General features: G+C 38.1%; 9 protein-coding genes and 1 long non-coding RNA gene across 23 annotated transcripts; 5 read left to right on the top strand and 5 right to left on the bottom strand.

The window, feature by feature from the left end:
* Positions 1-50,973: 50,973 nt before the first annotated feature.
* gro (groucho) lies at positions 50,974-90,668 on the bottom strand. 8 transcript variants are annotated; one of them, XM_067088652.1, is made up of 14 exons: positions 90,272-90,439; positions 85,462-85,503; positions 77,739-77,842; positions 74,351-74,414; positions 73,198-73,242; positions 72,847-72,909; positions 72,336-72,410; positions 70,941-71,222; positions 60,778-60,915; positions 58,220-58,348; positions 54,541-54,816; positions 53,241-53,326; positions 51,976-52,849; positions 50,974-51,738 (listed from the first exon to the last, which is right to left on the bottom strand). In XM_067088652.1, the coding sequence occupies exons 1-14, from the start codon at positions 90,299-90,301 to the stop codon at positions 51,631-51,633; spliced, it is 2,316 nt and encodes a 771-aa protein (XP_066944753.1). In that variant the 5' UTR covers positions 90,302-90,439; the 3' UTR covers positions 50,974-51,630. The 8 variants fall into 8 exon arrangements, with proteins under 8 accessions (XP_066944753.1, XP_066944745.1, XP_066944747.1 ...); XM_067088644.1 differs by lacking the exon at positions 54,541-54,816 and having other exon boundaries at positions 51,976-52,871; positions 60,778-60,923; positions 70,947-71,222; positions 90,272-90,658; XM_067088646.1 differs by lacking the exon at positions 54,541-54,816 and having other exon boundaries at positions 51,976-52,871; positions 60,778-60,923; positions 70,947-71,216; positions 90,272-90,658.
* A 4,107-nt stretch (positions 90,669-94,775) lies between these two features.
* Positions 94,776-95,998, top strand: LOC136829682 (uncharacterized). Its single transcript, XR_010850444.1, has 3 exons — positions 94,776-94,901; positions 95,165-95,291; positions 95,836-95,998. It is a non-coding gene; the product is annotated as an uncharacterized lncRNA (long non-coding RNA).
* A 4,486-nt stretch (positions 95,999-100,484) lies between these two features.
* LOC136829960 (uncharacterized) lies at positions 100,485-106,163 on the top strand. The gene is made up of 5 exons (XM_067089136.1): positions 100,485-100,592; positions 102,672-102,739; positions 103,712-103,798; positions 104,113-104,352; positions 105,732-106,163. Exons 1-5 carry the CDS (start codon positions 100,485-100,487, stop codon positions 105,949-105,951), a joined length of 723 nt encoding a protein of 240 aa, XP_066945237.1. The 3' UTR covers positions 105,952-106,163.
* A 3,098-nt stretch (positions 106,164-109,261) lies between these two features.
* On the bottom strand, positions 109,262-127,879 carry LOC136829959 (uncharacterized). The gene is made up of 20 exons (XM_067089135.1): positions 126,683-127,879; positions 126,171-126,319; positions 125,460-125,628; positions 124,740-124,920; positions 124,472-124,538; positions 124,111-124,327; positions 123,669-123,851; positions 122,689-122,807; positions 121,309-121,507; positions 120,059-120,193; positions 118,942-119,053; positions 117,582-117,804; positions 116,515-116,676; positions 116,295-116,398; positions 115,255-115,466; positions 114,359-114,596; positions 112,216-112,378; positions 110,901-110,978; positions 110,189-110,347; positions 109,262-109,975 (listed from the first exon to the last, which is right to left on the bottom strand). Exons 2-20 carry the CDS (start codon positions 126,285-126,287, stop codon positions 109,961-109,963), a joined length of 2,853 nt encoding a protein of 950 aa, XP_066945236.1. The 5' UTR covers positions 126,288-126,319; positions 126,683-127,879; the 3' UTR covers positions 109,262-109,960.
* Positions 127,880-129,790: 1,911 nt separating this feature from the next.
* LOC136829769 (adhesion G-protein coupled receptor D1-like) lies at positions 129,791-152,743 on the bottom strand. The gene is made up of 22 exons (XM_067088643.1): positions 152,381-152,743; positions 147,834-147,932; positions 146,758-147,591; positions 145,433-145,581; positions 143,819-143,990; positions 142,679-142,863; positions 141,648-141,861; positions 141,250-141,474; positions 140,403-140,539; positions 138,796-138,988; positions 138,397-138,522; positions 137,592-137,700; positions 136,880-137,102; positions 135,942-136,103; positions 135,198-135,301; positions 134,542-134,753; positions 133,872-134,106; positions 133,532-133,694; positions 133,192-133,269; positions 132,727-132,855; positions 131,482-131,538; positions 129,791-131,252 (listed from the first exon to the last, which is right to left on the bottom strand). The coding sequence occupies exons 4-22, from the start codon at positions 145,526-145,528 to the stop codon at positions 131,211-131,213; spliced, it is 2,862 nt and encodes a 953-aa protein (XP_066944744.1). The 5' UTR covers positions 145,529-145,581; positions 146,758-147,591; positions 147,834-147,932; positions 152,381-152,743; the 3' UTR covers positions 129,791-131,210.
* A 5,975-nt stretch (positions 152,744-158,718) lies between these two features.
* Positions 158,719-178,173, top strand: IntS11 (integrator complex subunit 11). The gene is made up of 14 exons (XM_067088642.1): positions 158,719-158,879; positions 161,498-161,582; positions 162,586-162,781; positions 163,446-163,562; positions 164,806-164,904; positions 165,631-165,752; positions 165,996-166,167; positions 166,338-166,556; positions 169,117-169,230; positions 169,405-169,536; positions 170,842-171,063; positions 171,741-171,883; positions 173,325-173,448; positions 176,645-178,173. The coding sequence occupies exons 1-14, from the start codon at positions 158,852-158,854 to the stop codon at positions 176,702-176,704; spliced, it is 1,833 nt and encodes a 610-aa protein (XP_066944743.1). The 5' UTR covers positions 158,719-158,851; the 3' UTR covers positions 176,705-178,173.
* An 879-nt stretch (positions 178,174-179,052) lies between these two features.
* On the bottom strand, positions 179,053-196,893 carry Pcif1 (Phosphorylated CTD-interacting factor 1). Of its 2 annotated transcripts, none has more exons than XM_067088640.1 (15): positions 196,754-196,893; positions 192,463-192,741; positions 191,860-192,099; positions 191,089-191,171; positions 190,674-190,823; positions 190,361-190,515; positions 189,205-189,436; positions 187,653-187,776; positions 187,386-187,527; positions 186,508-186,680; positions 185,969-186,082; positions 185,334-185,491; positions 184,029-184,223; positions 183,282-183,356; positions 179,053-180,852 (listed from the first exon to the last, which is right to left on the bottom strand). In XM_067088640.1, the coding sequence occupies exons 2-15, from the start codon at positions 192,724-192,726 to the stop codon at positions 180,384-180,386; spliced, it is 2,574 nt and encodes an 857-aa protein (XP_066944741.1). In that variant the 5' UTR covers positions 192,727-192,741; positions 196,754-196,893; the 3' UTR covers positions 179,053-180,383. The 2 variants fall into 2 exon arrangements, with proteins under 2 accessions (XP_066944741.1, XP_066944742.1); XM_067088641.1 differs by lacking the exon at positions 196,754-196,893 and adding an exon at positions 195,892-196,462.
* Positions 196,894-206,450: 9,557 nt separating this feature from the next.
* LOC136829765 (RUN domain-containing protein 1-like) lies at positions 206,451-227,190 on the top strand. Of its 5 annotated transcripts, none has more exons than XM_067088634.1 (14): positions 206,451-206,694; positions 211,507-212,134; positions 214,529-214,637; positions 215,363-215,506; positions 216,994-217,147; positions 217,458-217,552; positions 218,815-218,905; positions 220,153-220,319; positions 220,631-220,764; positions 223,689-223,884; positions 224,964-225,122; positions 226,109-226,254; positions 226,437-226,531; positions 226,752-227,190. In XM_067088634.1, the coding sequence occupies exons 2-14, from the start codon at positions 211,509-211,511 to the stop codon at positions 226,856-226,858; spliced, it is 2,223 nt and encodes a 740-aa protein (XP_066944735.1). In that variant the 5' UTR covers positions 206,451-206,694; positions 211,507-211,508; the 3' UTR covers positions 226,859-227,190. The 5 variants fall into 5 exon arrangements, with proteins under 5 accessions (XP_066944735.1, XP_066944737.1, XP_066944736.1 ...); XM_067088636.1 differs by having other exon boundaries at positions 206,689-206,755; XM_067088635.1 differs by lacking the exon at positions 206,451-206,694 and adding an exon at positions 209,661-209,884.
* A 1,233-nt stretch (positions 227,191-228,423) lies between these two features.
* LOC136829766 (uncharacterized) lies at positions 228,424-238,450 on the bottom strand. The gene is made up of 6 exons (XM_067088639.1): positions 238,102-238,450; positions 233,981-234,204; positions 233,354-233,550; positions 231,428-231,582; positions 230,822-230,981; positions 228,424-229,287 (listed from the first exon to the last, which is right to left on the bottom strand). Exons 1-6 carry the CDS (start codon positions 238,109-238,111, stop codon positions 229,206-229,208), a joined length of 828 nt encoding a protein of 275 aa, XP_066944740.1. The 5' UTR covers positions 238,112-238,450; the 3' UTR covers positions 228,424-229,205.
* Positions 238,451-248,087: 9,637 nt separating this feature from the next.
* On the top strand, positions 248,088-288,075 carry LOC136829764 (transcription initiation factor TFIID subunit 4-like). 2 transcript variants are annotated; one of them, XM_067088632.1, is made up of 14 exons: positions 248,095-248,907; positions 260,499-260,699; positions 269,631-269,717; positions 276,733-276,930; positions 279,139-279,354; positions 279,810-279,929; positions 280,114-280,245; positions 280,913-281,127; positions 281,777-281,967; positions 282,172-282,302; positions 282,737-282,919; positions 283,053-283,166; positions 285,311-285,346; positions 285,474-287,736. In XM_067088632.1, the coding sequence occupies exons 1-14, from the start codon at positions 248,110-248,112 to the stop codon at positions 285,585-285,587; spliced, it is 2,736 nt and encodes a 911-aa protein (XP_066944733.1). In that variant the 5' UTR covers positions 248,095-248,109; the 3' UTR covers positions 285,588-287,736. The 2 variants fall into 2 exon arrangements, with proteins under 2 accessions (XP_066944732.1, XP_066944733.1); XM_067088631.1 differs by lacking the exon at positions 269,631-269,717 and having other exon boundaries at positions 248,088-248,907; positions 285,474-288,075.
* Positions 288,076-288,358: the final 283 nt, after the last annotated feature.

The following is a 288,358-nucleotide window of genomic DNA, read 5'->3' as shown; positions in this document are numbered from 1 at the left end:
ATATAGAGAGAGAGAGAGAGAGAGAGAGAGAGAGAGAGAGAGAGAGAGAGAGAGCTTTAGGCTTTTATATATATATATATATATATATATATATATATATATATATATACATACATATATATATCCACCCATTACTCATATTTGATTCTCTCTCTCTCTCTCTCTCTCTCTCTCTCTCTCTCTCTCTCTCTCTCTCTCCACTTCTTTCATCATCATCATCATCATCGGGTTCTCTTTGTCCTTCTCTCCCTGCCTTAATCATTATCATTCACCCTTGTTCTTCTGTTCTCCGTTCCCCTTTGTGCGTTATCCACCCCTCTCCTTAGCTATTGTTTTTCTCTTGTACTTTTTTTTATTTTTATCATTCCTTTTTTTTTATCGGATCCCTCCTCCTCCTCCTTCTCCTCCTCTTCCTCTTCCTTCCATCGCCTGTGTTTGTATCTTCGTCTTTTTTTTTTATTAGCGTTGTTTTTCCCTGTTCCCCCTTCGCATTTTCATCTTATTCCATATTCGCTGTTTTATTTTAGATGTTTGTATCTCTTCCTTTGTGCGTCTTTTATCTTGTTTTCAACTTTTTTGTTTTTTTTTTTATTTCTCATTTTTTGTTTCTTGTTCGTTATTTTTTATCAGTTCTTCGTGATGCAGGTAAGTCAGTGGCTCTCTCTCTCTCTCTCTCTCTCTCTCTCTCTCTCTCTCTCTCTCTCTGTTGCTTTATATGTCTATTTTCTTTTTTACAAAGTTTATCATTTCAGTAAGTTGCGGTTAACTCAGTGGACCTCTCTCTCTCTCTCTCTCTCTCTCTCTCTCTCTCTCTCTCTCTCTCTCTCTCTCTCTCTCTTGCTTTTTTCATTTATTTTTTGAGCAGTAATTTTATCATTTCATTAAGTTGCAGGTGTAACTCAGTGGCCTCTCTCTCTCTCTCTCTCTCTCTCTCTCTCTCTCTCTCTCTCTCTCTCTCTCTCTCTCTCTCTCTCTCTTCTCCTTCCCCTTGTCTCTCCCTAACCAACCATTTTATTTTTTTTCCATCGTGTCTCTCTTATCCATTTATCCATTTCCTTTCCCACATCCATTCATTGTAATTTCATTATCATCATCATCATCATCATCAAAATCATCATCTCCTTTATTCATATTCTGGTCCATCATCCTTTCATTCTCTTCCAATCTTATTTATTACTATTTTTTTTTTTTGTTCTTTCCTTTCCTTCCCACCTTTACCTCCTCCTCCTCCTCCTCCTCCTCCTCCTCCTCCTCCTCCTCTTCCTCCTCCTCCTCCTCCTCCTCCTCGCTCTCGACCTCTTGCCATCCACCGTTTATTCCTTTCTCTTCAGTTCCCCCTTCTCGGATTTTTGTAGGGGTCAACGAGGACCTGGAGATTGTCTGGACTCCTTCTTGTCCTCCTCCTCCTCCTTCTCTTCCTACTTCTTGTCATTCTAGTCGTCGTCGTCGTCGTCCTCCTCCTCCTCCTCCTCCTCCTCCTCCTCCTCCTCCTCCTCCTCCTCCTTTACCTCTTCCCCCTCCTGTTTTTCCTCCTCCTCTTCTTTTTCTTTCTCCTCCTTACTTTCCTCATCTTTCTCTTCTTCCTCCTCCTCTTCCTCCTCTTCGTCTTCCTCTTCCTCTTCCTCTTCCTCCTCCTCCGCCTCGCCATCCTCCTCCCTTCCCGTCCCCTCTTCGTCCTTCTCCTCCTCCTCCTCCTCCTCCTCCTCCTCCTCCTCCTCCTCCTCCTCCTCCTCCTACCACCACTATTCTTCCTCCTCCTCCTCCTCCTCCTCCTACCACCACTATTCTTCCTCCTCTTTCGCCTCCTCCTCCTCCTCCTCCTCCTCCTCCCACCGTCTCTCCCTCTTAGAAGCACTCCTCCCATATGGTGGTGCCATCTGGTCCTCCTAAATATTAAGGGGAAACTAAGGGGGGAGGGGGATCTAAGGGAAATATTCACTCAATGCAGGGAAAGGGGAGGGGAGTGGGGGGAAGTGTCAGAAACTCCCTTTCCCCCTTGGAAACGCTTTTAGGGTGCGGGCTGATAATTCCATTTTCGGTTTCTTCTTCTCTGGGAAACAGGGTGAGAGAAAGTCTTCTGGAATCCAGGGGAACCTCTGGACTCCAGGGGAACTTCTGGAATACACAGGGAAACTTCAGGACCCCAGGGAACCTCTGGACTCCAGGGGAACTTCTGGACTCCAGGGGAACCTCTGGACTCCAGGGGAACTTCTGGACCCCAGGGGAACCTCTGGACTCCAGGGGACCTCTGGACTTCAGGGGAACCTCTGGAATGCACAGGGGAACTTTAGGACTCCAGGGGAACCTCTTGACTCCAGGGGAACTTCTGGACTCCAAGGGAACCTCTGGACTCCAGGGAAACTTCTGGACTCCAGGGGAACCTCTGGACTCCAGGGGAACTTCTGGACTCCAGGGAACCTCTTGACTCCAGGGGATCTTCTGGACTCCAGGGGAACCTCTGGACTCCAGGAGAACTTCTGGAGTACAGGGGAACTTCTGGACTCCATGGGAACCTCTGGAACAAGGGGAACTTCTGTGTATATCATCTAGAACATGGGTCTTGCTTATTCTTGTGGGGGTGGGGGTTAATTCCCCCACCGCCTGGGGTTCTTAGGTAGTTTTCTAAGTTGTGCTTAAATAGCAACGATGCATTTGAATGTGCTACGAGAGAGAGAGAGAGAGAGAGAGAGAGAGAGAGAGAGAGAGAGAGAGAGAGATTTTTCTTGTGAAAATGAAGATATACTGTATACTTTTTGAAGGATTAATGATCACTTATTATTATTATTATTATTATTATTATTATTATTATTATTATTATTATTATTATTATTATTATTATTATTAATGCACATAACAATTATGAGCGGAAATAATTCATATAATTATTATTATTAATATTGTAGCTGCTACTTCTAATGCACGTGACGGTCAAGCGTTTCAATAAATCATCAACTAATATTATTTATTATTATTAATTTATATATATTCTTTCCGTATTTTCCATCACCTTCTATTACCTCTTTCTAATGAACACCATAATATTCTTTGGAAGCTTAAAGAATTTCAAGTCAGTGGACACTGCGGACTTGCCCCATATAAATAGGGGTTTATCTTCCTAATAATAATAATAATAATAATAATAATAATAATAATAATAATGTCTTTTTTTGTGTTTGCAGTCTTTTAACGTCATCATTCGTAAAAGATATTTCTGTGGTTATACTTTCTCATCTTTTTTGTTTTATTTTACTGTTTTTCCTTATTCTTCTTCTTCTTCTTCTTCTTCTTCTTCTTCTTTTCTTCTTCTTCTTCTTCTTCTTCTTCTTCCACAGACACTCGAAAAAGGGAGAAAGGAATGCAGAAGAAAAATATAATTTGTATTTTGCAAAAAAAAAATCTAAGTGAAAAAAAAAAGAAGAGGTCTCAGTAACAAAAAACAAAAAGAAGACATCTCAGTAAAAAAACAAAAAGAAGAAATCTCACAAAAAAAGGAGAGATCTCAGTAAAAAAAAAAAAAAAAGAGATCTCAGTAAAAAAACAAAAAGCAGAGATCCCGAAAAGGGAGAGATCTCAGTGAAAAAAAAAAAAAGAAATCTCAGTGAAAAAAACAAAACAAAAAGAAGAGATCTCAGTAAAAAAAAAGAAGAGATCTCAGAAAAAAAAAGAGATCTCAGTGTAAAAAAAAAAAAAAGAAGAGATCTCAGTGAAAACAGGTAATATAATCATTCTCTCCCTCCCCTGTCAGTTTCAATTTACAGGCTTCGGAATACAGTCGTATTTGTCAGCCACTTTTGGTATTACTTATTATTATTATTATTATTATTATTATTATTATTATTATTATTATTATTATTATTATTATTATTATTATTATTAAGCACTTTTTGCGTTAACCTTTTTTAGGGGATTATTATTATTATTATTATTATTATTATTATTATTATTATTATTATTATTATTATTATTATTAAGCACTTTTTATTTTAACTTTTTATTTTAACTTTTTGGGGATAATTATTATTATTATTATTATTATTATTATTATTATTATTATTATTATTATTATTATTATTATTACAGAAAACTCCAAGAGAAAATAAAACCACTTGGAATAAACAGGAGCCATTTTTACAAAAAAATGAAAAATAAACAAAAACAAAAAATAAATGAAAAATTAAAAATACATCAACGCCATTTACGACAGACCCATTTGTTTACGTAACGCTTACAGGATGGGCTTAGGGGAGTAATAAAAGAGAGAGAGAGAGAGAGAGAGAGAGAGAGAGAGAAGAGAAGGTCTGTTCTGGGTGTTAAAAGAGGCGGGTTTGTGGCCCTGGCGAGGTATCCATTAACACCAAGTGTCTTCTACAGTTCTATAATTATGACCAAACATTCTCTCTCTCTCTCTCTCTCTCTCTCCCCGCCCTCTTTTCGTCACCCTTCCCAAGGGCTTGTGTTTCATACCACACGTGATTCTCTCTCTCTCTCTCTCTCTCTCTCTCTCTCTCTCTCTCTCTCTCTCTCTCTCTCTCTCTCTCTCTCTCTCTATATGTATATATATATATATATATATATATATATATATATATATATATATATATATATATATATATATATATATATAGAGAGAGAGAGAGAGAGAGAGAGAGAGAGAGAGAGAGAGAAAGAGAAAAACACTGACCTAATCAGAGGTACTTGTACTCAGTTGTTAGTCGACTGCTGTAGGCCGAAGCTGTCAGTGCTCAAGTAAAACCATTCATAAGATCTTCATAAGTAACTGTATAAAACCCTGATGGCTGAATTGCTTTAGATATTTGTTCTCTCTCTCTCTCTCTCTCTCTCTCTCTCTCTCTCTCTCTCTCTCTCTCTCTCTCTCCATTCCCCCAGGGGCATTTCAAGTCGATCCGAGAGGCCTTCCCCCTTGCCCCCCACCCCCTTTCCCTAACGACCCGAAGAAAGGTTGCCTAATTAGGTACCCGGGGGAAAGCGCCGGTCGCCCAGAGAATATTTTGGGGCCTCGTTCGGTCCAACATGGATTTTGGGGAAATTGGTTCTCTTGTTGAGTTGAGGGGCTCTTGTTAATGTTATTGTTGTTGTTTTTTTATATTGTCGTTCGGTTGTGATGTATTAGTTTTGTACATTAATGTTGGTATATTGTGGGTTGTAATTATTATTATTATTATTATTATTATTATTATTATTATTATTATTATTATTATTATTATTTGTGGTTATAAATAACCGTGCGTCTGGCAACGATATAGGCCAGGCCACCACCGGGCCGTGGTTAAAGTTTCATGAGCCACGGCTCATACAGCATTATACCGAGACCACCGAAAGAGAGATCTGTTTTCGGTGGCCTTGATTATACGCTGTAGCGGCTGTACGGAAAACTCGACTGCGCCGAAGAAACTTTGGCGCAATTTTTATTATTATTATTATTATTATTATTATTATTATTATTATGTACACAATCATCTGCAACAACAGCAACAGGAACTGTGGAGGGGGCGAATTGTGGGGCGGGGGTGTTATATATATACTAATAAAGTAAGACATTATATATGAGGAATTTTTATATGTAAAAGCACACATCCATTTAAGTGAGAGTCATGTAGAGTACATATACCGGATTTAAAATGAGAGAGAGAGAGAGAGAAATTTTATTCTTTTAAGAAATGTAATCGTATTTTATTTCGATATTAATTATCTCTTTTAAGCACCGAGCACGTCTGGGGGGTGGGGGGTAGGATGATATTACGATAAGGAGGTTAAATGTGATGGGCAATTGGGTGATGTTAATGTAGGGCTTGACGAGATTCGCTTATCAACATATTTGAAGTGGCGACATTAATACCCTTATTGACAACAGTTAATATCAATTATTCCAATTCGCCATGAAGACGTAGATATGTATCATTATAGCATTACTTATATCATCGTTTCCGTTCTGAATAGTTTTGAGGGAAAGTCGGGGGACCTGGTTTTCCGACGAGGGAGTTTGCGACGCAGCCATGGACGATGCGTATCCCAAAAGCCAGGAGCTGAGTAGTTTTGACGGATGGGGATTTGAAGCCTCTTTAACTTTATTAGAAGGTAAACACGATCATCTATATTACGGCAATCTGCACCAAATTGTCTTCTTTAGTCTATATAATATATACTGATATATGGCATTTTTTTTGTAGAGATGGCGGGGGCAAAGACAACTCTGTTGAGCATATAACTCAAAGAGGTGGGATCATTGGTGAGTGGGAGCGTGGTGTTCCAACGCGAGATATTGCTGCCGCGAGCGTTTGGAGCGTCAATCGCACAGTCCAAAGGTGGACATCAAGACGGCGGGGAGAGGGAACATTGGCAGATAGACCTATAGGAGAGGACGCCCACGCATAACAACACGACAACAAGACGGACAAATCGTTGCAGCATCCGTAGACGACCCCCTGTAAACATCAGTAACTATCACGCAAGAATTGCATCTCCCGTGCACTCCACAGACAAGCAGACAGCGACTGAGGGAGCATGGGATCAGGACGTCTTCGAGGACGAGCTCGAGGACGGCTCCGAGGACGACTTCGAGGTCGACTTCAAGGACGACGTCGAGGACGACCTTAAGGTGATTTCGAGGACGAGCTCGAGGTCGACTTCGAAGACGACCTCGAGGCCGCCGTCGTCGTCGTTTTCGTCGTCGACCTCGTCGATCTCGTCGTCGTCGTTTTCGTCGTCGACCTCGTCGATCTCGTCGTCGTCGTTTTCGTCGTCGACCTCGTCGATCTCGTCGTCGTCGTCGACCTCGTCGTCGACGTATTATTATTATAATTATTATCATTTTATATAATAATTATTATTATTATTATTATTATTATTATTATTATTATTATTTTCTGTTGTCTCTACTTTTTATACATAACGATTTGGCTTCTGTCCCTCGTCTGTTATTTTTCAGTCCTTTCCATTTGCGATGGCGAATTCTCTCTCTCTCTCTCTCTCTCTCTCTCTCGAGCAGCTTCATTCCATAATCAGGGATCTCTCTTAATCTCCCAATTATCTCAGAGTATCTTTATTCTCCATGTGATATTTTCTCCCAGGTCGTAACCGTGAAGGGACCCTCGACCGCAGATGAGGTTGAGAGAGAGAGAGAGAGAGAGAGAGAGAGAGGGAGAGAGAGAGAGAGAGAGAGAGAATGTCTGACAAATGAAGTAGGAAAATAAGAACATGAAAAGGGTGATAAGTACATCAAGAACCAAAAGTATGTGACACTCAAGTTGAGGACAAGATTAGTCAAGTGAGAGAAACAATTCGGGTCTCAATTCATTCCTCACGTAGATGACAAAGAATACCACATGGTTATTCTCTCTCTCTCTCTCTCTCTCTCTCTCTCTCTCTCTCTCTCTCTGTTTTACATCTGGCTGAATATTCTTTTAACGCAGAGACTAATGAATAATAATAATATCCTTAATCATAAACGAACTGGTGTAATAATAATAATAATAATAATAACAATAATAATAATAATAATAAATAAAAATAATTCGCTCTCAACGAAAATCACGGATTGGCCCACTACCGTCTGCTATCATAGCGCCCCATCAGAAACCACTCTCAGCTATTTGAGGGGGTTTTGAGGCCAACAACGAGACACTTTGTAGCAAATTCAAACTGTAGTGGATCCACGCCTTTAGGAACACCGAACTTTTGTTGTGACAAAGCAGTTATTCCAATCACCATCATCACGTACAAGGGTCTCATGTTTTGCTAATTGCGTTTCACCTCGCGGAGTTGATGATCGACTGCTGTTCTCTCTCTCTCTCTCTCTCTCTCTCTCTCTCTCTCTCTCTCTCTCTCTCTCTCTCTCTCTCTCAAACAACCATCATTGTCGGAGTTATCGCACCTGTAATTGTGGAAATCTCTGGTTCCTATCATTGGTACTTGACGCCAATTCGCTTGATTAATTCGGACAAAGGGGCTCTCACGGCGCCTCGTAAATATCTCCATTAGAGAGAGAGAGAGAGAGAGAGAGAGAGAGAGAGAGAGAGAGCTCAAAAATCACCTTGAATGTGGCGTGTCTCAAAAAAGTCATTAGTAAATTTTTTTGATTAGACGAACAGGTCCTAAATTTTAGTGAGAGAGAGAGAGAGAGAGACCTACCTCTCTCTCTCTCTCTCTCTCTCTCTCTCTCTCTGTAGGGCTCCAATTACCATTTTATTTTAAAAAAAAATTTTTCAAAGTTACGTATTTCAGCTGGGATGCGGATGGGAAATCTCTCTCTCTCTCTCTCTCTCTCTCTCTCTCTCTCTCTCTCTCTCTCTCTCTCTCTCTCTCTCTGCGAGAACTTGTGGTTACGCGCAGTGATGATGATCGATACGAAGCCGATGGTAAACACAATCATAGTAATCTGATGTTATTATTGCGGTTTGAAGCCTATTTTACCTACGGTCTCTCTCGACCCGGCCACTCTTTCGGGAACCTCCTGCTTAAGTTCCCAGTGGAATTACTTTTCTTTCTCACGGCATTCTTTTTTTTTTTTTTTTTTGTATTCTTTTCTGTAACACAAGCTGTGATGATGGTTGTTCGACTAATGGCAGTTCGCTACTTAGAGTAAGGAGAATTTTTATTTTTTCATATTTTTTTCTTGGAATTTTTCATTTTATATTTTATATTTTTTCTGTCACAATATTTATTTTAAATTTTTTGTTTTTTTCTGTAACACAAGCTGTGATGATAGTTGTTCAACTAATAGCAGCTCGCTACTTAGAGTAAGGAAGGAGAATTTTTACTTTTTATTTTTTTTTATTTTTTATTTTCAGATTTTTTCTGTAACAATTTTTATTTTATATTTTTTCTCGTAACAATTTTTATTTTATATTTTTTTCCTGTAACACAAGCTGTTACGATGGTTGTTCGACTAATGGCAGTTAGCTACTTAGAGTAACAGGAAAAACTGCTTCCATTATTTTTTTAATCTTTATTTTATTCTAATTTTCATATTTTTTTCCATACATATTTATTATATATTTTCTTATTTTTTCTTTAACAAGCTGTAACCATAGTTGTTCGACTAAAAGCAATTCGCTACTTAAAGTAACAGAGGAAAATTGTTACTTTTATTTATTTTATCCAATTTTTTTTTTATAGGAATACCCCCGCACCATTCCTTTCCTCGCCTAACTTGGGACTCGAACTCAGGTTACTCGGCTTGTAAGCAGAGGGGTTCCTTGGGAAACGAGGAGAGAGAGAGAGAGAGAGAGAGAGAGAGAGAGCGGAGGTCATGCCTTCCACGTCAAGCAGTGGACTCCTCTTAAAAAGACGGAAGTTAGACGAACATTATGTGATTTGGGAAATACAGAGGAAAGAAGAGAATCCTACGATATTATTATTATTATTATTATTATTATTATTATTATTATTATTATTATTATTATTATTATTATGTAAGTATCTTTAAATTTCTTCTCAGCAATAAAATGACGTCTGTACTCTCTATGCATGCAAGGTGTTACGTAACCATTCAAATAAATTATATTGTTACCAGGTAGCGTTTCGCGTTTAGGCTACTTGTTACAAAAAAAAACACTCACAAAAAAAACTGCTATTAATCACCAATTCGCCCCAGGCCACGTTCGTGCATTCGTGTACTAATCTCAGTCCTCCAAGGCTTCGTGTCTGCATTCTTCATTCTGACCAGCCCCTGATTTCCCAGCAGAGAGAGAGAGAGAGAGAGAGCTTCTTCTTCTTTTCAGCTTCCGTCGTTACTCGACCAGCCACCGTTCATCATCGTTTACCGGGTTATCGCAAGATTAATGATACTGCGCATGTCTGCAATTTACTCGTAAAACGAACAGAGAAACAACTTCCGTGCTTTAGCCAGCCTTGGGTTGTTTTCCCCACACTCTCTCTCTCTCTCTCTCTCTCTCTCTCTGAAGAAGAAGAAGAAGAAGCGTTAGAGAAGTTCCTTGATTTCTATGTCAACAGCGCTCAAGGTATAATAGAGGTCTTCTTTGGGACACATCTTCAAAAGTGGTTTAGTTGGTGTAAAGGAGACAGTGTGGTATGGTCGGTATTGTAGGATTTTGTGGGATGCAGGGGAGGGTGGGGATGTTGGGAATGGAGGAGGAGGAGGGGTGGACCAGTATGAGAGGGGTTGGAAGTGGAAGACTCAGGAGAGAGAGAGAGAGGAGAGAAGTATCCTCACTGAAGTGAGGGGTCTCTGCTATCATGGTTAGTGGTTTTCGGTGGGGTGGCAGACAAGTGGTTTTAGGTCTGGCCGCTGCGGTCGACCGACGGGGAGGGGAGGGGGAGGGGGCCTTCAGGGAGATGGGGGAGAGGGGTAGGGGAAGGGGCAGTGGGGAGGGGTGGCGGGAGGTTGATTTTTCCCGCTCGAAAACTGTGTCCCGCGTAAGCCCGCCAAAAATGTTTCCCGCACTAACCGCAAAATCCTTCCTCCTCCTCCTCCTCTCCTCCTCCTCCTCCATGCGGTGGTGGAGGTGGTTCCCTTGCGGTTGAAGGAGGAGGAACAGCCAGCTCCTTCGTTTCTATCGGAGTCATCCCCGTAGGAGCAAATCCTACTACAACTCGGGCATTATTATTATAGTCCTTCCTCCTTCGTAGGTGGCTCGATTTCTGACGTTTGTCTCCAGATGATCTTTTGACTTTCAGGGAAATGTACCTTTGGCGGTTTGTATTTTATTTAATGGATGGGATATTTCTCTTTAATAAGATCTATTTGCATTAAGGTTGTTGTGTAGTGTATATATATATATATATATATATATATATATATATATATATATATTACAAGCCAAGTTTCAACCCCAATTTGGAAACCAGGACGCTACAAGTCAAAGTTCCCCAACTGGGGAAACAGCCCAGTACAAAAAAAATAAATAAATAAATAAATCACAAACTATGAAATAGAAATGACAAATAGAAAGACAAACAAGACGAATCGAAACAAAAAATATAATTTAAAAGATAAAATAGATAATATAGATAAGAAATATAAAACTATGAAGTGAGACTGACGTTCGCCTACCCAGCAACAACAAAAAGTAAAAAAATATTTTTTTGGCACAAAGTTTGAACTTCTGAAGTTCCAGCGAGTCAACCACACGATTAGGAAGTTCTTGCGGCAACTTCGTCACAACTGGGAAGAAGTATCTGGGAAACCGTGTGATGCTGAACAACTTCAAAAAAAAAAATTAAAATAAAAAGAAGCATCAGTTTTAATTCGCCGCGGTGTAAGGTATTCTCTAAGTGCACTGAATTAGGTGTTAAATGATATTTGTGGCTTATATGTATGCATATGTATATATGTGTGTGTATAACTGAATCACGAAAATATGGAACGTGATGAATGTATAAATAAAGACAAAATCCACTTTCCTCCGTGGATCTTGTCTTGATTTAAGACTGCTAAGTAAAGGACGACAGTCGAAAGGCCTTGCAGTACTCCATTGTTTCTCTTTCCCTTGTGGATTTTGTCTTTATATATATATATATATATATATATATATATATATATATATATATATATATATATATATATATATATATATATATATATATATATATATGAGTTCACTATACTTTGGAAATAACTTACACTGAAGGGAATTTTATATACATATATGTATATATTATAGATACAGTATATAAAGTGTGTGTATGTATGTACGTATATATGTAAGTGTTTATATATTATTAACGAAATACCAAGGCTCTGTAAACACCTCTACACTCAAACATTCTCATTTAACAAGCCCCAGCTTTGTCCCCCGAGGCAAAACCAATCCTAAAATCAAACCTTCCAGATTACTCGGCCGTTTGTGGAGAGAATCGTTAGTTCAGCTATTCCTCCCCAGGTGTCATCAGTGTCGTTGTTAACAATATTGCCTTTTGGTATACAGGGATCTTGATTGATTGTAAACCTTAGCTGTCTTTTGTTCCCGGTGCATATTGGTCTTATTATACCTAATTTTGCGTGGAGGAAAGGAAAGGTTGTATATGCAAATGTACATACGGTATATATTTGTAATTGTAATCTGTAATTCTTCACGCTTTTCGGATGCGCTTGTCACTGCGAGGCCTTAGATCCAAATGCAAGAATATGAAGTAATTCTGATGTCCGGTAGCGGGATTCGAGCCTGTATCTGGTTATGAATTATCAGTAGATGCTATATATATATATATATATATATATATATATATATATATATATATATAGAGAGAGAGAGAGAGAGAGAGAGAGAGAGAGAGAGAGAGAGAGAGAGAGAATTACATGTATACATATATATACACATAATCGAGATACAATGTAGACAAAGGTATTGTGGCTAGATAATAATAATAATAATAATAATAATAATAATAATAATCATAATAATAATAATAATAATACTTGCCTGCAGCTAAGTAAATAACTTGTAGACCCGACAGTACACTGCAAGAAAAACACTTGTAGGAAAAGCCTGTTCTTCGGGGAATAAACAAACTCCGCTGAGAACTGGCACAAGAAATCTGTGCCCTCTGGGCAGGAGTCAAAGGGGTCACCCATTCTTTCACAACTGTGACCTCAAACACCCAAACCGCAACACATAGAGGTTAACCAGGGTTGCGGGTCTCAGGTCACTCGAATTTTTTTTTTTTTTTCTGATGCGTGTTCAGTTTCGAGGTAATAGAGTTTTTGTTTTTTTTTTAGATATTCTTGACGTCATTATTAACGATATATATATATTTTTTTATTGTTATGGGAATGTAGATTAGCTTCAGATTTTTGCCATAAATTTATTTTTTCGTTATTTATTTGGTTTTGAAAATGTGGATCATTGATATTCAGTTTTTCCTTCTTAATTTAACCATAATTTTCAATTCCTTACTCTTGTTTTTCCATTATATAGACCTCTCTCTCTCTCTCTCTCTCTCTCTCTCTCTCTCTCTCTCTCTCTCTCTCTCTCTCTCTCTGCACATGCTTTATTTCCTTTTCTTTTTACAAGCCAAAGATACTACATCAAAACACTTTCTTTTTCTGTACTCTCTCTCTCTCTCTCTCTCTCTCTCTCTCTCTCTCTCTCTCTCTCTCTCTCTCTCTCTCTCTCTTCATATTTATATCGTTTCTGGATGCACGCTGAACAAAAGAAGAGCAATTTTTTCTTGTTAAATAATAATAATAATAATAATAATAATAATAATAATAATAATAATAATAATAATAATAATAAACTCATGGAACAAATAACAGAATTTGCATCATAAAACTTGACATAAATAATACACAACAATACATAACAATACCCAACAGCTTATTGTCCGAATGGAAACAAAGAATAATAAGGAAACGCCAAAACAGGAAGAGAGTTCCAAAGCACTGCAGTAGAGGAAAAGAAGCTGTGGCTGAATTATTCTTATCATCGAGATCCCGTCTCACGGGCATCCTTGACTGGAAAGGTCAAGTGGTGCCCCTTTTTTGGGGCATATTTTATACCCAAACCGTCGGAAGGTCATTGTTTTACATAAGGACCTTGGTTTTACAGCCATTAGGCCAGGGGTGCTTGTTGGGGGGGGGGACCTCCTCCCGATTCTTGGTGTGGGTATCCCCCAAGGAGGGTATCCCCGAAGAAGAGTATCCCCAAGAAGGGTATCTCACGGATGGTATCCCAAGGAGGGTATCCCCCAAAAAGGGTATCTCTCAAGGAGGGTACCCCGCAAGAAGGGTATCGCCCAAAGAGAGTATCCCCAAGGAGGGTATCCCTCAAGAAGGGTATCCCGCAAGAAGGGTATTCCCTATGGAGAGTATCCCAAGGAAGTTATCACTCATGGATGGTATCCCCAAGGAGGGTATCCTCCAATGAGGGTATCCCTTAGGAGGGTATCCCACAAGGAATGTATCCCCCAAGGAGGGTATCCCTCAAGAAGGATATCCCCCCAAGTAGAGGGTATCCCCCAAAAAGGGTATATCTCAAGAAGGGTTCCCCCAAGGAGAGTATCCCACAAGGAGGGTATCCTCCAAGGAGGATATCCCCAAGGAGGGGGTATCCCCCAAGGAGGGTATCCCCCAAGAAGGGCATCCCCAATCCCCTTCCCCGTAGGAGGATGCGAGGAGTCCTTTGTGCTCCTTAGAAGCTATATATATATCGGGTGTTGTACAGGAGGCCTTTCGGTTATGCCCATAAAGGCAGAAGGACCTTTTTGGGAGTTTAAAAATACGTGGGAGAATGTTACGTGATATTGAACATCCACGGGAGAATCGTCCTTCCTTTTAAAGGGCTGGTCTAATGCTTCCTTTTGGAGGGTATGACCCAATCTCTCTCTCTCTCTCTCTCTCTCTCTCCTTTTTGGGGTTTTGTCTGTATAAGGTAAATTGCCTGGTCGTTGCGTTGTCTGTTGCATGAAGGAATATAAATTCTTGCATGGACACCTTAAAATATTCTTTGGAAGCTTGAATTTCAAGTCAGTGGCCCCTGCATGGTGGGCTTGTTCCATATGAACAGGATTCATCTCCGAATAATAATAATAATATGTGTCCTTCTTCATGACAGACTGTACAAGATTTTACTTATAGCCACTCCTATCTGTTTGTTAAGCCATTTAGAAGATTAGGATCTAGGCTTGTAGTGACAAGAATTCCCAAAGTGCGAAGAAATCGAGAAGTTAAAAGGGCATTGTGGTTATTAAAAAAAATTACATACGCATCTGATAGAATGTGAAGTACATTCTCAATATATATTGCAGAAAGTAACTCATTGATTGGTCTGTTTGCTCAGCTGTCGAGAAGATGATCCAAAATATAATTCACGTATTTAAATACAAAATTTCGTTAAGGGATAAGTTGTTGGCCAACGAGAACTTAATTGAATTTCGAGATGGATCCTGATATGGGGCTAGGGTTGTTTTTATTTTTTTCCTCAGTCGTTGCTGCTAGACTAAGTTGGCCTCCTGCCATCATGAGTTTTTGTCCTGAGAAACCATTATATTTTTCAAATGAATGCTTTGTAAATGCAGCGAGAAATTTGTTCACAAAATGTCAAGAAAGTGAATTATTCTCGCACTCACTTATGTAGATAACAGACCACTGCTGTAACTCCTATCTTAACAAACAGGACAGGTTAGACTGTTAATATCTGGTCCTCACGAGTTCCTTGTTCTTCTGACCAACCAGTTGTAGAGTTTTCAAATGAATGCTGTATAAATACATCCAGAAATTTATTCACAAAATGTCAAGAGAATGAATTACTCTTGCACTCAAATTCATGTCAATTACAAAAAGGGTCTGTTAGACTGGTATTATCTGGTTTTTTAGTTTTCTGTAAAAGAAAACTATTGTGACGGCTTTGTCTGTCCGTCCGCACTTTTTCTGTCCGCCCTCAGATCTTAAAAACTACTGAGGCTAGAGGGCTGCAAATTGGTATGTTGATCTTCCATCCTCCAATCATCAAATATACCAAATTGCAGCCCTCTAGCCTCAGTAGTTTTTATTTTATTTGAAGTTAAAGGTAGCCATAACCGTCTATAGGTGCCAACAACTCAGGCCACCACCAGATCGTGGCTGAGTTTCATTGGCCTAGTCTAAGACTTTCATGGGCCGTGGCTGAAAGTTTCATACAGTATCAAACTTGAAATTCCTGGTTGCTTATGAGTCATGACGGTGTTCTCCCCTGTACAGAATTATGATTATGTGACTCTGACTTGTAAATAAATCCATTACGTCTTTCACAATAGTGAATTAAGTTGTGCCTTGCCTATAACTGTAGAATTATGATTTGTCTGTAACTGGAAAATTCTGCTTCTGCTTTGCTTATAACTATAAAATTCTGCTTTGCCTAAACTATCAAATTCTGCCCTGCCTAAAACTATAAAATTCTGCTTTGCCTATAACTATAAAATTCTGCTTTGCCTATAGCTATAAAATTCTGCTTTGCCTATAACTATCAAATTCTGCCCTGCCTATAACTATAAAATTCTGCTTTGCATATAACTATAAAATTCTGCTCTGCTTCTAACTATAAATGTAAGCTCTAGGACTCATCGTCTCTTATTGTTATTAATAGAAGTAATGCATAGCAGTGGCCTATAAATCATTAATCCAAGGGGCTAGGGAGATACACCCCCTTCCCAGAAGGCGGGGGCGGCTATTACCCCTCCCCTCTAACAAAATCTTCATTTCCTCCCAATTCTCGTCTTACTCTTCCTCTGTCTTCGCTCCCCTCCTCTTCTCCTCCTCCTCCTCCTCCTCCTCCTCCTCCTCCTCCTCCTCCTCCTCCCCCCTCCCCTCTCTCTCTCTCTTCCCCTCATTTAGTGGGAAACAAAGTAACCTTTTTTGTGACCTCTTCCACTCTTCCCCTCTGTAATATAGCCCTTATCACTTTTACCCCTTCTCCAGTTACCGGAATCTCTCTCTCTCTCTCTCTCTCTCTCTTCCCCCTCGGTCGCTAATTATACGTTTCTCTCGCCCGGTATCTCTTTTCCTTCGTTCTCTCGTTGCATTATCCTGTGGTTTCGTAGTTCATTTGTTCTTTGTGTGTCCTCCCCCTCTTCCGCTGTTCGTCCCGTTTCTTTTTTTTTTTGTTTTGTTTTTCACCGTCGTCATCGTCCCTTTCCTCTGTTCCCGTTCTTCGCTTTGTGTTGTCTCTCGCTTGATTTGTTATGATTATTTCTTGTTTTTTTTTTCTTTATTCCCCCCTTATGCTCATTCATCATTCACGTTTTTCTTTTTGGTATGTTTGTGTTGTCTCCCCCTTTTTTTTTTATTAATCGTTGTTTATTCTTCTTCTTCTTCTTTCTCTCTTTGTTTTGTTATTATCTTTCAGGTGTTGGGTTATTAGACAGATATCTATTTATAGATAGATAGATAAGTGTAAAATTAGTTACTGTAAATAATAGTACTGTCAGTGATGTTGACAATAAAGACTCGACTAATCCTTCCCTCTCTCTCTCTCTCTCTCTCTCTCTCTCTCTCTCTCTCTCTCTCTCTCTCTCTCTCTCTCTCTCTCTCTCTCTCAAACTGTACTCACAGGACCGTCGTTTTTCCATCCCTTTTTTTTTCAAGTTTTACTATTTATTTGTAAAAGGTCCGCAACCATCTGGGGATTGTTTAGATTCCTTTACCTCTGCCCTTCGCACCATGGGAACCAATTTTGGGCCCTTAGTCTCTCTCTCTCTCTCTCTCTCTCTCTCTCTCTCTCTCTCTCTCTGTATATGTATATATATATATACATGTTTTTTTCTTATTCATTCTTTCTTTATTTACTTATTTACTTATTTTTCATACACATTTTTTTTCCTTTAGAAGAAGTTGTGCTAGAAGGATACTGCCTTATGCCAGCAAGTCTTATTTTGGTGGTGAGGTCGCTAGCCCCACGCCCTTTATCTTGACCCCATCAGAGCCTGCTGCTATCACCGAATAGATTATTTGGCTTCATAAAAACAGAATTCTGTCAAGAAACAGGACTCTGGCTCGATAGTTGAGCCATTTTCAGTTTGACATTGCACAAACAAAAGTTACCCTTCCGTATTCGGATTCGCTTCAAAATCCAACCAGAACTTCCCCGACCCTTGGCCCACCCCTCCCCAAAACTTCCGCGAAATCCATCCGCAACTTGACGAGATATCTCGCGGACGAACCAAAGAGACACGGATGAACGCTTAGCCTCCGTAGAAGAACTCACCACCACAAGGAACCAAGCGAAGACGGTTATAGTTTCGAGGTGTACCCTTACAAGGAGGCGGTGTACTGTAACAAGAGTTGGGTGTACGGGAGTCAAGGGCCTGTGTACATCAGCGTGGTGTACAATAACAAGCAATTGGGAACTGGTCCCCCAGAGGAGGTCAGCTGTCAAGTGTTGGCTTAGAGAGTGTCTTGTTCAAGATTCGTCTTCAAAATTTTTCTAGGAAGAGGTGGCAAAATGGTTGGTTCTATGGTGCAATTATTATTATTATTATTATTGTTATTATTATTATTATTATTATTATTATTATTATTATTATTATTATTATTATTATTATTTATAAAGTCTCATATTCACAGGAGTCACTGAATGGTAAATAAATCCACAATGACGTCAATGTATATATATATATATATATATATATATATATATATATATATATATATATATATATATATATATATATATATATATATATATAATATATATATATATATATATATATATATATATATATATATATATATATATATATATATATATATATATATATATAAACAAGAGCTTTTGAGAACCTGCTTGACTATTATTATTATTATTATTATTATTATTATTATTATTATTATTATTATTATTATTATTATTATTATTATTATTATTACGTTAGCCTAAGAGAACAAAACTCCTTGAGCATCAAAGCCCGTGTCTGCAGATTTTTATCTCAAACGAATGCTAACACAATGCGAGATAAAGCTTCTCCCTTACAATGTTCAACGCTCGCTTCCCTGACCCCTGACCTGACCCGTTTGACCTGATAATCTCCGCAGAGGAGGGGGGATGGCAGGGACTTCCCCCTTCGAAAGCCACTTCGAGTGGTTGATCATGTTTTAAGGATATTTCGAGGCCTTGGTTTTGGAGGGGAGGGGATGGTTAGGTATGGGTGGACTGGGGGGTCGGGGTCGGAGGAGGGAGGGGTTGGAGGTACGGGGGAGGTAGTCAGCGTTGACATGACCCAAGTTTTGGTTTTTTTTTAGGTCATTTTGTCATGTCAGTTTGGGCCTTATCAAACTTGAGCCAAATCATTAATTATCTACTAGTGTATTTGTTTCTGCTATTATTATTATTATTATTATTATTATTATTATTATTATTATTATTATTATTATTATTATTATTATTGATGTTGTTTTGGTTGATGCTATTATGATCCAGTCATTGTGACTTTGGAAAGAGTACAAGTTTAAGTTTATTATTATTATTATTATTATTATTATTATTATTATTATTATTATTATTATTATTATTATCTTCTCGCATCACTGTGTGTGATATTCTGGACAAGATCATTACTACTATTTATTATTAGGGTGATCACACTGGACAAAGTTCGCCTGACAGTGATTTCTAAAACCATCCGGGCGGTTTCCTATAAACATCTGCATAAGCAGAATGATTAGCGAGATGTCGTTATGAATAAAAGTAACTCATCCATAAATAATAATAATGGTCTCTCGGGTACATATCGTCCAAAGGGAGCTATATGATACGGTACAGTAACAAAACCAGATTTCCTTTCAATAACTTTGCCATTTCTATATAGCTTGTGCCGTCTGTGTTCTGTGTCAAACGAATCTTTTAGGTCGTCTGCGCTGATGATGCCCCTGATCAGGAATTCGGGAACAAATTCCAGACGGTGATTCCTAGGGAATGTTTTGTGATTTTTAGTTTTCTGCAAAAGAATATTTGTCTGTCCGTCCGCACTTTTTCTGTCAGCCCTCATATCTTAAAGACTACTGAGGCTAGAGGGCTGCAAATTGTTATGTTGATCATCCATCCTCCTATCATCAAACATACCAAATTGAAGCCCTCTAGCCTCAGTAGTTTTTATTTTATTTAAGGTTGAAGTTAGCCATAATCGTGCGTCTGGCATCGCTATAGGTGCCAATAACACAGAACACCACCGAGGCGTGGCTAAAAGTTTCATGGGCTGCGGATGAGAGTTTCATGGGCCGTGGCTGAGAGTTTCATACAGCATTATATGCTGTACAGAAAGCTATGATTCGGCGGGTTTTTTGCTTGTATTATGTTTCGGTTATCTAGGTAGCATCGATATACACTGGGTCTTGGTTTCGTATTTTATGTCAAAATCACCTGTATATCCACAGCTTGTATCGATTAGTTGCTTGGACCTTGCAGTGATAGAAAGATAAGAACAGTATCAGTGGCGTAACAGAGGTTGTTTATTGTCATTCTGTTGATAGTGCATCAGATTGGGAACGAGTTCACGTAACGTTCAGGACATCTATAAGAATTAAACAGTTGCGGTGAGAGAATACCACCTTGACGAACTCCGTTTGAGAAGCCGAAGTTGTACGACATATCCTACACCCTCTGCGGTACAATTACTACCTTGAAAACCAGAAATTAAACACACTAATTAAATACGAGAACGACGTACCTCTTTATCTTCATGAAGCTTCCATAAAGCATAAAGAAAGGAGACAATAAAGATAAGTAATAGTTCAACAATTCTCCCAGGATATAGATGCAAGTGTCTGTCGAATGACAGGCTTCAATTCCGAACTGGTTGTTTGAAGTGTGTAGAAAGGAGATAATCTTCACTTACAGAGCAGACACGGATATCTCTGATGTAATTGTGGTGATTGCAATCGGATAATAGCTACGTGGGTCAAGCTACGTCGTTTAGCTTGTTTTTGATTAATGGTATTAAGCGTACTAAGAGCTGGGAGGGGGACTTGTGCTCTCGCCGAATAATTCAGCAATCAAAATGGAAATTACTGGTGGGTAGAACTTGAAGGCTTCTGCAAGAAGACCGTCGCTGACGGGTGATTTATTGTCGGGTGAATTCCGGATGGCATAGCTGATGTTGCTTGGTTGTAGTGCGATCGCCGAAATGAAAGTGAATATTGTCAGTATTGTCAGAAATAAGCTTATGTAAGGGTACTCCCCTCCAGGGAGCCTAGATCTTTTATGCAGTTCAGAGCAGAACTGACAATGGTCGCCCCATATTCGGTATTAACCCGGTATGTATAACCACCTCGCGTCGCCTTCTACTCCGGTGCTAGTACTAAACATAGCAGAAGCTCCTTGGGACGCCGTGCTTAGTACTAGCCCCTCAGTGGTCAAAGTATTATATATACACCCATTTCTACATTGTTTGGTCGACAAATTATATTAATTAATAATAGAAATGGGTGTATATAATACTTTGATCCCCAAGGGGCTAGTACTAAAAATGGCGGAAGCTCCTTGGGACGCCGTGCTTAGTACTAGCCCTTCTGGAATCAAAGTATTATATATACACCCATTTCTATATTATGTGCTCGACAAATTATATTGTTAAACGATATCGTCATGCAGCCGTCTACTTTAGCAAGCATGAGTTTACCCTGGACTTTGACAAAGGTGAACACATAACAAGTCAATGCCCCCATATCCTTGCAACATCCTCGTCTCCAGATACTTCTAATCGCCAGAATCTAATTCCCTAGACAACACATCTACTCTTAGTTTTTGCCCGTCTCATTTCTCATTACCATTGCAAAGCGTCCTTCCCTGGGATGCGCCGTTCTGCCTCCGCATCAAAAAACATTTCTCGAGAATGTGGATGTTTAGGTCTATGTATAGCCAGCCATCCCATCTTGGTGTTTCGCGAGAGTTGCATCAATTGACGTAGTCTTGACTGCGTTATTATATTCTGTTATTATACTCGAATAAAAATCTATTAGATCTCTCCCATGATGATAATTTCTACAATTGGCATTGTAGCGAAGTATAGCATATGTAGGTTGAGCTATGGACCGCAGTTTATCGCCCCGTAGGTGGGTAGTGCTCTCATCACGTGGTACACTGTAAGCTTCGATTAAGATTCTTTGCAGTGGCGTCCCTTCGGCCCCTAGCTACAACCCCTATCATTCCTTTTAATGTATCTCCATTCATATTCACTTCCATCTTACTTCCCACCTTCTCCTAACAATTGATTCATAGTGCAGCTGCTTTGAGGTTTTCCTCCTGTTACACCTTTCAGACCTTTTGACTCTCAATTTCCGTTTCAGCGCTGAATGACCGCATAGATCCCAGCACTTGGCCTTTGTCCTAAGTTGTATAGTCCATTCCATCATATATTAATATATGATGGGGCCATTGACTTGAAATTCAAGCTTCCAATTATGGTGTTCATTCGAAAGGAGTAACGAAAAGTAGGCCTATTGGGAGATACAGAAAGAAGAGAACACTTGTTAAAAATAAAAAAATAAACTAATTAATAAATGAATATAAAAAAATGTATATATATGATTTTTTCTCGATTCAGTATTTAAAGGAGTAACTATTTGCACTTTAAAAAGCGATTTTAAAGATGAATATTTTCAATAACTGATGCTGACCATTCCTGCGCTGTTCGACGAAGCCATATTCAATAATAATAATAATAATAATAATAATATATTATCATAATAATAATAATATACGTTATTACAGTTACAGCCATACACAAATATAATATACACATGCAATAGACGATTAAAATACTAATGGATAAAAAAGGAATATTTAAGTACCTACACCAATAACATGACTGATAATAACTATATTAAAGTGGTAATACTACCACTAAAATAATATTGATGATGATAATGATACAAATGATATACTTGTGTACATATATATATATATATATATATATATATATATATATATATATATATATATATATATATATATATATATATATATATATATATACTTACATATATTTATATATGAAATGTAACCGATCGCATTAACTTAATTTTACTGAATATCATTTAACAGCAGAACATAAAATTAAAAAAAAATCTATACCATCACTTCACATTAAAATTAATATCTTAAAGAGCTCCAAACATTTGACAAATAAAAAAAAATTCATATTTGTCAGCAAACGACAAAAATACAAATTGCTGTTATTTGCTTGTTTGCTTGTTTGCAAGCGTAATAATAATCTGCATTTCCTGCACACACTGCGTTGACCTAAATCTCTCTCTCTCTCTCTCTCTCTCTCTCTCTCTCTCTCTCTCTCTCTCTCTCTCTCTCTCTCTCTGCGTCCTGGTTTATACTGTTTTGTCGGCAAATATAATTTGCTCTGCTGTTAAAAGTTATTCCGGGGTATTTCTATTTGTTTCTATTATGTTTTAATCGTTTTGCTGTTAACTTTTTTTTTATCGTACGGTGCTTTACCCCTCATTCTCTCTCTCTCTCTCTCTCTCTCTCTCTCTCTCTCTCTCTCTCTCTCTCTCTCTCTCTCTCTCTATTTTATATATATATATATATATATATATATATATATATATATATATATATATATATATATAATACACACAACGCCAAGCGGCTAATTTCTATTGTACAGAAGGCTCATCAGTAGCATGTCAAACCCCTTGCACACACACTGCACCACTCACCTGTCATACACACACACACACACACACGCACACACACTTTCCGGTGATAAAGGCCCCTTCCTTTCCAATACCACTTTCAAACCATTTATCCCTCCTACCACTTCCGTAATATACAATCTTTCCATCAGCATATTATCTCCCGTTCTCTTCACAAGACCAGGCCACCTCAGAGCACTCTGATACATCCTTTCACTTATGCTAACCTTTTTATCAATTTTACCTCTAGTCCTCTGTGTGACTCACATTATACTCAAGCAGTTCATCCCAACAGCTTCTAACATTCTTCTTTTACCCTGATCCAGCTTCCACACTTCACTTCCATAATGGAGAGTGAGTCCAACAAGTCCCTTCTTTAATTCCAGATCGCCGTATCTCCCAAACTCAATGAAATTTAGTGAGCTTTTAGTAAAAGAAAACGCAAACACATAAATCTTTGCGTAATTTTGCTTACAAACAGGAGAACAAGCAAATAGATAAATAAACAAACCACTGTTCAGTGGTTTGCTAAATTGATTAGCCACCACACCTTACCAGTTAAACTGCGTTGTTACTGATAAATAGTAGGTTAACTTTATTTATATTTAGACGTTGTGTCTACTCGTAAATTCCTTGTAATATTTGGGCTATGTTGTGAAGGCATTAACATTGAGAACAGAACGCGAATAATAATAATAATAATAATAATAATAATAATAATAATAATAATAATAATAATAAAACCTTAGTTAACAACAGAAATATCTTATCATACCACATGAAAAATATTTATTGACAAAATGCCGTGGGAGAATAATAATAATGACCTTTTCGCATGTCAATTTCCAACCTCGGGGAAAAAAAAAATCAACGGAACCAGCAGGTGAATTATTTTTTCATTATGTGCAGTCTTCATAAATCTCCGATATTTACCGGTTTTTTTTTTCACTATTTTCTTGTCCAGGAGTTTATGATCCTCTCCATTTCTTGGAAATTTGTGACCGCGGGTTGATTTAGGGAAGGAACTATTGAGATATTTTGCTGTTGGTGTCATTTTGTTGTGAATTTGAAAGGTTGTTTTGATTTAGAGCCTGCGTGATGTTTCAAATAGTGTACACTATCTTTGTGTATTATCAGTACACACACAGTGCTATGTATACAGAAAATTATATTCTGTAGTATATACATATGTATGAATGTATGTAAACAATATCATGGAAGTCGAGTTCAGTATGACAGAAGTAGGTGGAGTCTCTACCGGGTGAATTAATGGAGTACTGCAGGGAAATATTTTGTCACCCTTGCTGTTTGCCCTACCCTAGGTTTTGTTATAAAATTATGGTTTGAAATGGAAGAAGAAGTTTATTTTGGAGTGACAATAGAGAGTTGACAGACTTAGAATATGCAGATGATGCTGTATTGATATATATATATATATATATATATATATATATATATATATATATATATATATATATATATATATATATAGTTATGTCTGTTGTTGGTCGTTTTGGAACCAAACCCCAGTTCCTTTTTCAAGTGACATAAAGATAGATGCCCTGACAACCCTAAGGGCCAAAAGAGATCAGGTTTACCAACAGATGGACCCTTTAAAACCTGAGTGAGTGCTCTCTCTCTCTCTCTCTCTCTCTCTCTCTCTCTCTCTCTCTCTCTCTCTCTCTCTCTCTCTCCAATATAAGATATAAGCTATGGATATGCTTTACTCTCTCTCTACGATATAAGATATAAGTTATGGATATATTTTACTCTCTCTCTCTCTCTCTCTCTCTCTCTCTCTCTCTCTCTCTCTCTCTCCAATATACCCTCCTCAGAGTTTCCTCTATGTACCCTAACGCTTGTAAAAGAGAGAGAGAGAGAGAGAGAGAGAGAGAGAGAAAATAAAACATATCCATACCTTATATCATATTGGAGAGAGACAGAGAGAGACAGAAAAATAATGAACATCCATCCACCTACCCCGTCAGAGAGAGAGAGAGAGAGAGAGAGAGAGAGAGAGAGAGAGTAGCCTTCGTAGATACTGATCCCCCACTTGATACACACCCGATGGTTGACACAGTGGTTAACTTGACATAAGGGGGTTTTATTTGGTAAAGGAGAAGGGGCGGGGGTGGGTTGGGGGAGGAGGGAGAGAGAGAGAGAAGTTTACTCAAGACTCTGGAGGTTGACAAAGGGCGGACAGCTTCCAAGACAGGCCTCTCTCTCTCTCTCTCTCTCTCTCTCTCTCTCTCTCTCTCTCTCTCTCTATACCTTCTTCTTCTTATTATTATTATTATTATTATTATTATTATTATTATTATTATTATTATTATTATTATTCAGAAGATGAACCCTACTCATATGGAAGTGTCAGATTTTCTCTCTCTCTCTCTCTCTCTCTCTCTCTCTCTCTCTCTCTCCCTTCTTCTTCTTCTTCTTCTTCTTCTTCTTCTTATTATTATTATTATTATTATTATTATTATTATTATTATTATTCAGAAGGTGAACCCTATTCATATGGAAGTGTCAGATTCTCTCTCTCTCTCTCTCTCTCTCTCTCTCTCTCTCTCTACCTTCTTCTTCTTCTTCTTCTTCTTATTATTATTATTATTATTATTATTATTATTATTATTATTATTATTATTATTCAGAAGGTGAACCCTATTCATATGGAAGTGTCAGATTCTCTCTCTCTCTCTCTCTCTCTCTCTCTCTCTCTCTCTCTCTCTCTCTCTCTCTCTCTCTCTCCTTCTTCTTCTTCTTATTATTATTATTATTATTATTATTATTATTATTATTATTATTATTATTCAGAAGGTGAACCCTGTACATATGGAAGTGTCAGTTTCTCTCTCTCTCTCTCTCTCTCTCTCTCTCTCTCTCTCTCTCTCTCTCTCTCTCTGTCTTAATCCCAAAAGGGGAATAGTAATATATAAAACAGAGAGAGAGAGAGAGAGAGAGAGAGAGAGAGAGAGAGAATCTGGCACTATAACAAATTACAAACGAATCTACAAACTTATAAAAAGGGTAAGAAGAAAAAAATAAAGTAAAGAAGAGAGAGAGAGAGAGAGAGAGAGAGAGAGAGAGAGAGAGAGAGAGAGAACCTCACAACACAATAAACGACAAACTCATACACGTCAACGAACAACAGGGAGAAAGAGCAAGAAGAAAAGAGCGAGAGAAAATAAAGAGAAAAGAGAAAATAAAGAAAGGGCGACAAGCGAAACACGATGTTTGTTGTGGCCTGTATCGTGGACTCGCCTCAGTATCCATGACACGGCGTGTAATACGAGCCTTCTGCAGACTCACTTCCTCACACACACACTTACACATGCACTTACACGCTTACACACTTACATACACGCACGTACATACGCACAGGCGAGGTCCAGTACGAGTGGAAGGAGGTGGATCATGACACCACCAAGCATAAATGCTTCTTAATGAATCTCCTTTTCTCTTTAGTTTATTTGAGAGAGAGAGAGGGGGATACCTGTAATATTTGTTTATGAGAGAGAGAGAGAGAGTTACTTGTATAAATGGGTTTAATGAATCTCCTTTTCTCTTAAGTTTATTTGAGAGAGATAGAGAGAGAGAGAGTGTGTTACCTGTATAAATGCTTCTTAATGAACCTCCTTTTCTCTTTAGTTATTTGAGAGAGAGAGAGAGAGAGAGAGAGAGAGAGAGAGAGAGAGAGAGAGGATACCTGTAATATCTGTGTATGTGAGAGAGAGAGAGAGAGAGAGAGAGAGAGAGAGAGAGAGAGAGAGAGAGAATGTGTGTGTGTTACCTGTATAAATGCTTCTTAATGAACCGCCTTTTCTCTTTTTTTATTTGAGAGAGAGAGAGAGAGAGAGAGAGAGAGACCTGTAGATATTTGTGAGAAGAGAGGATACCTGTAATATTTGTGTAAGTGAGAGAGAGAGAGAGAGAGAGAGAGAGAGAGAGAGAGAGAGAGAGGATGCCTGTAATATTTATGTATGTGAGAGAGAGAGAGTGTGTGTGTTACCTGTATAAATGCTTCTTAATGAACCTCCTTTTCTCTTTAGTTTATTTGAGAGAGAGAGAGAGAGAGAGAGGATACCTGTAATATTTGTGTGTGTGTGTGTGTGTGTGAGAGAGAGAGAGAGAGAGAGAGAGAGAGAGAGAGAGAGAGAGAAAGTTACCTGTATAAATACTTCTTAATGAACCTTCTTTTCTCTTATGTTATTTGAGAAAGAGAGAGAGAGAGTACTGTAATATTTCTGGGTGAGAGAGAGACAGTCAAAAATACAGTTACCTGTTTAAATGGTTCCACCTTGTCCAGGTGAAATGGAGAACTATAATAATAATAATAATAATAATAATAATAATAATAATAATAATAATAATAATAATAATAATAATAAATTATTTCAGCTCATGGACATACACAGAGATAAGGAAATGTAGAAACAACACAATACAATTAATTACACGAGATAAAAAGTTATATTAATGAAAGAGTACACCCAAAGAGTTGTTGACATATAATAGTAATAATAGTAATCATAATAGTAGTAATGACATGACACCAGGTACATAAATTCACATATTAGGTTCTCTCTCTCTCTCTCTCTCTCTCTCTCTCTCTCTCTCTCTCTCTCTCTCTCTCTCTCTCTCTCCATCCTAGCTGCAACCCACAACAGTCCATACACTGTAGGTTACGGGAGAGAGAGAGAGTGTGTGTTGAAAAAGAGAAATGTGTATTCACATATTTATTTTTAGTGTCTGTTACACGGACAGAAATTATCATAAAATCGCAAGCCAAAAGTGGCGTTGGAACATAATATACGTCATGTAATATAAACATAAATAAGAAAATGCACGGGCTCATAATATACTTCATATACACTTCAAATATTCCTTTAATATTCCCGTCATTTTCGACTGGGCAAGTATATTAGGACAAAGTAATTTGTCCAGTTCTGCCAACAGGAAAACTCTTACAACTCTTCCGCACTTAAGAAAAATTTGACAAGAATAATAAGCGTGCAAGAAAGATTGTTGGATTACAATGGACGTAATTTATCACAGGAAATTTATGTAATTTTCCTGGGAAAACTACCTAGTAATTGTTTGAAACTACAAAATGAATAAAAAATATAAAAATGCAGAATTCGCCATTCCAGGCTACGCCTAACTCTTTTCGTTTTCGCTTTGTTTTAAAAGCGTGCTTGCATATTCTAACTGTTTCGTCTGAGAGCCAAAAAAAAGAGAGAGAGAGAGAGAGAGAGAGAAATGAAAAATTGAATACAAACGAAGAAAAACTGTTGGAAGTTTTCAAAGCCGGGACGTGAGGGCTGCAACATGAGTTATTTGAAAAATATGGAAATTCCTTTTTTTTTTTTTTTTTGAGGAGAGGAAAGCAATGCTTGCTTGCATGTTTGCATGTTTGCTTGCCACACACTTGATATATATATATATACATATATACCAGTTTACATTCCTACCTCACAATTTCACGCTGAATTATGCTGGTATTAAATCAGGGCTTGCTTATGAGATGTCATGTAATCTCGCAAGGACTTAATGCAAGTTTTTTTTTTTTCATATTAAGCGAATTTTCAAGTCAGTAATTTTAAACCTGATACAACACATCCGTCACCACTTGTCACAAGTGTTGGACCCTTGTAAGTTTAATAATAAAGATTGTTTGTCTTGCGAAATTAGATTTTAACTTGTGTATACATGTCTTGTGAAATTAGATTTTAACTTGTGTATACATTTTACTTTTTTTACGCCTTCAATTCCTTGTATATAGCAAGCATGTACAGATATATATATATATATATATATATATATATATATATATATATATATATATATATATATATATACATTTTATATATATATATGACCTTATCCCCAGTAACATGAATTAATTCATCAATAAGTTAAAATCATCAACCTTGCATTTTGCGTTTTAAAATTGCTTGCCCCATAAATCCCAGTGCTTTTGGAATTTTACCCGTGCATTCACCAAAGTAAGTTTATTTCTTTATATGCGTCTGTCAGAGAGAGAGAGAAAGAGAGAATTTTTTTTAGTGGTTTGGGTACGCAATCCTCGATCATTTTTTTTATTTTTCCTGTCCGTTCGCTCGTGATATATTATTTCCTGGGTATCATCGCTGCATCCAAATGAACAGAATGAAATATATCTTTTTGGGGGGAATTTGGAAAAGCAAAAAATAAAAATTCTATTGTGTCGTTGCTCATAACATAAGAGATCTGTGACGCGTAACATCTCTGTCTATATATATATATATATATATAATATATATATATATATATATATATATATATATATATATATATAGAGAGAGAGAGAGAGAGAGAGAGAGAGAGAGAGAGAGAGAGAGAAAATAATTAAAATAATTTGAAACCATATCTCTTTGATACCAGAAAAATCGCCGGTCCAGTTACCACAATATTTTCCAGTCGTTGATATAACACCAATCTCATATTGCATAAAAAAAAACTCTTTCGTAACTTTTATATATATTCTATATTAATTGCTCAAGTGGCTGTGAAATACCAAACTATTCATTAACGACCGTCAGTGAGAAGACGTAGTTTGTGTTTTTGTGTCAGGGATAAACAGACTTCTTCTGTTCAGTCGGAGGTGAGACTTGGTTTGGTAGGTACGTCTCTAGAGAATATCACCTGTGTACCAGTAGGATGCGTCTAGCCGGAATTATTAATAAGAATTATCTGTAATTGCGAGTTGATTTCGAGTGCATGCCGATTATCGTTAAGGATTGTATTAATTCTGTGCGTTTTTGGTCGCAAATCAACAGTCTCCTGGTGTGGAAGTACAAGACAAACGACTGAGTCTACATTTAAATAGGCTACGATCTTCCAGATTTTCGATGAACAGTTTCCAAGGCAGGACTTCCGTCTCTCCTACGCCGATCGAGTAGAGCTCCTCCTTCGCCATGTCCTACGCAGGAGATCAGGCCAGTGTGTTCGTTTGTTCCACCTTAGGAAGGGTCAGGATCCCTGCAGTATGATGTGATGTGGCTTTCGTTATGCACCCAGGGGCTTTATTTCCTCCATAACCTCCCCTGGGTGCTGTGGCCTCTTTAATGGCGCCCTTGGCGTGCCGTGCCCTTGGGTTCTGTTCTTTATCCGTACTATAACCTCTCCTCGGGTTCCGTGGCCTTGGGGTCCTGTGCCCTTCGTAACCTGTCCTTGAGTGCCGTGCCCCTCCTCCACCTGGGTATTTGTGCCCTTGCAAATCCCCCTCCCCCTCATTACGCTCTTTCCACTTCCCATTAGCCCCTCGGGTGCCTAGCCCCCGCTAAACCATCCCTGGGTTCTATGTCTTCGACTTGTCATTGGGTGCCGTGACCTTGGGTACTGAGCCCTTCCTATCCTGGCCTTGGGTACCGTAAGCATGCTCTTAACCCGCCCCTGGGTTTCGTGCCCTTGGCCCCACACCCATTCCTCCCCAAAGGTGACCTTCGTTCGCAAACAACCACTTCCAGTGGTCGCCGGCATTGAATCGTGAAATGGTGGTGTCTGATATTCTCTAGACCTAGACATTGCCATCAAGTAATGGAGATTGTTGTATTTGAATCTTGTGTAGAGAAATCTTTTGAATAGCCTTGTTGTAATCTGTATTGGTTATTTTATTGATGAATCACTGATGAATATTCCTTTTAATTGCAGGGGGTGTAGCCTCTGAAATTTCTGGATGCTATTGGACCAAGGCATAATCATCAACATCTTATATGACAGGGATCAACTCCAAACGCCATCACAGGCCCCCAATAAGTTGTCATCGCTCTTGCAAGGTTGGTTTCACTTAGTCATTCACTTTAAGAGTGTACATTTAATAATCCTGTTTCGTTAAACGTCTGGAATTTAGTGCGGTTTCATTTTTACAGTGACAGGGTGATATTCATTTTGATTCTGGCATCCCTACATGGTAAGGGCCCTAGTCTTTTAGGCCGCAAGTCATTTAAGCCTTAGTCATTTAAGCCTTTAGCATGTTTCCAAAACTCCCCAAAGGACTGGTACTAAACAGCCTTTAATGGTTTATTTACATCGTTATGTTTATTGTATTTGCATTCAAGGAAAAAATGTTTTAATGATTGACAGTTTCGATTTTTTCATTATTAGTTTTGTCTGGTTTACTTATAATTTTGTGTGATTATCCTGACCTAATAGTTTTAGTTGCATATAGTGACCTATTTTTAATGTCTGGTTTACTTATCCTGACCTAGTTTTAGTCGAGTATGTGGTAATTTTAACCAGTTAGCTAATTTTCCCTTCAGCTAATTATTAGTGCTTTCAGTACATGGCCCCATTGTACTTCATATCTGATGACCTTGCGTGCCATTCTATTGTCTAAAAGGCTCCAATGTGCTGATGTGTCCTTTACTCAGAGACTACAATAGTCCTAGCTAGTTAAAATTGGCCTATCGAGCGCTTGATGTGGCGTGTTTAGGCTAACAAATTATTCAAGTGGTTCCGCTCAGGACCGCTGAATATTACTTTCACGGCAGTTTATCATTGGACAGGCACGTATGCCCGTGTCATAAAACGATTTCTGGAAGGGATATACATATTTGTTGAAGAGTGTCACATGCCAGGGCCTTTTGATTCAAAGTTTTATGACCTTAATCTTAGGAGGTTTAGTCAGTTGCAAGGTCTGAGTGCTACTTAGTCTGGGATAGTTTAGTCAGTTGTAAGGCCTGAGTGCTACTTAATCTAAAGAAGTTTAGTCAGTTATTATAAGGGCTAAACTCATGAATACAATTATGGCGTTCGGTACTAATGGATTAGATTATTCTGATGTTTAGTAACATGAATGACGATTATACTTATTAAATAGGGACTATTATACAGATTAATTAGATTGGGTAGCGAACAAAGTACTTTCATAGGTAAGTATAGAGACTCGCCTTGATATAATGGTGGTGAGAGTTCAGATACGTTCTTGCTTTGAATTTTCCTTCAATCAAAAAGCAGATTAGTTACCCTCGACCTAATTTGAAGTCAGTATGCCTTGCAGAATAAAGTCAAGTAATTTTACGGTTTTTCAAAGATAAGAGCTTTTAATTACTTGCGTTTGTTGATAGACTTACCTGGATTTCAGAGATAAATGTTGCTCTGTGGATAGTACATTTTATTTATAGCAATTCAGGGACAAAGTGCTGGATATTATATATGCAGCAGGTGGTTTTATTTCAAGTTTGTTTACAGAATATAAAATGCATTATTTTTTCAGTTACCGCCATAATGCACTTTGCACAACATTCCTATAAAAAACTTGCACATATTCCTGAACTCTCATTTTCCAAATACGATTTGGTAAAATGTCTCCCCCTCGTGAATAAGCAACGAGTATTTATCCAGTATTCATGCTGAGGTATTCAGACCCTTTCTAGCGTGTTGTAAAATACCCAGTAAAGGAGAAACAAAACATTGATAAAAGGAGTAACCAGCTACCTTACGAGAGGGAGAAAACGATTCACTCGAAGGAACAAAAGTTTTTGATCTCACGGAGGTGAGTTCGCAGCGTTTCGTAACGATCGTAAGAGGCTGGGAACTATAGAACCGCAACTCGAGGCAAGGTTAACGAACCCTGCGATTACTTGGGTGTAAGGATTCATTGATTATGCCCCGTTTAACTCTCTCTCTCTCTCTCTCTCTCTCTCTCTCTCTCTCTCTCTCTCTCTCTCTCTCTCAGGTGGGTTTATTCATCTGCAATGTGAGTGTCTCTTTTATTTACCTAGTATGTGTGAGGTTATTCTCATCTCTCTCTCTCTCTCTCTCTCTCTCTCTCTTTACTCAATATGGGTGAGGTTATTTCGCTCTCTCTCTCTCTCTCTCTCTCTCTCTCTCTCTCTCTCTCTCTCTCTCTCTCTCTCTCTCTGGTGGTTTCTCTTTACTCTAGCGTGTGTGAGGTTATTTCTCTCTCTCTCTCTCTCTCTCTCTCTCTCTCTCTCTCTCTCTCTCTCTCTCTGGTGGTTTTATTTACCTAGTGTATATGTGAGGTATTCTCTCTCTCTCTCTCTGCCCAGTTGATGTGAATCGAGCACGGTACTTTTGAGTACTGTGTACGAGGGCCGTTTTCCAGGTATCAGCGTCGTCGATCTCGATAGCAGCTTTCGGTATCTCCCACCCGATGATCTTATATATATCATTTAGGCAACAGAACGCCCTTATATCTAATCTCCTCCCGAGCTACAAATTGCGCGAAATAATTGCCGCGTAGTGGTTCGGCATAACAGATCTAGTTAAGATATGTAAATAGAGGTATGCCATTCCGAATGTGATAAGGTTTTTGACGATTACGCTCTCGGCCCGGATAAGCCGTTGGGGCTTTGCGCCTCCGCCTCCGCTTCCGCCATAAAGTGCAGCTTTTGAGCTCTCGTGCGTTGCTGGGTATTGGTTGGGGCAGGTGGTTTTGTTTTAACCTCTCTCTCTCTCTTATCGTCTTTCTCTCTCTTTCATATCGTCTTTCTCTCTCTCTCCTTTCGTCTTTCTCTCTCTCTCATTTCGTTTTCTCTCTCTCTCATATCTCTCTCTCTCTTTCATATCTCTTTCTCTCTCTCTCATATCGTCTTTCTCTCTTTTTCTCATTTCTCTCTCTCTCTCTTTCTTTTTCTCATTTCTCTCTCTCTCTCTCTCTCTCTCTCTCTCTCTCTCTCTCTCTCTCTCTCTCTCTCTCTCAAATATTTATTGTGAACACTATCAGGATTTGACAACATACGAAATATGTGGGCCAAACTTATTTGCATTATAATTATTATACACACATTGCCTCAAAAATTTTTTTTTATAAAATTTTTGAAAAAATTATTCGCTTAAGTTGATCTTAAAAAAATTATTCGCTTAAGTTGATCTTAATCCAAGGTAAATTAGAGATTGTTCAACTTAAGTCCAAATTTGAATAATTTTGTTTAAATTTTGGGATCATGTCAAGATTAGCGAACCCACTCACATCAGGGTTCGCCATTATTTACAAGGAGATTATTGGGTTCGTTATTCTTTACTAGCCCTCATGTGGAATTGGAAATCGGACCGGAAAGGGTTGGCCATTTCTACATGGGGATCATTGGGTTCGCCGTTCTTTATAAGATGATGATGGGTTCGCTAATCTTGACATGGTCCAAATTTTATGTTTATATACTTTTTATTTGTCGAAACGGTAAGGATACATAGCCTAGCACAGTCAGTCTGTCGAGGCGTATGTTTACTCAAAGTGGACTGGTTGTTTTCAGTTTAGTGCAATCTGCACAGCATACATTACAGCAGACAAACAGCTCAATAAGTGACAAACTGGTTATTTGCATTTGTTTGCATACATTTGTCTCGGGTAGCTAGCTGATGGGTGCAAAGTAGAGTTGTGTTAATCACCTGTAGGAACCAGTGGAAAGATGCAGATGTGTTAGAGGATTTTATCGGCCAGGCTTTGACAGGTGTGAAAGCTGATAGCAAGTTACATATGGCCTAGATGCAGATAAGTGAGTGAGCGGCAGTGTTTCGGGTTGTTTGGAGTACCAGAGTTAATTGGTTGTGGCAGGTAATTTAAATTGAAAGAGAGTGTGTGAATGAGGGGACGAGACGCAGCTGGTAAGTACAAGGTCATTCCAATAGTATATTTGAAGGACCTTGGGTACGTAATATAAAATTCTTGGTCGAGAACAGTGCGTTCTTAAGGGAACTGATGTTTGGAAGTTGAAAATGATTAAGAAAAGTTTTCAGGTTGTATTAGAACAAAGTGACGGATGTGATTCGAAATATAAAGATGACGGTTATATCAGAATTAAAATTGGATTTTTTTTAGTTGTAGAACAAAGGTTGTTAATGTGGTTGTAAATGTAATAGAGAGAAAAGGCGACTTGGATCATTTAAGAATAGCATATTATACAGTTAAATAAGGGATCACAAGCTTAAGTGAGGATTATGGGTAGCTGTAAGACAATTAAGACAATAAGACATAGCACAAGATATAGGCTCTAGGTTAAAGCGATTTGGTGGCCAGCAATGCTTGGGCATGTTATATGATTTTAGGTGGCCAGTGGGAGCACATAACTGATTGATAGGAAAGGGAAGCATGTGTTAGATTGTGCAGAGGAATCACAAAATTTATGGAACCAGTTTTTAACCTATATCACAAGGCCATCTCCCATTAAAAGGGGTGGATTGAGAGTTTTTCTTCAGTATCCAAACTGACAATTCTCTGCAGGTATCAGCCACTCCTCCCCTCCCCCTTTCAACCTCCAATCACGGACCCCCTCCTTGCTTTCACCCTAAATCAGTGACTGTTTTGTCTTCATCAAACACAGCAGGTTCGTCGCAAGGAGGAGAAAATGAAGAACAAAGTACCGAGCACTTTTTCCAGGTACACAAAGTATGAGAATTATATTACTTCATATAGCGTACCTTGAAAATGGGTAACAATTCCACGAAAGTACTCGGTACTCCAGTTTTTCATTAACTCACCCGGTTTGACGAACCTGCGAGTGTTAGATGGTGAAGACAGAAGATCGATTTCACAAGGCACCGCCCCTTCTGTCAGGGGGTTTCCAGTAAATCCATTATATAATGAAATCATCATTTATCCTGCCGCCAGTGTATAGTAAACATTTCAATTTCTATTTCAACAACGGTCGGGAAAGCAGTATCAGTTTCCATCACTGGGTGGAATGACAAAGGGGTGTTTTGGGTGGAATGAAGCTGAAAGGGCAGGGGAAAGGTTCATGATTGGAGGTTGAAAGGGAGGCGGAAGGGCGGGGGAGGGACGAATGGCTGATACTTAAAAATAATTGTCAGTTTGGATACTGAAGAAAAACTCTCAATCCACCCCTTTTAATGGGAGATGGCCTTATGATAAATAGGTGTAAAACTGGTTCTGTAAATTGTCTTTTAGTATTTATTGAACAGGTGTATCCTCATTGTACAAATATATTACTGGTTATTTGGTTGGTAGTGACAAATCTCTGCTCAAGCTTGCGGAGGTCATAGAATTGTGGTTTGAAATTGGTGTTCATTTAATGTTAAAAGTGGTTATTTCAAGGCGCGCACGTGCCAGCCAGTGTTATTAATGCCTTGTCTACACGCAACTACGCTGTGTATCTTGCATTTTTAACATTTTTTTGAGGGGTTGGGACTACTTAGCAGAAGCCTTCGATCTCTCTCTTCCCCTACAACCTAGCTGTGATTCACAATACTTAAGCGAATACAATGTCAACCTTTGCACTGTTAAGATCAGTTGTGCCACTAACACCATGTCGGTTTTGTGTGGAAGTAAAGCATTGTAGATGTCAGAATGACTTCGTAGACTACATCACAAGGGCGTGTCACTGCTAGACTTTGAAGTGCGAGTGGAGCATCTACCCAAGCCAGTCGAAATTATGTCTGGTGTCCCGCAAGGTGATGTTCTCGGTCTTGTTTTCTTTATAGTACAATAATCGGCGTTAGTGATAACTACCGCCAAACCTCTCTCTCTCTCTCTCTCTCTCTCTCTCTCTCTCTCTCTCTCTCTCTCTCTCTCTCTCTTCCGATGACTCCCGTGTCTGGGCCTTATCAGATTCGCGTGAAAACTGTGATCAGTTGCAAAATAGAATATAGTCTAGTTAAGCAGTGTTTGGGCAAAGACGGCCCAGCAACCTTCAACTTGGATAAATTTAAGCGAAACTTTTACTACCTTGACTCAGATGGAAATGTCATAAGTTAAAATACAATGTCAAAGATCATGACAAACTATCGCACTGTCATTATGGATACTCAAGAACTTTTCATAGAGATAACACCGTGCGCAAGATATTGGTGACTTTTAATAGACCAATGATAAAGACGCTAGAATCACTGTAATGTCCTCACACCAATTAAGGCCAAATATATAGGCTGGAGGTCGTACTGCGCGATTTCGCTCATTAGTTATATCCTTCCGTGCAGGACCGAAGACATTGTAACTAAACAGAATCCTGCTTAGGTACGAACGCAGCGTTTCTATACATTTGCGAATCAGAAATCGTGGTTCTAAGTCTACAGGCTCAGGCCAGAGTGCTGACTTTCTATAACATCTTCAAATCGGAGATGATGGTTTATAAGTCGACCACACCACCTGAAAACCGGAATCCTTGGCTCTCCACCACCACCACAGCTCTAGGGCTAGCGGCAGATGAACTCACAGTACATTTTTAAGCATAACTAGGTATCCTAGTGGGTGGACCAATATGCCACTATACCACAGGCCATTTCAGCGACTCTCAACAAGGGTTAGTTCTATTTGGCAACTTGTATTCAGTTAGTAATTAAGATCCAACACCATTGCTTTCAGTAAAAGCAGTGAGTGGTAACATCATTGCTTTCAGTAAAAGCGGTGAGTGGTATCTCACTTCAACACAGGAGAAGGACCTCGATGAGGTAACCACTGAATATGGAACAGATAATAAGGTGGTCTATCTGCTAGCTCTTATTTCTCCAACTTGTTGTTTAACCTTTTTCTCTTCAATATTTTGCCTCGCTGTGAAAGCTAGATAATTTCTGATACTGATAATTTGTGGCTGAATTGGAAGAACATGAGAAATTATTAATGGATCTTATTATCGTAACGTGGATGTGGTGTTGGTGTCTTCTCACACAATATTTCGCGTTTTCTCAGTGTCTTAATTTACGCGAGGCAAAAAAAAGTGATAAACTACGTATTTGTACAGAAAACATCAACTCACCCAACAGTATTACACTGTATCTTGATTGTATTTTTACTGTAGCATTCCTCATGTAGTCTGGTACACAAGAGTGCAGCGCGATCCCTTAAAAATTGTACACAGTCAACAAAGATTAAAGATAGCAAAGCATTCTGAGCAGAAAATCCTTGATGTTGGTGTAAATATGTCTCGTGTTATCTTGGCTTCCATAAGTCTGAGTTCATCTCCAACTCCATAAACACGTAATCTCTCCCGAATAAACACTTGCCTTTCTGATGAGGCAAACAGACTACAAATGAGGCGAGTTGCAGTGTTGTAGCTAGAGCTATACTCCTCTCTCTCTCTCTCTCTCTCTCTCTCTCTCTCTCTCTCTCTCTCTCTCTCTTACTTACATGTTTTATTCTCTCTCCTACCTACCTGTTTTATTCTCTCTCTCTCTCTCTCTCTCTCTCTCTCTCTCTCTCTCTCTCTTACTTACATGTTTATTCTCTCTCCCTACCTACCTGTTTTATTCTCTCTCTCTCTCTCTCTCTCTCTCTCTCTCTCTCTCTCCTACCTACCTACCTACCTACCTACCTACCTGTTTTATTCTCTCTCTCTCTCTCTCTCTCTCTCTCTCTCTCTCTCTCTCTCTCTCTCTCTCTCTCTCTCTCTCGCTTCACGGCACGCAAGCCTTCCTGCAAAGCGCGGAGAAGAAATTCATTAAAACTGCTCCCAGTCGTTGTTGCAGCGCGAGCGTCCTCATTGTGATGTATTTATGTTGCGACGACTTGCTTGTTGATTTGCGACTGTTGCATGATGTTTTTGTTGCCGATGTTGATGTTGACTTGCTGCTGCTGCTGTAGGAGGAGGAGGGGGTGGTGGTAGAGAGAGAGAGAGAGAGATGGGGGTGATGAGGGAGAAAGGCACGTCGTATCAATTAAAGATATTACTGTGCTTGTCGTAAGCGTCGTAGCTTTGTTGTTGCTCTTTTTGTGATTGGGTATCTCTGGACTGCAACAACACTATGGGGGCAAGAAAAGAAGACGACCAACTTCGTTGACAAGGACAGCTGGCCTTTTCACTTTCATCTCTTTAATGTGTTCTCTTTGATTACTAGAATGTTTGATCGTGGAGAGAGAGAGAGAGAGTGGATCTTGGCTTGTGTTAATCTTAATTTGTATAAGGTTCGTTTAACCTCGCGTGGTTTATAGATGGGGGAGGGACTATTTCTCTTTCCCTTTGTGTAAATCTTGTCATTTTTCTCTCTTCCATTTTTTAAAGTTCCGTTTTTTTAACCCCATTTTTTTTTTTACTTTTTAACTTGTAATTTTTTTTCATTTTCCTTTGTTAAAATTTGTCATTTTCCCCGTTTCTTTTTTTTTTAGATCTTGCCATTTTTTCCTTTCCCGTTTTTTTAAAACTTGCCATTTTTCCATTTTTCCTTTTGTCAAATTTTTGACGTTTTCCCTTTCCGTTTTTAAAATATTATTTTTCCTCTCATTTTTAAAAATCTTTACTTTTTAAACTTTTCCCCTTTTTAAAATCTTGCCATTTTCACTTTTTTTTTAAACCTTTCCATTTTCACTTGTTTTTAAAATCTTGCTAGTTTTCCCCATTCCTTTTTTAAAGTTTTCCTCATTCCTTTTTTAATCTTGCCAGTTTTCCCCGTTCCTTTTTTAATTTTAATCATTCCTTTTTTTTAATCTTGCCAGTTTTCCCCATTCCTTTTTTTAATCTTGCCAGTTTTCCCCATTCCTTTTTTTAATCTTGCCAGTGTTTCCCATTCCTTTTTTTAACTTGCCAGTTTTTTCCCCCTTTTTTAATCTTGCCAGTTTTTCCCCAGTTTTTACATTCCTTTTTATCTTGCCAGTTTTTCCCCATTCCTTTTTTAATCTTGCCAGTTTTCCCCATTCCTTTTTAATTTAGTTTTCCCATTCCTTTTTTTTTTTTCCCAGTTTTCCCCATTCCTTTTTTAATCTTGCCAGTTTTCCCCATTCCATTTTTTTTAATCTTGCCAGTTTTCCCCATTCATTTTCCCCATTCCTTTTAATCATTTCCCCAGTTTTCCCCATTCCTTTTTTTAACTTGCCAGTTTTCCCCATTACTTTTTTTTATCTTGCCAGTTTTCCCCATTCCTTTTTTTAACTTGCCAGTTTTCCCCATTCCTTTTTTTAACTTGCCAGTTTTTCCCGTTCCTTTTTTTAATCTTGCCAGTTTTCCCCATTCCTTTTTTTAATCTTGCCAGTTTTCCCCATTCCTTTTTTTAATCTTGCCATTTTCCCCATTCCTTTTTTTAATCTTGCCATTTTCCCCATTCCTTTTTTTAATCTTGCCATTTTCCCAATTCCTTTTTTTAATCTTGCCAGTTTTCCCCATTCCTTTTTTTAATCTTGCCATTTTCCCCATTCCTTTTTTTCCCCATTTTCCTTTTTAACTTGCCAGTTTTCCCCATTCCTTTTTTAAACATTCCTTTTTAATCTTGCCATTTTCCCATTCTTTTTTTAATCTTGCCATTTTCCCCATTCCTTTTAATCTTGCCATTTTTTTTTTTAATCTTGCCATTTTCCCCATTCCTTTTTAATCTTGCCATTTTCCCCCTTTTTAACTTGCCATTTTCCCCATTCCAGTTTTCCCCATTCCTTTTTTAATCTTGCCATTTTTTCCCCATTCCTTTTTTTTATCTTGCCAGTTTTCCCCATTACTTTTTTTAATCTTGCCATTTTCCCAATTCCTTTTTTTTATTCTTGCCAGTTTTCCCCATTCCTTTTTTAATCTTGCCAGTTTTCCCCATTCCTTTTTTTAATCTTGCCAATTCCTTTTTTTTTCCTTTTTCATTCTTTTTAATCCCAGTTTTCCATTTCCCCACTTTTTTTTTTAATTCCTTTTTTAATCTTGCCAATTTTCCCATTCCTTTTTTTAATCTTGCCAGTTTTCCCCATTCCTTTTTTAATCCCCAGTTCTTTCTTCTTAAAATACTTGCCAGTTTTCCCTTTTTCTGTTGTAAAATCTTGCATTTTTTTCTTTCCGTTTTCACTGTTTTTAAAAAAATTTTTTAAAAATTTTCCCCTTCTTTCCTTTTTTTTTAAAACTCTTGCCATCTTTTCATTTTTTTAAACTTTGCCATTTATTCCTTTAACTTTTTAAAGTCCTGTTATTCATTCCTTTTCCTATTTTGAAACAGCCATTTTTCACAAACATTTGTTTTAGTCTTGTCATGTTTTCCTTTTTCAAAAATTGCCATTTTTCCCCATTCCTTTGTTTTAATCTTGCCATTTTCCTTTTTCTCTTTTCAAATCTTTCTACACTCCTATTTAATGTTTTAAATCTTGCCAATTTCCTTTTTTTTTTTAAATCTTGTCAATTACACATTTTTAAAGCCCAATAAAATGGCTGGAAACAGTAGGAGAGAAAATGTATATAAGATTGCTTTAGTCTTGTAACTTTTACAACTTGTTGATAACCCAGATCATCCCCGTAGGGGGTTAGTGCCGTCAGTGCACCTCATGCGGTGCACTGTAGGCATTACTGAGGTTCTTTGCAGCGTCCCTTCGGCCCCTAGCTATCTTCAACCCTCTCCTAACAACTGATTCATAGTGCAACTGCTTGTTTTCCTCCCGTTACACCTTTCAGACCTATCTACTCTCAATTTCCTTTCAAGCGCTGAATGACCTTATAGGTCCCAGCGCTCGGCCTTTGGCCTAAACTCTATATTTTCAAGTCAGTTCAATAACCCAGATCAATTCTTATTCGAACTTTTATATTTAAGTTCTTCCCTGATCCGTCACTACCAGTTTAAAAAGATTATCGGTAACCTATAGCTCTTCTGTCCATCCTAGCTAATCGCCTGGCGAAGCTAATGCAAATTAAACTGTAGTAGCTACTTTTCGGTTTTTTAAAACGACAGTATAATCCTCTCTCTACAATTCTTAATCTCGCCCTTGTCGGGTAATCCGAGAGTAATCTCATTATCCGTTGGTTAATCTCATGATTGTCTGTCCTGACAATTGGCGTTTTGCTTCTATCCTTCTCTTTCCAATCTTTTTTTTTTTTTTGTCAGATTGTCGTAAGCGTTCATTTAAAGTTCACATCACTGCGCGGGCACATGGGCACCTCCCCCCCCCCCACAATCTCATGCCCAAACGTTTCTGTTCTCCAGTTACTCCGTCCCGGGGCATTTGTTTGTGTTTAAAATTCGCCTAACATACAAAAGGGGATTTGACTGGGTAATAATAATAATGTTGTGTGGTTAGCGTCAGAGGTAGATAGAATGTTAGGGGGAGGGGATCTTAACGCCCCTCCCCCTCTCCCCTTTCCCCCTCCTCCCAACCTCCTTCACCACTTCTCACTACTACAACATTGCTGGGAGGTTTTCGTTTACTAATCACCAGATCATTAACGAATTAACCCAGATATCCAGTTCGGTTGTTTTGCCTCTTGGTAGGGTCCGGGTCTCGTGTTACTTGGTCGAGAGAGAGAGATAATTATCTCTCTCTGTCTCTCTCTCTGTAACGCCAGTTTGTCTAATTGGATCTTAGCTCTGCGGTTCTTTTAGTTTTATTATTTATCCATTTGTGAGTTTATATATATTAACCCATATACATCTGTGTACTGTAAATGAAATCAGTGTCTAATTTGTTGTCTTACCATTTGCGTAGTTTATCAAACGTTGCAAGCTTAGAAGGCTTTAAAAGATAGATAAGACGCCTTTGTCAGTTATAATAAATTCACAACGAGTCTAGGTTTTCAGTTTAATACTAAGTTCAGTGATATAATTGCGGATATCACTCCGTATATATCAAATCTGGACGTATTTATGCAGCATGAATAATTTTTATGGTTTGAAAACTTTTAGGTATATATATTTGAAACTTTCATTTAAGTGGGCTTCTCTATAATTAAAATTAATTCCTGGTGAAAATCTTTTTAATTAAGATTGTGTAACTTGGCTGATTTTGTCCGATATTGAAGAAACCTGATGAAATTTTAAACATAACTATCCGATAAGTAATTTCACAGGCTTTCCCCCATGAAATTAATACTAAATATAATTTAATAGGCACAAGGGCTAATATCAAGAGTTTTCAGTAAGTAAACCGCGTAAAAATTGTAATTATGTTCACATTACATATTTTCTCATTTTTGGTTCTTAATTGTATGAGCATTTTTTTTTTTACTTTGTCATCGTTGTTAATTTTCTCCTAAATAGTCATCGTTGTTAATTTTCTCCTAAATAGCATATTTCTTTAATATTCTTTTACTATCTGACCTACAGTTAACAATATTCAATATTATTAAATATTACTACATAATCTAGAGGACAAAATTACAGTATTTTAATATTCGTAGTGTTAGGAGTCCAACTTGGTTTTACCACACAAGTCTTTATAGTACCTGCATTTTGTAAATTATTCTCAAGGTCAGTAATATATAAATGTATAAAATTATAATTTACGTAGATTATTTTGCGTAGAAAACTATTGAGTATTGATTTTATGAATCAAGACTTACTGACCTTTTTGTACGTTTAACAGCGTTAATCACGATATTTTTACTATTCGCAGAATTTTTATCTCCGTCTCGTCATTTATGAAGAGCCAGGGACTCGTTAACCAATACATAAACTACCTCGTTATTCGTTTAGACCTAGGCACTCGTTAACCAGTACATATAACCATCTAGTCATTCATGTAGACCTAGGCACTCGTTAACCAGTGCGATTAGCACCTAGTCATTCATGAAGATATAGGCACTCGTTAACCAGTACATATAACCACCTCGTCATTCATGTGGACCTAGGCACTCGTTAACCAGTACATGAACCACCTCGTTATTCGTGAAGACCTAGGCACTCGTTAACCAGTACATATAACCACCTCGTCATTCATGTGGACCTAGGAACTCGTTAACCACCTCGTTATTCGTGAACCAGGCACTCGTTAACCAGTTCATTCGTGAAGAATTCGTTAACCAGTACATATAACCACCTCGTCATTCGTTAACTCGTTAACCAGTACATATAACCACCTCGTCATTCATGAAGACACAGGCACTCGCCATATGTTTAATATTAATAGCTAAAACGGTAAGTGAAGATTTCTTTTTCTCGTATGCTTTATTAGTTTAACGGTTTTCTGTTAACCTGTTAGGTAATTACAGGACGCATTTGGTTAGGTTAAAAAAGGGTTTTCATTTAGTGCTTACGCACTAAATTATCCGGAAAGTCCTATTATCATCGTAGCAAGTCTTGTATTCATGTTTGAATAATTAGGCGATGTATGTAACCTTGTTGGAATTTTTTTTTTTTTTTGTATATTACAGTTGGCTGTTTTTTGTCCAAGAATGATTATTGTGATTGTAATAGTGACGGACTGTTATATAATAACTTAAGTAGCTATTGTCTATATTTTCATGAAGTTTTTTTGACGTCTGTCTATAAATTGGAATTTTGTATATTTCATTGTTGTTGCAGTCCAAAATTGGTACTCAGGTGCTAGTACTGAACATGGCGGAAGCTCATTGGGAAGCCGTGTTCAGTACTAGCCCCTCGGGAATCAAAGTATTATATGCAGCCGTCGCTATATTATGTGGTCGACAGATATATTGGTAAACGATATCTTCGTGCGGCCGTCTACTTTACATTTACCATACGGTGTTTAGTACTAGCATCTCGTAGTGACGCCAAGGTAAGCCAAAAGCCATTTATATGACGTAGGCATTCCATATTCTAATTAGTGATTTGGTTTGAGTCAGTGAAGTGATTAGCCATGTATTAATGAAATTAGTTCTTATTGCGTTCCGTTTTCTGTCAAGTGTTTTAAATAGATAATTTACGATGGTTTTCAAAAATTCTCCCAGTCTTACTTTATTGGGCTTGACGGTTATATATTATTAAACGGTACTTGGAGATTGAAGCAGCTTTCCAAAAATTAATGTAAGCTCACGACCGTGGTTTTAATACCGTTGTTTTTCATGAAATATCGTTTTTTTTTTTTTTTAATTCCACCTTGCATGTGATCACATACGGTTTACTGTTCATAAATTATAAGTTATTTCATTCTGGGAGTTTCGCTAAATATTTTTAGCGTCGTTATTTTTTTATTTCTAGGTTTCTATAGTAATTTATATGACAATATATATATATTTATATATATATATATATATATATATTTTTTATATATTTGTAATTTTTTTACCTTTGATTGATTTATAGATTTTAGGCATACATGCCAAGCACTGGGGCAACTAAGGACATTCAGCGGTGACACGGAAATTGACAGTAAAAGGTTTGAAAGGTGTAACAGGAGGAAGAACCTCTGTTGCAATATGAATCATTTGTTAGGAGACGGTAACAGTAAAATGGAAGAAAGTGAATATGAACGGAGGTACAGCAAAAGTACTGAAAGCAGTTGGAGCTAGGGGGCCGAAGGGACGCTGCAAAGAACTTAAGTAATACCTACAGGTCACAGCATGAGGTGCACTGACGGCACTAGATAGGAAATCACACATACTATTCTTACCTGATAGATTTTTTCCCATTAAAGTTGATAAATGGAATGGAATACAGAATTAAGGCCAAGCGCTCGGCCTAAGAGGTCATTCAGCGCCGAAACGGACATTTGGGAGAATCAGATAAAAGGACTTAAAAAGAAACGACCAAATTCGTCTTCTCATTTTTTTATTGCAAATTTCTTATTGATTACACATTTGTGGTGTTGCACTATCCATCGTGGAGAAAGAGAGACAAGTATTATTTACCATCACACTAACTGTACAATATCTTTAATTATTTTTTTTTTACGTCATTTCATTTTCTCTATTTCATTTTTATTTTGAAGTCTGTCGGTGTGAAAGAACGTGATAAATAAAATAATAATAATAATAATAAAAAGGTCCTGTGCGTGTTGGCAATTTATGTAACTTAAGAAAAATTATTTAAGGACTCATGTGTACATTGATCCCTAAAAACGTACGCATGGTGCTTTTTTTTTTTTTGTTTCCCACACTTAACGAGATCTAAAATGGATGAATGTGAAAGACAGAGTTAATGAAGGAATGGGAGACAGTACGTGTGTGAAGGAAGAAGAGTAATAAGGGGTTAACCTAAGAAAAGTGGAGAATATAAAATCAGGAATTAGTATAGAGTTATTACAAGGACGGTAGCAGGCAGCCATTTTTAAAGACAGGAACGTGTAAAAAAAAAAAAAGTTGGTATAGAAGATATGGCGGTAAACAAAATTTCTTAAAACCACTTCAGGGTACCTTAATATTCCTTAAGGCTGCATTATTACAATTAAAATTACAGCCGCCTTCATAAGTTTTTCATCCGCTCATTCACACAAACGTAAGCCCCTTGCATTTCCTAAGCGAACACTTGTGAGTCCACCATCAACTATCACTTATTTTTTTAAAGGAATGATAGGCCTTAAAATACAAATGTCCGTATCACTCTTAATGCACTACAGTTTTCTCTCTCGTACCAGAAATTCCAAACTAATATAGGCTGGAAATATTTCCGGTCATCACACTAATTGATAACTTTTTACACATTTACTTTGCTCACCGCCATACCTACGGATCATTTGTATAAATTAACCACAATTATCGCCTTAAAAGGACTTTGGTGATCATTAGTAGTAATCGTTTCCACCAATGTTTAAATAAATCAATTAGAAATTTCCCTGGACAAGGTTTGAAAAAGTTCCATAGAACAATACTATAAAACTTTTCGATGCCAATGAAACTTTTCCTCCCAATACACCTATTTTTCTTACGCCATAACTTACAAATTTGAAAGTTTATTGCAGAATTGCTTCCAAGTTATAGAGGTGAATGAACACCGATGCAGTTTTGTATTTATGGAATGCGAGTTTGTCAAGGAGGGGGGGTACTATACTTCGTAAAGTTTTTTTCAAGGGGGGGGGGGTATTTAAACTAGGAAGATCCGAAGCTCACTTCTTAATCTTAATTATTTTTTTCTTTCAGATAATTGTGAAGTTGTCCTGTATAATGGCTCCGCAACCACTTTCACCAAGAGGTCAAGATAGGATATGTTCGATCACACCAAGTAACAGTTTCTAGAGGCCATAAGTCTTAGGCTGACGCCTTTTGCAACAAGAGGAGTTGGACAGCTGTCAAGTTTTCTAACCCTGTTAGGAGACAGGACTTACATCAAGGTCCGAGCTACAAGAGGATGAATTTGGACGCCCCGTTTTTTCAGTGATCATACCAGACCACGCCAAATGAAGAGATTACGGGACGACCAGGTTCTTCTGTGCTAGAGAGCTCTTACACCAAGGGTCGAACTACAGCAGAGGACGAAATTGGACGCCCAGTTTCTTCAGTGATCCTGCCAGACCACATCAAAAGGAGAAGAATATGGCATCAGAAAGGAGTGCAAGGGTAAATTTAGTATCCTGATTGCACAGGGGAGGAGGGAGTACCGAAGACCTACATTCGGAAGTACACACACATTTACTGCCAACAAAATCTGCAGAGAGCCAAACTTGCTGGCGAAGAGTTCTGCTTAAATGGAAGTACGCTGCAAAGAAACTGGATGTCCCACACGGACAGAAGAGCACCCAGACTTCTACGAAGATGTATGGATGAAGGCTCGTTAGGAGAGTGCTCTCCTGAGTTGAGAAACTTAACAGATGCTATTTATTTTTCAGTACAATCAGTTCAGCTGGACTGCACAAGTTCTCTCATTGTATTTGGCCATTATCCTAAACCTCAAGGTCCCTGCAAAATTAAATCTGATTTACAGATTCTTGGCGTTTGATTTTCGGGGCTGTCGTCGTTGTCTCCTGGGTGGAAACAACTAATGCCCCACACATACTGCAGGTGGCGGAACTGGAGCAAATAAAATGTTTTATTTAAACTAACTGCACTCCAATTAAGTATTTAATTTCGCACATGACCTAGCCCAAAAGAAAGGGACATGACAAGGAGTCCAGGCGAAAAGATATGGCACAAAACCGAAAAAACCTCAACAAAGTGCATGTTGTGGAAAGTTTAGTTAAGCATTGTAACTTATGGCGTAAAAGACCAAAGGAAGGGGGGTTTATCCAATTACATGGCTTCAAAACAAAATAATCAGCTGGCCACAATTATTCATAACATGAAACTGTAAAAAAGCCTTCAAAACTAAAAAGTCGTACCAGAACGAGATGACTACCTTTCCTAGTTATGTTGTTTGGTGCACAAGTTATATAAACCAAACTAAAAAAATGTTATACAAACAACCACAAAATCTGTGGGAAATTTAGAAAATACTAGTTAGCTAGATTGGAATGGATTATAGAATTTAGGGTTATGAGGTCAATCTGGGCTGAAAGAGAAATTTGAGAGCAAGGTGGTTTGTGAAAGGTGTACCATTGCATTGTGAAACAACTGTTAGAGACTAAGTTAGGTAGATAGTTTAGCTGGACAATGAAATCCCCCCAAAAATGACAAATTGGGCAATAAAGTTTTACCCAGACAACTTCTCTACTATGCTAGTCAAATGGCAAGAAACAATTATCCTAAGAGGAGGAGATGGGAGATAGATATTCTCCAGTAACATACGCACTTGGAAAAGTCCGTACCTCGGTATAGCAAAATTCTGCAACCTGCTTTTTCAGATTTGATAGGCACTATGGCGTAAGTAAAATGGTTTTCCCTCAATAGATTACATAACATGAATCTCAAAATGGCTTCCCTGTACATTTTCTACAAAATCATTATAATAAATTTGGTTTACACAGTAATTCTCAAAATACATCCTAGGAGACGGAATCCTGCAAGAATTAAAAACAAAGCAAGTCTATTACACTGTTTGAAAAATACTTGTAGCTGCCTTATACATTAAGAAAGAATTGAGAAGGGGTGGGATACGCGAACAGAAATGGAACAAAGGAGTATAAGGTCTGAAAGAGATTGCATTTGATCGTGTTTTATACCCTACACACACACAGCGTCGTAGGCAGTGAAGACAGCAGGTACGCAAGCCAAAATGACCTTACAATTTTTGTTTGTTTGTCCATTTGAAGAACCTTTCACAAACGGTTCACAAGAAGAACCTTTCACAAACGGTTCACAAAAAACGTTCATCTCTAAAATATACTGAGGTAGCAATTGATACAAGGGATCATATCAAGTTTCATTTTAACTTTACCATGGGGTCTTGGAACTGAAAAGGGATCCATATTTTCATCGAAGCACGTAAAACATACATTGGCTACCCAGGAGTTGCGCAATATTCAATTTTCCTCTTTTTTTTCTTTTTACTATTTTTTACTAGATACCCGTTTTGTTTAAAGTATAATACAAGGTCTTCACCATGAAGTTTTCTCTACATTTGCAAAAAAAAAAAAAAAAAAAAAAAACTTTTCACCTCAAAAACAATTAACTGGGAAGGGCAGGTCTTCTTCTCTCCAACACTACTAACAAAAAAAAAACACTTCACAGAATGAATCTCTCCTGGCAAAAGCACACGTTTTTATAGCTGACATAAGTGCACACAACAGCCATATTTACTGTTCTTGACCACTTCTTATTTTTTTTTTATATACCTCCTCCCCGAGACTGATCTTGAAAAGGTTCCAAGGCATCTTCCCCACACACTAAAAATCACAGAACCAGTATTTTACAAAGAGTTGCATTGTACCTTTTTCTCCATTGCTGTGTGGGTAATACGCCACAATACTCACATTTATTTCGTCGACCTGGTACACAGAAAAAAAAACACACACACACACACACACACACACACAATAGCTTCTCACTCTACAGTACAGAATACTGATCTGCAGAACGCTTCAACAATTTACCGGTTTCCGTCCTTATCACCTGCAGAAATGATTTCCAGTACAGACGATAACTCTGAGAAACGATGCGTCCTCGACAATTTTACCAAACAATGCATAGTTAATAAATTTGTTTACGCCTAGGCGTCTTCCAGATGTAAACGAACTTGAAAACATTGGTATATCCACAGGACCAGAAGAAATTCAAGACTTCTGCCTGCTGACAAAGTAACGTTTAAAATTAAACAAAACAAAGACAGTTTCTTGGGGAAACAAATTTCTCTGCCAGAGAGAGAGTGGAAATTGAAAGACCGAAGCACTGATTCATCATCGCGAAGAGAAAAATAATGAGATCACAAACACTTCTTTGTACTTTTTCTATAGACAAGGAGGTAACGTTCGCTAAAGAAAAATACTGTTAAATTGGACCAAAATAGGGCAGCGGCACCTGGGAAATAAAAAAATTCACGGCACTGATAAAAAGAACAGTGACAATTACTGAACAGTAGTAACCTGACAAAAGGGGGGTGGGGGTTTAATTAAATACTGTCTATAGTAACTTGAGTGTTTGGTAATAGGTACATTGGTCATATAAATTACGACTTTCAAAAAAACGAACAAAAGAAGTTAGCTTGAGCAAATGAAATTCACTTAAAAGGGCTGGTAAAATGATCTAAAAACCATGGTAGCTGGGAATGGTATATATATATATATTGAATGGTATATATATATATAATATATAAAACTTTCCAGTTACTGAACACCAAATCCTTCCAGTATATATGAAGTGTACCCGTTGCCAGCAATCGCCAGATGATGATATCGAAATTCGTGTTCCACGAATAAAAAAAAAAAAAACTGACCTTTGGAAGTCTGAAAAAAAAAAAACTTTCTGCTTCTTTTAAACACTTATATTAAGACTTACTTTTTTCTGTTTTGTTTCTCACGTTCCAATCGGAGGTTTATTTTCTCAGCCACGGCCAAGTCAGTCGACCAAATCGTACGAAGTTGGCAACGCGTCTCGTCCCGAACTTGAAACTCCAGCAAACGTCTTCTGGTCTTCAGTTCAAAATCATCTTCAGGTGCGGAATGTACAAACTTTTTTTTTTTTTTTAAGAGTAAAAAAAGTACTCTCATCCCCAAGAAATAATACTTCACTCCAGCAATCCGAAAGGCAACGAATTTAAGGTGAGCAAACGGGGATCCAGAAGTGTATTTAAGTAATAAAACTAAATAAAATAAAAAAAGAGACTGGCTTACCGATGAACCAACGTCAAAATTTTCCATCTTATAAATACGGGGTGGGGGGGGGTAGGGGGAAATGGACCTTTAAACCAGACACAGCATGTGAGAACAAACTTGGACAAAGCAAAAAAAAAAAAAAAAAAATCACAAATAGACGAGAGACTTTTTTTTCAAATCTTGTCATCACTCGAGCTGCTTTGTCACCGAACTCCCAACACAAAGAGGAGGTTTGTCACAACGTATGTCTTGCATATGTGTAAATGTCGCCCGGCACAAATTATATATTCTAATAATGCCATTCACGCTTCACTATTCTTGCTTAAAGCAATGATGAGGGGGAGGTGTGTCTATCACTGTCATTTTCCTGACGAAAGATCACAATTGATTTTTAAATAAGAACATTCAAATGCCCTTTCTTTTTCAAATCCCTTAATAGGCACCTACTGAAAACTCTCTCTCTCTCTCTCTCTCTCTCTCTCACACACACACAAACACACAAACATGGCGTTTTACGTGTTAATGCAAACACATATATTTGGCAGTTTGTCGTCTCACTCTATTGAAAAAAAAAAAAAATTATCACGACACATTTATCTATTCCTTCTTGCTCCTCACTCGTCTTGGCTAATTTCAAGTGCATTCGACTTTCACCTTTGTTCAGTCTACGTCAACTCTCTTGGTTAAACCGACCACAGGCACTGTGGGTGGGAAGTTACAAGCCGGTTAAGATTGGCACTCTCCTGCCAATCTGCCACTTCTTCACTTTGCTTTGATGCGTCCTTTTGACATTGTTCTCGTGTCACTAACACGCGCGCGCTTTTTTTTTTTTTTTTTAATATATGATTTCGTAAACAGTTGCCTTTTTGTCACCAGAACCCGTCACTATGTATTTGTCGTCTGCTGAAACGTCGCAGCTTAAGACGGAAGACGATTCCTTGGACTGAGGAAGAGAAAAAAGGAAATACAATTATTATTATTATTCTGAAGATGAACCCTATTCATATGGAACAAACCCACCAAAGGGGCCCACTACTGACTTTGAAATTCAAGCTTCCAAAGAATATTTGGTGCTCATCAATGTATACACAAAAAAAAAAAAATAAAAAAAAATCAGTAAATTTTAAACAGAACCCAATGTCAAAATAGGTGTGGAATCCTGAAGGCTTCCCTTGCTTACCTGGAATATAGAGGCACCATACGGCGTGCGCCAGGCATTGAGAAGGTTGTCCTTTCCAGTCGAGACGAACCACTTTCCAGCATTGGCGAACCTGAGAGAGAGGACGCAGCTTTCGTGAAGGTGGAGCTGGTACTTGTCCGGCTTGTTGACGTGGAGCACCTCCACGTTGGAGCTCTCCATCCCCACGGCTAACCACTCGCCCGTGGGGCAGTACCCAAGAGAGAAGATCTGGCTGGTGAAGTCGTGCTGTTGCAGCTGCCTTCCCTCCCGAAGGTCCCACGACCTGACGGTGTTGTCGAGGCCCCCCGTCCAGAGTTTGGTCCCGTCAGGGGAGATGTCGATGCAAGAAGCCCCATCGGTATGTCCCTGGAACTGACGCACCAGAGTCTGGTTGTGGAGGTCCCACACCGCGATGTTCCCGTCGCTGCAGCAGCTGAAGCAGACTTTGGAGTCCGGGCTGATGGCCAGGGCGTAGCACGCCGGGGCCGAGGAGATGAGCTCCGCTTTGATTCGGGGCGTGGGCGTGGCCAGGTCCCAGATGCTGAGGGTGGACGCCTCGCCGCCCACGATGAGCGTCCGCATGTCCGGCAGGAGCTTGACGGAGCGGATATAGTTGTCCCGCTGAAGGCAGTCCAGCTGGGAAACTGGGCTCTTCGACCCCGGCTGGCTAATGTCCCAAACTTTGACGCAACCTTTACCCCCGGTGTAGACGTACTTGGTGGGATTGCTGATGGTGACGGCGCAGACCACCTCCCCGTGGTGTAAGGTGTTGATCTGGCGGGCGTGTCGCGGGATGCCCGGGGCTAATAGGGCGTCGGAGGGGAAGGGCACCGGGGCCAACTGACCTTCTCCATTTACGTGGAAGCTATAAGCCCTAGAAAAAGGCATAAAAGAAACTGCTTTCAGTTTTAAATATTATTAGCGATCGAATTTGTGTATTTGATTAAATTTCATGCATTGAGAGTCCTTCTTTGCTGCGTCAAAACCATTACAAAATGTAAAATTTAGTAGGGAAAAATGTTCACACTTTGGGAACATTTCTTTATCACAATGACAAATTCATTACTAGAGAAGCCCAATGGAGAAGTTTAGCATGACGCTATTCATACCACAATTATTAAACCAAAGCGATTGATTTGACAGTACTGATAAGGTGCATTGGCCAAAAAGAGTCGAGAACCACTGATCAGGGCAATAGAAATTCTGACAGCACCGAATGACTGACACTTGCAAAGGACTGCCCTACAGGTCAAGTTGAAACTTACGGTTTTCCAGCCGAGCCGTTCGTGGGTATTCCATTGGAAGCCAACGGCGGTGCCCTGACGGCTGCGTGAGGGTCATACCCAGAGACCTGGAATTCAAAACAAAAGACAAAAAATAAACAATACGCAAATTTGCGACATAATTAACAGGAAATCTTTGGTTGTTTAAGCAAAACTAAATACAAAACACGAAACATTTGCGCTACAGAGACTCAAACCACAGGCAAAATAAAAATAAAAAAACAGTCCAAAAAGCATTGGCAAGTGAGGAAAGTATTTATATAATATATATATGCATGCTTAGTGCACCTCATGTAAGAATAAGCGATTGTGCATTTATACAAAAGCCTTGGGTGAGAAATGCATCAGGGAGGATTTAGGAGAACACAAATAGGAAGAACAACGATTTGAGGATTAAGAGGAAAGAAAAACAACAAAGGCAATGTCCGATAACTAATTTTTCTTGCAATGACCGAGAAATGCATTTTTCTGATCTTCCAAATCTTTTTTTTCTGAGGCCATACGTCTTGTCTCTGTAATTTCCAGTTTCTGACTTTACCTAATGAAGAAGGTACAAGACCCTTTAACTTCTGTACATACCAATGTCCACATGAAGAGCAAAAGATTCAAACTCTCTCTCTCTCTCTCTCTCTCTCTCTCTCTCTCTCTCTCTCTCTCTCTCTCTCTCTCTCTCTCTCTCTCTCAGAAAATTACACCACATTCCAAGTAAATAACACACAACTTCACATACACAAGACAGGCCTTGGTACAAGACTATGAAGTCTTCCTCTAAGACATAGTTGCAAATTGTTCCTTTGCAAAAGAATACTACTTTGCAAAAGAGTATTTTTCGGGCTACAAAGGAAAGGAATTTCGCAGAGGAGGGAAAATACTCGGCAACCTTCACCTTGGTACAATGTGGCAGATGAAAATAAAATGATTATGATCAAATGAAAAAAAAATGAGAAAATGGGGGTGAGACGGAGCTGAAAATCAGTTGAGAAAGTACTCGAGAACAAGGAAATCTAGAGAGTGAGAGAGAGAGAGATTTCGTATATTGCAGAAAAAGCTATAGAGAAACCTGATGTGAGAGAGAGAGAGAGAATACAGAAATTCTTGAGAGAGAGAGAAAGAGAATACAGAAATTCTTGAGAGAGAGAGAATACAGAAATTCTTGAGAGAGAGAGAGAGAGAGAGATTCTTGAGAGCCTGATGAAGAGAGAGAGAGAGAGATTGAGAGAGAGAGAGAGAGAGAGAGAGAGAGAGAGAGAGAGAGAGAGAGAGAGAGAGAGAGAGAACTTACCGGAGGGCGAAGGTAGTTGTTAGGGTGTCCAGGGGGAAAAGCACCAGAGGGCGGGAGTTCAGGTCTGGGCGGGCCTGGGATCAGGTCAGGTCTGGGCGGGCCCCCAGCACCTGGGGGCAGGTAAGGGGAGGAGGGAAAGTGAGGGGATGGGCCGGCAGCCCCCCCTGGGGGGGGAGGGGCGCCCGGGGGCTTCACACCGGAGGAACCAGGGGGCGCCGCCGTGGGACCCACACCCCCTGAAGAAGACTTGGACGTGGGTGTGGATCGAGGATCGGTCTGTAAAACACAAAACAAAAACAAAAACAAAAAAACAAAATGAGGTGGGTGGATTTCACAACACGAGGCAACAACAACAACAACAACAACACTACTACAACAACAACAATAACAACAACAACAAACTACAATGAAAACACACACACACACACACAAACACACACTAGATTCGTAGAAGCTTCCACATAAAAAGGGATTTTTTTTGGCATAAATTAGGCAGCCATACCCTCTTACCCAGGTAAGGTTCCCTATTCTGTAAATCGCGCCTTGTACCCAGGTAGATGCCCTATTTATTTCTGTAAAGAATTTTCTTGCCCGTGTACCCAGGTAAGATGCCCAAATACTTCTGTAAATAGTGCCACTTGTACCCAAGTAAGATGCCCTATTTATTTCTGTAAAGAATTTTCTTGCCCCTGTACCCAGGTAAGATGCCATATTCTTTCTGTAAATGAATGCCCACAGGCATACCCTCGTACCCAGGTAAGAATCTCTATTTCTGCTAACCTCGTACCACGGTAAGACCTCTATTATTTCTGTTACGAATGCCTACAAGCATACCCTCGTACCCAGGTAAAATACCCTATTATTTCAGTAATGAATGTCCACAGGCATACCCTCGTACCCAAGTAAAATGTCCTATTATATCCATAACGAATGCCCACAGGCATACCCTCGTACCCAGGTAAGATCTCTATTATTTCTGTAACGAATGTTCATAGGCATACCCTCATACCCACGTAAGATGCCCTATTATTTCTGTAACGAATGTCCAAAGGCATGCCCTCGTACCCAAGTAAGATGCCCTATTATTTCTGTAATTAATGCCCTCAGGCATACCCGGTACCCAGTGTAAGATGCCCTATTATTTCTACAATGAATGCCCACAGGCATACCCTCGCACCCAGACAAGATGTTCTATTTCTGTTACGAATTCCCACAGGCACACCCTCGTACCCAGGTAAGATGCCCCTATTATTTCTGTTACGAATGCCCACAGGCATATCCTAGTACCAAAGTAAGATGCCCCATTATTTCTGTAAAGAATGCCCACAGGCATACCCTTGTACCCAGGTAAGATGCCCTATTATTTCTGTAGAGAATGCCCACACGCATACCCTCGTACCCAGGTAGGATGTCCTATTATTTCTGTAATGAATGCCCACAGGCATACCCTCGTACCCAGGTAGGATGCCCTATTAATTCTGTAATGCATGCCCACAGCCAATAGCCATATCTTGTACCAAGGTAAGATGCCCTATTATTTCTGTAATGGATGCCCAAGGCTACATTCTTGTACCCAGGTAGGATGCCCTATTATTTTTGTAACGAATGCCCACAGGCATACCCTCGTACCCAGGTAAGACGCCCTATTATTTCTGTAATGAACGCCCACAGCCATATCTTGTACCAAGGTAAGCTGCCCTATCATTTCTGTAACGAGTGCCCATAGCTAAACAGAACTTATATTACACTTACACCCAATAAATAAACTAAATTGTAATTCGAGAAAGACCATTCACGACAAAAATAAATAAAATAAATAAAAATACAATAAAGGCTACAACACCTAACATTGGGGGGAGGGGGTAATCTAGCTTCCATTATAATCTAAAATAGTTTCAATAATTTTCCTGTTGTTATAACCATCTCGGACGTGCTTCCTCGAAAACATTTAAGTAGCATGTTTGTACAAACATCCTGCTGCTGCTTTCACAGCGAACTTGTGGCAATTCTACCCTGTATATCACTAAGCTAAAATGGTAGAATTCCTTGACGTATATTCTTCGTGTCAAATTATGCCTCGCTTACTTTGCATTCCGCACGCACGCAAAGCACGCAAGCACGGTTCACGGACGGGTAAGCAATTCCTGGTTTACACACACACACACACACACAGAAACACACACACACACGCACACAAAAAGGTGCTGAAATCTAACAAGGAGTGAAAACACAGCGTAACACTTATGTAGGTATGACCAGCGGACACTCATTCCATTTCACTTCATCTATAGACGTTTCGGGGGTGTCATTCTCATTGGTAAAACACTTAGTATGAAGTTACAACACTACGGGGGTGAAATAAAATGAAAAAAAATAAATAAAAAAATAAACAATTAGAAAACGGCTTCTTAAAAGAAGAAACAACAAATGTTGGGACTGGGGATAATTCTTGCTGCACACAAACATTGAAAAAAATGAGTGGAAAAAAAAAAATAATAATAACAGGTTAACAGGAAGTTTGTGTCTGCGCGCGTGTGATGAAAGGCAGAGGCGTCATGGAATGATGAAAAGCAAAATAAAAAAATATTGATAAAAGACATGAATGAAAACAATACCAAGCACATAGAGGTAGTCCCACTTTCAAGAAACGAGAGAGAGAGAGAGAGAGAGAGAGAGAGAGAGAGAGAGAGAGAGAGAGAGAGAGAGAGAGAGAGAGAGAGCAAAAGCACATGCATTGAAAGAAGATTAATCATTTTTATTCTGGAGAGAGAAAGAGTGAGAGAGAGAGAGAGGCGCATTTTAAGCAGTTACTGGTTAATTCTTTGCCCAATTGAACCATTCATAAACCCAATGCATAAAACTGTTAAAACTATTAGAATCTTAAAATAGAAAAGAATTCAATAACAAAAAGCGCGACCAGTTAAAACTATATTAATATCCCAAAAGTCTATATATATAAGTATCTAGTTAATATTTACTGAATAAAACTCAGTTATCTAATTCAACCACCCTCTAATTATTAAACTACCGGTAGACTATTGACTATGACGACTTAAAACAATAAAATGGCAAACATGTCAACCAGGATAAAGGAGGGAGATAGGAGAAGAGGTGTAAAATGTTGGTAGAAGTAGCGGAAAGGAAGAGATAAATGGAAAGCCTATTAAAAAAAAAAACACGAAACTGAGAAACAGAAAGAAATAGAAAACAAGAAACTGGCAGAGAATAAGAGTAAAAGAAGTGAGAAACGGAAAGAACATAGATAATAGAAAACTGAGAAACAGGAAGAAATAGAAGACTGAAAACCAACAAAGAGAATTTTCAGAGAAAGGAGAATGAAAAAAGGAGGTAGAAGTAGAGTAAAAGAAAGGAGAAGAAAGAACGTAGACAAGCGGAATCTGAGAAATAGAAAACTTGTCAAGAGAATTTTCAAAAAGTACAGAAAGCAGAGTACAAGAGAGAAATGGATAGCAGATAGCAAACAGGAACTGAGAAAGAGAAAGCACGAAGAAAAACATAAAAACTCCAGAGAATTTTCAAAGAGAGGAGAAAGTACAGAGGTCCTGATTGTGATTCTATCCCCCTTGTGAAAATCTTCCTTGAGTTAACACAACCACTTAACTTTGTTCTTTTTTTTTTTTTATATTTTCCCCAAAAGCTGGCCCCCTCCGAGTATTACCTTTTCGTGCTTGAGCTGAGGAGTCGACCTGGAGGAGGAGGACTGTGAGGGAGGCCTGTCCGACTTCTTCTCCCCGTTTTCTCTGACGTCCCTGTGGTCGCCGTTGGCCTGGGGTGGCGTGTTGGCGTCCTGCAAGGGGAGGGTGACGGAACGGAAAGGGTTAATCAAAATGTTGTTGAAATTTCGGGAGTCCTTATTTAGTCTATCTCCCTAAAATTAAATTTAAACAAATTTAAAAGCTGAGAAAAATATTAGCCGCCGTTGGCCTGGGGTGGCGTGTTGGCGTCCTGCAAGGAGAGGGGTGGGTTGTGAGCTGTGTTGGTCTGCTCAACTTAAATAATATTCAAACATATTCAGAGATAAAAAATAACAATAGGAACGGAAAGGGTTAATCAGTTAAAAATGTTGTTGAAATATCAAGAGTCCTGTGTTGGTCTATTTTACTAAAATTAATTTTAAACAACTTTTGATATAAAAATAATAATAACAGACCTTTTCAACCTTGAATTAAAACGGTAGGTTTGCTTAATGTATAACTGAAATATGAGAATTCCTTTTGTTGGTCAGCTTGCCTACAATTAAATTTAAACAAATTTAAAGACAGAAAAAATATTAGCAGACCTTTTTAACCATGTCATGAACTTGACGGATTATGAGTCCCTTTGTTGGCCTACTTGCCTATAATTAAATTTAAATGACTTTTGATTGAAAAATAAGTCTTAACCTTGACATAAAAAGGTAGGTTTAATTAATGTATTACATTTCAACAACTTTAAAAATTAAAATAATAATAGCAGACCGTTTTACCCTTGACATCAAACGGTAAGTTTCATCAATAGAATATTAAAATATTATGACCCCTTTGATGTATAATTAAAATGTTGGGATTCCTACAGTTAGTCTATAGCCTAAAATTAAATCTAAACAACTTTGAAGATAAAATCAAAAATAGCAGACACAATTTAAAATGCTAGGATCCATTCTGTTCGTCTACTACCCTAAAATTAAATTTACTTCACAGATAAAAAAATATATATATATATATAGAGAGAGAGAGAGAGAGAGAGAGAGAGAGAGAGAGAGAGAGAAAGAGACCTTTCAACCCTTGCTATTTTATCTTTTAGAGACTAGATCTCAACCTCAAGACCAAACAACTGCAAAATATTTAACGCAGCCAATCCCCGCTAATTGACAGACAGATCTATCTATTCAAACTAAATTCCTTCAGCTCCCACTAAACTAGACTTTAAATTCTGTTCTACCGGATTAGATTGCATCTTCAGAAGAATCTGATCCCGAGACAACTTGGACAATGAACAATGCTTATGTTTAAGCTTAAAACTTTGAGGAAAATGGACCTGATTTTTGTTTGTTTGTTTGTTTTTTTGTTGTTGTTGGAGGAGCTGCAGTCGGAATATTAAGTAAGGATTACATCATAACTAATAAGTTTGTATTTTAGCTATTAATAAGTAAAAATTACATCAAAATCATTTTATATTGCTAAGAAGTGAAGATGACATCAAAATCATTTTATACTACTAATAAGTAAGGATTACATCAAACGCATTTTATAATACTAATAAGTAAAGATTACATCAAACGCATTTTATAATACTAATAAGTAAAGATTACATCAAACGCATTTTTTACATGATGAATAAGTAAGAATTACATCAAACGCATCTTATACCTAGAAAGGATTACGTTAAGTTGTCGTAACGTATTCTTGCTATAAAAAAAAAACACGAACGACGAAATTACCAAAAGGACAAAATATATATATATATATATATATCTGTGAAACATTTTCTCGAGAGAGAGAGAGAGAGAGAGAGAGAGAGAGAGAGAGAGAGAGAGAGAGAGAGAGAGAGAGAGAGAGAGAGAAATGACCAAACACCATAATCACGAGTCATTTGATCCCGTGTTCAGCGCTTGTTAGTTGCAATCACCATAAATCCCTGGGTCAGATAACAACTGTTGCAATGCACCAACGAAGTTGAAACATGCCAAGTACAGAGCTAATGCCGCCAATTACCCAGTTAGTTACGGTTTTTGTCCGCGATGACACGAAAGCGCAGGCGCGCAAGCACGCACGCAGAACGTACATACGCATAAAGCGCATTATATTCTTCGGAGTGGGGGGAAGAGGAAGGAAGGAGGAGGGAGGAGGGGAGAAGAGAAAGCAGAGATAGGAGATGGGCAAGGAAGATGGAGAGGGAGAAAGAGGAGGAGGGAGCAGAAGAAGGGAGCGAGGAAGGGAGATGGAGTGGATGAAGGGAGAGGAAAAAGGGGGAGGATGAAGGGAGAGGAAAAAGGAGGAGGGTGAAGGGAGAGGAAAAAGGGGAGGGTGAAGGGAGAGGGAAAATGGGGAGGGGAAAAGAGGGAGATGAAAAGGGGGAGGGAGAAGGGAGATGAAAAGGTAGAGGGGAGGGAAATAAGGGAGAGGGGGGGAAAACAGAAAGGGAGAGGAGGAAGAGGGAGAACGGACAAGAAGGAGAACGGACAGGAGGGAAGGGGAGCGGAGGGGAGGGGGTAAAAAAAAAAAAAAAGCGACCCACCTCATTGGCGACGTCGACGACCAGGTCCTGGTCGCTCTTCTCGCCCTCGGAGTCGTGCCCTTTGTCCTCCTTGCGTCTCTTGGCGTCGTGGTCGTCGGGCGTCCGCGACCTGGGCCTGTATTTTTCGCCGGGGACGTGCTGTTCCGCTGCAGGAGAGAGAGAGAAACAACAAAAATTAATTATCACAACCAGGAGAAGAGCAACAACAAATATGAATAAAAACGAGAGAGAGAGAGAGAGAGAGAGAGAGAGAAGAAAAAAATTAAATAAAACAACCACAAGAGAAACAACTAATGAATTAAAACACAGAAGAGAAACAACAAATGAAGAATAAAGACAAGAGAGAGAGAGAGAAACAACAAAAATGAATAAAAACAAACAGGAGTAGAGAGAGAGATAGAGAAAGACAGCAGCATAAAAAAATTAACTAGAAAAAGGAGAGAGAGAGAGAGAGAGAGACAGCAGAGAGAGAGAAAATTAAGAGACAAGAGAGAGAGAGAGAGAGAGAGTGTCAAGTTAATAAAATCTACAATGGTAAATAACCTTTACTTTCACATCAATTAACAACAGCACTAAATTATAATTAACAAAATCTTTAACGCAATAGTATTATATACATTTGTTTTTACTAAGTAATCACCACTATCAATATGTAACTAACGATACCAATGGGAATCAATAGAAAACTCTTTAAACACATCAACAACAGCTTATTAACATACATCATCATCAAGAGGAATTGTAAATGGAAAACAACCCTTCACCACAACATCAAACAACAGCAGATTCGTCAACAACCGCAAATGGAAGGTAAAAAAAAAAAACTTGGAAATTATATTTGAAAACAAGACTACTTTCCCGCGGAGAGGCCCAGAAAAACTCAAGGCCCGGCAAGACGGCAACACGACACCATTAACCAATAAAACGTAAAAATAAAACGAGTAAAAAAAAATAAAACAAGAGGCCGCCCGACTTGATAAACGAAGCAGTAGATTATTAAATAAAAAGGGGGTCACAAAACCCACATGTATTCACAAAACTCACGCAAACCACCGCAGCACTTTGAAGTCCATCACGCAACATTCGGCAAACAAAAGGAATATTTCTCAATAAGTCTTCTTCTTACTTAAAAAATATCCTGACATCAGAACATCAGTCTTGGGGGAATAGACATAATGTTCGTGGGTTATTTGTTTAATACACAAAATATTCGCGGGTTTGTTTATTTATAGTGATAAGCCTTGGAAATATCCTGACATCAGAATATCAGTCTTGGGGGAATATACATAATGTTCGTGGGTTATTTGTTTAATATACAAAATATTCCGGGGTTTGTTTATTTATAGTGATAATTCCTACTGGGATCGAGGTCACATCTTAACCACATTGCTTAAGGAAACGAGAACCTTTGTACTTAAAAAATTTCTTAAGCATTTGTTCATATATTAACTTTTAATTCAAATACACAATAACTTTTTGTCTCTGAAGTTCAATTGTAAAACCTTTTTAACAGATGCCAAACATAAACACGCTTAAATAAACATGTTTTAAACAAACAAGATAAGGAGTAAGACCAGTGACAATTGTTTTCCAAGTAAGATTGATTGTTATCTTTGTCTAGAGAGGGATTACGTACACAATCACAATTACTGTTTTTCAGTAAAAGGGATTGTAACAAGATCAAACAGAGAGAGAGAGAGAGAGAGAGAGAGAGAGAGAGAGAGAGAGAGAGAGGTAATATTTATCTTTAACGTTTGTAAATACAGTCATACTTTTCCTTCATGAAGTTGACCAATTACATAAAGAATGCAAACGAGCGCGTCTCACAAGTCACTGATTAGAAAGTGCGACGGTGTGACTACACACACACACACACACACACACACACACACACACACACACACACACACACACACATTCCAATCACTAAACAACCTCATTCTAAGCACTCGTATGGTCAATTTCCCCTCCTCCTCCCCACCCCTTCTTCCCCAATACATCCACTTCAAGGCCTCTCGATTAAACAATCTCAGGAATACAGATCGGATTCCCCCTCTAACGCCAGTTGAATGATTCTCTCTCTCTCTCTCTCTCTCTCTCTCTCTTCCCCTCACCAAAGATCATATGGCAGCAGGACCTTAATCAATTGTTATGCTTATTACCATTTATTGAATTACTTTCCCTCCCTCTCCTCCCCTCGCCTCTTGCCTCTTTGCCTGACATTTAAACGCTTTTGTGGATCTGTGCGAATTGATATTTGGCGCGCGAGCGCGCGCGGCCATATGTGCGTGTGTGTACTTGTTCTGTGTATATATTGGTAGGAGGATTTTTCTCCATTAATCTCTAAATAAAAGGCATAAAAGGTTCCCTCAATGCAACTGCGGTTCAACATGCATACCTTTTTCTCCAGAGAGAGAGAGAGAGAGAGAGAGAGAGAGAGAGAGAGAGAGAGAGAGAGAGAGAGAGAGAGCCAACCAACTGCTCTGCTCACCATACATCACTAAAGAACACCCAACAACAACAACGACGCCACATAAAATAGACTATCAATAAAAACTCCTTCCAATGATAAACGATATGTAAAGAGGGGGAGAGACTTGACGCACGGGGAGAGAGAGAGAGAGAGAGAGAGAGAGAGAGAGAGAGAGAGAGAGAGAGAGAGAGAGAGAGAGAGAGAGAGAGAGAGAATGAAATTTATTAGCGAGCCCATAGAAAGAGGGACCTACCGACCGATGAAAAAGAGGAACGAGAGAGAGAGAGAGAGAGAGAGAGAGAGAGAGAGAGAGAGAGAGAGAGAGAGAGAGAGATGATTCGTATTATTCCCCTCATCCGGACTAGCTAAACTCCCTTTCTCGCCCCTCTACCACTAATTATTCATACCGGACTTAATGGTACCGGACATCAGCGAGGGGGAGACAGAATCCGCGAATCAAAAGGGGATATGAAAGGGCATAACACTTACTTTTATCTCTCTCTCTCTCTCTTTCCCTGTTCCCCTAACTGTAACATTCCCCTCTTCATGGATACACCAGTGGCCGTTGTTTGAGAGAGAGAGAGAGAGAGAGAGAGAGAGAGAGAGAGAGAGAGAGAGAGAGAGAGTGTTATACACCTTGTTCCAGAGTTTTGTGTGATTTTAATTTTACTTTTTTTCAACAACTGGTCCTTTAGATCGTTACAGTTTGGAAAGAGAGAGAGAGAAGAGAGAGAGAGAGAGAGAGAGAGAGAGAGAGAGAGAGAGAGAGAGAGAGAGATTTGGTAAGCTGAACACTAAACAATATTGCTAGTTAATGAAAGAATATTTTGTAAGCTGAAACACTACACATGATTGCAAGATTTCATCTCTCTCTCTCTCTCTCTCTCTCTCTCTCTCTCTCTCTCTCTCTCTCTCTCTCTCTCGATTGACATAAGCACGAACTTTCATAACCATTCTTTATGGCCAAGACTTTTTTTTTAATATCAACACATGTGACCCATTGAACTCCCCCAAAAATCAAAGAGGGGACAAGGACGGCTATGTTGAGAGAGAGAGAGAGAGAGAGAGAGAGAGAGAGAGAGAGAGAGAGAGAGAGAGAGTCTGCCCCTTCCCCTACCCCAAGGGGTGGATAAGGGGACTTATATTACCCTCATTTCATCCCCCTTTCGTTCTAAATTTTCCTCCCAACAGAAGTCGTCCCATTAAGCCATTCGATCCACCCCTCACCCCCATTAACCTACCTCTCCCTCCCTCTCTCTCTCTCTCCCCTTTTCCTCCCCTATTTCCGCTCCCCTCTTCCGACAACCACTCCCCTCCCCTCTCTCTCTCTCCATCCATATGTTCCCCGGGATACGAGGGGGACCAAAAAGGCAGACGAAATCTGCGCGCCGTCGCTACACACACACACACACCCCCTCGAATGCTAATTTGCGTCCTATTATCCTGTGCCATTAGGGACGCACGCTATCCTATTTCTATTTTAATCTGCAGTCCGGTCATTACTCTCTCTCTCTCTCTCTCCCTGTGTCCTCATTACCATATACAGTTGCGTCGCCAGTCCTTGATCTCAAGTCAATCAATCAACGCCGTGCGAAGGCGTGACCGGACGGCCAACAAGTTCCAAATGATTTACGTCAGTTCCTGCCACGTCTGTGATCTTAACTAGCCGTGTCCCAATTATATTCATCCAATTTTACACAATTCGCCCAATTTCTCCTACTCATCAGGGTCCTAATCTCTTCTCCCCTTGGCCCAATAGGTCCTCAAATCCGTTACCGGGAACACTACGCAATCTAAACCTATACAGAAAACATTCACGTCCTCTTCACGTACGTAACCCGTTTACGTCTTATTAGAGTACGTAAAACATTCACGTCTTATTCGAGCACGTAAGGTATTCACGTCTTGAGTACGTCACATTCAAGTACGTAAAACAGTCACGTCTAATTTGGGCACGCAAAAAAGTCACGTCTAATTTGGCACGTAAAACATTCACTTCTTATTCGAGTACGTAAACCATTCACGTCTTATTGAAGTACGTAAGCCATTCACAATTATTGGAGTAAGTAAAAAGTTACGTTTAATTTGAGTACGTAAAACATTCACTTCTTATTTAAGTACGTAATGCATTAACGTCTTACCCGAGTATGTGAACCAATCACGTCGATTCGAGTACGTAAACCATTCAAGACTTGATACGTGAATCATTCACATATTCCAGTACGTAAACCAATCACGTCCTGAGTACGTAAAGCATCCACTACTTACTTGAGTTCGTAAAACATTGACTCATTTGGGTACGTAAAACATTCACGCCTTATACAAGTACGTAAACCATTACCGTCTTTATCGAGTACGTAAACCATTCACATCTTATTCGAGTACGTAAACCATTCATGTCAATTCGACTACTCTCTCCCATCAAAAGGCCGAACAACAGAATTATCAACCAAGGTCGCTTTGCCACTCTCATCTCTCCAATTATCAGATCATCGCCACCTTGCCATTTTCAATGATCGCGCCATCGATTGGAAGTCCGGGACTCGAATACCCAAACCCCGGGGGCCCTAAAAACAAAAAGTAAAATGGGACCCTAACTAGAGTTGACCGTGGATACGAAGTATATACACACAACAGATAATGGCCCTTCAAAAGATGCCATACATTGGGGGTGACAGCCTCTCTCTCTCTCTCTCCCTCTCTCCCTTTCAACAAAGGTGCTACCATTGCACAAGTTCAAAACTTAACATATATCACAAAACATGTAATATAAAATATAAAATTATAAAACGCGACATAATCCTCTTCCATATAACTACTTTGCCCTTCATAAATAAATATGGAACATAGGAATGCTACAATACTCTGTCGAGAGAGAGAGAGAGAGAGAGAGAGAGAGAGAGAGAGAGAGAGAGAGAGAGAGAGAGAGAGAGAGAGAGAGAGAGAGAGAAGTATACCACAATGTACTAACATTATTTTCAAAGACCAACTTCACACCACAAAAATTAGGGCAAAAAACCGACACTACTTGAGGCTCAAGCCAAATCTATTAGAATTAACTCTTTCTTTTCTTTCTCAAAACAAAAACAACAAAGATGTATGGTACCAGAATACAGTACAAACAACCCACTCACTTATAACTCTCTCTCTCTCACCATGTTTGCAAATCCCACGGACACACAACACACACCATGGCTCTCTCTCTCTCTCTCTCTCTCTCTCTCTCTCTCTCTCTCTCTCTCTCTCTCTCTCTCTCTCTCTGGTGGCCCTTATAATCCGATCAACAAAAGAGCAGGTAATCCATCCTTAATCACTTTGACTACCCTTCAACTCCCCCCAAATTGGAACGCACGCTAGAGAGAGAGAGAGAGAGAGAGAGAGAGAGAGAGAGAGAGAGAGAGAGAGAGAGAGAGAGACCCCACTGGCGTGTCCTGATAGGAAATCAAGTCACGTGACCAAAAAGCTAGTCACATAATTAAATATGTAGCAACATGTGATATCATAGGCGCCGGCAGCACGTTCAGTCATGAGGGTCACGTGACGTCACGCGGTCCGCACGTGTCGTTCAGGGGAGATCACGTGCGAGGATTATTAAGTTCCCCTTCGGAGGAGAGTCAGAGAGAGAGAGGAGGGGGCCCGCTGCTCCTCCAGAGGGGGAGAATTAAACTTCTTCAATTCGTCAATCCCATAAGTCACAGAGCCTGAGAAACGGGGCCTTAAAATGTAAACAACTCAGGAAATAGATTTTGAAAGGTGATAAAACCTCCGGAATAAACTCCAGTCAGAGAAACTGAATGGGATTCGTATGTTATGGCTTCTGGAAATGTATATTAAATACAACGAATTCTGGAATTAGGTCTTCAAGCCACATGTACATGAAATTTGTAATCCAAGATTAAAGAATGAAACATGAAGTCAAGGGGCCTTGAAATACACCTTACAAGTGAGACTCAGAAATTGATCTTGAAAATAAAGTCTGATTCTGGAACAGATATAAAAGGTGAGACTGAGAAGAATCTTTGAAAAGTCTGAATCTGGAACAGATCTAAAATGTGAGACTGAAAAGAATCTTTGAAAAGTGTGACGCTGAAAACCTACAAGTTGATCTTTAAAAAGACTGGTTTTGGAACAATGAAACTAAGAAAATGCTTAAAAAAAAGTCTGATTCTGGAAAAGTGAAACCCAGTAACTGATCTGAAATAAAAAGTCTGACTCTGGAAACGTGAAACTTAGAAGCTTATAAAAATATAAAAGTCTGATTCTGGAACAGTCAAACTCAAGAATGGCTTAAAAAAAATAACACTGAAACCCATGAAACTGACGAATAAAAAAAAAGGTGTCTGACATTGGGAGCACCGAAACTCAGAAACTAATTAAAAAAAATCTAATCCTGGAACAGACCTTGAAAGAAGATATCGACTCTGGATTGCATCACATCACCAAAGGACAGATCTCTGTATCAACGAACTACCTCCAAGACTTAACGAGAGACAAAAGGCCTCAGATGAATGGTCAGAGGGAATCAGTCGGGAGAATACCCACAATAATTGGAAGAGGAGCGAGGAGACACGTGATGATCACGGCAGTAATGGGAAAACTAGTCTCGATCTGACATTGGAGATAAGGAACCTAAAGTCAGGAAATGAGAAGGAAATTGGAAGTTTCTACCCAATGTCATCGTGGTGGTCCCTCTTTCATCCAAATATAATTAGGCTGTCACATCTACTTTTTTTTTTTGATAGGGCCAATGTCTGTGACTTTCCCAGGCCAACCACAACACCCGGAATCTCCCCCCAAAACCCCAACCCCACCACCCTTTAAATATATTACGCAAAATCACTGTTCATTTCAAACCGTGATTTTAAGGCCAGATACCCGAACGCGTAATCATAATTTTAATATGGGGAAATTACTTCCACAATTCGAATTGCAATTCTGAAACCAACCACCTAATAGAACGGTATTGGAACTGGTATCTGAAATTTCGACCAAAGGCCAAGCGCTGGGACCAACGAGGTGGTCACTCAGCGCTGAAAATAATGTTGAAACAATTGTTAGGAGAGGGTAGAAAGTTTGATGGAAGAAAGACAATATGAACGGAGGTATAGTAAAAGGAATAAAGGGGTTGCCAGCTAGGGGTAGAAGGACGTTGCAAAAAAAAAACAAACTCGAAGATGGATATGACATGATCAACATAATACTTAATAGTGCCCAACATAAAATAAATAAAAAACACACACACAAACAAGGGGCACTATTCACTTATTTCATTCCAAGCTACTGACGCAACCAGGGAGAAAAGTGACTAAAAATAAGTAAATAAAAAAAGTGGTCCACTGGTCCACGAGTAAAAAAATAAAAAAAAAAGACCACCCAAGGAGTATGAACAACTCTCCACGGAATAATATAACTTGTACCCCAATTGTCGACTGGGTATCATTATGCGTGTCGGGAGGGCAACGACAAAATAGATAACAAAAGAAAAAGAAAAAATAATAATAAAAAAAACTCAGTAAGTAGAACTCCCCCCCCAAAGGACCGTCGTGCACTAAACCAAGGGTAATGAAAGATGATGATGGCCTGTTAGAAGCCATCTTTAAAAGGCAACAATGAACTATTAAGCAGACGGCTCCTTTGGTTTTATTCTATTTTACTACGTGGGTACAAGTGGTTGGTTTAAGCAGTGGTTCTGCTGCTAAGAGTTTTTTGTTTCGTTTCGCGTCTTTATACAAAATTCCACTCACTTTATGCCAGTTTAGCTAAACGCTGAGAAATAAATCAATAAATATACAGTATATATACATACACACTGTATACAAACATATTTCTCTTCAAAACGACCATTCAATCTCAATTACAAACTGCTGCTCTGGAGAGAGAGAGAGAGAGAGAGAGAGAGAGAGAGAGAGAGAGAGAGAGAGAGAGAGAGAGAGAGAGGGCAATGGACAATGAATGACAATAGGTTCCAATCGACCACCCATGTTGCAAATCCTTGAGACAACAAGGGATTCTCTCTCTCTCTCTCTCTCTCTCTCTCTCTCTCTCTCTCTCTCTCTGTGATCATGCACCCCTCACACAAATCTACTTGAGGCCAATTTTCCGTGCGAAGTGACACAGAACTCGAGCTTGAATAACCCGCATTCGTGGCTTAAATACAAGGCTAAAACTTACTGGCCGGAGCAAAAGTAGCAGTAGCAGTGGTAGTAAAAATAAGCAAATACAAATTATAGACTGCAATTCTGGCTTAACTAAATAAAAGGTCCAAGGTCCAATGGATTCCGCCAACAAACTAACCAAATAACAACGGATCCTGCCAACAAAGTAACCAAATGACAACGGATCCTGCCAACAAAGTAACCAAATGACAACGGATCCTGTCAACAAAGTAACCAAATGACAACGGATCCTGCCAACAAAGTAACCAAATGACAACGGATCCTGCCAACAAAGTAACCAAATGACAACGGATCCTGCCAACAATGTAACGAAATGACAACGGATCCTGCCAACAAAGCAAATGACAACGGATCCTGCCAACAAGTAACAAATGACAACGGAGTAACCAAATGACAACGGATCTTGTCAACAAAGTAACCATGACAAATGCCAACAAAGTAACCAAAACGCCAACCAAGTAACCAGATGACAACGGATCCTGCCAACAATGTAACGAAATGACTACGTATCCGCCAACAATGTAACGAAAAGACTACGTATCCTGCCAACAATGTAATGAAGTGACAACGGATCCTGCCAACAAAGCAACCAAATGACTAAGGATCCTGCCAACAAACCAACCAATTGACAACGGATCCTGTCAACAAAAATACAAATACTGGGTCCTGCCAACAAACCAACCTAATGACAACGAATTCCACCAACAAATAACCAAGTGATAATGGGTTCTGCCAACACGCTAACCAAATGAAAAGGAATTCCACCAACAACCTAACCAGATGACGATGGGTTCTGCCAACAAAACCAAATTACAATGAATTCCACCACTAATCTAACAAGGTGACAACAGGTTCTGCCAATACGGTAACCAAATGAAAAAGGATCCTGCTAACTGGCTAACCAAGGGACAATGGATCCTGCCAACAAAGGAGCCAAATGACAATGGGTCCTACCAACTAGCTAACCAAATGACAACAAATTCCACCAACAATCTAACCACATGACAATGAATTCCACCCTCAAGTTAACCAGGTGACAACGGGTTCAGCACACAAACTACCCAAACCAAATAAAAGAAACAAATTCCAACAATCAAACCAAATGACAACAAACTCCACAAGCAATCTAATCAAAGTTACCAAATAACAACGAATTCCACCACCAATCTAAAAAGACGACAACGGGTCCTGCTAACAAGCTATACCAAATCTGCCCTAAACTGGAAAACTGCAGTATCTGCAAAAATAAAAACTGAGATAAATGGTTGAGCCGCAGTTTTCCCTTGCCTTACTACTGATTCTGCAGATACTGCAAATGGGACCCCCTAAATAAAGCACTGAAGAATCATTTTGAAACTGCAGTAACTTACGTATTAGTGTTTCACAGGCCCCAACAGGTGGCATATCTCAATTTCGAAACTTTTGCAGACACTGTAGTTTTCCATTTTAGGGCAGAACTGACACCGGACTCCAACCACCACAAAACTAAGTAAAATGACAAGAGACAAACAAACACTCACCGCCGCTCTATCCTCCAGGAGCGCAGCCGCCGCCGCGCGGTCTTCGGGCCTCTCTCTCTTGTCGTCGGGTCTGGACAGGTCAGGCTTCCCCAGGACCGACAGCGGATGGGCGGGGAGCCCCATGAGCGACGCTGAAGAGACCGCCGACAGGAGGCCGGGGGGCGCGGCCGTCGAGGGCGGTAGGCCAGGCATGCCGGGGAGAGTCGGGTGGGGCGCCATGGGCAGGGTGGGCGCGTGGGCGCCGTGGGGGATGCCCGCCTGGGCATGCATCTGTTGCTATGCCACAAGAATGGGCGGAAGAGATGGGGAGAGGAGCAAATTAAAAATGGACGGTTTATTAATTTATTAAATAAATATATGTTTCAATTAGCACAAGACAAGTGACAGATTGATATGTATTCCTCATAATTCTATATTCAACATTTAACACTTTCCCCCCCTACTGGGGGTTGGGTCTACAGAAAAACAAGCATTGGTCACTGGCACATTCACGTTTACTGACTTTCTCTTCCGAATTATACTCGCTTCCATTCTCTCAACATGAACACACCATATCAAATCACACTTAAACACTTGCCTCTCAAAACTCTTGCTTTCTTACCTCGCCAACTTTCCCCAGTCTACTGTCAACCATTACATTTATCCCCCAAATATCTATGAGAATCAACTACTTCCATTAATCCAACAAGGATTTCAAGTTACTTTCATCGTCCCATCTTCCAGGATCCCATTCAAATTCTCATCATACAAACACTGTCATTCACTATGCCCATTCCATCACGAATCATTTGAAAACACCAACCACTCCTTATTCCATTCATCTAGTGATCTTGATCTTGCTTCACAAACCAAGTCACACATCTTCTTCACCTCTGAGCCCACTTCTACACCAAACCAGTCAAAATTCATACATTCTCACATCATTTTTATCATTAACACTTTTAAATCATTTTAACAAATGAACATCTACACCATACATCCAACCAAAGAAACTAAAACATCTCATGCCCACTTTTACACCAAACTAGTCACTCTCCCCTGTGCAAATTCACATTTTCTCACACCATTTTAATCAGGAACACTTTTAAATCATTTTAACAAATGGCCATCTACACCATACATCCAATTACAGCCAGTAAAACATCTAAGACCCACTTTGTACACCACACCAGTCACTCTCCCATGTGCAAATTCACATATTCTCACACCATTTTCATCAGGAAAAATTTTTAAAATCGCTAGCAAATTACCACGTACACCATACATCATCCTCAGCACCACCCACACTGCATGTATATCAATTCTATCAGAAGCTTTTATCAGGTCCATGTATTCCACATTTAGGCTATCTCAAAGGTATACTCTAATATACTAAGATCATGGACCTACCCCGATGATGGCATTCAGCTCGGTCATAGTGACCTGTTTCGCTCTTTCTACAGCCGTTGCTACCTGCTGCTGGTGCTGAGGAAGGTAAAATGAAAAAAAAAAATAAAGTGAATGAAAGTGAATTTACAGTAACCTGAAAAAGTTCTTCACAGACTTTCCTCGTACAAAAGCTAACATCTGTACATACATTCTACAAAAGATTACCTTGTGTTCACTTTAGTGTTTAAAAACAAAAAGGGGGTTAATTTGTCAAATTTAAAACCAGTGACGGGGGGCATTTTACACAAAGATCATCACCACTTGTGAATGCAGTCTTTCGTTACCGGGGCAAAGTGGCAGACAGATTTCTTGACTACCAAACGCCCCACCAATGAAAAAAAATTAAATAAAAGCCAGTTACAAAAAAAAGGAGGGGAGGGAGGCAACAATTAAAAAGGTAACAGAAACAATGACTAACTAAAACAAACAAACAAACGTTGACGGAATTCAACCAGACAGGAACTCCTCTTACCTCTTGGGACAGAAACGGAAGGACCTGGGCTATGATGGCACTCAGCCGTTTTGCAATCTCGGTCTGTCAAAAAATAAAGATTTCTCCTGAACTTTCTCAAATTATTTCCTTGTTTTCTCATGAAATACCAACAACATTTACAACTAAATACTCAACTGGCACTCAAATGGAATCTATAACAAATCAGTAAAAAAATCTGACCACTTAAAAGGACATATTCTTTCTTGCAAAGGGTTAAAACTATCGAAATACAGTACATATTACGATGGCCTCTGACTGAACAAATATATAAACAATTTCATAACTACAAAACAATACTTAACAATTAGGAATTATGCACATAAGACTTACCTGTTTATGCATTTCGACGTTAAGGCCATATGACATTTCATAATACTGAAAAAAAAGAAACATCAGGCATTAAATTTCCAAGTGTTTATGATAAACTTGCCAGCACACTATAATAAACATTACAAAATTTTTACTATTGCATTTAACCCCCTAAAGTCCGGGAACTGATATGTAAGTTACTTTGCAAAATCCACGAAGCCTAAATTTCTTAGCCAACCGGGACCAATACAGAAGAAGGGGATAGATGTAACTTACAAAAAATTATCTACATTCCTTTAAAAAAAAATTGGTGGTTCCCCAGAGGGGTAAGGAGGTAGGGGAAGATAACTTCTATCTGGTAATTAGAAGGGATAAACTGCCTTCCCTTGAACCCACTAAATACTCGACACCATCTGAGTGGGAGCTATCCATTACACCCATACAGGCCTAATTACCTATTAACTCTAAGGGGGAAAAACTTTCTCCATAAACTTGAAAAGCTCATTTCAGAGGGAGCCGAAGTATTAATGCTCTCATTTACTCTGTTTCGTCTATTTACTATGCAAAGTTTTTTTTTTTATGGAATCCCAATTCGGCTTTGTTTATTTATTTACAAGCAATAAAAAATATCAACTTATTTCTATAGTCACATATGAGTTTTAACAAAAATAGTTTCTAACTATACTACTTAAGTCTCAGTAATCATATTTGCAAGATGATTCTATGAATGCATGACTTCTTTTACAACTTGAAAAATTATTTAATATCCCTGACGGTACTTCAGGTAATTTATTTTATCAATGACGGTACTTCAGGTAATTTATTTTTATCAGTGACGGTACGTCTGGTATTTTATTTTTATCAACGACGGTACTTCCAGGTAATTTACTTCTATCCCTGACGGTACTTTAGGTAATTTATTTTTATCAGTGACGGTACTTCAAGCAATTTATTTTTATCCATGACGGTACTTCAGGCAATTTATTTTTATCAATGACGGTACTTCAGGTAACTTATTTTTACCAATGACAGTACTTCAGGTAATCAATTTATATCCATGACGGTACTACAGGTAATCAACTTATATCCATGAAGGTACTTCAGGTTATAAATTCATATAGCCTATGTCCATGACGGTATTACAAGTAAAAATAACTGACGAAAGATTCCTTACCATAACATAATGTCTCTGCATCTCAGTCTTTTCGCTTGCTAATTTTTCACACTCTAGTTTTAACCTGCGGGAGAGAAAACACAGAATTACGGGCGATTCGAGAGAGAGAGAGAGAGAGAGAGAGAGAGAGAGAGAGAGAGAGAGAGAGAGAGAGAGAGAGAGAGAGAGAGAGAGAGAGAGAGAGTGAGTCCTGTCACTTTGCTGATTAGCATCGACTAACAAGATCTGAAATTCTCCTCCTATCGATGGGTTCCCCTAAAACCCCCGGTCCATTTAACATAAACTCCTGTCTAGGTTTCCCTAAACTCCTGTCTAGGTTTCCCTAAACTCCTGTCTAGGTTTCCCTAAACTCCTGTCTAGGTTTCCCTATACTCCTGTCTAGGTTTCCCTAAACTCCTGTCTAGGTTTCCCTAAACTCCTGTCTAGGTTTCCCTAAACTCCTGTCTAGGTTTCCTCAAACTCCTGTCTAGGTTTCCCTAAACTCCTGTCTAGGTTTCCCTATACTCCTGTCTAGGTTTCCCTAAACTCCTGTCTAGGTTTCCCTAAACTCCTGTCTAGGTTTCCCTAAACTCCTGTCTAGGTTTCCTCAAACTCCTGTCTAGGTTTCCCTAAACTCCTGTCCAGTTGCCCGTAACTCCTGTTCAGTTGCCCCTAAACTTCTGTCAAGTTGTCCCTGAAACCCCTGTCCATTTTCCCTAAACTCCTGTCTAGGTTTCCCTAAACTCCTGTCTAGGTTTTCCCAAACTCCTGTCTGGGTTTCCCTAAACTCTTGTCTTGTCCAGCTTTCCCCAAACTCCTGTCCAGGTTTCCCAAACTTGTCCTAATTTCCCTAAAATCCTGTCCAGTTTTCCCTAAAATCATGTCCGGATGGTCCTAACCACGTCCCAGTTTCCCTAAACTCCTGTTTAAGTTTCCCTAAATCACTGTTCAGGTTTCCCTCAAATGTCTAGGTTTCCCTAAACTGCTGTCTAATATCCCTAAACTCTAGTATTCTAAGTTTCCCTAAACTCTTGTCCAAGTTTCCCTAAACTCTTGTCCAAGTTTCCCTAAACTCTTGTCTAAGTTTCCCTAAACTCCTGGCCAGTTTTTCCTTAAACTCCTGCCCTAGTTTCCCTAAAATACTATCTAGGTTCCCCTAAATTCCTGTCTAGGTTTTCCTAAACTCCTGTCCTAGTTTCCCTGGATAACTGTCCAGGTTTCCCTCAACACCTCTCCAGGTTTCCCTAAACTAATGTCCATTTTCCCTAAACTTCTGTCTAGGTTTCCCTAAACTTTTCCCAGTTACCCTATACTCCTGTCTAGGTTTCCCTAAACTCCTGTCTAAGCTTCCCTAAATAACTGTCCAGGTTTCGCTCAACTCCTGTCTGAGTTTCCCTAAACTCCTGCCCCAGTTTCCCTAAATTCCTGTCTAAGTTTCCCTAAACTCCTGTCTAAGTTTCTCTAAACTCCTGTCCCAGTTTCCCTAAACTCCTGTCTTAGTTTCCCTAAATTCCTAAGTTTCCCTAAACTCCTGTCTAAGTTTCTTTAAACTCCTGTCCCAGTTTCCCTAAACTCCAGTCTTAGTTTCCCTGGATAAGTGCCCAGGTTTCCCTCAACACCTGTCTAGGTTTCCCTCAACACCTGTCCAGCTTTCCCTAAACTCCTGACTAGGTTTCCCCAAAACATAAGTCCAGTTTTCCCTAAAATCCTGTTTCAAACTTAACATCATTTGAGTTGGGGGTTTTATATACGGTTCCTCCACAACCGAACTTGGGTTTGATTTGGGAAACCCAATCTATCGCCTTCTAAATACACACACACACATACACACATATATATCTCAAATTTTATTTCAACTACAACAGGTGCCAACGTCTCACGCAAGTGGAAAAACTACGCAGCAACATTGTCCTAAAAAATCTACTTATTGTAATCATTGATAACGATGACCGGCCCGGTCTGGAGGCTTCACGAAATCATGATAATGATCAAGTGTTCATCATTAATGATGAAGCAATACGGCAGGTGTTCTTTGGTGCTGAGTAAGAGGATTTGTACAGCAACTTTTAACCACCATGGAAATCAAGAACTAGCTTACCCTAGTTACAACAACACAGCTATGTAACTAACCACCGAGAGAGAGAGAGAGAGAGAGAGAGAGAGAGAGAGAGAGAGAGAGAGAGAGAGAGAGAGAGAGAGAGAGAGAGAGAGAGAGAGAGACTGTAAAGCAACTTTTAACGAACAGGGAAACAGAAATTACCTTGTTACTCCAAAGTTACTATATCAACATACCTAACAATCCACAAGAGAGAGAGAGAGAGAGAGAGAGAGAGAGAGAGAGAGAGAGAGAGAGAGAGAGAGAGAGAGAGAGAGAGAGAGAGAGCATTATTACAAACAGGGCACTTTACCGGTCAAACCAAACATTTTCAAACACACGAACACAAACTGACCGAAGGGTCAATTAACTGTTTTGCAACAAACCGCATACACAAAGAGTTCAAGGTGTTACCAATATAAACAGGTCAATTTTACCACAAAACTACTGGGAATCATTTTTGCTTCGTGTCTGTTAATGATATTACACGTTGCCATCCTCGGCAAGGAAACGAGGTTTAAATACACTGATGTCTGTGCAAAATATCTCAAGAGTTACTGACAGGTATCAACGAGTTACTGACAGATATCAAGAAGTATTGACATTTCGAGTTATTGGAGGTATAAAGGTATAAACAATTTATTAACAGATATCAACGAGTTACTGACAGATATCAGTGAGTTAATGACAGATCACCTTGTTACTGACAGGTATCAACGCGTTACTGACAGATCTCCAAGTTATTGGTAGGTATCAATCAACGAGTTATTGGCAGGCATCAACGACTGCCCGATATCAACGAATTACTTGTATATATCCCCGAGTTATTAACAGATATCAACGAGTTATTGACAGGTATCGACGATTTATAGACAGATATCGAGTTACTGACAGACACGCAAAAGTATTCACGAATTATTCTCTATTTTCCTTTATTATATTTTATGAGATTCGAAGCTTCATAAAATAATCACTTCCTAAAAAATATTACCTTTAATAGTCTCCCATCTGATTCAAGGTAATACGTTTACAGTCCTTTCTTGAGAGAGAGAGAGAGAGAGAGAGAGAGAGAGAGAGAGAGAGAGAGAGAGAGAGAGAGAGAGAGAGAGTCAGAGGTATTTTTAACAAATGAAAATATATTGTAACAATTAATGTGAAACATTAGTTAGTTACTTTTTACTTACATTTACAAGCTACCTAAGAGAGAGAGAGAGAGAGAGAGAGAGAGAGAGAGAGAGAGAGAGAGAGAGAGAGAGAGAGAGAGAGAGAGAGAGAGAGAGAGAGAGAGAGAGAGAGAGAGAGAGAGATACTCACGTATGGTACTGGGTTTGGAGAAAATTGAACTCCTCCTTAATTCGATCACACGTCTCCGCTATAGTGAACTTGAGCTGACCCGGTCCCGCAGGAGCAGGGGGACCCTGGAATGAGAAAATAAATAAACATTAATTATCTGAAATAATCAAGTAAGAATCTAAATGAATGAATAAATAAATCTGTGCTGAGTATGTGATGAAAAGTAAAAGAAGGATGTGAAATATATGGATAAATGTTATCTATTAATAGTTGAATATATATATATATATATATATATATATATATATATATATATATATATATATATATATATATATATATATATATATATATATATATATATGTTCACCATCAAATTCCTAAAGTATAGAGAATACCTTACAACCAAAGGGAATTTATCAATCTATACGAGTACCGGTATATCTCTCTCTTTTATCAACATATACATATAATTATATATGAATATATATAATACATATATGGATACTGTACAACTCTTTATAATAGAAGAGAACATTATACCCGTTGTTTTTCCATCACACGCGCACACAAAAATAAAAAATTGAACCACTCCAAAACAGAAAAAACCACTCGCGTCAAATGAAAAAAAAAAAATACATATAGAACGCTGTGGTAAAACAATAGGTATAGAACGCTGTGATAAAGACAAATTCCTATGTAGACTATATCTACCCTCCGGCCCCTTACACGCAAAACCAAAGTCCCCAATATAACACTTGTCCCACCACCTCTGACACGGGTTCTCAAATCGAAGCAAGACACAAGTTAAAACCAGTGATCTACGCTCTCGCTCTCGCTCTCTCTCTCTCTCTCTCTCTCTCTTGTTGGGTCGTTTGGAAGATGGGATACTGGTTTTACCTTTAACCTTGGGTTTATGGAAATGTAAAAGGAAAACGGTTTTTGAGAGAGAGAGAGAGAGAGAGAGAGAGAGAGAGAGAGAGAAAGAGAGAGAGATTCCATCCATAATTTGTCATTCTATACTAGAAGGAACTTTGAGAGAGAGAGAGAGAGAGAGAGTGTTCCATCCATAAATATAACAATCTCTTCCAATACTGATTCTACACAAGGAACTGAAAAAGTGGAGAGAGAGAGAGAGAGAGAGAGAGAGAGAGAGAGAGAGAGAGAGAGAGAGAGAGAGAGAGAGAGAGAGATCCATAACAAATATGACTCACTCTCTTACAATGTTGATTCTACACTAGAAGGAACTGAAAAAGTGGAGAGAGAGAGAGAGAGAGAGAGAGAGAGAGAGAGAGAGAGAGAGAGAGAGAGAGAGAGAGAGAGAGAGATTTACTGCCCACTTACACCCAAAGCACCCATTAAGAGAATGACTGACAAATAAAACTTAGGGCATCGTAAGTGTGAATATAAGTACCATTGAAAGCCAAGCAGCCGACTGCATTTTCAATGATACGTCGTATCCAAGACGTAACAACGGCCTTTAGGCTGCATGCTTTAACAGAAAATAAACACTAGGAGACGGTATAGATAAGATTAAAATCTACTGAAACCTGTATATATCCATACCTAGGTCAACAATCAATAAGACCTTGGTAACAAACCTTTCCAGAATTCCACTGAAATTCGACCGTCCAAGCTTTCCAACGCCACGATGGTGGATACAAATCTCAATCATTCACCTCCAACGCCAGAATGATGGATACAATAACTCAATTATTTACCTCCAACGCCAGAATGATGGATACAAAAACTCAATTATTTACCTCCACCGCCAGAATGATGGATAGAAAATCTCAACTACTTATCTCCAACGTCAGAATGACGGTCACAAAATCTCAATCATTTCTCTAACAGAAGTCATTTCCAAAACCAATCAAAAACGCAATAACAAACGCCATCTGATTCTACGAACAAGACAATGGGAAAATATATATATATATATATATATATATATATATATATATATATATATATATATATATATATATATATATATATATATATATATATATATATAACTAGCCCAGAGAACGTCACATAAAACAAATGAAAACCGATTAAAATGATACGCCTCACGATTTGACTTATTACTTCGAATGAAAGGCGGACCTTTTACCAACACCTGGCACGGGTTAAAAAAAAAAAAAAAAAAGTATATAAAAGACATCCACCATATTGCGGGAAAAATGATCCCCAAAATAATATATTTGGCAGAGCATAATTTTATTTTTAAGGCACACATCAGATTGCATAAAAAAATCCCCAAAAATAAACTTGGGCAGTTAAAAAATGTAAAAAAAAAAAAAAAAAAAATTAATAGGCATACATCAGATTGCAGAAAAAATCCCCAAAATAATATTTTGGCCGAGCTAACCAAATTTTTTAAACGCAGACAAAACAAAAAATCCCCAAATACATTTGGCAGAGTTTAAAAACTTTTAAAGGCTCAATAGGATTAAAAAAAATAATAAAATATTTAGCAGAGCAAAAACTTTTTTTAAAGACAAACCAGATTGAAAAAAAATCCAAAAAATATTACATTCAGCAAAGCAAAAAAAAAAAAAAAATTTTTAAGACGCACATCAGATTGAAAAAAAATCCCCAAAAGATAATTTGGCAAAAAAAAAAATTAAAAGGCACACATCAGATTGGGAAAAAAAATCCCCAAAATAATACATTTGGCAGATCAAATAAAAAAATTTAAAGACATCAAATAAAAAAAATACACTAGGCAAAACTGAAAAACTTTATTTTTTTAAAGGCCCGCACCACATTAAAAAATCTCCAAACTAATAAACTTGGTAGAGCTTTAAAAAAAAAAAGGGCACTAAAAAAAAAATCCCTAAAAAAGAGAAAAACAATCCCACGTGAACTGGCTTTCTCCAACAGGCAATCAATCTCCTCACCTGTGAGAGAGAACACACACACAGGTCCTATTTGAACAATTTTTTTCTTTTAGCCATAATGGCAACAGGTAGAGAGTATGCTATCAATGGCGATTCGCTGTACATTACCTACCGCAGGTGTTATCTGCGAAAAACACTTGTTCTACACAGGACAAGTGACTACAGCGGTTATTTCCAGCGTTCTGTGACAGTCTGTTATTTCCAATGTTATACTTCCAGTGTTGTAGAACAGTTCGTAATTTCCAATGTTATATAACAGTTTGTTATTTCAATGGGTAACAAATTCAGGATAATGTAATATATTACATACATACATACATATATATTATATACATACATACATACAAACATACAATGTAATATAGATAAGTATACAAACATACAATGTAATATAGATAAGTATATAATTAATTATTCAATCAGTAAATAAATGTGATCCACAGTCTGTCAGAGAGAGAGAGAGAGAGAGAGAGAGAGAGAGAGAGAGACGTGTCACGCATTTTGATCAAAACTTCCACTTGACAAACTTACGACTAAAATTTATATATCCACCACTAATCACATATTACATTTAAACTTTCCACTTCCGGCAGCCATGACCACAACAGCTGTGACGCCAATCAAACCACCAAATCAAGTCACTTCCCCCCCCTCTCTCTCTCTCTCTCTGCCAAGACGGAATCTTCACGAAATTATTCCTTCTCACTAATTCAGGACTCGGGTCGCCAACTTATTCAGCATTACAAGCCCAGGAGAATTTCGGGTCCGCCTTGTCCCTCTAAATTGTGGACGAGACCCCCCACCCCCTTCTCAAGGTTCCTTCAGCCACGGATGCATAATAACCATGGACGCCTGGCTAATCTGGTGCTTGCAAAGGAAGGTTTGTTGGAAAATATCTTTGGGTCGGAGGTGGATTATCAAATGGACTGATAAATATGGCAAAATCGACTGTACCCACGAAATATTCCTACTGGAAAAAACGAGAGAGAGAGAGAGAGAGAGAGAGAGAGAGAGAGAGAGAGAGAGAGAGAGAGAGAGAGAGAGAGAGAGAGAGAGAGAGAATCAGCTTTTCTCAACTAACCTGACTGTAAATATATTGCCTTAAAACAGCATTTATATACTTTATATATACGAAGTAGGCTAACAGAGAGAGAGAGAGAGAGAGAGAGAGAGAGAGAGAGAGAGAGAGAGAGAGAGAGAGAGAGAGAGAGCTATTCTTAACTGATCACTGTCAATATATTATCTTTAATTTATTTTACATGTATAGATATATTATCTTAAGGAATCAGCTTTTCTCAACTATACTGTAAATATATTATAAACAGCATTTATATATATATATATAGAGAGAGAAGAGAGAGAGAGAGAGAGAGAGAGAGAGAGAGAGAGAGAGAGAGAGAGAGAGAGAGAGAATCAGCTATTCTTAACTAATTACTGTCAATATATTATCTTAATGACACAATTTATATTTACATGTAGAGAAGAGAACAGAGAGAGAGAGAGAGAGAGAGAGAGAATCAGCTATTCTTAACTAATTACTGTCAATATATTTACCTTAAGACACATTTTACTTTATATGTAGGAAATAACACATACAGAGAGAGAGAGAGAGAGAGAGAGAGAGAGAGAGAGAGAGAGAGAGAGAGAGAGAGAGAGAGATTCTTTCATTTTTCGGTTCCAGAGAATTCTTGTGATTTATCTCTCTCTCTCTCTCTCTCTCTCTCTCTCTCTCTCTCCAATCTCCCCGTCCATGATACATCACATCTGTCCATCATCTGTCAAGTTCGGCCGAGTTTAGGAACCCAATGACGGGACCGGCCCCTACCTCTTTAAACACGTCAGAGTGACATCTTTAAATACCCTTGAATCACACCTGAACCGGCCGGCCATCCTCTCTCTCTCTCTCTCTCTCTCTCTCTCTCTCTCTCTCTCTCTCTCTCTCTCTCTCGAGGGGATAATGTAGTCTGCTATTTTTCTTTTTATACAAATATTTATGAACGACTTATTTATATACTATAAATACACTTATATATACATATATATATTAGGCACCTGGCAGATAGTCGACTGTGAATGGTACTAACAGGGACGTCATCGAGAATCGAAAGATTAACACGGCATCGGAGCAAACCGTATTACTGAAAAGGACCCACAGAGAGAGAGAGAGAGAGAGAGAGAGAGAGAGATTCCATGACGCTACCACCACCACCACCTCTTCAAAAATCACTTGCCATTTCAATCCAGACTTTTCTTGCATCAATTGGCCTCTCTTTTCGTCCACTTAGCCGCGTAGGGAGGCGCCCTTCCTCCCTCCCTCCCTAATGACACCACTCTCCAGCCTTCTCCCCCATAACACGGCTGGCTCTCTCTCTCTCTCTCTCTCTCTCTCTCTCTCTCTCTCTCTCTCTCCGGTGGCAGAGTTCAGTGTAGTACCATGCGGCTCGGGGAGGACTGACCAAATGTTTTCCAGAATAAAACGTTATAAACTCTTAAAAAAAGTAATACCTTCTGTGAGAGAGAGAGAGAGAGAGAGAGAGAGAGAGAGAGAGAGAGAGAGAGAGAGAGAGAGAGAGAGAGGCTACCTAAATTATAACCATACACACACACACACACATGGCCTACAACCCTCGTAGAAAACGTAGAGGCCTCTGGACGAATATAAGTAACAACAGAAATCGAACGTAACATAACGTCGTTCTATCAGGGTAATGCCACACGAATTTAACATATAATAAAAAGAACTAACACCACTAATAGTCGCTAAAACTAGAACCAACTCGTTAAGGAGTCGAAAAGGTCGTTCTCCCAATTCACACATTCACGCCGGTATTAAATGGCTGGCAACAGCAGCTAATGAATCGGAGAGAGAGAGAGAGAGAGAGAGAGAGAGGAAGAAACTGTCTTGGAAGCACGTGTAGAAGCAACGCGGAGTGGGAGAGGACGGGCGGGGGGAGAGTGGGGGAACCTCCAACGCCCTTCCCCACCCCCCCAAAACCCCTATCAATGCGCTAAACACTTTCACACCCACACGGCGCACAAACACACACACAAACACACAAACGTACACCAGCACATTCACACCCGCCCGATTGGCTTGTGATTTATCGTCCAGGTGGGTTCCTCGGTTGAAAGCTGGGAGCGATGGACGAAACTCCCGCCACGACGAATGCGGAAGGCGCCCTTCCGTGTTTTACTTGTTTAAGTCTTTTTTCTCTTTTTTTGAGGTTCAGAGGCAGCGTAAAAACGTAAAGAGTGTTTTATGTTTGTTTAATCTTCTGAAGACAGTTTGCAAATGCTGAAGTTTAACGTCAGGTTTGCTTGCGCGTTTGAAAATGCACCTTGAGTTCCACCGGCTCGGCTTGTTGGCCAATAGCAAACTTAGGCCTACCTGCAAACTGACAGAATGCATTACTGACTTCAGAGCGGTTAATATTTGTTTACCCCTGTTAAATAAAGTCTGCAAACGCTGAAGCTTGACATAAAAACAAAAATAGTTTGCTTATCCCTTTGAGAACAAACCGTGAGTTCAATCAACTCGCAGCAAACTTAGGCCTACCTGCAAAAACGACATTAAAATCCATCAATAACGTAACACTTTATCCCTAGACTGAAGAAAAATTTGCAAATCCTGAAGTCTTGAAAGTAAATTGCTTACGCATTTGACAACAAGCCTAAGTTCATTCAACTCGCCACCCTGACCAACAGAAAACTTAGGCCTACCTGCACAAAACGACATTGAAAACCATCAATAAATTCCCTAGACTGATAGACAACCAGGCTCGCATGAATATAACATACGTCCAACTTATGGTACCGGACATCATAATAAAAAAAAAAAAAAAAGTGTTCAACCTGACGACCTGAACACCATGCGTGTTTATAATCCCCTTCCCACGTGGACAGGGGATACACGGCACGAATCTCATAATTAAAATCTACTTTGACACCCCTCATTAATCAGCGCTAAAATTAGCCCGCTTATCAACTAACCTTGTCCTGATTGTAGTGAAATTATACACTATGAATTTAAAACATATATTGACTGAATTTTAGTTTTTAAAAAACAGGGGGATTCGAATCTAAAAAAGTATATTTTTTTTTACAAGGGAATCACTTTCTTTAGAACACGAGGGTGAATGAATGTAACTACATTCATGTATTTGTTTGAAGCCGAAGTCTTAAATAAAATTTAAAATTAATGCAAACAGAAATAAACAAATACAGGTTTAAATGAAAATTTAACAAACTCAAATAATGAACAAATACAGGTTTAAATGAAAATTTAACAAACTCAATAAACAAATACAGGTTTAAATGAAAATTTAACTCAAACAAATACAGGTTTAAATAAAAATTTAACAAAACAAATAATAAACAAATAAAGGGTTTAAATGAAAATTTAACAAACTCAAATAATAAACAAATACAAGTTTAAATGAAAATTTAAAAATTCAACACAACAAAATCAAAGCCACTCTAAAAAAATTAACAAAGCAAAAATATAATTAAAAGCATGAAGAAAGGAGAGTGAAAAATATAAACGAATGATGAAAAGTTGATTAGGGAAAAAAAAAAAAATTTGAAAAGCAAAATGGGTTCAATAAAAGCCAGAGGAATATCAACAAACTAGGGAACAGAAAATAAAATAAAAGCAGATAAATAAAAAAACATGAAAAACTAAATGCAAAAAAATAAAAATAACTACTGAACAAAAACAAGGCAAAATACATTAAAATAAAAAATGGTGAAATAAAAAAACAATGCAAGAAATGGAAGAATGAAAGAATGTGATAAACAAAAACAAGAGACGAAAATAAAATAAAGGTCAAGACACTAACTTGGGAGGTCGATGGACGGTGATAGATTTGCCCTGGGACACCCTGAAAATGCCAAATTACTTTTAATTGGGGGCGAGGAACCACAAAAATAAATAAATAAATAGAGCCAAATAAATAAATAAAGGTAAAAAAAATCACTGAAAAAACTTGAATTTTCAATTAAGTCGAAAGAACTCAAGTGATAAATATATATATAAATAAAACCAAGTGATAAATAAATAAATATACAAATAAATAAAAGGGTATAAAATAAATGAAAAACTATTAACACTTTTCAATAAATTCGAACTACTCATATGACTTTGGGATTTATAAATCAAAACAATAATAATGACAAAATTAATACAAACTAAATAAATTTCAATAAAAAAAAAAATTATATAGGACGGTTTCACCTCAAAATAAAATCTACAAAATTCCTCGGACCGTAGTCAACCCCTCTACGGTTTCACTTACACGAATAAAATCCAAAAAATAAAATCCACAGCAGCTTTTAATTTTCAAAGAAAAACGCACGAATTAAAAAGGGTATTTGTGTGCATTTTCTGTAAATTGAGCACAATTCACATTTCCTAATCACTGCTGGTAAGTGGGGGGGAAAAAATAAACGCATGGTGACAAGGCATGTTATACAATCCTTAACAACTTGAATCATTGCCTTTGATGATACACTTGGCTAAGCAACCTTACCTCTAGAAGAAACAAATGAGGATCGTTCAATAGGTGAACCTTTAATGCAGTACGCTATAATAAACAATTATAATGAATCAGTAGCTTTGGAAAGGGGTACCTTAATACATTTATCTGATGTATTAATATTCAATAACGCACTGCCGAATGTTCTCTGGTCCCTACTTAAAGGCCTGGCGAATGTATGAGAGGGGGGGGAGAATGGATGTGACTTCAATAATCAACCTGCATTTGGCAGTTGATAAAATGGGCTCTGTCATATATCACGTCTCACTTAATCCTACTACAGTGAAATACACATACACAAAAAGTCTCAGTTGAAAATTATATGCTTTATAACACATGTCCTAATCTGTTAACGTTTACCACCTGTTAAAACTCACAATATGTTTACCTTTAACTATATATATATATATATATATATATATATATATATATATATATATATATATATATATATATTATTTTGCAAGACTCACAAGTTTTAGTTCAGCTCCAGAATAAAATACTACCGGTTAAGTCATGTTACTATATTATATACTGTACACAAACAAACATTTATATATATTTAATTTGTATATGTATATATATATATATATATATATATATATATATATATATATATATATATAATAATTTCAGCTCTTACTTTATACAGCAAAATTAATTTCCAGCTCACTTTTCTAAATAAATTATCAATTCTAAATAAATATATATATATATATATATATATATATATATATATATATATATATATATATATATATTATATATATATATATAGAGAGAGAGAGAGAGAGAGAGAGAGAGAGAGAGAGAGAGAGAGAGAGAGAAACATAACACCTGAAGAAAGAAAATTAATTCAACTTTTTACAAACCCAAGGTCACAGGTAGGTATATAAAATGAAAGAAAGCTATATCCTAAAGCACGTTCATTTGCCTCCAGGATAAAAAACAAAAAAAAAAAACGCTTCCATGCCTTCCCAGTTTTCTATGAAACGAACCCAACGACCTTTTAATGCCACCACGGGGCAAAGGCTGTGCGTGGGGATCTCTCTCTCTCTCTCTCTCTCTCTCTCTCTCTCTCTCTCTCTCTCTCTCTCTCTCTCATACAGTATTTTCTTAATTTAAAATATATGTGCTATATATATGTGTGTATATAGGATATATTTATACATACATATAGATATATAGGTATATATATATATATATATATATATATATATATATATATATATATACTGTATATATATACACAGTATAGCCTATATACACCTCAGTCGATTAAGTATAATACACATTTCACAGATCGGGTCAACACAGGCCACTTAACGTCACAGTATTACTTTTTATTTCGTATATAAATCTAAATTTTGTGTAATGTATTGCAAATAATTATTATTATTATTATTATTATTATTATTATTATTATTATTATAGGTCAATCTCTGAGTGACCCAACTTTCCATTTTAGCTTCGTTTCGTATACCATATACTCGCATCTCATTATGTTTCATATCAAATTTATTATATTAATTTCATCATTAAAAAATGCTCATAGCAGCACGAGTCTTAAAATGGAGAAACAAATCCACAGTTATTTAAACGTACATATATTTAAAACAAATACAGAGTTTTGTATAAGTACATATATTTAAAGATAAAACTACATTTAGCTTTCGGGAACAGATCAGATTCCCGAAAGCTATCTGTATAGTTTTATCTTGAAATATATGTACATATACATAACTAGATTTTTCTCAATTATCATCATCATTATTATTACTGGAACTAATGACTAATTATTATTGATATCACTGTCCATGATCTCTGAAGCTAGACCCATGAAACTCTCTGTACAGCGCAAGTTAAAGATTAGCAAAACTACTTTAGACCGATGCAAGATACTCTAACCACGAAGCATTTGATATTCTGAACAAATCACGTGCAAATCCAAAGCAAATATGGAGATGACATGCTCGACCTCTTCGGAGGAAACCTTAGCCAACAACACAGCCTCTAGCTACCAGCGATTCATATCACATTCACGACATTGCACAAACACATTGATAAACATTCAATTAATGACGGCGCTGCCTTCTTGATAACATAACACCAATTACGTATACAGTACACATTGCAATCAATGTTGACCTTTCCATTCGTGAAGCAATTTCACGATTACAATCGATAAAATTACAGGACCCCCTTTTTTTTTCGTAAGTCAATGTCCTAACCGGATTTCTACATGTTCATATTATTAAGGGGTGAATGCCTGCTTAAAATTCAAACTTATTTACCTAAAGAAATTCTAAGTATTTATTTACGAGCACAAGTTTCAACAATAATGATTAACCAGACAAGTGTATTAAATATGACATTGATTGGTTAACTAACAATTTAAATTATTCTGGTACCTATAGGACCGTGAGTAATTTTAGTATGAACTCTCCCAAAACTGTTGAGCATTGCTTACAATTTAGCCAAACTGAAAAATGTAAACGACTGTAAATTGTAAATGTAAACAATTAACTGTATAAATTGAAAAACAGCAATTTACATTAAAAAGTCTAATTTCCTGATAAAAAAAACCGGCATCTTATACCCTGGTCCAAACTCCCCCAAAAACCTCTGTTAAACACCATCAAACAACCTGTCGGTGTTACTCCTCCTCGGGCTATGGGTACCTGACGCCCCTAGAGATATCCCAACGCCCCTCTCCCCCCCAACACCAATTCCCGACCTCGAAAAACATGGCTTTATACCCCCATGTCGCAGCGTTGCAATTAAGCGGGCAACACTAATTGCTGAAACCAGGTGTGAGATGGGGTGAAGAGAGACTGGGGCGGGGGGGAGGGCCAGGGGGTAGAGTTTATGAAGGTCGGGACAGGGTGGGCACATCTTCAAAGGCTTCCCATCTTCCTCCCTCCCTTTTTTTTTTTCTCTTTCCATCTCTCTCTCTCTCTTCTCCCAACCGTGGGTCAGACCACGTGGTCCCCGCTGTAAAGTGGTGGGGCACAGTGGCCTCTCTCTCTCTCTCTCTCCCAGGAGGCCTCGGGGTGCGAGTGAGCTGGGTACCTGGGATGGTAGGGGGTAAGGGAGTATTAGGGAGAGGCTCAACGTCTATATTCTCACAAAGGTCTGATTTCATAATCACGCAAAATACTTTTGCTATGAACTGGACCTGACAAGGCATTCGTCAACTAAGACATGGCGTGAATTAACTGCTATTTATTTTCCACTTTAAACACTGCACCAAAATACTCTCTCATCTTTCAGCTTTTACTGATAATTAGGTAGCATAAATGGCCTTAAGCCTATTTAAAATGAAGCTAAATAACCAATAAGGTTTATATGATTCCAAGTCAATTCTTGCTACGTACTTCTTTATTTTTCCAATTATCTAGTTTCCCACATTGCCTATTAAAGTCTATTTCATTATACACTACTAACCATAGCTAAGACTTCACTGCAGTTCTCCAAAAATTAACATAACGGCTAAATGACTAAAGTCCGGGTCTTAACATAAGTCATGCGGCCGCCAAGACCGACTGGGTATGACCACGTTCCCCGGATACCCTCTGCCAGCATACTGAGGCTTCAAAGAATGTCTTTCTCAGACCCAGCACAGCAGATGCTCCTTGCCAGAGGTCGCCATTTCAGACGTCCTGGCGATCCTGCGACTGAACCTCCTCGACATTACCCTTTGGGAATACTCGATAATGAATTGTAATCTTTCCTCACGCCCTTAATTTTAATTAAAAGGAGGATTGTTAAGATTTTTCTGACGGGAAGGGGCCCCGATTCGATGCTACTTGCCACAGGTCGCTACTACAGACGTCCCGGCCACCCTGGGACTGAATCACCCCGATGTCACCCTTCGGATACATTCGATACCGAATTCTGACCTCTGCTCATGCCCAAAATTTTAATTCGAACAAAGAAAACGTTCCATTTTCCCGACGGGAAGGGAGGGGAAGTGGGCCGTTGTCAAACTAGCGCAGTCTCCCCCGTCAGGTCGCGTGACAGAAAACGGGAACAGCCTCCGTAATGAATGAAGCCGGTGGCGGATCCGTCTCTCTAAAACCTTAATTTCCTAAGCATTCCCTTCGATACATACCGCTCCAGGGGGCCTAGGTGCTGGATACATGGCTGACGAAGGCGATGCTGGTGTCGTGCCGTTATAATACAGTGGTCGTCGGGCTGTACATCCTCCCGAAGCGGACTTTTATGACGAGAGCACTTCACTACACACCACTATACACCAAGCGTATAGGTAGGGCCTGACTGGACCACCACCACCAGCTTTTCCCGAAAACACTCGCGATTTCCACCGACACCGAAGACACTACACTTGCGAGATTCACGTCGAAGACTCACAACGACACTCACTTTCCTTACGTTAATTTTTGACGAAATTCGCCTCCATAAATCCGCCGAATATTCACAAAATCAGGAGGGAGCGAGCGCACGCCATTGTTTCACTCCGAGCTTCAAATCCTGTAATGGCGTTCTGCATCCACCGCAATAAGGCTTCGGCATTGGCCCGCCGGCCGGCCAATCAGGAGCGGGGATGGGCCAGGCCCCGCCCACCGAAAACAAAATACGATCGCACTCCACGTGGAGTAGCGGGACGGAGGAGGAGGAGGAGAAGAAGAAGAAGAAGAAGAAGAAGAAGGGGAGGAGGAGAGAGGAGAGGAAGAATGCCGTGAGAGGGAACAGTATTGATTACTTGTAGTTTTAGATGCTTTGCAAAAGCCATGGTGTATATTAGGGAGGGGGGAAAACAGGCAAAAGCAAGCAAGCACGGCTTGTGTCTAGAGTTATAGAGGAAGAAGAAGAAGAAGAAGGAGGGCTCGTGTATAGTTAGTTGAAGCCTCCTCATCCTCCTCCCCCATTGCTATTGACGAAGATCCATCCCCATCCTGTTTTGTTTTTTATCTAATTATGCAAAAAATGGAGCGAAGGAAACCTGGTTTATAGAGTAAGCCGATGGAGATAGGACTGACTGCTTGTGTGTACGTGTGTGTGTGTGTGTGTAAGTGTGTAGTGTGTGCGTGAGTGTGTGCGCGCGCTGTGGACAACCACTGCGTCTTGTCAACTCTAAATACATCTATATCAAGGAGAGTGAGAGAGAGAGAGGAAGAGAGTAGGAGGACCGGGAACAAGGAGAGATGAACGAGAGAAGAGCTTTTTGAAGAGACTCTCTCTCTCTCTCTCTCTCTCTCTCTCTCTCTCTCTCTCTCTCTCTCTTTAGTGGATTATTTTATTTTCTGTTAGGGAGAGGAATTTGAATAAGTCATCCCCGTTTAAACCTGAAGATAATAGTAATTATTTTTACCACGATTATTCTCTTATATCTCAGAAGACTCTCTTCTCATCGTGAGGACGGCAAGTTATTGGCCAGGGAACACTGATTAAAGCAGAGATTTCCAGAGCAACCAGAGATCATTTGAAGAAGAATTGATAGAGGTACCATCGCATTTTCTGCAATGTCATTGGTGTAATACTTTACCTAAGAGATTTTCATCTTTTTTTTACATATTTGCCCCGTAATCAGCTACGTAATACCGGTGCTACGCATGCGTGTAAAATGACGTTGTTAACACGAGAGAGAGACAGATAGAGAGAGAGAGAGAGAGAGAGAGAGAGAGAGAGACTCTATAATAAGCATATCATCCACGCCTGTCTCTTTCAGGCTAATAAACATATCACTACATCTAATCATAATATATCATTTTCCATCTTCCTCGTCAAATGTTGTCATTCTACACCGTCTCTCTCTCTCTCTCTCTCTCTCAGCCAGTTGTATCCGTGTGCTACTAAGGTATCATCTGTTCGAGCAAATGACTTGCTTACCAAAATGATCTCTCTCTCTCTCTCTCTCTCTCTCTCTCTCTCTCTCTCTCTCTCTCTCTCTCTCTCTCTCTCTCAGCGCCACAGTGTGACCCACGGCAGTTGAAAAACAAGTGTGCTCATTCGCTGCTTAAGTCAACAGAGGCATAAAATAGAGAGAGAGAGAGAGAGAGAGAGAACTACAATCCTTCAAATACATTTTTTTACGGCGTTAAATAATAAATGGGGAAATGTATTGTATTGTCGAGCTGACGGTTTGGGAAAGTCTACGGAATTTCACTGCGCGTTTCGCTTTTAATGAAGTTGTGCTGTTGTTATCAAGCCTGTTGTTATTGACTGCGGTTATTATTTAAGCGCTTTTGTTATTATGACTATTATTAGTAAATTTTTCATTGTTAAGGGCTGTTATTTTTGTTATTATTATCATTATTTATAGTTTTCTATTTGTTGTTACTACTGCCTTTATTAATAATAATAATTATAACAATAATTTATAATAATAACATTAATCCTTTCAGATACTTTACTCAGTCGTTATGGCAACGTTCCCTCCCGCTGGGATCGATCTCAGGGTCTCTGGCTAATGATGCCATATTATCATTATCCATACCATCATATACGGCGTCGGTGACCCTGGTAGTTGTGACGCCAGATAACCCTCAATTAATCAAAATCAATCAATCCATACCATCAGCTTAAACACCCATCTCCAATATTTCTTGGGTTGCGATAGAACAGAACCAGTCGGCCAGCTGTTGGACGAGAGAGTATTAAGAATGAGAGGGGAGTGAGTGGGGCAGACCCATCGTCCTTTGTACCTGTAGATGCTACAATGGCTCTTTAGTAGCTGAAGGGAAAATGACCTGCATACCATGAGCTGTGACACTCGCTGGAACCGTCCATACATAATTTTATTCCTTGTCTTGCTTAACTTGTATGTAATTTATCTGCTCAGCAACATTATCCTACACTTTTTTTCAGTGAATGGACACTTTAAACACTTAGTTCAATTTTTTTCAGTCAATGAACACTTTAAACACTTTGTTCACTTTTTTCAGTGAATGAACACTTTAAACACTTTTTTCACATTTTTTTCAGTGAATAAACACTTTAAACACTTAGTTCACATTTTTTTCTCAGTCAAAGAACACTTTAAACACTTTGTTCACATTTTTTTCAGTGAATGGACACTTTAAACACTTTGTATTCAGAGGCTATTCCAGCTACTCAGTGGCTGTTCTATCTACTCAGAGGCTGTTCCATCTACTTAGAGGCTATTCTGTCTACTCAGAGGCTGTTCCATCTACTTAGAGGCTATTCTGTCTACTCAGAGGCTGTTCCATCTACTTAGAGGCTATTCTGTCTACTCAGAGGCTGTTCTGTCCACTCAGAGGCCCTGGTATTCCAGTTCTTCTGCAGATATCATGGCATGCCTTACTACCCGGAGTTCATGAAACCTGGTACCAGCGTTTGATACCTGGACTGGGCGAGGGAAGGGACAGCATAGGCGTGTATCTTAAAAATCCAAGAGGCCTCTCAGAGAGAGAGAGAGAGAGAGAGAGAGAGAGAGAGAGAGAGAGAATTACAAATTTGTGTGCAATCAGGAAGGTCCTGAGAGATGAAACTATTCAATAAATTCCTTTCTCTCTCTCTCTCTCTCTCTCTCTCTCTCTCTCTCTCTCTCCCGGGTTGTTAGTAGACTGTCGTGGGGTGTAGCTAGGTGTAAAAAGAGAGAGAGAGAGAGAGAGAGAGAGAGAAAATAACAAAAGTGCATGATCGGGAGAGATAAACCTCTGATCACGGGGATGAAACCATTCAACAAATACCCTTCTCTCTCTCTCTCTCTCTCTCTCTCTCTCTCTCTCTCTCTCTCTCTCTCTCTTTCTCTTTAATTAACCCCCGGTGGTACCTCCACCCGTAAAACTTCGAGAGGAGGACCCCCGTTAAGTGCATTAATGTCTTCATGATGTTTACTCCCCCGAGAAGCGTATCGAGAGAAATGCCTTGGGACAAATGTCGTGATAAGGACTTCAATTAGCTCGCTACACCACTGCCAGGATTCTCGGGACAGGTTCCTTTGCCTGGTGCTGTCGTCCCTGTTCTCTGTCTCTCTCTCTCTCTCTCTCTCTCTCTCTCTCTCTCTCTCTCATTTATATAAGTAACATTTCAACAACAACAATAATATAATAATAATAATGATTTCTATAAACTTTTTGCTTTCGTTGAAAATACAATGAAATGCTTCAGAAGATTAGTCACGCAGTCGGATCATAATGATATGATGTCATAATTCAAAGCTCACGAATAAATTACTTGAGTATCCTATTGAATATTGAAGCTGAATTATCACTGTTTGTGTATATGCGGAATTATCTGTTTATCTTAAATAATAATATTATTACTGACGACAGCAAAAATAAACTCTACGGATATACCACGCCATACATCACTCAGCCCCAGGTGTTACTAGGTAACTAGGCTATGCTTAGTACGGTACTTGTAAACACTTTAAGTCAGTAACTTACGTCCCGTGTGCTTTGTTTTCCAAACTGCCTAAGAATTGTATTTCTATAAAATATAAATAAATTCATATATACATATTATTATGTCAATATAAAAGCAACAAGCCATAATGATCTGATATTTCTCGGAGTTTCTGATACATACACTAACGCCATCTGTTGGTCGCGCCGAAAACCAAAATACCCATATGGCAATCTTTAGTATCCTTGTCTTCTGAGGTCCTAGAGTTTTCGACCGGTTCAATTGGACGATGTTGGAGTATTCTATTTTCTGCATCGGCCGCGGTTTCTTAGTTGATTTTATAAGGTCTGTAACCAGTATCGTATCAATTGGTTGCTCTTGTTCACAAGTGTTCATTTGGGTTCAGGATGGTAAGAACAACTGTCTTTTTCAACGTTTTTCGTTTGTTTGTCATTTATTTAACAGATTGCTGATCATCAGCTGATCTTGCACTGCATATGAATGACCTATTAGGCTTTTGCTAAATTTAACTTATTTATAATTAAAGGCTAGAATAATTGTGTATTAAGCATCCCATGGCTTTCAGTGAACCTGCCTTTCACTCGTTCAAGCAAGCGGATAATTAATTCTATATACTGCATTTGTAATGATTCTCATCTTTAATATCTTTCAGGTTGTGTTTTTAGAGTTTCTGCGGATTCTGAACGCACTTTCAAAGGAAGAACACTCCACTGTTCTACCCGTACTGACTAATTTCCAAGCCTTCAGTCTGTAATGTATTTTTCCTTCAGGACAAATAGGTGAGAAACGTTCTGGTTTTAGTGTAACAACTTCCTTCGCAAGCTTAAGTCCTCCCCCTTCAGGGGCGGCGCCCCTGTTGTGGGGAGGGTTTCCGCTATTGGCGTACCAGTAGACGTAGTCTGCTGGTACGTCAATAGAGGGGCTTGCGTCCAAAAAAAAAATCTATTATAGATTTTTTTTTTTTTGGTTTTTTTTCTATTTTTGTCCCCTAAGCATTTGCAAACTGTTGAGTCTGAAGCCAATTTCAGTGAAACTGCAAAAAGCTTAAGATTTTGTTCACAAATGCGTAATTCAACTTTCAAATTTGTGTTCGAAGGTAATTTTGCCCTTAAGTATTTATTTTTTTTAATAGCAGTTTTAAATACATTTGTTTTATGCTATAGAATTTTAAAGCTTTTACTGAGCTCTTGGCTGTACTGAGCTCTTGGCTGGAGACACTTTAAAGTTTTTAATATAAAATTATTCAAGGAAATTATTCAAGGCTTGCTTGCGGCAACTACAGATCACACGTACGCAATCTCTTCAGTTCCGTTTTTCTTCCAGGCCTGTGATTGAGCAGAAATGAATTCGACAGCGAATTACCTAGTGTTTTATACACTTGTCAACGAGCGCACAGTTATTCCCAGCGTAAGTGGATGGAGTACTTCGGTGTGGAATATTGTAACTGCCACTTCTCACTGTAATAAGTAATATACAAAGATTTCTCTGTAATGGTTTAATTTTGTCTTAATCTTCAGGTTTCTGACCCGCAGAAATTTTAGTGGGTTTGGTGAAAGATTATGAAGTTACTGATAATGGGTTGCACTACCGTTTATTATTTTAATGGGTAAAATTTTCGAAATAGTTCTAAAAACTGACGATGGATTTTGACAAAGTAAAATTTTGAGCTCATTAATTGAGCTGGAAAAATATCAGACGTTCAGGTAATACCCAAAAGGCTGTTAAGTCTATAAAAGGTACTTGACCAACTTCTGTATACCTCGTTACAAAAGCCTTCCTCATGGTGCACTGTAGGCATTACTTAATGTTCTTTGCAGCGTCCCTTTGACTCCTAGCTGTAACTTCTTAAATTCCTTTTACTGCACCTCCGTTTATATTCTTTCTGGCCAAAATTCTGTTCCGTTCTCCATAAGACTTCATTTTACTTAAACCTTTAAGCATTTAAAAGAGATTTCCTTTTCCATACGGTAAAATGACTGTGTTGACCTAAGAGAGATTCCTAATCCCTTGGCTGTTCGAACTTATCTCGTTAACCAGTTAACCAGAAACTGGTTTAGCCAGCAAACCAAAAGCGAAAACTGGTCCGGAAACTGATTAGCGGATCCTCTGCTAACATTGATTCGACAATAAATGTCTAGAGTTCTAAGCTACCAGTAGAAAGATAATTTCTAAGAATTAACCCCAAGTCATTTATTAACATTGGGATACCTAGTGGCAGTTGATAATTTTTACAGTTTCCTAATTGATATTGTGACCACTGTGAGAGCAGAGATATTAAAACCTGCTTCGAAGTACTTTTAAAAGCAATTTGAAGTTATTAAAAACTGGAGTTTTTATAGAGATTGAAAGAAAAGTGCCTCAGATTAAAATATACTGAGTACATTTGAAAGCAATTTTCAAAGATTAAAAGCTTTAGTTTTTATAGACACCTCAAAGATTAAAGATATACTTGCAAGTGCTTTTGAAAGCAAGTTCCATTGATTAAAACGAAGTTTTTACAGAGATTGAAAGAAAATTGCCTCGGACTGAAAATATAGTTCCGAGTGCTTTTGAAAGCACGTTTCAGATTAATACCTTACGTTTTTATAGAGACTGAAATAAATTGCCTCAGATTAAAAATAGTTCCAAGTACTTTTTCTTGAAAGCAAGTTTCAGAGATTAAAAACTTTAGTTTTTATAGAGTTTGAAAGAAATTCCCTCAGAACATCTTGACTACATTGCGGTTTTAAGTAAGTAAGTTTCGAAAAGTTGTCTAAAACCTGCTATTTTTTTTTTTTTGGCCGTAATTTTAAGAATCAACAGTTTGCCGGAAATTCAAGCCACCTAAAATATATATGTATATGTATATATATAAGGATTAACACATTAGTGTAGTAAAGATTTCGACAGCACCCCAGGCCTGGTAATTGATAAAGCCTATCAAGATAACTTTATATTCAAAGTTATCTAGGATTTTTTTTTGCTCTGAGGAATCAACTGTAGGGGGGGGCGGTGGGTAGACCCGTCAGTGACCTCATGCGGTACACTGTAAGCATTACTTTAGGTTCTTTGTAGCCTTCCTTAGGCCCCTATTGCTGCAAGTGCTTTCATTCCTTTAACTGTACCTCCGTTCATATTCTCTCTCTTCCATCTTACTTTCCTCAACCCTCTCCTAAAAATTGATTCGTAGTGCAACTGTAATGTTTTCCTCCTGTTACACCTGTCAAACCTTTTATTCTCAATTTCCGTTTCAGCGCTGAATGACCTCATAGGCCCCAGCGCTTGGCCCTTGGCCTAAATTATATATTCAATTCAATTTAGTGGAATCCTACTTAGTAACCTTTAATATAGATGCCAAACCTACCTACAAATGGAATATAGAATTTATACCAAATACCAAACGCTGGGACCTCTAAGGTCATTCGGCGCTGAAGGGGAAATTGAGAGTAAGAGGTTTGACAGGTGTAACAGGAGGGAGACCTTGCAGTTGCACTATGAAACAACTGTTAGGGGAGGGTTGAGGTAAGTAAATTGGAAGAAAGAGAATATGAACGGAGGTACAGTAAAAGGAATGAAAGGGGGTTTCACCTAGGAGCAAAAGGGTTGTTTGCATACCTGAACTTATAAACAGAGGAAAGAAGAGAGAATTTTTGAAATATAATTTTGAATAAATGAACAATAGTAAGTTTGATGGTAAAGTATGCGTAGGACTATAAAGCTTTACCAACAAAGATAAAGCAATAAAATTAAAGAGCTCACTTTAGACATATTATTATTATTATTATTATTATTATTATTATTATTATTATTATTATTATGTGACGTTCGAGTTCAGGGCTGAGTTCTTTTCATTTAATACAAAATCGAAAAACACAATATATATATATTAAGTCACAAATAACTTTTTAAAAAGTATTCGCAAACATACAATTTACCACTGCCGGACTTAAGATAATAACTATTTTATTCACGCTTACGAAAATGAGTAAGATCTGGACTCCAGCGAGTACCTTGTGAACGCAGCATGCGGTCACTCGGGTTTTGCGGTTCGACAATGAGGCGAAGCATCAAAACCAGTCTCCCATGAGACTCCTGTCGAAGCTATTAGCCGCCAATAGCCTCCAGATTGATATAACGGAGACCGTAACAGATTCCAGGGGGGAAAATATGGAAGAGTTGGCGATCTCACATTGTTATAGGCCTAATTCTTTCATTTTAACACTGAAGGAAAATGGTTTAATGTGCATTATGATGTTTTTGAACACGTAGGCTTATTCCATTGAAAACTTTGGATCCAAATTTTGGAATTAAGAGAAGGAGCTCTTCCCGCAGGCAGAATTCTAACCGGGGATAGGAAAATTACATTACATTACGTTACGAACTCATCCACGCTTAACGTCGTAATCTGATACGTAACATACAACTCGCGCATCAGATATTCAGATTGAGAACCTTCGACCCAATAGCTGTGAACGAGAAAAACACGGTTGGGATTGCATTACAATGCAATTACACATTCCTGACAAGTGTTCTATCACATTACATTACATTACATTGCAAACTCATCCGTGTCTTATTGACAAAATGCGAAATCAAGTCTTTAAACCGAGAACCGTGGGCTGAACGCAAGAGCTCTTAACAAGAAAAAGATGGCAAGGATTGCATTACAACGCCATTACATATTACTGGCAAGGATTCTATCATATCCCATTACAACCTAACCCGCATTTTATTGATAAAACGGAGAAATCAAATCTTCAAACCGAGGAACCGTATTCGCAAGACACAGTCAAGTATCTGTGAACGAGGCGCCAATTGCTCGCAACGAACGCCGCCGCCATCTGCTGTTGCTGATGCAGCCGATGATTCGCCAATGTAACGGTGCTGCGCGAAAGACCGCTGATTTCGAAGCGGCATCCCGGCGTTAAACACAGCTGTTTTCCCTGGGCTTACCGAACGAGCGCTTCCAGGCTTACGGGGGTGGCGGAACAAACAATCACTTACAATCGCACACACACATACACATTAGATTGCACACAAACAGACGCACAAACGCCAGACCGCAAGGAGTCAACGGTACGATGATGACTGGTGAGACTTAGCTGCTAGAGGCAGTCAGCGAGTGGCTTCCGTGGTGTGAGGTTGTACCTGAGATCGTCCGGAGATTTTGAGGAACTAAAACGTACAGGTAACTGTTTATCTTTCTTGTATGTATATATATATACTGTATCTATATATTATATATATTCAGTGCCATTTCTCTTCATTTTAAGCCCAAGAAACAAAATTACTCCCAAAACGCTTGCAAAATTTGGAAGTATTCCATCACGTGTAATTTTCATTCATAATCATCTTCATTGTAAGTGTTTCATTTTGATATCTTGAGTTATTTTTAAATCATGTTTTGTGTTTGTGTGCATGTGTGTGTGCGTGTGTAAAGTATGCCAAACGCTGATCGTGATCTGCTCCTAGTTATCAAAGCTATTCATGTTTTGTTTGTTTCTTAATGTTTAACTGTTATCTGTGATAATTTCTTCGTAACAAAGTTAACAATGGAATATGCATCCATTCATTAACAAAATTTGTTGATTATTATCAGCGAATGAATAATAAGTAATAATAATCAGAAGAGGAAAAATTATCAGTAATAACTACTGAATAATTTGAAAAGTCTCTCTCTCTCTCTCTCTCTCTCTCTCTCTCTCTATTATTATTATTCTCTTCTCTTATTATTATTATTATTATTATTATTATTATTATTATTATTATTATTATGAAGGGAAATTCAGGGTGCACCGTTTTACCAGTCATTCTTTTCCCAGCTGACCGCTTCTCCAGCAGCCAATCAGAAAGCGAGACAAGCAGGATTGTGTTTCCATTGGTCAATTTAACTGACCGTCGAACAATAAATGATTGCGATCACTTAACACGTACTAAGAAAATAATTCTTTCAGACACAGAATAATCAATTTCTATTCATTTTTCGTTCCAGAATGAAGGTGTCATCTTTAGCATTGGCGTGGGTGGCCGGGTGCCTCTCCGTACTCAGGGCAGATGGCCGGAAGGACCCTTCGTCAGGAGCCAGTTATTCTCAACCACAAGTGAGATGCGGATTTCCTTTTTGGTTCTAACGGGAAAAAATTGCTTCTTCTTCTTCTTCTTCTTCTTCTTCTTCTTCTTCTTCTTCTTCTTCTACGTGGTGTAGGAAATTGCCGTTAGGTTGATGGACTTAGGTCTAAAGAGACCTTTGTGAAGACCAAGGTCTAGAAAATTTAGACCTTGGTATAGAATATGGATGTGTAAGAATGTATATGATATACATTTGCATGGTATTCATACAACATACATACATGCACACACATACACATTTGCACACGCACACGCATACACCAGTTAGCCGCGAACTGGGTTCAAAGTTCGGTATCGTTCCAGTTCGTTTGATTTTGTAGCTATTACAGGGAATATCTTCTTTTGCACATAAGTTTCAAGGTAATACCATGAATTTGCCAACATATTAAAATCATGTTGTGTGTGTGTGTGTATGTGTGTGTCAAGTATGCCAGATTCTTGGGAAACTTACATAAAATAGCTACTTACAGGTAAGTATAATGACAGAAAAATACGTATGTACACACTCATTGAAATATAATGTTATAAGTAATGAAAGACACCTGATTATCAGTAGCTATTGATTTTAACAAATAGGGGTAATAGATTAGAGAATAAAGACTGATAGAGGTTAGGAAAATTACAGGCTAATAAAGTTAATGACAACAGATAATTAAAAAGTCAAGAAAGAATATTAAAATTAGCAAGAGTATATAGAATTATGTAATAAAAAGCGATTCATTTTGTCTTAAATTTTTTTTACTCATATGAAAATTTTAATATTAACTCTTTTAAAAGTTCTTAATATCAAACGCGAGCATGCAATGGCGTCCTTAAACAAAGAAGGTCAGGTCATTACCTCGAAGTCCACAAACGAGGCCAGGTCAAGAGGTAGGGTGCCATAGACTGGGTAGTCACACTGTGCCCATAAGGTCATAAAGGTCACTGTCTTCTCTGAGGACAAGGCATCCTCCAAGGGGAGCTTGTTTTACCCTCGGAGTATGGCTCTTGAAGCCATTTCCTCCCCTGAAGGTCGAAGGAGGCTGTGAACTGGGTTGAAGTAGCCTCATGCGGTGCACTGTAGGCATTACTTAAGGTTCTTTGCAGCGTCCCTTCGGCCCCTAGCTGCAACCCCTTTCATTCCTTTTACTGTACCTCCATTCATATTCTTTCTTCCAGCTTACTTTCCTCAACCCTCTCCTAACAATTCATAGTGCAACTGCTTTGAGGTTTTCCTCCTGTTACACCTTTCAAACGTTTTACTGTCAATTTCCGTTTCAGCACTGAATGACCTCATAGGTTCCAGTACTTGGCCTTTGGCCTAAATTCTATATTCAGTTCGGTTCAATTCACTACACTCTTGAGACTAAGGAAATCTTCCCCTTTTCATAATTACCTGAGGGGTTTTCTTGCTAATGATGGTACCTTTGTGGACAAAAGGTCAAGCTTCCATGTTTTGCCTCCTGAATATCTTCTTTCCAATCAAGTCAAGGGACCGGTCGCAATGGCGGCAGAGTCGTCTTGATGCCGTTTAGACGCACGTTTTAGGATTGCTCTGTGCGCCATCTTAAGAGCAGTAAGAGCAATCAGAGTGCTCTTATCTTGCCCTGTACAGCTGTCACGAGGGATAAGGAGCACGACAAACTCCTGATTTTGCTTGCTGGCAGTGATGTCGAGCCTGTTCAACAAGCAGATGGGTATCTCGTCTGTGCCTTGCCCGGGCACATCCTCTGTCCAGACGTACTGGGGAACTTTCGGCTCAGGTCACAAATACAGAATTTGTGTAGGCAAAGCTTCCATTAGCCTAGGGGCAAAGGAACCTCTGTCCTGTCAAACTAAGTAACTTGTGGTAGCCATGAATACAGAATTTGTAGAGGCAAAGTTTCCATTAGCCTAGGTGCAAAGAAAGGTTTGCTATAGGCCTATAGGTGGTACAAAATCGGTGTCGTATGTACTCAACTGTAGGGACTCGGGGACTTCTAGTAACAGGGAGTAATAATAATAATAATAATAATAATAATAATAATAATAATCTCGGACAACTTTAAAAACTTTAAATATCTTATTTGCAGGACTTTGAGGCTTCATTCTGGACAGCTAGGGATCCCAGGGATGACGTCACGAGGCTGTCGGTGGAACCGTAAGTAGATGGAACTGTTTTAGAGTTCTCTCTCTCTCTCTCTCTCTCTCTCTCTCTCTCTCTCTCTCTCTCTCTCTCAACTGCTACCCACAACAGTGCAACTTCCAGAGAGGTATTTGTTCACCATCTAGATAAACTTATTTACACTTTTTATTTGATTTTTCTATTTTTATTTTTAAGAAGGGGTCAAAGGGAGAGAGAGAGAGAAATATACGTTTTTTTTTTTTTTTTTTTTTTCAAATACATTTCTTATGGACAAAAGAACATACGGAATTTCCGGTCAAATCCGTTATTTGCGGAGGTGCCATTTGACCGTACAGCCTAACCGTGATATACAGTATAACCGGTCGGTCACTTTGACAGTTAACTGGAGAACCTGACTGAGCAGTTCTGAGTTAAATTAGGCTCGACATACTCTCTATTTGGTTAAAAAAAAAAACTGGTCGGTCAATTTGACAGTTAACTGGAGAATTGGCTGGACAGTTATGAGTTGAATAAGCATTTTAATAGCGTCTAATTTTTAGAATAACTGGTCGGTCAATTTGACAGTTAAGTGAAGAACATGACTGAGCAGTTATGAGTTAAATTAGGCTCGTCATACTTTCTATTTGTTTAAAAACCGGTCGGTCAATTTGACAGTTAAGTGGAGAACTGACTGAGCAGTTATGAGTTAAATAAGACCTTATTATACTTCCTATTTGTTTAAAATAACTGGTCGGTCAATTTGACAGCTAACTGAGCAGTTATGAGTTAAATAAGACCTTATTATACTTTCTATCTGTTTAAAATAACTGGTCGGTCAATTTGACAGCTAACTGAGCAGTTATGAGTTAAATAAGACCTTATTATACTTTCTATTTGTTTAAAATAACTGGTCGGTCACTTTGACAGTTAACTAGGAAACTGACTGGACAGTTATGAGCTAAATCAGACTTATTATACTTTATATATCTTTAATTTTTGTTCTTGCAGGTACAAAGTGATTCTAAAGACCAACACAGATAAAATTAATGCGCTCCGTGGCAAGTTACTTGGACTCATCAGTGAAGAGGCGAAACAGTGAGTCTTATTATTATTATTATTATTATTATTATTATTATTATTATTATTATTATTATATTATTATTATTATTATTATTGTAGCAGTCTGCACTGCTGTTATCATTACAGTTATCGCTGTTATAACGATTATTGTTATTGCTGTTATTAAAGTAGTTAGCCCAACTCAAATTTCATGCAGACATTCCAGTGGACTCTATTCCCCAGTAGACTTTTTATTATTATTATTATTATTATTATTATTATTATTATTATTATTATTATTATTATTATTATTATTATTATTATTATTATTATTATTATCGCCCCTTCAGGCTGTCTTCCAACAACCAGTCCATCGTCTCCATCGCCTTCCTCGCCTTCGGCGTGATTCTATTCGACGTCCTGACAGACGCCATCTTCGGGGACCAGTCAGACCTGGTGGCGTCGCTCGTCGGAGGGTCAGCGGCGGCCCACAGCCGGGAGACGATGCTCCCCGGGTTGGGTCTCTTCGGGGACAACATTAACAACCTGGCCGAGGTCGTCCTCAACATGCTCACGATTTACCTGTACAGGTGAGAGAGGTCAGGTTAGGTCAGTTTTTGGTTGTCTGCCCGCCCTCAGATCTTAAAGACCGCTGAGGCTAGAGGGCTGCAAATTGGTATGTTGATCATCCACCCGGCATTTATCAAGTATACCAAATTGCAGCCCTCTAGCCTCAGTAGTTTTTATTTTATTTGAGGTTAGAGTTGCCTATGATTGTGCATCTGGCACCGCTATAGTGCCAAGAACACAGGCCACCACAGGGCCATAGCGGAAAGTTTCATGGGCTGCAGCTGAGAGTTTCGTGGGTCGTGGCTGAGAGTTTCATACAGCATTATACGCTGTACAGAAAACTCGATTGCTCCGAAGAAGCTTCAGCACATTTTTTTACTTGTTTGTTTATGTGAGGTTATGGGTTGGGTCAGTGTTTTTGTGTTTATTTTTTTGTTTGAGGTCATGGGTTGGTGGGTCAGGGTTTGCTTTTTTTTATGTGAGGTCATTGGTTAGGTCAGATTTTTCATGAGAGATCCAGTTAGGCCAGGATTCAGTGAAGTTTTTTGTGAGGTCACAGGTTAGGTCAGGTTTTCTGTGTGTGAGGTCACTGGTTGATAGGTCAGTGTTTTTCAGTTTGTTTTGTGTGAGGTCATGGGTTGGTTCAGGGTTGTTTTCGTGTAAGGTCACGGTTAGGTCAGATTTGTCCTAAGAGGTCAGGGTTCAGAGAAGTGTTTTTTTGTGAGGTCACATTTTGTGTCAGTTTTTTGTGAGAGGTCAGGTTAGGTCAGTGTTTTTTTCCTGTGAGATCATGGGCTCGGTCAGTTTTTTTCGTGAAAGGTCAGGTTAGGTCAGTGTTTTTTCTGGGAGGTTATGGGTTAGTCAGGTTTTTTTTTTTTGTGAGGCTGGGTCAAGGTTCAGAGATGTGTTTTTTCTTACAAGGTCTCCGTAATGTCATGAGGAGACTTCATTATTATTATTATTATTATTATTATTATTATTATTATTATTATTATTACGGGCTCATAAGCACTCGCTACGCGTGCTAGAACGGCGCTTCTGTCTCCCCTACCTACCCTCCTGTTCCCCTACCTACCCCGCCCCCACACATGGTGGACAAGCAGGTTTGTAGGAGGAGGGTGGACGTGTTCCCTACCCTCTCATTCCCCTACCTACCCCGGCCCCACCCGGGGCGGACAAACAGGTTTGCAGGAGGAGGGTGGATGTCTCCCCTACCTACCCTGGCACCACCCGGGGCGGACAAACCGGTTTGTAGGGGGTGGGTGGCTGTGTCACGTCTCCCCTACTGTCACCCGGAGGAGGACAAACAAGATCCACTATTATTATTATTATTATTATTATTATTATTATTATTATTATTATTATTATTATTATTATTATTATCATCCTAAATTCCCAGAGATGAAAGCCCAGACTGCGGGGAGCGCCTTCTGTGCGAGAGCAATCAGCAGGCTGTCAGCAGGGGCTTCCTGGACTCCCTAGTCACCTACCTCAGCGGATTCAGCGTGTCCTTCTTCCTCCGTCAGGCGCCCCTGTCGCAGAACCTGGAGGCGATGAGGGCCGGGAGGAAAGGGCAGAACTGCGTGGAGCTGTACCCGAAGTGTTCCATATCTCTCTAAGGGCGCCACGCTTACATATACATATGTATATGTATATGTAACTCGCTGTCTACTACAGGCGGTTTGGTCATCGAAAGGGGTCGTTTGTCATATACAAAAATAATAATGGCTCTTCAGTGCGTTTTTATATTTATTTTTGTTGATTTGTTTTGTATGAAGAGTCCGATGGGATGGGCATTTATTCAGGTTCTATGAGCCGAAAGGGAGGTATGGGGGGCGAAGGGTTTTTTTTGACTTGTTTAAAAAGGTTTTCCATTTTGGGTCACTTTTTCCGTTCTGGGTCAGATTTCAGGTGAAAGGTTGTATATATATATATATATATATATATATATATATATATATATATATATATATATATATATATATATATATATAATGTGACATAGGACTTACCCATCTTAAATCAGCTTCATGTCATAAATCGTTTCAAATATGACAATGAGATGTATAGGACATTACCATATCAACTCCTTTCTCTAGTCTTCGCAACTTCTCCTCACAGGCAAAAACGCGTCTGTTTCCCGTATCGTTATCTTAACTGGGGCATTGTCGCTTTAGTATAAGTGGGCATAGGGTAGGGTAAGCTGTTCTCTAGGGGCTGAGAGTGAAAGAGGTGAGAAGTTGGTAAGGTGTGTAACTTGAGCTCACACCATCAGCAGTAATGCTCGATGGGGACGTTTCGACAAAATGGTTAATTGTGATTGAGAAGGTTCTGTGGGAAATGATTAATCAAGAAATGATATTACTTCAAAGACCAATTATATTTTTGAAGTCATTTTCAACGAACAGAGAAATACGTAGCAAAATTATGTTGCGATATGGTATAATCTCAAAGGTCAATTATATTTTTGAAGTAATTTTCCAACGAGTTTGGAAATATGTAGTAGCTAAATTATATTTGGAAGTTATATAATTTCAAAGAACAATTATATTTTTGAAGTAGTTTTCAACGAACAGAGAAATATATAGTAGCTAAATTATATTTGGAAATTATATAATTTCAAAGAACAATTATATTTTTGAAGTCATTTTCCAACGAGTTTAGAAGTATGTAGCTAAGTTATATTGGGAATTTGACAAACAAATATATATATATATATTATATATATATTATTTATCATTATTTTTAAAAACGATTTCCTAAACAACTTATTCAAATAAAATCGTGAAAATTCTCCTCTATAAATCTTTTCAGAGTTTCTTTTTTGATAAAAGGAAAAAAGCCGCGTATCATACCAGTACAAAGTGATATTTAACGTACAGAAAACTGAAGAGAAATTGGAAATATTGATTATTTTTATTTCGATTTCATTTTGCACTCTTGAAGAGCTGCATGCTACAGTGGCTTCCGAGCCTTATTTGAACCCACTGCCAATTCTAGCAGCTTGCTGCTAAAGTTTGTTGCAAGTTTCATAATTTTTTATTTATTTATTTTTTTTTTTATACAGGATAGGGACTTTTTAATTTTTTTTTTTTGTACAAATCAGGTTTTTAGAAATGATTTTTTTTTTTTTTTACAAATCGGGTTTTTGGAAATGCTATTTTTTATATAAATCAGGTTTTTGCCCTTTTTTTTTACAAATTAGGTTTTTGGAAAAGGTATTTTTTTACAAATCAGGTTTCTGGAAATGCTATATATATCTTTTTGCAAATCAGATTTTTAGAAATGCTTTTTCTTTTTACAAATCAGGTTTTTAGAAATGTTATTTTTTGTTTTTACAAATTAGGATTTTGGAAATGCTATTTTTTACAAGTCAGGTTTTTAGATTTTTTTTTTTAACAAATCAGGTCTTTAGAAATGCTGTTTTTTTTACAAATTAGGTTTTGGGAAATGCTATTTTTTTTTCAAATTAGGTTTTTGTAATTTTTTTTTTTTTTTTACAAATCAGGTTTTTGGAAATGCTATTTTGTTTTTTTTACAAATCAGGTCTTAAGAAATGCTTTTTTAAACAAATCAGGTTTTTAGAAATGCTTTTTTTTTTTTTTTTTTACAAATTGGGGTTTTTGGAAACGCTGGTTTTTTTACAAATCAGGTTTTTAGAAATGTTATATTTTACAAATTAGGTTTTAGGAAATGCAATTTTTTTTTACAAATTAGGGTTTTTGAAATGCTATTTTTTTTTATGAATCAGGTTTTTAGAAAAATATATATATATATATATATATATATATATATATATATATATATATATATATATATATATATATATATATATATATATATATATATATATATATATATATATATATATATATATATTACAAATCTGATATTTTTATAAGGCAATATTTTTGCTGTTATTATTATTATTATTATTATTATTATTATTATTATTATTATTATTATTATTATTATTATTATTATTATTATTCAGAAGACGAACCTATTCGTATGGAAAACACCCACCTCAGTGGCCACTGACTTGAAACTCAAACTTCCAAAGAATATTATGGCGTTCATTAGAAAAAAAAATAACAGAATGCAATGAGAAATACAGAAAGAAGAGACCACTTATTTAAAAGAAACGAACAAACAAATCAATAAATAGAAAAATGTAAATAAGTGATTAAAATACAAGGAGAATTGTACTAGGGTAGTCACGCATTGCACATTCGCTCGAACTTCAGAAGAAGTTCCAACTGCGCAACTTCTTCAGTAGGGAATCTGTTCCACAGTCTAGCATTGTGAGGAACAGAGGACCTGTGGAACTTTGGAGGAGTTCCACAGCGTGGCACGTTTACTAACCTGGTTGCTCTCTGAAGGGTTTCTTGGACATTACAACCCTAGGCCGAACTCTCGTCTTTTAACTGGTTTTGAGAATAAAAAAAAAACATTTTATAGCATCGTGTGATTTCCCGTTTATATTTTATCACCAATATTTTTATTTTGAGAAAAAATACTGCACTCTGTTGAATGCCCTGTATATTATTTGGAGATATTTCTGTAATTTGGGACTGTAATACTGTAAATAAATGACAGGAAAGTCTAAGAAAAATAATTGTCTGAGGGTCCATGTTTAGATGAAATAATGATATAAAGGAGATGGTTTGGACTTGTCCTCGGAAGAACCCCTGGGAGAACAGGATGCGAAAGTGTCAGCTGGGCTCCTGTGGGCACCAGGGATAGACCTAGACCGACCTGGGTTAAAACCATGAGGTTGGAGGCTGGGGATGAGTGAGTCGAGATTTGTGTTGCAGAGGAACAGAGAAAGTTAGAGGAATAAGAAGAAGAAGGACAAATGGGTGATGTAGAATCACAAATAGAAAAAAACAGATTTAAATTGCATGAAGGTTGAGAAAAACATCCGTGGAATGCTTTGCAAATTTTAATTGGAATGTTTGTGCCGGAGAAAAGATGGCCTAATTTTTGCCTTTGGAAAACAATTTCGAAAAATAATAATTAGAGATTCATCAACTGCTCGGACTTAGTACCGTTTTAGTAACATGAATCAATCAGTCAATCCTTTTATTTGATCTTAGAGGAAGATTAGCAGCTGTTTACAGCCAAAATAGTGAATGAAGCGTTGAGATATCTTCTAAACAATATGTGTTAGGCTCTGAAACATTTCTGAGAGGTATATAGGCCTAATCATAGATTTCAGAACCAAACGAGTTACATAAGTCTGAAATGTGCAGTCTAAAAAACTGAGACAAATGCCAAAAATATCGTTGCTTTCACGTGTGGAAAGTTGCTTTCACCTGTAGAAAGCGTGTGCAGAGGTGAAACAGAAGTAGATTTCACACACGCCAGACTTTGAGCTAAACAGTGTTGCAGGTACGTTTCATATCACGACATGATTACAGTTGAAAAAATAATGTTTTTGCAATTCGTTTGCTGTAATTCTATAACATGTTCTTGGGCTTATTTGAGAAAATTAGTAAAAAAATGAACATCTAGGGAGATTTACTGAACACAGGCCCTTAAGTGCTAAGATATAAGTGACCTGTTCTGACCAGTTCCTTTCTGGACTGAAACCTGGCGAAGGTCCGCTTTTGATTGAGCAGGAGTTCAGTCCGTGTCGATCTGAAAAGGAAATGATTAATATTTTGATTATACGGTGTAAGCATTCAAGTACTGACTCAATTCAACAGGTTCAAAAATGTATTGATTCTACGATGCACTGATCTGACAATGTACTGACTCAGTTCAACAGAATCAACTTCTTATTGTTACTATCCGAGTTCGCTTTACAGTTGTAAAATGGCTGACGATCGAAGAACTCCGATAACAACTCACCAGATTTGGTGGCGTAGGAGAAGTGGGAGGTGAAGGGGGTTTTGGCTGACTTTTAGGGGGAGGGGGAGGGGGAGGGATCGTTTTGGACTTGTCGTTTTTGGAAGTCTGCCCCCCGGTGGCGTTTTTCGCCTTGTCCTTCATTCTCTGAAGAATCTCTCCCTGCGTGGTGGAAAGGAAAATGAGAGATTTAGATTGTGAGCATTCAAAGGAAATGAAAGTGAAATGAAAATACGGGTTAACACTTGCTTTAAAAGTGAAATGACAATACGGTTGAAGGCCTTTCTTTAAATATAAAGTGAAAATACTGCTCAAGACTTGCTTTAGGAATTAAGGGAAAATACGGAATTGCTTTAAAGAATAAACGAAAATGCTGTTTAAGACTTGCTTTAAAAATGAAATGAAAACGCAATTTAAAACTTGCTTGAAAAATTAAATCAAAATACGGTTTAAGATTTGCTTAGATAGTGAAACAAAAATACGGTTTAAGGCTTGCATTAAAAACGAAGGGAAAATACGGTCTAAGACTTGCTTTAAAAATGAAATGAAAATTAAGACTCAAATTAGAAAGAATGATGAAAAACGTATATAACCATTAATTAAAAAAAAAAAAAAACACTCGACGCCCATTTCTGGACTCAATGAGCTTTGAAAACTCGTGCGAAAAAGAGTTAGAGAAGTTGGACAGCCAATTCGGAGGGGGAAACAGACTTACCCTCCTCTCATGCGTCCTCGTTAGAACCCTTCGGAACTTTGCAGACATGATTCCTATGCTTATGAAGACGACTACGCCCTGAAAATGAAAATTATAGTCAGAGGATTATGGAAATGCTTCATCTAGGCTATAGGCCTAGGCTAAGTTTGGGTAAAACTGAAGGCTAATACCGCCCATTTTTTTTATTGGGTTCAGTAACCATCGTTTACGTGCAAATTGGGGACAGTGTTTAGTACCAGGCCATTGGGAATGGACGTTAAGTCATAAATTAAAGCCTGGAAATACCATCAACATAAAAAAAATGTATAAACATAAGCAAAAAGATAACTAAAAGGTGGTAAACATCCCGGTCGGCGACTGGCGGGAACTAGGCCGCGGGGATATAGGCCTAGTCTTCAATTATACTTTTTGTTTTTGTATTTATTTTTTATTTAATGAATATGCTTACATAGGAATACCTCATGTATGAATTGACCGTACAAGAATTCATAGTTACCAGTGTACAAGATTTGTCTCGTTTTCTTTCGCGGTATTCGTTAAGAGAACGCGTTCGATTCAATGGTAGACAATTGCTTTATTGAGATGCTCTCTCTCTCTCTCTCTCTCTCTCTCTCTCTCTCTCTCTCTCTCTCTCTCTCTCTCTCTCTCTCTCTCTCTATATATATATATATATATATATATATATATATATATATATATATATATATATATATGACATTGGGATGCACTTGCGGATCCAGGGGGGGGTGGGGGCACCAGGACACGTGACCCCCATGAAAAATAATAATATATAATATTGAAGATTTAGATAACGACATAAATAAGAAACATAAAAATGGGAAAAAATTTAAAAATTATTATAGAAATCTCTCTCTCTCTCTCTCTCTCTCTCTCTCTCTCTCTCTCTCTCTCTATATATATATATATATATATATATATATATATATATATATATATATATATATATATATATATATGAAAATTGGTGGCCACCCATGAAATTCTTCAGGATCCGCAGGTCGGGATGGAATGGCACACATAAAACTGAAGCCAGGCGCTGGGACCTAAGAGGTCATTCAGAGCTGAAAGGGTAACTGAGACTAAAGGAGAACCTTTTGAGAAACAAGGGTTAGGAGAGGGTGGAGTGTAAGAAGAAAGAAAGAATGAGAACGGAGGTACAGTAAAAGGAACGAAAGGTGTCGCAGCTAGGGGGCCGATAGGCCTACAGTGCACCGCGGCGTACGGAGCATACGAACGGCAGAAAATACCTTCAGGGACATTTCACCTGGGGTTTTCCCAGGGAACTTTAACTTACCATGAGGCTATTTAGTATCTGGAAGAATGGATACAACCCAGTGTAATTGCCACCTATTCTGACGTAGGAAAACGCAGCTATTATCCAGGTGATGGCGAAATAGATTATGACAGCAGTGCTTCCGGTGATGAACGAACTGTAGTCAGTCTGGATGACCTTATTTCTGGAAAGGAAAAGGGTACAGGACATTACGGGACTTATTTCTGGAAAGGAAAAGAGTTCGGGGCATTACAGGACTTAGTTCTGGAAAGGAAAAGAGTACAGGACATGACAGGACTCATTTCTGGAAAGGAAAAGAGTAGAGGACATGACAGGACTCATTTCTGGAAAGGAAAAGAGTAGAGGACATGACAGGACTCATTTCTGGAAAGGAAAAGAGTAGAGGACATGACAGGACTCATTTCTGGAAAGGAAAAGAGTAGAGGACATGACAGGACTCATTTCTGGAAAGGAAAAGAGTAGAGGACATGACAGGACTCATTTCTGGAAAGGAAAAGAGTAGAGGACATGACAGGACTCATTTCTGGAAAGGAAAAGAGTGCAGGACATTACAGGACTCATTTCTGGAAAGGAAAAGAGTAGAGGACATGACAGGACTCATTTCTGGAAAGGAAAAGAGTAGAGGACATGACAGGACTCATTTCTGGAAAGGAAAAGAGTGCAGGACATTACAGGACTCATTTCTGGAAAGGAAAAGAGTACAGGACATTACAGGACCTATTTCTGGAAAGGAAAAGAGTAGAGGACATGACAGGACTCATTTCTGGAAAGGAAAAAGAGTGACAGGACATTAAAGGACTCATTTCTGTAAAAGGAAAAGAGTACAGGACATTACAGGACTCATTTCTGGAAAGGAAAAGAGTACAGGACATTACAGGACTCATTTCTGGAAAGGAAAAGAGTACAGGACATGACAGGACTCATTTCTGGAAAGGAAAAGAGTGCAGGACATTACAGGACTCATTTCTGGAAAGGAAAAGAGTAGAGGACATGACAGGACTCATTTCTGGAAAGGAAAAGAGTACAGGACATGACAGGACTCATTTCTGGAAAGGAAAAGAGTACAGGACATTACAGGACTCATTTCTGGAAAGGAAAAGAGTAGAGGACATTACAGGACCTATTTCTGGAAAGGAAAAGAGTAGAGGACATGACAGGACTCATTTCTGGAAAGGAAAAGAGTGCAGGACATTACAGGACTCATTTCTGGAAAGGAAAAGAGTAGAGGACATGACAGGACTCATTTCTGGAAAGGAAAAGAGTACAGGACATGACAGGACTCATTTCTGGAAAGGAAAAGAGTACAGGACATTACAGGACTCATTTCTGGAAAGGAAAAGAGTACAGGACATTACAGGACCTATTTCTGGAAAGGAAAAAGGAAAAGAGTGGAAAGAGGACATGACAGGACTCATTTCTGGAAAGGAAAAAAGAGTGCAGGACATTACAGGACTCATTTCTGTAAAAGGAAAAGAGTACAGGACATTACAGGACTCATTTCTGGAAAGGAAAAGAGTACAGGACATTACAGGACTCATTTCTGGAAAGGAAAAGAGTACAGGACATGACAGGACTCATTTCTGGAAAGGAAAAGAGTGCAGGACATTACAGGACTCATTTCTGGAAAGGAAAAGAGTAGAGGACATGACAGGACTCATTTCTGGAAAGGAAAAGAGTAGAGGACATGACAGGACTCATTTCTGGAAAGGAAAAGAGTGCAGGACATTACAGGACTCATTTCTGGAAAGGAAAAGAGTAGAGGACATGACAGGACTCATTTCTGGAAAGGAAAAGAGTAGAGGACATGACAGGACTCATTTCTGGAAAGGAAAAGAGTGCAGGACATTACAGGACTCATTTCTGGAAAGGAAAAGAGTAGAGGACATGACAGGACTCATTTCTGGAAAGGAAAAGAGTACAGGACATTACAGGACTCATTTCTGAAAAGGAGAAGACTACAGGACATCACAGGGCATCTTCTAGGCCTATGCAGGACTGGCCAGAAGGATTCGTCCATAAATTAAAGGTGGGGGGGGGAAGTGGGATTATAGCATATAAATAAAGTTTAAACGCTGTAAAAGTAAAAAGATAATATGAAATACATCGAATAGACACCAAGAAAGCAAAACGCAGGGACACTCACAGTTTTTGCGAATGCTTGACATTGAAGAGCACGACGCAGCCGAAGAAGAGGGACACCCCGAGGCACACGACCACAGGGAAGAAGAAGAGGACGAGCTTGTCGCCGTCGAACCACGATATGAAGCACCTTGGGTCCGTTCCCAGGTCGTGGATGAAGAAGGTGATGCTGATTCCTATGAGGATCATGGTCACCCCGAAGGATACTAAGGCGTAGGACTGTAGCCGCCCTGCTATTATGCCTGCGGTTTGAAATAGAGAGAGAAACTGTATTCCTGTCTTCTTGCTTTATACCTTATTGAGGGTAGGCCTATAGTGTGGGAAGATGAGATGGAAAGTTCTTTTTTCCCCCTATGGCTAGGTCTATAGTGTGGGAAAATGAGGTGGAAAGTTCTTTTCTCCCCCTATGGCTAGGTCTATACTGTGGGCAAATGAGGTGGAAAGTTCTTTTCACCCTATGGCTAGGCCTATAGTGTGGGAAAATGAGGTGGAAAGTTCTTTCCCCCGCCCTGTGGCTGAGTCTATACTGTGGGGAAATGAGGTGGAAAGTTCTTCCCTCCCACCCCCCACCTGTGGCTAGCCCTATAGTGTGGGAAAATGAGGTAGAAAGAGCTTTTCTGTCTGAGCTAGTCAAGCTCAGCGACTGGATCTATTCTATCCTGTCGGTACACAAGGCTCAAGAAGAAAAACCTAGCATAAGCCAAGTTTTGAAAGGAAATTCTGAGCAAATAAACATGACATCGCTGTAGATTAAAGTACTGCTAACCATATAATCCTAAAGGTTAAGTGGCATTGATAATCAACTATCCAACTTGATTAGGAACCCACCCCACAAATCAACTCTAACTTTATAAAGTCCTTCTTCGACAATACAAATCGCTCGAATATTCATCACCTCACCTCTGGTAGTAGCTTTGAAACCAGCGTGGCCTAGCATGGTGACCCACAGAGCCGACAGCATATAGAAGCCCTGGATCAAGGTCCCGATTGCCGTGCAGTTGTGTCGGCCATGTTGGATGGCGCCGGCGTCGCTCAGGAGCATTCCTACCGAGCCTCCTACAAGGCAACCAGACAGAAGAAGACCGGAGAGATGGAACTGGTCTTTCAGGTCCCTGGTCAAGTGAAAAAATGGCAGTGATTTACCTCCTAGAGGATGGGACGAGCAGTTCACATGATCGCAAGTTTATATGTACGTGTTACGCTTTAGCCCACGTGACTGTTCTGGAAGCAGGTCAGTCTAGTGTTCGTCTGCTACTTATAAACGATCTTAAATTTATTTGGTGTCAGTTTAATGCATGTGACTGTTCTGAAGGCAGGTCAGCTCATTACTGGTCTAGTATCACGACATTGGTTATTGGATAGATCCCAGGAATGGGAAGTGTTAACATACTTGTCAGTTTTTCGCAGTTTTGAAAAAGAAAGTTATAGTTGACTAATATATAGTATGCACATGAAGAATGGGCCAGTGTTGCTTGTGAAAAAAATTTGGTCAGGCCGAAAGAAAACATGTCTACAATATCTTTGAAAGGAAGCTTTGGGGGAAAAAAGGTCACTGGAATTAAATAGCAAAGAAAAAATGGTTTATCTGAATTCATCTTCGCGACAGAAGAGAGACTGAGAGTATAGATAATAAATAAGACAATTAAGGGGACATGTGACCCAAAAAATGATAAATAGAAGAATTCAAAGGATTAAAGGCACATTAAAGAGGATAAGGAATGTCTTAGAAAGTTAAAAAGGAAAAGGAAATAATGAATTATTAAGCAGAAATTACCCTTGAAACTGCAACCCAGTGACTTACCTAACCCAAAAGACCAGAGAAAAACCAAAAGAAAAAAAGAAGAAGAAGAAGAAAGGTCAGCAGAGGAAAAAATGAAGGAAGATTATAACACCCTTAGCAAAACAGAAGCAGGAAGAGAATTCCAGAGCCTGACACTCACCCGGAGATCGCAACGACGACAATATAGAACAGGAGAAGGACATCCGAGATAATGTAAAGGAAGATCTTGATGCCTTTTAACCATCCGGGCTCGTATGGTGGTATCTGGGGATATTATTATTATTATTATTATTATTAATATAGTGAGTGCTATATCAGTCTTCGTTGCAGGGTTGAAAAAGAAAAGAATATATACTGTATATATATATATTGTTACATACCCTATCCTCCACGTGCTCGGCCATGATGGCATAGGAGCCGAACTGCTTGCAGGAGCACTTGGTGTAAAACTGCGTCGTCTTCAGCAGGAGGCAGCCGCTGGAATCCCAGGCTCCCTTCTTCCCGATCTGCGAGTTCCACCAGACGCAGCGTCTCTGGTATATCTGGTGAAGAGGGTTAATGATAAGTCGGTACGTAAGTCTTGTTAATAAGGTTAATAAGTCAATATGTACGTCTAGTAAATAGGGTTAATAGGTCAGTATGTACTGGTTAATATGGTTCATAAGTCAGTTCATAAGTCTGGTAAATAGGACTAATAGCTCAGTACATAAGTCTGGTAAATAAGGTTAATAAGTCAGAAAGTCTAGTAAATAAGATCAATGAGTCAATAAGTAAGTCTGGTAAATAAGGCCAATGAGTCAGTACAAAAGTCTAGTAAATAAGGTTAATGAGTCAGTAAGTAAGTCTGGTAAATAAGGCCAATGAGTCAGTACAAAAGTCTGGTAAATAAGGTTAATGAGTCAGTTGGTAAGTCTGGTAAATAAGGTCAATAAGTCAGTACAAAAGTCTGGTAAATAAAGTTGATAAGTCAATAAGTAAATCTGATAAATAGGGTTAACGAGTCAGTTGGTAAGTCTGGTAAATAAGGATGATAACTCAGTACAAAATCTGGTCAATAAAGCTAATAAGTCAATAAGTAAGTCTGGTAAATAAGGTCGATAAGTCAGTATGGGTATCTGTAAGTAAGGTCGATAAGTCAGTACGTAAGCCTTTTAAATAATGTTTAATAAGTCAATTGGCAAGTTTGGTAAATAAGGTTAATGAGTCAGTTGGTAAGTTTGGTAAATAAGGATGATAACTCAGTACAAAATCTGGTCAATAAAGCTAATAAGTCAATAAGTAAGTATGGCAAATAAGGTTAATAAGCCAACGCATATATCCGGTAAATAAGACCAATAAGTTGGTGCGTAAACATCTGCCAAAACAAATTCTGAAAAGTGCCACCTGACGGGCCCCAGAAACCCTACAGGAACAGGACGCCTCCCCAGAGTCCTACGACCAGACTTACGTCAGTGTTCAGCTCGTCGCTGTGGAAAGTGGGATGCCTGATGGTGAAGCTGGGTTCCTTGTGACCTCCGGTGGACTGGATCGGGTTGGCGGTCAGCTTCTGCTTGTTTGGGTAGCAGCTGGCACCATTGGGGGTAGTGGCTGAGTTTGACGGCGGGTAAATATTCAGGTTAGTCCGGATGACCCGCGAGTCAAGTGTGTTCTTCACTTTGTCGTTCAGGGAGCTGTTGGATAGGGACGATGATGATAATGATAATAATAATGATAATTGTAGTAAAATTATAGAGGGCAGTGATTTCCATAGCTTCAAGGACCCAGAGCATCTGCGTATAACAAGTATGTATAGTGGTTGATAGTGGCTGAGTATACACTTCTCTGAGCATTTTCATGTTATTGTCGTTACTATTACTAATACTGCTGCTATTATTGTTTCCACTACTAGTACTATAAAAATTATTGCAATTACGACTGAAGATCAAAATGTACAGTAATTTTATGGCAAGATGCACTAAAAATCACACAAAAGCTTCGATAGTCAGTCCGTTATTACAGGAAGTAAGTACAGATATTAAAAGTTCAAAGGTGCGCCTGCAGTAATAATAATAACAATAACAAAATAATAATAATCTATAACAATAACAATAATAATCTATAATAATAAAATCCTAGTAGATCTGATCTTGATTGACCTCCCCCAGGTGACAGTAGAGGAGATATAACACAGCCACCCACCCCCTGCAAACTGGTTTGTCCACCCCAGGTGAGGGCGGGGTAGGCAGGAGAACGGGAGGGTATGGGAGACATCCACCCTCCTCCTGCAAACCTGTTTGTCCACCCCAGGTGGAGGTGGGTTAGGTAGGGGATCGGGAGGGTATAGGAGACAGCCAACAAGCTTGTTGCCTAAGGCTAGGCTTGATAATAGGTAAGATGGATTTGATGACGACACATCTTCAAAATATTGACACAAATCCGTTCGTCCATTCTTGAGAAATGATGTTAAGATATGCATACAGAGGAAATGTGAAAACATGACTTTCTCCCAACTTAGCTGGCAAAGATACTAATATCTGATAGGACAGCAATAAGAACAATATTGGTAGAGGTATTATTAGCGATCATAATCATCATACCTTCAACTGAAACAACTATAATGATGAAGGTAAAGACAGGAAACAGATGAGATCGCTGAAATGTGCTTCAGTGTTTCAAATTTCAATAGTAGCGATGAATCCAAAAATGAATTCTTTGTTTATCAGGTTATCAAGAAAATATTAACAATTTTATTGATTAATTAATTCATTTATTTATTCATATATTCATCTGTTTATTTATCTGTTTATCTATTTATTTCTTTCACTCACCTCGAACTGACGCGAGAGGGACCGACGTCATCCATCGAATCATAAATAACAGTGGACACACTCACAAGGTAATTATCACACTCGGGTAAACCTCCAACAAGGCCAGTGGGAACTGATGATGAAAGGGTTAAAAAGGTGAAACGTTGGGTTCTTAGAATAAGTGTGATGTGGGAGGTGGTTTTCAGATATATATATGTATCTACATATATACACACACATATATAAATTTCTGACTCACACCGGGTACGAACCTCAGTCTTCTGAGTGACAGGCCACGGCGGTAGCGACTGACCTACCTACCTACCTTTGTAGGTCAGTTGCTATCACCTTGGCCTGTTGCTGGGGAGAACAAGGTTCGTTCCTATTGTAAGTTGGACATTTTGTTTCTGTGAAACACACACCCACATGTTCAGTATTTCCATATATATATATATATATATATATATATATATATATATATATATATATATATATATATATATATATATATATATATATATATATATATGGGAAGGAGTGACATGTTTAATCCATAGTTTTCGAGGTCGCTGAGATGAATAGTGACACCCGATGCCCTTTTAAGTCCCGATATGAAGGAGGGGTAGGAAGGGGTGAAAAATACAATGTCAAAAATGCCAGATATTAGTGTCTAATCCATAGTTTACGAGGTCGCTGAGATGAATAGTGACACTCCTGATGCTCTTTGAGTCCAAGTTCAGCCCCGACAGGAAGGAGGGGTGAGAAGAGGTGAAATATAAAATGTCAAAAATGTTTGGTAATGTGATTGAAGCAACTGTCTTAACAGGAAAGAGAGAGAGAGAGAGAGAGAGAGAGAGAGAGAGAGAGAGAGAGAGAGAGAGAGAGAGTAGAGGGTGTGTTAGTGAGGAGAAAGAGGGAAAGAGTGATGGAGAGAGAGAATTTACTGGTTGTCATTCTGAGTTTTTCCAAGCAGTGCCTGGTTGGTCAGCTGATATATATATATATTATATATATACATATATATATATATATATATATATATATATATATATATATATATATATATATATATATATATATATATATATATATATATATATTACATAAACAAATGGAAAGGGCGCCGACGAATCCTTACCAGTGACCTTTTCAAGGGGAGTGTCCCAGTCCAGCCAGAAGTCTCTCATCTCAGGGCTTTCACTGTACCTGGGACTGACGTAAGTGGCTCCCTTTTTCTGGTAATCGCTGACTGACATCTTCTCCATTTTCACGACTGCAGTGATTTAAAAAAAATGGATAAGTTAATAAGGAATGAAAAGAAAAAAGAAAGTTAATTTGGTCGAATAAGTAAAGAACTGTACCATTTCTACCAGAATGTGGCAGATATGGCCAGAAAGTGACACAAATTTCTGCAAAAACGACCAAAATTGGCCTTTTTTGGTGCCTTTATGATAAAATTTGAAAGATGGTCAAAATTTGTCAATTCTGACAAATTTCACCGAGATGTTTCCAAACTGAGGCAGAGATGGCCAGAAAATTGCCAAAAATTTAGCAAAAACGGCCAAAATTGGTTTTTTGTGTTAATTTTAAGCTGAAATTGTGATAAGTGTTCAAAATTGGCCCATTTTGATAAATAGAGGCTTGAAATTTCCAAAATATGACAGGAATAGCAAAAATGTGGCAGAAATAGCCAAAAAATTGCCCAAAATTCTGCAACAACGACCAAAATTTTTTTGTGTGGTACTTTAATGTTGAAATTATGAGAAATGGTCCAAATTTGCCGATTTTGACAAACTTCGGCCTGAAATTTCCAAAATATGGCAGAAATGACCAAAAACTGGCAAAATTTCTGCAAAATCGCCCAAAAATCGTTCAAGCTGAAATTGTGGTAAAACTGCCTACGTAGACAAATCTCGGCCTGAAATTTATAAAGATTTATTTTTTCTGTTTTTTTCCAGCTAAAATTGTCAAAAATGGCCAAAGAGTTGCCGATTTTGAGAAAAGAAAAAATTATCGAAGAATCTCAATGCATTAAAGTACTGTTTTCGAATTTTGATTGGTCGGATAAAATAGAATTATGTAGCACCTTTTATATTTTTATTTTTTTCAATTTTGAGGGACTTTTGGAAAAGGAAGTGTTAGGGACAAGTATCGAAAGACTGTTTTTGAATCTGAATGAATTTACTGTGTTGAAAAAGTGTTTTCAAATTAAAAAAATAAGATCCAATTCATGGTTGATGTCCGCATTTTTTTAATTTAAGATCTAAATCAAAGCTGGTGACCCACCCATTGTTATTTGGCACTGTCTAAATCATGAACTCTCCCAAGAACAACTAGTTAATGAATCAAGAAGCAGAAAGACTCTCTCCAGGGTGACTTCATACTTACGTATGTTGTCCGTGAATTTGACGAAACTCTGAGGCTCTGGGTTGTTCGCCGCCATCTTGAGTTTCTTCCCGAGGGCGTCTATGTACCTCTCGACGTCCTCCTTGACTCCGGGTGCACCTCGGTGCCCGTCGTCCTCGATCTTGCGCCAGTTCTCGGCATTGGACTCGTTAAGGATTTTGCTGGCTGCTTTAATGATGTCCTGTGGGGGTCGAGAAATCACGTTGATTTGGTTTGTCTTATGTCAAGGTCGCGAGTCTTTGATTTTAGACAGCACTCCATAAATCATTAATTTTAGACACGATTCCTTGACAGCACTCCATAAATCTTTCATTTTAGACGTGATTCCTTGGCAGCAATTCATAAATCATTCATTTAAGACGTGATTCCTTGACAGCAATTCATAAATCATTCATTTTAGAGGTGATTCCTTGACAGCAATTCATAAATCATTCATTTAAACAAGATCATTTGAAATTACTCAAAAACCCTTTATTTTGGACATGATTCTTTGACACTGTTCCTCAGAGCTTTCATTTTTGACACTATTCTTTGACATTGATCCTTAAATCTTTCATTTCTGATGCAGTTCTTTGACATTGCTCCTTAAATCTTTCATTTTTGATGTGGTTCTTTGACATTGCTCTTTAAATCTTTCATTTTAGGCGTGATTCTTTGACAGCATTCCATAAATCATTTTTTTAGACACGATTCTTTGACATTGTTGCTTAAATCTTTCATCTTAGACACTATCCTGTGACTGCACTTCATAAACCATTCTTGACATCACTCTTAAATCTTTCATATTAGACTGATACTTTGACAGCGCTCCATAAAACCTTCATTCTGTACACGATCCTTTGACAGCGCTCCATAAATCTTTCATTTTAGACACGATTCTTTGACAGCACCCCATAAATCTTTCATTCTAGACATGATCCTATGACAGTGCTCCATAAATCATTCATTTCAGACTCAATCCTTTGATATCACTCCATTAATCTTTCATTCTAGACACGATCCTATGACAGCGCTCCATGAATCTTTCATTCTAGACACGATCCTATGACAGCGCTCCATAAATCTTTCATTCTAGACACGATCCTATGACAGCGCTCCATAAATCTTTCATTCTAGACACGATCCTTTGACAGCGCTCCATAAATCTTCTCATTCTCCATAAAACGATCATTCTGACATGCACTCCATAAATCTTTCATTCTAGACACAACCCTATGACAGCGCTCCATAAATCTTTCATTCTAGACACAATCCTATGACAGCGCTCCATAAATCTTTCATTCTAGACGCGATCCTTTGACAGCGCTCCATAAATCCGTCATTTCAGACACCATCCAATGACCTCATCCCCAGTAAACTCACCATGTAAATACCCAGCTCTCTCAAACTCAGGTCATTCTTGACGAGATCTGGGTTGGCCAGCTTGTTCAGGGCATCCGCCATGCCCCTGAGTTTCAGGGACTTAGAGTCCAGGGGGACTGCTGCAAAGGGACAAGGGATAATAAATCAGTCTCAGACAGGGAAAACAGACGTTCGTAATCATTTCACAGAGTGGAGGTTGAGATGTCAAGAGTAAACAAACTCGTTCAGTAATTAGGACATGGAATTCCCTGCGTTCTTTTGTGTTTCACGAATCATTTGACACATACTTAAGTTTCAAGTGCCGTTTCTTTGTCTTCATCAGTGAAAATTTCTTTAGGAACAAAGCCATCAAAAGCCTTTGTAAGCTAAGCTGAACAACAAGCCATCAATTTCGGCCATTCCGTGAAGAGAAGGGGTTGGTTGGAGCGGTTGGACAGCAGATGAAAAGCTTCAGAAAAGAAGGGTGAAACTGGCAGAAAATCCCACTTGCACTAAGAAGTACCAGTTAGAGGTGTTGGACAGAAAGATTAAAGAAAGGAAGCAGGAATATAGGTAAAGTGCAAGGCTAAGAAGTGGGTTGCAGCTAGGGGCCGAAGGGAGGCTGTAAATAATCTTTAGTAATGCCTAAAGTGTTCCAAATGAGGTGTACTGACGGCACTACCTCCACCCCATCCCCTCCCCTACAGGGTTCTGTCGGTGAAAATCTGATCGGAGTCGTTACCAAGAGACCGATCGAGTTTCTACAGATAGATACTCCAATTATAATCATTGTTTTCATTATCAAAAATATCCATTGCTAGAATTCTACTCTGGCTAATAATCCTGAAGCTTTTGGTCAGTTTTCACTGGTAGAAACTCAGAGTCTGATTAGTTGTAGTCTCTTTCTGTGAAACATTTTAAACCCAAGCAAGGTATAACGGTTTGTTTATATATAAACTAGTCAAGAACCAGTTTCCTTTTTCAAAGAGATTAACCCTTACTTCCATTGGTGCTTCCTGGCTGAGTATTGTTCGCAGGTGCCTGTGTACCATCGTCTGCTGTGAGTGAGTCAGCCATGGTGTTGAACATAGTCATGGCGATCTGGGCTTGTACTGGGTCCTTCATGTTCGTTTTGGCCAGCATGTGGGAGAACTCCTCCGGTGCCAGGTTCTCTATGTTGCCCTCTGGAAAGAAGAAATGAACATACCAGGCCTAGCATTAAATGAATGTTATGTAGTACAATAGTCACTCATGTGCACATGGATCATTCTGGAGCTGAGAAGGGCATTAAGATGCAAATTCAAAAGCAGTAACCACTTTCAAGAACCACAGTCATGAAGAAGAAGAAGAAGAAGAAGAAGAAGAAGAAGAAGAAGAAGAAGAAGTAGCAGAAAGAATAAATCAGAACCCAGACATTGTGCCCGAAATCTGTTCCCCCCTCACCATAGCCACCCATGAAGAAGATGGTCTGGTCGTCAGGAAGCCTCCGGTTCCAGTAGGCGTACTCGTCGAAATCGGCGTTGTTGAAACCGCGGTAGGTGGGATTGTCAGCATCCCTGTGGCATCCTATGAGCATCTCAGTAGGATTCAGGATGCCCTTAGCAGGAGTGCTGGGCTTGCTGTAGTGCTCTTGGCCCACTTTGACGGCGTCAATGTAGAGCTGTGGGTAGGAAGTTCAGGTGGGAGTGACAATACAGTAACAAACAAATATGAATGAATAAGAGAAATAATGGTAATGGCTACTGAAATACAAGAATGATAATAGCTTAAATAACAAAAATTATAATAAGACTAATAATCTTGCCCAGAACCAGAAGGAATAACAAACATCCTTCTTAGGAACATAAACAACTGACCAGTGAGACACTAGGCTGATGTTATATCCACTCAGTCACAGAGGTCATATCCCAGACAAGTTTCATCTTTTCAAGAATAATAATGATAAAATGATAATGCTAATGATAATAATAATAGTACCATAAGAAAGGACAGTAAAAGCCCAGAGAAACAAACCACTTACAGTAAATGAATTTTAAATGAATTTTAAACACATAAGTAATGCAATTTCCTACCTCCAGCCCCCCGTGGTGGTCTCAGAGTTCTGCCAGCGGATACCGATGTTATTCCACTCGCTGTTCCTGAAGGGCCCCAGGACTTCCAGCTTCCAGTACTTGTCTCCAGTAGACACCAGGGCCACCAGTGCTAAGCCCTGGTGGTAGATGGCCACTCCAGGGTGGCCGAATTCATCGCCGCCTAGGGATAAAGAACAAATCTCATGACGAATGTGTTTGGGTGAAATTTTTCTGTTTTCTATGTTAGGATTTGCTAAAGAAAATTCAACTGGTTATATCCTTGACTAAAATGGAGGGTCGCATATAAATCTAGAAACCCCACTTTATAAATAAACTAAAAAAGAAATTGTTATTAAAACTTTCATCGCAGCCTTGAGATCTGATGCACGTGGCAGTGGGTTGCAACAGTCCTGAGACCAAATGGAGTGAGTTTACAGATATTTTGAACGCAGATAGATCCATGCAGTGGATCACATTAAGGCCCAAGACCAGTCACGTATTTCTGCGCAATGGGTGACAACCAGCAAAGTCCACAAATACTTCTCAAGAAGATATTTCCTTGCAGTGGGTTACAATCAGGCCTCAGTGCAAGGAGTGCCTGAGTAATTACTGAAAGCCACAAAAGTAAGTCAGTACACTTTTCCCAGCAGACATTTCCACGTGGTGGACCATGGTTTCAGCGAATACAATGAGTGGGGCCTACCACACGTAAAGGCGTACCTGTCGAGATAATGTATCGCTTCACGTCCTGTTTGTATTTGTACACTGTGTAGAAGACATCGAAGCTGATGTTGACCCTCTCCCAGATGCTAAGGCTGAAGCCTGCTTTGCATGTGATTGGGTCCTGGGTGCAGTCGTCACTTGAGGCGAAAGGACTTCTCTTCAGGCACTGTAAGGTTAGGAAGAGCGTGACGTCATTTTGTAATGGCAGGTAATGTAACAATATATATGTGTCTAATATATGTGCAGAATTTTTACTTTATATCTATAGGATAATGTAACCAACAGATTTGAAATGTTTGACCTAAAGTTAACTTTATCCTTTTTTTTTTCCTTTGTTAAGAAATTTATTCAGAATAACAAGAAGGAGGGGGAGGTGGGCGGATGAGGCAGAAGAAGAAGAAGAAGAAGAAGAAGAAGAAGAAGGAGGAGGAGGAGGAGGAGGAGAGGAAGAAGAAGAAAAATCAGAGGAAGAAGAAGAAGAAGAAGAAGAAGAAGAAGAAGAAGGAGGAGGAGGAGGAGGAGGAGGAGGAAAAAGAAGAAAAATCAGAAGAAGAAGAAGAAAAAGAAGAAGAAGAAGAAGAAGAAGAAGAAGAAGAAGAAGAAGGAGGAGGAGGAGGAGGAGGAGGAGGAGGAGGAGGAGAAGAAGAAAATGAGCAGGAATTCGTCCAATCAATCCTTCCCACTCGGCCATTCTCAGCCGAACCGCACCTGCCCCTTGTCACTTTTGAGCGTGACGGCGTAGCCGAACCCGAAGGGCCCGTCCGTCAGCATGAAATCCGGAGCGTTGGGATCGGCGTTCGTCATGAACTCCTGGAGAGACGGCATGTGAGTCGTCGTGGTGATTTCGTAGGCTTGGTCTGCGAGGAAGAAGAAGAAGAATAACGACAACAGTAATCAGGATTGCTGGACCTGTGGACCCACATACGAAGGACACAGAAGCCTTGATTTTCGTAACTTCCCGGTTTCAATAACATTTTGGGTAGGCCTAAGATCACTGAAAAACTAATATCAAGAAAGTTTTATTTGTTGTTAAACATTTGGTTAGGCCTATGTTCACTGAAAACCTAATGTCAAGAGAGTTTGGGCAAGGCCTCCCAGTCATAGTGATGATTCTGCTAACAGTTATCATAATTATTCAGTTCTCAGTCATAATAATTAATCAATTACCAGTCATAATAATGAGTCAGTTATTAGCTGTAATAATCAGAGATATAACTCACCCAACACATTGGCATTCGGGGAGCTCGGTGGAGGGGCCGGAGTCGTGGGCGGCACGGGCGCGTTGGGATCTAAGATTTATCATTAGTTTTGGGAGAGAAGAAGAAGGTTAGCAGACGACATGCACAAAACAAATGAAGTCAACTTTGCGGTCTGATCATTGGTTGTCGTTTCACACACGAAGTCATTCAACATTCAGTCAAGTCGAAGATCATTCACTCAACCACTAATCACTCAGAAACATTCATACTTCACATTTAAAATTAAAAGAAGTTTGATTTTCCTCAAGTGGTTTGTCCAGGTGATTGCGTCATCATTGTCTTCTTCTTGAATTTATTAACTGCCGATGAGTCTGAATCAATTTGTTTAATTAAATGATTTATGTAAGTTTTAGTCTCATAATTCCTCTCGAGGTATGTTTATTTAGCCGTTTATATATTTATTTATTTATCTATCAACTATTTATTTATTAATTTATTAATTTATTTATTTACTCCGTATCACCTCAGACAAACACTCGATAAAAACGGATCGTCCATTATTCCCTGGGGAATAATGTTTACATTTCTCATAACTGAACGAAAAAAACGGAGCCATCCGGACGGAGCCATCTTCTTCCAGGGAGTCTGGTCGAGGCTTCACGCTGTCCGTTCCTCGAGGAATCCCCGAAGACTCTCCTAGGAACAGAAAGAAACCGACAGAAAGGGGAGCAGGGAATACTGATTAATGTTTTAACTATATTTCAGTGTTTTAGTCATTTAAAAGAAACAAATAATAATAACAGTTTTAGGGAATACTAGTGTTCAAGACGTTGTCTCTTACCTGGTGGGAGTTGGGTTCCGTTAATGAGAAGGGGAGGATATTAAATGCTTTATGTCTTTTAGACATTCTGCACAGATGGAATCCTCAGGAGACGTCGAGGTTTTAGTATGGGCTTGGTGGAGAGAGAGAGAGAGAGAGAGAGAGAGAGAGAGAGAGAGAGAGAGCATTTGTATCAGGGCTTGTCTGCATGAAAGCGGGAGGCCCAACCAGTCCAAGCCTCCCAGGTGTCGGTGCTGGCAGAAGAAGAAGAAGAAGAGGACTGTAATTGGGAACAGAATCCGAAACGGGACGACTGGTTTTGTCCCTTCACGGACTCACCAACAAAAAATGTTTGTTCCCAACGGTAGTATCTCAACAGGCGGCTGGTGCCAGAACCAGCCTACTACCTACAGAATAAGGACGGGCTTTGTCATTTCAGGAACACAGGAAAGGCTGAAATCGGAGGAAGAGAATAAAAGTCATAGGCGGGCTTCGTTCATGAAGCTCGTGAGTACGTGAAAAACAGAAGTCTTGGTTAAATGTGAAGGAGACGGCTGCACGAAGATATCGTTTATTAATGTAATTTTTTGGCTAATTAATGTAATTGTTTGGCTAAGCAATATAGTAAGAAGGTGTACATAATGCATTTCAGGCGAGATGTTATGAGAAATCTACCTGAATAATGCGAAATTTAACGTCTTTTGCTTATTTTTTTCCTTTCATCCCAGAGGGGCTGGTACTAAGTATGGCGGAAGCTCTACCAGGTGCCGCGTTAAACAACATGAACAAAAGACGATAAATTTCTCATTCTCTTGGTAATTTATCACATTACCTCAACTGCTATGCATTAAATACACCCTTTTCTGTATTCTCCAGTCAAGAAATTATATCAATAAACGATATTCTCGTGCCTAAGTCATAAGAACGGTTGTAGGTTTGAATACACTTTAGACCCACCTACTTAATAGATAACGTCAATCCTTAGTTAAGACCCTCAAAACTGTTTTGAATACCAGTAGTGACTGGGCACTGACCCCTCAACACTGTTTTGAGTCACACCAGGTACCAGGGACCAGAACCCAAAATTTGGTGAGGGTATAAATGTCAGGTGTGGATGAGTTAGGCTATAGGTTGGGTTAGGTGCATTTGAAGTTAAAAATTCTCCATTTCAGAACCTCAGATGAATTAATGGTATACAGACTATTGCCAAATTCTTGAAAAGAACAATAGGCTTTCGAAGCACATTTCAGAAATCTATTATGGAAATCAAGATAATAATTATCATATCAGCCTCCAAGCACAAAAAAAAATCATGATGATAATTATGATAATTATGCCAGATTTTCCTCAAACAAATGTCATAAAAATCATGTTAATTATAATAACAATGAGTTGATTATTATTACGATGGTAATACCGTTCCCTCGTGCAAACGGAAGTAACGATAATTGTGATAATTGTGAAACTTTCATTTGATACTGATGTTTTGCTTGATAATTAATGGTAATTATTATAATAATCGAGATAAACATAATAAATGGTTTGCCAAGCTTCAGTCCATAACATTTGAGATCAACAGTGTGGCTGAACTTTGTCATAACTGACATTTCTCTCTCTCTCTCTCTCTCTCTCACACACACATATATATATATATATATATATATATATATATATATATATATATATATATATATATATATATATATATATATATATATATATATATATATATAATCTATATATTTATATATATAAATATATAATTATATATATATATATAAATATATATATTATATATATATATATATATATATATATATATATATATATATATATATATATATATATATATATATATATGCTTTCACATACAAAGTACCTACATGTCTAACCACACTAACTCATATACACGCACGCAGTCTTCAAGTAACAAAATTAAATACCCAAAAATCATAACACAAACACATTTGGAAAAATCAGCGCAAGGGTATGAAACGAATTGATGCCAAACACAGAATTTTATTTCCTTCAATAATTGACTCTGATGTGAATTGTTTCTGTAATTCTTTTCATCAGAAACAAACGTCATACATCAAGGAGGCCTACTGTGTAAGTGTTTGTGCAACAGTGTTTGTTTATGTATGTGCATATATATATATATATTATATATATGGTGTGGTTTGTATGTATGTATATATATATATATATATATATATATATATATATATATATATATATATATATATATATATATATATATATATATATATATATATATATATATATATATATATATATATGATTGTGTATGTGGCTAGCTCCTATGCTGTGCTATTTAAAACTAAATAAAAATGTGGAGAATTTCTTTGGTTTTCAATTGTATAAATTCTTATAATATATATCTGAACATTTTCGAAAGGTCAGTTAGCAGTCACAAGATCAAAATTGAGTTTATAATACACCAAGTTAACTGATTCCTTTACGAATCAGTAATTCAATTTTGAATTGCTAAAAAAATGAACTCGTTTCAGTGAATAACTTGAATTAAGAGTCATTACTTTTCAGGCGTTCTTTAATACATTCTTCTTCAATATTACTTGTGTACTTAATCTTAAAGTTTATTCTTCATATTCTGTATCGTTCTTTACCTTGTTTGAGTAAATTCCAAGATATTTAATCCTGATTCCAGTCTCATTCCAAGATCTTGAGTGGATCTAATTGTAACGATCGTCAGTTGTTTAAAACTACGAGATATGCAAGCTTCATATTCTGTATCGGTTTTAACCTATTTTGAGTAAATTCCAAGATACCTGTCCTGATTCCAGTCTCATTCCAAGATCTTGAGTGGACCTAACAGTAACCTATTCTTCTAGCGATCGTCAGTTGTTTAAATCTACAAGGTATGCAAACTGCTCAACTTGGCTAGCACACTCTCTGGGACTGGATACGAGAGCGCCAAAAACGTCGCGTTGCTGACGCCATCTGACGCTGTCTTTTACAGAGTGAGGTATCTCCCAATGTTTTTTTCAATGGAAAACCACTAATTTGAACTACACTAGCGTTACGTGGGTGTCAGGAATTCCTAACGTCGATGTAGACGTTATTAGCGCAGCTCTAGTAACGCCCAGGACCCACTAAGATCCTGGTAAACCCTTGCCTTACTGCACTAGACGCTGATGGCGACCAGCTCAGAGGAAGGCACCAGATAGACTAGACCTCTAGGCTCCTGTACAACAGTACCGAGGTCCAGGTGCCATACACCCTACTTAGACAGCATCCATAATGAACTGAGCATGCTTGTTTGATGCTCAGTAACGCTCTGAATACAGCGCTCTGGCCAAAACTAAACGTTTTTAGCGCTCGTGTATATCCAGTCCCCTTACGATTAAAACCTTGTGATTCTGTGGTGCCTTTCGTCTACTAAAATCCAAGTGCTTGTTTCATACTCAGTAAATGAAGTCTCCAGTTATAATTCTCTGTACTACGATAACTCTTTTCAATAATTCAGGCTCATCGTCATTCTTTTAGGACAGTGGTTCTTAATCTGGGGTACCTGTACCCCTTGCCTTAAACCTCGGGGTTAGAGACATGATAGCCAGTGCAGTGGTACGGTACATGTACTGTAAATTCATCATATGTTTGTATTGTATTTATACTGGATGGGGGTACGAAAACATTTCCTGAGATACCAGGGGGTACGGGCACTGAAAAAGGTTAGGAACCACTGGTTTAGAAGCCGGAGTGTGGGCGAGACCCTGGGCGTCCGGCCACCTGATTTTTTTTATTTTTTTTTATTTTTAAGGTTCCACGAAAGCATGAAAAGGGGAAAAATGAGAAAAGAAAATGAGGCATTGTTTCCTAAATTTTTCTACCTAGATTGCACAGTTCGTAAAACGGGGGCCATTTTCTGAAACGAACCGTTTCAATTCAACATTTCATCATTGTTTGTTTATATTTTATGTCGTCTGGCTAGACAGAGAATTATATTTGATCAACTCACCGTTCCTTTGGAGGGTGGCCTATTTGGGAATTCGGCTCCTACTGATGACGGTCTCGCCTGCAAATGAAGGTAATTTCCTTTAAATTGAGAGAGAGAGAGAGAGAAGAGAGAGAGAGAGAGAGGTTTCAAAAAGACACAGAAGACAAGATCTGGCGATTTCAAAGTGCGTTTTCAAGGTGGCGTTCCGCGGGGACATACTTTAGGGTCCACGCAGATAAATTCTGTACCATGCAGTCGCCATTATTGGCAATCACTGATTTATATATAGGATGTCAGAGTTGTGTGACGTCACTTAGCTGACATGAGTCACGTGACTTTAGTTTTGTCCCAGAATTAATGACACACCACATAATAAGCTACAAGATTTTCGTGACATGAACAGCAATAAATTCAAATTTTGATCTTACTTAGAAAAGACAAACTCAAAGTTAGGCTTTACAAAGGAACATCAAAGAAACAGTGAACTCAAAACTCGACTCAGCAAAGTAACAACGTATTCAAAATTGAACACCACTAAACGAAACTCAAAAACAAGTTCATAATTCGGCTTCATTGCCATAAAAACTCAAAATTTCACGCCATAAGAATACCAAAGCAAGCTAACAAAAAAATTACACTTGTAAAGCAACTACGACCAGAAAACTCAAAATCCAGCTTTATAAACACAATGAGATACAAAATAAGCAATTCAACTCAACTTAAAAAATCAAATAGGGAACAAGCAAACACAGAATTGAACTCTATAAACAAATAAGAAAAATAAATTCAAAACCCAAATGAAGAATCAAATGGACGATAAACTCAAAGCAAACTTTACGAAGAAACACAAAATAAAATATTCAAAAACTGAACCAAAGCATCTAGTAGACAAACAACAAACTCTAGGCAAACTCAGTAAAGAAACACACGCAAAAATTCAAAACTCAACTAAAAAAAACAAGAGACAAACCGCAAACCCAAAATCGAACATAATAAATAAACACAAAATAAAAAAAAATCATTCAAAACTCAACCAAAAAAATATATTAGACGATAGACAAACTCAAAATCGAACTCTATAAAGAATAAACAACTTCAAAACTCAACCAGAAATATCAAATAGACAATCAACAAACTGAGAATCGAATATAACAAATAACCACAAAATAAAAAAATCATTCAGAATTCAGTAGTAAAAAAAACAAACAGCAAACTCAAAAATCGAACTCTGCAACTCCGCAAAGAAACATCAATATCAAGACTCACAGGAGAGGACCCCCGGCTCTGAGGGGGCGTGGCACTTTTGCTTCTTTGGTCCACCGGCGATCCCAAATGCTGGCGGTCCTCTATGGGGACGGCGGGCGTGCCGAAGGCGTTGCCGAAAAGCATTTCACGCTGCCCGAGGAGATAGGCGAAGATTAGTTTAGTCAGTAGCTTAATCACATCAGGTCGGGTATCTACGAATGTAGCTGGCGAATTTCAAAGGAAATTTGCTGTGGGATTGGCCATGGGACAAGGAAGATTTGGTTCATTTTGGGGATGGGTCCGAATCCTAGGTTCTTTTCACAGAAAAATGTCTGAAAAAGCTCTGAATGTTTTCACCTGAAATTTTGCCAAGGACTGGACTATAGGCCATAGAATACTCCATTAGAATTCTAAATGGATCCTTAGACAGACATGGGGTAAATAATGAGGTTTTTACAAAACAATGCACTTTCTACTCATACTCACCCTTAGTTTAGCTTGCCCGGCCATTACCATTCTAAATCGCTTCGAGGCGAGCCCTATGAACAGGAGGATGATTAATCCCTGGAAATAAGAAAAAAATATAGAAGATTACCTCATTTGTTGCATACTTTCTAATCTTTTCATGATGACTATAACTCTACCTCTTTTAAGAGGTGGCTCTACCACTTATTTGGGTGTCATATCCAACTTTTCTACTGTATATAGGCCTGTGAAGGTTCACCAAAAGTAAAGATAAGTTATTTCAGCCACTTTGCCCAAGAGTGAAACACTGAATTTGAAGAAAAAAGGAAAAGGATTCAACCGAAAAGTTCCTGGAACCTACCGTCCACGAATTGAAGACCTGGAAGATGGGGTAAAAATTCAGGCGTCTGAAGTGGAAGTTCACATACGTGAGCAGCCCAAACATCCACGTGATGGAGAAGAATATCATGACGAATGCCGCCCCGTGGCAGAAGGAGCCGTAATCGTCTATGAGGTTGTCCTTCCTGCGGGGACGATGGAGAAGGATCAGTCTCTGGATAAGCCACAAGAGGGTTTGGTCAAGTGGTGAGAAAGGGAGAATATCAGTTAGCCTGAGAGGTTGTAAGTATGGAAGCTGGTGGATATCTACCACAGGGAGGTCTCAAGAAATCACATCACCCAACAACAGGAACAAAGCATACCTTAAAGCAGGTGTGGACATGTTACATATGACTATGCAGCCGAAGACGAAAGCAACTGCGCAGAAGAACATCTGTGGCGCGAAGAAGCAGTACTTGGGTTCGTTGGCCCAAGACATGAAGCAGCGGGGGTCCAGTCCCAGGTCGTGGAAGAAGAGGAGGAAGGTCAGGCCCACCGAAATCAAGGGTATGCTCCACGCCAGGAAGAAGTAGGCTCGGAGGCGGCCACTGATTACGCCTGTGTTAAAGTTAAGTATATTTTAGTTTAACCAGACCACTGAGCTGATTAACAGCTCTCCTAGGGCTGGTGCATAGGTAGGCGGCCACTGATTACGCCTGTGTTAAAGTTAAGTGTATTTTAGTTTAACCAGACTACTAAGCTGATTAACAACTCTCCTAGGGCTGGTGCATAGGTTACAGATACAATTCTATTTCTTTGATAAAATTTAGAAACATTGCTTGTCAGTCCAGGTGATGCCTAAGAGTTTCTACAAATAAATGTCAATGAAACTGTGCTCTGTGGTCCCCTTTGGGTCAAGGAACAGTTGATTAGATGACAAGATGGACTTAGATTTAGATGTGGGTCTTGGATTGCTCCTGAACTGTTTTTCCTTATTTTGGTTTTAGCAGAGACACGCCCCACTCCCTTGGCTTGGCGCCTTCGGGGTCTTACCTGCTGTAATGGCTTTGAACGAGGCGTGTCCCAGGACGAATATCCAGGCTCCCGCCCCCAGGTAGCACACGTGGATGAGGGTGCTTATGGCGGTGCAAACGTGGCGGTCATCCCTCACCGACTCCATGTCGGTGACCAACATGAAGATGGAGCCAAAGAACACGGCGAAGGCCAGGTTTAGACCGATGAGGTGGAACATGTCCTTCAGATCGCTTTGTGGGAGAGATAAGGAGACGATTGACAAGACACTGGAGAAGACTCACGTTGGAGAGGAGACTCAAAGACTCAAAGCAGGTATCGTCTTTACGAGGACAAAAAGAAATGTTATTGAATGGTACTACAGTACAACTTTTCCGGCAAAACTGAAGACTACTACCGCGGCCTAGTTCCCGCCAATTTCCGACTTGAATATCTATTGCCTTTTATTTGCGCATCTGTTTACGTTTATGTCATTTGTTTATGCTTATGATATTTACCGTCTTTTGTTTATGACTGCACGCTCATCCCAAGGGGACTGGTGCTAAACACGGCGCCCATTTTGCAAGTTAAATATAATATTTTATACTACAGTGGTTACCAAGACAGAGGGACGCGGTAGTAGTGTGCAGTTTTACCCTTTTCCAATGATAACTGGTTACAGAAGAGATCAGTCTTACCCAGAGACCAAGATGGTGATTATGTAGATCAGCAGAGCTATGAAGGAGAGGATGTAACCGATATACTTGACAATGGTCAGCCACAACTGCTCTGGAGGCACTTCCTGTGATTACAAATAAATAAATAAGTAAATAAATAAATAAACATCACTTTATTGGCAATTCAACAAGCTTTCAAGTCTCAATCATACTATAGTTTACTGTACCTAATTATATCACTTCGCTGTTTTCTGAAAATGTGATAAAGAATCATGGGAGGCCAAAGTATTTCCTCATGCTGCGAAAAAGATTAGAATTTTTCATATTTCGTCATTTTTTAGCCTGGATATTAAACATTACATTTATAATTATTGTGTATATATGTTGCCTAGTAATATAAAATAGGTTTTGTTGATTTTTACTTGGTAAACGTACAATGTATTCGGTATAAAGTTCTTCTCTAATTTTGACCTAGTTTTCCTCTTGTACACATATATTTTATTTTGTCTTGGAACTGTGTTCATATTTTGGATAATAATAATAATAATAATAATAATAATAATAATAATAATAATAATAATAATAATAATAATAATAATAATAATAATAATGTCTGCAATCTATCTCCGATTCGTCATGACCAACATAGGTCTAACAAGACGACGTAGCTGACTTTAGTACCAAGCTGCTGAAACACCAACTATGGCCAGTGACCTGTCGAGAAAAAACACTCCCACAAACATACAAACGCACACACAAACTCACCCTGGGTTCGACCTGTTCAGCGACGATGGCGAAAGTGCCAAAGTGCTCGCAAGCGCACTTGGTGTAGTCTTCTGTTGTGACCACGATCTTGCACCCGGTTCTGTCCCAGGCGCCATATTCGCCAATGGCAGGGTTGTACCAGGCGCAGATGCGTTGGTTTATCTGTCAATAGAACCCGTAGGTTTGTCAGTTTGTCTGTGAATAGAATCTGAATTCAGGTCGAGTTTTTAATGAAATAGAATCCGCAAAGACATATACCTTAGCTTGACAACCAAGAGAATTAAATACTCCAGTTTGACAATGAACGGAGGAATAGAATATGCAGATACTGCAGTTTGTCTTTGTCTATGAATAGTTTGAAAATGTCTCAGCTTATCTGTGAATTAAATCTGGAGTTGTCAGTTTGTTAATGAACAGGGAATTGAAATTCAATTGATTTTTTTTTAAAGTTAATCGAATCCACAAATGCGTCAGTTTGTTTGTGGATAGAATGTGCAATGATTGAAACCCAAAATATGTCAGTTTGTGAATAGAATTTGAAAAGTGGTAATTCTCACCTGGGAAATATTGTTTGTGCTACCGTAATGGTATCACGAATATGAGAGAGAGAGAGAGAGAGAGAGAGAGAGAGAGAGAGAGAGAGAGAGAGAGAGAGAGTAGGGTGTCCCAGAACTAGTTTGAGGCACCTCGCACACTGACCACTTGCGAGCCTTGCAATATTTTTCTTTGATCAATTGCTGTAAATTTATTTTTCAAGTTACAACTCTAGTTATGGTCTCATTTTGAAGCTGAATACTTTTACTGTACTGTAACGTATTCGTAAACCGAAAACGACAGAAATGAGAGGCCAAAATCACGAAATGAAATCAGCCAAAAGGTTTCAACAAAGGAAGGTCATTTGCAGACGTCAGATTTTTTCAAATAATGAAGAACTTTACCTCGTACACAGTCTCGTTGTCATGGAACTTCAGCTGCCTGAGTGAGTACTGTTTGAGGTTGTGTTCGAACTTCAGACGAATAGGGTTGTCATTCCCCAGCGTCGGGACGCAGGGCGGGGCCCTTGAGTCTATCATCCTGTACTTGTTCAGGACAGGGTTGGTCTCTGCTCTCACTGACATGACGCGCGAGTCAAGCTTGTAGTCCAGGTATTTGTCCATGGTGCTGGAATGAAGAATAAAAGAGTGGATGGCGGTTAGCTTTGCGTTCCAGCTCTGCAATCCAGGATTGCTCTGTGTTGACAAGGGACACAAAAGAGGGGCGTGAATGATCTGGCTTTTCAATCCAGCTTTTTAATCCAAATTATGACCCAAGCATTAGTCCATCTTGAAGATATGAAATAGAACTAAGCAAAATATTCGCAAAACTGGATTACATTCCAAGAGATTTTCGTTGCGGAAACGAAATAGATATTTAGCTTTTCAGCCTTAATCAGCTTTGATTAGACCGAATAAAGACAGTCTTCCATTAGTACTAAATGCTCACCGGAATACTTCATGCATGCATAGGCCTATGTGTTTCAAATGATGAGTGTTAGATCATCAAATGTGTAAAACTAGCAAGCAACTTTAAGAAGTCAGTATTTTCCTTCATCCAGTCATTAAATCGTCAAGTTATTAAGCAAGCAAAGTGGGTAATTATTAAGTCACTTACTCTCTGTTCACTCTGGGGGGAACCACGTCGTCGTAGTTGTTATAGAGCATCGAAATGATGTTCACCGCCCGAGAGTCACATCGGCTGTCGTCGAAGAGCCTGGTTGGGACTGTGGGAGACAATTTTGACTATTATTCTAGTTATTGATAAAATTTAAGTACATTTATTTATTCATTTATTCAGTTTCTCCCGAGATGTAACCGAGTACGGGACCTTTCCCTGGAAAAAGCCGGACGCCATATCTTAAAAACTAACCATAGAATTTTCTTGAAAATAATCTCATTATGTTTCCCACACCCATTTGACTTTGACAAAATCACTAGTTATTCTCCTCATTTTTAGCTTTATTAGAAAACGATGGCCTTGACTGTTGCGACGCCATTTTACAGAAGCGAATCAATCATGATTCAACAGACGTCTTAGCATTCTCTTGCAAATTGACGTTGTTGTGAAACTCATCTCAAGGACCTCCAACTCTCTCTCTCTCTCTCTCTCTCTCTCTCTCTCTCTCTCTCTCTCTCTCTCTCATCCTTATAACAGGAAACCACCAACTCAAGGACCACCTAGTTTGACCAAGCTTTCACATCAGTCACTCCTATAATGTCAATTTTTCCTGCAGTCTTCCTGCCCCAAGGTCCATTAACACGCCCTTCTTGCAGAAGAGGGCTCGTTCTGCCCCCCTTTGCACACTAGTAAATTGTTTCCCAAGCTCAGTTCACCAATGTTACTATCTTTAAAAGACAATTCAGCCCTTAAAAAGTCCCTCGGTGGGATGGGACTAGTACAATACATTTGGGGTTCCTACCAGCCGCCCTGTCGTACGGCAGATTCCACTTCTTCCGGATGTCCGGCAGCAACTTGTACTCCGGGAACTCGTAGAAGTCCCTGTTGGCACGCAGATCCCCCGACGTGATCTTGTAGGTCTCGGCAACTGGAAAAAAAGAGGAAATAACCATGAGTTGACTTAGCAGACCACCAAGTCCAAGGTCACCGTAGAAATCTACCCCAGATTGTTTGCAGTTCAGAACTCTCCCCCCACCTTCCATCTTTTCATCCTCTATCTGCAATCTTCTATTCTTTCGTCAGACCTGAGGCAAATAAGGGCCTTGCATTGGGTTGCCCATCCCATCGGCACCTATATCATTCCAGTGCACAGCTGGTCGCAGCCGCTGAAAGAGAGAACAGCCCTACCAAAGTTACTCACGTATGGTGTCAGTAGTCCTCGTGAATTTGTAGGGATCCGATCCATTCGGGAAGACGATAGCCTTTGACACTCCCATCATCCAATTCTCGAGGTCGCCGATGACCTTAGTCGAACCTGGCTTATCCTTCTGGACCTCCTTCCACTTCTCGAAGGACGAGGGGAGGAACATGTTGCTCACCGAATCCAGTATGTCCTGAGGAAGGTGATGTTGATGTAACCATTTGAAGGGCAGAATCTTACATGTTTTCCACTGAGCACCTAAGGTGATGTTATACTGGTGACTATGTTTAAGGAGGTACCAAGTTAGACTGAATGCCAGTCTTGGGTACGTTGGTGTAAAAAGGGGATGCCTTGTTAGACTGAATGCCAGTCTTGGGTACATTGGTGTGAAAAGGGGATGCCATGTTAGACTGAGCGCCAGTCTTGGGTACGTTGGTGTAAAAATGGGGGATGCCTTGTTAGACTGAATGACTGTCATGGGTACATTGGTGTAAAAAGGGGATGCCATGTTAGACTGAATGCCAGTCTTGGGTACATTGGTGTAAAAATGGGGATGCCATGTTAGACAGAACGTCATTCTTGGATACAATGACAAGACTGACAGAGAGAGAGAGGGGAAAACATTAGTTGAGAAGTAATATACAAATAGAAAAACAAGATTTGCAGCAAAATACATAAGACTTAGAAATTCTCATTTCATGAGCTAATGGGAATCTCCCTTTTCATTTTCTTATTGCAACATGCAGTATGTTTAATCTCACCCTGATGCAGTTATTTTCTTCCTGTTTATAATTAATTGGAGATGACCCCAAATCGGATCTTTCCTAGATAGTGACCCCCAAAGGTTTTCGGGGGTTGTTATCTAGGACTAATATTTCTTGGGAGTTATTATCTTTATGATATTTATAGTCTTTTGTTTATGTTTTTACGGTGATCCCCAATGGGCTTGTACTAAACACGCCGGGTTGAAACCCTTGGTGGTCACTATCTAGGAAAGCTTCCCCAAGGCTATTACAAAATGGGTTAGGATACAAGGGCAACCCTTAAGCAATTATTAGGATATAAACATAATTTTAAATAAAAAGAATCCATCTTCTCTTGGATGGGAAACCAAAAGACTGTGATCAAATCAGTTGGCTGCACCTCTGAAAGACTCCTCACTGCTCAAGCAAAAGATTCTCTGGTTTAAAGTCATAACACTTTCATTTAAGTCTACATTTTCCCCACCAGACTTTAACACCGTACAGAGTAAAATCAGACACTGATACTACAGTTAACTGGGAAGTCAGACTTCAGTTTTGAATTGTTCTTTCTCTACAATTCTTTCAGAAAGTCTGAGAAGATTTCAGCTCAGCAAGGTGCAACATAAACATCAGGTCACATTCAGAGACAATGGGCTTTGGGAGTTAGCTGTGAAATTTGAGTTCTTTCAAAAGGTCTGAGAAGATTTCAGCTCCTCACGGTGCGACGTAAACATCAGGTCACATTCAGAGCCAAGAGACGATGGAATGGGCTTTGGAAGTTAGCTGTGAAATTTGAGTTCTTTCAGGACCACTGAACGAACATTCGAAATCAAAATAGAATATTTAGGCTTCTATTATCCTCACCAGCATCTTTTCGTGGGATTTGAGATTTATCACCCTGGGAACGGAGGAATTGGACGTCATCTTCTCCATAATCTCCAACAGGCTGGAGAATCTGGCAACATCCTTCACACTGGGAGGCGCCACTGTACCAGACGAGGCTGAAAAATAAAGAGATTACTGTATAAAATATATATATATATATATATATATATATATATATATATATATATATATATATATATATATATATATATATATATATATATATATATATATGTGTGTGTGTGTGTGTGTGTGTGTGTGTGTGTTCAAATACCAATGGTAATGATGGCATAAAAAAATGCTTATCTAGCACTTTTGTGTATTTATTGTATACACAACTCCTGCTCAAAATCCATGTATAGAATATACATATAAGCGCTTTATAAGTATTCTTTTACTTCACCTTATTCTGGTATTTGACATACATATGCACACACATACACACACACACACACATATATACATAAAACAGTTATTAAAACAGTCATAGTACTGTATATATCATAACGTATGTGGTAGAACTGAAATGGTGAGAAAGATGGAGACCCAAAGTGCTAAAACAGTTTGGCTAGTTGAAAGGATGGGTAAAAGTGTCTTAGGATGATCTGGTCATGTGGAAAGAATAGCTTATGATTGTTGGTAAACACTATACAAATCAGGGTCTTATGAGGGAGGAAAAGAGGAAGACCTGGATCAATGTAATGAGAGCTGTACTGGGAAGGGACTTTAATATCCAGGAAACGTGACAGAGGTGAATGATGCAGAATGTGTAGGTGGGCACGAGCCTTCTGTGTAGGCGAAGAAAGGGTTAATATCCCGTGCTAACCTGTGGGACTTGAGGCAGTGGACTGCACTGCTGTGGAAGAGGAGGAAGAAGTCGATGAGGAAGAAGAAGAAGAAGTTGGCGCTGGGGCCACTGAAGGCGTCGGCTCCTCAGCAGTCATTTTCTTCAAGATCTCCGCAGCTGAGGCCTGTTGGTTGACGTCGGTGAGGTCCACATTTTGCATCATCTTGCTGAATTTTTCAACGTCCACGTCGGAGAAATTAGCCTCTGGTGACGTACAGAAAGAATTGCTTATTCATTTGCTTGCCATCCGCTCCTTATCTGCCCGTATATCTTTAGCTCGTGGGTATGTGATTTCCTAAATCAAATTTGCTAGTCAAGTTCGTGGTCTCTCGCCACAATAAGGAATAGTCATGTAACATGAAATTCACTTAACTTACCAAAACCGCCGAAGAAGAAATTTGTCTCGTTGTCCGGCAACCTTCTCTTCCACATTGCTACCTCGTCAAACTGAGCATCATTGTATCCTGTGTAATTTGTGTTGGAAGAGGTCCTGTGACAACCGATCATCACCATTGATGGGTCTAAGGGTGGCTGTTTTGTTGCAGAGGTCCCAAAAACGCGTTGCCCTACTTTCTTCAGGTCTACAAAAAGCTAAAGGGAGAGGCCATAGCTGATAATTATACTACTATTGATAAAATTCTCTTGGTAAACTTAAAAATTACATGAATACTTATCAGTGATGGACCTCTACAAAAACTGGAAGGTTTCTTGAAATCCTTTCAGAAATACCGTACTGTATACTCTGTGACACATTTAGCAAAGAAAAAACCTGTCTACGAAAGGCCTACCACGAAAATATTCATTTTATTTTACCACAACATTACCAAAATGGCTGGAGAACTATGAACACAAGATTACTAAGAGGAAAAAAGTAATCTCCCAGGAGATGCTGAGCTGGACTCAAGTTATGGTCATTTTACCTCGAAAACCTCTGACGAAAAACTTCACACATAAGGAAAGAGTAATTTTGCAGATAAAATTAATCAAAAGACTTGAGAATGAAAACAGATGGCTGGTGGCTATTGAGGAGGATTGTGAGTGAACTTTTGAAAGAACCATAAGGAATACCAGTATAAATAAAAAGAGGAGGACTTAGACACTGTGGGCCAGTAGTAATAAATATAGAGCCAAAAGTGAAACATTTGGGCTAAGGAGCCCTGTTACAAACCAAATTGAAGTTTAGAGACACCCAAAGCAACACCAACCTGACAACATTTGCTTAGATTTGCTGGACTACCAATTCCTCAAATTTGGCTACCTTTACACTAGTTCCAGCTTGCTTACCTCCAGCCTAGCCTGCATACTACTAAACTGATTTAAATCTGCTTGATCCTCAATTTTTTCTCAATATTGTGACCTTCTGATTTGGTTATCGTTGAAAGTGGCAAGTTCGCTCAGATCTGCCTACCTCCAGTCCTTTCTCCCCAGTGGCAGTTGGCTGCTCCCACCGGATAGCGATGTTACTCCAGGTGTTATTGGGAGCTATTCCGGCAACCTCCACTTTCCAGTACTGGTCGCCTGTTGACACTACAGCCCCAAGCCAGAATCCCTTGTGGTAGATGGCAATGCCTGGATGACCTGTGTCATCACCGCCTATTCCAAACAGAAGGAAAAAGTTATGGAACAGTATAACTTACTGCAGCTGTGATAAATAATGTTATCTTTGTGTTATGAGCAGAATTTATAATTTCAAAAACTGTCAGGGGAATCTGTAGTCATCCTTAGGTCACCTTTGCATTCAAAACATAAGAAAAATTATATTGCAACATAGGTTATAAAACTAACAGCCACTTAGAGGAAACAAGAAGAAGAAGCAAGCAGGAGTCTGGTGTGAAAGACTATGGGTCGTAGGGAGATTCAGTGGCCATCAGAGTGGCTGGGTGAATGTTTGTGCACCAGAGACAGAATTTTCGTTTGCATAAGCCACATAGAAATTTTGAAAGTTTTCTTAATCTTTAAGAAATGGATCAGTCACTTTCATCTAAGGTCAACTTGAAATATTTGATTTTGACATCAGCAGTTCTTTTCTTTGTAGTGAAACATACTTGCAGAGCTCTTGAAACTAATTTGTTGATGCTAAGCCCTTTGAACATACATCGAGGTTTTACTAGAAAATTACCACAACAATAGTAGAAAAATAAGTTCCAGTAAGACTTCTTATATCTTAGCAGCCGAGCAAAAGATACTAATGTATAAAGAACTTCAAATACGGGTCCTACCAGAAGACTAATACTGACATTCTTGTAAAATAAAATTCTAAAAAATGTGAGTTATAATTATAAACTCAGCAAGCTAGTAACTGGTACATGACTGTACATAAAAATTCTATCTGAAATTGACATTGTTAATCTTATGATTACCATTGCAATTTACTAGTATAGTTTCTGCTCTCCTGACATCACTGATCAACCCAGAAAATATATATTTATGGTTATAAGCCCATAGGTTAAGACATGCAAAGATAGGAACAACAGTGGGCTCTCAGTTAGGCCTGAGAGGAACTGGGAATGCTGATTAAGAACATTTTCTGATTCACACTTCTACTGACCCGTAGATATGATGTATTTGTGGTCATCTTCCGTGAAGTTCATGGACTCCCCAAACTGGTCAGCCGCAACGATGGTCTTCTCCCAGATACTGACACTGAATCCTGCCGTGCATTCCTTAGGATTCCGAGTGCAGTTTTCAGTACCCACTTGATACTCTTTGTGGACCATGCACTGTAAAGAAGAGAACAACTATTTTCCCAGTACTTAGTAGTCCTACTGCATGGTCAATCCTTCTTAAAGAGAGTGGTAATTGACAGGTATGTGAATGCAGTCAGGTGCGCTCACGAGCTCTTTTGATTCTTGGGTGTCTTACAGCCAAACAAATGACACTTCGTGTAGTCTGATTGTATGGAATTTACTTTTTTAGAATATATTTCTTTCACAATAAATGCTTTACTTATGATAACTCAAATCACAGTGCAGGTGGGAGAGATCAAGCTGCAATAAACTCTCCTTTTCAGAGCTTTTAGGACTGGATAAAGTAACAATCCCTGGCTGCAAAGGGGACAGGGAGTTGTGTTTATGTGACAGAAACCCCAATATGTAAGAGTAAGTCTGTGAGATTTGTAATATGTAAATGTGACATACTGTGTCCACCTTCCATCAGAGAGAATGGCTCGTATTGTCATACTGCATGCCTTTATGCAACAAAAGTAGTAGAAAGTAACATGATGGATTGGCAAATAGAAGCAAAAAAGTTCTAGGTCTTATGAGATGCCATAATGAGGAAGGGATCGAGGTTTAAGGTGACAATGATGATGGGTCTTCAGGTTTTTTTATGTAAACTGAAGTAAGTGTGACTTGTTGTGCTGCTACCACAGAACCTAGAGTGAACATCAATCCACTTACAAGTTACATTGCTAAAGTCAAAATCACGAATATTGTTTAGCCCCTCCTTGCAACTGCCATTAAAACTGGATAACCAGGAAGACTTTACTTCAAAAAGTACTTAAATACTAAGAAAGAAAGGGCCCTGATTCCATGGACAAAAAATTTGCTCGACGTTGAGATGTTACCACTACTTTGAGATTGTATTCCTACGCTTTGCTCATTAATACATCTAACTAAAATGAAAAGTCTTGGAAACGGCTTATCACTATGGAGGAAAAACCACATTACCTGATATAGCTGCTAAACTTACTGCAAGCAAAAATTCACCTTAATGTTATTTTGCAAGAACAAAACACACCCGGTGATGATGAAAATGAAGTAAGTAAAGAAAATGATGATGTAAATCTGTGGAAAAAGCTAGACCTTTGTGAACAGGCCAGCAGCACCATCCCCTGTTTATGTGCACCTGCCTGTCAACGACCATGTTTTTTAATAAGGAATGAAATGTCTGGGCAAATCATTAACCAAGAAGTTAGACAGTTTTAAATTTTGCAAGTGTAGTACCTTGGAAAAGACAGCAAAGCTGGATAATTTGAAAGAAATTTTTTTCTTGGAATTTGCACAGAAGGGAGAGAGAAGAGGTCTGTGTAGCAAAGTCAAGAGACTCCCAGAGCTGACTCAGTATGCAAGGTGAATGTGTGCAAACTGAAATGAACCTACAAAAGGTTGCTCCAACTAAGTAAGACTCAGAAATCTGATGGTTATATATATAGGGTACATACCTGTTTGTCTTTGGAAGACAGGCTCACAGCGTACCCAAACCCAAAAGGCCCGTCTGTCGTAGCATAATTATCATCCTTCCCATTGGCGTCTGACATGTTGTTCTGAACGGTACCCCAGTAGTAGTCCGACGTCGCAGGGTAGGACGGGTCTGCAAAAGGCCGTAGGGAATGTTTCATCTGAAAATGTTCTATTTAAAGCCATGCTCTTCAAAGCCAAGAGTGAAGAAGGGCAGGGTATAGAGCAGGGTCTCCAAACTATATCCTGGAAGCCACATCCAGCCAGAAGCCACATCCAGCCAGAAGCCACGTCCAGCCAAGACTGAAGAAGGGTGGGGTATAGAGCAGTGGTCTCCAAACTATACCCTGGAAGCCACTTCAAGCCAGAGGATACATCCAGCCAGAAGTCACATCCAGCCTGCCACATGATTTCACCTGGCCCACAGCTAATATTCAAAAGCCATATACTGTACTGTAAATCCCAATTTTACCAGTTGTAGCCAGTCACTTGAACCTCAAGTGTGGTGGTAGTCAGCCGTCTCCCATCCCCCCTGCTTCTGGCATTGTCTTCAGAATTATCATTTTCATATTCAAATTGCCCTGTTTGTTTTACTTTAGTGTGAAATAATCAAATATGTGAAACTGGCTTTTCTTATTTTTCCCTGGCAAAGATACATAAAATATGTAATGTGGCCCTCGTACTAAAAAGTTTGGAGACCCTGGTATAGAGAATAAGCACTGATCTAAGTTTGTCAGCATTGTTATATATCTGTATTGAAACCGCCTGGCGTGAGACAGCTAAATATAACACCTGGGATACAGGAGTCCCAAAAATCACTGTTACATACCTATCTATTGTTATGAATTACAAAGGAATCAACATGCACATGCAACAGTCCCTAAAGGCCGTTAACTTTCAAGTGAAAGGAAGACAGGGAGAAATAAAACCTATGAATAACAAAAATCTACGACTGATGAATTTTTTGCACACACAAACAGCAATGTAAGACAGAAAACTATGAAAGTGTGATACTTTGAAATGACATTACAGTTTTTCTAAACTTAAGGTACCAGGGCAGCCCACGGCAACTACAAGTCTCCATAGATCTTGCCTAGGAATGCCGCTAGAGGCCTCGGCGTAGCGGCCGTTGGTTAGGAAGAGGGACAACAAAAACGATTCGATCATGCCTAGGAAGCTAAATCATCCACACACCATGAACGATGATACTCGGATGGGGCGTTCATCAGTCATTCATGAAGCAAGTTGTGTCCAAGAAGGCACAGCGCAAGACATTAGAAATGGAGAGACTAGAACAACATCGACTTACCGTAGGGTGGCAGAGTGGGTAGAATCACTGGGGGCTCCGTTGGCGGTCCAGGCGTGGTATCTGGAACTGCAGAAGGGGGGGGAAGGAAGGCGGAATACCCACGAGGGAAAGAGAGGGTAAAAAAAGAGGCGTTTCTGCATTAATTCTTCATGGAGGTCATTCTTTTTGATGAAATAAGGGCTTGATGGTGATGATGATGGTGGCTGATGGGTGTGATAATGAACCCAATGGGAATAGAGACAGAGAGAGATAAAGAAGTGGATGGAAGAACAGGGAGAGGAATCAGATGAAATGAGAGAGGGCAGAAAGAGAGAGAGAGAGAAAGAGATATAGAAAACGGAGAGAGGAGTTGTTTCCTTGTACACAAACAGAAATCGAGAAACTGACAATAGTAAACTCTGGCTCGCGGCGCTGTCGGGAGGATCATTACTTTGATAAATAATTAAGAAGTTCTTTGTCTGACCAATTAGTAACCTGCTTATCCAATGACTTAGCTATCTAACTAAAGACTTAGCTACGTAAATTAAAGAAATCGTTAAGAATCGCCAAGTAGGGGGGGCCAATTTTGATGTTGAGTGCCGCTCCCGAGAGCGCCATTGTTTTCGAGCCGATACATCTCTCTAGGTTCCAAGAAAGATGTTTACAGTATGGATTTATCTTAAAATAAAAATGATGCTCCCGGCGAGCGTCTGGACGATCCAGATCCATCTCATCCGTCCTGGAATCCTTAAAGACTCTTGGAATGTCGTCCCCAGCATCCAGTTGGGAAGGCGGCCGCTGTGTCTTTCGAGCCTTCTTCAGTGCCTTCTTCTCTCCTGACGGAGGCTTTGGAGTCTGTTGGTGAAGGATTGAGAACATCTATTACAATAGCTATTTTCGAGGCATTTCTGTTATTTACTTTTATTGTCCGCACTGTTTTTAGCATTTACTGAATCACTTCGGTGTGTCGTTAGTATCATTTGAAGGCTCAAGCATCACACGTAAAGGTAAGAAGCTTTTGTCTTGTATAATATATATATAGTGTGCTGTCCCTGTATAAATTCATTCAATTACAGTAACCAATTTGCATACGTTACCTGGAACAAAATATGTTTAGATGTCGACATAAATTCAGTCTTGTGATCCGGGAATATCATGGTCATGTATTGCATTGCTCTGGGACCCAGAGTCTCCGTCTGCAAGAAGGAATGCATTTATGAATACATGAACAAGCATATATAATATGTATATGAGGTCTACAAAGCTGAGGAAACTCTCTTCACCAGCTGAGAAGACTCTCCTCACCAGCTGAGAAAACTCTCCTTACACCTCTCCTCTCCAGCTGAGAAAACTCTCCTCACCAGCTGAGAAAACTCTCCTCACCAGCTGAAATAACTCTCCTCACCAGCTGAGAAAACTCTCCTTACACCTCTCCTCTCCAGCTGAGAAAACTCTCCTCACCAGCTGAGAAAACTCTCCTCACCAGCTGAAATAACTCTCCTTACACCTCTCCTCTCCAGCTGAGAAAACTCTCCTCACCAGCTGAGAAAACTCTCCTCACCAGCTGAGAAAACTCTCCTCACCAGCTGAGAAAACTCTCCTCACCAGCTGAGAAAACTCTCCTTACACCTCTCCTCTCCAGCTGAGAAAACTCTCCTCACCAGCTGAGAAAACCCTCCTTACACCTCTCCTCTCCAGCTGAGAAAACTCTCCTCACCAGCTGAGAAAACTCTCCTCACCAGCTGGGAAGATTCTCTTCACCAGCTGAGAAAACTCTCCTCACCAGCTGAAATAACTCTCCTCACCAGCTGAGAAAACTCTCCTCCCCAGCTGAGAAAACTCTCCTTACACCTCTCCTCTCCAGCTGAGAAAACTCTCCTCACCAGCTGAGAAAACTCTCCTCACCAGCTGAAATAACTCTCCTCACCAGCTGAGAAAACTCTCCTTACACCTCTCCTCTCCAGCTCACCAGCTGAGAAAACTCTCCTCACCAGCTGAAATAACTCTCCTTACACTCTCCTCTCCAGCTGAGAAAACTCTCCTCACCAGCTGAGAAAACTCTCCTCACCAGCTGAGAAAACTCTCCTCACCAGCTGAAATAACTCTCCTTACACCTCTCCTCTCCAGCTGAGAAAACTCTCCTCACCAGCTGAGAAAACTCTCCTCACCAGCTGAAATAACTCTCCTCACCAGCTGAGAAAACTCTCCTTACACCTCTCCTCTCCAGCTGAGAAAACTCTCCTCACCAGCTGAGAAAACTCTCCTCACCAGCTGAAATAACTCTCCTTACACCTCTCCTCTCCAGCTGAGAAAACTCTCCTCACCAGCTGAGAAAACTCTCCTCACCAGCTGAGAAAACTCTCCTCACCAGCTGAGAAAACTCTCCTCACCAGCTGAGAAAACTCTCCACACCTCTCCTCTCCAGCTGAGAAAACCTCTCACCAGCTGAGAAAACACCTCTCCTCTCCAGCTGAGAAAACTCTCCTCACCAGCTGAGAAAACTCTCCTCACCAGCTGGGAAGATTCTCTTCACCAGCTGAGAAAACTCTCCTCACCAGCTGAAATAACTCTCCTCACCAGCTGAGAAAACTCTCCTCACCAGCTGAGAAAACTCTCCTTACACCTCTCCTCTCCAGCTGAGAAAACTCTCCTCACCAGCTGAGAAAACTCTCTCACCAGCTGAAATAACTCTCCTCACCAGCTGAGACAACTCTCCTCACCAGCTGGGAAGATTCTCTTCACCAGCTGAGAAAACTCTCCTCACCAGCTGAAATAACTCTCCTCACCAGCTGAGAAAACTCTCCTCCCCAGCTGAGAAAACTCTCCTCACCAGCTAGGGAAAACTCTCCTCACCAGCTGAAATAACTCTCCTCACCAGCTGAGAAAACTCTCCTCACCAGCAAGAGGCACTGGGTTTTCCTCTCGACTGAGAAGGAATGGATTTGTGGGTAATCTATCTAAATAAACCCTAGATAGATTACATTATGGTTCGGTGTGAGACAGCATAGTTTGCTGATGACGAACATCAGGAAGAAATTTAGAAAAACCCAGGAGAGGTTGAAGAGATCAAGAATTAAAGTATGGGATCTTAAAGAATAGTGTGAGCAATAATGAGATATGTAAGAGAAAGACATCAAGTAGGAATGAATATTAAGAGTGAAGGGAGTTCGTAGACTAGAAATATTTAAAATGAAATCAAAATAACATGCATAAAAGGTGCAGAGAAAGCAGTTGGTCAAACAAGTGGCTAAGGGGTGTCAAAATGGGGAGAAAAGTGGGTTGGAATACAAAGGTACAAGATTCAGTCAGGCTGAAGTCTAAGACTTTAAAGAACTGGAATGAGAGACGTTTGGAAAATACCGAGGAACAACACAGAGAAGTGGAGAGACTAAGATGATATTGGATATAGCAACTGAAAGAATTTTAAAGGAACTGAATAGAACTTTAGGCACAATGGGAGGCGAAAAGGATTATTAAACAATAAGAAACGCAAGGGAAAAGCAGAGGCGAGATCTGGGTCGGTCTAGTGTCATCTAAGACAGTGAAGGGAATATCTTGTTGAAGATGATGACATATAACGAAGATAGCTAGATTATTATGATGATCTTTTAAGTAAATAGAATATGTGAGGGGATTTGGGGGCGGTGGAAACAGTAGAAGGGCCTTTGATGAATACACAGTCACACAATCTAAGGAAGTAAAGAAGGTTTTAAGTAAAATGCAGAATGGCAAAGCATCAGATCTATCAGAGATGTAAGTGAAAATGCTGAAGGCATTTGGTATAGAGGAGGGGAAACATGGATGCTGGAACTTAAGGGCAATCTGGGAAGAGAAGGTAATGCCAAATTACTGGGAAGAAATTCTGATGGTAACAGTGTTTAAACAGGAGAGAGATGTTAAGGAGCAGGATAACTATAGACAGAGATTGTGAGGAATGGTGAACATTAGTACGGTTGCAATACTGAGAAAGGCACAGCTGACACCGTCTTTATAATAAAACAGTTAAAGGACAGGAGGCTGGAATGTAATCTGAAGCTCTACTGTGCATTTTTAGGCCTAAGAAATGTATTTGATATAATAAAAGGGAGGTAGTCTCCTAGTGGCAAATTCCTGAGACGTATGCTAGTATTGCACCATCCCTGGTTCTTTTTGCCAAGCCCCTAGGTTAGGTTAGGTAAGGCACTTCTGGGTATGGGAAACATAATGAGATTATTTTCAAGAAAATTCTATGGTTAGTTTTTAAGATATGGCGTCCCGCTTTTTTCAGGGAAAGGTCCCGGTACTCGGCTACATCTCGGAAAAATGCATCCAGGTACTTCAGAATGAGAAAACTTCCAGAAAAATTGGTAAGGTTGGTTAAAAGGATGTCTGAAAGAACAAGGACAGCAGTATATGATGCCCTGTGGCACAACATGTTTGAAGTTAGAGATGGCTTTTCATCAGGGATCAACACCTAGCCCATTCCTGCTTGTATACTACTATACTGGTTATGGATGCACTGAATGAAGGGTTCAGGAACGAAAATCTATGGGAATTGTTATATGCAGGTGCTCTGGTGCTTACGACAGAAACTGGAGAAGAAGAGCAAAGAAGCGTGAGATAGTGGCAGAAATATCTTGAATGGGATAGTATGAAGGTAAATGTGTAAATATGAGGTCCTGGTGCCTAGCAAGCAGGGAAGAGACATTTTTAGAGGATATAAGAGGCGCAGATTCAAAACGGGCAGATAATTTCAGATACTTAAGACCTACTTTAAGCCAAGGGAGAGGGCGTGAAGCTGAGGTTGAAAGCAGACTAAGAGTAACTTGGAGGAAATGGAGGGAGCTGGCAGGCTCAGTGTGTGACAAAAGAATGCCAAATAAACTAAAAATACCTATTGCACTGTAGCCTGATCAGACTAGTGGCGATACATGGTTCAGGAACATAGGCATTAAGAAGGAAGGAGGAACAGAAGCCATAGTGAACAGAAATAAGGGTGCTGAAGTGGATTTAAAGGATCTCTCTAGGTGAGAGGCTGGAAAATGAAGAAATTAGGAGAGTTCAGGACTTATAAAGATTACCGGTACGATATTGATATGGTATGTGCATGTGGTGAGAATGAGTGAAGAGGGCTTGGGTGGAACCTGTTATGGGTAGAAACGCGAAAGAAGACAAGGAATAAATGGAGAGATAAAGTGAAAGAGAATTTGAAGAAGAGTTCAGAGAAGGAAAATACTTTTGATAGGAATAGTTGGAGATGACGCATGAAACGTAGGCAGGAGCCTAAGTACCTGGTAGTTAAGCAACTGTGGTGAGTCATAACCAACCACGTCAGCGGAGGGCATGGGGACAGCAACCTCATTCCAACAAACTTGCTGGAAGTAAGGATACTAATAGATACTGGAACCATTCACGATAAGGGGAAAATAAATAATGTTACATATATATATATATACTTATGTATATACATATATGTATGTATGTATGTATGTATGTATGTATGTATGTATGTATGTGTGTATGTATGTGGGTATGCATATGTTCAAGAAACAGAGAAAGCTACTGGGTACTAAGTCAAAGTTCTGAGTTTGTGTAGAATTTACAATAAATGCTCATAAGGAGATAAATTTAATACAAACTGGTGCCTTTCCAGACAGTAACTCACCCCAGCTCAGCATTGCTCTGTCTTTCCAGGTAGAGTTCCAGAAGATACGCAAGTGAAAACTTCGACATTGCTGTTGTCGTGGAATGTTCGGGCCTCGTTCCAGCACAGGTTCTTGCTTCCAGAACAGACTGCATGGAATCTTAGAACCTTTTCCCATATTTCTCCTTCTTGTCATATTAATCCAGTCCACTTTTAACAAGGTCTCTTGTTTCTCGATTAAACAAAACAGGAATTCAGAACTGGGAACCGGAGTTGGAAACCAAAACTTGAATTCAGAACTGGGAACCAGAACTGGAATCCAGAACTGGATACCAGAACTGGAAACCAAAATTGGAATTCAGAACTGGGAACCAAAACTGGAAACCAAAATTGGAATTCAGAACTGGGAACCAAAACTGGAAACCAGAACTGGATACCAGAACTGGAAACCAAAATCGGAATTCAGAACTGGACACCAGAACTGGAAACCAAAATTGGAATTCAGAACTGGGAACCAAATCTGGAAACCAAAATCGGAATTCAGAACTGAAAACCAAAACTGGAGACCAGAGCTGGAAACCAAACAGGAATTCAGAACTGGAAACCAGAACTGTGAACCACAACTAACACCAGAACTGGAAGCCAAAACTGGAAATCAGAACTAGAAACCACACAGTGTGTCCACCTTGGAAAAGAGTCCGCTACCTTCTGGGGCCTCCCAAATACGCAGGTCGCGTCAGAGAGCCAAGCTTGTCACCTAGGTGACCTGGAACTGTTGGGCCATGTTGCCAAAACAAAACATAGGCGCGCATAACTACCGCTTATGCTGTGAGGGTGACGTACCAACTGTTAAATGCTCTGGAAATCAGGCTCAAGATTTCCAGTGAATTAAACAGGAGTGAAATTATGAACTGATCTATATGTATGTATATATATATATATATACATAGCCTACATATGTGTGTATATATACATATATATACACATATATATATCCAAACACTTATAAATTTGCCTAAGGATACATATACGTTTATGTATGTATCCATATGTATGTGTGAGTGCATATATATATATATATATATATATATATATATATATATATATATATATATATATATATATATATATATATATATATATATATATATATATATATATATATACATATATATATACTGTAAGTGGTGTGCATATGTGTATGTATGTGAGTGCATATTTACGAACATTTTTAACTTACAAAAATTTAACTAAAACAAACAATTCCTGCCTTTAATACATAAATCTCCCATCACTCAATCTGTACGCACCTTTTCAAACAAAACTAAACAGAAATTAATAAGAAAACTTGATTGATCTGAAAGCAAACATTTACTGAGCCTTGAAGATTGCGCGAGATTTCGCGCGCGCGAGGCGAGAGCTTGCGCGCGAAATTCCTAAGGGTGTCTTATTGATCACTTATAAATCTGTCATGCGTTTACCTTGGAACTCTGACCTAGAGAGAGAGAGAGAGAGAGAGAGAGAGAGAGGGAGAATGTAATCTTGCGTTTTCCTATGCGACATATAGGTAGTTAAATCTTCTTCTTCTTCGTTTAATACACAGCAAATATTCCCCCTACACCTTTCGTCTTTACACTGGCTGGCTCCAGAAAGTGCACACCATTCAGTCCTCAAAAGGGCTTTTTTGAACTACCACATTCGACTAACTACATGTATTTAATTCCTAAGGATTTAACAAAAAGTGTTAGAAACGACCAGTTCCTCTTGGCCATCGAACTCTAACCCTGTTGCTGATGAGGCGAGAAGCATGACCTCTAGACCGTGTGTGTGTGTGTGTGTGTGTGTGTGAACTAGCAATAGCAATCATTCATCTTAAAATACCGCGCTGAAACATCATTTTAATATCAGTAGTTTTATTAAAAATAAACAAGAGTTCCTGAACACTTTAACTGCCGTCCTTGATTTTTTATCGTGTGTGTGTGTGTGTGTGTATGTATGTGTGTGTGCGTGTGTGTGTGGAGTGTATGTGACTCCGAAATAAGGACTAAGCGGCCGTAACTAAAACAGAATCATGTGTGATCAATATCACCCTGAACAACGCTTGAACGTGTGCTGATTTACTTCACAGTTCAGAGGTAATAATTTTGACAGTGATATGTATATGTATATATATATATATATATATATATATATATATATATATATATATATATATATATATATATATATATAATTTATATATATGTGTGTGTGTGTATGTATTGTGTATGTATGTATACTGAAGTCACACACACAAATCCATGCGCACACAGTTAATGAATGAAAATCTCTTTGAAACTGTTCTGAATGAAAACATAGGCCTACTAATCAACAAAATGTAAAATTCCCACATTCGAGAGCTAATAACCTAGAAAGGATAAAGATAAATATACATTTTACCCCAATAGCAAAATATAAGTTGAACCATTTTCATATTCAACGAACACAAATTATTTTGCTTATTTTGGTCTTAACATCTAGCTGGATGTAAAATATTTAGCTCCAAACCACTGCGTAAATTGGCTAAGTAATGACAAGAATATCAACATATCACTCGTTCCTTGACTCTGTTGGTAGACAACAGGTATGCACCAGTTCAATGGAGTTCAAATGAACTCTTTTTTGGAGGCAAATCATGAAAATCTATTTCTGGACGTTTGTCAATTCTTTCCTTGACGACAGTAGGTACAGATAGAAGAGACATCCTTGAAAAAATAGGCCGATGTTACAGAGCATATAACTGTAGACAACAGGGATGTACAGTACCAGTTCGATGGAGTTCTAATTTAGTTAATTTTTTAGGCAAATCATGACAATCTATTTCCGGACTTTAGTCAGTTCATTCATTGACGACCGCACAGAGGATTCATCCTTGAAAAAAATAGGCCGATGTTACAAAGCATAGGCCCTGGGAATAATATAGAAGTGTGTATATCACTTCAAAACACCGTACACCTACTTATATGCCCTTTCATAGAGCGTAATAACAATGTTGAAAGGAAAAAAAATAAAAGATTGCAAGTTATTGATTGAATGTAAGGAGCACGACTCGTCAGTCAAGATAGATAAAGTTCCTGGTTTGGGTGTTTAGCATATCGGCCTAATTTCATTAACATAGTCATAAAGTCTAGGTCCCTGGTTCCTACCCTCTCTCTCGTCAAATTTTATTTCTAAACGTCAGTAATTCTTTGTTTTTTTTCTCTCTCTCTGTGTCTCTTAGTACGTAACTTTTCCTGTTAAGAGAATTCTTAGCATTAAATATTGGACAATATCTGAGCCAGAGATCTGCGAGACTGGCAAACCGAGTTCATCATGGACATAATAATGTAGACACATTCTGGGGAATTTTTTCTCTTATTACAATGCGTACTCTATATTAATGGTAAAATCTACGCTGTTATAGCACTCAGAAAAAAGAAGTCTTTAATTCTTTTTCTTGAACGGCTAGACAGTTCCAGTCCTCCTGATTCGAATGGGTGCTTTTTGTATAATCTCGGATCGGTAAATTTAACGACCTTGCTAAAGCCTACATTCGAACTGGATGTATTATACGCAGCAATTCATTCAGATATTTTGGACACCTAGCCTTGATAACTTCGTGAATCATTTCACATATTTTAAACATCATTCTAGCTTTGATAGGGAACCCATGTACCTCAAACAGTCAAAGCTTAAAAATCCCGTCACGCGGTGCAACACCCTTTTTTTTTAATCTTGCCGCTCGATTTAGTATATTTTGTAACTTTCTACGTTGTATCTTGGGTAGATTATGATAGAGTTGCAATAGTCCACTGCTTATGACGCAAATAATCAAGTTTTAACAAAGGCAATATTTCTATGATAGCCAGTAACCCAGACAACGTCATTGATTTGAGCTCTGAGGGACAGATTGCAGTTCAGTAGTAGAACGCCCAAATCACGTACTTTGTTAGTGATCGGAACTACGTTACTATTTATACTTAGCACCAGTTTCCTAAATATTTTTTCCATCCTACCAACATATATTCAGTTTTTTTCACTTAATTTCAACTGCTTAAATGTCATCTATTCCTTAACACTTGTAACAACGTCATTTATCTTCTCGTTTGTATCTTCAATATTGTTCATGTAAAAATAAAATTGCGAGTCATCTCCAAATAGCTTGGCATGTTTTACAATCCAGTGATGTAAAAACAAAATAAAATTGGACCTAGTACACTTCCTGTAGGTACTCCATTTCCCAATCTTTCATAAGGTGAGTACGAGTTCCCAGTCTGTACGTAATATTTCTATCACACAGGTAGTCTTTCAAATAATCAAAAGTTTCTTTAGTGATACCAAGTGACCATAAATTATTTATAGTAATTCGTGAACAACTGTATGGAAAGCAGCGGTGAGATCAAGCAATAATAAAATACCACATTTGCCTTCACCCATCATTTCTAATAAATCATTAACAACAGTAGGCCTACATAACAGCGGTTTCTATAGAACCCAATTGTCTGTAAGCCTAATGATTATCCGGTAAAGCACTTACCTTTTCCAAGTGGCTATCAGTTGCTCAAGAATTACATATTCTAACATTTTGGACAGAAAAGATAAATTCTAAAGATGCCTATATGGGCTCAAACTTTGTTGATGAAGTTTACCTTTCAACATCGACTCAAAAATGGCCACTTTGTCAGTTGTAGGGAACTTCCTAAGCGCCCGCTCCACAAACACAGTTGCGGGCACGCCAACTATTCGTTGGATGTGTAAAGCTCTTGAGTGATTTTTTATAATCTTAATCGTCTTTAGTTTTACTTTATTTTAAAGTACTTCAAAATATGTATTTTAATCCTTGACCATTACCCTTTTCTTCAATAACAAACCTGAAAAATTATAGATGCTTCTAAACTAGATATTGCAAAATATTGTCAGTGAATTTCCACTTAACTTTCAACCATCCCCCTTTCATTAAATTTGTCCTTTTTAACTGTGGCAGAGCCTTATATATTCCCACAGTTTTCTGTTAGGGGATTCCAGGATCTCTAAAGTCGCATTCAGAAATACTATGGAACTTACGAGGTTACTTAGGTAAGTTAGTTTATACAGATACTCAATAAGACCGGTAGGTAGGTACCAAAGTAGAGACAACAGAAAATAATAATAATAATAATAATAATAATAATAATAATAATAATAATAATAATAATAATAATAATAATAATAATAATAATAATAATAATAATAATAATAATTTCAGCTCAGGGCCACATCTATTCTATACCACAACAAGAGAGAGAGAGAGAGTGATGGTTTTAAAGCTCATTATTATGTCTTGCTGGTAAAAAATTAAACAGCCAAACTGAGCATTTGATTTTATGGTTGATCAACGCGTCACAACGTTGTCGGGAGATCGCTGTAATAGAACGACGACTTAGTACAAATGGCGCTTAGTAACATTGGTTACGATGTATCTCGTTTAAGAGTATGGACGAGTGAAATGAAAAGGCAATACATCATTACCCAAAAGGGAATACAGTTGAAAAAAGATTGAACTTTTCTCCTCGACAGTGTCATAAGAATACTGGAAATAATCTGATATACTGATAAAGAGCCTGTTCAGGAGACCAGAACTAGAAAAAGCATCTTACCGTCCCTCTTTATAGAACGCCATTCAAGGCACTGGCAGTTCGTTAAAATGACCTTTCTATTATGACAAAACACTAAATACCACTACTGTCATTGTTGCTGTTAATATTATCATTATATCTGGTTCTTACCATACTAAATTATGATCACGGAAACCAGAACTCAAAAAGCACCTTACCGTCCCTCTCTAGAACGCCATTCAAGGCACCCGCAGCTCGTTATAATGACCTGTCTATCATGACAAAACACTAAATACCACTACTGTCATTGTTGCTGTTAATATTATCATTATATCTGGCTCTTACCATACTAAATTATGATCACGGAAACCAGAACTCAAAAAAGCACCTTACCGTCCCTCTCTCTAGAACGCCATTCAAGGCACCCGCAGCTCGTTATAATGACCTGTCTATCATGACAAAACACTAAATACCACTACTGTCATTGTTGCTGTTAATATTATCATTATATCTGGCTCTTACCATACTAAATTATGATCACGGAAACCAGAACTCAAAAAAGCACCTTACCGTCCCTCTCTCTAGAACGCCATTCAAGGCACTCGCAGCTCGTTATAATGACCTGTCTATCATGACAAAACACTAAATACCACTACTGTCATTGTTGCTGTTAATATTATCATTATATCTGGCTCTTACCTTACTAAATTGTGATCACGGAACGCAAAGAAGTTCGGTTTGAGTACCTGAATTCGCGAGAGTATTGGCAAGAAGAAGAAGTTTGTCAGAACCAAAACAAACATCGAAGTAAATTCCTTCTTTGAACGCCGTAATGACCGGTTAATTTTGACTTTGTGCGTCCTTTGCTTCAAGTTTTGTCATGCCGGACATCAAAGTCACACCTTTAGGTAAAGGAATGTTCCTTTTAATATCTTATAGGCCTCGGCTTTATCAGACTTTAGGCCTAGATTAGGGGAGGTCCATTTCGTACCATTAGAGACGCAACACTTGATGCTTCGCTAATCTTGCTGACTTGAAGCTTAAATCTTAGCCTTTAGCTTATGTTTAGCCTGAATGTTAGCTTAGGGTTTACCTATAGCTTCCCCAGACCTTTTAACCATTACAAATCAGACAAGATTACATAGGCCTGCCTTAACCTGTGAGGTTTAGACGGAGGTGATTCCTCGCCAGTCGCCGGTCGGAATATTTGCTGCATTTTCTTTATTTATATTTATTTTGTTTCTGTCCTATGTGTTTTGTAAGTGTTTATGATACTTACTGTCTTTTGTTTCAAGTTTATAGCCTGCATTCATCCAGTGAAACTGAGGACTGAGTCTACCAGCCTACCGCAGCTTGATTCCCGACAGTCATCGACCGGAATGGCCTATTTACCACCTTTATCTTATGTTTTTGCTTATGTTTGTCTTTATTGCATTTACCACCTTTTTTTTAAGCTTTTACCTTCATCCTCCAAGGGGCTGGCACTAGCCCAAACATGGCGCTCATTCTGTTTCCTCTTTTCACTTTGAGTGTTGAATGGCCAAAAGTCCCTGGGCCTGTCATTACAATATAAGGCGTAAGGCTTTGCTTCTACTACCCAAGCTAAATTTATGCTAATGTCGACCGTCCATTTTCAAGGCGACATATGTAAAAATTTCTCGAGCTTCATGGCCGACAAGTTAGCACTGCGCAAGGCTAAACCTTAGTGAATCTTTTTGATTAGAAACATGATGCCGTTATTTTGTATTTTATTATTTTTAAATATGCCCATTATGTCATAATTTATTTATTTTTAAATCTTCCATTATTTCATATTTTATTTTTAAATCTCCCATTATTTCATATTTTATTTTTAAATATGCCATTATTTCATATTTTGTTTTTGAATATCACATTATTTCGTAATTTAGGAGAAATCATTGACTTTATTTGGAGTGTTGGTTTGCTGTGTAGAGGGGACGCACGTGCTTCTGGTGACGATGGCGGTTCATTCAAATGCATTTTCTGGAAGTGCAACAGCTAGGTGGACTTAGCTACCGTCTCATCGCCCGGTTTTTTTTTTCCCCCCATTCTGCTCAAACACAAGTTGACCTGCAATAAACAAAGCTTGTAGCACTATTGCAAAATAAATAAAACTTCTGACTACTGTAGTCCCAATGTGAGTGCAGGACATTGTAACTTGTAGATATACAAAGTAGTAATGTGCATACACTTCCTATGTACAGCTTTATACACAAATAAAAGGAAAGAATCTTACATAGACCTATTTGAGTGGATGGCCCCGCCAATCCCTGTAGTAAACCAACTTGAGTATGACAACAAGTGATGACAAGGACAAAAGTATGAAAGTAAAAATGACAATTGTACAGAAAGATTGATGTATATATTACAAACAGTGGCTTTATAATCTACATTTCACGATTTATTCATTATTTTGTTTTACAAATTAGCAGTGAAATACCGTCAAGTGTTTCCTGTTACTTTTAGCCGGTATTTCATGTTTGTCCCTATTTAAAGCATAGGCCTTTTGAATGATTTAGAATATATACAATAATCAGAGATATATAGGTTATATTAAATTCTTAAACAGACAAATTTATAGTTCAATTTAGAAAGTTGATCACTTGAAATACCACAAGTTTGGTTCAATAGAAACATTTGAAATAGCCAAGGTATAACAGTGAATATACAGAGCATTGTGATAACAGTTGAAAGGCAGTTTTCTCCATCAATGGGTCTAGCTTAGCAAAACTGTTTCATAATTATAATACAGTAGTTTTGTTAATGAAATAAGGCCCATAGGCTAGACACCGAAACCTAATTCTTTACCTGTCCAGGCTGATAAAGTTGTTTCCTAAGTGACATTGCCTTGTTTATTTTTCCCTTCAACATTGTCATTACACTGTATGATAGAAATGTATGACTTTATGTATACAATTTTTTTATGTGATAGATACACTTCTATAGGCCTATTGTTCCTAAATGCTGTTTTCTGTAATGTTATCCTGTTTTTGCATGGATAGCTGCTGTATTCATAGTGCTACTATCATCAAGGAATAAGAAATAGTTTGTCTGGATTTACCTCCAAAATTAGCTTCTGTGAACTCTATCAAAGTAGTTCATACCTTTCATCTATAAATAGTCAGTGAACAAATGTATATGGCAGTAAGATGAGGATATTAGTAATCTTTACTTTGCTAAGGTATGATGTGATTTGGTGTAAAATCTTTTGTTTTCAGCTAGATGTTAAGACCATTAAAAGGCAAAATTTTGTATCTGTATGATATGGAAATTGTTTTATCAGAGAGTTGCAAGTACCAGCTTAATTTGGTATATTTTTTTTTTTTTTTTTTTTTCACACCAGAGGCGCGACTTTGTAAAGGGCTATTGCATATTCCATGTGTTAAAATGTATACTTAATCATTTCTGTCCTGTCCAGGTTATCAGCTGTTGATGTGGGAATTTTGTATGTTATGGTTAGTATTATTTATTCAGAACAGTATTAGAGAAATTTTTATTCTTTCAGGTGCCGGCCAGGATGTTGGACGGAGCTGCATCCTGGTCACTATTGGCGGCAAAAATATCATGTTGGACTGTGGAATGCACATGGGGTAAGTTGCAAGCAGCACTTTAGTTGTGAAATTGTTTAGTATTTACAACTGCGGTAAGAACAGCGCATGTATCAGTCAGTATAACTTTTTAATTCTTTGCTGAGGGAAAGATGGTCTTGTTTCTGTGATTGTTTGGACTGAAATGATATAGGAAAAGATCTTATTTCAACATAAAGGCAGGGAAATTTGTTTTATGTTAGTATTTGCTTGCGTTTTGCCAGCATTTATTTTCCGTATGTTAGAGAAGTATGTTAATGGCAAGGTTTATTATCAGATCAAATATTAATTTATTTCATAACACTTAAGATTAATTATACCCCAGAAGTTACAATGAATATAGAACCCATGATTGTACAGATAAACAGCAGACATTGATCGGTGGAAATTTTAAATACAAATCAGCAGACTGTCATGGTGAATTGCATGGTTAGTGTATTTTCACATGGAATAATATCAGAAATATTTTGGAAGATAATGTAAAAGGTTCTTTCAAACTGGTAACTTTTGTCAGGGTAGGTGCCCCACTCTTCAGGGATTGAATGAGTAGTAGTAGTAGTAGTAGTAGTAGTAGTAGTAGTAGTAGTAGTAGTAGTAGTAATAGTAGTAGTAGTAGTAGTAGTAGTAATAGTGTTGCATAGTTTAACCTGACCATGGTACTAATTTGAGGTAATGGATTAGAGTTGAGTTTCAAGTACTGTACCAGATAACTTACTGGTTATCTCCATTGGATGAAATGGCAACTCACATGTTAGACATATCTTGCTAGAGTAATGTTTTGATTGAATCAGATACAACCAAATTTACAAATTGGGTGAATAGTTGTGAAGCTCTTTGTCTGTGCCTTAACCAGGTATTAAGGCAGAAGTAAAAGGCATTTATCCATGAAACAAATATTTAACAATATCGATTTCCAGTGGGTGTATTAAATGAGAATTATATGAAGTGGAATGAAACAGGTGGTATTTCCAGTCAGTGTACATTTTGCTTTACATTTGTCCTGCAGGTATAACGACGAGCGGCGATTTCCTGATTTCGAATACATAACAGAAGGAAACTTGACTGAACACTTGGACTGCGTCATTATTAGTCACTTCCATTTGGATCACTGTGGTGCTTTGCCCTACATGACAGAGATGGTGGGTTACAATGGACCTATTTATATGACACAGCCAACAAAAGCCTTGTGCCCAGTGCTACTGGTAAGGACAGTTTACATCCGTCTCTTAAGGTGTCTGTTTTTGGGTACGTTATATATTATGCATGTTCTTTTTTCAAGACGGGTTTATATAAGGTACAGGATGGTATTTGCTAAATCAACTCTCAAATATTTTAATAACAATAATTTTTGCAAATTGGTGTTTTGAAATTTAGAATATTACCTTGAAGCTCAGGTCACCTTAATCACGTTAAAAGGAAAACCTCTTTGATCAGTTATTTAAAAGCAGTGGTTTTCTGAAAGATGCTTTTGCAAAGATTCACAAATGCAGTGATTTGTCACTGATTGTTGGTATTGTACTGTCTTGATATGGTGTCTGTGTAAAGAGAAATTATGGCTTTGTAATTGTACTTATTTAAGAATAGGTTACAGAGCACAAACGATGACAAATTGCATTGGGGCACATTTGTTTTTGAAAGACAAGCTGTTCATTAGAAATTACATAACTGGTTAGCCGTGTATTTATCTTATGGAATAAAGACTTTTACCTGCCCTCTTCAAGTTTATTACATTGTGAGTGTGTAATTTATGAAATTAAAGATATATTTTATTTGATAATTTTGATGGAGATGAGGAATGAAGAACTGTTTGCAGTATTTTATATTTCAACCCAGATGATCATCAATTTTGGAATTTCTTTTGTACAGGAAGATATGAGGAAAGTAGCAGTTGAAAGGAAAGGAGAAACAAATTTCTTTACAGCCAGCATGATCAAGGACTGTATGAGAAAGGTCATCACAGTTACACTGCATGAGATTGTGCAGGTAATTCACCACTAGGACAGTTATATTTGCACCATTGTCATAAGGAGTGAATTTGGTATTTGTCCATTCTTCGTGTCATCTCTTTCATGGATGCATATAGTAGACATTCTTCATGTGACTTTACACAATTTGACGTTCTGTTTGCAATTCAGGGGTATGACATGACCTTTGTTAACAGTAGGTAATTAAGCAATTTGTTATAAATGCAATGGCAAGATGTAATATGCAAGTTGGTTAAGCAACGTCTGGTTTTTGCTTCAATTGTGAGAGTCTTATACAAATGGAAAAGAAAACAAAACAAGTTAATGGATCATGGAATTTGCGTCTAATTTTCGTAGCCTACTCTGATGATAGTGGCAGTTTAAGCAGACATCAGTTTCATTAGCTTCAGATCAAGTTGTATCGGAGATGCTTAGGAACTGGTAATGACTGTGAATGCTAGATGACAAGGATTAAATGCAGACTTTGATTACTAAGAAGAAAAAGAATCGTAGAGGGAGGTCACTGATGCAGAAACTAACATAAAATGTCTAAGGACAAAAAAGGCACCAGATAACTGGCACTAATGATGACTTAACCAGCCTATTATGAAGTAGCCATGAGAGATATTGTAATTTTTTACCCAGTGAAGTTGAGCTTAGTTATTTTGGAACTAGTCATAATGATGTTTAGTGTAGACGTAGCCGTAAAAGATTTGATCAGTACCAAACCTGCAGGAAGAACCGTTATGGACAATGAGCCAGCCATTATGACTCAAGCCAAGGAAAGTTCTTTCTTATCTCTCGGAGTTGCATGCTGTGACAATACAGGCATATTTGTTAGTCATGCACTTCCTAAGTAATCAATTTATGTTTTAAAACTTTGTAATCTAACAGTAAGTCTGTGACCATAAAAGTTGGCAATATGATGAAATATTATAAAATCCACGTCAGAAGTTGAGTGAAAACAGGGACTTGGAACAAGTACTTTCACAGTTTATTCTACAGTTTCAAGTTCGCTTGAAAATCTAGAATGGACTTTTGTAGTTTAATCCAACATTTTCTAGTTCACTTGAAATTGTAGAATAAACTAGGAAAGTACTTGTTCTAAGTCCGGGTTTTCACTCACCTTCTGACGTGGATTTTATAATATTCTCAGGCATACGTCCCTTCGTGCTGCATTGGATATGGTGAAATAGTAAAAGACTAGGTTTTAAAATGTAATTTCATGCTAAATTTCCATAAAATTATGTTTTTTGTTCCAGGTTAACAAGGATTTAGAAATTAAAGCATATTATGCCGGGCATGTTCTTGGTGCAGCAATGTTCCACATCCGTGTTGGGTCACAAAGTCTAGTGTATACTGTAAGTACATTTGTTATACCCCTTATACTTTATCAGGCACTGTATACTTAACTGAATTCAACTGGTACATGGAGAGTATACTATTGGCTATTGATTAGTTTGACTTTATAAATGTGGCAGGGAATTAAAAAATAAATTTTTAAATCACATTAAAATAACAGTCATTCTAAATGAGAATTGTTGACATTCTCCAAATAAGTAAACAGATTTTTTGTTAGATCTTTTAACTTTTAATCTTATACTTTTTGGAAACTTCCTGTAACTTTGTAAGTGCTCCATGTACTTACAGACCACCTGTGACTATGTTCCTTTTCAAGCCAAGTGCTTTTCTAACTAAATATGCAGTATTTAGGTGAAATCTCCATTTAGTAGGGTTAGCTCTCATCTGTCAGTCACTCTTGACTCACAATAATGAAACCTTCACACTTGTTGGTTGCTATGATAGTCACAACCCCTATTTTTTTTTTTACTTTTCATCCATTTTATTCCTCAAGATGAAATCAGGGGTCTTTATGATCACTGTTTTGAAGTGTCATCCACCTCAATATCAGAATAAAGTAGATTTTGAATGTTGAGAAGCTTGTGAGAGTACTAATATTGAGTTCAGTGTGTGGTGTGGTCAGCAGTTAGTACTTGTAGGTTGGTAAACAGCAATAGAATACTTTGTGAAAGTTTTAGAAAATTGCCATATTTTTTGTCATGTTTCTTATTGTTTCATCATAACAGGGAGACTACAACATGACACCTGATCGGCACCTTGGAGCTGCCTGGATAGATAAGTGTCGGCCAGACCTCCTTATCACAGAATCCACTTACGCTACAACAATTCGAGACTCGAAACGTTGCAGGTGGTGTTTTGTGAATTAAAAAAAATTGTTTTGGTATAATCGAATATTTTTGCCTTTCACAGAATCTCGGAACTCTTTTTCTTGCTTGTAACATACAATTGTAACATTGAAAAAGATTTACCTTAAAGTGTAATATAAAGTTTGTTTTGGTTATTAACAGAAGGGTAGGTTCTAACTCTACCTGGTATACAGAAAAGTTTACCACACGTTTAGGCACATAATATAATAAGCTACCTTTTTCAGAGAGCGTGATTTCTTGAAGAAGGTCCACGATTGTATCGACAGAGGAGGCAAAGTTCTTATACCTGTGTTTGCCCTCGGGCGAGTTCAAGAGTTGTGTATACTGTTAGACACATACTGGGACAGAATGAACTTAAAAGTTCCCATTTATTTCACAATGGGTTTAGCTGAAACGGTGAGTTTATGTACTCGTCAACGTTTTCTAAATTGTTATTATCTGAAAGCATTTCTTATGCAAGCTAAAACAATTTTGTCTGAGTAGCATAGTGTTAAAACTTTGTACAGCATTTCATAAATTGACATATTTTGGCTGTGAAAACTTATAAGGCCATTGGCATTTTTCAGGCAAACAAATATTACCGCATGTTCATAACATGGACTAACCAGAAGATAAGACGAACTTTTGTACATCGCAACATGTTTGACTTCAAACACATCAAACCTTTTGATAAGTCATACATGGATAACCCTGGTCCCATGGTCGTTTTCGCCACACCTGGAATGTTACATGCTGGACTGTCATTGGCAGTATTTAAAAAGTGGGCTCCGAATTCAAATAATATGGTAAGTAAACTATATTCCCCAGCATATCACTTTCTGAAGGAATTTGAGAATTGTGCATTATTACATAAGAGTTGTAAAATTTGCAGAAAAGATTTTAATTTTACACTTACATTTTAGAAGAAAATTTATGAAACTTTACCATTTGTATGTTGCATTCTGAAGACCTGGGTAATATGGCATGGCGTTTAAGAGAAGAAAGTATCAAAATCTTTCTTCTGATGTACTTTTGCCCAGGATTTTGTTATGTGTTATGTCTTCATGGCTAATAGTTCTACATTAATTGAAAAAGAACAGGTTGATCACTTTTTCAGAACAATAAGCCATTTTGAGGTCACCCTCTTACACTCATGGTAACTCAGGAGCTACCTAGTACATGTCAGATCTTTCTTAAATGGAATATCTTAGTATCAGTTTTTTTGAAAAACCATATCTTGCAGTGTGTTTGCCATGTGATATGGTAATTTTACTTTACATGGTACTTTTATCTACTGGCAAACCAACATAAGAAAACTACCTTGACTGGTTCAGTCACTCTGTTAGCGCTGTCTCTGTTACTTGGCAGCATCTTGGCTTGCAAAACTGGTGTTGGAAAGTAGTAAGTGCAGGTATTAGTATTAAAAAGGCAGTAAAAGTAAAGTAGCCTCATTCCAAAATTACTGGAAAGAGATTGTCGGAATACTGGTAATTACGGCTATTACCACTAGCCGTTTATCTTGCATGGTACTAAAATGTCTTTGCAACATCTTTTTGGGCTCCTGGTTCATTGCCTTATGCCTTTTACTTCTCCTGTGTACCCTTTCGTCTCTTCTTTGTTAGCTGGCCAACTTCTATAACTTAACCTTGTTCAAATTTTTGTCTTTCGTTAAAGCATTTCCTCTAGGCAACCCCTGTGAGAGTAAAGGTATGCGGCTAATTTTTAATATTAAATTTTTACTCATCAGAAGAATGATAACTGTAATTGGTGGTGATTCCTAAACGGTGTAACTACTTAGTGCTGAGATTTATTGGTGGAATATATTTGCACAGTGGAAAATATGACCTGAGTATAATACGTATTATAAACCTTTTAGAAAAGAGACACACTGAGTTTTATATTATGTATACAGTTTACTGATCAGCCACAAACTGAATAAATCTTGGTCATTAAAGGTAGAATTGAACAATAAAATTAGAGATAAAATGATAAGGGACATTTATTCAGGCATATTTAGCATGCCTAGTCATCCAGGCTTGAGTAGGTAATGCTCTAACTGAAATGAAATGTCACGAGGAAAGAATTCCTCTGGGTGGTATACTCAGCATTGCTCTGTTTGCTCTGGCAATCAGGGGTATTAGTACTTTTATTCCCCATGCCGTCATCACCCCTCACACTTTTTGCTAGTGATCCTTCAGTTTCATTTGCAGGAACAAGAATGATGGAAAATATGATGTCCTTAGACTGGGTTTTAATCTTGACATATTGTGTTTCTTACACTATGACATTAGTAGATGACAGATGGTTCATGAGTGGAATGGGCTCTATAGCAATGTCAGATTAATGCATGGATATTTCCATTCTGTGGTATAATCCCTTCTGCATTGACTTTTGCAACTTCTTATTTGCATGTGTGTTGCTTGTTTCAATTGTTATCCAATCATATGGCAGGTATACCAGTGGAGACCACTTTTCTTGAAAATTATGGGATATTTATGTTGTGGAAGTCATAAACTTACTACTGTATCATCATCATAAACATTTTTAAATCATCTTTTGCCTTGATGCTGTCTTTGTGCTCTTTTCAACTAACGATTCCTAATCCTTTCTCATCACATTTTCAGACCATCTCAGTCCTTGTGATACCTTTGTTTTGACCTTCTTGACGCTACGTCTCCCTGCCATTTCCTCATTTGTAATACAATCTTCCTACTATACTCTGGTTACATCTCAAATTCTCCTTCATTTTCCATATCAGTACACATTTGTGTTGCTTAGAGGAGTATTGTAATACAGTCTTCCTACTATATTCTGGCCATGGACCCTAACATTATGTGGTTATACCTCAAATTCTCCTTTGTGAGTCTTTGCTCTGTCTATTTACCTGCACTCTATAGCTATCTCTGACCACCTCACCCATGTTGTAGCTACTGCCTCTGTCTCTCTTTTCTTTTTACTTTTTTCTCTAACAGCCCTCCTAACTCATTATCCCAACCCAGTGAGTCCCAGGAATGCTTTTACTTCTTCTAAGACCTGCCCATCTCTCACAACATTGTTCCTAATAATAGTAGTAGTAATAATTCCACACCCCTGTCTTCCCCATAACATATGGTAAACAAAAGTGAAGCTGAGGCGTCACCTCCTCGATTCATACGCGACCGAGGTGACAGTTGCCACCTAGGCCTGTCAACCTACCTCGTTGCCACCAGTTCCTTGTGTGTTTTCTTTTTACTGGTTTCCAGCTGGCGCTAGAAGAATCATCCATAAATTAAGGCTGCAGGTTTGTTAGCTATGAAAAATACAAATTGATTAAAAAATGTGTCACTTTGCAGTGTGTTTGCATATGAATTTACTCTCTTCTTTCAGGTTATAATGCCTGGGTATTGTGTTCAGGGTACAGTCGGCCACAAAATCTTAAATGGAGCCAAGAAGGTGGAGTTTGAGAACAGGCAGACCGTTGAAGTTAATCTAGCTGTTGAAGTGAGTATTATTGAAATAGGTAAATGTGTATAAGGGGCCAGAAGCCGTTGAATATTGGATTGCAAGTGTATATGGGATGAATTAATTGTATTTTAATGTTTGAAAGTATTGACACTGAAAGAGTAGATATACCTGTGGTGAATTAGTTGCATTTTAATGGTTCTTTTTCCACAGTATATGTCATTCAGTGCACACGCAGATGCAAAGGGTATCATGCAGTTGATTCGACATAGTGAACCAAAAAATGTTATGCTGGTGCATGGAGAAAATGCTAAAATGGATTTTCTGAAACAGAAGATCATGCAGGTAAATGTCATCCACCGTTGTTTTAAAGTTACCACACTTTTTAAGTATTCTTTGAATGAACTTGGTGTTCTTGTAATAATATTGTAGTAATGCATTAATATAAAATATAAAAATTTGCCCCTTTCCCAGAAACTAGGCCATAAATTGATTTTTCATAGGCAGTAATGAAGGTTTTTTGTAGTCCCTTTGGTTCCAGCTGCTTTGCTTCATCTTTTTTTTTATTTCCCATGGTCCCCTTTTCCTCTTCTCATCCAGCTGTTCATCTTCTTAATTATGAGGAGTATGACAAATGACTACTTCTTGCTGGCATAGTCAGAAACATGAAGGTAGAATCACCAGAGTCTGTTGTGACTTGATTGCAAGCTTCTCTGCTAACTTCCTAATCAGATCCTCTGGGAGTAAGTCTGGAGCAAGAGATCTTGGATCCTCAGGTCCTTCAGGTTAAAGAAGAGAGGAGCGGCAAAATGTCACTGCTCCAGTAGGTGTAGAAGTATCCTGATATGGAGTATGGAAGCTTTGCCCAGGGACTGAACCACCCTTCTGAAATTTGCTGTAACAGTACAGGATTTCTCATTTTCCACCGAAAGGAATCCGGTCATACCAAGGACTCATTCCTGCAAGCATGAGTAGAGCAGCTCGGGATGTAATAGAACTCGTTGAGCTTATGGTCCATTAAATGAAAGGAGTTAAGGGCAGCCATCAGACAATTATTCCCATTCAGAAATCATTGCCTTCTATCTTTCCCTTGCACAAGGTAGTTTAAAAGTCATACTTGCATGGGAGAGGGAATGATCAGAACAGTTAAGGAACAAAAGCCAGTGCGGTATCTGGAGTTTGTATGCGTCGCATAACCAATCAGGTACCTAGGAAAAGGAAGCTTCTTCCATAACCTTTGCCACTTCGTCCTCATCCTCATCTGAGAATTCCACCGGACCGTAAATTACTGGCCAGGTCAAAGCAGATCTTCCTTATCTTCCTCAGAGAGAGAGAGGGAGGGAGCTTTCATGTTAATGATTGCTGACGATGCCACTGGTCTTTTGACTTTGATAAGAATAAATGGCTTCTAGATGAGGGAAAAAGTCTGAGAGAACTGGCACAGGAATCTCAGCAGCAATCTTGAGTCTTTGTGCCCTCGATTCTTTAGGAATTCTGTACTTTGAGATCCATGCACTTCTGCTTGGATCGTGATTTGGGCTCGATGTAATTGACAGGTTTTACTGTAACCAGTGACACTCTGCAAATGTATTGTGTTCCCTTTTATGCATTTAATATTAAAAATCTACTGGAATACTTCTCTGTTTCTAGGAATTCAACATCAATTGTTACAAGCCAGCCAACGGAGAAACAAATTACATCCCAGTGTCAAGCAATCTCGAAGTTGATGTCTCATTGTCACTCCTCAAACAGACAGTGTCTCCCTCAAGTGCTGGCAGTGTAGCAGTAGCTGCTCCTTCTAACACAACCACAGAAGAGTCAGAAGCCAAGAGAAAAAAAATTCTCCATGGTGTTCTGATAATGAAAAATAATGTAAGTACAGCATGTTTCAAAGTTATTTGTGCGAATAAAAATCAAGGCTTTGAGTTGCTGAAATTTGTTGCTTCAAGATATCTCCGTTTCCTAAGCCTTGGTTTCTAATCCTTACCATGTTAGGAAAAAAGTTGTAATTTACTGATTTGGATTAGACGTTTTTTGTAATTTTTCGGAATACTTTTTACAAATTAATGCTGATGAATTTAGATATGCTCTTGTACACATTTCATTATTTTCTGGTTTTAGAGATTTGATCTTTTAATCTTGTGAATACAATTGCATCAGTAAGAGAAATATAATCGTGTAAGTATTGATAAATCTGGAAGATATAAGTTCTGGGTTTTAGATCACAGGCAGTCCCCGAGTTACGATGGAGATCAGTTCCCGAGGCGGCGACTTAAGTCGGATCTTAACTTTAAAAAATTTATAAAAATGAAAAAAAAAAGTGATGAAAGCCTTACCTTTAATCCTGTGGTTGGCTTGTGCACTGACAGGATTGCAACGGTCACTGATTTACATGAGGGAGCTTGCCTTAACTTTGGATTTTCGCCTTAAGTCACAGACAGAATTTTTTGTGAATATTTATGAAAAGTGTTGTAAGATCGGATCGACTCAAGTCGAGACCGTCATAAATCAGGGACTGCCTGCATCAGTATATTTTTTCCGCCCGATAGAACGTCAAGATTGTTAGCGTTAATGAGGCCTGGGGCGAATTAGGAGTGACCCCTCATCAGCTCAGATTCACCGAGAGGATCGAAATTGACGATCACGGCCCAGTTCCCGCTCTCACGTCTTCACTCCATTCTCTGCTGTCGCAGTGAGTTAAGCATTTTGCACTTTGTAAAGTTTCCGATGATTTCCATTGTAATGAACTAACTAACTATATAATGTTCATCAGTGTGATGCTTCATTTGTTAGGTAGACAAGGGTGGTATGTTTAGTGGAGTCTTCAATTTTAATGGGGAGTGATTTTTGTTAAGTAGGCTTGTAAATGTAAGGCATTAAAGATTTCAAGTTTAGGTTGCAAGCTACACCTCAGGGTGTACTGACTAAAGCTTCATCTACACAAATTTTTTATCAATTTGGAATGTTAGAGTTACTCTACGTTTTCTGTCAGAGAAAATTGTTTCATAGAGAAGCTACAGTTATTAGAGGGGTATTGGTACTTTTGCAGAGTAGTGCTAGCAGGAAATGATGTGTTTTTGTGTTTAATTGGACACTCCAAAGATTATTTTATGGTGAAAGAAATTATAAATTATTCCATATTTTATTGTGATGTCTTGCACATACATATGAGATGACAAATAAAGTTTATTGTGTATCACATTTTAAAAAATTGTTGTTTACTGTTTGTCAGAACAGAGAAAACGAAAAGTTTTCAGACCACTTCAGTATGATAAACTACTGTATTATTCGCAGTCAGGCAAAGGTTACAAAAATAGCAGATCAGAACCATTACAAATAAAAGAGCCTGGGAACAAATGTCAATAATATCACCACCATAACATTAAAACAGACTTGAAAAATTAGTAAAAATGAATTCATCTTGCAAAAAGTGATAGACATAACCAAATAAAAAACAAAGAGAACGCAAGAAGCTATGGATATATCTTGGAATAATATGAGGCTATAGCGTAAAGCATCCCTTTTTTGTAACCTTTTTTCTGTTCCTTGATCATTTGTGACTATGTACAGTACACAGCAGTACTTAGAGAGGTTGTACAATGGTAAGTGATACCACTCCTGTTGATGAAGCAAGTACAGCACTTCATTCCTATTGAGAGAGACACTTACCTGATACGAGCACTGTTTTTCACTTCATGTTCAGGCAAAAATATATATGATTAATGGGATCTTAATGAAACACGTTATGAAATGGTTTATGGTATAATATGAAAGTTTTTAATATAAACTCATCATTCATATAAGTGGCTGCCTCTTGTGCCCTCAAATCATGCTGCTTCACATATATATTATAAGAAAAGTGGATTGAGATGACTCATGCAGAGAGAAACTTTCTTCTTCTGTCCGACATACAAGAGATTGGTGGACACGAGAACATTTGTGATGCAAATGTAGATATATTTATGGTTAATGGATTTTTCTAAAAAGAAAGTTGTTAGTTATAAGAATGATATATTTTTAACTGTATTCCAATTGATACTTCTGCTGTTGTGATTTATATGTAGCTGATTTAATGTTCATTTCTTAAACCATAGCAGATGTCCGTGGTTACATTTACTTTTTGTGTATTACAGGAAGTTAGGTGCATCTCAAGTGCAGGCAGTGAATGAATACCAGCTGTCAGTAGCAGACACTGTGTGCATTAATGTGCAAGATGATGAACCCACCAAAACTGTCTTCATTTCTTGGACACACCAGGTGAGTAATTACTTGTTCACGGAGTTCATATATTAATATTAGTGAAGATTGACAGCTAACACTGTTAGGAATCTGCATCGGTATGCTTTCACTTGATTTCATTCTGGAATTTAATGTAATGTTACTTTGCTCATTCATTTATTGACAATGTAATACATAATTGTATAGTGTCTGCCTCTGCATTCAGTCAGGGTCCATAACACATTGCCTAGTACCAAAGTTCTTCCTTTCTCAACACTGTAAAAAATGGGACATCCTTTTTGACAGTGTTGTGGTGAGGTTCACGAGAATAAGAAAGACCCCATTACTGTAAATCTTCACATTTTGCCACTAGTGTCTGTTTTTATCGCTTTCATTTCCATTTGGTTTTGTCACATTGATAGACATCCCTGAACTTCAGTGTTAGGAGGGAATTAAACTTCCTTGAGAACAATTTGTGGAATGGATATGGACTCATCAGTTCAGACAACTCAGCAGGTGTCCTGTACCCTATAAACTGAGGGGCAGCCAAATCAGAGATCATTTTATAAAGTGGTACTAACAATCCTTACATTTGCTTGGGAGAAGCACATTAAGAAACCTCTGATGTTAATGCCAAGGAGGCCAAATATATTTTAGGATGCAGTTACCAAAGCCAGCTCCACCCAAAGTTATTTTGACTTATATGAAAGGTATCAGGAACACCCATAGTGGACATTTTCACAACTGTGACGTACAGGTAGTTCTGGTGTACTGTCCTCCTAGACAAGGCTCAGCAGTATGGAAGATGTACACCCTTGTGGACTAGTGGGACAAACTGGGATTTTGTGCTTTTTCAGACTTTTTCTGTTAGAAGAAGCTGGACAACATTTGACTATTCAGAGTAATAAAGTTAACTACTGTATATTTGGTTTCACATAAAAGTGTCATGTGTCAATCTTGTGGTATTCAAAGACTCTCCCAGAGAACTAATAGAGAGTCCCCCAAACTCCCTCTTCAGCCTCACTTCAGCAAGTTTCTTTATAACCTGCAGATATGAATATTTATTGTTTGGGATATTTAATCATCTATGTGACAGAAGCTTTTCAGTTGCAGTGGCAGTTAAGATTTACTGATCCTGTGTATGAGCTGAATTGTTTCTGTTCTGGGAGAAAATGGGAATCATTGCACTCAGCTGCTTTTCCTAATTAGTAGATTTTTTTATCTGCTTATTGAATGAATTCCTTATTTCCATTGGAAGATATGTGTTGTTGATGTTTTTGAGCATAGGCCTGGCCTGGTGCTTACAAATGCTTTTAACTCTTTGGAACTCTGATGATGTCATTGGCAGCCATGCAACTTAACTATTGAGATTCTGATGTCTTCAAATGATGTCATTTTTATAAAACTTTTGGCCGAGCTCAACTGGTAATTTTGACCTTATTTTGTTTAATCTCTGCTGTTGAACATACTGCAATATAGTGCAAGTATTGTTTGAAAATGGAGCCATAACCAGTATTATACTACTGCATAAATTTACAGCTTTAAAAAATATTGCTATGCCCTGAAGCACCCGGTGGTTGATTTGCTACAGACAACTTTTATGACCCCCAGGATTCTCACAGGGTTAACCTCATCAGAAAGATTTTTCATGAATATTAAAGAAAGATACTTACAGTAGTTATGCTTTCAAAGTAGGTCCTAGGCCAATTGGTGCAAAGCCCCGTAAGGTACAATTACGAACCTGTGAGGCAGACTTCTGCTGAAGGATAGTTCACTTGACAGCACCTGCATCTTCAAGATTCCTGAATGAATCGGATGAGCTTTATGGCAGAAGTAACTCACACTAAAGGCTAGTTGTCATTGTAGTTACCCTTTGCCCATGTCATCAAGGCAAATATGGCCATGGTAAGAGGGATCATGCAGCAGCACTTGCTGTTCTTGCTGTAGAGGACATCTTTGGAGAGGCAGAGGAGAAAGTGCCTCAATGCCTGTTGAGGGCACACTTTAGGACCCTGAAAGTACAAGATTTGATAAAACTGACTGGTCTGATCATTTTGTCTGTTTGTGCTTCATAGCAGCATTACCAAAATCACTTTTTCTTTGGTGTGCTCTCTGTGGCTAACAGTCATGTCTCAGAGCATGGAACTATGCACTCTCCAGTGCTAGTGTGTATGAAGCTAAGAGCTGTATTTTATCTGAAATTTTTAAATGCTATGTATCAGTTACTTAATATCGTTCGATATCAATAGCAGTCGTCATTCCCTGTTATATATTTGAGGGATATCATCCATAAATTCTAGGACCATAGCTTTCTGTAGGGTTAGAATTGCAATCAGACATATTATCAACTAGCAACCATCCCATTCCTTAAGCTTGAATGTTTTTGCCAACTCTTAAGGACACATCCGGCATTGGCACTGATTGTGTAAATATGAGGCTGAATGTTCATCCTTCTTACAAACAAAGAACCACAATAGATCAGAAAACTAACCTAAGGCACAGGCCTACAAATATTGTATAGAAAATAATGAAATCAATGATCACAAGTGTTAAAAGATTAATGAAAATGGTGGTCACAGGTGTGTGTACAAACAATTCCATCCCAGTGACAGTCACCATTTGGATAAATTGAAGGCTAGGAAGATCAGAAGTTATTCAATTTTTTTGTAAACAGGTATTTTGACTTAATGATAAATTTATGCTCTCTGAACTAAGAGTGCCCTTCTCCATCCCAGTCTGATCATTAAACTTTGGAATCCAACTCATACTAGATTAGGTAAGTGTCAAGTTTGACAGGTTGAGGTCCTAAAAACAGCTGAGTTTTGTATAATAGTACTCATGTTCAGGATTTTTATATCCAGTGTTTTTATGGTAAACTAAACTGCAATGGAGGTTGATCAGAGTTTTAAAGACAAATTTAAAAAGTGTCATCGTTAAACAATAAAGTGCATACCCTATGCTGACAATAATATAAAAGGCCAAATACATTTTTTTATAAGTATGGTCAAATTGTATACATATATATTTTGTATATAAGTATATCATATCATATCTTGAGTGTCCTGCAGTCATAAGAGGAAAACATTTCTTTACGCATATGATATATTTATATTATTTATAACTCAAAGTGTTGCCAGCACAGTTTATTAAGGCATTAGTTCTACTTTATTCAAGGAAGTGAAGGCTCCAGAGAACCTCAAATAGGACGACTTATTTTTATCTTTATTTTTTTCAGGATGAAGCCTTAGGAAGCAGACTTTTAGATATCATCAAAGCAAATTTCAAGAAAAGCTAATGTTGCTGGAGGAAAGTCACAGAGACCTGATAGGATTGGTTTTTATATTTCATATAAAGGAAATAAATTTTATACATCAAAAAAGTGCCTTGAGTTTTACTGTGTTTTTGTACAGGTATAGTATTTTTCCTCTTTCCAGTACAGTATTCTCTTCCTCTTTTACCCCTTGAAGGTACAAGCTGGCATGAAAACATTTGTGATGTTTATAGTTAATGTACTCTGCTTAATGTAAACAGGACGCATGATACGAGAGGACTGGAATCCATGTCGAATCTAGCTGCTTTTGACTTGCTGGGGAATGGTAATGTATTATTATTTGTATTCTTTATAGTGATCATTTAATATTTCCATGTACTAAACAAAGTAGAATTCTTAAATTATTTATGTATAGTTAAATTTATTTATATTTGTAGTTTTAAGGTAGCTTAACCTGACTCATTCACTTCCGCTGGAAGACTGAAAAGAAAACAGTTGGAAAATGTTCCCCAACTTTCAAGAGTACAGTCTTATTTGCAGTTGTGGATTTCATTTGTGATTTTAAACTAACCACCGGCCTACCACATGGATGGCCGAGTTCTTTCCTTTTTGTATGGTGCAAAGCAGTTTTTAATCTTGGAGGATGAGGTTACTTGTCCCATTTTTCCAACCATATATAGGCAGTCCCCAAGTTACGACGGAGATCCGTTCCTGAAGCAGCGACCAGTGTTGGATCTTAACTTTAAAAAATTTATAAAAATGAAAAAAAGGTGACGAAAGCCGTATCTTTAATCCTGTGGTTGGCTTGCACACTGGAAGGATGTCAACACTTACATGTTTACATGAGGGAACTCAGAAACTAGTACCCAGCATTTTTGCCTTAAGCCAGAGACGAAGTTTTTTATATTTTTGAAGAGTTGTAAGATCGGATTGACTTAAAAGTAAAGTAAGTATAGCTTAGTTTTACCAGACCACTGAGCTGATTAACAGCTCTCCTAGGGCTGGCCCGAAGGATTACACCTATTTTACGTGGCTAAGAACCAATTGGTTACTTAGCAACGGGACCTACAGCTTATTGTGGAATCCGAACCACATTATAGTGAGAAATGAATTTCTATCACCAGAAATAAATTCCTCTAACTCTTCATCAGCCGGCGGCGGGAATCGAACTCCGGCCCATCGAATGACGGTCTGAAGCTCAACCAACTCGGCCAACAAAGGGTATTTCGGATTGACTTAAATCGAGACTGTCGTAACTAGGGGACTGCCTGTACTTTTTTCCCTGTTGTGACTGTAGTGGTTGGGAAGACTGAACTTTAAGACTTAAAACCACAACTTTGTTCTTGGTCATGGCCTGCATGTATATGCAATGCATTTCGTGGCTTTGTGGCTTTTATAATCCATAACTGCCTTTATTTGCTTATACAGTAAACCCCCCCGTATTCGCGTTCTCACGATTCGTGGACTCGCATATTCGCGGATTTCTCTGTGGAACGTATCTACCCGTTATTCGCGGAAAATTCGCCCGTTCACGGTATTTTTCACAGAAATATTCACTAATTATTGTATTTTCGTATCATTTTCATGACTAAATGCACTTTTTGTGATAAAACTAATAAAATATTCAGGTATAAGCATTTTTAGAGGGTTTTTCTTGTGTTTAAACTATCAAAATAGGCAATTCTAAGTGTTTTTAGAGGGGTTTTAAGTATTAGCGGATTTTAGTTATTCGCGGGGAGGGGAGAGTACACATCCCTGCGAATACGGGGGTTTACTGTGTGATACTGCATTATTCTAATCTTGCCTTTCTCCTTTTCTTTTAGTTGCGCTATAACCTGTTCTTTTACTTTGTTTTTGCACTCTTACTACAGTAGTTTCCATGTAGACAAGATGTCTTTAAGTGTTAAGCTTCCAGTTCTAAGCAAGTATTTTGAGAATGTTGCTCATGCCATGCATTTCTCCACCCTGGCTCTGACCAGTGTCAGTTTTCAGGTATGTCACTGCTTAGTGAGGCTCAGTGGATTCATCAGCGAATGGACCCCAAATTGCTCACTCTTTCCTAGGATAGTGTTGGAACTCAATGATACCTCTTTACTGAGACCCATTGCAATACAGGTACTGTATTGCAGGAAATTTAAGGGTAAGCATTTTGTATATTGAAATCATCATCTCTTCCATACCAGGTCTGTTTTTTCATGTGACAGTTCTAGATCGTTGCCATCAGGCCCAACATGGTCTGTGCCCCTACAAGTTGGTTGTCACTTAGCCAATATCAGCCAAACAAATGGGTGCTGTTTTTAAATTACTGAAACATTTACTTTTAATTTTTATGATCAGAAGGTGTTTTTATTTATAAATAACAAATCACGTGCTAAACTTTTCCTAATAACGTAATTTTTATTTTTATCAGTACAGTCATGTAACATAGTGCCGGACTAATAAAAAAATCATGTAAATAAAAATACATATCAAACATATATAAACAATATTGCATTTACATTACTATGATACATTATAAAACCAATGGAAGCTTTAACTTCTGTGCACACACAAGATAGAAAGGATATCATGGAGGCTACATGGAAATTACTCAAAAAAAACTGTTTATGATTCCTTTCAAAGTAAAGTGATGCCAAAGCTCAGAATTTTTCCTTCTAATGTCCCATACACTTGAAAGCATTGTGGTGAATTATGAATTTTCATTAGGATAATTTTGGCCAAGTCCTCATTTGAAAATACATAAAAGGAAAATGAAAACCAAGATTAGATGAAAAAAAAAAAAAAAAGAGGGCGAAATATAGAAGAGTTTTTTAGGCTGGGTACCAGCCAATTGAAACATTACCTTAAGAATAAGCAAAGGTAATATAAAACATGGTCTTGGAATGGGATGAGCACTTCCAACATCTCAAATTTTCCTATGAACAGCAAGGACAATTACAAGCTTTTTCAGTATTGATTCTATTGCACAATTTAAACCAAAGCCCTGAACTAACCCACAACAGTTTAGATATTGAAAAGATTTTGATTCTGCACACATAATTTTTACATTGTTGATGCTATTTCTATATCACTGATGATTGAAAAAAAAAAAAAAAGAACACTGTACAGATCTAAACAAAAAATCACAAATTCTTTCATTGAAAAAGGTGAAAACATATGCCGTACTACACTCCATCGTCAGCATCCCTTAAATTTAGACAAAAAATTTTTTCCACAAGTTATTGTCACCTTACTACTGCAAACTAAACCTGAACAAAATTAGTATTTGTTACTCTGCTAAAATTTTTAATAAACATCTCTATAGCATATATTGTAGAAGTTAACCTATCCTATACCATATAAAAATATGTGAACACAGCACTGGGTTCCTGTCATTTTTAAATAAAACTTTTTCCTATATTACAGTATAAATAAACATTTACAATATAAATTCAACACGAACAACTTAAAAACTTTCTTGCCACTCATAGTTCCATGATAAACATTTATTATATATACCTGCCACTTGACATATTTTCAAATTAGCTGGAATCCAAAATCTCTGAAAAACACACTTGGTAACCTCCATACATTCCTTGAACATAACTCAAAACGTAGAAAAACCATCAGATGATTGAATCTGTATGTTTTTGATAGTGTTGCGTTACCTTTTCTCTCAAGAACGAAAAGAAAAAAAATTATAATCCTTTGTGGAGTTTGAAGACTAAATGGTTGTGGTGGTAGTCGGGGCAACGGGAGGCACAGCTGTGGAGGGGGATGTTGTCAAACTTGGGGTTGGTACAGCTGATGGCACTGTGGGTGCTGCAGGTGGGGTAATTTGTGAGGCTCCAGTCGGAACAGTGGCAGGTTTCACTTCAACATATGCTGGCGCAGGCTTCACCTCGGTGTAAGGTGCCGGAGGCTTTACGTCAACGTACTGACCTGGAGGCTTCACCTCGACGTATTGGCCAGGAGGCTTAACATCAACATACGGAGGCGGGGCCTCGGCGCTGGAATCCCGTCTCGGTGGAGACAACATTTCCTGGCGATCTCTGTCTCGTTCACGTCCTGGTCTGAAGGCTTCCAGGAGGGCATCGACCTTATCTGGAGTTGGGCCCCAGCGGGAAAACCCAGCATCATTTTGCAGCCATACAGCAACTGTCCCATGGGCGCTCTTGAGAACAACTTCAGATCTGAGGTGGAAGAATGAAATATGTTTTAGGCCTTCATGCAAGAAAATGACAGCATCCCTGTTTCAAGTAAAAAAAATTTTTTTCCATAGCAAATGCATTCTGGAGAGAAAAATTTTCAATGCCTAACTCAAGAACAACTGTTCTTTGGTTACAGAGAGAGAGAGAGAGAATGTGTGTGTGTCTCCTGAAAACCTAAGAATGTGTGTGTCTCCTGAAAACCTAAGAATGTGTGTGTGTCTCCTGAAAACCTAAGTACCTTGAATGGCATGTATTTGAACTGATTTTGTTTAGCCCTTATTTAGACAGCTCTAAGCAGTAAAAAAAAAAATGCTGCAAGGATGTTCCATCCCTGTAAGGGGGTATTTACCATTACAGCAATACCTCGAACCCGTCGCGGGAGAGGAGGATTCACGTACGTTTGGTACGAGTCGCTAAAAATGCTAATAAATGCTTTCCTCCCAAAATGATATGCTATTTTGCCTTATTTAACCTTATTTCAGCTTTTAATTGGTATATAGTTATTCTTTAGTAATTAAAGTTGGTGTAGGAAGATAATTTCCTTGAAATACAGCAGTTTTAGCATGAAATACTGTCCGGCAAAAGTACGCTTTCAAATACGTGGAGAAGTTTTACAATAGTGTCTTAACTGGTCTCAAACAAATTAAGTTTTTATGTTGATTTACTTCTTTATAGTGTAGTATTTACAAAATGTAAAATCATACTTAGGATCATTATTATTATTATTATTATTATTATTATTATACTGGATTTTTGGAACAATCATTACCTAACTAATCAGGTCACTGAGTTAAAATATTCTTTAACCCTCATATAGATGGTACAAAACGTTAGTTTTAAATTCTTGAATTAATTAAAATTTCTTATAAATTTAATAACTGGATAAGGTAAACTGCAAACTTGAAGATTCTGACAAGTTTTTTTCATGTGGTTTGTCTGAAGGCTTCATATTTATCAGTGGGTGAAAATTTGGCTACCAACCACCGTCTTCATTAAATGCTTATGTAAGAATCCGCCTTATTATTCTAACAAAATAATTTAAACAGGAAATTGAGTCACTTTGCTAAATTCTCATTCTCTAACTGACTGGTGCTTTAATGGACTGAAAATTGGAGAAGGTAAAATTAAAGAATTTAGTCTGCTGAGTGGTGTCATAAAAAGGACTCCTGAACTGCAAAACTGTTAATGGCACAAGAAATTGTTAATGCCTCTATATATAGAAATCAAATAAGGAAAAGAGGAATAAGGAATACTATGATTTACTAGATGGGTAGGCCTTAAGAGGTAGAATATGAGACACGATGGTTTGCAAAGCGGGTATGAGAAAAGAGTAAGATAAACAGGTGCAACTACACGGATGAAGTGGAAGGCGATTTTTTTTTACTACTGGTAAATAAGAGTATTCAATTTGTAAATAGCAAAATTTTATGGTATGTATAATGTTTGTACTACTATTATGTAGATGTCAAAACCACTTTGACAGAAAGCCTGTGTATGCTGGGAGGACTAAATTATAAATACAATACTGAGAGATGTGGTGTCTGGTGGCGGGAAAAAGAAGACACCTTACACCATACTAGGAAAAATTACACAAAAAATTTGTACATATAAATTCTTACTCCAGTATAGAGATATGACCACATCAAAAAAGAAACGAAAGGAACAGGATAACACGTGAAGTACAATACAACTGAGGTAGGTAAAGGGATGAAGCATAAGTCCTTTAGTATTGACCACATTCTACTAAATTAGATTTATAATATGATGGCATACCATACAGGGTGAAATAAAACACTAGGAACACCATAACCCATTTCATGCTAAACTGTGTGAAGGCAAGTGCACGGAACTGAAGACGCCACACTGTGATCAGCCTAAACAACCTTGTCATTATATTCCATATCTTTTCATTTTATGCCAGGTGTATGATTAAAAATTTTTTTATGAAGTTTGAAAATGGGTACTGCCTACTGCACTAAAGGTCCTTTTAGCACTTTTGGGGCTCCCTACTGTGTAATTTTCTGCCTTTGGTCAATATCTACTGAGCTATGCAGCTTATCAACTTTACTTTGCTCCAATTTTCACCTAATATTTGTGAGAAAACCATCTGAGCCAGCTTGAATCAATAAACAATCCACTGTTTTTACTAAATTACTCAAGAGTAATAACAGTTAAATTTTTAACAGAGCTGGATCCCAACCAAAGCCTACTCTAAGCAAAGAGTCATTATGTAAACAAACCAAAACCCCAATAGTTCAGGTACTGAAAAATTGTACAATGATCTTTCCAATTTATTCCCTGAAGGCCATTTTGATGGAAATGAGGCACTAGCATTAATCTATAATCTTGTGGCAATGTACTTTTTTGTTTACACTTTCGTCATTCATACAAAAACTTTAAAAGCTACTTACTTGGCCATAACATGCTGAAATCCATGTCTATACTCGTGTTCAAAAGGCAGAAGTACAATCTGTTTCCTGTTGAATCTGTGAAGATAAATTTGAATAACTACATGATAACTAATTACCTAAAAAGAAAGCTAACAATTAAAACTGATAAAGGCCAAATTAAAGCAACAATTTTCCTTGAGTAACTCACAGCATTTTAAACCAGAAATATGCAAAATTTGTAAATAATATTGCTAAGTCGTACAGATGACTAACAATCTAAGTTGTGAAAAATTACATTTAAAACTTCAGCACATAATACATCATGATAAAATTAACAATAAGAACACACTAAAAACACTGTCATGATAAAACTAACCAAGCAAGCACATTAAAATTAATGAATTCCAAATTTGAATTGCTACTCAGGAAAATTCCAACTTTACATGGATGGTAATAGCAAAGAAATAAAAAGCAACTTTGGATTTCTGATGGCAATCACCTTCAGGTAACAAGTAAATTATCTACATTACTGAGTGAATGTTCAATCAGGTGGGATAGAAAATTCCTAACAGTGAGGGTAGTCCTACAGAAGGATTATTAACTGGTTTGTCAGTTTGGCACTACAATTCAAAGCCTGGTACTCCTACTTAACCAGCAATTATGACATTGGTAAAGCAATCTTTTTTTTTTTTTTTTTTTTTTTTTTTTTTTTTCACGTGCTGACACCTTCAAAGATCTTTTGGTATTCTGAAGCTAGAAAACACTAACCTTGACGCTTCTAAGTGAAGGAGAGCGGATGGGGCTGGTTCTCTCCACTCTGGCACAAAAACAATAAACGACAGGGGTTCGTGAGACTCTGACAATAACTTTTCAAAGTGCCGTATCGTGGCTTCCATTAACTCTTCGCAGAATGGGGGATTTGCCTCAAAAGATCCACACACCGGCTTAAAATCTAAGACTGGTCTGGAATGAGAATAAAATCAATGTAAGAAATGAATGACTGAGTACCATGTATGTACAGTAGTTGTTTTCTCAATCACAAAATACTACTTTTCTCTCTTCATTCATAACTAAAAATATTTTTATCCTCCCTTTCAATCGTCCAATTTTGAGCATAAACTTTCAGTGCCTTGCTACTGCTATGGTGAACAAAACTAAAAAGATAAATATAAAATTGAAAAAGTCCCTTGCAAGTTGTTTTAATGGCAGAGAATTTCAAAGATTATCTATGGATTCAGAAGTCAAAAAAAATTTTTTTTTTTATCTTCATGAAAAGATTCAAAACAATCATTCTAATAATTTCTTCATAGAAAGTCAAAACAATCAAAATCTATTTTTTTTTTCAACTATCTTATACATTGACAAAATCAATCACTTGACGAAGTCTTCTAAAATGTGAGCATAACCAAGTTCAGAAAGTTGCTTATGGTTACAGTATGATCATATAGTTCTGTTGAACTATTTTAGTAATAAAATCTTGCAGTTTTAGTACAGGATGTTATTCAATCTAAGCCTGCTTATGGATCCACTTCCACCCATCTCAATGTCAAGAAATTTGATATTTCTAGACATCAAAATCCAACCCTAATTTTCTACTGAAGGTTGTAACAAGATAAAAGTCAAATTTAAATTACTGAGTGACAAAATTTAAAGTGTTAAAATCCCACCTTTCCAATAAATAAGAGTTCTCAGCAAAAAGGAAAAGTCTTACAACAGGTGTGATTAATATTCTTAATATGAAGGATGTAGTTATGGTGAGAAAGTTTATATTAAAACAATATCCACATATTTAGCAATGAGAAATATAACATCTATACTATAAGTCACAAGGAATTTGGACACCCAAAATATAGATGAGTGTACTCAATGAAGTGCAATCTTTAACCAACCTCAAAAGATTTAAAATTAAAAACCCAGATAAACGTATTCTCTAGTCACAACACAATAGCTATCGTTACAATCATATTACAGTACACATACTAAAACCATAAACAATACCGTACTTGAAATCCTTTAATGACCAAATCTCACTGGACATTAATCTCAAACATGAAGCAACTTCAAAAGACTTACCCTCTGGAGCCAAAGTAAGAGTCTGTGTCAGGAAAAGCTGAACAAAATTGTCTAAAATAACAGTTGAGTGGAGAAGCGAAGCATTCAAACGTTACACTAAAGTGTTTGTGTAGGCACTCTAGCACGGTTACTGGTAGCCCAGCCTGTGTCCCGTGGCCCTGTAAAGAATTTTGGAGACATCATCTCGCACATCCACGAAATTCATCAGTGGCTTGTTGCCTAATATGCACATTACGTTATCGAAACTCAAACACGTGAAAAATAAGACCACTGCACAAAAAGAAACCTTTATTGCACGCCCTTTTGAAAATATATTTCATTGACCTTCACTGAGGTAAGATATTAACGCTTTACAAGTTTTACCAAAACTATGCTCCTTGTGTGGTTCAATTCCTATTTTGTTGGTATGAGATCATATTTACTCATGTGAGCATTTACCACAAAATAACTACCTGCCACAAAGAGTCTTGGCAGCCAACAGAATGATATAAACTTGAACCACATAAGCCCAACATCTTATCCCTATGTCTTGTAACTGATACACTATGGCTAATATCTTTCGGTTCACTACACCTTAAAACAAATTTCATGAGAAAATCTCATACAGTACTGGAATTAAAATAGCATGAACATACCTCATTTGGGTTGGTCCCGAGAAGGGTTTGATACCGTTTCAATAAACACCAGACCCTAGGAAGGAACAGCTCAAATTTTTTATCGTCGAAGCAGTTGTACCGATACAGCTGTTCCTATAAGAAAAGAATCAGAAATAATCTTTCAGTTGCATATTCTAATCATTTAATTCCTTAAAAACCAAAATATCAAGCTAACTTTGGTAATAATGATAATATTTTCTACTTAGTGAAATAAGAAATACTATGTAAAATACTGTGGAAGAACAATCCGGATGGCTTTGACCTTTAGGTGCAGTGGGAAAGGTATTGAGGAAATACAATATACAAAGTATTTAATATATAGGGCAGTCTGTACAGAAGGTAGATGCTTTCTGTTACTTAGGCTTACTGGTAATAATGCAACAGTAAAGCAATGGTCAATACTCTCCAATGAATTAAATCAGTCACCAACCAACAAATGCATGCAACTAGATTAGCAACCAACAAATGTATGCAACTCGATCTAATGGAGCTCATGTATAAAAATTCCCTCAACCTACCAATTTATGGAAGTATAACGTGTTGACTCTTAGCGCCTCCCCATTATATCTTAAAACGGTTATATCTTTATCTTGCATGTAGTCAATGTGTGGCGGGCGTGGACTGGGCGTAGTAAACTGTACTGGATAACACCAAACTTTCCGTAGCCCACTAACAGCAGGGACTCCTCCCTCTGAAAATTAGATCAGTTTTCATATATTGCAGATGCACAAACATGTGATATACAATCCACGCACAAATCCCTAGAAATCTACCATAAAAAAAGTTTATTGAAGAGCACCGAATAAAAATCACAAATCACTTATATTGTTTGAACTCAGCAACTTCTTAACTAATTATAATTATTTGCCAAACTGAACTGGCCCTGATTTACTATAAAAAATAAACAGAACAAAACTATAAATACATTAATTCAATGCTAATATTCATAGGGTAAGCTTTTCTCTAGGTGAGGGCATTTGTTTTACATCATCAGTCATATAGAAAATTACGAAAATGCAAAAAATTACAATAATTCTAAAGACCTTAGACATTCCTTTTATGGCTGTATTTGTACCTTTTCACTATATTCTCATAAAAGTTATTTCTTAATGTTTATGGCATGATTATCACTTATAAAAACAAATACAAGTATAGCAATTACTTATACAATCCACAAGCTTATTCTAGGTCCCTCAAGTGACCAAAGAATGTAAATGTTTGCATTTCCCATAAACTGAAAAAATATACTACTGCACTTTCTTTTGCCCTTTAATTTATGATACGTGTACACAAATTATATGAGACAAAACACACGATAAAAAGACCAAAGAAGGGTACCAAGAGCTTAAGAACCACTCCAATTTATTAAGTTGAAAGATGAATAAATCCAACTTACCTCTAATATTGTTTTCTTCTAATATTTGTAGATGCTTTTCCCTAATTTTTTTAGAATATTCAACAGAAAGGTTGTAAATTTTTGTACAAATGCCCTCTACACTCTGTTTCGCCGCTTCAGTTAAGTGTGGCTGGCACTGACGCTGAAATATTAAGTTGGGAATCAGTGAACAGGGATACACGATCTGCATTATATCATCTTGGTACGCAATACAGAAAGCAAAACAATGACATGTCATAATTCAATGAGGAACGGCCCATTACTTACCTTTAAATGTGCTAATCTATCCATGTAGTCATCAAATGTAGAGCCAATAGTTTTCCTCAACCACTGGAAAGTGTCTTCAACGTTCCATTTCACAATTTTTCGACTCTCTTGGCTGGCATTTCGACTGGAAGTAGATATAAACATCGTAGTTTCCAAAGAAAGCTTTATCAGCTTACATTAACCATAAGGCTTCAAACAGAACACACACACACACACATAATAACAGACAAGTTCATGTACCAACTCATATTCTTTATAATTTATGATGCAGTCAAGCAATAACCTACAACAACACACCACCATGCAAGGTCATATCCTTACTATGAAATTCATCATAAATCATCACAGTATAATCGAGATTTCACTGACAGTCAAAAGTCTCACAAGTTCCCCACAGCTTTGTCCTTCTATAAAGAACCTTGAACATATTTTGGAGGTATTTCCCCATTTGTAAAACTGGTTTAGGAAGTCCCAGAATATTCCAATTTTCATCTTTGAAGTTCTGGAGATTTTGTACAAAAGTAAAAATTACTCTCTCAGATCTTTACTTCAGTATTTAAACGGGCTATTTCGGGTTCCGTTCCATATAAAAATTCATTCATTCCTCTGTTTTTCTTTTGTTTTTAACCCTCTTCCCATTTTTTATCATTATCGTGTTGTCCCCAGTTCATGGTAGTCTGCAGTGCTTCCTTAGAAAATACCTCATAGGAATCTGTATTTTCCACTTTATTTTTCCAGAGTGCCTTTTTCACCTACATAAAATTAATTAAGTAATAAGTAATGTCTTGAGGTCTTTTTCTCTCTAAAGCTAACAACTGCTCAGTAAACAATGCATTCTCTTATGCCATTTCTCTTTCTTTTCTGTCATATTGATAAGTTAATTAATTCTGCATTCACTCTCTCTCTCCATATCATACTGACAGCTACTGTGTAGACTGGACTATACTTTTTTTTGTGTACAAAATATCTCTCAGTTTGCATAATTGTCAATGAGTCAATCAGTAAGAGAAAGACTTTGTAACTACAGTCCAATAAATTGGAAAATTTATAATATAAAAATCTACATAAGATTCACTCCAACACAGTGATTACAACTACACTGAGTACCATACACATATCAGCAATTAACAGAAGTGAGACCAAATTTTTTACCATAATTCTTGCATACCACCAACTATATCATGAAGACAATTACGACTTTACAAGTGCAACGTTAGTAAAATACTGTAGTGGAGATAGCATTATTGAGATTTAAGATTATCAATACAACTAAACCATGCAATATACTGGTTCTGGAACAAAGGGGCAGCCTTCCTATCATGCCAAACCGAAAAGAGGTATCGGCTGAACAACGGGTTCTCTCCAACTTACCATAAGTCACACAGACGAATGAAACCTAACCTTCCAAACCCACAGAATGTGGTCTGGGCATGTACAATGAGACTTTCTCCTTACCAAGCTTCAAAAGGAGTAAGGCTCCTTAAGATTAATGGGTTTGTAAGAACAAACTCATACACTTAGATGTACAACTGTCATCAGAAAGCCTGCTTACCTCGTCTCTATCATTCTCTTAGCTGCTTCAGCATACTTGGATAACTGCTTTCTAGATTCCCCCGTAAATTTTGGCCTCTGAAGCTTGATGGGTATGTCATTCATTATCTCTCTATACATTGACTGACTGACTTCAGGAAAACATTGGCTTGGAAGCAAAGGATCCCATCCTTGGTCAACAACTTTCCTCTCCATTAACCATCGACCAAAAGAATCTCTAGGGGCATCAATTCCTATTAGAGGAGAAACAAACACAACTTAAAACACTAACATAAAACAGTGTGCAATAACAAAATCCACACACAGTAATTTCACTACAGGAAACTGATGCTTCTAACTTCTGAACAAACTGGATCATTCCATTAAAGCAGGCTTCCAAAATGTTTCAAAGCAAATGAACTCTCATAAAACATTATTCTTGATTTCTTCCTCATCAGAGTTTTGCATTTGTCAAACTGGTTTTGTAGGTTGCATATTTGACTAAGTAGTTCATATACATACCAGTCCAAACCCAGACACAAGGCATTGCTGAAACTTACAACAATAAACCTTAGCAGTCTAATGTCAGCAGCAATAAGTCATGAAGAAGGCACAAGAGCCAACTGGGTAACCAACGAACTTACAAAAATCCCTTTACAAATGCAAAACTATAATGCGTTAGAAATTCATGTTAATGGAGTACGTGACATATTACCCGCTAAACAGTTTAGAATTATTATTCATTAAAATTACAGATATAATTTTCTTATTATGTATACAGTACTGTTGTCTAAACAACAGGTTAACTTTCAGTCCACTTTGGAGATATGCAAATAAAGTTTGATAAAACCGCGCTAATTAACACTTCTCAGAAGACTGACACCATGGCAACACTGAATTTTAGTATGCAAATGCAAGCTCAAATGGTTAGTTTTTACTACTCATTTTTACAAAAATTGTCTAACATATTAGTACTGACAAAAACTGTCTAACATATTAGTTCATGAGATTTGGTCTGTCTATTAAAATAAAAAGTTACAGTAGCTTTGACTTAAAATAAAAGATTAGTTTTGATTTGAATCAACTACAGGATCCAAAATCTATGAGATCTATGCATCTGCAAACCATACAAAATTTTTCATTCCACTTGAAACCGGAACTCATTTAATCGAACATACCTTGCCGAGCCTGACACATCTCCTGGTATCCCAAACGGAGTTTGGACACTAGTTGCCCTCGAAGTACCTCTACACTTGGATATGGCTGGGGTAAAGTGATGGGTGGACGCTCAAACATAATCACATTGGTAGGGATCTCTAAATCCCAAGGACCCCTGAAAATAGGAGATATACAGTTTTAAGAATCCCCAGGAAAAATGTTCAAACTAAAAATTGAAAGATCAACAGTATCTTTATCAAGATAATTTCATGTGCAAACATATTTTAAGTTAATAAAAATAACAACGAAAGCGCAAGATCACCCTTTACTTACGCTAACAGAAACTTTTTCACTACAGGGACCCCGGAAGCTTCTTCAGACGCACGACGCTTGACCCCAGAAACAACCGGCATGGTAGGTGGTGTGAGTGGAGTGGTGACATTGGTGCTACTAGTTGTACTACTGTTGGCTGTGCTGACAATGCTAGAGAAATGGGCTCCTATTAGAAGTTTATAGTTACGGACACTGAATAAGCTAAGATCAAACAAAACCATAAAAGAATATTTGAAAAATTTCAAACTAAGTTGACATTTCATAAAAAAAAAAATGCAATTATAATTACCACATAAACCCTGAAAAATGTTTTAAAAATGATTCAAATCACCAAGCATAAACAACAGAAGGTGTTAGGCTAGGAGCCACAACCCATTCAAAGATGGACTTCTATCGATAAACATTAGGGCCTTACCTTTGACTACTATTAGCAGTGGCATTATTCCCATTGGAAGGATTCTGTATGCCCAGTGGATCACTGATTGGATCATACTGTTGCTGCCAAAACAAAACAGAAAAATTAACTTCCTATCAGTATTAACTGCAGTTGATGGATTATGCAAGTGAAGAGGAAATTATGAACTCCCATGGAACCGACCACAGGACTCAGTTCAGGAATGAGGTGGGAACTGAATCACGAAATCATAGAGAAGTTAGGCGGCTAATACATACAGTGGGCCAAGTAAGGCAGCCTGTATGCAGTATCCTGCACACTGTATTCAATATCCTTCAAAATAAACACTCGCCTGCATGGGGATAGCTAACAAAAGCCTTGCCCTATCATGCAAACCGCTTCACAAACATAAAATACAGGTATTCAAAGTACACTATGAAGAAGGACTACATAACCTGACTGACACATCGAGGCAATGACAACTTTAATATTTGACAATCATTTTTGCTAGATGGTATCAAATGTGAATACAATAGTGTATTAAGCTTCAAATTTTATGCTATGCCCTTTTAACTCATGTTTACTCAGCTACTAATAAAAGACAGTATTCATCATCTACCATTAACAACAAACAGCCCCTTTTCTTGATGATCAAACTTTTTAACAGTAAAGAATAAGGGTAATTATGACTTTCAAAGGTACCTGCAATAACACTTCCTCAATCAATGTTCCCCTGATAATCACCATCATAAAATTAAGACAAAAAATACTCAGTACAGAAATACCACTTACCCCAGGAGGATGAGCCCCATGGGCAACCTGGCCCGGGGGCATATCCCACAGACTTTCTCCCGTGATGCGGTTCCAGAAGTAAATACGCTGTTCCCTCTTGCTCCAGAACTTCCGCCAGCCAGCTGCAAGCATGTCCTGGGGCAAGTCTGTCTCATGGACTTGTGCACCTACTTGAGGAGGCGGTCCAGCAACCGGTGTCTGCGGTGAAGTTGTCGTTGGACCGGCGCTTGAACTACCAGCCTGCAAGATTATTTCCTGTTTTTTACGGTGCACAATGACATAAAAACAAGTGCTGTGGCTAAGAGGCTAAGCACAGACAGTGTATTAGATTGTTAACTTCTACTTAAAATATGGGAAATTACTCCCAAATAAAAAGCCTAAATACAGCAATAGAAGCTAGTGACCAAATGCAATGTGACAAGTCCTTCGATTTGTTTCAAAAACCATTAGGCCAAAAAGACAACAAAACACTGAAGCGATTCTTTCACTGAGACGGCGATACCTTCAAGATTAATCAATAATATTCAACATGATCCAAGTCAATAATAATATGATAAGTACAAGTTGCAAGCACAATTACTGTACAGCATTACAAAAAATTACCTGTGGAGGAATGTTAACTCTCATGCCATGATGTGGAAGCTGACTAGCTGTGTGGGGCTGATGATATTGTGTTGGAGTTGTGTGATGCGAACCGCTCTCGGAGGTGTATGTCATCTGTGACACCGGGGCAGTAACAGGCATAGTTGGGGGCACCGTGGGGCCCCCAGCTGCAGATGCAACAGCTGTAGGTGTGGTTGCCACACTGGTGTGCGCAGGGGCAGCTGAAGTGGAGGCTGCAATGAAGCTCTCCCATGATGATGCCATGACTCATTGGCCAGTCTGAAAAAATAAATAAAGTTGAATCCTTCCTGGAAGTTAACTAGAAAATGGAATAACTGTACTGTACTTAAGAAAATTTTAACACTTTCCTTTTAGGGGGAAAAATGATTCTTGAAATCTTCCCGTCCAAATAAATCCAAAAAGAGACATTCATCAACAATACAAAGGTTTAAACCTGAGTTTAAAATGTACCAAAAAAATAAAAGATTATACCTGAAACGTCCTACATCTTATACAGCAGCAGCTAAAAAAAATGACACTCAAAAAATCAGTCAAATTTGGTCTGATAACTAAAGCTTTTCAGCAGATTTGCTTTTGGCAAAACATCACAAAAACCTTCATCACTCACAGGTGAGAATTAAATATTTCTTCCTTTTATACTACGTACTTCTAATAAACTTTGCTCTGTACGTCACTTAATTTTTACACATTTTTTTTTAAATAAGATGAAGTTACTGGTATTTAATGTGTAGAACTGCAGACTTCTGTAATAACAGACCAGTCTCCATCCTTACAGTGGTACTAATAGCTGTGTACAGGTCTATATAAGACCATACATAAATAAGCTCCTGGAGCATTGGATTTACAAGCCCTTTAATCTCGATCTGTTTCCTAACCTTATGGATTCAAGTAGGAAATAATCATGTGGACATGATGCCTACAAGAGCCTAGATAACAGACTTAGTGGCCTGATTAATTATAATACTAGCACTGTTATTACAAGCTTACTAAACCACAAACTTAACAACAGAAAACCAAGACTTATCAATTAAAATCAATCAGTAACCAAATCCTTGTAACCCTCTGGTCCTCGAGAGTTCAGGTCATTTGGGCCGTAAGTCATTTAGGCAACAAGCACATTCGTGCAAAATGGTAGCCATGTTCAGTACCAGCCCCCTGGGGATGTATGTAAAACATAAAATAATGATGGTAAATACCATAAACATAACGTCTCATGTTGTTTTGGATGTTACGGCCTAAATGACTAACAGCCGAAACGACCAGGACTGGTCCTAGACAGGATGCTGATCATATAGGTACATCGTCAGCCTCTAGGACATTGTCAAACAGCACAGAGACCTGTTCCTTGCCTCTGCTCATCAGTGGCCTATAAGCCATTGAATTTACCACCCTTTAGGGCTTTTTAAGTGATCAACAGTTCTGATGTTATGTTTGGTGTTTTTGGTGGAACCAAGTATCACATCTGTACTTGTATGTTATTCTCAAACCTTCGACAGTCTCAGGTCTTTATGGCTGTATGACAGGTGACCCTGAAAATAGTATTTAACCATAATGCGTGTCAGAGGAAGAAATATCAAAGTGAATTTCAACACAGTTAGTGTCCAAGGAAAGGCAATTCAAGCTGGATGTAAATAATATTATGTGGTAAGTTCAAATCTGTTGCAGAACATATTATGGCCACACACATGAATGACTCTTAAGAAATGCACAGAACAGCATATGTTAGGGAGAAACTGAAAACTTCTAAGATAAAATGGAGAGAAAGGATGGTAGGTGACAAAACAGTAAATGTTCTGCAACAATCATAGAGCCAATTTTTTAATTACAAAGTGTACTTAATAATAATTCTTCCTTAATATATTAATATATTCTACCTGGTGGAAGCTAATGGATCTCCAGGTCTTTCTTACATGAATGAAAACAATAACTGAAACAAGTGTGTTTGGATAGTGAAAAGCTTAGCAAAATCCTCCCTTCCCCTAAAAATTAAAAAAAAATCCTTATCTCACATCACTCCTCCAATTTCTTGCCAGGTGGAATGACTACCATTGGTCAAGTTTTTATAGATTCAAATACTATACAACTATTTTAAATAATTAAGCTAACAAACAAACCAACCACCAACTTGAAGCACAATATCCCTGTCAGATGTAAAAATATACATAATCATTAAACAAAAACACGCCTTGAGAAAAATACAGCAAACTGAATCACTATGCAGAGTGACATTATAGCCTTAATCAAATACTACCTGAAAACACAGGATCATGAGATTATTGCCATTTTGATTAGAAGCAAATCTATTCAACAGTCTGTATAAAATGCTAGTATTGTATGCTTGTCAAGTCTCGGACTGCTCACACACGTCTGACTCAAAATTTTCCAGTCCAGTCCAGTATCTCCAGTTAAGGGCTTTCCCAATATAATTCAGACAGCAGTATTGACATTTTGGTAATAGCACACACGCATGCACACACACTTTGAAACTTCACATTTCATTTCTTCAAATAACATCAGTATTTTAATGCTGCACTGATGTAATGTACACCACACAATACATTAAACAATGAACTATATTACAGTAAATAAGAACCTAAATATTCCTAATTTCTCAACTTTATAATATCTACCATGCATTTCCTTCCTGTGCTAACATTTGAAAAAAAAAATAATAAATTCAAGTTATACAACAAACTCCTTCATAATGAAGTTTTACAATGTATGGCTTTGATACATGAAAAACTGTTAAAGTTAATTAGGCTTATTACTATGAATTAATAAGGTAGCCAGGAAAGAATGACAAGAGTTTTTTAAAAATAAATACGATACAAGTACCTCCATTATTGAGTTGGCCACCATTCTATTACCTAACCAAAAACTACTCCAAGTGTATTAAATTACTGTATCATAAAACTTCAATTATTTTCATGAATCAACACCTCCCTAATAAAATTAAAGACTTGGACAGCCTATACATTAAACGTCCAATAGTCCACGAGATGTTTGTTTCATGGCTGTCTCTCCCTTGCAAAGTATTCGTTAAATCCACTTGTTGAGTGAAAGAAAAAGCTTGCACCTGGTACCACATTATATTAACCAATTGCTGGAATTATTCTATGCTTTTTCTAACAATTACAATTATGCATAGGCTATACCTGCACATACTTTGTCGTGCACTTGTCCAGTTATTTTATCATTTGCTATACGACAAAGCCTTTGCATAAAGACTTCAAATTTTAGTTTCAAATTTCAATTTAGCAACAGAAATGCAGCAATTAACCTGCATAAAAATATACATTAACTTTCAAAGCTTGATCACAGAAAAGATGAAATAAGACCATGACTGAAATCTATTTGAGAACCATAATAACTGAAGCAAATACAAAATACATTTATCACACCACTCACTGTATATAAAATGAAGCACGTCAGCTTAGCCTAGGTCGGCCCAAGCCGACGGCATCCAAATCAACTAGTACTGGGTTGTGGTAAACGAGAACTGGTTACTTTCCTTCAGACTTATTGAGATAACCTTTGCTTCATACCGAGACCACTAGAAAGATTAGAAATAAATATATATGGTTGGTTAACACACGACTAGGTTAGGCCTGGAACGATCTTGAAAAGGCTTCTTTGCCCGAGGTGAAATTTAAAGCTTAAATTAAACCACGCGTTTGAAATATGATGATTTAAATGGAATATTTATTGATTTATGGTGATTTGCCAAACAACGTAAAATACGACTACCAAGCTCAGGCCTACAAAGCCCCATGGCAGATTAACCTCGCAAATTTCCCAAATTGGTGGGAATCTCCCCGGCCTAAAAACCACGTCAAAGGGTAACCCGGCCCTGCCAAAACCACCCTGAGAAACCCGTGCCAGAGCCCAAGGGAACGTCGGACCCGACGCGAAAATTCGACGTCGACCCCCGACCGAGGCCTAGAGATCGCAGGAGGCCTATCTTCCCCCAGATGGCAATGGGAGATGCTGCGACCCAGTCGATATTTTCGGGTGCCAATCGGGGCCAGAGGCAAATTCGAGCACGTCGCCGCCGACCACGGCCTCCGGGAGCCGAGAGCAACACCTGTCATCGCGGATAAAAGCAAAAATAGGCGTAACCGTCTCTGTCTGGGGCCAAACGTAAACAATGTCCCTCAAGATACAGATTTTTATTATCGCTCATAAAGGGGGAAACGTTGCGCCTACGCCGCCCATTCCTCCGTTCCCGCAATCTACACGTCTCGCAGATCCCGCAGGCAACGATACTCACTTGAATTGATCTAGTCTTCCGCCTGTAAGTCATGAATTTCATTAGAAATTTCGACACACACCCAATCAGAAAGACGCCATCAGATCCCTGGGCTCCTTCTAAGACGTTTCGTTGGCTTCAGCTTTGGCTTTATCGCTGCGTTTTAACCTTTGGCGATAATAACTGCCATAATAATTTCTCATTCGGACTATTTCCTCTTCAAGATATATATTTTCGTTTTGTATTCTAACTCATTACATATCAATTAACATATCCGAGTCAATTTCAATGTTATGGAGAACTCGTGGCAGGTTTCAGTTGATAACAATCGGACAAAGGAATGATGTCAAAGTCACGTGACCAAGAAGTTCGATCCAGCAACTCAGAAGGCGCATATTTGAAGTTCTGCGCAGGTCCTCGCGCCGCGGGAAACTTAAAGTACAATAGACTCTCAAGTTTAATGTCGCTGTTGTATTGCGATCTTATTTTGATTTGGTTCTTACAGTTAATTTAATAAACGAGCTAGATTTTGCATAGTTGTTTTTCTTGTTATAAAGCGGTAATGTAAATTTTCTTGCCTGTGTGTTAATACGTTCAAGACAGTCAGTAAGAGGAATTTAAAAACTTCAAGGTCTGCAGATAACACACAGCATTACGATATTATGATAAACAGAATTAACTCTTAATTCATCCATTTTTCAGCATTATTTATAAAAGATGAAGGATAATCATTGTTAATAAGCTTGACACGTCTGGATTTGCCATGTTATTTTTATCGCTATTTTGCAATATAATTAGCTGATCAAAATAACTGCCCTAAACTAATAATTTAGACATTTCACTTTGAATATGAAAAGAATACAGAAAAATCTTTCTTCAGTAAGCACATTCTATTTTGAACACAATTATTTTCAATTACTTTAACAAATGAAAACTGAAAATTGCTTTCTTTTCGTGCAAAGACCAGCAACTTTGTAAAATAAAGAGTAAATGCTGAAATTAAGAGCAACGCCAACTTACAAAATCATGGAAAAAGATATATTACCAACCTCATCCAGGTTCTAATACCAGAAGCCCTTTCTCCGCTTTCAAAATATTGATATCTAACAATTAAACCCCTCAAAGTCAAGAAAGTGAAGGTTTAAAGGTTACTAATGAGCAGCAGCTAGACCTATAAAGTTGCCAGCCTCATCCATTTCTTCTACCGCAATCTCGGCCTACTCCTGAAAACATTCCTGGCTAACAGGGGCACATCTTTCATACATTGCTTTTTCTAAACTAAGCCTTGTCCTAACATGAAACCATTCCTCAAAGCCTCAATGGGCAGTTAGTGATTTGTGTGGCTTTACGTTACACTAAATTGATGATTATTATCTGCATTTGCTCCTCTTCTGACGCAGAAACCTAGTGCTGAGTTCGTACGCCTTCTATTAGCAGAAAAATGATCAATATGATGCTGAAACTTGCTACGTAGAGAAGCCCACGTTGTTTTGTTGGCGTTTTTGTTTTTAGCTATAGTCCCTCCAATTAAAAAGGCGTTTGTCTTGCAAAAAATGCAGAGCCTCACTCCATTTGGGTTCATATCACTAATCCCATTTCTACCCATACAGTCCACAAAACCATCATCGTTGCTGCATCTAGTTGCATTGAAATCACTGCAGCAAATCGGTATATCATACTTAGCGATATTACCTGCAACATCCTGTAGTTTTCCATAGGAAATAATCATTTCTATACCAGAGAGAGGCAGAATAACATCAGTGCCATCAGAATGGGCTAATTCCTACCACCTACCGATTTTTAATTAAAAATGAGCTCGTTGGCGTGGGGTACGCGCGCTGGAACTCGGCGCTGCTGTCTCCCCTACCCTCCCGATCCTCTACCTACCCCGCCCCCACCCAGGACGAACAAACAGGTTTGCAGGAGGAGGGTGGATGTCTCCTCTACCCTCCCGTTCCCCTACCTACCCCGTCCCCACCTGGGACAAACAAACTGGTTTGCAGGGGGTGGGTGGCTGTGTCATGTCTCCCCTACTGTCACCCGGGGGAGGACAAACAAGATCCACTCGGATATTAGCATTATAGACTCATCCATATACCGAGAGAAACAGTAACAGTTGATTTGGAAGATCATTGTTCACCTGACTGCTGTACATCAACCTTGCTACCAAAGACTTTGGCTAACTGCACAGTCTATATTATTATTATTATTATTATTATTATTCAGAACATGAACCCTATTTGTATGGACCAGACCTACACGGGCCATTAACTTGAAATACAAGCTTCCGAAGAATATTATGGTGTTCATTTGAAAGCTGTAACAGAAGGTAACACGAAATGCAGAAAGAAGAGATCAGTTATCAGAAAAGAAAAGATAAATTAACATATCAACAAAAAAATATATGAAAATGTAAGTAAATTATTACAACAGACAGAATTGTTTTACAGTAATAATGCTTTGCATCTTTGCTTGAACTTTTGAAGTTCCAATTGCTCAACGTCCTCAGGGAGACTGTGCCACAGTCCAACGGTGTGAGGAATAAAGACCCTCTGGAACTGAGAAGTTCAGCAGCGAGGCACATTTACTGCATATTGGTGCAGGAAAAGAGGACCAGGGGATCGATTGTGAAAAGTAAAAGATCACTGTTGAAATACAACTTATGAAAAATTGACAAACAAGAGACCATCCGTCTACGTCCAGCTCATAACTGCTATATATTAAGAGACAGAAACCTACCACCAAGAACAACTCTATCTAAAAGAGATAAATCTCTGGCAGAAGCAGGCATCCACACTGGACAACAGTATTCTAGCAAAGGAAGGACAAATGACCTAAAACAGGTTGCACTGACTTTATCACTGTTATAAATGTATGAGGCCTCAAGCACAGTACCCAACTTCTGTGTGGCATTTGCTGACACTTTCACTGGATATTTTTCAAAAGATGCAGGTCAACATTACACCAAGAATAGTTAGAGCTTCAGGCCCATTCAGCAGAGTCCCATCCACCTGGAAAGGAAAGTGGGTGAAGAATCTGTAAACACAACTTGCTAATTAATAGTGTCTTCGTTGTACTGGAGTTCAGCTTCATACCCCACCGGCTACACCATTTACTAATCTGCTCCATGTCACGACTGAGACTAAGGGCAGCTTCATTTTCATAAGTGGAGACTTTACTACACCCTAAAGTGTCGCATCATCAGCATACTGAACAATCTTCTTTTCCGGGCCAACAACCATATTACTTGCATACACTAAAAATAACAGTGGACCAAGAGCACTACCCTGTGGAACTCCAGGTACAATAGGCCTTGGTTCGCTAAAGGTCTCGTCCACAGCAACTTGCTGCTGCCTACCTGTAAGGAAATCTTGAAGCAATCCTAAAAGATATCCACCCACTCTAAGATTCTGAAGTTTATAAATAAGTGTCTTTTGATTTACCAAATCGAAAGCAGCACTAAAATCTATTTGAATTACTCTACACTCAAAATCCTTATCGAGGTTCCCTTGCAAATGGCAGTGTCAATATGCATATTGACTCTCAGCTAGCACTCCTTTAGATTCCACATACTTATATAGTGGTTTAAAAATAAGTTTTTCTGCAACTTTGGAGAGCACGGGGAAAATAGAAATCGGCCTGTAGTTACTGCTTCCTGCAGATATGCTACTCTTCGAAACAAGCACTGTATCACTAAGCTTTGCTCATCTGCAAAGATGCTTCTTCGACATAATAATCTATAGAATCCACTAATCTTGGGAGACAACATACTAGAAACCTTTTTAAAAAACAACGGGAAGAAACCATCAGGATCTTCTCTGCTCTAGCTATCAAGATTATCAAGAATTTTATTTTACATCCCTAGATTGCAATGCAAATTCTTGTAAGAATAGGTTCAGGATGACAAATATCAGGGAAAAGGACATCCTCAGCCGATTGTTTAGCTTCAAAAGCTCGACGAAGCAGCTCAGCCTTTTCCTGAGGGCCAGTAACCACTCCACCATCAGCTGTTAGAAGTGGTGGAATGGAAGATGAGCCTGACCCAAAGATAGATGATGCCTAGTTGGCTCACCAAACATGAGGCTGAGTAATTCCTTCAAGTTTCCTCTTTCTGGAATTATTGTAATTTGGCTCAGCTATATGGTAAATTCTATTCATAGCCGGTGAGCCTCAACAAAAATGGTGTAATTTTCATGTAAACAATTTCTTCTCCATGTATCGAATTCGGTCTGTTTGTCAAAACTGAGAAATGTATCAAATTGTGTATAATTGTCACTGGACATCCCAACTCTAGACTATGAAAATATCTTACCTGGCCTCCCCAAGGAAGGAGGGATTCTGGGTGAAATTAATGCCCCCAATCATCTGCGGAAAGAACCAAAGAGGGGCTCTCTTATCTGAACTGTAGCCCCTAGGTTCCCCTGGGAAGGTCCAGAAGAGGGTTTTTTGGCCGGCCAAATACCACTAGGTTACCACCGGAAGCACAGAAAAAGAACCTTGTTGATGAACCGTATCCCCTGGGGAATATCGGAGGAAAGCCTCTAGGCCAAACCATTGTGGGCTTCCTTGAGCTCCCTGGGAGGCCCATGGAAGAGGGCATCTTTGTCAAGCCTCTGATCCAGGGCTTCCACAGGAATAGTCTCTTGGATGAACCTTAACCCTTGGGTTCTGAAGGGCAGCCCAAAGGAGGTCCTCCAAGAGGCTCCTTGCCCAACCCTTTGCAGGAGGGTCCAGAGGGTCTCTTGACTAAACAGTGTCCTCAGGATCCCCTGGGATTTCATAGAAGAGAGTTCCTCGGCCAAAACGCGACTACAGATATCACTTGGACCACACTGAAGGAGAACCCACTGGACAAACCACAGCCCAAGGGTTCCCTGGAAATCACAAAAGGAAGTAGCTCTTGGTCAAACCATGGGCTAGGCACCATGGTGAGTCCCTCTTAATGAACCTCTCTGCCAGACTTCAGACCTTGGGCTCCCCTGGCAACCTCAGAAGGCCAAAATGTCATCTCCCTGCTCCTCCTGGAGGGGGAGCTGTCAGACTACCCTGACAGGTCCATCGGGAGGATTTCTTACCTGAGCCATGAGCCCTGGATTTTCTGAGAAAGCATGTTGGAGAGCCACCCAAGCGAACCATGACCCCATAGCTTATAGGGGAAGTCCTGCAGGAGGACCTCAAAGCATAATTGCAACCCTGGTGCTCTCCTGGTAAGACGTGGAAGTGTACCTCTTGGATTAACTGCAGCACCCAGACCCCACCATGTGACCCAAAAGGAATGCCTCTTGATTGAAGCGCAGCCTCTGGGTTCCTACACGAAGATCTGTAAGAGGGCCTCTTGACCAAACCAAGGTCCTAGGGTCTGCAGGGAAGCATAGAAGAGTGCCTGTCAGGTGGCATAGAAAAGTGCCTGTCAGGAAGCATGGAAGAGTGCCTGTTGGGAAGTATGGAATAGTGGCCCCCAGGCTCTGAAAGAGAGCCCCAGAGGAGGGCATATTTGCCGAACCACAGCTCTGGGCTCCCCTGGAAGGCCATGAAGGTGGGGATTCCAGCCAAGCCACAGCCCCAGGGTCCATAACAAAAACAATGAAAGAGAGGCCCTTGGATGAGCCCTGGCTCCAAGGCTACTTCATTTAGTCCTGGAGGAGGACCTGCCAGTCGAACAGCATTACCTGGGGTTCGCCAGGAAGCTCCAAGTGGGCCTTCTGGCTAAACTCCGGCCCCTTGGCTTCCCCAGGAAACATGGGAGGAAGGCCTCTCAGTCGAACTGCAGTCCAGGGCTTCCCTAGGAAGTTCAAGAACAGGGCCTCTAAGCCAAAATGGGTGCCAAAGCCCCTGGAAGGAATTACCTTAAGAGGGGATACCAGCCGAACATAAGTTCCCAAGGGAAGCACCAGAGGAGAGGCTTGGCCATGCTAGTCACAGAGAATGGAACTTTTGCTGAAATGCACCCCCAAGGCTACCCAGGAAGCCCTGGGGGAGAGCTTTCATCCGAACTGCTTCCTCAGGGCTGCTAAAGAAAGCATGAAAGAAGGCCTACCATCACAACTGCAGCATTTGGGATGACCCAGGATGCCCCAGAGAATGACTCTTGGGTGAGCCATGACTCAAAGCTGCCCTGGGAAGCCCCATATAAGTGACTCTTAGAAGTGTCACAGCCTCTGGGAATCCCCAAGACATCCCAGAGTGGGGTTTCTTGGCTGGCCCTCAACTTTTGGGTTCTCCAGTGACCCTGGGGGAGCACTGTAATAAGGTCTCTGAAATAATCATTATTCCCTGGGGTTTAGCAACAGAGGAGGGTCTGTCGACCTTACTGTGGTCCTGGGCTCCAACAAGATCCCTCAAGAATGCAGCCCCTGGGTACTCCAAGAAGCCTTGAAGGAAGGCCTTTTGTTTAAACGGTTGTCCCCTAGGCTATTCTTGTAAGAAAGACCTCTTGGATGAACCACAGTCCTGAACTGCCCTGAGAAGCTCTGATGGAGGGCCAATCAGCCAAATTACAGTTTTTATCTTCCTTCAAGAAGCCCTGGAGATGGGCTTCTTGGCCAAACCGTGAGCCAACAGCTGCCTGGTGGAATCCCATAAGAGGGCTTCTTGGCAGATATATACCTGCCCCCCAAGAGGCCAAGGAAGCCCTGAAAGAGTATCTCGTGACTGCACTGAGGCCCAGTGGTCTACAGGGAAACTTCAAAAGAGGGCCTTCCTACCAAACCAAGACCCTTGCACTCTGCAGGTAAGGTCCAAAGGAGGGCTTTATGACCAAACAGAGGAAGAACTATTGGGAAAACAGCTTGTCCCAACCAGCTGCCCTGGGACACATCAGGGGAGCCCCTTTTATGACCCAAAGCCCCTGGCTGGTACAAGAAACCCTTGCGGAAGGCCTTGTCCAAGCTGTGGCCCACAGTCTCCCCTGGGTAGCCAAAAGGAGTTTTTCCTTTGGCCCAGTCATGAACCCTTGGGGTCTCTTGCCTGACCCACAGCTACTGGGCTGGCACAGGAAGCCATGGAGCCCTGGATCACAATCTTCCCTGGGAAGTGCAGAGGACTTTCTCTTGGCCCAACCCCAGTCCCTGGTTCCCTGGGAAGCTTAAGAGGAGTAACTCTTGGGTGAACTGCAGTCCATCATACCTGAAGAAGCCCCTGAGGTCAGCCTTTCAACCAAACTGCTACCTTTAGGCTCCTCTTAGAAGCCTAGAGGAGGGCTTTTCACCCAAACTGGGAAGCTACCAAGGGTGTCCCCTCAGCAGCCATAGCCAAGTGCTTACCTGAGTTGCCCAGTAAGTGCATCTGCCTGATAAAGTGTAGCCCCTAGGCTATCCTAGGCTTCCAAGATAGCTATGGAGGAGGGCCTCATGGCTGAACTCCTATCACTGGACTCCCTTGGAAAGACATGGAGGAGGGTCTCTCAACCAAACTACAATTATATGATAAAAAGATAGAGGTACCAAATCTTGGAAAGCAGTATCTTCAATCATCCTGTATTTTGTAGTATAGAGGTTGCAGGTAAGGACGTTTGCAACTGAATAATTATGTGACTAGTTACCGAGTTTGCTAACCAGCTCCAAATCTTCCTCTTGATATTAGCAAATGTTCTAAGTGTTTCTTCTTTGATGGAGGTCAGCTGAACTCGTCATGGACTCTACGAAGTGTAGCAGGTCTAGAGAGTATTGGAACATATCATTCAGACCTTTGGTGTGTGAGCCAGTTTAGCCACAATAATATATATATATATATATATATATATATATATATATATATATATATATATATATATATATATATATATATATAATATATATCGTGAACGACATCTCATCGCCATTAAAATACCTGAACAAAAAGGCTCGTGGACAACTTCAAGAAAATAATTCAGTCCTCAGCTTCCAAGTTCAAGCCAGTAAGGGCTTTTCCTTGATGCCCTTGCTGACAAAACACACACACACACACACACACACACACACACACTGTTCAGAAGAGACAAGCAAGCTTCTCCACGTAGGTGGCTATTACAAATCCATCACAACAACAGGGCCATATATCAGCCCTATCTGGAAGTACCTGGCATAAAGCCTCCCTTGAAAGACCTCATCAAAGATAATGAGGTTGTTTAGGTGCCCTCTGATTGTGTTCACTCCAATGGGAGACGCGTTCGGTGCCTGCCTTCAAACTCTCGCCAGAGCCAAAGGAGCCAATCTTGTAAAACTTCATCGAGAATCTCCCAGCTGCCTCCAGTGATGTTTCTTTGTTAAATTTCTTTTTTTAAACTTATGTTTTCATTGTAATCTTAACTTTTGAACCGTATCCACCGATTTATCGGAGTGTATTTCGATTGTTTATTTAATAATAAAGATCTGATGGTAACCATCAGTTAATGTCTGAAACGACTGTCAGCATAGGAATAAATAAATGGAGTATCACAGCAACAGTATTTGTCCTTTCCTTCTAAACTTTCAGCCTTGAAGATAAGATGCATGTGTAACTGAGAAGTTTTCGCAAAGTTATAGATGCTACGTGCAAAATGCAATTAACGAAAATTGTTTGAGAGGAAAACTATGCCTAATCACATACACACACACACACACACACACACACACACACACACATATATATATATATATATATATATATATATATATATATATATATATATATATATATATATATATATATATATATATATATATATATATATATATATATATATATATATATATATATATATATATATATATATATATATATATATATATATATATATATATATATATATATATATATGTGTGTGTGTATGTGTGTGTGTGTGTGTGTGTGTGTGTGTGTGTTTGTGTAATCACTTTATTTCAAATACATCATTCTTGCACATCTGTAATTATGCCTCTAATCATTTCAGCGAAAGTGGGCCGCAGCGGCCTTTGCATAATTTACATACTCTCGGAACCTGTTTTGCATTTTGAAAGGACCACGACACGCTAGCTAACATCTGCCGATATTTTATTGCAGACCACTGAACACTTTCAGGCAAACATCTAGCAAGCGGTGCATTTAATTTTCCTTCTTTTGATATTTCTATCCATTCGTTCTTTTGCATTTTACTCACGGAGCTCGTAGGAAGGTATGACCAGTCTCCTTTTTGAGGGGAACTGCAATCTGCGACGGTTTATTTATAAAAATTTATGAATGGCTCTAGGCGTGACACACATTCTGATCGATAAAAATATGTCCACTTCGGTAAAGATATGTGATTGCATGTTTCTGTAAAGACTGGCGTAAATAAGCGGACACAATATCTATTGCTATTTCACTGTCGTGTAATGTTGACTACTAATAATACCGCTGTCTCGTGACTGCGTGCTAATAGTCCAAACAAAATTATAATATTAGAAATTTTACGAATAAAAATTCTGTTATATTCTATTAACATCAAAATACTCTATTGACGTCATTCTTGATTGACATGAACATATGCTAAAAAAAATGTAGCAGACAACAAAATATGGTAATTTTGTTATCACTCGTGCGAACAGTCAATGTCGCAGGGGGAACCTCTATTTACGACGTGACATGGAATTTTGCCCACAAATTTAAAATTATGACAGATATAACGTCAAAGATAAATTTTAATTTATTATTAATTATTATTATATATATTTATATAGCTATTTATATAAAATCAGTGATTGATTTAAAGTAATTTTCGTAGGTTGTTTAAGCTTTGTAAAGAGAACGTGACGTCCCCGTTAGCACCAACCGACAACATACCGGTGGAACGTCAGTGGGATCTGTCAATACGAAATTCTGGAGGTGTATCGGCTGCGTATCACCAGTGTCTTAGATTTACGTGAAATCACGTCCTGATTTTACCTTTTCTGACCGGCCAGCGGGGAAATTCGTGTGAAATGATCCTGCAGGGCGAACAAAGCGCTTTTTAAATACGTTTCAAGGAGGTTTTATATAGAGTTCACAAGGTACTCGTCTCCACTTCACCATCTGTCAAAATCCTCAGCTGTGCTGGATAGGCCACATTACGTATGACTTGTCAGTGGGTTGTAATGAGTCTTTTTTCTGTGTTCATTCCTTGCGGGATGAAAGATAATCATGCTAGATTCATCTAATGGAACCTATGTTAATCGTATGTAGTTTAGGTTTGCCCTAGACGAACCACCCTCCCCCCTCCTTAGGCTAGGATGGGGTACTTTGTAATGTTTTTCCCCCAAAAATTTAACACTCGAATTTGGCCCAGGCAATGCAAAATTAAGATCATACAAGGCTGTTCATAACAGTCCTCTTCATCTGGGTGGTTTATGAGCAGCCTTTTAATTATGTATGCAAATTAATCAAGCTTTAGGTAACAATTGTTTTAAATACTGTAGGTGTAAAGGCCTCGTCAGCCTGTGAGACCTTGATATTACTAACTTTAATTAACCTACGTCAATACCATTTGCAGTGATACATCATCATGCTATTTTTATGGTCATGAATTCATGCAAGCACTTTACTGCATGCTGTGGACAGTTTGGGCAACTTTGTGACAGTTGTAACTGTAGACGTCAGTATTTTGTTTTAGACATTACAACTGAATACTATGCAAACCTAGTTCCAGCCCTCTGAAATTTGGCTGATTCTTCTCTTAGCTAGTGCTCTTATATGTAAACACAGGTATTGTTTTACATAAATGATGCTATACCTCCGGATGTCAAAACCTTTGCAATAATGATGTTCAAGACATTTGGCCCCAAAGAAGTGTAAAGAAATCCACAGTAATAATCATGTACATTTCGACACAGTACATATTCACATATTAATTTTTAAATTACTGTACTATGGATCAATTATTTCAGTAAATATTCATTGCAGTTTTGAAATAAGTAGATAACCATTCACATTAGAAACAAAAATCTAAATTAAAACAAAATGTTTTTGTTCCGTCATTGCTTCCATTGTATAATAGTACATTTTTTTTTGAGAGAATGGTCTCTAGGAGGCATTTCAGGATCTAAATGTAGTACCAGAATGCCGTAAATGTGTCTCACTGTCGAACTTCTCAGTTCCACGAGCCCTTTATTCCTCACGACATTGGGCCGTGGAACAGTCTCCCTGTGGATGCTGTGCAATTGAAACTTCAAAAGTTCTAGCAAAGATGCGATGCATTACTACCCTAAAACTGTTCTTGTATATTTTAATAATTTACTAACATTTTTATCTATTTATTAATTAATTTATTTTTTCTTTTCCAATAACTTCTTCTGTATGTATTTCCTAGCCTGTATTTTGAGAGATATTCCAGTTTTTTATGTTGCTTAATACTGGTTGGTCAGATAAAAATAATCAAGTTTGGTAAGCTCAATGCACTTGCTACGCTCAAAGCACATCATGCATGACTGACCTAAGTGAAGGTTTACAAGCTTACTAAAAGGAAAACTGATCCTACTCAGTCTGCTTGTATTATCAGCCTTGGCAGAACTGACATCTCAATTCCCACTCTGACTATCCAGGGTGGGAAGATTCATGTTATAAAAAATGGTCAGAAGGATCAAACTGTGTTAGCAAAATTTATACAGAAGTATGTTATACAGTGGCTCTCCCATAATGCAGATTATTTTAGTGAGATGTTTGAAAGATTTATAATTTTCATCTTTGTCTGTTTTGTTGGCAGACTGATTTTAATCATTAATGTATTGTACTGTAATTACTGCAGAGAGAAAACAGTGTTCGCGAATAACTGTTCAAGTTTATGCTGTGACAATCCATAAAAACCAATAAACAAAACAAAGCAATACATTACCGTTCAGTTTCAGAATGAAATCTTTAAGATAAAGCAAGTGCCTCAGTGTGCCTCTCAAGATGTAAATAGGTGACTTTATGCAAGACTTTTCAAGGCTGTTATAGTCTTTGACCACAGCTAAACTAGACCTTTGTGTGACTGGCCTTCAGTTTTTTTATGACCACAGCTAAACTAGACCTTTGTGTGACTGGCCTTCAGTTTTTTTGAGGCTGAAGGTGTCTTAACAACATCATGCCTTCTTATGAGCCAGGCTACTGCTTTCGGGATGCCCATTTAAGGATATCTTTGAACCCAGAAGGATTACCACCTCGATGTAAAGGTCCATCTTGAGACCGCAGGAGATTGCTACCACCCCTCACAAAATTAGCAGTGTCATAATGTCATCGCTTTAGATTTGGCCTCCCCAAATCAGAGGTCTGAGATATCCAGAAGTCAGGAATAACTGATTGACATCATTCTTGTTTGATAAGAACCAGATGCACTTCACTATTGGCCAGGCCAGTGCAACTAACTTTTCATAAGAAAAATTTGCAGTTCATTACAGGGCAGTATTGCACTCCCACATACAAGTCATACAGGTATTGCCGATTTCATATGACAATTCTGTGTTCCATTTGTGAGAAGGAATCTGGGGCCCACATTTTTGTAATTTATGTATTTTGGGATTACTTTTTCCAGTATTCATGATGTAAAATTTTCATTTCTCTATGATTTAAATCGTAATTTGGTCTTAGAACCAGTGATTAGGGAGCAATTAAGAGCCCATTTGGGTGAGATAATACACTGTGTGAGATTTATGCTTCAAATGAGCCAAAGAATCTGCTTGCTATTTTTTTATTTTATTATTTTGTCGAAATATTTGGAGATTTGAAATGCTCTACAGGAAAAGAAATCTTTAAAGGCTGTTTAAAAAATCTCCATTATTTTTACATCTGTGTGTGTTACTCTGATAGCGTACATAATTGCAATTTTCCCCCAGACTATAAGTTATACACGTAATAGCCCGTCCATCAAAGGAAGAATGTTTTGCAAGGGATGTGGTTAGCAGTACAGCCTGAAAAGGGAACAGGTGTTTGGATATTTGTCCTTCAGGCCAACAGGTGTTCATAAGTTGCCAACTCGTCATATATTTATATTGACATGGTCTTTATTAGTTTTCTTAGTAGAAGTTGCTTGTAGTCTAGTTAATTTAAAGGTTGGGTTGGTGTCTTCATTTTTACAGTTTTTAAGTTTTTCATCACTCAGCCATTGTTCAAAATAAGAGCAAGACGGCCTTTCATGGGAATTAGCGTTCCCTGCGCTGCGTGAGCAAAATTAACCTTGAAGTGGGCCAACAGGTAGAGGCTAGGTTATTCAGCTCTGTTATTGGAGAGGTACAGTACTGATAATTATTATGTTCAGACATCAGTTGAAGTGAAGGTACTGAAGTGTGATATGACAAAATTTGAGAGGGATTTGCTTGGGAAAAATTGACAGTAAATGTACTATGTCCATTCACAAGTTTCAGTGAATGCCAGGTAAGGTTAGCTTGAATGATAGTTTCAATACAGTGCAAGAAATACTAGGGTATGACAGTGGTCAGTTGGTTTCTTTGTGTGATATACAGACCTTTGTTGTGAGAATGTGCTACATGCTCATTAAGCAGGGAGGATTATTTGATCTTGTTCGGCCTTTTTTAAGACCCTTTATTTCAAAGACTTGAGAAATAGTACAATAATAAAGATATGTGACCTTGAAAGTATTTCATAAGCAGATTTTTCTTTTGTTGGTAAAAGACTTTTAGAATGCAAAAGTAAGAAGACATCTTACAGTAATCAGTAATGTCTTATTATTAGAAATAATAAATGGAGGATGTGAATGTGGATGTATTTAAAGAAAATAAAAAGCGTCATGTGTTTATAAAATGTATGAATTGATTCAGTTGAGGCTTTGTGAATCAACGATACCCGGTTTAAACAGTATGCTAGGAAGTCCAGTAATTGGTGAGGCCTCCCAAAGTTGGGAGAGTCATGCTGACTTTGACTCATACTCAAAGTAACTGCATTTAGTGTCATGGATTTTTTGATCTTCGTAAATTAATTTTTACATATGCATATTTGTGTCAGGTAATAACCCTGTATTGATTTGTGCAAGTTTTGATCAATCGTGTGCTTTCTTATAGATGTTTTTGTTTTGTCTTGTTACCTGCAACTGGCTAACACTATCTTGAATTTTTTTTTTTATCCAAAATCTTTCAAGTATACCATACCTTGCATTTGGTGTCATCCTTCTTCAGCGTAAGTACATTAATTTTGGCAGTACAAAATGTAAAATGATACTGAACTACTTTTCAATGTGTGTGTTTTTTTGCTGCTTTGTGTATCAAGAAAATGTCTATAATTAAAATGTGATACAAAGACACACAGGGCACCACAGAAGGCCTCCTTCAGCTATGGTTATGACTCTCTTAGTTGAAGGATATATATTCTACTGTGGTTGGGTGTTAACACTTCTTTTCTGGCTTTTTGGATTCTTGAGATCTGTGGTACAAAGTTGCTTAGAGTGTCACCATTCTGATAGAAAGCAGAACTCAAAGTTTAAATTTAAACTGTGAATAAAGTTTGCTTAAGTTGGCACTGAATTTCATTTATTCATTGTCAATGAAAATAGTTCTCTTATTTCAGTAATACAGAGTCACCAAGTACTTTTAAACTTGGACCGAAGTTATTTATCTTTGTCTCCAGACAAGGTTTCTTTCAACTTACAGTCCTTAACCAGAAACCCAGGTGACTCCTTTGGGAAGAAGATAGGTCAAAATGTCACCCCAGAGCAACTAAGGTAGTTCTGTTTCTTAATCATACATTTGACACACTAACCGTGGGATAAGCTAATTTTTGCCTTTCTTTCCACAGGATGCATCTGCCACTATATTTTTGTGTTTGAAAACATGAAACACTTTAAAAGAATTTAGGTATTATTTTGTTAAAGTTTTGCTGATGATCTCTTTTCCTTTCAGCTATGACCACCGAAAATGAATGCCAGCCAAACGTTATCAGACCATCTATCTTTCTGTCTGGTAATCCAGCAGACAGCAAATGCCTTAGTGTCAATGGCGTCAGGGACGAGGACATGAATTTTGCCGACTTTGACAAAATGAACAAAGAACTCGAAATCCAGAATTATGTAGATCAGCAACACAAGAACGAGATAAATGTAGTTGTGGGCGAAAAGGGAGTTTCTGACCTCGTCAAAACTTTAAGCCGAGCCAGTTCGTTTGACCGTGGTGTGCTTTACAGCGCAGGCTCTTCCTTGAAGGAAAAAGAATTTCAAAGTCTACAGTGTGATTTACAAGTGACTCCAGTATCCAAAGAAGATAACGACTTCTTCGAGAGAAGCCTCGAGAACAATTATGACGACGTTAACGTAGGACTTAAGACTTATAAAAGTGCTGATGGAAATTTTCATGACGATGATGGACAGTTGGAAAGTTATTCCTCAAGGGACTTTGATATTGGAGGCTGTGGTATTGGTGACGATGAATGGGACTCAGATGGTCGACCCACAGGGGAAAGGTGGCCCCCTCTGGGTGCTCCAGATGATGACGACGATAATCGGTCACTTTACTCGTGTTCAGAATATAGTTGGTAAGTAAAGTGCATTTCTTGTCTAGAAGTTTTATTTTTGCTGTACTGCAAGTTTTACTCTATGGGATTTTGAAAACAATTTTTGGCACTAGTACTGTATGTCAAATAAAATGTCATTGTATATATATATTACAGATTCAGTGACATTAACAATATAACCCAATCATTGCTGTTTAACTTCTTCGCTAACTAGAAGTTCTTGAGCCTAGCCTAGGCTATGTGTTTTAACTCCAGGTTTTGTTAGTGAAATGTGATTGTAATAATAAACTAAACAGGTTGAAGAAATGTAAAAATGGTGCTTTGCATTTATAAAACAAACACTGATGCAAAATAAAAAATATACATATATATATATATATAGGCATTTATTCCAGAGAAAACTAGAATGCATGAAGAGACCACAAAAGACTTGTACAAAGGAGTATTTCTAAGTAGTGTAGCTCACCTAGACAAATGAGTTATTTCTTGACTGTCACAGGGCTGGTCCTAAGGATTTTTTTTTTAATGAGGGGTGAAATTTTTCCTCCAAAGTTAGAGGAGAGAGAAGAGGGGAATCATCCCTGCTCTAGCCAGAACTATAGTATATAACTGAGGCTCTGTCACCCAATTCCATTTTCTCTCAGTACATATATTTACTGTTTTGCTTCTTGCTTTCGACCTGTTTTCGTTTTCGTCTGCTTTGGACATGAATGATTAGTATCTTATTAAACTGGTTTCCTTTTTTCAGGAAAAACTGTTAGCTTTTCCTATAATTAATCTCTCTGAATTGCATTTGTAAATCTGTTAAAGGGTTTTGGATGTATGTATCTGATATGGAAGCAGTGGGTCCTTTATCTTTCCTCTATTCAGGATGTAGTATGAATTTGCCACTTAGCTTTGTTTTGTAACTTTTTATTCCACGGTCCAAGTTCTCTCTGTTGTGGCAACTCTTCATCAATAGGCAGACAAGCTTAGAATGGCCTCTACTTGTAAATGAACTACTATGGGTTTGATTTTTCCCATTGTGGCCTTTACTCTTATTTAGCCACTGGTGAGTTACTCTAGAGTAGCATGGCTATGGTTCACATAAGATATCTTATGTTGAGTGAACCCCTTATTAGGGACTATATTAGGAATGAGGTTAACATGTTTCATCTTCCACATTTGTTATTTATTTCAATTTTCAAGCTTTTCCATTCTTGATGAACTCTGCATATATTCCTCACAGGCCCATGGCCAAGTCTTTCAATTTTTTTTTTATATGCAATGCTGGTTCATCAACCCAAAGCAACAACTTTTAATGTGGTAGACTTTTTCATAAGAGCCATAATGTCGTGGCTTTCTTTTCCAAACAGGAAGGAACTTGTTCACAGCTTCTGCTTCGCAGTCTTTGTAAAAGCAGAGAAGTTATCAGATATGTTTACCGTCGCCAACACCTCCCCTGAAGATGTACCATATAGAATTCCATGGCTCACTGTGGTGATGCAAAGATTTAAGTGAATGTTATGTCTCTGTCAGGGTATACAGTAGTATTTGTGGTTGTACAAGTCTGGTTATGTAGGCTAAATAATCACGTTCCACAATTCGTTTACTCGTACGAGATTGACCAAAAGCGGGGAGCAGAGCCGTTTGGAGCCTTGAATTAGCTCCTGCTACCCTGGGAAGAGTCATGCCTACTATAGCATAGCCAAACTGTTTGATATAACAATGAAGATTTATACAACGATGAATGCCGTTCATTACATTGCTGTTACAGACATACTGAAGGAAGCCTAAGAGGCTCTTCTAACAACATAAAATATCGACATCGTGTACAAGGGAAGAACTGCCCTCCTTCATCAGGTTTTCATTTTATAGGCAACTCAACACTGGTAACTCTCCAGAAACAATAGACAGCAAAGTCAAAGCTCTGTTGCAGTATGGCCATCAAGAGCTTCACTTGAAACATAGATATAAAGAGAATTTTGTACTGCTGGGGCCAAACTAGTTGAAACTGGAAAACAACCCCACCCACTGCTTCATAAGAAATATAGTCAGAACTTGGACTCTTAAGTAAGCATAGACAAAGGTTAGAGCATGATCACTTAGGGCAAGGCTTGAGAACTGGAAATGATGTGACTCATGGAGAAAGAAGTGTTGGTTAGATCAGGAAACATGAGTTCTACTTTAGGCTACTAGGATGTCCCATTAGATTTGAGACGCTTGGCTGAGTATCGAGTCCTGATGATTTTAAATTCTACAGATCCTGATGCAGAGTTAGACTGCAGACATGAATCTGATCTAATTATTTCCCTGAAAAACCTTTGGCTGTTATGTACCAGAAGTACCGTACTTTAGGCAGTCCTGCATATGTACGAACTAGTAGGCATGATATAATCACACATGTGATTTAACTACTTATATACATCATTACAGGCACAGGAGAATTAAACAGTCTTACGAGGAAGAACGAGTACAGCAGCTGGAAGAAGAGCAGGAGCAACTCACCAATTCCTTGATGTCTCTTACGTCTCATTTTGCACAGGTATAGTGAATTGTAATGGTTACAGTACGTGTAGAGTACAAATGAATACAGTGTATACTTATTTCTTCATTTTTATATTAGCCTTTCTAATTTCATTTTTATATTAGCCCTTCTGATTGCTTTCATTTTCATTCTGTATTTTTTCATGTGATGGGACTGTGTTCATGTAAGATAAGCATTTGATAGTAAGGCTTTAAATGAAGTTGTATCTTGAAACTATGACAGTTAGTGTCGTGTTACACAATCGCATTTTCTGGCATCGTGCCATCAGACTTTATACTAATTAATCGTTATTTGATAAACTTCATTTGGGCATGTTCATTTTTTGTGATGCTGCCTTAACTAACATGCAATTTCAATTTTGCAACAATTAAGTATATTGCCTACATGGTGCATAGTTTGCTTTCATGGTACTAAAAGATACCAGGATATGCTTTAATGTGACTGTATCTATACTCCTGAGGTGGGAAATTCTCAAGTTTTCCTCTTTGAGGGAACAGCTTTAAAATCACATTTTTTTGTGACAAAATATTTACCAGAGATGGTCCCTAATTGGAAAGTATACATACTTGTAGTAAAATTATTATACTGTATAGGTATTTAAAATGTATTATTGTACTTCCAAGAATATACCCAAAAGATTTTTTTCTTGGAATGGGTGTACGTTTGCATTGTTGGAACAAAACTTTTCACAAGAAGTAAATGACAATGTATTTACTCTGCAGGTTCAGTTCAGGTTAAAACAGATAGTTGATGCATCACCAAATGAAAAAGAAGCTTTACTTCAAGAGCTTGAAGAGTTCGCAAACCGTGGCATCCCAGATCTTCGAGAGGCAACTAAAAGCAAGCATAATTCAGGGAGTAAACAGGTAGGGTATTCTTGTGAGATACTTTACTGTACAGAGCACAGTACCTTGTCTCTCCAAGTACAGGCAGTCCCTGGTTAACGGCAGACTCGGTTAACAGCGATCTGGTTTTATGGTGCCTGTCAAGCGACGAAAATTGGCAATTTTCGGTGCTGAAAATCGCCGATTTCCGCTTACCGGCGCCGATAATTGGGTATTGGCGCCGATGCATACCTAACAGAGGCACCGATAACCGAAAATCAGCTCTTTTCAGTGCTGATGCGTACCTAACAGAGGCACCAATAACCGAAAATCGGCTCTTTTGGCGCCGATGACCCCCGAAAATCGCCGATTTTCAGTTAGCGGCGATTTTCGGTTACCATCACACCCTCAGAAATGGAACCCCGCCGATAACCGAGGACTGCCTGTATTCTTTAGCAAAGGTGAATGAATGAAAAAGAGGGTACTCCAATTGTATGTTCTCATGGAAGAATTTATGTCAGCTGGATGGTGAGAAGCACTAAGGCTGGGTACCACACCATCTCTTTAGCTTCAGTCAGTGAGGTTGCTCCTGCCATCTTTGGTGTCTGGCCCTCCTCCTCTGGTTTGGTGCAAATCTAGGGCAAACTCTTCAGGAGTGAGATCAGTACTAATCAGATGCACCTTCAAGTCTAGCTTTTCCATGATTGAAAGCCCAAATAGTGGAGGCAGGAGCTGTCTGGTTGACGGAAAAATGAGAAAGGGCCCCCTCTGATCATTCAGTACAGAATCCATAAGAAAATTATTTCTAAGTCAAGACAAATATTGACTGAAAAATAGTTTAGGAGTAGCAGCATAGGTTAAGTCACTATGCAGACATCTAATGAAATGCTGGGTGAGAAGTAGTAGTAAATGATCGAGCTTCCTTAGGTTTATTATACCTATATTTTATTTAATTAATTAATATTAGTAAAGTATTTCCATTACCAAAAACTGACACATCATGAGCATCCTATTCCAGCAGCCACATGGCTACAGTGAAGTACGAACTTGTGTTTTGTAAATGTTTATTATTAAAGTCTGAAAACAATTTTGTTTTGCCATCCCACCTATTGGTTCCTGGTAGAGTCTCAATTTCCAACCCCAAGTACAGAGTGAGCATTTTGGGAGCATATGATGACACACATATTCTCTTCCCAAAAAACCATCACAGTTTTCCATTTTAGGTCAGATTTGAAATTAGGGTTTACTCTTGATGCACTGAGATAATTACATCTTAAGGAAGGCAGTCATTTGCACATATAAGACATGAAATTTGCTTAATTACTAATGCAGTAGAAGTTATATTTTTTAGACAGTTGGGAAAGAGAGCAGGACTTTGTACAGTATGCCATTTAAGTTGCAAATTTTCAGTTATGAAGTTTAATAAAAGCCACTGAAAATTTAAAATTTCAGTGTGAACACTGCACTGAAAATTTATAAATTACCTGTTCAAAATATTGCTGAATTTCTGCTACTCTTCACAATTTCAGGAACATGCAGACGAAATAGCTGCAGTAACCCGCCAGAAGGAACTCATTGAAAAGTTGAAACAGCAGCTCGAGGACTTGGAAAATTACGCTTACCAGACCGGTGAAGGGGGACCTCCACAGTCCAAAGTCATGGAAAAGCAGAGAGTTATCATTGGCGAGTAGCAACTTGATGACACGATTCACCTTCCCTTAAAGCAATAGATAAACTTATATCTTGTAGTATTATTATTATTACTAAATGGTTTAACCAGACTGCTGAAGTATCATCCTAAATTCTCATAATAATAATAATTTTCTAGCTACATACTTTAATATATAGCCTCTGGTCATTATATCAGCTAGTGGTTACATTTGTCTTACCCCAAATGGCAGGCTTATACCTTATGCTTAAAATCCACTTTCATGACAGTCCTCTAATCATATGTACAAAGCTACTGATTTGATATGTGATGTATATTTTACAGAACAGTTAAAAGGGAAGCTCAACTTGAACGTGGACGAGTTTGAGAAACTGACCGTGGATGATCTGAGGAATCAGGTAGACCATGCCATCTGCGAGGTATGTTTTACGTATTACTGTATGTTGGTTTCTTTGTAGGAAAAGAATAATGTTGGCAATAGTTTTCAAAAATAAAATGTTGTGGTGCTTTGTATATTTTGCAGTACATAACAGGTTATAATATTTTGTGTCAACTGAACAGTAGTATTTGATACCAAGTATGGGTTGTGATTTTTTATGACTCTTGATGGTACAGCCATTTCATACAAGGATTACATTGAACCCTTTTGTGCATTGTTGTTTTGTTTAATAGTTTGCAGTGATGCTTTGTCATAATTCTTTTATCTTCATACTGTATTAAGAAAATGGAAATATTAACATGTGAATTAAATGTTTTTTGTATAGTAACTGTATCTATAATTGGATTAAATTTTTAATATATGTAAGTTTAATAGATTAGTGCAGTATATGGATATTGCTTATTATATTTTTAACATAGAGTAGTTAAGAGTTCAATGGTGGTTTTATTTGTAAATCCTAAGAATGAGCTGAAGGAACAGTTACAGTTCTATTTAGTAGGTGCTGGGGATATCAACAAGTCTGTCATTGTGTGGGGGTCATATAATTTTGGTATATACAAATATTGCAATGTTGTTGAAAACATTTCTCGTAATAATCATGTACGGTAATTCTGAGTAGTAAAAATACAGTAGATTTTGTTTCTCACAGCTAACAAAAATACCAAAGGCATGGCAAAAAAATTATGATAAATTGTATGAGGCCTTGGAAATTTGCACCTTAGATAACAATATCCTTTATGAAGGATAAATAACAATATCCTGTATGAAGGATAAATGTCATTGAATATTAGTTATTTAAAGTTAAGACTGCCAAAACAAATTTAAGTGATGTTTTCACTAACATGGTGTTATTTCGATATGCATGACACTGTAACTCTCCCACTACTAATTTCACACTTACAGCATCCAAAGTACACTAATTCAAAGTATGTCAGCACTTGTAAAAAACTAAATAATGCACGATCAAAAGGACTGCTGTAGGTTAAGGGTATAAGCCTTGTTATTATGCACGCTGTGTAATGGAAAGTATTTTAAATAGCTTGCCAAATAGGTCCTGGTATGCACTAGACTATATTTCACCTTTTCTTGTAAAAATACTGTTTACTCTCGTAGACTAACTATCTTTTCTTTTCTCATGTGCTGCATTTGGACTCATCTAATGCCTGCATAATACCTACTAACGGGATCTATTGATTTGTGGGATGCAATGTTATGCCTGTGGTTCTTTTAACATCTCAATAGCTGGTGAACCCATTGAAGATGAAAGAACAGCTTATAGCACAGCTTCAGACACAAATAACAGATCTGGAGAGGTTTATTATATTCTTGCAAGGTGAGTGAAGGATGGGACTTGGATCCAAAGGAACTTTATTTTTAGCATGTAAGTTATCAGTCAACCTCGTTTCTTATGGCTAGTTTTCATACTACTTGTATAAAAATACTGCAGCTACAACCTAGAACTTTTATCCTGAGGTTTCATGGCTTTGTTAATATATTTTCCATACTTGGGAAAAACTAATGAGCAGTGGGTGAGTAAGGCTGGGCAGGTGCTTTGGTAGTGGACTAATACGTAAATGCATTTTGAAATAAGTGATTATGTAGGATATAAAAGCCATGGTTTGGCACTTGGGCAGTGAGTACCCAAGGGGAAAGGAATTGTATAATATAGCATGCTGAATTAATTAATTCTCACATCTATCTCTGTATTAATTAAACAATTTACCTCAGACAGGCCTGGTTTTGGGTTGATGGGACAGTAAACAAGTAGAGGAATAAAACAAAAATGACTTTTAGTTAGACCAAATGAAGAAACTGGGAAGATAAAAAAATTCAGGGATTCTATGGAAAGTTAACAAAGTGGCCCTGATTCTTGAAGGTAATAGTGGAGAAGAGCATATTTCTGAAACTCATTCCTTATCGAATTGGCTCAAGCACTCTGCTGCCAAAAGATATTCTTGAGTGCTAGTTTTATAATGCCAGAGAACTGAAAGGCCACTGTTAGCAAAGCTGCCTTAATAATATATGCTACCTTCATGTAATAGGGATTTTAAACTTGGTCCTTTTTCTTTAGTTTAGAGCCATGAAAATGACTTGGCGGGTTAACCTTCCCCTGTGGCTCATGTATATGTGTGTATATGGCACATGTATGTATATAATGTCTGTGGTGTAGATTGCATTGCAAGGACTATGGAGCTGAGACTATGCAGCTAAATTTAGCAAGTCAAGGACAAGCATGAAATTCTCATACAGCCCAAAAAGAGGACAAGAGTCTAATTGTCAAAGTGGGGTAGGATGATGCTCTCTGCAAGCAAACACAGCCGCTCTGTTAGATCTGAATGTATTCCAGCCAGTGCCAGAAACCCAAATTGACTTTTTAACTTGGCATTAAAGCCTATTTCACTGACATAAGAACTGCCTTCCAGGTATATGATTTGCCCAGGAAACCTGACTATCAAGTGTCATTACATCTGAATTTCCAAAAGGATAATTACATTGGGATTAAATTTTTAAACTTACTAACATTGTACTGTGGATTTTTTGGAGAGAGAATCCTTAATTTTAGTCTGAAATCCACTACAGGTGAAGCAGGTGAGAGGGAAGTAGACCCCAAAACAACAAAATGTGGTTGCAAGGAACCTCAGCAGAGACATCCTGGTGTTGGAAGATCGCATGAGGCTGAACGCAGGCAGGGAAGATCTGGGACTATGCCTTCTAAGTTAAGTCAAGGAAGCAGTGAGAAGGAACAGGTGATTTCTGTGTATTCTTAATGTTCGTGTATTAAACCCTGTGATTAATGATCATTGACAGTACAGTGCTGTATTGTAAAAATATACTGTTAGCAAACTTTGCTGTTTAAGAGCAAAATGTCTTTGTTAACAAAACATTTTCTTTGAGTATCGCATATTCTTTCATTTAGACATGATTAGATGAATGGAGTACACGTTAATTCTGATGGAAAATCACCTCACCAGATAGAGATTAAGAATATAACCAAATACTTCCCAATTATCAGCACTGAGAAAAAATATTTTCAATTTAAATCCTGTTTAAATTTCAGCTACGCAGGGAGACTGAACATATCGTGAAACGAGCCACAATACTATTGAATATGCTTTCATTTGGCTGCGGCCCAAACCATCACAGATTCCAGAAGAATACGCTTAAGAAAACACCTCAAGGGAACCATTATGGGTAAGTATATAGAATTCTGTAAGTTATTAAACAAGTCTTAGGATTACTGCATAGATACGCACATATGCAAAATAAAATCAAAGTAAAGGTTTGGAGGGAAAACAGGTACTGTACATTGAAATGCATAACTGGTTTTGTAAATATACAGTCCTCCAGGATTGGATGACTGATGTCATCCAAGCGTTAACTACCAAAATGTTGTTGAGCATCAGATACCTGACTTGGTATCACTTTCTCCCTACATCACTCTGCCATTCCTGTACTTTTGTAAATGTCAGCACTTCATTTGTGGTGACAACTCCCCTTCTTCAAACTAAACCTGTGGATTAATTGCTTCCACAGTGATTTTCTCATCACATCTAATGTATAAACGTCATAAAGATAAGTTAGACAGACTTAACCTACACCTTTCAGGGTAGGATCAGTCCATGCAATCCAGTTATTTGCTGGTCGTTATGCCTTAAACTTTCTTCAGAGGTAGGCTAACATTGCTCCCCTAGGAGTAAAGGCAGTTTTGAGTTATTTGAATATATTTACAGTGCCATTGATATACATTTTTAAGTTTGCGTTACTTCCTCAGAAATTCTCCTTATGGATATTTCAACCATGCCAAAAAAAAAATTTTTATACAAACCTGCAGCAAATATTTTAGAACCTCCCAAGAACATGAAAATTTTATGGTGTTTCTTCTGTAGAATACAGTGATTGGTTACCCATCTACCAATATATTGGTGAACTGTGTGCCATTTTAATAATACTGAAGGAAATGTTATCCTGTCATAGGAGAAATTATGTCCTAGTATTCTGCAAAATATAATGCAGTCCAGAATGTTTAATCCCAAGCACCTGCTGATTTTAAAGATTTTACAGCGGTTAATTTCAGACATCCACATCAATAAGATGACCAAGTGTACGACAAAAAATAACCCGGGCATTCTTTTTAAGTCTCCTAAAGAGCTTTTCTAAGCATTAAATCTGTTATTATGCATTTTAAATGTCTGTATTTGAAGAGAGTTGAGATCGCAAGAAACTCCATGTTTAAATTTGCTAGATCCAGTCATCTTCATTCTGCATATTTATAGGCAGGTGAAGGTTGAGGGGGACTGGCTATTGGTGGGATAATCTTGCAGACTATTGTCCTAACCCTAATGGACTTTGTGTAGAATCCTAAAACTGGGTCCTTGGTACTGTCGTAGAGGCTGGTGGAGATGGGGTGTTGTCAGAAAAAAAAAACTTGGATAAACATTACATCATATGAAGTATGCTGCTCCTATGATAGTTTTATGGAAATTACCAGGTTGTAGTGAAATTGCCAGGTTTTCTTTGTCAGCTTAAACCTTAAGAGATTTCTGGGGTCTCAAAATTTATCTGTAGCAAAGCTCACACTGACTGTTATGGACGCAGCAATTTCTGCTTTCATTGCTTACTGTGAATTTATGTTTTGTGGTATAAAGCTGATTTTGGTGTCATCTTGATGCTGGATACCTGTACAGTACATTGTTTTCTCAAGTGAACAAGATGATGACAAAGTTGAAATGCTCCAGTAAATTTGCTGAAAATTTTTGGCATATGACATTACAGTATCAGAAAATGGACAAGAAGATGATGACAAAGTTAACATGCCCCACTGAATTTGCTGAAAGTTTTTGGTGTGACATCAACAGAATCTCAAGGGTTCGGAGTAGGACAATGTCATTTGATGTCAGAATCTCAAAGGGTTAACATTGGCATGAAGAACTGGTCATGCCTTTCTGATATGTTTATGCCTAGTGGTTACTGAGTGTGAGCAACTTTTTGACTGCTATCTTCAGCTGATTGTCTCCAGTTTTTCAAATTTGAGATGTAACTTCCGATTGCCTAAATAGAGATGGTCGTCATTCACTTTCCAAGGTTTTTGGGTAGAATGTTTTTTACAACTCAGTTTTTTTAGTTTGTTGCAGTAAAAAGTCAACTTTTTTAAAGATTATATTTAATCATTACCAGATGCCTAGTTTTTTTAATTTCCTTTGAATTTATAGATGTATTATTGTGGATGGCATATTTACATTTCCCTGTGAATGTTGATTCTTATGCCCTGGAAAAGTTTTAATGACTTTTTGTGGTTTTAATTAGTTCTGTAGTTTCTCTTGGCTTCTAAAATTACTTTTTCATTGCAGTGTTTATTATTAACCCTTTAGTTTACCGATGACCTATATGAACATATCCAAATTTAAGTCCTTTGTAATTTCTACTTATTATTTCACCCACATGATAGTTATTTTGGGGGGGATTTTTTATGCCATTGTATAGAATATGTAATCAGCTGCAAAATGAAACAAACTTGAGTGGTCTACCTTGAAAACTGTTGAAGATATGCATCTTTGAACAAAGGTATAAACATTTTTACGCTTACCACTGAAGTCACTGCTACTGCCCACAGACATAATTGTCATAAGAATCATAAGCGAAAGGGTTAATCAGCCAGTTATTAAATGCATCTACATCTTTCTACGGCATTTCCAGAATCCAGGAATCCTGATCCATAATTTCATATTGGTTTGTGTTCCTTCCACGAAATAATTTTTAGATACCATACATGTTTCTCATCTCTTGTGATATGTCCTTTAGTATATTTTTCATCTTTGAATAATTTTTGTATTTATTGTGGTTTGAATTTTTGTTTTTAATAAAATCTTGGGAGTATATGTTACTGTACTATTTTTCCTACTTTTAATTTTTTCTAATGTTTACTAACATGTGTGTTTGACAGCATATTTACAAAGTGTATTTTTATTTTTGTGCAAGTTAGAACCTTAGGAACATAAACCAACTACTGTATTCCACCAAGATCTGGTTGTATCATCATATGTACTGAATGAATTGTGAGTTGCATAAAAAATCTGCATTGTTATATTATTATAAATCACTTTTTGCGTCCATTGCAGCGATTTGAGAGCAGCTCTAGAGGTTTCCATAAATAATGTTCTAGAAATACTAGGCCCAGAAACTCCCGCTGATAGTGACTACACGAGCGACTCGGAAGAGATACCTGTTGTGTCGTACCACGAGGATTTAGTTCTGGCAGTTCGCAAGCAACTTGCTCCAGCACTGCGAGACCTGATACAGCACGGATTAATGCCTGTGAGTCTGTGTTTGAATCCCTGTTAATACTCCTGTTTGTCAATGGAAATATCTATCAGAACTTAATGTGAGCATGCATGTCTACTTAACTTTGGTTAGTAGAGAAGACTTTATGTTGAAGTTCCTAAAAATGTTGGCATTTTAGGTTACAGTACTCAATATTATTTAATTTTTTGTAACGAACAGTACAAACTTTTCATTATACTAAATATAGTTTCTGGTTTCAGCATACAATATACAGTATTGATAAGTCTTAATTGAAATCTTAAGGTTTTGGATAATTGAGTACTGAATGAAAATTTTGATATGCTAAACTGTTAGTACAATGTAACATGTCAGAGATTCAATGTTTAAGGATGTTAATCAATATTAAATCATTTTCATGCATGATTGATGAATATATATTGCGACTGACAAGTGTAGAAATTCTTTCTTGCTACTAATGAGAGCTTTAGATTAAAAAAAATTGTATGGGAACCAAACCAATGTACATACTTCTGTCTCTTCTACCAAGAACAATTTCCATTGCAGCCCAGTCTCTTTAACCCTAATATTTCATCATTGTGTTTTAAGTAAAATTTTTCCTTTATGGGGTTACATAAAATAATTTTTCTCAACTTTTTCTCTCTTGTTCACTTATTTCATTTACACAATTTTCGCAATTTTCTGACTCTCTATATCAGTGTCTGTCCTGTTTCTTCCTTAAATGCTAATTTTCTAACTGAGTACTTCATCTCCCCCCTTTCCTTTGAGATCTCAGTTTGTTTTCCAGCTGCCAAGTGCCACATTTCTCAGCTTCATCATCCGTATACCATATGCACATAAGTGCATCGAGGTCACACAACACTGTGCGCCTCTTAAAAGGGTTCCACCCTCAGTGCCATAAAGGTTGTTTGCAGTGCCCCTTCAGCTGCCCTGATGCATTGCTTTCTTCGTATTAATTTTCTTGATGTCTACTTCCTTCCTTGCTCTAGTTTTTACTTGCACTGATGTGCAAATCCTTTGCACAAGCCCCTGAAGAGTTGCGTTGTTGAAAGTTGGGAATTGCAATTGGTTATGCTATTTTAATTTAATTTCAGGTTGGACAAAGCCAAAGTTTAGTGCCCTTTTTATCCTGCTTCCCTCAACGATCGCAAAAAGCTACCAAGCTGCTTCATGCATGGGACCTTATCCTAAAATATTATCAACTGAAAAAGGGTGACCAGTACAACCGTACACCAGCCAGGCGTTTGAGTCAGGTGAGTGATACAAGTTATCTTAGTCCACATGTCAAATCATTTCCTTGATTACAAGTGCAATGAATATACTTTGATAATGGTCTTTTCATCCCTGTTTAAATTTATGCTGTGTATGTGATACGGTGATTAATTCATCATGCATTCTGTAGGTAATCCTTACCTGTTAATATAAGCTTTTTTTTTTTAGCTTCTTGTAGTATTTTATTGTACAGAGAGCATTCTTTAAGCTGTAAAATGTAATGATTTCTCATATACCAGATGAATAATGTTTTAAACTTAACAATTTTTAGTAATTCTATTTTGTACCTTAAGAAAAAGGTAGTTTTACTGCTCATTGCTTAAGCCTTTAAATATGAACCAGATCCTGATAATATGGGTGACTTCCAGACAACAATACAATAAATGTGTATTAATGACCATTTAAGGGCTGGATTAGTGCTCATCATTTTTGAAGATGTATGTTCATTTCTTAAAAATGGTCCTCATTCATTGGGACAAATTCTTAGAACTATTTCCAAGAAGTATGCTCATCACATTCAGTACTGCTTTCATCACTTTGTCAAGGAAGCAGATACTTGTCTTCATTTTCTAAGGCACAGGAATCCATTTCTCAATTCGTGGAAGTATACTAGGGGATCAGAAACCTAACTGAGGCACCTATTTATTCTTACAAGTTGCCCATAAAGTTCATCATTACTTGAACTTTTTTGTCATGACACCCTCAAGGATGGAATATAAAGTTTGGGAGCTGGATGTGGAGGAGATTAAGATTGTCGTCTAAGCGAACTTGACTTTGCTGATTGAGTTGGTTAATTTCCAGATCTTGGACCTTCTTTTAAACATGGAGCAAACTGATTGTGCTATCAAATAACTTTTAAAAACATTAGCCAAAAATTTTAAATGAAGATCTGTTGTATTGAGACTACATGAGTTATGTATTAGGATAATCACCACCACTTATTTATTTGTATCACCACTACCTACAGAGTTTTAACTTGGAAATCACTGGCGGGTCAGCGCTAACCAGCAAACAAGCGTTATTGAGCATCATCGGCAGTATTATTGCATCTCACACCCCATTAAAACGAAGCTACGATTCCCACTTTAAAGCCTTTGTTTGTGCCGCATTGAAGTAAGTTGGATAGTTTTAAGTTCACAGATGCGTTGTTTTCATTGATGATGTTGACACAAATGAACTTCAAGTTGAATAATATTACTGAACATCAGTGTTACCTCGTTTTGATGCTGCGTGTCTAAAGAAATGTCAAGTATCTGAGACAGAAGTAATAGTTTCATTTATTTCTTTTCTTGCAGCCAGAAGAAATTGATAACCTGGCTTCGCCATATATTCAGGACACAAGTTCTAACTGAGAATTACTATCAATCATGGAGTTATGTAAGCAAAACAGGTATGCATCTTCCCTACTATGCAATTGTCTGGTTTTCAACACACAAGATAGAAAAAAGATAATTTAGTTTTTTAACAAGTTTTAAACTTAGAACCAAAGTACTGGGTCATAATAGTAATAACAATACAGTACTGTATTAAAATAAATGACCTGAAAACATTACTATTATTTATACATTACTTTAATGACTCTACTATATTTACTCTGTTTTTCATTCCAGGCTTCGAAGATGCCTTCCGGTCCTTGGAGAAACTCAACAAATATAACCTCGATTTGCCTGTTGACTTGGCTGTGCAACCTTTCCAGAATATTAAGGATGCATTTTAAACTTAAAGCATAGTTACCTGATGACCTTAGCAGAGTGAGAAAGGAAATATTTAACAATGTTATGAAGTTGGGCGTCTTCCTTACTGAAATTGCAAAGAAGTATTTTATTTTTGTTTTGAGCCTTCCCATGTCAGTCCTTTAGTATTATAAGACAAAAAAAAATATTGTACTGTGCCGTATGATAGTATTTATTCAAACAGAAGTATGACTTTGAGTTTGCATTTTATTTTTATGACCAGTGTATAAGGGCTGTAGTTTATCCTCTATTATACTCTATGACTAAACTATCTATCCAGTTTGCAGCCAAATATAGAATGCAATATAATGCAGAACAGTTCTTTCCTTACCCTAATGCTGTTATCTGAAGCAATGTGAATTCCAGGCACTTTACAATTTTGCAATTTTACCTCTTATTGTTCCTTAATGTAGTTAGTTTGGTGCTGCTTGCACTGGTAGTCACTACAGCAGGGAGTAAAAATTTTTATCATGCCACAAACTTTTTCATTTTACATGCTAAGTTTTTAGCATGGATGCCACTGAGTTAAGCAAATGGGAAACAGGCTCAAGATTGGGTCTCGTACACTGAGATGGTTTGGACATGCGATGAGAATGGATGAGGATGTTAGTAGACAATGTACTGTAAATAATTAAATGTAAAAGCAACCCACCCACTGTGGATCAAGCACCCATACAGCTATATAATACTGTTCCAGTGTTAAACAGACTCAAGACTGGGTCTCAAAGACAGATGGTTTGGACATGTGATGTGAATGGATGAGAAAAGTAGTAGATAAAATGTACTCTGGAAAATTAATTGCACAGTAACCCCAAATGTGCATATTGAACCATGCACCAATGCAACTAATGTATATAATACTATAAGCACCAACTCTGGTCAAAAGAATCACGTTAGATCCACAGAATGTTTTTATACGAGTATATATTTATAAATCTAAAATTATAATAAAAGACCAAACAGATATGTCCATCAAGGAAATAAAGTTGGAATTAATCAAAAAATTTCAAGAACAAAGACAACGAGACTGCAAATCATCACCTTTTATATAGGAGACTTACTCCTGAGATGAGAGCATCATCTCACAGAACTGACTGGCAATGTCCCAAAAGTTGAGGAACATACATGGTTATGACCTCTGTCACGTCCCTTGTCTCATATCGCAAGAGGCTTTAGGGGCCGTCAAACCTAACTCTAAATTGTCAGATTCCCTTTTTTGCATATGAGCATGGGAAGGCTAACTTCTGTAACCTCCTAAACAGCTTAGCATAGAAATGCAACAGCTGGTTAGGCCCTGTGCCACAGCTTAGTTCACCACATCGAACTTTACACTTGGAAAGGTCCAGAGAATCCTGCCCTTCCTATTAATGATCAGAAAAAAGGTTTGATAAGTTGCAATATCATCATAGGAAGATGAATGAGAACACACTACACCAGCCCAACTCCCTCTAACCCTCAAGGCCACTGGTTACAGGAGATTGGGAGAACACATCGTCAGATTTACATCTCTGGACAGGTCAACTGTCATATGAGGAATGAAAACTTCCAAGAAATTTCACACATTTATGATCCAACACTGTAGTTTCAAAAGCACCAGTTCCAAACACTTAATGTTTATACAAACCATGGAGAAGCAACATACTCAATACCAATGACAAGAGTCACAGAAGTAACCAACGAAATTAGAAATTTGCAGACCACTAATTTGTTCTTTAATTTTTTCTCAGAAGAAAAGAAACAGTTTAGAATCTGGTAGTACTGTGTAATCTTAAATTCTGTATATAGGGGAGACTTGTACAGAAGTCCCTTCCACAAAGGTTTTCAATTACTCAACCGCCCATATTCTTCAAACATATAAGAGCTCAAGTATCTAAAAATTTACTACTCAACATAAGTTAGTTTCACAATCATTCACTACAAACTAATGGCCGTAGTCTTTAATAAAAATTCACTGAATAAACCTGTTTGTATTGCTAGTAATAATGGTTGTTAAAGGCACTGTTTCTCAAATAAAAACAACTATATTTGAGCATTTTAGTTCTTAAAGTGAGGTTTTTCATTTGCATCTAACTAACCTTTTCAGTCAGTCCTAAAAAGGACACTTTCTTCTCAAGACAATAAGAAGTCACCTTCTAGGAGGAACATATGTACCTCCAGAATATTGCCTATTAACTGATTTCTTGACCACAGATATATAACTGAATGTATTGCCTGAAAAAGAAGCCTGCAATGCTCCTAGAAGCGACCTGATCAAAGTATTAAAAACGTATTACAAATTTACTAAAATCTATTCTTATTCAGACATTTTGTAAAAGTATTCTTGCTAATTAATTACATAGAAAACGAAAACAACCCACAGTCTATCAGCATCTGTATTCGTTGTCTCTGCACCGAATCAGCGCTCTGGAGGCACCTGGAATGAATAAAAAAAATAATGGACTGTAATGACATAGCAAGACTTGATAAAATAAATATATATGTCCATATGGTCCTCATAAAATCGGCAGAAACTTTACTCTGAATAAGTAAGCTTCCAGAAGGAATTCTTGCTATCTTTGTAACACAAAAGGACAATACAATGCTGTACTTGGAAAGATATGCCTAACAATGCATTTCCTCATTAAAAAAAATGTAAACTGTTACAATGTAATCTACCGTCTTATAAATCACTGCATTTGGGTACAAAATTTCTATGAAATGGAATATAAAATTTAGGCCAAAGGCCAAGCGATGGGACATACGAGGTCATTTAGAGCTGAAAGGAAAAATATATATTAAGCACACCCCTAAACCGGGCAAACTTTAAGGTTGGCCATCTTAAAAAGAAAAAAAGCATCAACGGAAAGAGGAAGATATGCAAATGTATATAGTGTAAGAAAAACTTCAAAAATATTTTCTGTACCTTCCATAGGAAGTTGAAAGTGAATATTTCCAACCCTGTATGGGGCCTCTTTTCCAAGATGCTCATAAAAATATGCTAATTTTACCAAGTTATACATGTTTTTTCTAATAACTTTTTTTATTTTATTTTGTAAAAGTATAATTACAGCTCACACAATCATTAACAAATTCTGAGTATATTTACTGTAAAATATTTGTGAGATGTACCAAGATGGGGAAGATGCAGTAACTTTTTGTGAGGTATACATGTTTTTTCTAATATTTCTTTGCACTTTACTTGGCAAAATTACAGTTATAACTGACACTTTCATAAAAAATAAGAACTAAAACCAACAGCAATCCCTGGGTATATTTATGAGCAAATAAATAAAAACACGTCCTGGAACATGGAGGTGCAGTACATTCCCCAATGAAATCTCAAGTCACACTGGTCCACCTCTATCCTATACTGAGCAACTGGAGTTGCCATAAGAGTTACCGTAAGTCATTTATGGCCCACTGAAGTGATATGGTCATTTTTCCCAGTACAGAAAGGTATTACAGGAGGAGAACCTTGTAGTTGCACTACGAAACAATTGTTAGGGGAGGGTGGAAAGTAAAACTGAAGAAAGAGAATATGAACGGAAGTAGAGTAAATGGAATGAAAGAAGTCGCAGCTACGGGCCAAAGGGACACTACCAAGAACCTGAAGTAATGCCTACCATGCACCAAATGAGAAGCACTGATAGCACTCGCCACGGAAGGGACAAAACTATGCCTTTTTTCCTCACATAACAAGAAAGACATTTGTATCGACAGAACTACAAAATTCTAAAGGTAGTCTCTTAACCTTTGGCATGCCACTTTTCAAGATCCATGTCTGTTAACTAGGCAGTCTCGTCCATCTGACTCTACACAGTAACGAAAACTGGTGAAGAACAAGACTTGTGAGTGTCTGGAAATGTGACTGGGTGGTACTGTTATAACAAGCTCCTCCAATTGTGACCGCATATTCAGGAAAATACATAAAGAAAAATTACTTGTGTCAGCCACATCACTTTATTTACCTTTGTACTTTGTCATTCGCTCCTTCCTTCATGTACCCACAAATTTTCATCACCAGTGGATCAGTGAGAGCTTCTTTTAAATGAGGGTTTTCTAACAGTTTCTTGGACAGCTTCTCTTCCTCCGTCAAATTGCTCTTTTCCATATGCAGAAATGTGTCGCCTAAAGGGAAATAAAAGCTTTGTGATTAGTCTGATAATAGATTGCTGACAGAAAAATAGGATAATCAGCTTTATTTTAATTGGAAGAATCGCAAAAGTCATGAATTAAATTCATATCGTACCAGAAAATAAAAGTATGCACCAACAGAGGTCCTTTATCAAAACAATAATACACAAGTATTACTTTACAGAACTTGAAAAATATCTGAGGGTCATGGACTACCCCAGTTTGAAAGGACAGTTTTATACAATACTTCAAGACCTACCAAGTACATTGTAGAGCTGAAGTACAGTAATGTCTTCTATATGTTTACATTGTTTTTGTAATTATTCATAGCTCCTATATTATAACAATAATAAATCTACATTGCTGTACAGAACTTGAAAAGTATCTGAGGGACAAGGCCTACCTCACTTTCTTACACAGTTAAATAATTCAAGACTTACCCAATACATTGCAGAGTTGAAGTAAAGTCTTCTTTACTTTTGCATTGTTTTTGTACTTATTCATCGCTCCCTCTGGATCTTGCTGGAATTCATTTAAGATTGGAAGCCATTCTGGATCTGAGAGGACATCCCTTACGTCACTGTGAGATTCCAACCTTTGGATAAAAGGAATTTACATTACAAAAAATATTTCCATGCATGACAATGCAAGCTTTTTCAGAGCAGTTAGGTGTCTTTTAATGTATAACGGCGTCAATAACCTAGGTGATGCCAGTTTTAGTTGCTATAATCAATCAATCATTTTAATAATTTTGTATTTTACATATTTTTCGTCTGCCACTGTGGAGGAAAAATGACTTATTTTTAGAGCATAAGTTTGCATGAACATGAAAACAACAATAGTAGCTGGTACTCGTAACAAACTTACTCTATTTTCCGTCAATTCAAATCACTGCCAAACTCCACAGCTCGAAACTCTATATACCAATAAGCTGGTTCTTACAGCAAGTGAGACAACTCGCACAAACATCCTTTCATTTGAAGCTTCCCTTTTGAATTAATACCCCATAGAGAAGTACTGCTTAAGAGTATACCTTGCACATCACGCTGTAGGTAGTACCAAAGTTTATTTACACCAACCCACCAACTGTGCGTGCTTTTCTTTCTACCCTTTAATCCCTTCTTACTGGCCTTAACCCCAACTAACTGTCTAATTTCTTCATCTTTCTCTTTCTCTAACTTTCATTTTTTGAAAACAAATCCTTTGGGCAAGTCATAATAGGATCTAAAAGTATACTTTTATAATCTTGAAGAAAGACAATAAACTGTCAGCAAAATGTAAATGTAAACAATTTAAATAATTACAATTGTGTATATCTATCCATACTACACTTATTGTCATTACTTCTGAACCACTGTCTTTCCAAGATACAGCATCAAGGTTCATCCATTCCACAGTGTCTGCCATAACAGATAAGATCAAACTTCTCTTTCCTGATTGGTATCCACTACAGATTCATGGCATTAGATTATCCTCTGTATCCCCCCCTCCAATTTTGACCTAAATGATGTGAGGATCAGCCATTCATCTAGACACTCATGCTGGCATATAGCCTCTGAGTGTACCTAGACTGCTATGGAACCATCACCTGTAAATACTCTGGGGACTGTGGCTAAGCCCAAGCAGAGGAACCGAAACTGTTATGATCAATTTCCACACAAACCTCACATATCCATTGATGTAGGATTTTTCATTTCAGGAAATAACCGACCTAGAGGTCTATTAAAGCCATGACGCTTACTTCCTGACCAATCTTCACACAGAATTTGCCTTGATACTGAAAGGAGTCTGATGATAAATTGAAGATGGCTCAGCTGACCAAATCTCAACACAAATGAAAATGCATGGTGCCCAGCAAACGCACTCAATACAATACGTCTGGATGATCACTTCCTGCAGTGACAAGAAAATAACAGAAAAGTATTTTACCACTTTCCACAGACAGGGAACAAAATAAGAGGGCTGAATAACTTACTAGTATACTTTTTTTACAATGCAAGCAATGATGTGAGCAAATGCAAAGTCTCAGGCGAGACAGGGACTTCCCTTGATTGTATGAGTATGTCTTACCTTCCGTATTCCTTGTTGAACTCACCTTCACAGAGAATATCATCTCAGCTCCTCAGTACACACTAAGGCAGGAGTACAACATGAACTGTTTCTTTATCATATGGCTAAATCAAATTTAAAAATATAATCCTGAAAATGATAGAGGTACTATGAAAATACTTTTCTTTTTTTAGCATGGGTCCACCCAGAGCTGAGGCAGGTATAAAACCATCCAGCACTTTACAAGAGTAAATATATCAATTACCAATTGCCTAACAGGAAACCTATCTCCCACGACAACAATTTGAATAACAAACCTCTGAGCAAGTTTTTCTTGGAAATCATTGGACACATTTGCTTCTACCATAGCTTCTTGTACTTCTTTAAGCACCAAATTAGATTCCGACGGTTGAGCTCGAATGAACGGCATGTCCTCGGTGGTCTGCTTTGGAGTGGAACGGCCTGGTTTGGATTCTTCAGGGGACACTGTACTGTCTGCTCTTCTCTGGTTAGCCTTCAGAAATATAAACAATCTATATGTACTGTATACTGTACTGCTGTAATATTGGTTTTGTGCGATCATTTGGTATTGCATATTACAGATTTCCTTTGGGTACACTCCTACTGAACTCCATTTAGTCCATCATAAGGCAGACACCTTACACTTGCCAATTGGAATATACAGTATATTTCTCATTAATAACTAGTTCTACTATGTCATAACTGTGGTTTCAATGAGTATGTCTTTAATTCTTGTATAACATAAATTAAAAAAATAGGAAATAATAATGATAGTAACTCAACGATGTATTTAAATCATTACAAGGTCAACCATATGTTACATAATGTATAAGCTACGTAAGAATTCTGATCCATATACTAGTATACCAATGGAACCTGAACTAAATATGAAACTGAATTACAGTAGTGTAAAAAAAACTTACTTTTTTAGGACGAGATGGTTTGGAAGGTCCACCACCAAACAGAAATCCTTTTTTCATGCCCCCAAAAGTTGCTGATGATTTTTGAGGAAATTTCTTTTGTTCTGAAGCTTTCTCACCAGCATCATTTTGCTGTTCTTTTAATAGTTTCTTTTCATTTTGGACCTCCTGGTCAGCTCTTTCCTGCAGTCTCTGTAAGACTTCCGGGACATCTTCCAAACTTGGGACTGCAACGAGAAATGTTTTGAGAGGAAATGAACACAACAAGTTTGAGGACTTGAAAAATGAAACCCAAATAACAAACCCTTGTAAAATACAAGAAATTATCACAACACCTGCCCTTTACTGTTTAATGTTTAATTCTCTTTCACTGCAAACTCATATTTCATATGTGCTTGATAGTGTGAAGAATGAAGACCACTAAATTTTCTCAAGGGCTAAGGTTAACAAAATGTGGGATTCACATTTGTATTCTGTCCAACCAAACTGTACAGTTTGGAGACAGGACGCCATGTAAAATATATCGACATTAATACCTACAAAACAATATTCTTCAAGTTATGGGTGACTCCCTGCAAAGCATTACAAAACTCAGATATTTTTAACATCTGGTTAGATATCTGAATGTCAATCTGTGCCAAGCTGGAAATTGAGAACCTGTGGCAACAGTAGCACCAATACTTCACTACTTAATATACTCAATTCTCCTAAATGAATGAACTCTCAAATATGCAATAAGTGGCACTGCATTTCTTTTGCCCAGCTATTTGCAAGATGTATGGACTCCCAAGCAATTATAAGAGTATCTAGTCAATATTTATACTGTAGCGCTGATTCCATGTCCATTTCTCCTTTGGCTTCTTTCTCTCTTGAGTCCCAAATATTTTATTCGCTTTGATTTATGAATGTTTGGTCTAATGACCTGGCACTAGAACTGTTAGATTATTCAGTGCCACAAATTGTGCTGTGTTTAGTCTTTTATGAACAATGTCCACGGTAACGGCATTCCTGTCAGAAAAGCCTAGATCTGTAAAAAAGTTACTCTGTTTCTAAACATTTCCATGTCAAAGCATATTATGTAGATGAAGAATCTGCTATGGTCCTGTTCTAGAGTTCTGTCTCACAGTCATAGCATCTGATTTTAAACAAGCAAAGCAAATTATAGGTTGCTACAGCACCTAGATTACTTTTAAAGCAGTTTACATGTTAGATAACTAGTAGCATTCTCCTGGTTTGTGCCCAAGAAGTTGACCTGAATACAAGTTTCCAAGATTTAACAGCAACTAAAAAGCAAAAATTTCTACTCTATTAATGAATAACTGCAGAGTCCAGTTCCCCAAAGTGGTCATTTCTATAAAGATGAGTTGATGGGTATCAAACGAGTCAATAAATGGCTGAAGGTTAAAAAAAGCCATTCATTATATGAGGGTTGATGGGTATTCAATGGACAAATAAAGTATGTGGATGAAACTGAGGGTGAAACAGATTGCACCTGAACATAAAACAAAAAAGAAACCTGAACATAAAACAAAAAAGAAAAGTAAAGAGGAAAACAAGGACCAAGCAAAATTTGCTAGTCAATCTCTAGGACCTGAGGATATAGACCCAACACATATGAGTTCCACCACCATCAATATGCCACGGCCCCCGATTGATAAGTGCCCTGTTTACAATTCTCTTTGCCTTCCACTCTCACCTTGTGTCTAAAACCTCTTGCCTAGGTAGAGTATATATGTGAGTATAGGAAATATTCATGTTAACTTCCTCTACCAAGTATAGGCCTACTCCAATATCTCAAACTATCAGATAGCCAGCACATTCTCAAAAACCACAGCAGTAGGGGTGGTACCAATGACCTGATTTCTCTGAGTTACCTGAAAACTCAGTATTATAATAACCTTCACAGCAGCTGTAGCTATCAAGAAGATAATATACTGACAATACTAAAAGGAACATTTGAAATCTGCATTTATAACTTTTTTACCAAGTAATGCTTAATTAAGGCCTTACGTGTATTAAAAAAATCTGTCTGCGATCATGTCAAGAAACCTTTGGAGATGAAAGATTGCCTTGATACAATTCACTCTGATAGGAAATACAAGAAGCTTGATTCTTTTCAGGCAGAAAAAAATATACAGACAACCAAATTTATAGGGTTTTTCAAAGCACCTAACAAAGCTGACAGTAAACGCATCCTACGATATCTCCTTCACCATTGGAGATATATGAAAATCACATAGAGTTTGTGCAGAGATTATAATGCTATAAATTACTGAAATGAATGAAATAGTTACGAAGAAACATTCAACCTATCTTAGAGTGCCTTCCAGTATGTGCTGATTAGGGCCATCAACGAACTGATGAAATAGCTAATTATGTGGCAAAAAAACTTGGCATCTAAGCTTCTTGCCCCCAATTTTTCCAGGCAACTTTCAGCTGATCAAACTCAAATGGATTTGGCAATGCTACGACCACATACTGTAGACAGGTTATACTATGACCAGGTCATCCATACCTACATTACAATAAACTAGCTACTCTTAGGTCAAGCCTAACCTAGCCAGAGGTTCAGCTGTAGAAATCATCATGACTGGTTATGCCTATACATGATGGGAGTGGCAGCTCCAACAGTAAGCGTGCCCACATTTCCTTGAAATGTCCAAGGCTCTAAAAAGTAATTTGGCTGTGTAGGAACAGTTTGGCGACTGAGAGCATCCTTTATATTGAGGAACCATGGGAAAAGTGACGGTCTTCACTTTCACAGCTTTCGTGCAGGTAGGATGTGCCTGTGAAGTGCTCTATGTAAAAGTGCCTGAATTATGCGATGTTCAAAGTGAACATGAAGATGAGAAAGGCAAAGGAAAAAATAAGGGTAGAACTATATAGTAGCTCCGTGGCGGCGACTGCCTTCTAACTTAACTTTTTCTAAAGTTTTTTGGTTGCTAATTATAAATCTACCTTTAATTTTTGGTGCTCGAGTGTAATTAACCTGTAATTAACCCCTGAAGTCCATCCAACAAGGGGTTTCCATACGCGATCTTCACAAGACAGAGCACGGGTATGTCTGTTTCGAACGGTTCATGTCCCGTTCGGCAAGTGCAATAACTTGTTAACGTATGGGTACCCAACCGCCCCCGGGGCCAGTGCTAAACACGGCGAAGGGACATTCCATTTGGCCGACAACAAACGGATGCACCGCCAGTATCAGAACCCCTAAAGTGTATAAAAAACCAGTTGAAAAGGTAAAAACAGGCGCAGAGCTAATATATATAATTACCAAAATAAGTACTGTAGAAATTAAACCAAGGACAGGAAAGAGCAAACCATCATACGAACACTATCTCATAATTATCGAAGCAGCGCGTCAAGATGGAACACTAAAGAAAATACTGGGGAAGGATGGGTCGACCCAAATTGAGAGAGTCAGCAACCTGCGGACATTGCTCTCGGGAAGACACTGACGAGAAAACAATGAAAGACAATTATAGAACATAAGAAGCACCTTATTTTGAAAACGTACAAGGGCCCGCCAGAGAGGGAATGATCCCTGTGGAGGGCTGTACATAAAAATAGAGCGAAACAAAGTGAAAGTGAGGTTAGGCAGGGCATTGCTTCCTTGGTGGGATTAGGTTACATTAGGTTAGGATTTAACTGGTCATAAGGGTACATTGCATATTCGACATCCTGACGGGTCTAACTCCGTCAGGGCATTCCGATTTTAAACCTGGGCCTTCCTCTACCTTATCCCTCGTTACTGTTGGGCATGGGCCAACTTTAACTTGGTAAAAGTGGTGAGAATTAGGTGGGCGTCAACGAGTACCTTCATAACCTAATACCAAGCATTGCTTTGCTTAGGCTACGTCAATGCTTGACAGACCTAGGCCCTAGAAATGGATTTCCCAACATTAAATAAGCCTACTGGGTGGTGGGCCAAGTTCCCAAATAATAGGGTACCTTAGGCAATGCAAGGTTTACTGAGCAGTGGTAAAAAGCTGTATTATGGCACCGGGTTGCCATAACCAACCTAATATTTCCCTAAATAAAACTCGAATTGTCCCCATTATCTAACCTCTAAAATTACGTATTGTTCATTAAAAATTAACCTTATAAAATTATCTTCTCACCCTCTGCCATGGCTCCACCAAGAGTTTACTATGAAGAAAGTTCAAGGAATCACCAAAACTGAACTTGGGCAAAACACGTAATTAAATCTGGATGTCAAGTGATCAGCTGATCCGGTTGCCATGGCAACAGAGCAGTCGAAGTCTTGCGAGTTCCCTCTTTGACAGCTCTTGATAAATGTAATGCTTCTGAAGGTTGTGGCTGTCGATAAAAGTTAACTGAATAAAAGAGGAGAGTTTCACCTCACTGTTTGAAAGATATAATGTTATTTCAATAATTGTGGATCTTTAAACAATTATAAACTTGAGCCAGCTTGTTAATTTTTAGCATGATTGACGTTTCCTTGCTTTCAGCGCAAACAGTCTTGGACAGTCTCTGCCTGTGTCACTGTCGTAAAAATAAAAGTGCTGTTCACATACAGCTCTATTATATTATTATATTATTTCCTTCCGTACGGTTTAGTCTTTGGAGAAACAACACATCCCTGTACCGATGCCCGGAGACTTTAACTGAATCTGCTGTTGTAGCCGAGATCTGTCAAAAAGCTAAATAAATTCGGTTGGTGGGCTGACCGAAAGGTTGAGGAATGCCGCCACATTCGTTCAATATAACAGGATTTAAAAAACCTACAATACTACAACTGGCTACAGTTGAGTCCAGTAACCAGTACACGTGCCTTTTTTATCATAATCAGCCAAAAGACTGCATGGCCTTTCTAGATAATGTCATGGTTCATTGAATCTGCAGTTAAGTAATGCATATATTGAAAGGATATAATTGTTCTGTATACAAACGACAAGACCAAATTCTACATTGATGTCAGAAGAATTCCATTGCATTGGATGCCCCCTGAGTTAAGCCAGTACCACACCTGAAGACAGCATTTCTTCTTTTTCTTCTCGTAGAAGTGGAGTGCGCAATTTATCTCCACTGAGCTGTCAAATACGCAGGTGCGGTTTCCATTCCTCATTCAAGACCAGCTACAGCTAAGACATTATCTGGTCCATCTCCAGTACAGTTCTCGAGACAATGCTTACAAGCCGAAACTTCTCTCTTTTCTGTTCTGATAGGTCCACTGCTCTCTGTCCAAAACAAAAGGGATTGTCTCCCCTTCACAAATCCTATGCTTATCCAAACAGGCTCTGCTTATAAGGTCTATAGGGTTCTTGAATTCTTGAGGACTGGCAAGGCATCTGGCTAAGATGCCTTGTACAGCTCTGAAGGAGTTTATGATTGAACTGGATCCTGGACTTTGCCTTTTGTACCTAATTGTGAAATCAGGCAAATCTTCTTCTAGCATAACTATAACATGAGAATCCCAATTTATAGGAATAAAGAAAAAATAGTCTTTTTAAAAACTGTAAAAATAAAAATAAAAGTAAAAATATTAAAAATGAAAATAAAATAAGAAAAACCTATAAAAATGAACACAATGAAATAAAACTGAAGAAGGTAAACACCTCAAAAATAAGGGTTTATCAGTCAGCTGCAGTAGTCGTAATGTTACTTAGTAATATGGCTACGAGGAATTTCAGTGACGTGTCTCTCTTGAGGACATACTATTGTCCATACACACTTGGATGACAAGACTCCAGAGTCACTGAGATCAGGAGAGCAATCTAGTCTGAAAAAATGATCTGGTGAGATAAGGAAGGGGCTAGTTCATATGGCTGGCAAAGATGTCAGGCATTTTTCCTCATCTGAAGGAAAATAAGACAAAGTTTTGTTGGAATAAAATTCTTGCAACGGGTTTAAGTGGAATTATTATTATTATTATTATTATTATTATTATTATTATTATTATTATTATTATTATTATTATTATTATTATTATTGTTATTATTATTATTATTATTCGGAAGGTGAACCCTATTCATGTTGAACGAACCCACAGGGGCTACTGATTTGAAATTCAACCTTCCAAAGAATGTGGTGTTCATTCGAAAGAAGTAACAGGAGGTAAAGTATTAGGAAAAACAGATAAATTAAGAAATTATTAAATAAACAAATAGAAATGTAAGTAAATTATTAAAATACAGGGAGAATTGTATTAGGGTAGTAGTGCACTGAGTCTTCGCCTAAACTTCTGAAGTTCCCAATTGTATGACATCCTCAGGGAACAGCTAAGACCTTTGGCTAACAGAACCTCTTCTAGAGCTTGTCTACTTCTCTCAAAGAACAGTTAAGCCATTGCTTCAATGTAACGAACTTAATAGACAATAGAAAAACACAAGAGTTGACTATTATATCAGCCTAGAAGCTCTCTGGGCATAGGCACTTTCTTCCATTATTCTGGAACCTTTCCCTAATCCAGAAACACCTTACACACCCTGGTCAGCATATCAGTTACTCTCCAGCCAGCAGCTTCTCACTTGCAATTCCAGCAGCTCTTGTTGCCCCTTCGTTCTTCAGCTTTATAATTTTCACGTATTACGACTCCAACAGCTACGTCCACAAGCAGACTCGAAACTTCAGTAACAACCCATCGAATCCTTATCCGTAGACAGAAGACTGAGCAGGTTTTCAATCTGCAGTGGTGTAATAAAAAGGGGCATCACCATCTGCAAATGGAACTTCCCAGTAAGGAGACTGTAAGTAAATTGACTCCTTGTTGCTGAATCTTCTGAAACTTCTATACTGGAAGTCTATTCAAATAGGCCATGCTAGTTTCCAGTTTTAGGTTGATTAGTTCAGAACTATAGCTGTCAGTTTCTTGTGGATGTACGAGCACTTTAGATAGAATGTGACACTTTGACTCATTGAATCAAGACATTCCAGGACATGGCCTTGTCAATCTTTGTGTACCAAGATGAGTCCAAAAAAATGCTGGTGTATATATAATCGGATCATATTAGAGATAAGACATATCTTAAAGGTGCGTTGTTTGCAAGCAGGAAAGAAGTTTAACAACCTGAAACTGGGTTGGACAATGTGGTGCATCCACTGTGGTAACCCAAACTCTCTTTCTTCACCTCATAATTCAGGAAACTACATTTGTAAAAATTAATTAAAGTTATGCACACTTCAATAGTACATACCTTTTTGGAAGTCAATACTGAAATTTTAATAAATTCATTTTGACAGGAAATTTATTTGATTTCAGTATTACACACTGCAGGTTTCTTGCATAAAATGAGGACCAAGGCATCTGGGAAATGTCAGTACCTGCAATACAGTACTGCACTACCCACGCAAATATTTTCCACTGCCAGAGATACAAAGGAGCAGGACTTAAAGAAGTGCCGCTACAAGGTTACTCCAATAAAGGTACCACTACATAGGCAAAAAAAAAAAAAAAAAGTTTCCACCACAGAACTTGCATAACAAAGGGGACAATACAGAGATACCACTTCAGATCTTACGCAGGAGGTAGCACAACCAACACACCAATACATATGTGACAAACACAGTAAGAGTTGTGCAATGCCACTACAGAAATGACACAAAAGAGGCTCTGCATCAGAGGTGGTGTAACAAAGGTACCTCCACGTAGGAGACCACGACAGAGGTGCTACTACACAAGTGACAAAATGTCCTTTACAAAGATTTCATTACAAGGGGAACCTAACAGAGGTACTGGTGCAGAGATGCTGCAACAAAGATATCACTGCAGAGGTGCAACAGCAGGCATCACAGCAAAGATTATGTCTAACTATATTTACATGGGTGCTGCTAGTGTTGCAGTGGTACCAAAGGAAATGTGACACAAAAAAATTGCCACTGACAACTATACAGGTGAAAAAACACAGAGGTGCCACTACACAGGTGCTACTACAGAAAAACTACTACGGAAGTGATCTGGCAGGGGGATCTGTGCAGTGGCACAAGTGGCACCTCTGTATTTTTTTACCTGAATAGTTGTTAGTGGTAATACAGTTGAAACAATACAGGTGCCATTACACAGGTGCTACTACATAAAAACTATTACAGAAATCATCTGGCAGGGGAACTACTACTGAAATAAAAGAGCAAAGGTACTCCTAAAGAAAAACGGCTGGAAATGTGATACATAAGAAGTAACACAGTACAGCACTGTTACATAGGTACCACTTCAGAGATAGGAAAAGAACAGTGTCATTACAGAGATGACAAAATATCAGATACTACTATAGGTGATGAAATATTTATTTCCAACACAGATGTGCCGATTCAGAGGTTCCATACCAGAAGTATACCAGTATAGAGAGATTCAGCTGAAGTACCACTATAGCTTAGACTGTAAACGTGAAACAGTGGAGATGCCAACACAGATAAGTCAACACGGGGCAACATAAATCACTACTGAGGTGGCAAGACTCAGATACCTGCAGAGAGGTGATATAACCAAGGTCATTCATTAAAAGTACAAGCACAAGGAGACATAGTAGAGATTCTACCACAGAGGGGCCATAGGTAATCGAAAACTGCAGGTGTAACATAACAAAAGTATTACTACAGAAAATACACAAAAAACTTATACCTGTAGAGGTAATACATTTGAGGTGCTTCTACAGATGCACTGCTACAGAGTTACCACCACTGAGGTGATTTAACAAAGGTTCCTTTGCCAAACAGACACTAGACAAAACCCACTACAGTGGCAGAACAACAGATACCATCACAAATTTGATACAATAGGTCTACAAAACCCTACCAATACCAACACAGAGGTACCGCCCATGAAATTAAAGGATTAGCAAAAAGGAGGGACCGCTACAGAATTGGCACAATGTAGGCATCATGAAAGAAGTTACACAGGGAAGGTAACAATACAGTGTTGAAGCTACAGAAGCAATACAGCAGAAACTGCTATACATAATTGCCTCTGGAGAGATAATACAAAAGCACTACTTCTTCAGAAGTGTCATTTCAGCAATGACATAGCAGAGGTATGGCAATAGTTCTGACACAACAGAAATATTAACACAGAGGTCCCACTATATAAGCGACATAACAGAAGTGTAGCTACAGAAAACACACTTCTCAAGTGACACACCAGAACTATCACAGGGACACAAGAATGGTACTGCAACAGGCTTAGCAAAATGAGAGGTTTTACTATGGGGGTACCACTATAGAATTTCAGTGTAAAGGTGACCAAACACTTGTTATCACTCAGGTGAACTTACACAAAAGACTGGAAGATCATGGTACCGAGGCTAAGGTGTAGCCTAAGATCTGAGAAGACTGATAAAATGAAGAGCACTCAGTGTCAGGCAATGAACTGCGGCGCCTGAGGTAACTTCAGTCAACCAAGCAAATGATAACTGAAGAGTTGGGATACTGATCACCCCCAGATACCCCTGAAGTGAAAAAAAAAACTGGTACCCAACGGAAAAGGACCACAAGGGCACCTCTTCATATATGACACAGTAGAGGTACCTCTAAAAAGGTGACAAAACATAGTTACTGCTGTCATTTCAGAATTGATGCAGTAGAACTGACACTATAGACAGGTAATCTTACAGAGGTGACACAAAGGCACCACAACTATATAAGGTCCCTCAATGGAGGTGACACAAAGTAATTACCATTACGGAGATATTCCTTCAGAAGTGCTTTAGCAACGGTTCATCTGTGTGAGTACCACTTCATGGATTCTACAGCACAGTTACAACAGAGACGTCACCATGGAGGTACATATGAGATGTCAGAACAGACATGCCTCTACAGGAATTAAAACGATGACAGCCACAGGAGAGGTGATACATCAGAGGTATACCAATAGAGGCGGTAAATCAGAGGTACACCAACAGAAGTGGCAAGTCAGAGGATCCACAACATAGTTGGTAAATCAGAGGCACTACAACAGGCTTGACAAACTAGAGATATGACTACAAAGGTGATTTATAGAGATTCATACAAAGGAACTGTACTGCTAGAGGTGATATAAGAAGAGGTACTATTACAAAGGCCATAAGGAGATAACTGATGAAAGTGATGCTACAGAGGTTAAACAGTAAAAAGTACTACTGAGGTACCACTGCATAGGTAACAAAAAAAAAAAAAAAAAAAAAAGACATACCCTTACAGAGAGAACACAACGGAGGTAACTTGTAAAAGAAACAAAGCAGACATATTACTGACAGACTGCTGCACTGGGGACAGAACAGACGCACTTCTACAGAGTAACGAAACAGGTACTACAACTGGGGTGACTCTGCAGAGGTACCACTTAGGGGCGTCCCCAGAGATACCACTACAAAGGTGGCTCAACAAGGGTGGCACCACAGACCAGAAAGGGCAAGAGCTCTAACAGCAGAAATACTACTGTAGAAGTATCACAAGATAGGTACCACTGTAGACATGATACAACAGAGGCAACCACTGCAGAAGTACTGTAAGAGCAGCTCCTTTACGGCAATAGCACAGCACAGGTACGTCCATAGTTTGTGCCACAGTGATGCACCGCTATAACTGTACTACAGCAGAGATGACTGCTGTCGAAGTGACGCAAAGAGTTACCACTGTAGAGGTAATATTGGAGTTACAACAAGTGACACAAAAGGTATTCTTTACAACAAGCAAACCAATAAGAGCATGCTTACAAGAAATACAGCTATATCCTAATTATTGTTAAAAATGTGTCAACGGATGTACCACTACAGATATGACGCATCAGAGGCAACAAAAATAAAAGAGATAACAGGCAGTACACAGAGGGAAAACAAAAGAGTTAACATCACAGAAGTTCTCAACAGAGGTGTCAGGACAGTGCCTGTACAACAGAAACACCACGACGCAGGTGAAATAGGACAGGCGTTGCGGTGAAAGTGGTATCCAAGACACTGCAAGAAGAGCACCAGTGCAGATGCACCTGCTTCTGCAACAGCTGTTGCTTGGGGTGAGAGAAAACGTCCAGATGGACCTTATCTCCTCTGGCGTTATGAGGACATTCTTATCTTATCGACATCCTCAATCGAGATGAAAAATATTTGGCTTGGTGTTATCAATATGATTATTATTATTGTTATTATTATTATTATTATTATTATTATTAGTAGTAGTAGTAGTAGTATCAGTAGTAGTACAACAATGAAGACAGTGACTTTATTCACTGCTGACACATGGGATAATTTTTTTAGGCTACCTCTATTCTTCTTGTTGTGAAATTATGAAATTATTATTTATTCTTTTTTTCTTACATACACCTTTCTCCCCCTTATATAAGGAAGTGTCAAGAGTATCCGGCCTTTCGGTTTTGTAGCCATCTTCCGGGATGAAGTTGCTAGCCCGACCCCCTTTCTCTCTATCCCCAGAGAAGCTGGTGCTCACTTACAGCTGGGTAAAGTGGTGGGCGGTTAGGCTGGGAGGGATTCACAGATCTAGCAAACTTGAGCCCAAAGCTGTACCACTCTGCCAAGGTGGAAAATATATATATATATATATATATATATATATATATATATATATATATATATATATATATATGGAGTAGGCAACCTGGTGTCTGTTTCCAGCCCAGACCAGAGGAGAGGTAGAAAACTTTTGGAACTTGATCCTTGAAAATGGAAAATGATAAGACTCAGAAAAACAGAAGCAAGAGGAGAGTTCCAAAGCCCAGCAGTGGAGAGAAGAGGCAGTCTTTGAACAGTAGAATCTGAGTGGAACTACTTTCCACAAAGAGGACGTGGGAAGAGGTGGCCTCACAGGTGTTTACATGCCAGTAAATCACTGAAATATTACACCTTCTTCTTCTCGTGGCCAGGTCGGCAACGTTACCTCGTTCTGATACTCTGGACGCGGGTTCGAATCCTGATTAATCTGCTACTGACGTCAGAATTATTCCCCATTCTTGCATTTTGATCTAAGGCATTGCAGTGACAAGCATACCCCAAAAAGTGTGAAGAATTCGAGAAGTTTGAAAGAGGGCATTGTGAATATTACAGTTACTTATGTATCTGGTAAAAGTGACTGGTAGATTCTTTATATATATATATATATATATATATATATATATATATATATATATATATATATATATATATATATATATATATATATATATATATATATATATATATATATATATATATATATATATATATATATATATATATATATATATATATATATATATATATATATATATATATATATATTTATATATGATTCTGCAGTTCCAAAGAAATATATTGTAAGTACCTTTAAAGCATTGTAATAAGGGTTTATTATTATTATTATTATTATTATTATTATTATTATTATTCAGAAGATGAACCCTATTCATATGGAACAAGCCCACCAAAGGGGCCATTAATACAGAAAGAAAATTTAAAAATTTAAATATCTTGTTGACCACGTAGGGGGTTAGTGTCGTCAGTGCACCTCGCGCGGTGCACTGCAGGCATTACTTGAGGTTTTCTGCAGCGTCCCTTCATTCCTTTTACTGTACTTCCGTTCATATTCTCTGTCTTCCATCTTCCCTCCCACCATCTATTGTTACACCTTTCAATGAATGACCTCATAGGTCCCAGTGGTTGGCCTTTGGCCTAAATCTTATGTTCCTTTTATAAAGTGCTGTTGACTGAGTCCAGTGAGAGTTTTTTTTTGGGGGGGGTGCCTGGGGGCATGAGTTAAGGAGGGGGTATTTGAAAAATTTCTGAGTTGGATTTGTGTGTAAATTATGGATTTTTTTTATTTTTCGTATTTTGGGGAGGCTATTTTTGCTCCCTAGTTGATTTTTAGCCTCGATTAAATTTTACCGGATAATGAGTGAGGCAAATTATACATATAAAGTACCCGTTTCCTCTTCTTGGGCTTTTTGTGATATACATAAATATACATATATATTTGTATATATATTTTTATATATATATATACATATATATATATATATATATATATATATATATATATATATATATATATATATACCCATTCATATAACACACACACACATATATATACAAATATATTTATTTATCTATTTAGCTCAGAACTTGCAAGAAAGCTTCGCAACACTCTTTGCACAGCAAACAAAATCTTTCCTTTCAACAACAGAAAGAATTTCCTCTTTTTCAGTGAAAAAAATTTGTGCATTTAGAACCTTATAAAGAATATAGAGGGTGTTTATTTTGTATGAAGGATGAGGTTGCTTGTCCCACGCCTCTTATACAACCTGGTTGAAACTCATCACAGTCAGCTAACTGCTAGATACATTACTCACTGCTTAGTCAACAGAATTATTATTATTATTATTATTATTATTATTATTATTATTATTATTATTATTATTATTATTATTATTATTATTCAATGCACATAATGTGAAAAATGAGAAAACGAACAGAGAATAAATAACGGAATCTGTATTTAATAGCAAGATACAAACAGTTTTAGCACTATCATACTCACTGATACGAATAAATGAATTGATCAAACAGATAGCGCCATTACGTGTTGGAGGAGTTTAGTTAAATGCATTATCCCCCTCTCCTCATCTCACCATTATAATACCCCCTGTCCCTCATTTATTTTATATTACTGCGTTATCTTTCTCTCTCTCTCTCTCTCTCTCTCTCTCTCTCTCTCCTTGGGTGTAATCTATTTACTTCGCATAACACTGGATTTAACCTACTTCATGGTAAAAACTCATTTTAATCGAAAATCAGGCCTTCACATATTACGAAAAGCATTACGTGCCGTAACATCGTCGCTGTTATTATTTGACACACTTGTGTCTTCATCAGTGTCATTCGAAAACACGATTCGCCAAAGTTGTCGCCCGATTTAAATAACTTTGTTTACAAACACGAATTAACGACCGCGATTAAATGGCGTCTCCCCAAGCTGCGACGGCTTTCGGAAACGGACGGCGTCGCCGAAGAGCGTTAAAATCGAAGTGTCCGAACGACACTTGATCGGAACACCCATCGGCGTCGCCCAAGGCCGTGGAAAAAAGCGTAAACAAACAACGCCATTCATTTGTTTTCCATTTTCAAGCTTAGCGGGGCCAGCGGCGTACGGTGACGTCACTGGGGTGGTGCGCATGCGCAGGTCAGTTTGTGGCCTGGGCTGGTACTGCTAAGATGGCGACCAGTAACAGCCTGGACGAGGTGTTGTGCAGTAACCCGGAGACAGCTGCTGTCAGTGCCGTGCTCGCGCCCGTCGACAGTGACTTGACAGAGCCTTCCGGAGCCCTCGCGAACGACGATGACGGTGGAGGCGTGCGTGCGGGCGGTGCAATAGAGGCAGCCAGGAAGAGTGAGCCTAGTATAGGGGTCCGTGTCCCGGCTAATAAGTTAGTGTGTGGTGGCGTGGTCTCGATCGGTGGCCAAGGGCCTCTCCGACCTCCTCCTCTCGGTGGCGTTCTCCTCGGCCACCAGGGGAGCTCGACCACGTCCTCCTCCTCCTCCTCCGCCTCCTCCACCTCCTCCACCTCGACCTCAACCTCCTGCGTCTATGGTGTAGTCCCGACGCCCATGACCGGGGGTCATCAGGGGGGCACAGTGAACGGCGGGGTGCCCGTGGGGGGGACGCTGAATGCCAACGTCGTCGTGAAGGGACTCAGCAACAAGGTGGTGGTGGGGGGAGGGTCAGCAGCAGCAGCGGCAGCAGCAGCAGCGGCGGCGGCGGCGGCGGCAGCAGCAGTGGCACAGCAGCAGCCCGCTGTGATCATGTCCAAGCCAGGCACTGTGACTGCTGTGCCCTCCACAGCCACCCCAGGCAACGTGTCCAGCCTGTCCCCTGCGGCGGGGGGCATGCAGATCATCAACATGCGCCCGGGCACCATCAGGCCCGGCCAGGGCGCCACCACCACCCTGGGGCCCAGGATGATCCTGAGCCAGGCTCAGGTGCTGCCTGGGGTCAGGCAGGGTCAGCCAGGGGTGAGTTGGCCCTCTCCTGACGTTCCCTCCTTGCCGAATCGGCTGCGAATGCCGCCGGAAGCGGCCCCGGGGCCGAATCTGCTCTTTTCTGGCCCGGGGGTCACTTGGCTGCCTCCTCTGCCTGTCCCCTTTCCTTTGTTTATGTTTCTCCCCGACAGGTTTTCAGGAGGGGTGGGCTGCGCCTTTGGCTGGCTCCTTGCCCTGGGCAGGCCAGAGTAGGGTAGCCTAGGCCTCTGGTATTGGTAGTTTAATCGTTATTTCAGCTTTTCCATGAACCCAGACATTGCCTGCCACAAGATTTTTGGTGATTTGTGCCAATTCTCCCCTCAGTGCCCACAGCTGATGGAAATTTTGCCAAAATCGATCAAATTTTTACCAAAGTGGACCCAAACTTTGCCAAAGTAGACCATATTTTGCCAAAATAAACCAAATTTTGTCTGAATAGACCAGATTTTGCCAAAATAAACATAATTTTGCCTAAAGAGTCCTAATTTCGCTAGAATATACCAAATTCTGCCAAAATAGATGAAATTTTGCCAAATGAGATAGAATTTTGCCAAAGTAGACATCATTTTTCTTAAAGATACATAACTTTGCCAAAAGGTACATAATTTTGTGAAGATATACCTAATTTTGCCTAAACATGCCTAACCTGCAGTCTAAACTATTTACAAAGTTCTGTGGCACCTAACTTAGGCCCTTAGCTTGGCTAGGTTAGGCCTATAGTACTTTGAACATTAACTAGTCCCCTTTTTTAATATTTCTTTACAACTTATCCTGATTTTAGCCAAACCATTACTTTTTCGGCTGTCGTAGTTTGGTTTGACATCCAAGCCAAACATTTAGAACAACATTAAAATAGGTGGTTTGGTCATTCATTGGTAAAAATTTGGTCGCCAGTCGTAAAATAATTGGCACATTTGTAAAATTTTAGGTTGGCTATTCATAAAAGTTTGATGGAACTTGAGGTCTTTTGATTTTTTTCATTGATTTTGAATCTTTTTGCAATTAGGTCAGTTGTTGAGTTATTAGGACATTGATTTTGAGTTTGTTAAGCCATTTGTTGGGGCTTTAGGACATTCATTTTGAGTCCTTTGAGTTGAAGCCAATTGTTAAGTCTTTAGGACATTCATTTTGAATCCTTTGATTTTTTTAAGACGTATATTGGGTTTTAAGGGCATTAATTTTGAATCCTTTGAGAGTTAGCCATGTGTTGAGATTTTAGGACATTGATTTTGAATCCTCTCGAGTTTTTTTAGTCTTTGTTGGGGTTTAGTACATTCATTTTTAGTCTTTTATTTTTCAACGCCATTTGTTGGCGTTTTAGGACATAAATTTTGGAATCCTTAGAGTATAAGCCAGTGGTTCAGTTTTTAGGACATTCATTTTGAATCCTTTGAGTTAAACCATTTTTTTTTATTTTTAGGACTTGCATTTTGAATTGTTTGAGTTTGTTAAACCACTTGTTAGGTTTTTAGGACAATAATATTGAATCAGTTTTAAGTTTGTTAAGCCATTTGTTTGGTTTTTTTGGACATTTGCCTCTGTAATCATGTTATGAGCAAAGATTTAATGACAGTTTTAAGATTTAAAATATTCCCCATGGCAGCCAGATAATTTTTAAACGTTTGTTTTAGTAATCATAGGTTTTTTTCATAGTTTAAATTTTTGTTGAATCCCAGAACATTTTGTTTGGCTCTTACAATTTGGTTTAGCAGGAAGCCTATTTCATTTTTTAAGCATTTGGCTCAATGGTCTTGGTTTGATCTGTAACTTTGAAGTCATGGGTTAATCTTTAACTTTGATTTTGTTGTTTAATTTTTCATTTTGATGTCATGGGTTAATCTGTGACATTGATGTTGTCGATTGATTTTTAATTTTGATGCCATGGGTTAATCTTTAACACTGATGTTATGGATTAATCCATAATATTGATGTTGTGGATTAATCTCTAACTTTGATGTCATGGGTTAATCTCCAACTTTGATATCATGGGTTAATCTCCAACTTTGATGTCATGGGTTAATCTCTAACTTTGAAATCATGGGTCAATCTTTAACTTTGATGTCATGGATTAATCTTTAACTTTGATGTCGTGGATTAATCTTTTATCTTGATAGGCAGGGATTAATTTTGTAAGTTTAATACTCATGGATTAATTCTTTGGGCTTGATAGTCATGGATTGTTTGTTAGGGATTAATAGACTACTTTTTATATTTAACAGCCATGGATTAATTTTGGGATTTGGTTTTAATAATAATGGATTAGTCTCTGGGTCTTGGATTATCAGTTGGTCTGACTGGTTTGAACTAAGAATAATTGGTTGAGCAGTCATAGATGTCTTAGAATATTGATTTCAAGGTTGCAGTGTTTTAATTGAATTTTTGTCAAAAATTTTGTTTCAAGTTTTCCTTTGTCGTAGATTTTAAAATCTATATTTATGCTGCTTTATAGCCTTCAGTTAATTGTGTGGTTTGACAGGATTGGATTAAGAAATCGGGTTGAGCATTCATGTACATTTTAAGATATTGGTTTTAATTTTGTGGGGTTTTATCTTTCAGTTTGTAGTGAATTTTTTATTTCACTTTTTTTCTTACGGGCATGAACTTTTTTAACCTTAATTTTTTACAGTTTGGAAGACCTGTTTTAAGTATTTTGACCTACCGTATTGATTTAAAAAAAATTGGTAGAGCAGTCGTAGGTGTTTTAAAATTTTAGTTAAAAAAAATTAACATTCTTGTAGTTGTAGATTTTTCAACCTTTTTACCGTTACCCATTTGAATTAACTATGGTTGTGTCTCTCATGAGGTTCAGTACATGGTTTTGGCTGAATTAATAGCTTTTAAAACATGGTTGGTCTGCAGTAGGTATTTTAAAAATTTGGTTGGAGAGGGACATGGTTTCTTAATTATCTGTTGTTCATTTTAAAATTTGTTTAGATAACAATATTTGCAATTGATAGTCATGCATTAAAAATGATGGGTTTACAGGTCATACATTTGTAAACAATACATACTTACAGTCAGTCACCAGGATAATTGATTTGGCAGTCATACATTCTCAAATTCTCTGCATTCAGCATCCATGTATTAGAACCTATGGTTTGTCTGTCATCCGTTTTTGACAGGTAATGGCTGACATTTGTATTTTTTTTTTATTTGCTTTGACAGCCATGTGTCTAGAATATTTGGCATATCAAATAATTTCCTGCCAGGGCTTTATAGATTTACTTATTTTCACTTTTGTTTGTAGTGTTGTTATAACTCTCATGGTATCTGTTTAGTGTATATTATTATATTATTATATATTATTATGATTATATATAGGTAGTAGAATGTCTTTTAAACATATAAGTATTATTGAAGGTGGTCGCTGCATTCAATTTGTATATAGAGGTACCTCTATCTTTCTGATAATTATCGGAAAGAGAGAAAATTGTATAGAGGTTTTCTATCCTTCTGATAATTATGAGAAAGATAGAGAAAACTCTGAACAAATTGAATGCAGCCATCACCTCCCTATCACCTTCTATCATACATATTATTATGATTATTATTATTCACAAGATAAACACTGTTAATTTGGAACATGCCTACAATGGCCGTAGCCTTGAATTCAAACTGTCGAAGAGTACGGTGCTCTCTCTCCCAGGAAAGAAACTACGGAAGATAATAGACAATACAGAAAGACGAGATCAGTTATATATTAGAAAAGAAACAAAAAGACAAATGAATAAATAAATATGTAGAGATATAGATAAATGATTCAAGTAAACCATAAATTGTAGTAGGGTAGTAACGCATTGCATCTGTGCTTGAACTTTTGAAGGTCTAATTGCACAACGTCCTCGGTTAATCCTTTCCCTGCCTGCATGTAAATAAACCTTTTTCTGATGTCGTTGTAGTCGTCTATTGTTGGACTGTTGTTTCTTCCAGTATTTTTAAAATGTGTTAATCTTTTGCATTATTTTTCCCGTTCCCTTGTTTTTTAGTTTCTACCTTACTATAGAATATTTCTTTTGATGAATGGGCTTTCCCCAGACAACGTGTGTTTATCATACAAAGAATGCTGTATGCCAAAAAAAAGTGTAGAATTTTATAATTTTTATATTGATGACACTTTTGTCATCAGAATCTCATTGGTTAACAGTTGGGTATCATGATTTTTCATGAGAATCTGAAAGGATCAAGTACAATATTTGGCCTCATACCTGTACTGTCGTGTTTTTAGTACTTTTGGCATCTGATCTGTCACATTAAGGTTTGCTAGGTGCTGAACCATTAATGCTCCTAGGTTTCTTGGTCTTTATTGCAACACTAATTTTATTTTGCTTGGATATCAACAACCTTTCATCTTCCTTTTATAAGGTATTAATATGTTTTCTGCTTAGTTCATATTTATTTTTTATGTTTGTGTCCATTTATGTATGTCATTCTTTTTGTCCCAAGGTTTCTTGGCCTTTATTGCAACACTAATTTTATTTTGCTTAGGTAACATAACCTTTCATCTCTCTTATATACTGTATTAAATGTATGTTGCTTAGTTCATATTTTTTATTTTTATGTCCACGCTTTACATTACTCTTTATCCTCCTGGGATTCTTGCTCTTTGTTGCAACACTGGTTTTATTTTGTTTGGATATCTATAACCTTTCTTTGTTAATGTAAGGTATTAATATGTTTGCTGTTCAGTTCATATTTATTTTTAGTTGTCTGTAGAAAACTATTGCGCCGCTTTGTCTGTCCATCTGCACAACTTTTTATGTCCGACCTCAGATCTTAAAAACTACTGAGGCCAGAGGGCTGCAGATTGGTATGTTGATCATCCACCCTCCAGTCATCGAAATACCAAATTGCAGCCCTCTTGCCTCAGTAGTTTTTATTTTATTTAAGGTTAAGATAGATCTATTTTCAGTGGCCTTGAAGATACGCTGTACAGAAAATTCGATTGCGCCGAAGAAACTTCGGTGCATTATTAATTGTTTATTGTTGTGTCCACTTCCTTACGTCATTCTTTACGCTCCTAGTTTTCTTTGTCAGTATTGCAACACTAATTTTACTTTGCTTGGGTATTAGATAACTTTCATCTTTCTTAAATATATACATTAATATATTTGTTGCTTAGGTCATATATATTCTTTATTTTTGTGTCCACTTATGTCATTCTTGGTACACCCACTTGTCTTGTTTTTGTAGTTCTAACCATGTCTGTTGACAATAATTTTACGCAAGAGCAGAATTTTTTCTGTTATTTCTTTTGTTTGTGCTCTTGCCAACCTCTTTTTATTTTTGCTTGTCTAGATATTTGTCTTAAGCTTTGATATGCTTTCATCTTTTTGTTCAGTAGGATTGGGTGCAATTAGAGCTCAAAAGATCGGGCAAAGGTGCAGTGCGTTACTACCCTAAAATGGTTTATGAATTAATTTAATTTATTTATATTCTTTTCTACTTATCTATTAGCTATTAATGTATCTTTTTATCTTTTGTAATAACCAATCTCTTAATATATTTCCTATTATCTTCTGTAACTTCTTTCAAATGAACACTGTATTCTTTGGAAGCTTGAATTTCAAGTCAGTGGCCCTTTTAAGCTTGTTCCATATGAATAAGATTCATCTTCCGAAATAATAATAGTTGCCCATCAACTATCTAACATAACTCAGAGTTCATGTTTCAAATTTCTCATTCATTAAACTTGTGTAATTTTTTTTTGATATTCTTGGTATGGAATGCCTTGTTGGTCCGTACATCTTATCATCTCATCTCTGTAGTTTATTTCTGGAGGCCATTATTTGGCCTGTCAGGTAGCCTAGTCCCTGTGCTTACTTTGAGTAGGCATGTGTGTTTATTACTTATTACTCTTATTTTAAATTTTCCTGGCCTAGGCTATCTTTTAAGTTATTTCTTTCGTAGTCTATATTCCAGCAGCTTTCTAATGTTTAATTTGATTTACATTATTGCCGTCTTGAAGTAATACTTGTTTGTTTGTTTATTGTATTTTTGTTGGCTTTTATTTACATGTTTATTTTATATATCTTTGTTTTCATTTATCATCTTTTATTTTATTTTGTTAGCTTTTATTTATCCTGTTTAATTTTTATCTTTGTTAGCTTTTATTTATGTTTGTTTTATTTATGTTAGTTTTCATTTGTCATGTTTATTTTTGTTAGCTTTTATTCGCCATGTTTATTTTATTTTTGTTAGCTTTTATTTATCATGATCGTGGCTGCTGTTCGTCATGCCATATTATATTCCATGGGAACTTTCTTAGTATTAACCAGAGTACACTGAATAATAATGAATGGCTTGAATACATTTCTGTAAATTCAAATTCAAATCTTTATTCATATTCAGTTACATATAAATACAGGAATTACGTATTCACAGTATTTTTAAAATTACAAAAACATATAATTATGGGAATTACATATATGCTGTATTTTTTCAAATTACAAAGATAAACTTACTCAACACAGAGAAAGTCCAAAGCAAAAATAGTTTCCTCTGAATTGTAACAGATAATCATGTTTTTCCTGCGGTCTATCAATTCTTTAATCAAGTTGATCCTCCTTTTTTCTTTACAATTATCACTTTTCGTTAATAGTCACTTCCTGGTATTCGTCAATGTGGGTGTGTGAAAAAGTACCTCTCCCTCTTCTGTTGTTGACATCATTATTTAGGCTGCTGTACAGTAGTTGTGCGTGTGTTTATGTTGTTTCCAATGTTTTCGGATTATTTTAGCGTCGCAAGTTAAGAGGCCATGTGCAATATGTATGTTTTGATATTGTATGGTACTTTATATATCTTGTTGTCTTGTGTAGAAAAGTATTAATTTTGCTATGCTGTTGGAAATTGCTTACTTGCGTGTGACGGTAATAAAAGTTCTTTGGGTCTTACTTTTTTTTTACGTCTTTAGTAGTAATTGAATATTTTGGTTAATTTGCTTTGCATTCTTCTTCTTATTCCCTTCCTGGTCAGTCACTCTCATTTTCTTTATATTTCGTTTTTATTCCTGTGCTTCCTGGGTATTTTCTTTCATGCATACTGTCGTTTTTGGTTTTATTTTGTCATGAATGTTGTGCTCTTTCCATTTTTCTACCTTTATCAGTACGTAATTGTTCCAGTAGACTTCGAACATTGGTTAAGTTTATGAAATAATGGAAAGGCAATAACCTACTGACATCAGCTCAGGAGGACCACCTATTGTCATTGCAAATTGGGGATTGTGTTTATGCTCCAAGAAAATGCAGTCAGTTTTTGTACTTAATTTTCTTACAAATTGCATTTCTCTATTTTATTTTTCTATTGGTTTTTTGTCATTTCATTGCCATTGTGTTTTGGAGGTTTTTTTTGCAAAACCTGTATTTATTCGATCTTGATTCAGCTTTTTGTTCTGCAAATTATTTATGCTATCGTTGTTTTAAAATGCAGTGCAGCGTGTGAATTGATAATCCTTTTCAGTAGTGTTAACTACAGTTTTGAATTCTTATTTTGATTAAATGGCAGTCCAAGATGTCAAGTGAACTGCATTACTCTTCACTAGTATTGATGTTCTGCAGCGGATTTAGCATTGATGCGCTGTAATGCATTTAGTATTGCTGTGCTGTGTGCTGTAATGCATTTAATTTGCTTTTCCTTTGAGAAAAGGTCATTTCATTTTTATTGCTGACTTGTGAGTTCCTGAACTATTTGAATATTCTGAATGCCCGTTGAGTTCGCCAAGGAGTGACGGAACTTCAAGTTGTGTTACATGGTTCTGGCATTCTCGTTGTATTGGGTCTTAGTTCTTTGTGTGGTGTTCTCTGGTGGTCTGTAATTGTCTCTCTTATTATGCGTGTGTATGTATTATATATATACAGTATATATATGTGTGTATATGTATATATGTACTGTATATATATATATATATATGTGTGTATATATATATATATATATATATATATATATATATATATATATATATATATATATACATACACACACACACACACTACATATACAGTCAACCCCGCTGTTCGCAGGGGATGTACAACAACCTCCTCCTCCCCGAAATACTTAAAACCCCTCTAAAAATGCTTGGAAGTGCCTTTTTTGATAGTTCAAACAAAAAAAAAAACTAAAAATGTTTATACCTGAGTATTTTAATAGTTTTATCACAAAAAGTGCATTTAGTTATGAAAATTATTAAAAAGTACAGTAATTAGTATTTCTCAGTGAAAAATACTGCTGCTAATAGGTGAATTTTCTGCAAATAATGTGTATATATGTTCCATAGACAAATACATGAATCTATGAGTCCTTGAATAGGTGGGGGTCGACTGTATATATATATATATATATATATATATATATATATATATATATATATATATATATATATATATATATATATATATATATATATATATATATATATGTGTGTGTGTGTGTGTGTATTTTATATATATATGTATTTTATATCAATATAGGCTATATATATGATCTGTATACAGTATATTTATATATTTTTTATAATTTACTATCTTTCCTATATCTTTTAAATCCTTTGAATTATAACTCTTTTTTTTATTTGTGGTTTGACTTCTAACTTGATGTTTCTTGGTAACCTTTCCTTTTCTTGACTTTATTTCAGTCCTTGGGATTACCTTTATATTGTACTTTGCTGTCTCAATTTTTTTCTGTACATAAACAATAGCGCCTCATGATAGCGGACTCCAGATAGGACCTTACTGACCTTTCTAGATAACAGACCCAAAATGTCAATTAATTGATTAATTCCCAGGTACAGAATTGATATTATTAACAATTTTCAGCGTACATTTATTTATATAAATAAATCCTAGACAAATAAATGTCTGGATAGTTTAAAACATGTCAAATGAAAGGTCTGTGCAATTAATCTTTTTTGGTGATAAGGCACTATTTAATTATTATTATTATTATTATTATTATTATTATTATTATTATTATTATTATTTGGAAGATGAACCCTATTCATAGGGAACAAGCCCACAGGGACCATTATTAAAAATAAAATCGCGTATGGTGTCAGTGTTCAGAGTAAGTTGATTTAGTGCCATGTTGGCATTAAACTATTTCATTATCATAGGTTCCTAACCGAGTGATAAACTTACCGTACCGTAAACAAATTTCTGATAACGTACAAGTGCCAATAACATTACAGTATTAGCTCTTAAACCCCCTAGATGCCTTGTTAGAGAGGTAGGCTAGCCTATTACAATACAGTATATGATAGGTGTATAGTATTAAAATAAGCCCAAGCCACTTAGCAAGCTCAGGAATTTTCGTCTATGTCCTTATAAGTCTGTGTTTCAAATTGTTTTTTAATTTATATCCCCCCCCCCATTGAAGATACCACTTCGGTTTGGTATCGGCTGAGTCAGGTGTTATTCGCTTGAATCGAGAGGTTGAATCAATTCTTCCGTGTCGTATACTGTTAGAAACTTGCGACTCGTTCTGTATCTTTCTCCCAAGTCAGTACAGCGTCAGTTGGTCCTTTTATAAAAAAGATTCATCTTTCCATTACAAGCTTGTATTGATTTATATAGTATAACTGTTATCTATTAACATCTCTTGTTAATTATTAAAATTATATTTTGACTTCCTGTGATGCTTTCTGATGCTCATTTATCTTTGTTTACTCTCATTGTTGTAAATATCTTATATGGGTAGTGTACCTTATCTCATGTACACTATAAACTAACAGTGTAGCTTATCTATCATTTAATGGATGCGTAGATAGAACATTCTTATATTTTCATGTCCTTTCAATATTTCTATCAGCATTTATTTTTTTAGCCTTGTCTAGTAAATAAAAGTATATTTCCTTTTTTTATTTAGACCAATGTTTAGCTGCCATTACTTATTGCTCAGTTACATTTTGTAGACCGTAACAGAAATACTCAGTCCAGTATACTGTGTATGTCAAGAATAATTGATTTCGACAATGGTACCATTTCATTGGCTGGTATGAACGCTGAGCGAGTAGGTAATGGAAGTCTGATTAAGTCTGAAGTTCGTAACCGTGGTACAAAAAGCAATGTGATATTGTTCAAAATGACAAGAACATAAAGATGTAGGGACAAAATGTTTCTGCACCGTATGCCTTTATTTTGTCAATTGTAAATTTCTTCATCTCCGTATGTGTTCAAAAGAAGCTGTCTTTATCTGCTGTCAAAGGATTCAGATCAGTTTTCTCTCTGGCATCCTGCTAATGTGGGTTTTGATAAGGGCACTTCAGTCCTGGTTTTGCATGTAAGACAATTGGTGCTTGGGTCGTTAATGAGGTTGCATATCTGTGACCTGGCTTTAATATTGAAGAGCCTGACCTAGTCGCCCCTACAAGCCTTTGCATAAGGCGTTAGTGCTTGATCTGTTTGATAACAAAGGCTGTTCCTTTTGAATCTGGCATCCTTGAAAATGGTTAATTAATGTAGTTGCATTTCCTATCGGCCATCGTCGGGTCTTGTTTACTGAAGGTTTCTAAGTAAAACCTAGTATGTAGGAATTACAGAAGTCACTACTCTTCCATTTGTCATTTCAGCACAACCTTTGGTATGCGAGAACGATTTTCATGCCTATGTATAAGGCTTTCTCTAAGAATAACATATCACTCCTGTTACTTTCTCATCGACGACAGTCGGGGAAGATGCTATGGTTGTCGTCGCTTTCCCCTCAGCCAGTGGGATGATTTATCTGTTCGTTCAGCGTCCAGAATTGGACCCTGCATAGATTGGCTTCTCTTTTGAAATGAATATTGTTTTGTCCTTCAGAGGTACTTGTGCTGCTCACTGGTGATGATTGACCTTGGAAAAGTGTGTTCCACTGATTGTCAGGAAGGGCCTCGTTCCTGTTATAACAATTTAAATATCTTTGGAGTTGAGTGTGTATTTTTGTTGAAGCTTCTGGCTACTACAGAACTTGTACACTCCATCTTAAAAAGCTTTTGTTGGTGTTGATGAGTTATTTGTATGTTAGGGAATAACTGTAGGTCTTTTAAAGTAATAAGTTTTGATATTTTTAATTTTTGAGTACTTTACAGTCCGCTATAGTATTTCATACGGAAGACTACACCTACTGGACTTGAGACAGTTGTACAGTAATTAAGTGTAGATTTGTAACCAAGTTTTCTGAGGAAAAAAAAAATGGTTTAAAAAGTAAAATTTGCATGATAGGCTAAATTTAATTCCTCTGTCTGGTTAAACTACCAGAAAAGGGTGAATAAAGTATGAACCAGTCACAAAATCAATTTAGAGGTTTTCAGTTGTCATAATTTGTCGTAGCGAAAAATAAGACCATTTGGATGATTTTATACCGAGTGTTTGTTTCATAGATATAAACCAATGTTTTGATGTGGTGTTTCATTCCCCTGCCACACTGATTTTGTAGTTTGCAGAAGCCCCCAATGGAAGAACTCCGTTGGGGCGTACGGGGTGTATAATAACTGCCGAGACCAGTGGCGTCTGTATTTGAGAAAATTACAGTATTTGTATTAAGGAGTACAGGATTTAGTTGCATATTCCTCGTGCATTGTTCGCTGGTAGTAATAATCCTTTCTGTTTTCGTTGTAGTTGACCCTGGGAACACTCCAAGGACTGCCCCCTGGAGCACAGGGCCATCTGCTCGTCAAGACTGAAAACGGCCAGTTACAGCTGCTGCGTGTCAACACAGCCGCTGCACCTGCCGCCCCAGGCCAGATTTCAGGAACAACCGTGACCACCACAGCTTTACAACAAGCCCCCAATGCTGCCTATAGATTTCAACAGCCACAAGTTAGTAGCATCCTGGCTCTGTTCGTGCATGTTAACTGTATCTAAGGTTTAGATTAAATACCTGCTCCATTGTAATACAGGAATGGTTTTACAATAAAAAGAAAGTGTTCTTGTATACCAAATAATAAACTGTTGCATGGCTGAAAGGTAAGATTAGTTGTCGTACAGAGTTCTAGCATATTAGGCGTAGCTTACAATTTACTGTATAGCTTAGATGGACCATGAGTAAGATATACTGTGTTGGAAAGGCTAGAAGGCTATTGTATTTTAGTGTGAATATTTTTTCCAGCCATACTGTAAAGTTTTGATAAAAAAAAGGTTGATAGTTTCATGATCGTGAAGCAATATATATACAGGTGTCCTATATGTACATACACCCTGGCTGCTACTTAATGCTATAGTAGCTGTTTGGAAATTGTGTACCGATGTTTCGATGTTTATAGCCTTAGGTAGATAATTAAGATGGTTTGTTTAAATTTTGTGATAGTCATCGATCCTTAGTCATCGATCCTTGCCTTGCTGAAGTAGGTACTGGCTGTACTGCATTTAGGTCTGTTCGCAACGGAGGTTTCCCTAGCATAAGCTGTTCATTGGTTAGAAAGTTTTGAAGGCATGTGCATGGGGTCCCAATTTCAGTACAGGTACAGTATCATCGTTAGTGTCTTTATCTTACATGGGTAGAATCACATTAATTTTCATTTTTTAAACTCCTGAATATCTGTATGCAATTGACCCATTCTTTAAGAATCAGTGTTGCACTATATTGAGGTTTGACAGGACTTGAATATTTTTTGTATAAACTTGGTGTTGTTCGTGAAGTGTAAAGGTTTGTGACCAGGTTGTGTCCTTCCCAATTTCTCGAGGGTACGCTTGAAGGAACTTGCAAAGAGATCGTCTCCATTTTAAACCAAGCAGAAGACAATCCAACTTGTTTCTGGCCTCCTCTTAGTTACCTTTTACTGTAATTTTGAAATAGCTCTTGGAGTTTTACAATAATCGTTCGCCGGTGGGTTTGTCGCAGTTGTTTCCCTGCTAGGCTAAATTCTGTCTTGAACGAATTAAAGGATTGGAGCTCATATTTAAATCTGCATTCGATTATGACAGACCCATCTCGTTTGGACATGACCTGTTAGTATGTTGATTCTGGTGGGACATTTCCTGAAACTATATTATATGGACTCAAGGGATTGATCCCTGACATTCTCTTGGGCCTGCCTGCCATCATCATTAGTAGGGCTTCTCTTGTAATAAAAAAATTCTATTGAGTTGAGTTGGTTTACGGTTGTTTCCTTCTAATTACAATAACGTTGTTTTAGGATGGCCATTTGTAAGTTTATTTAGGGCATGACTGTTGTTCTCTGTTTCTATGAGATGATAGGAAAGTCTGTTGTCAGGAAGTAAAATGGTTGAAGGATGATAAAATCACAGAATTTGTAAAAAGAGGCAAAAGCATATGATAATAGGAGTTATGGAAAATGAAATGTTACTGCACAGAGGTGATTGAAGGTTCAAACATCTTGCCATATGGAAATTGATTTGACAGAGCACAGCTCTCATGTTCAAAATTGAGATGAAAACGGGTGATGAAAGATCTGAAAGGTGTCTGTGTAGTGGGCATCGCACAGTGCTTGGTTTTATAAAATGAGTATCACACAATCCAAAGTAGGGAGGCCAAGATCTAAAACATCGGGTGTTTGTCATTGGTAATGGAAGAGTCAGGACTGTCATGGTTGGAGTTGAACCAATATTGTTAACTAGGCAAGTCCTTCTTGCCAATGGTAGCATCAGCCAGTTGCCCAGAGATTCTTAAGCGCTCCAGTACCAGATTTTTGAGGCTGTAAGCATGTGAGAACCCACCATAAACTTCAAGGACAAAAGAGTCTTGTTAGATTATGCAGGAGTTATATGGACTATTGCTGACAATTTACAATAGTATTTTATTTATACACAATGTGATGGTTAGGCAGTTGTACAAGACCTTAGTTAAATGCACTGTTACGTATTTAAACTCCAAAAAGAGAGAATTATTCTGTATTGATCTCTTATACAGGAACTCCTCAGTGTATCAGACCTCATCATATAAATCAACTTTTATTAGTTCTTGCAAGGCTACATTTTTAGACATTGTACATTGGAACTGAAGGATGAATTTAATGTACAAGTTACCTTAGGGTAGAAGTTCTATGTATTCTTCAGAAGTCTAGACCCCAAAGGCTTCTTATAAGTTTAGGGGCTTCTGAAAAGGTATGCCATATTTTGTTAAATTAGTTGAACTCCAAAAAGAGACTGAAAGTGAATTTGTATTGCTCTTCATTTATATTGATCTATATATATATATTAATCTAAGTAAATGGAACCAGTTTTCAGGTCTTGAAAAGAAGAAAATTCAAGAGTATTGCCTAGGCAGTTAGGGTTATGATAGTTTTATCAGTATTGAATGTGCACAGATTTGCATTTTGTTATTCCTTATTAGTATAGCAGCAGTTGTATGTATGTAGCATTTGTTTGTTTTAGGTATTGCAGTATAACGTCAGTATGATTATAGAATGTGCTGTAAAGAGCAGGGTGTGTATAGGTTATGTATATGTATGCAATTTCCCTATAGTATAGTGTGTTACCCTAATTAGTGTAAAGGAATTGAATCTTGTACTTTGTTACACATGGTGAGGGTGGGTTCTTTTGGTTTGCAACTCAGAGCAGTCGCTAAATAGTGATGCCCATGTGACCTATGGGTGATCCTTAAGATATTTTGCAAATTTCCCCGAAGAAAGATCGAGTGTGCTGTTAAAAGTACTGAAAGTATTTCACAGCTTATAGAGATTTTTTTGTAACTTTACCATTTGCAGCAGCCAACGTACCAGTTTTGAATCACCAATAATGCCTCTGTTTTCACAGCATCGTACTGATATTGCAGTAGGGCCGCTGCAGAAATTTGTGATTCTTACTGACACTTGAAGTTCTTTAGAATTACAATCCAAGGATTACTTTTTCATGAATAAAATTCGTAACAAAAGAACAGGCGCACACATTAGTAACGTTGACATATCTTTGACTGGGTGACTTTTGTTTGACCAATGGATATTTGATGGATAGCCCAATTGTTCCAATCCCTGTTGTGCAGACTGTAGAGTAACACTAACAACGAATGTCCAAAACATAACCAAGAATGAACGTCAAGTTTTGGAGACAAATCGGTTAAAGAAACTTTGTCTGTCTCCGTTTTCAGTTAACTTGGTTATAAAGTTTTTAAAGAGCTGTTATTTAATAAGTAGAATATAAACCTTATCATTATTAAAGACAGTTCCTTTAGGCCACCCTTCTGAGAGGTAAATAAATTGGTCAGTGATCAGATTAAACTACTTGGAAATATCATAAATTTGTTGATGAGAAAGCCTGAGTGCTGTAACTACTTATAACTTGATTTTATCTAGTTGTAAGACCAAGGTATAAGTTATTTGACCAATATATTTTTAAATATTTTTTGTATATGTTTACTAGTTATATTCGTATGGATAAAGTTTTGAAATTGAATCAGACAGTTTGCTGTAGAAGGAAGATTTTTGCCCTGTGTTCTAACATCCCAGATTATTTCTTCTCCAAGGAAGCACTGTTATTTATTGCATTGAAGAGCCTAGTTCACTCTACATATACAGTCTGTGCATTATTTATAGATCTTTTGGATATTAGATATTTTTTATATAATTGTGCAGCCCCATTTTGAAAGCCTCATTGCTAGGGATAAATAAAAAAATCGTCAAGGCAGCACAAACAAGTTTGTAAAAAGATGAGTTTGCAGAATCTGAAGAATTAAGTCATCTACTCATGTTACCGAAATTTAAGAAATGGTTACTAAAGATTGTTTGTTGAGAACTGAATAATGATTGTTTATAGTTACAAGCCCAGCTTAAATCGATGGCTATCTGTACCAGAGATTTCTTAAGAGAGAGATAGCTCGGTAGAATATGGAAGTGTACAGTCTAATTTCATTATGTTTTACTAACGTCTTGTATTTAGGAGTTATCCTTGTGCTTCGTAGGGACTTTGCTCACACGACTGTAGGAAGACCTCCTCTGTGTTGGTATTTAGTTTTGTTAATTCTCACAGGTGAAAGACTTATTACTCTGCTAATGACTTTCACGTCTGTTTGAGTGGGAGAGACAGTGTCGAGTTCCTAGATATAATAAATGAAGGAGATTGGGTGTTTTTGTAGTGTACAAACCTTTGTTTTACACATCGCTCACTGTGTGAGTTGTTGTTGTTGTTATTGAGAAGTTGAAACCTATTCCTATGGAAAAAACCCACAGGGTCCATTGAAATTCGAGCTTCCGTAGGATACGATGTTTGTTTGAAAGAATGGTAGGTAACGGAAAATCCAGGAAGAAGAGATCAGTTATTTAAAAGAAAATAAATGAATTAATAAATAAATAAAAATATAAATAAATTATTAAAGTATATAAGGAGAATTGTTTTAGGATGGTAATGCTTAGCTGGAAGATAAAATCGGTCATTGAAAAAATAACATTGGTACCTTTCCAAGGTGAGTATCCTACCACTAAGAGAAGCCCCCCATGCTGACCTTAATTATGAGATGTCCCTTTGCTTAATTAACTGCCATTTAAACTTTTTTTTTTTATTGTACCTGCATTGTGTATATGCACTTTCTTCTCTGTCATTCTTATGGTACAGCCATTATGCCTTTATGCATGTTCCACAACAGATGACAGATTGTATGTAGCACAAAAGTCATTACATGTTAGATCAAGAGATTGGTCTTGACAGTAGGCTTGCCGTGCCACTGACCTCGTGCGATTGGCACAGAAGGATCTGTTTTTAACCCGTTCATAGAAAAGATTAGTGTTGTTCTGCATTGGAGACCAAATCATTGAGATTATATCTGTGCTAAGAACGGTATACAACAGGCAGTCGTACGAGCTGGAGGAGGTCTTTCTGACAAAAATATTACTTCCAGAGCTGTCCTGCATTCCATAGATGACAAGGAAGATAGTATTTTCTCCATAAATATCTTAAATATAATATCTGCAGGCAAAACTTCTTACGATCGTGTTACACCTCAAATACTGATAGACATCGACCATGAAACTGAATCAAGAGGTTAAAGGAGATAACCGTGATGATCAGCATTGGGAAGGACCTTCATTGAGGGCTTTTAAATACTCTGTCATGCAACAGCACAAAGTGAGGCATGCAGAAGGATTGCGTGAGTCTCAAATCCCATTATTAATGGAGGCATTGTTATCTTTCAGTGAAGATTTAAGTGTGTCAGAATGTTCAGGATATGAATTCATTTGATACAGGACTGTAGTCCATAAGTGGTTTCCCCCTGACGAGATTTTTGGGTAGGTGTTGGTGTTCACCTTTGCTCAAGGATTTTATGATACCAGACATCTTTGAGTGACATTTTGAGACTTTGGGCTATCTAAAGAATTTATTCATAAAGGAAGGGTGAGAAATGCCTACCGTAGTTGCCTACAGTGTGCCTCCTGGGGATAGCAGCCAGCTGTGGATATAGGATGTGCTGAAGAGGGCATTGGTAGGATAAGAGATATGATAATTAAATGCATATGAAGAGCAGCCTTCTTGTAGGTTTTTGGTAGGGCATGAAATCATTAACCCCAGTGACCAAGATTCCACTGAGGAATTATTCCAAAAGAATTAGAGATAAGAACGTTCTGAATCATTGTATTAGCTTAAGATCAGCAAGAAAGGAAGAGCAATATTGTACAGTCAACCATGCCCTTGGAGGTTTCATAGATCATCTACTAAGTAGAATAAGACGTCTAAATGCAAGGGAGTAGGAAGGAAATTACCAGAGCATTTCTTTCATACATCCCTGAATATAACTACTTGAGCGGATTGTTGCCTGCAGAGTGAAGGACGGTCATGATAACCTCAGGTATTTGCATGAGGATAGGCAAGACTCAGCACAAAAAGACTCGCCACAAAATTCTCTGGTAGATTAAGTGATCTACAATACCAAAACGGAAACAGTCAGTTTTGCCAATGAAGAGAGAGCAGTTATATTGAAGAAGGCAGCTAGCTGGGCAGTTTGAGATGAACTGCTGTGGTTCAGAGGAGGATTTTGTGGTGCCCAAAATATTGAAGACTGGTAGTAAAGTATACATACCAGTTTATAATGCCTAGTACATAATTCATGCTAATGTTATTACTCGCTGGAATACGTCTTTTCAGCCCCAGACTTTTTGTACCATCCCATAAGAATTAGAAATAGGTAATTGTTGGCAAATGCTTTGTTCTGTTTTTCAAAAACTTTTCTGTGGAAAAAACCCTAAAAAGTGTTACTGGAAGTGAAGTGAAGGACATATGACAGGACTATGTGGCAATATGGCCCCTCAAGAGATTGCAAGTAGCAGTTGCAGTCACCGGAACGTGCAGTTACCACAACTGTTAATATGGGCAAGATGGTCAAGCAAGATATCTTGCTGTTGATAGTCTTAAATTGAAATTAACATTGTTAAAAGAAGGAGTCATGTCTGAAAGATAAAGATTTCAGAGGGCTTTTGATATCCAGGTAGAGTGACACTATTCTGTGCCAATATTGGTAGAACTAAAGATCTAGGGCATGTGGCTTTAGAATCCTTATGAAGAATATACTTAGTTTTATGACAACACTAAGTCTTTATTAAGAGTGGTGGAAAAGCTTTATGACACCACTAAATGTTGATTAAGAGAGGTGGAAAAGAAAATATATAACAAAGTAACACCAGTCATTGTTGAATATTCAGAATTAGCACAATGTTTACTATGCAAGATCATTGCGAGGGTGGGAATGAGATGGACTAAACAATAATGTCTCAAGTTATGTTGGAGTTAAGCATCATATACCACATACCACTCGAGGTTTCATCTTCCAATTGGCAAGTTGCAGTTTTATTTTTCAGGGGTGCAGATAAATGCAACAAGAAGTGCATGATCTTCTAGATTTTTTTCTTTCACGACCAACAGTCACATCAAAAGCCCAATTGAAGTGGCTCAGCTTTGTCTGGGGCTGATCAAGTTAACAGTTATCAGTTAGATGTAGCGCTCGTACCAAGAATACATGAACATTATACAGTATTACAAAACTTTGAAACAAAATTTCAGTGCAGTCACATGCAATTCCTCTTGAAGATAAATAGGAACCCCTGTTGTAAACAGCCATGCCCTGTGCATTTGCAATGCTCAGTGGAACCTGGAATGATCTGAATATGCTGTTGGAAGGCAATGCATTCACTCCTAAGACCTCATTATCTCATATCTATGAGATTCTTGACATTGGTTGTCTAGTCTGGAAGCTGGAGGGGTGTCAGTGTCAACAAGTGATTAGGTATGGTTTGTTTGCAACCTTTTTGTTAGGCCTTTTGTGGTTAATCCACATGAAAAATCTGAATAGTGTGGCCTATCTAATCCTCCAGTTTCCCCTCCGCAGGCAATAAAAAATGTAGAGAGAATTGCTTTCATGTGACTTAAGTTCGTTCCCCCAATCTGTAGATACCTCTCTACTTCATTGCTTTTTACAACTAGAGACTTGACACTTGGTCTCTCCCTCTGGACCAGGGTAAAGGCATTATTAATGTAATACTGTAAGTCTGGCATTAGTAGTGTAATAAGTCTGCATTTATGAAACAGAAATTTTATTGGAACTCATTTATATTTTTAAGGCCAACTCAGTTGTTCTGTCTAAACGACAGTCTTGTTAATTTCTGTCAGTGAGTGAACCCGTTTGATTACCTTTCATTCGGGCGTAAAATATTTACGTAAAGGTGTGTGACTGTGTTTAGGGTACCTTCTCTAGATGAGGAAACGAGTTGAATTTCAGAGAAAAAAAACCATTGGTTTTCAAAGTGTAGTCGTCTTGTAGGCTAATGTTTTAAAGGATTATTCCCTTGAACAAATGCATTTGAATCTTACTGATAGGCCATTTCTTTGTGTATGCCCATAGCTTTGTTTAGCGTTAGAATGGTTTCACACTAGTTTTTAACAAGGTGTACTTTTTATTTCCAAGGAGACCAAACGTTTGCAAAGATATTGTATTAAATGTTAGGAACAAGTATGATTTTCTTCGTTTGTATTCATGTACCTAATGTGAGTGTGTGTTCTGTGTAGGTACTGTGACTTGGAGTAGGCTGACCTGTTCGAGAAACAGGAATTCAGGTTTATTATTTGTGTTTGGATTCACTTCTTTAAGTTGCAGTTGGATACATTGAATTTAGCGTTGTATGGATAAGGTGTATGCGGAAGTCTGTGACTGATATTGTAAGTATTTTTAGTGATAACTTTGATATTATGGCAGCAGGGACCTTAACAGGCTGAGCTTTTTTTTTTTTCGTGTGAAGAGCTAACTTTTTGTGTTGAGTACAGTAAGGCCTACTGAATGTACTTTGAAGTGTGTTACTGAAAGGTTAGTATTTTTATGAAAATTTGGAGACAGCATTTAGTTTCAACAAGTAAAAGTTGTTTCATTTGATTTAGTTTTGTGTTAATGCTTTTGTTGTTATCTAGGATAGAAAATTCTGATATTTTTTTTTTTTTTTTTTTTTTTTTTGTATTTTGTGTATAACAATTTTTTCTCTAGAAATGAAAATGTATGTATATTGCTATGCTGTGCAAATCTTAATGGTTTTTATTCTTGCTTATGAAATGAGTCCAGCTATTAAGCACCCTGATGTTGTCGTAATAGTAATGACCCCCTATCAATCCTGAAGGAGCGTATATTAATCTTAAGTCACGATTCTCTTGGTGTTGACAAGAACAGCATTGTATCTCTTCTCTTTATATATATATCTAGATTTTATTTTATGCAGGATTATTGGGTGTTGTTTACATGATGCTTGCCTCACCCCGCGGCTCAACATCTCTTGTGAGTGGTGTGTTTCCTATGCTTGATAGTGTTTCTTGTGTTGCATCATCCAGGGTGGCACGGTCGCGGTGAGGTCAGTCATGGTGTCGTCAACGGCCGCACCACGTCCCAACACCATCATCCTCCAGTCTCAAGCCAGTGTATGTCCCCCGTGACTTCCACTTTCCCAAAACCCTCTCAGTTGCATGTCTGCTTATTGACTTGATTTGATTTTGCTTCTTATAGTTTCTACTCCATTGGGGGTGTGGGTAACAGTATGCCTCATTTCTCTCTCTCTCTCTCTCTCTCTAACGTACATTGGACAAGTGCAGCTTGCGTACTGGATTGATCAGTCCCGTTAATGCATGTAGCGGTTGTGGTGAGCAACCTTTCCGCTGTTGAAGTGAGGAAAGAGAGGCTAAGAGAAACCTTGTAGTTTAGTTAATGTTAAGGTTTGTCGTGAATGCATTTCATTCCTTGTGTATGGCCTGTGGCACAGGGTCGGGTTACTTCAGCCTCTTTAGCTTTTATGCAACTACCTGTACGAGATCTTTATGTCCTCTTAAATTATTGGTCTGTACCCACAATGATATGCACTGCTTTTTCCGTACGCATTTCCAAAACTATTAGTCTTTTGCACGTGTGTGTGACTTTTCCTTTACTTGGGATACTTGTAAGGTTTGTGTTGAAGACGTAAAATCCGTTTGAACCTTATGGTATAGTATTGTAATTTGAAATGGGCAATCCTCCTCCTCCTTGGTTACAATCAGCATTTCTCTTTGTAATAGAATTGTTTTATAGCTAGAATTTTTCATGTACCAGTATACCATATATAATTTTATAAATCACTACTGTCAAGTGAGCTTGTATTGAAGTAAGTTCGAATGTAATTTCTTTCTTTCGTAGATTGAATTAACATCTCCACATTGTAGGGTCTGTAACCTAACCTTTGCCATTCAAGTTGTAGATAAGTACAGTACATGATTTCCCAGTATTTGTATCAGAAATTATTTGAAACTTACAAGGGCTTTCCTTACAGTTGTTTGGTTATTATGTAAAAACATTGTAGTACTAGTCAGTTCAAGGACTGGTCTTGTTCTTGATGTTTTGAGTCATAAATAATTGTTTATCTGTTAGTTTTATTCATTCTGTAAGATTGATCTATGTGAATTATTTTATCCTAGACTGCATCATTCAGTAAATTAGAACCAGACTATTGCGGGCATCATTCATCATAGTGCATTCATGCTTTCATAACACATGAAGTACCTTAGATGATCTATACTTCGAAAGGAAATTTTAGTGTTACCCCTCCTTCAGTTAGAAATAAAAATAAGATTAGAAAATATTGTGCAGCTTCTATTTACAAAATATAAATTTGCTCAAATCTTAAACAGAAATTTTGAGTAACATCATCCATCCAGAAAAGTTGTATCATTATTTAAGGTAGGTGATTTTTCTGTTGCAGATTTGAAGTCTTGAGTTTATCGAATATGTGTTTCTATGCAATATAAAAACCAGACTGTGTTTGATCTGCTACCGTGAGAAGTAGAAGTCTCTATCACATTTACAGAATAATTGGTCGGGTGGCAGTGATAGTCACCGAGCTAACATAACTTCCCATAGGAGGGATAAAAGGCCCCTCCCCCCCTTGCGTTTTGCTGCCTTCCCTCATAGTTGACAGTTGCTATGTTGCAGACCTAAAATAGAGACCTGTTGATATAAAAAGGTTGCTGTACTCCAGTTAAATCCCAGGACATTCTTATTAAGTGTTGGTCATTACCATATTTTGTGTTTGAAAATAAAATGTTTACTGAATTAAATTAGTATCCCCCATTGTGTCAACATGTAGTTTTTAGCTACCCACACTACCCTCGGTATCAGATTTATAACCTTTGCTTTTACACTTCCATTGACTGCTGGTCAATGTTTTGTGTTTGGTACTTGGTGAATGTGTGAATTTATTGCTTCTCTTAATATTTCTGTCTGGTAGCTTAGCATGTTTCTGTATCTAATTTTTGAACCTCATGGCTTTACACTACTTCATTACAAATATAATACCAAGTTTATTGATGTGTCATATATTACGCTTTTTTTGCCCATCATCATGGGAACAAATTTAACTGCTTTCTCTTAATATCTTTAGATTTTGTTTCTTGTGGGCGCGGGCAGTCTGCACCTATTTTGAAGATTCTGTATTTATATATAGAGTATATTGGACCCATTTTAATTTTTTATCAATTGTGGCCATAAGTTCTAAAAAAAAATAAAAAGTAAGAAATGAATAAGACTTGGTCATCCCATTGCAGTGTATGGCGACCATCATGTTCTTATGCTTTACAGTTAGAAGGCCCCCTGTGTTGGTTTCTGACCAGGGTTTTGACAGAAGGAGAAGTTTGCTAAAGGAGTAGTTACTCAGTTAAAGGCATGGACTGCCTTACCACTGTACTAATTATGGAATATGGTTCATTACCTCTTCACTGATAATTATGTGGTCATTATTTTTTACTGGTTATATCACCAAGCCTTGATATGGCTGTATCACCCTTGAGAAGAATCTAGTTTATAAGATATTGAGGGTTGATAAACTGGATATTGATGGATGTACGCCTTGTTTGGCCATCCATTTTTATTAGTTTATATACTCTGTGTTGATATAAATTCTTCATGGAGCACATAGTCAACCACAGCCATGTTTAGAAAAGCAAAACAATATTATTCATGAAAGTGCGTTGTAATTTGCTGGCTTGTGGATGAAGTCGTGAAACAACACCGCCACTAATGTCCAACCTGTAGTGTGCATGAATCTCAGACAGCAAATAAATCTCGCGGATCTGTTTTAAAGATTCAGACACCAGTGGAAAGAAGTTTTTATGGCAGCTTAGTAAGGCTCTTCAAGACCACAAGTTACAATCCCACTTATGAGGTTTATTAAAACCTCAAGGAGCCTCCTTCAAGAAGTGCTGGACAAGTCTGTTCAACTAGCTACATTTAGTGCACAAAGCTCAAATGTTGGGATGACGTACACCTCTTTATGGGAGAGAGAAATAGCTACTTATGTTTTTGAAGAAAGGAGAAAATCTGCAGTCATGGCAATAGTGAGTTGACTGGATCAACACCCTTTTTAATGCATCAGCTACTGGCTCCACCTGGCCAAGTAGAGGTGGTTGGATGAAGCCCTGTGATGGCTTCAACTGGCTCCTTCAAAACCATGTCTTGGAGACCCCATTGATCAATCTCCTTTCATCTGGTGAGTAGCATCTTTGAGGCACAAGGCTACCTGGGACTGTCTATCAGCATTGACAGATCCATGAATTGCTTCTTCAATTTCTTGGATGATTGGAGCTTTACTGAATTACATGTCCAGATTGTCCCAAGGATGCAGAATTCACACCGTATCTTGCAGACTGCTTGGTCCAGCAGGGGTGAACAGGGGAAAACAGAAGCTTGTTACAAGCAGATCTACAAATGGCATCCCCAGCAGACATCAGAGGATCTTTATATCTCGGGATTCACTGACCCCTTGTCAGAAAGACATGCTTCCTAAAGCTGTGAAGATAATTTAGAATTGTGCCTAAATGGTTTCCTTTCACCCACACAAAAATGTCTACCAGCAAATGGCATAGTGTTTTTGATCTTGAGCCATCTTAATTCGTCAAGTAAGCCACAGTTGTTGACAACTTTTACTGACAAGAGTAGGGCATATGGATGGAGGCATATGTAGACTGCCCTCACTGAAATAGAGGCACTGCTTCCTGTCCTGTAACGTCCAGTTGCCTGATGGTTGGTTTTCCGAGAGGTGTTCTCTCCAACCATGACTCAACACTTTCCTGAGCATCAACATCCCTGGAGAGAGAGGAACCAACAGAACTAGAGACCCTAGTAGACATTGTCTGAATCTGAGTGAATGATGGTCCTGAAGAAACATTGCTGGTCACTGTTGGAAACTTTCCACAATTCAAGTTTGGATATTAGATGGGGACATCAGCATAGCTGCTGAATGGTGGCTGTCAAACTAAATTCTGTCATCCAGAACCTGAACCAGCTCTATCCTTGTATTTATTCCCATTCCTAACTGTGTTTCTTGTGTAGATGGGCCATGTTAGATTTCCTTAAGATCAACTGCAGTCTTAAAGATTGACAGACTAAGAAAATGGAAACAAGATGCTAAAGATCTTATCATGATAATGATGTGACCAGTTATTGAGATAATGGTGGAGACAAGCTTGACTCTGTGGGCCCACACTGCAACCTGGGCTAAAGTTTTTGTGAAAACCTGCCGTTCAGTTGACAGGCCAGAGCACAGGAGAAGAAACCGATAGAATTCTCCCCTCATACCCCCTGCAGGAACCACCTTGAGAACAGGTGGATGAAGTCAAGTGAAGAAGGCATTGAAGGGGTCATGCAGTCAGAGTTCATGGAACTGAGCATTAAACAGAAGACTTGAAACATAGTTAAAAGCATCATCCCTCTTCTCTTTGGCATAAGGTTGGGATAGGAGTGGCAGTTACTTCCTTCATTAAGCATAAAGTTATGGAAGCTGGACTTCTTGGTAAATATATTTTTATAAAGGCTGATTTTTTACAGCCTGAGAGTTTGAAAAAATTTGAGTGATTTTGAAAATTTCATTTCCATTATTGTTGAACTTTTAGATCATTTAGTTTTAAATCAAGCAATCAACTATCATTATGGACCATTACATAAATGTCATAGCAGACTTAACAAGAAGTTAACAAGAAGTGTTAGGTTGTTGCCTACAAATGGGTTGCTATATCTGGAAGTTTGGCAAAAGCTCCTTCAATCCTGGGACAGATTCTTTTTCAGTATTGCTCAGCCTGAACCCAGATGTCCAGAAAGTAGACAGTTTTATAAATCCTTTGAAAGTTATGACTTCTCTTATCAACCCCCCCCCTTTTTTTCTATGTTGGGAAGCCAGTGTATTGGTTCTCCAAGAGAAATCCTGATTGCTTTTAAACCTCATGTTAACATATTCTACCTTTTTAAAAGTGTGCATGCCTGGGGGCTGTCCAAATTGAAAGACGCTTCAGTACACCAGGAAGCCCTATATCATTGAATTTTCAGCATTCCAGGATATTTGAACAAAGCTACCAAGGTCTCTTCTTATGCAGTTAGTCTCCCATATTGCCCAGACGTCGTCGCAAAGATCCATCTTCCAACCTATTAAGCCTGTTTGAACAACTTGACTTGAAAGTTTGGTCACCAGAGTGCTGTATTAGTTGTTTGTTTTTTTGGTACATAGTTAACTAACCTTCATCTTCCCGTTTAATATAAGTGCATTGCCTGTAAAGATGCTGCAGGTGGGAATGAATTTCTTCATCTAGTCCAATGGCTACTTCTCATTCGACACACCCCCCTGACTGCCTTCAGCCATTCAGTATCTAGAGAATAGAATAATATCATCATTGTTGGTAATTTTGAGTTCACAACCTAAGCTCCCAGCAATTTTACCTCCTGGAGTTGGAATCTTAATGGTCAGTTTGGGTACAGAATAGTTCTGTCATAATATCAGAACAGCATTTTAGGTAGAACCTAGTATAATATCAGAACACTTATATTTCAGTTGAAATCTGGTTTTATTTCCTGGGATATAAAAATCAATAGCAACATTCCCCTGCCCTGTCCAGCTGGAAATAAATCATATGTTCTTGTGAAATGGAAGCTCTGTTTAAGAGGCCATTTGGGAGGGAGTGTATCCCCATGGACACATTTCGTAGCTACCTGGAATCAAGTGTTTTATTCTATAAATCCAGAATAATCAGCCCCTTTTGAGTTTAATATGCATGTGTAAGGAAGTGATAAATTTTCTGCGAAAGCTTTTTCACCAAATATTTTGTTGGCATGGTACTATTGCTTCATTCAAAGGAATGAAGAAGAATCCATGTTTTCCATGAAAATGCAGTTCGTTTGAAATGCAAGGGAATTATAGTCACATTCTTGGTAGCTTTGAGAGTTTTCAAATTTTTGGGAAAAGTCTTTAAATTTTTCTTATTTTTTCCATGAATTATACTTTGTATGGTTTTTTACAGTCTTTAAGTTTCCTGCAGCTCTTTCCACTTTCCCGCAAAACTTGTGTGTATTCCTGCTTGTATTCTATCAGAGGATTTCTCAAAGCTTTTCTGCTTTTCATTAGCTGAAACATCCTCCCAGGTCATATTAATATTTATTCACAACCACCCTTTCATTTGCAGTAGATTGATTCAGAATTGCTTCCTCTTTATAGTAAGAATATTTTATAGAGATATTTGGACATTTATATCACTGTAATTGAGACATAAAATCCGGTGTTGATGTTTCGTAATTAGTGTCTTTTGGTCTTCAAGTTACAGAATTGCCTGAATATTTCAGAAGGTTTGTAGAGGGCTTCTCATGCCCCATTGCTTGACCAGTCTGCTCAAGATTGAACTAGTTTAGAAATGCGGCTCTTATTACGCTAGTTTTATAAAATAATTATAAGTGCTTATTGCATACAAAAAAAGTCCTCCAAATGTAGAGCCATTATAAACTGATTTCCTTACATGATTATTTTACAACTTAAAGTTTTGTTTTTGATGTAAAATACAAAAATAATCACGTGACGTCGTGTACTGAAGCCTGAAGTTGTTGCAAATTTGCCAGTAAATCTTATAATTCACCTTACCTTTGAAATGATGAAAATTGAAAGAATAACAGACAACCACACCGTCAGTTACACTAAGAAATTACTAAGAATATTGTAATTAATTTGATAGCTTTACTGCGTACTTGTTTAAAAGTTGGGAGTGATATATTCTATGATTTATGCACATGAAATCGTAGAAGGGGACTAAGGGAATACTGAGGCCACTTTGGTGTCATTTCTATTTATGCTTGTTTCATCCTTCTATCTTTTTTCATTACAATGTATTTAAAAGTATTATTATTATTATTATTCTGAAGTTAACCCTATTTGTATGGAGCAAGCCCACAGGAGTCATTGACTTGAAATTCGAGCTTCGAGAGAACACGTGTTCGTCAGAAAGAAGTAACAGAAAGTAATGCGAAGTACAGAAGGAGGAGGTAACACTTATTAAAAAAGAAAAAATGAATTTGATAAATTAATAAAGAAATACAGAAAATGGAAGTAATAACGAAAGAGGTGTTTTTTCGATTTTCATAGTGTTTGCCTTTTGCTTACAGAACACTGCAGTTCTTTCTACAGCAACCACAACCACTACCATAGCTACCCAGGCAGCGTCGACTGGGACGGTTACCACCATACCAGCAGTACCTGTGTCAACAGTCGCTGGAACAATCATCACTCCTACCACCCTCACTACTGCCACCCCAGCAACCCAAACGCCTCAACCCACCACCACCACCACAACAACTGTAGGAGTAGGTTTTTTAATGTTTCGTGTGATAAATGGGTGTTGGTGGTCCTGTAGGGGCTTCGTGCCTTCAGTGCGCCTCATGCGGTGCACTGTAGGCATTACTCGAGGCTCCTTGCAGCGTCCTTTAGGCCCCTAGCTGCAACCCCTTTCGTTCCTTTTACTGTACCTGTGTTCGTATTCTTTTATATCTTTCTTTCCACCCTCTCCTATCAGTTGTTTCAGAGTGCAACTGAGAGGTTTTCCTCCTGTTACACCTTTCAAACCTTTCTACTCTTAGTTTCCCCTGTCAGTGCTGAATGAACTCGTAGGTTCCCACACCTGGCCTTAGGCCTAAATCCTATATTCTGTTCTAAGTGAGTGTTGATACAACTTTGACAAGCATACAGTAGCTCTGGTGGATGACAGATGGTGGTCAAGTGATGGTTTGGGTATTGGATAGCTGAGATCGCATTTACTCCTGTTAAGCCACGTATGCAGGACAATACTAGTAATTTCGTCAGAATCTTCATAAATTTTGGTGTATCCATTAGTAAATTTCTAAGTCCAACAAATAAGGTAATAATAGCACACCACTTTGGGCAGTCAGAAATAATTTACAGGCAGCCATAAGGATGAACGGAGAAAAATTAGGAAATTTTGAAGCTGATGTCCTCGTGTGTAGAGGAAATGAAAACTCTAACTTTTGATGTATGTGATATTTTCGATTGATGAGGAAACGCCTGCTTTAAAAGCAGTGCAGGTAAATTTACAGTAAAAGATGAAGTGGCAGTTACTTTGATATGGTAATTTTAGAACTTGAGAGTGCTGTAATCATGTTGAAAGTGTTGAGTTTTTATTTCTGTTGAGTGTTTGGAAAACATTGTTTCACTTCAGCATCTCTTATGGCTAATTTAGAAGTAAGTAATGTGATATTTTTTTGTATGAATCTGTTTTTCATGAAGTTGTGATTAAATTGGTCACATTTTTAGCAGAAGTGATGTGTATAGTTAATGTATTTTTGTCCTTTGCACTAACTCTTTTGCTGAGTAATGAGTAATGATGATGGAATGTGACAAAGGTTTTTCAGAGCTAAATTGTGAGGGAGTATTTGGATACAGATTAAAATGCCTGTAATTTATCAAGCTTAAAATGGTAAACTTTGGATTCATATGATATACAAACAGTTTTACTATGGAACATGCCAAAAGGGCTATTAATATATAAAGCAAACTTCCATAAAGTGGACTGCCTATATGTGAAAGATGTGAAAAAATTAAAGAAAAAAGTTTAGATAAATCAGTAAATGTCACTATATACAAACAGATTTCTCATTAAAATTTTTGCATTATATATGCAGTGTAAAATCGTTTACTTTGAAGTGTCTGATCCCCTGGTGTCAAATGATACCTGGTGGTAGTTGACACCATTACAAAACAAGCTCCTTAATTAGTTACTTTAGTTATCACGTCGCCTTTTTTAACACTGAGGATAGGAATTAGGATGTTGTTATCATGAAGTATAATGCTCGCCTCAATTTGGTTTGGCCCCAAGGATATGGCATTTGTAGAAAGTTTACCAGAAATCTAAAATTACGTAGAAGGAAAGGAGGGAAATTTTAATGTTTAAAAATCATTCCATGACTTGAATTTTCTTTTGACATGCATATTTTTCTAGTTAACCAATACGTTAGATTTAACATTTGAAGACTAAACGTTTATACCAACCTTTTAGACTTTATTATTGGAAATAATCTTTAATGCTTATATCATTATGTACGTTGAATTCAGTGTGTAATCTGAAATTTCCCCAAACTTTTGTCATTGATGAGTTTAAACTTGAGTTGAATATGCTTATTTTTTCATTCTGTCGGTAGACAGCTGTGAAATATATTTGTTCAAATATATATTTATAGCTTTTGCTCTAGGCTAAATGAATGTCTGAGAGTACATATATGTCTGCAACCCATTGCTGGAGAATTTTTTTTTAAGTATTAACATTATCATGAAGTTGGATACGTTTTGGAAATTATGCTATGTATTTAAATAGCACAGTGGATGTAAGTGGACTCCTCCGAAACTACAATTTCCAATAAAAAAAAAATTGGTTTGAAACTTATAAACCTATTCTAATTGTCGCCTAATTCCTCAATGAAATAGTTACAAAAATACACTTCTTATTTCTAAATATAAATGATGATGATTGAGAGCTGTAATGTGGCACATCTTTCTTTCAGCAAACCATCACGGCAGAGTCGGCAAAAACTAAGTGTAAAAACTTCTTAGCTACTTTATTAAAGTTAGCAAATGAACAGCGAGCTCCAGTCGCTCGCAATGTTCGCAACCTAATTCAGGGATTGATTGATGCCAGAGTCGAACCGGAGGCATTCACTGAGGAACTGCAGAAGGACTTGAACTCCTCCCCTCAACCATGCCTTGTTCCTTTCCTCAAAGTAAGTATGAAGGTGTGATGTGGTAAATTGCATTAAGGAGTTGTTGCCTTCAGCTACAAACAGTTGTGTGGTTAGCGTAGCTGTCATAAGTTCTCCGTAAAGAAAATTTCCTGCTGTTCATATGTAAAATTTTGATGTGTCAGGTTTTGCTGGGATCTGTATTTGTCATATACAAAATTGATCTTTTCATTTTAAAACATATTTCAGTTTAGTTTTGCATATTTTTGTATTGCAAGAAGTTCCCATTCTCCCACTCTTGAGATTGTTCACAGCGGTCCTGTTTTTATACAAGAGAGATGGACAACTAGGTAGCAAAAGATTATTTAAATGTTGTCCATGTCAGCTTTTATTATTTCACATTGGCCTTACTATCAGTAAAGGGTGAACTCTTCCAAGTACAGTATTATATATGTTGAAATTCATTATTGTATTAATTTTTGTGATTTTTGTTTCAGAAAACTTTACCCTACCTACGTGTGTCGTTGGCGAGAGGAGAGCTTACCATCGATGGTGTTCGTCCTCCTCCACTATCATCGGTTACACCAGTTACGGGTGTCACTACAGTCATACCTACTGTAAGTAACGTACGGAATTAAATCACTTGTATATCTTCTATAGTCTGATAAGAGTTAAATAACTGTGTACGCATTTTTTGAAAGTGTGCTTTTGCTATGAATAACTTGTTTTATTACGATTGTACGTAAATGATGTCAGGTCAAGAGTTTCGTTTCTAAAAAATGTATTTTTCAAACTTTGCAGATGTCTATAACAAGGCCAGGAACCCCAGCTGCATCAGGAACAGTGCGGATGGTTCCCCCAACAGCAGCCACAGCTACAACTGTAGTTCAACGGCCACCAAACGCCACAGCAACATCTACAAGAGTCGTTGCGGTAATTTAATTGCAGTTTGTCTGTTATGTTGTGTGGTAAGATGAAAATATTGTTTTTGAAATTGGTGCTTGAACAGTGGAGACATTTCAAAAAGGGGCGGTACTTGAATGGTGACTTTTTAAATCTTATTTCTTCGGGTGAGCAGTAGCAGGGATAAAATGCTTACTTCTTAGGGTAAGCAGCAGGAAGAGTATAAAAATCTTGATACTGAAAATCTCGTGATTAATTTGTTGGGTTGCATTAGACTCTTTGCTAATTCAGTTTGGAACCTTGTAAACCCCATCTGTGAGGGAGAGTGGAGAGAGTGCAAAACTCACACAATTCTAGACATAAGAACCCTTAGCAAGGAGAATGAAGTAAGAGCTTTGGTGCATTCAATTAAACTGGAAGAGGATAATGTAACACAAAGGGTGTAGTTCATTTTAAAGTAGGTATGACTTTGCTTATGACTTCCAAGGGTTGCTATTCTATGGCTTAGTGATAACATTAGTTGAGTTTCGTGTTGTCTTATTGCTACTACTTTACTCTTTCATAAACTTGGTTATTCTTGCTCGGTTGCAGTCCCCGTTGTATCACGAGCTTTAATGTCCAATATGAATTAAGATTTAATCGTAGAAGCTACTTATTTGTTCAGGAAGACATAGGTAATTGTCCATTTTCCCCACAGCAACAAGTACAACAGGTGCGTGTTCAGAGTGGGAAGACCGTAGTGACAACTGTAAGGCAGACTCCGTCAACACAAACCACTACTGCACCCATCACCACTACTACCACCACCACCACCACCGCCACTGTTCCAACTGTGACCAAAGCTGTTACCGTTAATAAAGCAATCCCTACCAAAGATAAAGATAAAAGTAAAGACAAAGTATTTACTTACAGGTAAGTACCATAAAGTCAGTGGTTCATTTCTAAGTGGCAAAATCTGTAAAGTAACAAGAAAGGCCCTGTATTAAAGCATACATTTGAATACATTTAAGGTACCTTATAGCCAACAGTTTGTTAGGTTGGTGTCCTTCAGTTTTCATATCTGTATTTAGTAGAGTCCTCCTACCAAGCTTTCCAGATCCTTGACTTTGTCTTGCTGGAGTTATCAACAACTTTGACTGACCTGATTCAAGAAATGGAACTTTTTGGTCTGGTTGAGCTAATAAATATAATTAAATATCTGTTCAGCACTTTATGCCTTGGCATGTGAACTGTCAAAACAGAGGTTCATTATGTCAGATTCACATGGCTTTTCTAGGTTTGAAACAAGCTAAGTTTTTAAAAGGAAGTAGTACCTTGCGAGGTAAAGGCTACCGTTAATTTCAGACATGATTATAACATTACATCTACTTGTTATGTCATAGTGTTTAAAGCAAAAGATTTTTTATTCAAGGGTACCTGATCAGTTGGAAACTGTTAAATTTCATTGCAGTTCATTTTGCCGATCAGTAACGCCTAAGCGGAGCCAGTCCCTTTACTTAAAATTTCAGGGAATTTTTATGCTGTAGATGCAACTACACCCACTCCATATTTCCCATTACAGCAGTTCCTATACGTCTAGCGGTGTGACTGACGACGACATTAATGATGTTGCTGCTATGGGAGGAGTCAACTTGGGCGAGGAGTCGCAGAGAATTTTGGACTCGACGGGCTTTGTGGGGACGCAGATACGTTCTTGTAAAGATGAAAATTTTTTATTAACCGCTCCATTATCACAAAGAATACGGCAAATATGTAAGTTCTCATTTTGTTTTTATTCAGCGTTAATGGAAATGGCTTGTTATGTTTTGTTTTTATTTTAATATCCTTCATGTATGTAAGAAGAGAACAAAGTAGTCAAATGTCAGATTATTTTAAAAGTGATGCCCAGGTAACATGTACATTCATATATAAACATCGTCTTCTAGTTTGTTTGTACTTACCCAAGATGTTTTGCAGGCTCGAAATATGGCTTAGGAGATGCTCCAAAGGACGTTGTGGCTCTCATATCTCATGCAACACAGGAAAGATTAAAAACTATTGTGGAAAAGTTAGCAGTTATATCAGAACACAGATTAGATATCATTAAGGTATTTATTATTCTGTTTCTCAGTGTCTGTTACATGGATGAGTTTCATCCTCCCATTTGTTCTTGCTAAGTATAACTGTTTAAATTTGTCTTGTTTGTGAGGATGCAGATATTGCATATATATGTCTTGATTTTTAGGATATCACATGCTCCCCTGTAGATATTAGCCATGAAAAGTATTTAGCATTTTCAGAACAGTATTATGCCAAGAAAACTACCCAGAGAAACATCAGAGATTACATTCCTGCACTCGCTATAGTGCCCATCAACAATTACTCTTTGCAATATTAGTTAAAAATACAGTAGTATAACAGTTATTAGTTCATACTTGGTGGCAAAATGTCTGGCACCTAGATAATGACTTTTTGACTGACAGCTATTTCTATTGATTCGCTCTGGTTTGTCAGTGAAATTAAACATCTTTTGTCCCTGCAGAGTGACAACCGGTATGAAGTACACCAAGATGTCAAAGGACAACTCCGTTTTTTAGAAGAACTCGACAAACTAGAGAAGAAGCGGAAAGACGAACAGGAGAGAGAGATGCTCTTGAGAGCGGCAAAGTCTAGAAGTAAATCGGAAGACCCAGAACAGGCAAAGTTGAAAGCTAAGGCCAAGGAGGTAAGATATTGTTGTGTACAAACCACAGAAGTGTTTAATAATTTGTGATATATGTACGTACCAGTGTAGGGTTACTAATATAATGCAAGTTACAGATAGGTTTAAAGCAGTGGCTGATTTTGTTTCTTCTCAGATGCAACGTGTGGAGATGGAGGAGATGAGGCAGAGAGATGCAAATCGAACAGCCCTCAATGCTTTACAGGGGCCAAAGAAGAAGCCCAAGCTCGATCTGTCATCAGCGGAAGAGGTAGGTCTCTCACATACACATTGCGTTTCCTACTATGACTTAAGCCTCGTGCACAGAAAGTATCCCACCCAGAGGGAAGGCTTGTGTATTCCTTACAACACAAACATTGGATATGCAGGACTTGAAATGAGGAGTATTAGTTGGAGAGCAGTCATTTTCACTTACAGAATCAAAATATCTGATGTGAAGTAGCAAAGCTAAAGTAATTTCAAACTTGATCCTTATTGTTGAACCTGACCTGGACACTGCCTAATGGTCCATTAGACACTGAAGGGTCAAGTTATTTTTTGTCATTGTTGTAATATTCAAGGTACAAGTTTATCCCAAAACAGTGGAAAACATTTTGTTGTAATATTCAAGGTACAAGTTTATCCCAAAACAGTGTAAAGTAGGTAGTTTGACTAACTCTTAATTGAAGGACAGAGTCAGTTTAAAAATTTGAAGGAGGATTGTAGCTCGGGAGAAAGAAAGACGGGAGGGAAAGTAGTCTTGGAATTGTACTCACACTGAGGATTGAAATTTGCCAAATGCAGTGTTTGGTAAGCCAAAACAAAAGTTGATACTGTATATTAGAATGGGGGAGCTGAAACAGATTTCATTTTTTGATATACAGACTACATAGAAGAAAAGAATTGCACTGTTATTACAAGTGAGGCATTCTTAACACAAAAAAGATGGCTAAAAGCCAATTTGATAGGGGTAGAAAGAAGAAAAAAGTCAGAAGAGTAAGCAATGTAACTGAAAAATTGATAAGTCAAAAACATAGCTGATGACTCTGAGCCATTGCGAGACTATTAGTAAAGCCCATGAAGATAGGTGACACTGATCCCTAAATTGTTGATAAGTCCCTACCCTTATAGGTCAGTTATCCAGATCCCCAGAAGCCTATAGCAAGTCCCCTTACTAACTCACATCACTCTCAATTGAAGATCTCTTTCTCCAAGCAGCTTTGTACACAGTGTATATAGGAACATTAAGAAATTTATACTTGACCAACAAAACAGGTTGAACTGGGAGGGTCGGTAAACTGGTTATATAGCCCAGTACTTTTAAGTATGCATGTACTGGTGGTATTTTTGCCAGGAACTGAGAGGGTTGGTGACCTGTTCATTTGTAAATTTTGGTTATTTAGAATGGCCTTGGGTCATGAGCATGTCAAATAATCTGACTTGAACATTGTAACATGCGTCAGTCAGAGAGGGAGTGCCTTTAAAAGCTCCATAGATGTTTCCAATCATTGACACCTCTCAAAAAAGTGGCTGTCCTATGGGAGGGTGTATCTTGCTGCCCTCTAAGGAAAATCTGTAGATTAACCTGGATGGACTTTTTGACAAGATTGCATCAGATGGGGACACAACGCTATAAGTATTTCACTGAAATGCCAGAACAGTTAGAAATTATAAACAGAGAAGTAAGTTTGATAAGTGTATCAGGATCAAGTGTTACCAGTGCTGCTTCAAATGAACTTTAGTTGATATTTAGTGCTTTGTATGATTCTGTGCCTACCATATACATACAGACACTACCCCACTTACAAACGAGTTATGTTCCTGAAGTCATTTGTGTGCTGAATTGTTTGTAAGTTGGTTACTGTAGTCTTCATGCCTGTTTAAGCACAGTATGATATAAAGTCAATACAGTACTGTCATTTTTATCCTAAAACACAGTACACTGCACATACAGTACTATATGTACAGGACAGGCGTGGCAAAACAAAATTCGAACTTACAGATGGCAAAGGGGAGCGCTCTGAACACAATTTTAATTTGCAATCCTGTTTGTTTGTATTTCTGAATGATTGTAAGTTGAATGTTCCCAAGTAGGGTTGTGTCAGTAATTTCAGAATGCTGGTAACATTGGTACTGAATTAATTTTGTTAGGTTAAGGAATGGCAACATTTTTCAAAAAAAAGTTTTGTCACTGAAGTTCTTTTATTTTTTATTTGTTGAGGCCCATGCCATTTCTTCTAAGGGTTTATGAAATGGCCCTTGTTTATTAATCTCAGACATTTCAAGTGGCCATATTTAAAATTAAACAGGCAGCGGGTACACAGTATACGTTTGAGAGCTATGATACTCCTTTATTGTAAGTATAAATGATTTTACTGTATGTTGATTTTGACCTTTTGTATTTTATTTTTGCAGGGTGGAACATTTAGTGGAACGTTTACTCAGAAAGCGGTAAGATCTTTGACAGTGGTTTATATTGTCATAGCAAGTACTTGTACTTTAATGACAAAAGTTTTACTATAATATGAAATGCTAGTAATGAATGAATCAGCATTGATTTTCCTTGTAAATCTTTCAGATGCCATTACGACCTCGCATCAAGAGAGTAAACATGAGAGATCTAATGTTTTTGATGGAACAAGAGAAAGAACTCAACAAATCATTATTGTTATACCGCTCGTATCTCAAGTAGCACGGAATAAGCCAGGTGCAAGATGGACGAAACCTGTCTTCGCAGTCTCCACCTCATTAGTGGGGACGAGAGAGAAGAGGACGACGAGGCTTTGCTTCCTCGCGACTTTGTTCCACTCCACAGCAACCACCATCAACCCATCACGTTACAAAACAGCTTAGAACTAGCCAGTTATGTACGCCAGAGTACTGCCAAGGAGAGTGGGTGAGTTGGAGGAGCAGAAGCTGTAGCTGTGTGCTAATGCAAAACTGTTAAACACTATTTTGCACCAGGAGTGCCAGCTTGGCTGAAGATCTGTGATTCTCTCATGCAGCATTGCAAGTGTCTTAATTTTATTCATGCCTATGGCATGGTAGATCCACAGAGACTGTGATAAGGGCTGGATCCTCACTGTTCTGATTACTGTGCAGTCTTTGTCGTTTTCGTGAGACTGCGTTACACCTGCAAATAAAACAGTGTACAGTCAGATACTCTTGAGCAGTGGGACGAGACGGAGCAACGGCACTGAAACGCCCGCGCTCCAGAGACACACGGCCACCAGCACAGGGAAAGTGGATGTGCGCGTAGTGGCCTATACATCCGTGAAGGTACAACCAGACCTTTCTTTTATTCCCCAAATATATAGAGTAAGAATCCTATTTTGTGCATGACCTGTATAAAGTCTTAATGGATAGAAAATTATCAAATATTTTTATCTGATACACATTATCGTTGAAATGTTAACTGAAGAAGGCAGGAATAGAAAAAAGAATTTGATACGTAGCCTCTGTAGATATTGTACAGTTTTTTATGAAATGAAGCCTTTTCTGTTATTGTATTGTTCTTGTAATTAATACAAATATAGCCTATGGTATGTCTTAAATGTACACACAAATATGAGGCTGCATCAAGAACAGTTATTTATGTATTATGGGTATATAAGTTATATATATATGCAGTATATACATGTATATATATGCGTGTGTATTCTAGCTATGCATATGTATATATACATGAATATGTGTTTATAGGTATACATATGTGTATATATATACAGGTTCCTGTCAAGTCCAATACTTCAGATAATCCTTGTTCAAAGCATTAGAAACCACAATTTCTTCTGTTGGTTATCGGTCCCACTATGTGGGGTTTGCAAGGGATTATTGCAGTTGCCAAAGACGTTTGTTTGGATTTCCTGTATTTTATCCGAGACGGAGAAGCAGAGTGCTTTTGTGCACACGCATGCATTCTCTCTCTCTCCCTCTCTCTTTCTCTCCCCCCCCCTCTCTCTCTCTGTCTCTCTGTTTTCCTCTATATATTCTGTTTTTTGTGTTCTTGATATTAGCCTCATGTCATATTTATAAATCCTGTAGACTAAAAGCAAAGTCATTATCCCAAGGTGTGAATGTTGTGTGATGTAAGAATTAAGGTGAAGATTGTATGCAAATGATTCTTGCAGAACCTTCCTGGATTTAATTTTTATTTTTTGTAATTAGGTAATAGATTCTTTTCTTGTTAATATATGCAAAGTTATGTACCTATCTGTGAGTCAAGTCATAAAAGGATTGGTGTGTAGACATTATAACACCCAGATATTTGTATCTATTATCTACTAGAAAATCATCTGGTTAGAAATGTGTGGAACTACAACCACGAGTTTGGATGGAATTTAAATTGGCTTTTTGAAACCAGTATTTATTTACTGTAACTTTGGCAATAATCTTTTTAGCAAAAGCAGTTTTACATTAGGTTTTTAAGCAGTGTTGAAAATTTTATGCTTGGTTTTTCCATTTCCTTTTTTATAGAGCTTCTCCTACGGTTGTGGGAGACGTTGGGTTTCCTCGGTCTTTCATTGCAGAATTGACGACAGTTGTGCTTAACGTTTGATCAGAGGCCTATGGAGATTTGTTTTACAACTAGTTTGGTGCTAGAAGTCGTGAGTTGTGCTATGCACAAATGTGTGAACTCTTTCTTGCGAACAAAATCTGAATAGGCCATCCTAACAGTAAGGTAACTAGAATTGGAATGTTAACAGGGGCAGTGGATTTAAGATCTTCAGTTTTGTCATTAGTATGGAAGCCAACAAATTTTTGGGTCAAGCTTGAAAATTGCAATAACATTTAAACAGTGACTGGTATACACGATTTTTAATCTTAATCTTTAAAAGAAACGAATATATAATGTAAATATATAAATATATATATCTTCATTCCAAATGCAGGTAAGAGTATGTTATACAATACACTCATTTCTATTTTATATGGAGAATGTTTGTGTCTTTGGGTTAAAAACTGTAAAGAAAAATAACTATGTCTCCGAGGTGAATAGGACATGTCTGGGTTATAAGGTCTTCATATGTCATGTATCAGAACGGCAGAGTATCTTGTTGTCTAATTTTACTTATATCTTTTATTTATGACAAATTAGCTGGGAAAAATTATGGATCGTATGGTTTTTCAGATACATTTAAATCTAGGTTTATCACATTGCAGTTATTTACTTTTTATATTTTTATAGATGGCAATGCAATTGTCTTTGAACTTATTTTGGTTAGTAGAAACTATAGAGACAAAGAAATGTGTCGTATCTGTAGGGTAATTGAGGAAGTTATATATAGGTTAAGGAACCTAATAGTGTAAATTAACATTTCTTGCTTGTTTCAACTGAAGTACGGTGAAGGGGGTACAAACACAAGTTCAAAATACCTCGCACATTGAGTAACTGAGAAGGGAAACAAACAGTAGGTACGGTATTCTCTTTTCATCATGCCGTAGTAGACGTTGTTAGGACAT

Source organism: Macrobrachium rosenbergii, chromosome 45 (genome assembly GCF_040412425.1).
Source record: "Macrobrachium rosenbergii isolate ZJJX-2024 chromosome 45, ASM4041242v1, whole genome shotgun sequence".
NCBI lineage: Eukaryota > Metazoa > Arthropoda > Malacostraca > Decapoda > Palaemonidae > Macrobrachium > Macrobrachium rosenbergii.
This window is presented reverse-complemented; position numbering and strand designations above follow the sequence as displayed.

Excerpts from the sequence above, each read along its gene's own strand:
- Pcif1 (XM_067088640.1), bottom strand. The coding sequence starts at position 192,726 with ATGGCATCATCATGGGAGAGCTTCATTGCAGCCTCCACTTCAGCTGCC. Across the intron at positions 186,681-187,385 it reads AGAAGAAAACAATATTAGAG|AGGGAGGAGTCCCTGCTGTT; the intron begins GTAAGTTGGATT and ends TCTAATTTTCAG. Across the intron at positions 183,357-184,028 it reads CTTCACTTAGAAGCGTCAAG|ATTCAACAGGAAACAGATTG; the intron begins GTTAGTGTTTTC and ends TTATCTTCACAG.
- IntS11 (XM_067088642.1), top strand. The coding sequence starts at position 158,852 with ATGCCGGACATCAAAGTCACACCTTTAG. Across the intron at positions 163,563-164,805 it reads CACTGCATGAGATTGTGCAG|GTTAACAAGGATTTAGAAAT; the intron begins GTAATTCACCAC and ends TTTTTGTTCCAG. Across the intron at positions 169,231-169,404 it reads AAGTTAATCTAGCTGTTGAA|TATATGTCATTCAGTGCACA; the intron begins GTGAGTATTATT and ends CTTTTTCCACAG.
- gro (XM_067088652.1), bottom strand. The coding sequence starts at position 90,301 with ATGTATCCAGCACCTAGGCCCCCTGGAGCG. Across the intron at positions 74,415-77,738 it reads CTCCAAACCCAGTACCATAC|GTTAAAACTAGAGTGTGAAA; the intron begins GTGAGTATCTCT and ends TCTCTCCCGCAG. Across the intron at positions 53,327-54,540 it reads ACAACTACCTTCGCCCTCCG|GTCTCTGGGTATGACCCTCA; the intron begins GTAAGTTCTCTC and ends TTTGAATTCCAG.
- LOC136829764 (XM_067088632.1), top strand. The coding sequence starts at position 248,110 with ATGGCGACCAGTAACAGCCTGGACGAGGTGTTGTGCAGTAACCCGGAG. Across the intron at positions 280,246-280,912 it reads CATCTACAAGAGTCGTTGCG|CAACAAGTACAACAGGTGCG; the intron begins GTAATTTAATTG and ends TTTTCCCCACAG. Across the intron at positions 281,128-281,776 it reads GACAAAGTATTTACTTACAG|CAGTTCCTATACGTCTAGCG; the intron begins GTAAGTACCATA and ends TTCCCATTACAG.
- LOC136829959 (XM_067089135.1), bottom strand. The coding sequence starts at position 126,287 with ATGCCGTCTCTCCAGGAGTTCATGACGAACGCCGATCCCAACGCTCCG. Across the intron at positions 123,852-124,110 it reads CTTCTTCATGGGTGGCTATG|AGGGCAACATAGAGAACCTG; the intron begins GTGAGGGGGGAA and ends TCTTCTTTCCAG. Across the intron at positions 120,194-121,308 it reads CAAATTCACGGACAACATAC|TCGTGAAAATGGAGAAGATG; the intron begins GTAAGTATGAAG and ends AAATCACTGCAG.
- LOC136829765 (XM_067088633.1), top strand. Across the intron at positions 220,320-220,630 it reads GAAGCAGTGAGAAGGAACAG|CTACGCAGGGAGACTGAACA; the intron begins GTGATTTCTGTG and ends TTTAAATTTCAG. Across the intron at positions 225,123-226,108 it reads CAGCCAGGCGTTTGAGTCAG|AGTTTTAACTTGGAAATCAC; the intron begins GTGAGTGATACA and ends CACTACCTACAG.
- LOC136829766 (XM_067088639.1), bottom strand. Across the intron at positions 233,551-233,980 it reads AACCATCTCGTCCTAAAAAA|GCTAACCAGAGAAGAGCAGA; the intron begins GTAAGTTTTTTT and ends ATATTTCTGAAG. Across the intron at positions 229,288-230,821 it reads GCGAATGACAAAGTACAAAG|GTGCCTCCAGAGCGCTGATT; the intron begins GTAAATAAAGTG and ends TATTCATTCCAG.
- LOC136829960 (XM_067089136.1), top strand. The coding sequence starts at position 100,485 with ATGAAGGTGTCATCTTTAGCATTGGCGTGGGTGGCCGGGTGCCTCTCC. Across the intron at positions 102,740-103,711 it reads ACGAGGCTGTCGGTGGAACC|GTACAAAGTGATTCTAAAGA; the intron begins GTAAGTAGATGG and ends TTGTTCTTGCAG. Across the intron at positions 104,353-105,731 it reads CTCACGATTTACCTGTACAG|AGATGAAAGCCCAGACTGCG; the intron begins GTGAGAGAGGTC and ends CTAAATTCCCAG.
- LOC136829769 (XM_067088643.1), bottom strand. The coding sequence starts at position 145,528 with ATGTCAGACGCCAATGGGAAGGATGATAATTATGCTACGACAGACGGG. Across the intron at positions 141,475-141,647 it reads TTTCTTCTTCGGCGGTTTTG|AGGCTAATTTCTCCGACGTG; the intron begins GTAAGTTAAGTG and ends GTACGTCACCAG. Across the intron at positions 131,253-131,481 it reads GGCCACCCTCCAAAGGAACG|GTGGCCGGACGCCCAGGGTC; the intron begins GTGAGTTGATCA and ends AAAAAAAATCAG.